Source organism: Grampus griseus (genome assembly GCF_964374135.1).
Source record: "Grampus griseus genome assembly, chromosome: X".
Classification (NCBI taxonomy): domain Eukaryota; kingdom Metazoa; phylum Chordata; class Mammalia; order Artiodactyla; family Delphinidae; genus Grampus; species Grampus griseus.
This window is the reverse complement of record NC_138999.1, coordinates 32,339,751-32,560,156: the sequence shown is the minus strand read 5'-3', so window position 1 is coordinate 32,560,156 and position 220,406 is coordinate 32,339,751. Positions and strand designations below refer to the sequence as shown.

Here is a 220,406-nt window from a genome sequence, read left to right as displayed (position 1 = left end):
AATACATCTAGGTGGGAGTTAGATGAGTAATTTTTATATCATTATATACATTTCTGTTGTGTATTTGCAAGTCATAGAAAGGGAAGCTACATCTTCTATGCTCAGGGAGTGTGTCAGTTGTGGACCCTGCTGTGTGGTACTGGAAAAGACAAAGGGGAATCTATTGCACTGAGAGAAATCTCAAAAATACTTGACACGGGGCCCTTTTATTCAAGGAGAGTCTTGTAGGATGAGAGCTGTCAGAACACATTTGGGAAGCACTGCTTTATTGAATGGTGGACACCATCATCCAACGTTCGATGTCATTATATGTCACCCCCGATGAGTGAAGACACAGACTTAAGCTTGTAAAGGATGGACTGTCATAGTCAGGCTTGAGCTCCCACCCCTGCTTGATAGTAGGAATCAGGCAATTTAGATCTGCAAGTAGTTCAGAGTCGGGAGGTACGTCCCGGGTCCTCAGTGTTGCACCCAGGTTCAGAGATTCACTAGGATTCTTGGAAGACGATTCTTGGGAATCAGCATATAGTTGCAGTCGGGGCTGAGATTTATCACAGCCATGTCGTAAGGATACAGAGCCAGATCCTACGGGGACAAACACAGGCGGAGTCTGGAGGAATCCATGTGTACGCCTCCCATGAGGGGCCACACACAACATCCTCTTCCCCCAGAAATTAAAATGCAGCATGATGTGTGCAATGCTTTTGCCCAGGGAAGCCCTTTGAGACTCAGTTTAGGGTTGTTTTTTGTTTTTTACTGGAGGCTGGTCACATAGGCACCCTCTGCCTATCATGTAGCAGAAGTCCAGACTTCCAGAAGGAAAGTAGGTGTCAGAATAAAAGACGATGTTTGTATTCGGTCCAGGCACAGTAAAAATTCGTATCAATTAGGGAGTATTAAGTACCCCCCCCCCCGAAATCGAAGCTCCCAGACACCAGCCAAGGGCCAAGTTTGCAAACAGGCCTTTCTGAGGGTAGCAGTCTCAGGACTGCTATGTTCTTGTGTCTGCAGAGGACAGTTGGTGGAAATCTCAGATACTACCATCGCTAGTATTAAGGAACCCTACAGGATAGAATGATGGGGTGAAACCAGCAAGGTGAAGCCTATTAAGGGAAAACAAGAGCTTTGCCTTAAAGTCCAAAAGATCAATTCCGAGTACTGGCTGGAGGAGACCCAGCTTGACAGCAGTTAATGTGAAAACCCCCAGGGGGTTTGCTGCTCAATATCAATTAACAGTGTTAACTGAGCCATTGGAAAAACTAATTGAAACTTATTCTAAATTAATGAGCGTGTCATGTCCAGATCAATGGATGTAGAACTCCCATGGTATTCTGAAATGACCAAACATCATTTGGAAAATGTATGCACTTCTAAGGCTTTTATTCTAATACATGGATGAATATATAAAAGATGTGCAGTAGGTAGTGTGGGCTGCTAGAGTGACACATGTATGAGCAGCTTTACCTTTTTTTTTTTCTTTGCGGTACGCGGGCCTCTCACTGCTGTGGCCTCTCCCGTTGCGGAGCACAGGCTCCGGACGTGCAGGCTCAGCGGCCATGGCTCCGCGGCATGTGGGATCTTCCCAGACCGGCGCACGAACCTGTGTCCCCTGCATCGGCAGGCGAACTCTCAACCACTGCGCCACCAGGGAAGCCCAGCCTTATCATTTTTGAAATGAGGTTTTGAACATTTTGAAATGAGTCTGGGAGATTCTCTTTTGCTCCATTTGGCAGAACTGAGACCATGGAGGCAGCTTTAGGAGACAGATACGGAGACAATATAAAAAAGGAATGAGGGCAGCCCAGCTATGGAATTAGCTGACTTGGGCAAGAATGTCTTCCCCAATAATGGAAATGTACACACAGCTGGATGAACATGAGTCTCTAGACTGGAGGAGACATTGAAACTGAAGATCTGTAGAGTCTCTTTCTACTCTACAATGCTTGACCCTGTGGTCCTATTAATTTAGACGTTTCCACTGTGCCCGTGGCTCAGAGGCTGCTGAATGGACGGTCAAAGGAAGAACAGGAGTCATGACCTTTGTCCGGTGTCTCAGTCTCATTTTGAGTGTTGCTGCAGGCACCCCGGGGATGCTCCCAAGCCCTGGGGGCTCATTTCATAACATTGCCTCATACAGGCAGGCCCTAAAAGTTTTGGAGACAAAACTTTTCACTGGCAAGATTCATGCTTGAAATTCTACCTCGAGAATTAATCTGCTAAGGATTCTGTGACAGACATCAAGACACTACCTCAGTGAAGGACTCTGTTAAATTTGAGATGCAATTTCAGTATACACCAGGAAGTTCCTTAGTCCCAACTGACCAGAGCTCCTCACGTTATACCATTAAGCATTCATTTTTCTGCATCTTACTAATATGTCAACTTTCACAAAACACCCACTAAAAATAAACACCCCTGGGTGAAGTAGTGCTTTAGCTAATCTCATGTAAATCAGGGTTCTCTAAATGCTTCATATTATGTAAAAAATATTGATTTCTATCAGGAAAAATTCAGTTGTATCAGTAAAAAAAAAAAAAAAAAATGTGTCCCCACCATGCCTATATCTATTTTATTTCCTCATATACTTGACTCCCTGGACTCAGTCTCATTCAAACTTACTTCCTTGAAACAACCAGAACCCTAGTCACAGCCAGCTCTCTGCCTGCCCTGCAGCTGTACCCTGCTAGTGCCTTTGGCTGGAGTAAAACTCACCGCCACGCAGACGGGTGTCTCTTGAAATTCATAGTGCAAACCTCACGTGGGCCCTTAGTGCAGCTGGGCCATCAGACTGTTCTTCCCCAATCTAGTCACTCTCCCGGAAGTATATCTCAGACTTGAGTGTGCTGTCAATCACCGGGGGTCTTGATAAATACACTTTCTGATCTTGCCATTGAGTATGAGAGCCTGTGTTTCTAACAGGCCTCCAGGTAAGGTACAACGCTGGTGACCCTCGAGTAGCAAAGTCCTAGATGACTATTTCATACTTTATTATCTCTCTTCAAGCTTCTAACACTTGATCCCCGACCCCTACAACCAGCTAGTGACCTGCTTCTTACTGTACCGAGAAAGTGGTAGGAATCAGAGGAGGGCATCACAGACTCCGTCACCTCACCTACTGTCCTGCCAGCACCTGGACCCACGCATTCTGCCTTCCCATCTGTTAACAGACATCTCAGACATACGTTGCTCAAGAGTGAACTTCTCATGTTGTCCCTACTATCTCCTCTACCAAGTTCCATGCGCCCATCTCTGCCGGGCGCATCTCTGTCATTTCTCCAGTTGCTGAAATCAAAAGCCTTGAAGTAATCCTTTCTCATGTTTCTTTCCTTCATACCCTATATCCAATCCTATTTGCTTTACCTTCAAAACACATCCATAGTCTGACCACTTCTCGCTACCTGTACTGTTACCACCCCCTCCAAGATACCTGGATCACCATAATCATCTGGTAAATGGCCTCCCTGCTTCTAACCTTGCCCCATTAGGGTCTATTTAAAACTAAGCAGTGAGAGTGATCTTATTAAACTTACCATATGTTATTGAATCTAAGATGCCATCAATTGTAGGAAGCAGCCTTATTTTATGTATAAGTAAGTTTAAAGTAAGGGACATTGCCTTGAAGTAAACTATGACGTTTTGCCTTAATAATAATCTTGTGCAAAACGTCACTTAGTCTCACCAGAACCTGTCTGCTTTGAAGATACTTCACAATTCCAGGATACTTGATACTTTTTACTGCATGCAGATTCATTCATTGCTTGATGGAATGGTAGGCAATCCTTTCGGATGTATATCATGAACAAAAGAAAACCCAAGTCCATCTACTCATTGATACATTTTTAAAGCACTTACTTGGTAATTGCTTTGCAAGAAGTTATGGACTTTCAGTCATTCCTCCAACGATGAACATTCATTTCACTAGTATCCAATTTTTACGCTGCTGCTGTGTTTCCCTGACTTTCTGTTGCACCTTAACTTTTTGTTCCAGTACCAAATCATCATATAATCTTTTGGAAGGCACTTGAAAAAGCAATTAGACTCAACATGGGTAGTACGGATAATGCACAGAACTCGCCTAAAGGGAGGAAAATGAGAACTTTCCTGAACAAGTTCCTCTGTGCAGGCAATGACAACTATGCCTGAACTGCCACTTGCCAGACAGGTATTCTAATACAATTTCTACAAGGATAATCCCGATAACCCCAGTGATAAAACGTAGGGAAAAAGTGACAAAATTCAGTACGTCAGATCATGTCCCTCCTATAGTCGAAACTATCAAAGGCTGTCTATTGCATTTACCAGCATCTGTACCATACCCTACAGAGTGTTATGCGTGAGCTCCCTGGCCCCCACCACAAGCACTTGGGTCTTTGCCCCAGAGGGGGTTTGTCGTTAGAGTAACCAGGTGGGTGTTTGGAATCTAGCCACGAGGATACTGAGTTGAGGATATATTTAGTTTGGACTTCTGTGCTGTATTTCAGTGGTTCACAGTCCTACCTAGAGGTAAGCTACTGCTAGCTTTCCCACGTACGAAATGGCTTCCAGAAATTCTCCTCATGTCCGCTGTGCTGACTCACCTGTGTTAGGACATGAGGATGCAAGGCCAAAGGCTGTTTGGTAACATAACCACGTGCTCTGGCTCCTGGCACCGGGAAGAAGGGACGGACTGGCAGAGAAACAATTATCGGAATGCATGGTGCCAGAAGCTAGACCATGGGAAACTCTTCTAAGCACTAGCATATAAAATTGTAGGCAGAGTGGTTTACTCACATCAGTGCTTGTCGAACAGAAGTTCTCTCCTATCAGGAACATACATGAAAGTGCAGCCGTAAACGCCACCCCATACTTCAGGATTCTCAGTGTGTGTGCTGTTTGTCGGATTTTAGGGGTGGTAATATACTGCAGTTTCCTTTGTCATTCTACATAAATCTTTGATTTTGTGCCTCATCTTGTATTTGTGCCTTTGAAGTCTTTTTTTTTCTAATACTTTTATTGGAGTATGATTGCTTTACAATGGTGTGTTAGTTTCTGCTTTATAACAAAGTGAATCAGCTCTACATATACATATAGCCCCATATCTCCTCCCTCTTGCGTCTGCCTCCCTCCCACCCTCCCTATCCCACCCCTCTAGGTGGTCACAAAGCACCGAGCTGATCTCCCTGTGCTATACGGTTGCTTCCCACTAGCTATCTGTTTTACGATTGGTAGTGTATATATGTCCATGCCACTCTCTCACTTTGTCACAGCTTACCCTTCCCCCTCCCCGAGTCCTCAAGTCCATTCTCACCATCTGTGTCTTTATTCCTCTCCTGCCCCTAGGTTCTTCAGAACCATTTTGGTTTTTTTTTTAGATTCCATATATATGTGTTAGCATACGGTATTTGATGTTCTCTTTCTGACTTACTTCACTCTGTATGACAGACTCTAGGTCCACCCACCTCACTACAAAGAATTCGATTTCGTTTCTTTTTATGACTGAGTAATATTCCATTGTATGTATGTGCCACATCTTCTTTATCCATTCGTCTGTCAATGGACACTTAAGTTGCTTCCATGTCCTGGCTATTGTAGATAGAGCTGCAGTGAACATTGTGGTACATGACTCTTTTTGAATTACGGTTTTCTCAGGGTATATGCCCAGTAGTGGGATTGCTGGGTCATATGGTACTTCTGTTTTTAGTTTTTTAAGGAACCTCCATACTGTTCTCCATAGTGGCTGTATCAATGTACATTCCCACCAACAGTACAAGAGGGTTCCCTTTTCTCCACATGCTCTCCAGCATTTATTATTTGTAGACTTTTTGATGATGGCCATTCTGACTGGTGTGAGGTGATAACTCGTTGTGGTTTTGATTTGCATTTCTCTAATGATTAGTGATGTTGAGCGTCTTGTGTTTGTTGGCCATCTGTATGTCTTCTTTGGAGAAATGTCTATTTAGGTCTTCTGCCCATTTTTGGATTGGGTTGTTTGTTTTTTTGATATTGAGCTGCATGAGCTGCTTGTAAATTTTAGAAATTAATCCTTTGTCTGTTGCTTCATTTGTCAATATTTTCTCCCATTCTGAGGGTTGTCTTTTGGTCTTGTTTATGGTTTCCTTTGCTGTGCAAAAGCTTTGAAGTTTCATTAGGTCCCATTTGTTTATTTTTGTTTTTATTTCCATTTCTCTAGGAGGCGGGTCAAAAAGGATCTTGCTGTGATTTATGTCATAGAGTGTTCTGCCTGTTTTCCTCTAAGAGTTTGATAGTTTCTGGCCTTACGTGTAGGTCTTTAATCCATTTTTAGCTTACTTTTGTGTATGGTGTTAGGGAGTGATCTAATCTCATACTTTTTCATGTACCTGTCCAGTTTTCCCAGCACCATTTATTGAAGACGCTGTCCTTTCTCCACTGTACATTCCTGCCTTCTTTATCAAAGATAAGGTGACCATATGTGTATGGGTTTATCTCTGGGCTTTCTATCCTGTTCCATTGATCTATATTTCTGTTTTTGTGCCAGTACCATACTGTCTTGATTACTGTAGCTCTGTAGTATAGTCTGAATTCAGGGAGCCTGATGCCTCCAGCTCCATTTTTCTTTTTCAAGATTGCTTTGCCTATTCGGGGTCTTATGTGTTTCCATACAAATTGTGGAATTTTTTGTTCTAGTTCTGTGAAAAATGCCATTAATAGTTTTATAGGGATTGCATTGAATCTGTAGATTGCTTGGGTAGTAGAGTCATTTTCACAGTGTTGATTCTTCCAATCCAAGAACATAGTGTATCTCTCCATCTGCTTGTATCATCTTTAATTTCTTTCATCAGAGTCTTATAGTTTTCTGCATACATGCCTATTGTCTACTTAGGTAGGTTTATTCCTATGTATTTTATTCTTTTCATTGCAGTGGTAAATGGGAGTGTTTCCTTAAATTCTCTTTCAGATTTTTCAGCATTTGTGTATAGGAATGCAGGAGATTTCTGTGCATTAATTTTATATCCTGCTACTTTACCAAATTCATGGTTTAGCTCTAGTAGATTTCTGGTAGCATCTTTAGGATTCTCTGTGTATAGTATCATGTCTTCTGCAAACAGTGACAGCTTTACTTCTTGTTTTCCAATTTGGATTCCTTTTATTTCTTTTTCTTCTCTGATTGCTGTGGCTAAAAATTCCAAAACTATGTTGAATAATAGTGGTGAGTGTGGGAAACCTTGTCTTGTTCCTGATGTTAGTGGAAATGGTTTCAGTTTTTCACCATTGAGAACGATGTTGGCTGTGGGTTTGTCATATATGGCCTTTATTATGTTGAGGAAAGTTCCCTCTATGCCTACTTTCTGGAGGGTTTTTATCATAAATGGGTGTTGCATTTTGTCGAAAGCTTTGTCTGCATCTATTGAGATGATCATATGGTTTTTATCCTTCAGTTTGTTAATATGGTGTATCACGTTGATTGATTTGCGTATATTGAAGAATCCTTGCATTCCTGGGATAAACCCCACTGGACCATAGTGTATGATCCTTCTAATGTGCTGCTGGACTGTGTTTGCTAGTATTTTGTTGAGGAGTTTTGCATCTATGTTCATCAGTGATATTGGCCTGTAGTTTTCTTTCTTTGAGACACCTTTGTCTCGTTTAGGTATCAGAGTGATGGTGGCCTCATAGAATGAGTTTGGGAGTGTTCCTCCCTCTGAATATTTTGGAAGAGTTTGAGAAGGATAGGTGTTAGCTCTTCTCTAAATGTTTCATAGAATTTGCCTGTGAAGCCCTCCGGTCCTGGGCTTCTGTTTGTTGGAAGATTTTTAATCACAGTTTCAATCTGAGTCCTTGTGATTGGTTTGTTTATATTTTCTGTTTCTTCTTGGTTCAGTCTCAGAAGGTTGTGCTTTTCTAAGAATTTGTCCATTTCTTCCAGGTTGTCCATTGTATTGGCATAGAGTTGCTTGTAGTAGTCTCTCATGATCCTTTGTATTTCTGCAGTGTCAGTTGTTACTTCTCCTTTTTCATTTCTAAGTCCATTGATTTGAGTCTTCTCCCTTTTTCTCTTGTTGAGTCTGGTTAACGGTTTATCAATTTTGTGTATCTTCTCAAAGAACCAGCTTTTAGTCTTATTGATCTTTGCTATCGTTTCCTTCATTTCTTTTTCACTGATTACTGATCTGATCTTTATGATTTCTTTCCTTCTGCTAAATTTGGGGTTTTTTTATTCTTCTTTTTCTAATTGCTTTAGGTGCAAGGTTAGGTTGTTCATTTGAGATGTTTCCTGTTTCTTAAGGTAGGATTGTATTGCTGTAAACTTCCCTCTTAGAACTGCTTTTGCTGCACCCATAGGTTTTGGGTCGTCATGTCTCCATTGTCATTTGTTTCTAGGTAGTTTTTGATTTCCTCTTTGATTTCTTCATGATCTCTTGGTCATTCAGTAGCGTATTTTTTAGCCTCCATGTGTTTGTATTTTTCCTGGAGTTGATATCTTGTCTCGTAGCGTTGTGGTCAGAACAGATAGTTGATGTGAACAACCAAACCAAAAAAGAAATCCACCAATGATAACAAGCACTAAAATCTATACTAAGAAAAAAAAAAGGACATACAGAACCCTAGGGCACATAGTAAAAGCAAAGCTATACAGACAAAGTCACACAAAGAAGCATACACTTACATACTCACAAAAAGGGAAAAAGGAAAAAAATATATATATAAAAGGAAGAGAGCAACAAAAGCAATAAACAAATGTACCAATGATAATAAGCTCTACATACTAAATACAATAAACATAAAACCAGAAACAAATTAGATGCAGAAAGCAAACCTCAAGTCTGCAGTTGTTCCCAACGTCTACTGCCTCAATCTGGGGATGATTCATTGTCTATTCAGGTATTCCACAGATGCAGGGTACATCAAGTTGATTGTAGAGATTTAATCCGCTACTTCTGAGGCTGCTGGGAGAGAGTTCCCTTTCTCGTCTTTGTTCGCACAGCTCCTGGGGTTCAGCTTTGTATCAGCCCCGCCTCTGCGTGTAGGTCACCTGTGGGCATCTTTTGGGAAGTCTGAGGTCTTCTGCCCACATTCAGTAGGTGTTCTGTAGGAGCTGTTCCACACATAGATGTATTTTTGATGTATTTGTGGGGAGGAAGGTGATCTCCATGTCTTACTCCTCCACCATCTTGAAGGTCCCTTCCAATTCTTTCTTTTAATTGTGCAAGATTCAGGCCCCATGAAACCTAGATCTGTCCATGCTCTGACATCTATACCATTAGTCTTGGGCCCCTGTCCCCACACACTTGCCCTGAGCTCCTGCCGTGCTGGCCTTCTCACCATTCCTCAGACAATTCCGTCATTCCCTGGTCTCTGCACTGGTCCCCCTGCCTGGAGCCTTCTTCCTCCAAACATCCACATTGCTTGCTTCTTCCCCTTTCAGCAGTTTTTCTCAAAATTGACATTTACAGGGAAACTATATTCAATATCCTGAGATAAACTATAATGGAAAAGAGTAGTTTAAAAATGTCTGTGTATAACTGAATCACTTTACTGTACATCAGAAACTAACAAAACATTGTAAGTCAACTATACTTCAGCGAAGAAGAAAGAAAAAATAAAATTCACCTTCTCCGTAAGGCGTTCCCTGTCCTGTCCTCTCCTTTGAATATGAAGTCCATATCTATACACACTCCTGAAATTTCTTATTCCGCTTTCGTTGTCTCCTTTCTGTAGCATCTTTCACACTCTAAAGTAGATAGATTGATAATGATTGATCAAGCAATAGATAGATGATAGACACTATCAGCAAACAATCAGGTTATTATGCTTCAAGCTAATTGCCTGCCCCTCCACAAGAATGTACTCAATAAATATTTGTTAAATGAATGAAACACTCCTTACATCAAAACCTGTGAATCATTTACTTAGGTCTCACACACACACACACACACACACACACACACACACACACACACACACACAAAACGGTCTTCTAAACCAAATGGATAACAACTTCTAGGACCTTAAGTGAAATGAAAATCAAGATGGAGTCACTATTGCTAAGAGAGCTCTCTAAAATGGAGCTGGGAGGCCATTAAGGAAGTGTGACTTATGCATGTCTCAGCCTGGATGGAATCTGATCTTTGGACCTGATGAAGCCTCCCAGAACACCGGCCAGAAACTCAAGATACTTATCTGACCGTGACCCTAAAGTAACTCGTGACAGTCTATCTATTATTGGACCCTTACCCTAAAACAACTTGTGTTCCTTAAGGACAGATATTTTCTGACTCGAGTCAGAGTCAGTCACCGTTCTCTCTCTCCAGGCAACTTTTAACCAACCATCGTGTGGCTTTTTGTCTCTATAAGCCCCTGACTCTTTCTCTTCCCCAGAGCATTCTTTAGGGATGCTAAAGAATGTGGGGATCTCCCAAATTGCAATTCTTAGGATCCCAGATAAACACTTTTCTTATCTGCAGCCTCCTGCATTATTATTATTTTTTTTGGTTGACACCCTTTACTGTGCCTTGTAGAAATTTAATATCAACATGATACTCTGTGCCCCAGAATGTGAAAGTGTGGAGAAAATGTGACTCTTTGATTGAAAAGGCCCAGGGAAATATTGTAGGGTTTAGTTGTAGTTGGTGGATGCATAGTCTTCTTTTTGGATTGTGTGAGGATTTTTCTTTTAAGACCATTTTTTTAGAGCAGTTTTAGGTTCGCAGAAAAATTGAGGAAGGTACAGACTTTTCCCATATACCCCCTGCCCAGAGGTTGCAGGTTCTTACTACAGAAAAAGGACAGGATGATTTTTATAGTTGAATGACTGCAGGACAAAAGACAAAAGCTGCCTTTGAAATAAAGCTTCTCAGACGCATGGCTCTCGGTTCAGGAAACCAGAGAATTCTATGGTGGTCATTATGTAGAACAGTGAGGAAAATGAGTACAGCGGAAAATGTGGAATGCTGTGAGCATTGGGTACAAGCCAAACGTTTGAAATGATTGTTTATTAACTTCTTTTCTGCCTGAATTTGTTTAGCTTTTTTTTTTTCTTCTCTTCTCGCCTGAGAAGTGAGGATCATTTCTCCACACCTGCATGATAGGGTAGCATCCAGGGCTCCATTTCCATCACAGTGCAGGAGGGGATGGCGGCAGGATCCTGACAGATCTTAATTTCGCTTCTGTCTCAGAACTGTACGTTTCAGGAAAAATCTTCCTCCTTGTCAACAACAAATTAAGTTAGTGTTCATAGCTATGTTTCTTGTGTTTCCCCTGGCTGTGGGCGGCTTCGAGCAACTTCTGTCACTGTGTGAGAGGCTGAATGAGAGGTCACGCTTCTCCTTCTCGCTGAAACAAAAGAAAGATTCAGTCACTATGTTTTCTGCTTGGCTTAGCACATACCCTGGGATGCTTACATATTTTGCATGGCGATTCTAGGGAAATGTTAATTTCAAGAGCAGGTATCCCCCATGAGGATCAGTTGTCAGGGTGGTTAACCACGTTTGTTCTTAATGTATATTTTACAAACGTATTTGTAACTTCGGTTCATGTCTGATACTGAGCCTTGCCAGTTGTCAGAGAGCTGTAGCTTTCTGTTCACAGCATGATGAACTGGCAGGAGGGGGCCTCCAATGGGAGCTGATGGCTTGTGGGGGCCGAGGGAGGGGCCACACGTGCCAGGGCCTATGAGGGCTTATGAGGTTTGTTACTTTGTTATCCAAGTGAATAAGACACTAGTCTTACTGCCTTTGTCCTGGTGCCCACACAGCAGGCCGAGGGACCCTGTTGAAACCGGAATCAGATCATGTCACTCCGCGGCTTCGCACGTTCCCCTGGGTTCTCATTTCACTCAGAGGAAAGACAGAGTCTTCACAATGGCCCCCAAAGCCCTCCTCGATCGGACCCATGCCCGCCTCTTACCTCTCCAGCCTCTTCTATTATTCTCCACCCCCCTTGCTCCATCCACTTGGACCACACCGGTCTTCTTGCTGGGCCTAGGACACACCAAGCCCATACCCTCCTCTGGTCCCTTGCATTTGCTGTCTCTTCTGCCTGGAATTCTCTTCCCCCAGATTTCCTCAAGGCACCCTCCCTCATCTTCCACAAATCTCTGCTTAGAAGTCATCTTCTCAAGGAGGCTTACCCTGACTGCTACATTTTAATTAGCACCCTCCAGACACCGCACGCACACATATATACCTAACTTTTCTCTGGTTTCATTGTCCCATAGCCCTCTGTCATCATGTAACATTCTAGATTATCTTTCTTGATTGTTGTATCATCTGTCTTTCCTACTGTGTACAACGTAAGCTCCAAGAAGGCATTGATTTTTACCTTGATATGATATTCACTGCTCTAGTCCAAGCCCCTGGAATAGCACTTGGAATATAGCCAGGTTGAGCATCCATTACTGGTTTGCCAGGACCGTTCCGGTTATGCCTGAGGTCCTGGTGTGATTATTAACGGCACTCCCTTCGCTGTGCAAAGTGTTAATGATTAGATTTATGGTCACTGTACACAGAGGAGAGGCTCAGTAACTATATCTTTTTTATTTTTTTTTTCATTTCAGTTTATGGACAATGTATCTGCTAGGTTTTTTTGGTTATTTTTGTGTTTTTTTTTGTTTTTTCTGGGGGATGGTACGCGGGCCTCTCACTGTTGTGGCCTCTCCCGTTGCGGAGCACAGGCTCCGGACATGCAGGCTCATCGGCCATGGCTCACGGGCCCAGCCACTCCGCGGCATGTGGGCTCTTCCCGGACCGGGGCACGAACCCGTGTCCCCTGCATCGGCAGGCGTACTCTCAACCACTGCGCCACCAGGGAAGCCCTCAGTAACTATATCTTAATTGAGAGGCTGCTCCCTCAGGGGTAGAACCTTTTCTAGTTGTGGTTCAGGCAAATAGTCAGGACTGGGGGAAAAAATCAGAGCGCTCACCAGGATAAAGCAGCTGAGGCTCAGAAATGGTGGTATAGAAGAGCAGCTGGCAGCTGGACGGTCAGTCTTTGGGCTACAGTCCATCAGTCTCTGATATTCAGGAGCAGGGTACCAGTTTCCTACAAAGAGCACAGTGGAGTCACTGCTCCTGCCAGAAGCCTTGGGGACTAGAAAGTTGACCAGAGCAGAAATGTCGAATAGCATCCAAAACAGAAATCTAGCTTTAGAAACTGGGGTAGCAGCCAGGTAATCACACGCTCAGTTAAAAGCGCAGCTAATGAAAAGGATCCTCGGGACTTCCCCGGCGGTCCAGCGGTGAAGACTTCGTCTTCCCACGCAGGGGGTGGGGCGTCGATCCCTGGTCGGGGAGCTAGGATCCCACATGCCTCGTGGTCAAAAAACATAAAACAGAGGCAACATTGTAACAAATTCAATAAAGACTTTATTTTACTTTTTTAGTATTTATTTACTTATTTAATTTTATTTATTTTTGGCTGCATTGGGTCTTCGTCGCTGCACATGGGCTCTCCTGTAGTTGAAACGAGCGGGTTCTATTCTTCGTTGCGATGCGTGGGCTTCTCATTGCGGTGGCTTCTCGTTGCGGAGCATGGGCTCTAGTCACGTGGGCTTCAGTAGCCGTGGCACGCGGGCTCAGTAGCTGTGGCATGCGGGCTCAGTAGTTGTGGCTCGTGGGCTCAGTAGTTGTGGCTCGTGGGCCCTAGAGCGCAGGCTCAGTAGTTGTGGCGCACGGGCTTGGTTGCTCCGTGGCTTGTGGGATCTTCCCGGACCAGGGCTGGAACCCCTGTCTCCTGCACTGGTGGGCGGATTCTTAACCACTGCGCCACCAGGGAAGCCCTCAATAAAGACTTTTAAAATGGTCCACATCAAAAAAAAAAAAGAAAGAAAAACAGGATCCTTAATGCTTTACTCTCTTGAATGAATTCTGTGAAGCCTTTACGTATATTCAGAATCATCCTTTTCTTAATGAAGACTGTGGCTCCCCTTCTATTTGCCTTGTTAATCTGTGACTTTCCCTTGTTTCAAAATATATTCTTGAATATCTTTTTAAATATATCTTTCACCTTGATTTCTCTTATTCCCTGTATTAGTTTTCTGTTGCTGACCTAGCAGCCGGCCACAAGCTTTTAGCAGCTCAAAACAACACAAATTTATCATCTCACGGTTCTGCAAGTCAAAAATATGGGTTGGATCAGCGGGTTTTTCTACTCTAGGTCCCACAAAGCTGAAATCAAGGCATTGGCTGGCCTGGGCACTTACGTGGAGGCTCTGAGAGCTATTCCCCTGCTAGGCACATTCAGGTTTTTAGCGGGATTCAGTTCCATGCTGCTTGAGGACTGACACCCCCATTTCCTTGCCGGCTGTTGTCTGGGAGTCATTTACAGCTCCTGGAAGCTGCCCACATTCCTTGGTTTGTGGTCCCTTTTTACCTTCAAAGCCAGCAAGAGGTGGTCGACTTCCTCTCCCAATTGGAATCGCCCTGACCTGTTCCTCCCTAGCATCTCTCCTCCATTCTCCTCTGCTGCTGCATCTCTCTGACTGACTTCTCAGCCTTCCTCTTTTGTTTCTCTGGATTCATTTGTTTCGAATGGGCCCACATAGATAACCCAGAATATTCTCCCTATTATAAGGTTAACTGATTAATCGCTGTTCATCAGTTATTGATGAACTGGTAATTGTAATAAACTGTAATAACTGTAAGAAACAGATGAATTACATCTGCAAAGCCCCTTCACAGCAGTACCTAGCTTAGTACTGGGTTGAATAAGCAGGAAAGGGGACTCTTGGGGGAGTCACCTTTAAGAATTCTGCCTGTCACACTCCTCCTGCTTTTGAAAATGTATATTTGAATCTCTCTTCAAAATGTTTACTGTCAGGCACTTGAGGTGTTCTTACTTGTGAGTATGAGGGCCTCCCTGCCCTGCAGCTCCCCAAATGATGCCTGCGAAGGTGGTAAAATGGGTGGGCAGAATCTTGGGCTGGACTTAAAAGAGTAGACTCATTTGGTGAGAACTGATTTGAGAGAGACCTCCGGCTTCTGGCTGGTACTCAGTAGCTTCATTCCTTCCTACCAGCAGAGTGTTCAGTAAATAGCAAAATTCGATGTCAACAATATGTCTCCAAGTCTCTGATTTCCCAGGCAGGGGAAATGGGTAGGAGGATGTGCACAGGGCTTAGAAAACTCCAGCACGGGAGCATAATTATCAAAACGGTGCACCCGGGAAGTGGAGGTGGGAGGATCCCACGGAACTGAGGCCCACCAGATAGATGTGAATTGTGACAAGGGACATGTGGGTGATGATTCTGAAACTGCCGCAGTAACTCCTCTCTGGAGCTAGGATAGGTCAAAGGCGGTGGTTCTCCAAGTGTGAGTCCTAGACCAATCAGCGTCACCTGGGAACTTGTTAGAAGCGTCAGTTCTTGGGCCCCATTCCCTACCTATTGAATCAGAAATGCTAGGGATAGGGCCCAGGTGTCCGTGTTTTAACATGCCCTCCAGGTGATTCTGATGCAGGCTGGAAGGAGTCCAACAGTGATTTCAAAGGGATTCCAAGAGGTTCCCCTTTCTGAAGATTAGGCTGCTCTCAAGATAATGGAGAGAAAGGAAAGGGGTTTGCTCCCTGGTTGGGGTCCCCTTCTGTTTAGCCATCACACTGCACAAGAAACGGAAAGAGACACATTATCTGCAGGAGGTAAGGGTGTAAGGTTAAAATATCACAGGCACTCTCAGTTACCTTTCATGCATAACACCGTGTTAGTGATTTTCTGAGAAGACGTGAGCACAGAATTATTTCCTCTAGAAATTTATACGCAAGACGCAGTTCCTTAACATCATATTTGAACATTCCTCTAGAACGGGAGTTTTTGTTGCCCGGAACCTCTGGGAACATTTTCCAACTTCAGTAATCTAGGGCTATACTTAGTGCCCAGGGGAAAGAATATTTAAAATTTGAAAAACGTTCCCCAAGAGATTCTGATCAAGTTCAGCGTTTCCTGGTCCTGGTGAAAGCCACGGAGGAAAGAGTGTTCACGTCACGGTTCCAACCTGAGCTGAAGGTATTCCTAAGTCGTTCAACTGAAGCCCTTGAGGTCTGTCATCTTTTCACTCACGACCCAGGGTGTGGAGGGCCCTGTTACCAATTTGGTTGCTAGATGGCTGGTGCTGAATAAAAGTAAGGGTCTAAACAGCAACAGTGAGCCCTGGCTCTCTACAGTGAGCTTCTCCTTTGGTTGAACTTGGATGTGGGGCTGGCAAGTTGCCCAGACCATCAGCGAGTGAAAGAATTTATTGTGAGTAAATGCTTGAGGCGGAGGGAGTGGAAAAGGTCAAGGACACGGTTGAACTCAGACATCAGCTTGGCTTCGTAAAGAGAGGCGTGGGCCGTGTTAAAGGAATTGAGGCTTTTGTCCTCTTTTTCTTTCTTTGCTAAATGCTGATTGACTCCCTTTTCACTGAGACGGTATGCTTTGGCTTTTGTTTTCCTCTGTTTTGTTTTCTGGTTGGCCTGGAAGCTCCATGACCAAAAGAAATGGCTTTTCTTGATGTTTTGTCTTCAAGTTTTGACATACCCAAGTAGCAACTCCTGAAACTTGTTCCTTGAGAGCTGCCTGCCCCCCAGCTCTGCCTTTTCCAAACTCTGTAAGCTTGGGCAAGTCACTTAGCGCCTCAGCGTCTCATCTGCAACATATAGATATAGTAGTTCTTACCTCACTGGGTGACTTTAAGGGCTGAGTGGTTCATAAATGCCAAGTGCTTACAACCACGCCTCCCACAGAATAGGCGCACAGCAAGTATGAAAATTCTTATTGCTGTCGTGGTGGCTGTTTACCCTGCCCTGGGTCTCTTACTTCTCACACTTCCCATCCTTCACCCAGTATGTACCACGTGCCTGGTGGCCATAACTAGGGGAGAAGACAGACGCCATGGATTGGGGGTGAAATAGTTCCCCAAAGGCCACATCCCATCTGCATTCATAGTACCTCCTTGTCTTCTCTGACTGACCGAGAGTTCCTGAATGAAATGGTAGGAGAGTGAAAGAATAGCAAAGAATTACTTTAATGACCTGAAAACGTGGCCTTTTAGCATCTAGAAATGTAAACAGTAGAAACTAGCACAGACAAATTTTAAATCATTCCAACATAACGTACAGCCCGTGTCAGTCAGAATAGGCAACGTCTTGCGCAGGGAAGCCCGGCATTGTAAGAATGTATGACAACAAGGGCTTATTCCTTGCTCACATAACCAGTCTGTCCTGGGGAAGCTGGGTCCCTCCTCCATAGCTCTCTTCTCTGGCCGACTTGGGCTGTAAGGGCAGCCAGCATCGGGAGGGTTGCTGTATTGTCACCATGGCACATGAAGAAGGTCACGAGGGACTTCCCTGGGGGTCCAGTGGATAAGACTCCGGGCTCCCAATGCAGGGGGCCCGGGTTTGATCCCACATGCTGCAACTAAGAGCCCACACGCATGCTGCAACTAAAGATCCCGCCCGCCACAAGGAGGATCCCATGTGCCGCACTAAGGCCCGGTGCAGCCAAATAAATAAAGATAAAAGAAATATTAAAAAGAAAAAAGAAAAGTAAAGCTTAAAATAGGATAAACAAGAAAAAGAAAACAGTCACGAGGCAAATCATGTACTCGCTCTTAAAGCTGCAGCCCAGAAATCAGCCACTTCTCCTCACATTCCTTTGGCTAAAGCAAGTCAGCTGTCTATGCTTAACTTCCACAGGGTTAATCTTTGAAGCAGTATCCTAAAAACTATAAACATTGTAAACTATTGCTTCAAAAGAAATAATGAAAAATATTTCATATTTAACAGTATAAGGACACAAATGAACCTGAAGTCAGTCATCTCAACCCCAAATGCAAATTATATCAAGTCAGTTTTTTCAGTCTTAGCTCCCTTTTTTTTGGCCGCACTGTGTGGCACGCGGGATCTCAGTTCTTCGACCAGGGATCCAACCCGTGCCCCTGCATTGGGAGCATGGAGTCTTAACCACTGGACCACCAGGGAAGTCCTTCATGTAATATTTACATGATTAGTATACTTTTTCAAAACCATCACCATAAGCAGAATGATACAATTTTCAAACACTTCAGTTGTCTAAGAAAGAACTGCATAAAAAGATCAGTCTCATTCCGATTTTAGGACAATAGAGAGATAAGAGGAATTTTTCTCCCTGACTTATTTGTATTATCCTACATTTGTAGATATATAATTCCTAAAGTGTATTTTTCTGTAATGTCTTTTGTTCCTGGTGTTCAGTGTATGCATATATGTATTCCAATTGCTTTAATTCAAAGAAACTACTTAAACTTTAACTAAGGAAATATATTTTTGAGAAAGTCTATCAAGTTTACTAGGTTGTAAGCATGGACTATAGTCTTTTTCCTTTTAAGTTAACCTTGGTAATTCCAGCTGTATAGTTCAGTGTTTGCATTTAAAGCCAACTCTGAATTATCCACAGCCATGAAACGAGAATAATAATAAACAGTATCTTAAGTTACTGTTTTATATACTTCTTTAATCCCTTCAATGCTCAGAAGGAGGTGCTATTATCCCCCCCGCCCCCATTTTACAATTTTAGAGATTGAGGAGAGGCTAAGAGACTTAACCAGGGTGACACAGTAAGTGGCAGAGAGAGCATGCAAATCCTAGTCTCCCTGGGCACCGGAGTCGGTGCTCTTAATACCACTCTATGCTCAGGCGCTGACCAAGCCCCCCCAAAGTGAAATAAGATCATTTTGATTATCCAACTGAACTTATCCACATGGAATCCCTGAATATATAAAACAAAAACAGGATTACTTAGGGCCAGATAAAAAGACATCCCAGTGAGTTAAGAGTAGGTATAATTTACCCAAAAGCATAACGATCACCTACCCACACAGGTAGAATGAGTCCAATACAACGATATCTATGTTTAAAGTATATAAGTAGGGAGTAGCAGGCTTTTGTAGGCTAAACGGATGAAAAAACAGTCGTGCTTAGAGATGAGCAGCCGAATTCTTAATATTAAAGGAAAAACAACTATTTAAAAAATTGGGTTAAACTGGTAGGTATGTCAAAGGCTTCTTTAGTAAAAGTAGAGATGAACAGCAAGGAATGTGCAATAGCTTCAACTCACCTATTAACACGTGAACCTCCAGGCCTGCCAAGAGACTTAGAGTGGCCAAACGTGTCATAATAGGCTTTTAGTTTTCAACAGGATCAGAGAGAAATCACATTTTAACTCCGATTAATTCCAACATCCTGTTAATTGAATACCTTGACAAGCTGGTTAATGAGACCGTGGACGGAAGAATGTAAGAGCACTTGTTTTTTTATTGTGGCTTTTCAGTTTACATTTCCTTCATAAAGAAAAGCTGATAAATGACACTGGAACATCTATATTTGTAACCAGAAAATAAATTGCTATTACAGTAACTTTGCTGCGGTAGGCAGGCTACAGTATAAAGGGAATTTATTTTTAGGTAGATTGCTGGTGTTCAAAAATGTTCTATTTGCAAGGCTAGCTTGGTTAGCTACTATGCAGAAAAGAGTTAAGATAACATGCCTGAGACTGCTTTCGGAAGAATGGTCTGTTAGTAAGGTTGGCCCTTGCCTGGCATCTGGGAACCTGGGTTTTGGGAGGGTTCCCACCAGTCCCAGAACTGCTAAGGGTGACTCACTGTGTCTAAGTGGTTTGTGCAGTGTAGTGCCTGCTGAACTCTGCTTTCCTTCTGGGGGGAGTTTTGATATATGATTGACAGAGGGGACCTACGTGACCAGCCCCCAATGAAAAGCCCAAATGCTAAGTCTCCAATGGGCGTCCCAGGGCAGTAACATCACACACGTGTTGCTGCATTTTTGTTGCTGGGGGAAGAGTGCGCTCTGAGTGACCCCTCATGGGAGGAATGAAACCAAGTAGGACCGTGTGGGCCCTCCCTGGTAGAAAAGCGCCTCTGTGTCCCCCGTTTCTTGTCTGTAGAAAAAGGCTTTAGTCTCCTAGACCCTTCGTGAGTTCCAAAGAGCAGACTCCAACATTTGCTCATTGGGGAAGTGAGGGAATGCAGAAACAAAGGAGGAGCAATCAAGCAAGAAAAGTAATGACAGCTTAAACAGTAGTTCAGCAATAAAACAGAGTCTTAGTTCCTCCTCAAGAGATCCACATAATAATCTGACGTACACCTTTGAGTTGTTCTGCACAAACTAAGACTCCCCACCCAGGCGGAGGATGGTGACGACACGCTGACCACAAGCAAGTAGACCTGAGACTGACTGGAACCAGAAGTTTGGTGACTGATTAAGATTACCGAAACATCACCCTGTTACCCCACCGCCAACCAATCAGAAGAAAGTCTTGCATCCTGCAGCCCTCCCCCCAAATGTTGCCTTCAGAAACCCTCCCCTGAAGCCACCAAGGAGTTCTGGTCTTTTGAGCATGAGCTGCCCATTCTCCTTGCTTGGTGTCCCACAAATAAATGCTGTACTTTCCTTTACCACACCTGGTGTCAGTAGACTGGCTTTGCTGCTCGGTGGGCACACGGACCCAAATTTGGTTTAGTAACTGGAAGAGAGTAAAAGGAAGCCTGCATGTGGATTCCTCTAGATCCTGCTCGTGTCTTTTTCCCTCGTGATCTGGCTGTATACCCATACTGTATCGCCGTAATACATCTTAGCCATGTGTGCCACTATATGCTGAGTCCCGTGAGTCCTTCTAGTGAATCTGAAGGTGGGGATGGTCTTGGAAACCCTTCAGCACAGCTACTTTCTACAGGCATTTTACATCCACAGGCTTTAGTTTGAAAAGCAGTGCTAAGTACATGTGTTTCATCAGAAGCTTGTAGAAAGATGATGTCTTGCCCCTGTTCTGACCAGATAAATAAAACTCCAAATATATTTGCAATCTTTGATTTCAATACATCAGCCCGCAACAAACATTTTACACAGTAAGAAGCTCTGGAAGAGAATCAGGAAGGCAGTGAATGCACACAGCAGAAACAATAGTTCACTTTTAAAGAAAAGTAAGCAGAAATGTCATTGTTCCTTTAGCCTTGGGGCACAATTATTCTTTGTTCTGAGAATTGTAAAAAGAATAAAATCCAAGAAGCCATATGAAGATCTCCTGTGGACTTTTAAAAATATCAGCCAAGGGAGAAAGTGGGCAGAGATAGAGGGATCATGTTATTAACAAATGTTGTCTTTTTTGTTTGTTTGTTATTTTGTAATGCTTTTCTCTTCTTTTAAAATTTTTTTGCGCTTTGTGAATGTTGTCTTTTAAAATTACAATAACATTACCTTCACTACAATATCAGTATGTGTTTTATCTACTCTTCTTTTTAGGTACTGGGGGGCTGGGAAATATTTGTGAACAAAGGAAGAAAAAACATTCACACTGTATGTTTTGAAACGGAATTGAAAACAAAAGAAAAGAACAAAGCAGAGCATTCACTGAGATCATCACATGAAAAGAGAAGATGCCTGACAGGATTAAAATGCCAGTGCCTGGCATCAGGTAAAATTAAAATGTCAATTTCATAATAAATATGTCATGAAGAGATCCTGTCACACAGTATGAAATGTTAGAAAACGACAGTGCGGTGCAATGTACATCTTCTAAGCATCACTGTGGTTTTTTTCCTCATCCTTTAAAGCAATATGATTTTTCAGAATGCATAAAATACAATGTTAGGACAGCGTTTAACACGTTCCATATAGTTTCACAGGGCACTTCCAGAATGTGAGTAATAATTTAAGGAAGATATTTCATCTATTGCGAGTAGGGTTTGACACTCTCTTCCTTTCCTCTACGATTCCTGTAGAAACATTTATGCGTCTTTAGCATCGGCCTCCTGTGTTTTTCCGCTTGCCACCCACTGACTACTTTGTAATTAAGTTTATTTTTTCCTCCACAAACTGAAGATTTCTTAATGGAAGAAATGGTAAAAAACTGGCCTTAAAGGGCAATGGGTTTTGCCAGAAAGTTGCAAGAGGATAAGGTTAAAAAGAAGAAAGATAGTGAGAGTAATGAATAGTTTGAGGACTAGAGATGGCATGGAGTTACTGGAATTGCAGTGTGAAGCCTATTGAAATGATCTGTCGTTAAAATAGAAGTGATGTGACAAATAGCTATGTCTATCAAAGAACTTTAATATTGTCTCAAAAAGGATTATTTTCCAATACTCTCAGTCCAGTTAGAATAGATAAATCATTTGTAACAAAGATATTTTTATTTCTGTTACATTCCTCATAATAAAGGTGAGTAGATTTGGCTTCACAAAATTATTTCTAAGACCGTAAACTCCTTTAAGGAAGGGAAGTGAATCCATTATTCCTTACTTGTATTTTTCTCCCCACGCCCTCAGGCTCTTCTCAATGCTTAGTTCATAAAAGGAATTTGGAGAAAAGTGGAGGGGGTGATGGGGGCAGGTTGCTCCTTTTGTTGATAGGTCGACTTGAAGAAAAATGCACAATATAAGAGTTGTGAGTTTGGTGTTTGTTTTTAACTTTTTATTTTATACTGGGGTATAGTTGATTAACGATGTTGTATTAGTTTCAGGTGTACAACAGAGTGATTCAGTTATACATATTACATGTATCTGTTCTTTTTCAAATTTTTTTCCCCAATGAGGTTGTTACAAAATATTGAGCAGAGTTCCCTGTGCTACACAGCAGGTCCTTGTTGGGTATCCATTTTAAATACAGCAGTGTGTACATGTCAAGACCTTGCTGGGGACTATTGCCCAGGAGACAGCCTCTCAGTAGTTCCGAGGGAACTGCTCTGAAGAGGAAGAGGAAGAAGCCTAGTTTATATATGATTTTTGGCTAGGGAATCTATGCAGTCAAGCATGCATCTTGGTAGAAGATTACTGCTGTTCACAAAGAACAGGTATCTCAGGTTAATGATTTCAGTGCTTTTCTATGTATGGGTCTAACTATCTAAGGGGCTTGTTTTCTCCAAAGCACAGAGTGCCTCATCCTGATTTTCATCCTGAATGGTTCTCAGGGTACACTGTCAGTCAGTAACGACTTAGAGCTGGGTGCTGAGCAATGCTCTTTGTTCTTCTTTGTTTACAGCTATGTTATAAAAAATTAATTTTACTTTGTAATTCATAATTGAGAGGTGGACTGCAGCTCTATCTGATTTCAGTTCTAGAATTTCCACTGGGTTCTATTTATAGTTGATACTTCTTTGCTGAGAGTCCCTGTCTGTATATTCATTGTGAGGGTATTTTTATTTACTTCCCCTGAGCATAATTAAAATAGCTCCTTTAATATCCTTGCCTAATAATTTGGACAACTGCGTCATCTTAGGGTTGATCTCTGTTGATTAACTTTTCTCCTCAACACTGGGCCACGTTCTCCTGTTTTGTTGTATAATTTTGGATTTTTCCCTGGATATTGTGACTGTTATATCATGGAGACTGTGGATTCTGCTCTAGTCTCCTGAAGAGTTGATTTTGATATTTTGCTTGTTTGTTTGTTTTTAAGTCGGGTATGTCATTTGGTTGGTTTCAGACTTCATGGTCTGAATCTCCTGAGGTGGCAACATCTCAGATTTCAGCTCTCTTAGATTTAGCTGTGTTAATTTGAGCCTACCCTAGCACCTGTGCAGATCAGGGGTCAGCCAGAGAATTGAGCGAAATTTGTAGAGAGAAATCGATGCACCCCCCTCTCTTGTCTCCTTTCCATTGTCACCCCCTTGCTTTCCAGTGGCTGTGGTTGCCCTGGATTCTATCCTCTATTTCTTCAGGCCAGAAATTCTGCAGATTTTCTGAGTTTTAGCCACTCCAGGTAGAGATACCTTTGTTTTTTCCTCAGTCTAACGGATGGAAAACGGGTACTGTGCTCTGTTCCTTCTTCCGAGTTTCAAATTCCCTCCAAGATCTACTGTTTTTGTTTATTCTCCTATGCCTCCCAGTTACTGTTTGTTTTATATTATTTTTGGTATTTTTTTTCCCAGCATCTTAAATTGTTTCCTGTGGCAGGGTTGGATCTAGTAGAGCTACTCAGCTGTACTGATAGCAAAACTGATAGCTCTGTGTGATTTCAAATGTGACAACTATAAAATGAACTTTGTGACTGTAAAAGTTTCTATGGTGTTTTCGCTAGTGGGATGTTATAATAAAAATAATCGGCCTAGCTATTAAAAGTGAGCCTACCAAATATAACTTTTCTATAAGCTATTTAAATATTTTAAAAATAGAACTTTCAAAAGATAGTAAAATAAAAAGTAAACAGAACTATAGTTACTTGGAAATTCATATTATAAATTAAGGATATTTGAAGGAAGGATAAGTGGCATTACAGAAGACATAAGGTGAGAAGTAAACACAAAGGCTGTGACCTTGATTCTAAGTCATTATAGATAAAGACATTGGACTTCAGTATAGGTTTTCTCCCTCAAAGTCTGATGTGGGTTGGCAGGGGCTCTCGTCCATTTAGTGACTCAGGGATCCAGCGTCGCACCATCTTGTGATGTTGCCATATAAACACGTGGCTTGCATGACCTCTGCTGTAGGGAGAGAAAGAGCCAGAGAGTTGCTTGCACACAGGCTTTTTATAGCCGGACTTGGAAACGGCGTGCCATTTTTGTCTACATTCCATTGGCAAGAACTCAGTGAAATGCTCCCAATCCATCTGCAGGGGAGGTTGGGAATGTTGTCTTTCTGTGTGTCCAAGAAGAGGAAGTGGTACGGTGAACACATGGCACCGTATGTGCAACGCTCTCCTTGTAATCGAGGCTGCAAGAGGGAAAAAAAAAGATACGGTTTTTAGTCCACATTTCTCTGCTTAATGGGAAAGAAAGTTGCTACTTCTTGCATATTACAAGAATACTGATAGGATCAAGATTACCTCAGAAAAGTATTTATGCAGTTGATCCAAAAGGAGCAGAGAGGCCCACTTACAGTAAAGAGTGACATCTGTAGTTATAGACAGACTGGTATTTGCGTACGAGGGCGGTGTTTTATAAGATGTTCTTTCTGCTCCCTTTTCTCAGTAGTTTTAGCAGCCTGCTCTATATTATAAGGGCAATACGGAGTCTGTAGTTCTTGTACAATAAGAGGTATAGGATATGTAGCTTTTATATACAAGAAGGTAATATGCAGCCTATATGGAGGGTGGGAGCACTGAGAGCCCGCCACTGAGGTTGGTGCAGCTGGGCTCCCTTCATGCTGATTGTCCTTCAACCCCAGGGAGGCTGGTGGGATGGGCTTTGACCTATCTCTCCTGGGGCTCTCTGCCCTGACATGTGGGAGTGGCCTACGTGTAATCCATTCAGGAATCCCAAAGCTTGAAAAGTTCTCCATTGATTACTGATTCTCCCTTCAAGAGTATTCCCTACGTCAGATTTGGGACTTACCGTGCATGGTTTGTTTTATTGTTACAGTTGGGTTTTAATTTTGTTTTAACTCAGAATATCTTAGCTGATCTTTCATAGTTTCTCTGGTGGGGTTCTTTGTATTGTAACGAACTTTAACCTCTTTCCTGTTTTACTAAGTAAATGTTTAACACAGTTTTTTTTAGCTCCTTTCATACCTATATACAGAGAGGGAGAGAAGTGGAGTGAGAAACCAAAAGATATAGGAATAGATGGCAATTTATGTATCCGATACAGGATTTTTGTGCAGAAATGATCAAAAACTATTTTCTGAAAGAGCCAGTATCTCTGTCACAATCATTTTATGAAGAAATTATTTTATTATTTTAATACCATACATAATATTTTCTGGAATTTATAATATATTTCTAGAATTATAATACATTAATATATTATTGTATATTAATATATTATATATCATATTTTCTAGAATTTATACAATATAAAGTATACAAAAAATGCCCCAAAAAATCAAAAAGAAAAAAATCGCTCACAGTCCCATCATTCATTCACTGTTTACAATTTAGAAAATGTGTGCACTGAAAACTTGATGATATTTGTAAGGAGATAGAGGGCAAATCCGTTATAAAATCATGAACAGCTGGTTAGCTGAGGAGGCAGTCTGTAGAAATGGAGAGAATGGAAGATTTGAGACAGTGATATTAGAAGAGCATGAAGCAACTAAATGAATGAAGAGGCGTCAGAGAGGAAAATTTTTTCCTCTACCCTTCTGAGTTCTTCTTGCCGGTCTAAGAATTAATCTGACATGAGACAGATTGACAGCAGAAAATCAAACAAAAATTTAGTAACATGTAGACCTGGGAGAGACCCAGGAAAACTGAGTAACTTGCCAGAATGTGTGAAGCCCTCACCTTAAATACCATCTTCAGCTAAAGACAAAAGAGGATGTTGGGGGCAGTGGTTTGGAACTTCAACGGGGAGGAAGGCAATTCACACAGAGATGGAAAAGCAAATGTTCGCTAAACAAATGTTTGCTGGGCCTTGCAGAGATGATGCAGAAACAGAGTGGACCCTGATCTCTAGGCCCTGCTGAGTTTCCCCAATACATCTAGCCTGTGTTCTTTAGATACCTCTAGTGATAGCTCTATTCTGGGAACAGGACTTCTGTCTAAATTCTTTTAGGCAGTGAGGTGGAAGGTCAGAGATTCTTCCTGAGTCTTTTGGGTCTTGATGGTTTTCAGCTTGAAATAATCCGCATGTCAAAGAGACACATTTTGGTGTGGCGAATTTTGTTCCCCTATAGAGTAAAAGTGTTATAAAGGTATAGTGTTAGGGCTTCCCCGGTGGCTCAGTGGTTGAGAGTCCGCCTGCCGATGCAGGGGACACGGGTTCGTGCCCCGGTCCGGGAAGATCCCACATGCCGCGGAGCGGCTGGACCCGTGAACCATGGCCGCTGAGCCTGCACATCCGGAGCCTGTGCTCAGCAACGGGAGAGGCCACAACAGTGAGAGGCCCGCATACTGCAAAAAAAAAAAAAAAAAAATGTTTCTTAACCTCAAATGTGAAATGAGGATGATAATAAGTGCTACCTCAAAAGGGTACGGGGAGGACTAAAAGTACATGACACATTGTAAATGTTCACATGTTATTATTAATACTGTTACTGCTACTATGTATATGGTTTATTCAAGAATGACTACGGGGACCATCTATTAATGGAGCCATACTCAAAGAAGGCCCCCGGGCTTTAAGTCAAAAGACTGATAAATAAATGTACATATAGCTTTATGTTAAAATGAAGTTTTCAATTCTCCACTTTAGCCAGCTTTGCCAATTACCAAACCAATTCCAATCCTAATTGCTTTTTTTTTTTTTTGCGGTATGCGGGCCTCTCACTGTTGTGGCCTCTCCCGTTGCGAAGCACAGGCTCCGGACGCGCAGGCTCAGCGGCCATGGCTCATGGGCCCAGCCGCTCCGCGGCATGTGGGATCCTCCCGGACCAGGGCACGAACCTGTGTCCCCTGCATCGGCAGGCGGACTCTCAACTACTGCGCCACCGGGGAAGCCCCCTAATTGCTTTTGATGAGGGAATTGTCCTACAAGCTGGTTTATTTTTCTGCAAATTATTAGCTTACAAACACAAAAATAAGACCCAAATCCTATGAAAATACAAAGCTCCCGTGACAGATAAGTATCACTTCACTCAACCCTTCCTTCCATAGTTTTTTAAAGATTAAGAGTTTAAAACAGTAATGCCATGTGCCTGTGGCCCATGGCATCCTGTACCAGTCCGGCTCCACCCTTCTGTCCCTATGCAACATTCATCTTATATAAAACAAGGGCCAAGGTCTTTTCAAGCTGAGGTTGCCTTCTGTAGCTGGTGTAGGATTCCCGTTGCACCTTGCTTTCAAACATTTCAATGTTGCCTCTCTCTTGTTATCTTACCTTAAAAAATCATATTGAAGTAAATGGTGTCAGACGTATCCTGAGACCTAGCCTATTGTATTGGCCTAGGTCACCCAGAGGGGTCTACCCACGAGAAATGAGGGAAATTAATCACTACCTCCCGACAAAATAAACAGAATTTCCTTTTTCTTATCCAGGATCATAATAATAACTACTTCTGGTTAGGCTATAAAGGGCTCAAGTGAAGAGGGCAATGGAATCCCAGGTTGCTTCTGGTAGAATCATCTCAATGTTTTAGTAATTAGCAATTGGGCTTTTCTCAAATGTCTTATATGGAAAATCTGTAATTATTTGGAGAAAAATGTTCCCTATTTTGGGGGTCAGATTGGGAGAAGATACCCCAAAGTCTACAGCTATTGATCCAAAGGGAAGACAAATCAGAAGGAAGCAAATATCATCCAGTAATATTTATTAAGGTAGGGCTCTGTTGGGCTTCTTCCCAAAGGTAAAAAGAGACTCGGCCCCTCTCCTCCCGGTGATAGTAGATTTAAGAAAATCAGCTCAGATTGTGATGAAACAAAAGACATATTAGAGCTGAAGACAAAATGGCCAACAAACACTCAGACCAAACAGAGAGCAAATACAAAATCACTGAACGTTGTATCGATTTTTCTGTCGGAAAGCTGGATATATGTTTGACTATAGGATTTCAGAATTCAATCGAACGTCTTAGATTAAGAATCGTAACTCTTAGCCTTAAAAGGGATACTCATGATTTAGAGGCAAGAGCACCAAATGAGGTTTCAGAAGACCTGAATTCTAGTCCCAGCTCCATTCTGTATTTAGGTGAAGACACTTAACCTCTCAGAACTGAGTGAATTAGGATCACACACTTACTGGATTCTAATCTAGTCCTTGACCCTTAGCAGCCATGACCTTGGGCCCAGTGCTTAACCTTCCCTAGCCTTGGATTGGCTATTTGCAAAACAGGGATAATCATAGAACTAAACTGTTGTAGGTAGAAGTGATGATTCCATGGAATAAACATATGTAAAGAGCATAGCACTGTGGCCAGCATACAAGTACTCAACAAATATTAGCTGGAATTTACTTATTCACTTGTCTGGGAGGTGGTTAGAGAGACTGGCTGGAAGGAGTGAGTGTCAGAATCGGTGGCGTTAGCTCATTGAAAGGGAGCTATTTTTTTTTTTTAATTATTTACAATTTTTCAGCCTCTAAAGAAATGCTGGTACCCTGAGGCATAGTCCTGGGTGACCACACCCTAGTCAAACCTCTCATAACAGATCTTGCTCTTTTGCATGAAGATCCAGGGTCTTTGAATGCCTTCTGTGTAGTACTCATTCTTTTTAACCAGAAACTAGACAGTTAGCCTGGGGAATAAAAGAGTATGCAGAAGTACAATTTATATTTATAGTAATTATTTTAGCTTTTATTCCAGTATCGACAATGCCATATTAATAGTATCCTTTTCCAACAATTGAGAACTGTTTAGCCACCAAAAAGATGATCCAAATTTAATGCACTTAGGGCTTAGAAGAGTGCCTGTTTGGGACCTCCAGGAAGTCAACTCTGAGACAATCAGGATAAAAAGAGGTTTGGGGGAAGGATGGAGAAGTAACATCTCTGAAAGGTAAATGGCCGGGGAAGGCTTGGGCAGAGAAAACCTTGATCCTGAGATGCTGATTTGACACTTCTGAAAGGAAAGCGAGGAGCTTCAGACCAAAATGCAGATGTGATCAAGTTTCAGCCAACCCGAGAGGGAGCTCCAGACCAAAGATTGCTCCTTAGAGGAGTCCCACATTGGGCAGGAAGGGCCAGGTACCAGTGACCCACCATGCTCATTCACATGGTGGGGATTGCCCATCAAGCATGCATCGCCTCTGCTCCCACCTCCGAAGTTGAGGCGCATCCTGAAGGTGATATAGCTGGAGGCTGCCCGCTAAGCCTACTGTTTGTAGCTGAGCAAGAATTTTCTTTCTTGAAGGAAGATCTGAGAGGCATACCTGAATGGCTGCCAAAGAGAGTTCCCATAATATACACACCCTCAATATATTTTATTAGAATACAGACTTTTCCTGTTTTTATACCTTACATCATTTAATGTTTTGTGATTTAAATCTTTATATTTTTTCTTGAAATTTTTTTACCAAATTCTTGAGTAGTTAAATTGAAATAGCAAATTACAAATTATAGTAAAGGACTTTAAAGTATATATTTAAAAGTCGATTTATTTTATTTTTAGAGGCAACTAAGTAAATGTTCATTCCTGTGTTCCCAGGTGTACCGATAAAGTTGGCATTTAAAATGCTGAGGTGCCTAACCATAAAATTTCATTTATATTTTGTATTGAATTAAAATTCGTACTTTTGAAGTCATATTTTTGATATTGCAAGCACATGTTAGATGCAAAAACAGCATTCTCTTTTAGTTTTCAGGTTCTTTGAGGATAGGCATTGTATCCGTATTGCCAAGTATTTTCCAAGAGGTTCTGTAGCCCAATTATAATGAACAGAGAATCACCTCATTTCTTGAATGTGATGAAGGATTATTTAAAATAGACATTTAACATTAGTGAGATATATAAAACATTCATTGAAAATGAAATATGTTTTTTACATAACCTTACCTTTTACTGAATTCAGGAGGATGATAGACTATGCTTTTGGATTACTCTGTGATACAATGAAAGTTGTAAACAAAATGAGCCATGGACATTAGAAATGAAAAGCCATACTCTCTCCATCATGACAGTAAACCAGAGGATATTCTTTCATATATATTTTTACAGACATGTATGGACAGACAGATTGAATTCTGTAGATATACATTGGAATTTCCAATGTGCTTTAAGACCTTTTAAAAAATGTAAATATTGGCTCCCTGGATTATCTAAAGATTTAAATAAGTTAAGCTGCACATACATGGCAGTCATAATTATTATGTAACTAACTTTTGTATTCTGTAGCCAAAAGAAATTCCTGTATTCTGATGAGACTCAGTAAATATGGATAGAAAAAAATGTTTAACATCTCCTAATTATATCACATTTTGCTGAGTATTTTTCCAATATTTTACTATAAAATTTTTCAATGATACAGAAAAGTGGGAAGGATTGTACAGTGAACACTCACCAAAGAGATTCTACAAATAACATTTAACTTTACTTGCTTTTATCTGTCCATCTATCCATTACTTCATCCTTGCATCAGTCCAAATGATTTTCAACACATTTGAAAGTAGATCGTACATATCAGTATATTCCCCCTAAAATACATTAGAATTCATTAGAGTTTAATATTTGGTTGTATTTTTTTCTTTTGAGGTAAAATTTCGATACAATATAATGCAGATGTCTTGAGGGTGCCATTCGGTGAGGTTCCACAGATGCACAGATCTGTGCACCCAGAATACAGTATGTTAATATCATCCCATAAATTTTCTCATGCCTGCGTACCACTTCCCAGTGAATCTCCCAACACCCCACAGGGAAATACCATTGTCTTTTTTTTCCCACCATAGATGAGTTTTGCCTGCTCTAGAAATTCATGTAAATGGTATCATACACATTCTTTCTTTTCTTTTCTTTTCGGTTCGGTTTTGGTTTTGGTTTTGTATGTTTTAAATTAATTTTTATTGGAGTATAGTTGATTTACAATGTTGTGTTGGTTTCTGCTGTACAGCAAAGTGAATCAGTTATATATATACATGTATTCACTCTTTTTTTAGATCTTATTCCCCTATAGGTCATTACAGAGTATTGAGTAGAGTTCCCTGTGCTATACAATAGGTTCTTATTAGTTTTCTATTTTATATATAGTAGTGTATATATGTCAATCCCAGTCTCCCAATTGATCCACCCCCCCTTCCCCCTTGGTAACCATAAGTTTGTTTTCTACATCTGTGACTATTTCTGTTTTGTAAATAGGTACGTTTGTACCGTGTTTTTAGATTCCACATGTAAGCAATATCATATGATATTTGTCTTTCTCTGTCTGACTTACTTCACTCAGTATGATAATCTCCAGGTCCATCCATGTTGCTGCAAATGACATTATTTCATTCTTTTTAATGGCTGAGTAATATTCCATTGTATATATGTGCCACATCTTCTTTATCCATTCATCTGTCGATGGACACTTAGGTTGCTTCCATGTCCTGGCTATTGTAAATAGTGCTGTAATGAACACTGTGGTACATGACTCTTGTTGAATTACGGTTTTCTCAGGATATATGCCCAGTAGTGGGATTGCTGGGTCATATAGTAGTTCTATTTTTAGTTTTTTAAGGAACCTCCATGCTGTTCTCCATAGTGGCTGTATCAATTTACATTCCCACCAACAGTGCAAGAGGGTTCCCTTTTCTCCACACCCTCTTCAGCATTTATTGTTTGTAGATTTTTTGATGATGGCCATTCTGACCTGTGTGAGGTGATACCTCATTTTAGTTTTGATTTGCATTTCTCTAATGATTAGTGATGTTGAGCATCTTTTCATGTGTTTGTTGGCCATCTGTATGTCTTCTTTGGAGAAATGTCTATTTAGGTCTTCTGCCCATTTTTGGATTGTGTTGTTTGTTTGTTTGTTTGTTTGTGCGGTGCGCGGGCCTCTCACTGTTGTGGCCTCTCCCGTTGCGGAGCACAGGCTCCGGACGCGCAGGCTCAGCGGCCATGGCTCACGGGCCCAGCCGCTCTGCGGCATGTGGGATCTTCCCGGACCAGGGCACGAACCCGTGTCCCCTGCATTGGCAGGCGGACTCTCAACGACTGTGCCACCAGGGAAGCCCTGTTTTTTTGATAATGAGCTGCATGAGCTGTTTGTATATTTTGGAGATTAATCTCTTGTTGGTCACTTCATTTGCAAATATTTTCTCCCATTCTGTGGGTTGTTTTCATTTTGTTCCTACATAGTCTTTCATGTAAGGCTTTCTTCACTCAGCACTTTTTTTTCAGATTCATCCACATTGTTACTTGTTTCAGTAGTTCATTTCTTTTTCTTTTTATTTTTTTTTGCTGAGTTATACCTCCTTGTGTGAAGATCTCAGTTTGTTTATTCATTGTCTTACTTATGGGCAACTCTGTTTCCAATTTCAGACTACTGTAAATAAAGCTGTTAAGAACCTTTTCATACTAGTCTTTTTTGTACACATTTGTTATCATTTCTCTTGAGTAAATACTGATGAGGGGAGTTGTTTGGTTATAGAGTAGGCATATGTCTAATTTTAGAAGAAGCTGCCAGATCTTTGTCCAAAGTAGTTGTATGTTGTTTCACTCCCACCAACAATGTATGAATGTTCCGATTGCTCCATATGTTCACTCACATTTGGTGGTGTTGATCTTTTCAATTTTAGCCAAACTGGTGGGTATGTTTTGTGAGCTAATTGTGGTTTTATTTTGCGTTTCCCTGATGATTGATGATGTTGGGCGCATTGTCATGTGCTCATTGACCATTTGTATCTCTTCCTTTGTGAGATCTCTACTCAACTTTTTTGTTCATTTTTAAATTGCTTTTTTCTTTTTATTATTGAGTTTCAGAAATTCTGTTTGTGTATTGATGGCAGTATTTTGTGAGATATATGTTATGCAGAATTTTCTCCCAGTCTGAAGGTTTTTCATTAATTTTCTAAATGATACCATTTGATGAACAAAAGTTTTAAATTTTCATGAAGTCTAATTCATCATTATTTTTGTTTATGGTTATTGCTTTCTTTGTTCTGTCTTAGAAATCTTTGCCTACCTCCAAGTCACAAAAATATTCTGTTTCCACATAAATGATTTATTTTATTTTATTTTTTAATATTACTTAACTAATTTATTTTTGGCTGCATTGGGTCTTCGTTGCTGCACGCAGGCTTTCTCTAGTTGGGGCAAGCGGGGGCTACTCTTCATTGTGGTGCAGCAGGCTTCTTATTGCAGTGGCTTCTCTTGTTGCGGAGCATGGGCTCTAGGTGCGTGGGCTTCAGTAGTAGTGGCTTGCAGGCTCAGTAGTTGTTGCTCGCGGGCTCTAGAGCGAAGGCTCAGTAGTTGTGGTGCACGGGCTTAGTTGCTCCACGGCATGTGGGATTTTCCTGGACCAGGGCTCGAACCCGTGTCCCCTGCATTGGCAGGTGGATTCTTAACCACTGTGCCACCAGGGAAGTCCCCCACATACAAGATTTATAGTTTTACTTTGTACATTTAGGTCTATGTTCTATCTCAAATTAAGTTTTTATTGTGTGAGGTAGGAATCAAGTTTCAATATCTTTGCATATGGGTACCCCGTTATTCCAGCATTATTCATGGAAAAGGCTCTCCTGTCCCTAACAGATTGCCTTGGCTACTTTGTCAGTAATCAAATGACCGTATAAGTGGGACACTTCTGTGCTCTCTATTTAATCTATTGATATTTCTATTGGTCTGTATGCCAGGCTGTCTATGACGTTATAGTAGGTCTTAAAAGTCAGTTATTGTAAGTCCTCTAAGCTTGCTTTTCTTTTTCAAAATTGCTTTGGATAATTTGTATTCTTCCTTTACATTCCTATATGGCTTTATTTTCCTATATTCCTTTTATATTCAGTGTGATTATTTTTTAGGTCTGCTGGGATTATGATTGGGAATGGGATGAGTCTAAAATCAAAACTGGGAGAAATATGTCTTAACATTGAGTTTTCCAGTACATGAACATGGTGTATCTTTCCATTTAGTTAGGTCTTTCTGAATTTCTATCAGCAGTTTTTTGTAGTTAATAATAAAGAGGTCTTGCATATCCTTTGTGAAATTTATTCTTAACCACTTTATAGTTTCTGATGTTATCATAAATTAAACTGTTTCCAGTTTTATTTTCTAATTGTGTGCTAGCATATAAAACATGATTGACTTTTTCTATTATTTTATTTCCAAATATATGGATTTTGTCTAAATATCTATTGTACTTATTTCTTTTTTTTAATGTTTTGATAATTTTATTTTTTATTATTTTTAATTAATTAATTTATTTGGCTGTGCCAGGTCTTAGTTGCGGTTAGTTGCCTTGTGCGGGATCTTCGTTGTGGCATGCGGGATCTGTTAGTTGCGGCAGTGCAGAGTCTTTAGTTGCGGCGTGCGAACTCTTAGTTGCAGCATGTGGGAACTAGTTCCCTGACCAGGGATTGAACCCATGCCCCCTGCATTGGGCGTGCCAGTCTTAGTCACTGGACCACCAGGGAAGTCCCTATTGTACTTATTTCTAATTTAATCTCATTGTAGTCAGAGTGCATACTCTGTTTCATTTCAGTCCTCTTAAGTTTATTGACCTTAGTTTTATGGCCCATCATATGGTCTTCCATGCTACCTGTATGCTTACCAAGATTGTTTGAGATGATACAAAAGAAATACAAAAATTAAACTCTGCTTTCTTGCAGTTTCCCAACCACATGGGAGTTAGAAATGTAAATACATGGAACAATACAACAAAGTCAGGAAAAACTAAATTATATCATCAGTAGGGGTAGGGGCACAACAGGGTATGCACCCCTCCGCTTATTCTGGACATGAGTGTTTAAGCCAATTCTTGAAGCAAGTGCTGGGTGCAAACTATTAGATTGGAAATTGGAGAACTAATGAGTGAAATGATTAAGGGATGAAAAAAGGATCTGGCAAGTCATGAGCAGAAGACAGCATGGAATCTTATTTCCTTGTGTTCCTTCTTTATTTCCCACAAGAATTTTTTCTAACCTTGTATGTGTCAGGCTTTGTAATTAATGCCAGAGCTACATTGTTCCCCTGCCTCAGAGGTCTGGGTGAAGTGAAAGATTCAGGCATAAAGAAGAGGGGGTTGCTGGTACTAGGAGAGCAAGGGGAATAGCAATAACTAATTTACTTTGCATGTGACTTTCCCATTTCTAATGTGTGATGGGGTGCGTAGGGGTTTCATTAACAAGGAAAGAAATTGCAGGACAAAAGCAGGATTTGGAAGAAAAACTGAGTTTCATTTCTTATCAGTTGAGGAGGAAAGATCCATTAGTCAGTTTTAACTATAGAACTGAAGATTAGGAGAAGGGGAGGCCGGAGATTTGATTTGCAAGTCATTTACTTGCCAGCAGTCAAGCAGAGAACTAGAACTACATCCACCTGGTGTGTCTTGTGGAGACTGGACTATTGAATGAGAAAAAGGCTGAGATAACTTGTGAGTCCCCTTCTGGGCCTTTGAGTAACTATTAAGAGGAAGGAGGGTAACCAGGAGGTGGGGTACTAGTGAAGTAGACAGCTCTTGAATACCAACTCTGACAGTTTGGTTCTGAAATTTGCTTCATTTCTTAAACAAGAGACATCTCATAAATAAGCAATTGGGGGAAAATTAAGCTCACATCATGTATTAATGAGAACATTTGGGGGTTTATGCAAGAGAAACCAATGTGAGCTAGCTTCAGCAAAATAAGATTTTCTTATGAGAATGCAGGGGTGCCTCATAGCAGCCAAGGGTAAGAATGCCACTGTAAGCAGGAGGTGGACAGCCACTGAGACTCCAGGCTTGGCTCCACTCTGTTTACCTCCTTTCTCTTTGTGTCTCTTCCCTTTCTTGACTTGTTTTTTATCTTTCTCCTGATGCCATAGGTCCTAAATTGATATTATAGCTCCAAACACCCAGTGTTACTAATTTCCCCTTTCTAATCCCCAGGCAAGTTCTAAATCTCCAGGCAAGTTCTCTGATTGGGCCAGCATGGGTGAGAGGGTCCATCCTGATCCAATCGTGTGTGTGTGTGTGTGTGTGTGTGTGTGTGTGTGTGTGTGTGTGTGTGTGTGTGTGTGTGTGTGTGTGTGTGTGTGTGTGTGTGTGTGTGTGTGTGTGTGTGTGTGTGTGTGTGTTTAAGGGCCAGTGGACTCCAGGCCAATTAAATCATTAGATCTGGGGGTGGTATCCAGACATCAGTATCTGTTAGAAGTGTCCCAGTTTGGGAACCAATGCCTTAGGCTCTATTATTTTTATGAAAATAAAGACTATGGTAGGGTTAATAATGCCCCCACCATGTCCATGTGCTAGTAGCCAGAACCTGTGGAAATATTATGTTAAATGGCAAAGGGGCATTAAAGTTTCAGATGGAATTGAGGTTGCTAAAAAACTGACCTTAAAATAAGGAGATTGTTTTGGATTATCTGGGTGGGACTGATATAATCACAAAGGTCCTCAAATGTGGAAGAGGTAAGCAGAATTGTCAGTGTGAGAGAGGAATGTCATTGCTGGCTTTACAGCAATGGAAAGGAAAGGGCCATTATCCAGGGTGTGTGGGTGGTGTCTGGAAAGTGGAAAAGTCAAGAAAAATCATTCTCCCTTAGAACCTCCATAAAGGAACTCAACCCATCTGGCACCTTGATTTTAGCCCAGTGTGACACTTTTCAGACTTCTGACCTCTAGAGCTGTAATACATTTGTGTTGTTTTAAGCCATGAAGTTTGTGGTGATTTTTTTAACAGCAGCCATGGAAAACCAATACAGAGACATTATTGAGAAGACTGGTTAGTACTTGAATAAAAGAGAGAGAGATCAAAGATAATTCCAAGGCTGTATTCCTTAAATACAGTTGTTCCATGGTGAACATTGAACTTTTTTTTTTTTTCGGTCTCTCTAGCGCTTCTCTTCTGAAGACAGCATCTCCTTCTACCTTCTGTTTTCATTTAGAAATTTTCTCTTCATTTTTTTCCTCCAACTTTGAGTTTCTACTGGGGGGTACCATTCTTCTGTCCCACCTGCACTTTCTCTCCAAGAATGGTTATATGACTCAGCCTCACCCAGTCATGCTCTTTATCTGGTGTTCTAAAAATTGAAACTTCGGGAAGAGAGGTACTTTCTGTCTGCTGACAGCTTGGTAGATGTGAGCCCACAATTTGTCCGAAGCCATGGTTCCAAGTGTACAGAACATGACTTGGAGGTTCTGAAGAGTGAACCCTTCCAAGAGAGGCAGGGTTGAGAGCCTAATCTGGAATTTGAAGCATTCAGTTACTGGTTCCATTTATTCTTAAGGCCAATCATAGACTTCCCTTTCGCAACTTGGGTTACACAATAACTTTCTCTTTTTGCCTAAGCTACTGCATTTTAGTTTTCGTCACTTCAATCAAAATATTCAGACAAAAAAAATATTCAGACAAATTCAGATATAAAATAAGAAAATAAATCCGTACTCAAATGAAAGTGAACAAACATATATCTGCATCTATTAAAGATGCAAAAATTATCTTTATTAACAGAGTGTTATTGTTGTTTTTTCTTTTAGCACCTTCTGTATGTAAAACATTTTACCAGTGAAGTAACTAGGACAAGGTCCTACTTCCAGGCACTTACAGATTTATTCAGCCTACAGAGTCTGTCTACATTTACCAGTATACATACCCTCTTGCAGTCTGTTCTTACTGCAGTCCCCCTATGCTTATTTGACAAAAGCGAAACAGAAATGAGTTCAGAAAGTCTGGTTTGTAAAATACACAAACGGAAGAATCACAAAGGTTAATGGGAAGCATTTCAGGATGTTCAGATCTCTAAGGGCAGTGACCAGTCTCTCCCCAAAAATGTTCCTTTCCCTTTTCGGTCAGAATACTTGCTGGGAAGGACTATTGGTGTGGCCCTGTGGCAATTCTATTATTCTTAATAAGCCAAATGTTTCTTAGTTCCATCATAACTAAAGTAAAAAGAAGAAAGGAAAAGTAATTTGGAATAAATCACTTCAGGCCCACAGGCCAATTCACTTTGGATTCACTCAGGTGTGTTTGTTTTAATAGCTGATCTGAAGGCATGTGAGATACCACAGCTTACCAGATTTTAAACAGAAAAGTACAGAACTTAAAACTAAGCATGCATGCAGCATGGAATAATAATCAAGTTAGGCTTCTTAAAATGCTAACTGCCAGAAAACCTGAAACCAATAGAGCAAAATTCACAGGACAACACAGGCTGAATATTCTGTTTCTCAGAGGGGCTTTTAAGAAGGCTCAAATTCTGAGGTAGCTCCCTAAAAAAGCAGGGTCAATAATGGGTCTTATTTGACAACATGTGTTCTTCTCCCCAAGATATTTGGGTAGGTTTGTTCAAGACTTTTTTTTTTTTTTTTTTTAAGAAAAAGCAGATGTTGTCAGCAAAAGGCCAGAACAGCAGAAGAGTTTGTTCTCAGGGAAAGGGCTGAACTGTAACAGTGGGCAACGGTTGGAAAGTCACCAACCACGTTCTGGGCTCACACAGCAGAGACATGTTAACTAGGGTGCCCTGCACAGGCGCTTTGTGGGTGAGAAATTTCCATGCCGCTTACCATGGGCTGAGGACACCGCACAATGAGGAGAGAGGCCAGTGGGCGGAATAGTGTGTGGGGAGGTAGGCATGTAAAAGGGTGAAAGGCTCGCGAGGATCTAGGGTGGGTCCAGGGAGAGGCGTGCTGACGCAGGGGGGCTGGCTAGCTTGGCCCCGCGCCATGCTGGGCTTTCTGGAGTGTGAATGTGCGTGGGGTGCACCCAGGGGCCTCGACGACTTCTCTTGCCAGTGTTATTTATAACAGATCTCAAGAGTGGAAAGCTCTAACGCGGTGCCCTGAGCACTAAGTCTTCCGAACCTAGGCGGCGGAGGCCCCGCCCCTCTGTTTCCCACCCTGCCTGGCCCCTCCCCTCCCCTTCCTAACTCCGCCCGGGCCCCGCCCCCGCCGCTTCCCACCGCCCTTCCCGTCGGCTCCTGGCTCCTCCTGGGCTCGGCGGCGGTGGGAAGGCGCAAGCGCGGTTGGCGGCCGGCAGGAGCGCGGAGTAGTGGCGCGGGACGCGCGGTGAGTGCGGTGGCGGCGCGGGGCTCGCAGCCGGGGAACGTGGTTCGGGCGGGCGTCCGGGGAGGGTTCGGAACGTGTGCGGCTGGCGGCCCGGGGAGACGTCGGCCCCATAAGGAGAAACCTGCCAGACGTGCGGCAGCGGGGCTGGCCTCGCTGCCGGACAGTGTCCGGCCCCGGCCGCGTGGGGAGCTGAGTGCGTGGTGGCGGGAGCGGGAGAGGGTATGTGTGAGGAGAAATTGAAGGAAAGGGCTCCAGAGGCTGGAAGTCCGGACTCAGGCTTGGCAGAACCGGGAGCCTCGCCAAGAGCGCTGGAGGGTGTCCCAGCTTCAAGTTCAGTACCCTCGCTTGGTGCCCCTGAGCGGCGGGCGTCCCGGGCCTGTCCCTTCCCCCGCGCTGCCGTCTCGGAGTGCAGAGTTGCCAGGAACATTCCGCGTCGCGGGGGGAGAGGATTTGGAGGAGGTGGGCTGTCGCCCCAAGCTTGTGCCAAGGAGGGAGTGGCATTCGTGTGACTTTCTTCACCCCGCCCCCGGGAATGTGTCCGTCTTCTGGTACATTGTGCTCATGGACGTTTTAACAAAGGCTATGACTGTTTTCTAGGCAGTGGCTGGTGACAGCGGGGGCGGGTCGGTGGAGGGGGGGCGCACGAGGTCGCGGTGCGGCCCTGGGGGAATGGGGAGCGGGGGGGGGCAGGCTTGGGGGGAGTGGAAGGAAGGGAACAACCCTCCTGGCTCAGCTTTTTCCTCCTTCCTGGTCCGCTGATTTTGATCAGTGGTAGAAACAGCCTCGAGAAGGATGTGAGTGGAAATGAGTGTGTGTGTGCAGACTGGCTGCAGCCATTGGTTTTGTAATTGTGCTGTTGATGTATTTTCTAAGTGTCCCTTAAGGAGAAAGGCGAAATTAATGGAATTTAAGAGGAAATAATTGAACGGAAGGATGAAGAGGTGGAGTGCCAAAACTTAGAACTAAATTAATGCTTTGAGATAGTTATACTATAAATTAAGCCAAACTTTGAAGGATGTGGAGATGTGAAAGTTAGAGTAAGTGGAAGTTGGTTAGGGTGTGGTTGATTGTTTGGTATTGGGGATATAAAACACCAGGGCAGGGGCTTCCCTGGTGGCGCAGTGGTTGAGAGTCCGCCTGCCGATGCAAGGGACCGGGTTCGTGCCCCGGTCCGGGAAGATCCCACATGCCGCGGAGCGGCTGGGCCCGTGAGCCATGGCCGCTGAGCCTGCGCGTCCGGAGCCAGTGCTCCGCAACGGGAGAGGCCGCAACAGTGAGAGGCCCGCGTACCGCAAAAAAAAAAAAAAAAAAAAACACCAGGGCAAATATTGTAATTTTAGATAAGATTCTGAGGCTTTCATTTTCAAGCTTAGGATCTTTATGGAAAGTAGTATGTGTTCCCAAGCATAGATGTTGATATTTTTACTCATTTGTTTAACTTAATACAATAAAACAAACTGAACTTCTTCCCCCTCCACCCCTTTCCCTCGATTGTGAATCCCGTTTTATAAACATTTACTTTCAGATCTGAAGTGTGTTTAAAGGCTCAGTACCCCCTCCAACCCCCAAATCATGAAGTGAGCACGATTTCTTCTTGTGTTATTGTCATTTTATTCTTTCTTTTACTGTTATTTTAAGTTAAATGCCACTAACATTACCAGATTTGGGGAGGGAGGTGCTAGGGATACTTCCCTTTTCCAGTGGCTAATGAACTCCTATTCATCCCTTCAGACTCAGCCTAATTCACCACTTGGAAAAATTGCCAGATCCATCAGAATGAATTAGTCACCCCCCTTTTCTGCTAAACTGATACTACTGGCCTTATTTCTCTCTTGCTACTGGAACGTCAGTCTTCTGTGTTATCCCAGTACCTAGGGCTGCTGGGTAGGTACTAAGTGCCTAATGAATACACTTAGATGTTAATAAGTGCTGTTGGAAAGATAGTAATTTGTATCACATAAAGTTCATGGGGTAATGGAAGAAATTCAAAAGGCTGAAATTATATTTAGTATTTGAACAACATTATTTGGAATATGGATAAGAAACAAGTATGGAAATATGTTCCCATGTATTAGTCTGTGGATTATCCTTCTAGAAGAGGTGAAAAAGCTTTGCGGATATTGACAAAATAGACATCAGAAAAAGGCCAATTCTTTTAAAAGGTCAACTTCTGACACTGAAACAAGTGAAAAGTCAACATGAAAGGAAGATTAATCATTTGTAGAAAGACACAAATAGGTTGCTGCTGGAATTTAGGAAATTTGTAAGCGGATTAAGCGGGCCAGATGGTATTTTATGAAAGCTAATGTAACTAAAGAAGCTGTAACCTATTAGACCAATTAGAGAGACTAGTCAATTGCATTATACTCCTCCTAAAAGGTGATTTGAGTATTTGGCTAATGAGTCTCTTCACTTCAGAGTGCCCTCAATAGGCTTGTCCTATTTTCTACCAGCCAGTTCTCTTCACTGCACCAGCACCACTGGCCTTCTATTCACCTCCGGCTCATAACAGGGATTATCTTCCTCTTGCCCCTCACCACTCAAGCTCATCACCCCTACACCTAGCTTTCGTCTGCTAGATGGATTTACCCATCGCAGAGAATACCGTGAGCAAATGTTTACTCAGCTTATAAGTGAAGAAAATTGATACTTTAGTTTTAAAAATGAGTCAGGATTGACTACTTGGTTACTCTAGGCTTCTGTGCCTGCAAAGCAGAAAACCTATTCTGGCTCTTAGTAAACTTGTAAGGTTTCTCCCCTCAATTTATCCCCTCTCCACATGAAGAAAACTCTTTTTCTTCATGTCACTTTTTAAAAATATATATAATATTAACCACTGTTCCCCTCAAAACACTGCAAGTTAGTGTCTGGTTTTTGTCAGTAAAACTTGGGAATCAGAGAGAATGAGTAGCCGCCATAAAACATTTTCTAAAAAAGTTCTACATCCTCTGTGGTCTGTAGATGCACTGAAAAAACAAAAAAAAATCCCAACTACTGTGATTAAGGCTTCCTACTTAAAACTTTCCTCACCTGGACTTCCTCCCTTATTTCTGGTTTTTCCTCTCATTCTTTGACCAGTCAACCTCAGTCACTTCCACTGAATCTTCTTAGGATTCTGTCCAAGACTCCTTCTTTCCCACTCTGTGCAGGAGACAATAATATGGTGGTCAAGGGCGTGAAATTTGGAGGCAAGATGTTAAAAATCTTTCTCTAAGTGTCAGTTTCCTCATCTGTAAAAATGATAATTATAACACCTGATAAGTGAGATCAAGTGTATTAACAGCTTCCCATAATATCTAGCACATACTAATTGCCCTAATAATGGTAGCTATCGTTATTCCTAATTGCCATTTCTTATGACAAGTACTATAATTTCACTAGCAGTTAACTTCAAAATATGGATGTATTGACATCTACTCTGTTGGAGCTTCAGTTCTGTGATTGTAGATTCCTCCCATATTTCTAAAACAGGTGGCTTAGCACAGTGGTTCCCAAACATCAGCATGCATAATAATCACAAGAATGCGTAGATTTCTGGGCCCCATCCCTGGAGTTTCTGATGTCTGGGATGGGGCCTGAGGAGTTTTCATTTCTTACAAGTTTCCAAATGATAGTGATGCTGCTGACCCTTGGATCACATTGAGAGGCACTGATCTAGATGGATTAAGACAAATTGGCAGGGAGGAAGGGAGACCAAAAAAATAAAAGACCAAAAAGTTATCGAAGAGAGGAGCATACTTAAAAGCTGGTGGTATCAAATATCTTGTAAAGTTTGGAAAGGATAAAACTAAGAGAACACAGTTGGATTTGGTGACCAGGAGCCTTTTTGTTTTTTTTTCATGTGTGTCAGATACAGAGGGTTGATTTAATTATACTCCTCAGTTGGTGGAATATTATCATTATTATGACCAGAAAAAACATATGGCAGGTATTTGAGGTAATGGTTCTTAATCTGGGGTGTGCATTAGACTCTGTTAGGGAGTTGTTTTCACCAGCATACTTATGTTTAGTGCCCTTCCCCCCAGTGCAAACTCATCAAGTCAGAATTTCAGTGTGTGGAACCTGGGCATGAAAAAATTCCAGGAGATTTTCATGTACACCCTGGTTAAGAACCACTTCTTTGAACAATGATGGTCAGGAAGTAGAAGCAGTGAAAATAAACCTAGTTTTTGGTAAATTGTGGATGAAGTGAGAAGGGAAGAAAAACACTGGAGTTTGAGAATTTTAAGGGATCAAGAAAACAGGAATGTGTAAAAAGAAGTAAAAAGCCTGCTGGAGTGTTTGAAGGTGTAATGCTAAGGGGATATAATTGATGAAATAGAGAACTGGAGCCAGAGGGCAGGAGGGAATAGAATCGGGCACCAAGAGAATAGAGGGGAAAGGAATGAGTGAAGAAACATAAATCTAAAAGTAGAGAGGGGAGAAGTTGAAGGAACACTCCTTAAGGGAGGTTGTTTGCACACTACTGTTCAGTGGAACTTAAATAGTCCATGAACTCTATGGATTTTTCAAGGTTAGTAATGCTGGTAAATAAAATAGTTCAGCTACTCCAGCTCCCTCTAATGGTTACACAGTTGTGTTTTTCCACAACTTTTCTCATTTAGAAGAATTTTTTGAAATTAAGTCTAGACTTGCTGTGCTGTAACGCTCTTGCCCCAGCCCTTGCCATAAGATGACATATCGTAAGTATTTATATGATTATTATTCAACAAATGTTTGTGTACCTCTCAGTTGCCAGGCATTGTTCTAAGAACTAAGGATATAGCAGTGAATAAAATATTTGTATTTTATTGGAAATTTCTGTCTTCAAGGAGCTCACATCCTATTTGAGGGAGGAAGATAATAAAATAAATAAATAAAATATAAGTGTGCATGTGTGTGCTGTCTCTCTCTCTCTCTCTCTGTGTGTGTATATATATATATATATACACATACACGTATATGTATATATGTGTATGTATGTAAAGTTATAAAGTGTTGCATTCTTTGGAGAAATACAAAGTAGGGAAAGTGAATAGTGGAGCATCTATAGGTATTCACCAGTAGTTGAATAGAGTCTATTGGAGGGTGGTGATCAGGGAAGACTTCGCTGTCAGCAAAGACTTGTAAGAGATGAGAAAACCATTTATTTGGAGGAAGAGCTTTCTGGGCACAGAGAACAGCAAGTATAGAGGTCCTGAGGTGGTACCTTTTTGAGACCTTTTTGCTAGGAATCACAAAACAGTCCTTGTGGTTAGAGTAGCATGAATGAGTGGGGATCAATAATAAGAAACAGGGTCAGATAAGTAAGAAGGTGTGTTGGAGGGTGGGAAGAGCATGTAGGGCTATTCAGCTCCTTGTGAGAGGACATTGTAAGGTTATTGAGTGAGAAGGAAAGCCATGAAACGTTTGAAGAGTGAAATGATGTGATCTGATTTGTTTTTTGCAAGGATCAATCTGAGTGCTTTGTGGAGAATAGATTATAAGGGGAGCAAGAACAGAAGAGACCAATTTGAGGAGAGGTTGTGGTGGCTCGGACCAAGACAGTATAATGCTGGAGGTATGATAAGTGATCAGATTTCCTGCTCATTTATTGGAAGTGGAATTGGAAGGGGAATGTGACGAAGCATGAGAGTCAGGGATGACGCCGAGGATTTTGATCTGAACAACTAGAAGGATGGAGTAGCTATTTAGTGAGATATGGAAGATTGTTGGAGAAGAAAATTTGAGAGAAGGAAGACCAAGGATTCAGTACTAGGCATGCTGAGTCTGAGATGACTGTTTGATATCCAGGTGGAATTCAGGAGAGTGGCATGGGTGGACAGGAAGCTCTGGGAATGGAACAAATCATTACAAGGAAAGAGAAAGGGTTATTCCTTTGCTTTAAAAACATTAATGAACTGGTTTTTAGAGCATTTTAGGTTCACAGCAAAATTGAGCAGAAAATACAGAGTTCCCATATACCCACAAACACACACAAACTCTTCCACTATGAACATCCTGCAACATAGTGGTACCTTTGTTATAAGCAGTGAACCTACACTGACACATCATTATCACCTAAAGTCCATAGTTTACATTAGAGTTCACTCTTGGTGTTGTACATTGTGTGGGTTTGGATAAATGTTTAATGACATGCATCTACCATTGTAACATCATACAGAATAGTTTTGCTGCCCTAAAAATCCTCTGTGCTCTGCCTGTTGATCCCTGGCAACCCTGGTCTTCTTACTGTTTCCATAGATTTACCTTTTCTAGAATGTCAATTGTTGGAATTCCACAGTATGTGAACTTTTTACATTGGCTTCTTCCATGTAGCAATATGCGTTACTTTCCTCCATGTCTTTTCATGGCTTGATAGCTCATTTCTTTTCAGTGCTGAATAATATTCAGTTGTCTGGATATATCACAATTTATCCGTTAATTTACTGAAGGACATCTTGGTTGCTTCCCAGTTTTGGCAACTGTGAATAAAGCTGCTGTAAACATCTATGTGTAGGCTTTTTTTGTGGACACAATTGCTGGATCATATGATAAGAGTATGTTTAACTTTGTAAGAAACTGCCAGTTTGTATTACAAAGTGGCTGTACCATTTTACATCTCCACCTACAATGGATGACAATTCCTGTTGCTCCACATATTCACTAGCATTTGGTTTTTTCAGTGTTTTGGGTTTTGGTCATTCAAATAGGTGTGTAGTAATATCTCATTGCTTTAATTTGGAATTCACCAATGATAAAAGATATTAAACATCGTTTCATATGCTTACTTGCCATCTGTATATTTTCTTTTTCAGGTGTCCAGATCTTTTGCCCATTTTTTATTTTTATTTATTTATTTTTTTAACATCTTTATAGGAGTATAATTGCTTTACAATAGTGTGTTAGTTTCTGCTTTATAACAAAGTGAATTAGTTATACATATACATATGTTCCCATATCTCTTCACTCTGGTGTCTCCCTCCCTCCCACTCTCCCTATCCCACCCCTCTAGGTGATCACAAAGCACCGAGCTGATCTCCCTGTGCTATGAGGCTGCTTCCCACTAGCTATCTTTTTTACGTTTGGTAGTGTATATATGTCCATGCCTCTCTCTCACTCCGTCACAGCTTACCCTTCCCCCTCCCCATATCCTCAAGTCCATTCTCTACTAGGTCTGTGTCTTTATTCCTCTCTTACCCCTAGGTTCTAAATGACATTTTTTTCCTTAAATTCCATATATATGTGTTAGCGTATGGTATTTGTCTTTCTCTTTCTGACTTGCTTCACTCTGTATGACAGACTCTAGATCCATCCACCTGACTACAAATAGCTCAATTTCGTTTCTTTTTATGGCTGAGTAATATTCCATTGTATACATGTGCCACATCTTCTTTATCCATTCATCTGATGATGGGCACTTAGGTTGTTTCCATCTCTGGGCTATTGTAAATAGAGCTGCAATGAACATTTTGGTACATGACTCTTTTTGAGTTATGTTTTTCTCAGGGTATATGGCCACTAGTGGGATTGCTGGGTCATATGGTAGTTCTATTTGTAGTTTTTTAAGGAACCTCCATACTGTTCACCATATTGGCTGTACCAATTCACATTCCAACCAGCAGTGCAAGAGTGTTCCCTTTTCTCCACACCCTCTCCAACATTAATTGTTTCTAGATTTTTTGATGATGGCCATTCTGACCGGTGTGAGATGATATCTCATTGCAATTTGATTTGCATTTCTCTAATGATTAATGATGGTGTGCATTCTTTCATGTGTTTGTTGGCAGTCTGTATATCTTCTTTGGAGAAATGTCTGTTTAGGTCTTCTGCCCATTTTTGGATCGGGTTGTTTGTTTTCTTGATATTGAGCTGCATGAGCTGCTTATAAATTTTGGAGATTAATCCTTTGTCAGTTTCTTCATTTGCAAATATTTTTTTCCCATTCTGAGGGTTGTCTTTTGGTCTTGTTCATGGTTTCCTTTGCTGTGCAAAAGATTTTAAGTTTCATTAGGTCCCATTTCTTTATTTTTGTTTTTATTTCATTTCTCTAGGAGGTGTGTCAAAAAGGATCTTGCTGTGCTTTATTTCATAGAGTGTTCTGCCTATGTTTTCCTCTAAGAGTTTGATAGTTTCTGGCCTTACATTTAGGTCTTTAATCCATTTTGAGCTTATTTTTGTGTATGGTGTTACGGAGTGATCTAATCTCATACTTTTACATATACCTGTCCAGTTTTCCCAGCACCACTTATTGAAGAGGCTGTCCTTTCTCCACTGTACATTCCTGCCTCCTTTATCAAAGATAAGGTGACCATATGTGCGTGGGTTTATCTCTGGGCTTTCTATCCTGTTCCATTGATCTTTCTGTTTTTGTGCCAGTACCATACTGTCTTGATTACTGTAGCTTTGTAGTATAGTCTGAAGTCCGGGAGCCTGATTCCTCCAGCTCCTTTTTTTTGTTCTCAAGATTGCTTTGGCTATTTGGGGTCTTTTGTGTTTCCATACAAATTGTGAAATTTTTTGTTCTAGTTCTGTGAAAAATGTCAGTGGTAGCTTGATAGGGATTGCATTGAATCTGTAGATTGCTTTGGGTAGTAGAGTCATTTTCACAATGTTGATTCTTCCAATCCAAGAACATGGTATATCTCTCCATCTAGTTGTATCATCTTTAATTTCCTTCATCAGTGTCTTATAATTTTCTGCATACAGGTCTTTTGTTTCCTTAGGTTTATTCCTGGATATTTTATTCTTTTTGTTGCAGTGGTAAATGGGAGTGTTTTCTTGATTTCACTTTCAGATTTTTCATCATTAGTGTATAGGAATGCCAGAGATTTCTGTGCATTAATTTTGTATCCTGCTACTTTACCAAATTCATTGATTAGATCTAGTAGTTTTCTGGTAGAATTTTTAGGATTCTCTATGTATAGTATCACGTCATCTGCAAACAGTGACAGCTGTACTTTTTCTTTTCCGATTTGGATTCCTTTTCTTTCCTTTTCTTCTCTGATTGCTGTGGCTAAAACTTCCAAAACTATGTTGAATAAGAGTGGTGAGAGTGGGCAACCTTGTCTTGTTCCTGATCTTAGTGGAAATGCTTTCAGTTTTTCATCACTGAGGACGATGTTGGCTGTGGGTTTGTCATATATGGCCTTTATTATGTTGAGGAAAGTTCCCTCTATGCCTACTTTCTGCAGAGTTTTTTTATCATAAATGGGTGTTGAATTTTGTCAAAAGCTTTCTCTGCATCTATTGAGATGGTCATATGGTTTTTCTCCTTCAATTTGTTAATATGGTGTATCACGTTGATTGATTTGCGTATATTGAAGAATCCTTGCATTCCTGGAATAAACGCCACTTGATCATGGTGTATGATCCTTTTAATGTGCTGTTGGATTCTGTTTGCTAGTATTTTGTTGAGGAATTTTGCATCTTGTTCATCAGTGATATTGGCCTGTAGTTTTCTTTCTTTGTGACATCCTTGTCTGGTTTTGGTATCATCGTGATGGTGGCCTCATAGAATGAGTTTGGGAGTGTTCCTCCCTCTGCTAGATTTTGGAAGAGTTTGAGAAGGACAGGTGTTAGCTCTTCTCTAAATGTTTGATAGAATTTGCCTGTGAAGCCATCTGGTCCTAGGCTTCAGTTTGTTGGAAGTTTTTTAATCACAGTTGCAATTTCAGTGCTTTTGACTGGTCTATTCATATTTTCTATTTCTTCCCGATTCAGTCTTGGCTGGTTGTGCATTTCTAAGAATTTGTCCTTTCTTCCAGGTTGTCCATTTTATTGGCATAGAGTTGCTTGTAGTAATCTCTCATGATCCTTTGTATTTCTGCAGTGTCAGTTGTTACTTCTCCTTTTTCATTTCTAATTCTATTGACTTGAATCTTCTCCCTTTTTTTCTTGATGAGTCTGGCTAATGGTATATCAATTTTGTTTATCTTCTCAAAGAACCAGCTTTTAGTTTTATTGATCTTTGCTATCATTTCCTTCATTTATTTTTCATTTATTTCTGATCTGATCTTTATGATTTCTTTCCTTCTGCTAACTTTGGGGTTTTTTTGTTCTTCTTTCTCTAATTGCTTTAGGTGCAAGGTTAGGTTGTTTATTTGAGATGTTTCCTGTTTCTTAAGGTAGGATTGTATTTCTATAAACTTCCCCCTTAGAACTGCTTTTGCTGCATCCCATAGGTTTTGGGTCGTCATGTCTCCTTTGTCATTTGTTTCTAGGTATGTTTTGATTTCCTTTTTGATTTCTTCAGTGATCACTTCGTTATTAAGTAGTGTTTTGTTTAGCCTCCATGTATTTTGTATTTTTTACAGTTCTTTTCCTGTAATTAGTATCTAGTCTCATAGCATTGTGGTCGGAAAAGATACTTGATACAATTTCAGTTTTCTTAAATTTACCAAGGCTTGACTTGTGACCCAAGATATGATCTATCCTGCAGAATGTTCCATGACCACTTGAGAAAAATGTGCATTCTGTTGTTTTTGGATGGAATGTCCTATAAATATCAGTTAAGTCCATCTTGTTTAATGTATCATTTAAAGCTTCTATTTCCTTATTTATTTTCATTTTGGATGATCTGTCCATTGGTGAAAGTAGGGTGTTAAAGTCTCCTACTATGAATGTGTTACTATCGATTTCCCCTTTTATGGCTGTTAGTATTTGCCTTATGTATTGAGGTGCTCCTATGTTGTGTTCATAAATATTTACAATTGTTATATCTTCTTCTTGGATCGATCCCTTGATCATTATGTAGTGTCCTTCTTTGTCTCTTGTAATAGTCTTTATTTTAAAGTCTGTTTTTTCTGATATGAGAATTGCTGCTCCAGCTTTCTTTTGATTTCCATTTGCATGGAATATCTTTTTCCATCCCCTTACTTTCAGTCTGTAGGTGTCTCTAGGCCTGAAGTGGGTCTCTTGTAGACAGCATATATATGGGTCTTGTTTTTCTATCCATTCAGCCAATCTGTGTCTTTTGGTGGCAGCATTTAGTCCGTTTACATTTAAGGTAATTATCAATATGTATGTTCCTATTCCCATTTTCTTAGTTGTTTTGGGTTCGTTATTGTAGGTCTTTTCCTTCTCTTGTGTATCCTGCCTAGAGAAGTTCCTTTAGCAGTTGTTGTAAAGCTGGTTTGGTGGTGCTGAACTCTCAGCTTTTGCTTGTCTGTAAAGGTTTTAATTTCTCCATCTAATCTGAATGAGATCCTTGCTGGGTAGAGTAATCTTGGTTGCAGGTTCTTCTCCTTCATCTCTTTAAATATGTCCTGCCACTCCCTTCTGGCTTGCAGAGCTTCTGCTGAAAGATCAGCTGTTAACCTTATGGGGATTCCCTTGTGTGTTATTTGTTGTTTTTCCCTTGCTGCTTTTAATATGTTTTCTTTGTATTTCATTTTTGACAGTTTGATTAATATGTGTCTTGGCGTATTTCGCCTTGGATTTATCTTGTATGGGACTCTCTGTGCTTCCTGGACTTGATTAACTATTTCCTTTCCCATATTAGGGAAGTTTTCAACTATAATCTCTTCAAATATTTTCTCAGTCCCTCTCTTTTTCTCTTCCTCTTCTGGGACCCCTATAATTCGAATGTTGGTGCATTTAATGTTGTCCCAGAGGTCTCTGAGATTGTCCTCAGTTCTTTTCATTCTTTTTTCTTTATTCTGCTCTGCAGTAGTTATTTCCACTGTTTTATCTTCCAGGTCACTTATCCGTTCTTCTGCCTCAGTTATTCTGCTATTGATCCCTTCTAGAGTATTTTTAATTTCATTTATTGTGTTTTTCATCGTTGCTTGTTTCATCTTTAGTTCTTCTAGGTCCTTGTTAAATGTTTCTTCCATTTTGTCATGTTTCCAAGATTTTGGATTATCTTTACTATCATTATTCTGAATTCTTTTTCAGGTAGACTGCCTGTTTCCTCTTCATTTGTTAGGTCTGGTGCATTTTTATCTTGCTCCTTCATCTGGTGTGTGTTTTTCTGTCTTCTCATTTTGCTTATCTTACTTTGTTTGGGGTCTCCTTTTTGCAGGCTGTAGGTTCGTAGTTCCCATTGTTTTTGGTGTCTGTCGCCAGTGGCTAAAGTTGGTTCAGTGGGTTGTGTAGGCTTCCTAGTGGAGGGGGCTAGTGCCTGTGTTCTGGTGGATGAGGCTGGATCTTGTCTTTCTGGTGGGCAGGTCCACGTCTGGTGGTGTGTTTTGGGGTGTCTGTGGCCTTATTATGATTTTAGGCAGCCTCTCTGCTAATAGGTGGGGTTGTGTTCCTGTCTTGCTAGTTGTTTGGCATAGGGTGTCCAGCACTGTAGCTTACTTGTCGTTGAGTGAAGGTGGTTGCTGGTGTTGAGATGGAGATCTCTCGGAGATTTTTGCCGTTTGATATTCTGTGGAGCCTGGAGGTCTCTTGTGGACTAGTGTCCTGAAGTTGGCTCTCCCACCTCAGAGGCACAGCACTGACTCCTGGCTGTGGCACCAAGAACCTTTCATCCACATGGCTCAAAATAAAAGAGAGAAGAAGTAGAAAGAAAGAAAGAAAGGAAAGAAGGAAGGAAGGAAGGACGGAAGAAAGATAGAAAAAGAGAGGAAGGGAGGGGGATAGGGAGGGAGGGAGGAAGGAAGGAAGGAAGGAGGGAAGGAAAGAAAGAAAGAAGGAAGATAAAATAAAGTAAAACAAAAAAAGTTATTAAAATGAAAAGTAATTATTAAGAAAAATTTTTTTTAAGAAAAAAAATGGACCGATAGAACCCTAGGACAAATGGTGGAAGCAAAGCTATACAGACAAAATCTCACACAGAAGCATACACCTACACACTGACAAAAAGAGGAAAAGGGGAAAAAATAATAAATCTTGCTCTCAAAGTCCACCTCCTCAATTTGGGATGATTCGTTGTCTTTTCATGTATTCCGCAGATGCAGGGTACCTGAAGTTGATTGTGGAGATTTAATCCGCTACTTCTGAGGCTGCTGGGAGAGATTTCCCTTTCTCTTCTTTGTTCTCACAGCTCCTGGGGCTCAGCTTTGGATTTGGCCCCGCTTCTGTGTGTAGGTCGCCGGATGGCGTCTGTTCTTCTTTCAGACAGGACGGGGTTAAAGGAACAGCTGCTTCGGGGTTTCTGGCTCACTCAGGCCGGGCGGAGGGAGGGGTACGGAGGGCAGGGCGAGCCTACAGCGGCAGAGGACAGCGTGACGTTGCACCAGCCTGAGGCGTGCTGTGCATTCTCCCGGGGAATTTGTCCCTGGATCCTGGGACCCTGGCAGTGGCGAGCTGCACAGGCTCCCCAGAAGGGGGGTGTGGATAGTGACCTGTGCTCTCACACAGGCTTCTTGGCAGCGGCAGCAGCAGCCTTAGTGTCTCATGCCTGTCTCTGGGGTCCACTCTTCTAGCCATGGCTCGCGCCCATCTCTGGAGCTCCTTTAAGCAGTGCTCTTGATCCCCTCTCCTAGCGCACCAGGAAACAAAGGCAAGAAAAGGTCTCTTGCCTCTTCGGCAGCTCCAGACTTCTCCCGGACTCCCTCCCTGCTAGCTGTGGTGCACTAACCCCTTCAGGCTGTGTTCACGCCGCCAGCCCCAGTCTTCTCGCTGCTATCGAACCGAAGCCCGAGCCTCAGCTCCCAGCCCCCCCCCCACCCCCGTCCCGGAGGGTGAGCAGACAAGCCTCTTGGGCTGGTGAGTGCCCGTCGGCGCCGATCCTCTGTGCAGGAATCTCTCCGCCCTTTGCCCTCCGCACACCTGTTGCTGTGCTCTCCTCCGTGGCTCGGGCTCCGAAGCTTCCCTCTCCGCCACCCGCAGTCTCCGCCCGCGAAGGGGCTTCCTAGTGTGTGGAAACCTTTCCTCCTTCACAGCTCCCTCCCACTGGTGCAGGTTCCGTCCCTATCCTTTTGTCTCTGTTTCTTTTTTCTTTTGCCCTACCCAGGTACGTGGGGACTTTCTTGCCTTTTGGGAGGTCTGAGGTCTTCTGCCAGCGTTCAGTAGGTGTTCTGTAGGAATTGTTCCACGTGTAGTTGTATTTCTGGTGTATCTGTGGGGAGGAAGGTGATCTCCGCATCTTACTCTTCCGCCATCTTGCCCTCGTCCTCCAGGAAACACAAGCTTTAAATGATACATTAAACAAGGTGGACTTAATTGATATTTTTAGGACATTCCATCCAAGAACAACAGAATACACATTTTTCTCAAGTGCTCATGGGACATTCTCCAGGATAGGTTATATCTTGGGTCATAAATCAAGCCTTGATAAATTTAAGAAAATTGAAATTGTATCAAGTATCTTTTCCGACCACAACGCAATGAGACTAGATATCAATTACACGAACACATCTGTAAAAAATACAAACACATGGAGGCTAAGCAATACACTACTTAATAATGAAGCGATCACTGAAGAAATCAATGAGGAAATCAAAAAATACCTAGAAACAAATGACAGTGGACACATGACGACCCAAAACCAATGGGATGCAGCAAAAGCAGTTCTAAGAGGGAAGTTTATAGCAATACAATCCTACCTTAAGAAGCAGGAAATAATCTCAAATAAACAACCTAATCTTGCACCTAAAGCAATTAGAGAAAGAAGAACAAAAACCCCCCAAAGTAGGCAGAAGGAAGGAAATCATAAAAATCAGATCAGAAATAAATGAAAAAGAAATGAAGGAAACAATAGCAAAGATCAATAAAACTAAAAGCTGGTTCTTTGAGAAGATAAACAAAATTGATAAACCATTAGCCAGACTCATCAAGAAAAAAAGGGAGAAGACTCAAGTCAATAGAATTAGAAATGAAAAAGGAGAAGTTGCAACTGACACTGCAGACATACAAAAGATCATGAGAGATTACTACAAGCAACTCTATGCCAATAAAATGGACAACCTGGAAGAAATGGATAAATTCTTAGAAATGCACAACCTGCCAAGACCGAATCGGGAAGAAATAGAAAATATGAATAGACCAGCCAGAAGCACTGAAATTGCAACTGTGATTAAAAAAACTTCCAACAAACTGAAGCCTAGGACCAGATGGCTTCACAGGCGAATTCTATCAAACATTTAGAGAAGAGCTTACACCTATCCTTCTCAAACTCTTCCAAAATCTAGCAGAGGGAGGAACACTCCCAAACTCATTCTACAAGGCCACCATCACCCTGATACTAAAACCAGACAAGGATGTCACAAAGAAAGAAAACTACAGGCCAATATCACTGATGAACATAGATGCAAAAATCCTCAACAAAATACTAGCAAACAGAATCCAGCAGCACATTTAACGGATCATACACCATGATCAAGTGGGGTTTATTCCAGGAATGCAAGGATTCTTCAATATACGCAAATCTATCAATGTGATACATCATATTAACAAATTGAAGGAGAAAAACCATATGATCATCTCAATGGGTGCAGAGAAAGCTTTCGACAAAATTCAACACCCATTTATGATAAAAACCCTGCAGAAAGTAGGCATAGAGGGAAGTTTCCTCAACATAATAAAGGCCATATATGACAAACCCTCAGCCAGCATCATTCTCAGTGGTGAAATACTGAAACCATTTCCGCTAAGATCAGGAAGAAGACAAGGTTGCCCACTCTCACCACTGTTATTCAACATAGTTTTGGGAGTTTTAGCCACAGCAATCAGGGAAGAAAAAGAAATAAAAGGAATCTAAATCAGAAAACAAGAAGTAAAGCTGTCACTGCCCATTTTTTAAATCAGTTTGTTAATTTTCATATTGAGTTTTAAGAGTTTTTTGGTATTTTTTTGATAACACTCCTTTTTCAGATATCTATTTTCCAAGTATTTCCTCTCAGACTGTGGCTTGTCTTCTCATCCTTTTAACATTGTCTTTCACAGAGCAGAAGTTTTTAATTTTAATGAAATCCAGCTTATCAGTTTATTTCTTCCACACATCATGCCTTTAGTGTTGTATCTCAAAGTCATTGCCATATCCAAGGCCAATTAGGTTTTCTCCTATGTTATCTTCCAGGGGTTTTGTTTTGTATTTTACATTTGGTCTTTGATCATTTTGAGTTAAATTTTGTGAAGGGTGTAAAGTCTGCGTCTGGATTCTTTTTTTTTCTTTGTAGGTGGATGTTCAGTTGTTATAGCACCATTTGGTGAAAAGACTATCTTTGCCCCGTTATGTTGCCTTTGCTCCTTTGTTAACAATCAGTTGACTATATTTATTTGGGTCTTTTTTCTGGGCTCCCTGTTTTTTTCATTGATCTATTTGTGTTCTTTCTCAATACCACAGTCTCTTGATTACTGTACCTTTATTGTAATTCTGTAAATGGGGTCGAGTCAGTCTTTTGACTTTGTTCTGCTTCAGTATTGAGTTGACTCCTTTAGGTCTTTTGCTTCTCCATATAAATTTTGGAATAAGTTTGTTGATATCCACAAAATAACTTGCTAGATTTTCACTGAGATTATGTTGAATCTGTTGATCAACTTGGGAAAAACTGACATTTTGACACTATTGAGTCTTTCTATCCATGAATATGGAATAATTCTCCATTTATTTAGTTCTTTGATATCTTTTGTCACAATTATGAGTAATTTTCCTCATACAGATTTTGTACAGATTTTTTAGATTTATACATAAGTAATTCATTTTGGTGGGGGGAGTGCTAATGTAAATGGTAATATATTTTTAATTTCAAATTCCACTTATTTATTGCTGGTATATAGGAAATTGATTAACTTTTGCATATTAATGTTGTACCTTGCAACATTTCTATCATTGCTTATTAGTTCCACGAGTTTTATTGTTGTTGTTGTTGATTCTTTTGGATTTTCTACATTGATAATAATGCCATCTGTGAACATTTGATTTCTTACTTACCAGTCTGTATAACTTGGAAAGGAGTGGTGAAAGGGCACATTATTTCTTTGTTCCTTATCTTAGTTGGAAAGCTTTGAGTGTCTCCTTATTAAGTATGATGTTAGCTGTATGTTGTTTGTAGATATCCTTAACACATTGAGGAAGTTCCCCTCTATTCTTAACTTTCTGAGAGTCCTTAATCATGAATAGGTGTTGGATTTTGTCAAGTCCTTTTTCTGCATCTACTGATAAGATCATGTTATTTTTCTTCTTTAGCCCATTGATGTGATGGATTACATTAATTGATCTTCAAATGTTGAATCAACCTTGCATACATGGGATAAATCTCTCTTGGTTATGGTGTGTAATCTTTTTTATACATTGTTGCATTTGATTTGCTAATCTTTTCTTGAGGATTTTTGCATGTATGTTCATGAGAGGTACTAGTCTGTACTTTTCTTTCCCTGTAATGTCTTTGGTTTTGGTATTAGGTTAATTCTGGCCTCATGAGTTAGGAAGTATTCCCTTAGTTTGGTTTCTGTCTTCTGGAAGAGATTGTAGAAAATTGGTATCATTTCTCCTTAGGGGTTTGATAGAATTCTCAAGTGAGCCCATCTGGGCCTGTTGCTTTCTGTTTTGGAAGGTTATTAATTTTTGATTTAATTTCTTTAATATATATAGGCCTATTCATGCTGTCTATTCTTGTGTAAGTTTTGGCAGATTGACTCTTTCAGGGAATTGGTTTGTTTAATCTAGGTTATAAAATTTGTGGGCATGGATTTGTTCATAATAATCTTTTATTAACATTTTAATGTCTCCATGCAATCTGTTGTGATGTCTTTTATTTCATTTCTAATATTGTAATTCGTCTTTTTTTTTCTTAGCTTGGCTAGAAGTTTACCAATTTTAAAGATCTTTTAAAGAATCAGGTTTAGGTTTTACTTTCTCTGTTGATTTCTTGTTTTCAATTTCACTGATATCTGCTCTAATTTTCTTTTTTTTTTTTTTTTTTTTTTTTTGTGGTACGCGGGCCTCTCACTGTTGTGGCCTCTTCCGTTGCGGAGCACAGGCTCCGGACACGCGCAGGCTCAGCGGCCATGGCTCACGGGTGCAGCCGCTCCACGGCATGTGGGATCTTCCTGGACCGGGGCACGAACCTGTGTCCCCTGCATCGGCAGGCGGACTCTCAACCACTGCGCCACCAGGGAAGCCCTATCTGCTCTAATTTTTATTATTTCTCTTCTTTTGCTTACTTTGAATTTAATTTGCTCTTTTCTGGCTTCCTAAGGTGGAACCTTAGATTGTTAATTTTAGATCTTTCTTCTTTTTTAATATATGCATTCAATGCTATAAATTTCTCTCTAAGCACTGCTTTCACTGCATTCCATAGTGTCTGGTAAGTTGCATTTTCTTTTTCATTTAGTTCAAAATATTTTAGAATTTATTTTGAGAGTTCTTCATTGACCCATGTGTTGTTTAGAAGTGAGTTGTTTAATCAGCATATATTTTGGGATTTTGCAGTTATTTTACTGTTAACTGATCTCTAGTGTAATTCCATTGTGGTCTGAGAGCAGACACTGTATGATTTCTATTCTTTTAAATTTGTTAAGGTTGTGTTTTATGTTCCAGAATGTGGTTTGTTTTGGTGCATATTCCATCAAGCTAGAGAAAATTGTGAACTCTGCTGTTGGTGGATGAAGTAGTCTTTAGATATCTATTATATCCAATTGCTTGATGGTGCTGTAGGGATTGACTGTGTACTTACTGAATTTCTGCCTGCTGGATTTGTCCATTTCTGTTAGAGGAGTGTTAAAGTCTGCACCTATAATAGGGGATTCATCTACTTTTCCTTGCAGTTCTGTCAGGTTTTTTTTTTTGTTTTTTTTTTTTGCGGTACGTGGACCTCTCACCGCTGTGGCCTCTCCCGTCATGGAGCACAGGCTCCGGACGCGCAGGCCCAGTGGCCATGGCTTACGGGCCCAGCCGCTCCGCGGCACGCGGGATCCTCCCGGACCAGGGCACGAACCCGTGTCCCCTGCATCGTCAGGCAGACTCTCAACCACTGCGCCACCAGGGAAGCCCAGTTCTGTCAGGTTTTGCCAAATATATTTTAACACTTTGTTGTTATGTGCATGCACATTGAGGATTGTTATGTCTTCTTGGAGGATCGACCCCTTTATCATTATGTTATGGTATTATCCTCTTATTGCTGAAAACTTTCCTTGCCCTGAAGTAGTTCTGTCTGAAATTGATACAGCTGCTTCTGCTTTCTTTTGATTAATTACTAGCATGGTGTATCTTTCTCTATGCCTTTACTTTTCATGTATATATGTCTTTATATTTAAAATGGGTTTCTGAATAATGCCATTTGCAGCAACGTGGATGGACCTAGAGGTTGTCATACTGAGTGAAGTAAGTCAGAGAAAGAAACATCCTGTGATATCGCATATATGTGGAATCTAAAAAGAAATAATACACATGAACTTATTTACAAAACAGAAACAGACTCACAGACTTAGAGAAACAACGTATGGTTCCCCGTGGGGAAGAGTTGGGGGAAGGGTTAGTTAGGGAGTTTGGGATTCACAGGTACACACTGCTGTTTTTAAAATAGATAACCAACAAGGACCTTCTGTATAGCACAGGGAACTCTGCTTAGTGTTGCAGCCTGGATGGGAGGGGAGTTTGGGGGAGAATGGATACATGCATATGTATGGCTGAGTCACTTTGCTGTGCACCTCACACTGTCACAACATTGTTAATCAGCTATACTCTAGTATAAAGTAAAAAATTAAAAAAAATAATAAAATGAGTTTCTTGTAGACCAGCAGTCCCCAACCTTTTTGGCATCAGGGACCGGTTTCGTGGAAGGCAATTTTTCCACGGACAGGGGTGGGAGCAGGATGACGGTTCAGGTGGTAATGCGAGTGACGGGGAGCGGAAGATGCAGCTTTGCTCACTTGCCCACCACTCACCTCCTGCTGTGTGACCTGGTTCCTAACAGGCCACAGACCCGTTCTGGTCTGCGGCCTGGGAGTTGGGGACTCCTGTTGTAGACAACATATATTTGGGTTTTGTTTTTTTCATCCTCTCTGGCAATCTGTCTTTTCATTGGTATATTTAGATTATTGACATTTTAAAGGGATTATTGATATAGTTGGATTAATAACTACCATATTTGTCACTGTTTTCTATTTGCTGCCCTTGTTCTTTGTTCCTGTTTTTGCCTTTCATACTTTTTCTGGCTTTCTGTGGTTTTAACTGAGCACTTTATATGATTCCATTTTCTGTCATTTGTTAGCGTATCAATTATGCCTTTTTGAAAAAACTTTTAATGGTTTCCCTAGCATTGGCTAAATATACATTTCCAACTAATCCAATTCCTCTTTCAAATAATACTGTATCACTTCATGGGTAATACAAGTACCGTATAATAACAAAATATTCCAAATTCCTCCCTCCTATTCCTTGTATCATTGTTATCATTCATTTCACTTATACAAAAGCATATTACATATATAAGCATTCATAATTGAATACATTGTTGCTATTATTTTCAACAAATTGTTATCTTTTAGATCATTTAAGAATAAGAAAAATAAATGTTTTTATATTACCTTTAGTTATTCATTTTTTGATGGTCTTCCTTTCTTTATGTAGATCCTTATTTCTGACCTGTATTATTTTCCTTCTCTCTGAAGAACTTCTTTTAACATATCTTGTCAGACAGATCTGTCTAAAAGTTTCCTCAGTTTTTGTTTGTCTGAGAAAGTCTTTATTTCTCCTTCCCTTTTGAAAGATAATTTCTCAGGGTACAGAATTCTGAATTGGTGGATTTTTTTAATCTCAACACTGTAAATACTTCTCTTCACTCCCTTCTTGCTTGCTTCGTTTCTGAGGGAAAGTCAGATGTACAGTTAAGCCTTGCACAATGTGGGGGTTAATCCAAGTGAGTATAACTTACAGCCATCCCTCTGCATCTGCATCCTCTGCATCTGCAAAATCAACCAACCATGGGCCGTGTAGTACTTCAGTATTTACTATTGAAAAATATCTGCATATAAGTGAGCCCAGGCAGTTCAAAACCAGGTTATTCAAGGATCAACTTACCTTTGTTCCTCTATAGGTAAGTTTTTTTTTGTCCCACTTTGGCTTCTTTCCAGATTTTTTTGTCTTTGATTTTCTGCAATTTGAATATAACATGCCTAGACATAGCTTTTTGTTTGTTTCTTTGTTTTTGTATTTTTTAAACTTTTTGTTTTTGGTTTAATTAATTTATTTCTTGGCTGTGTTGGGTCTTCGTTGCTGCACATGGGCTTTCTCTAGTTGCAGCAAGTGGGGGCTACTCTTCGTTGTTGTGCGCGGGCTTCTCATTGCGGTGGCTCCTCTTGTTGCGGAGCATGAGCTGTAGGCACGTGGCCTCAGCAGTTGTGGCTCGCAGGCTCTAGAGCACAGGCTCAGTAGCTGTGGCGCACGGGCTTAGTTGCTCCGCAGCATGTGGGATCTTCCTGGACCAGGGCTTGAACCCATGTACCTTGCATTGGCAGGCGGATTCTTAACCACTGTGCCACCAGGGAAGCCCTGTTTCTTTGTTTTGTTTTGTTTTTAAGCATTTATCCTGCTTGGTGTTCTCTGAGCTTCCTGGATCTGTGGTTTGGTATCGGACACTTATTGGGGACATTCTCACTCACTATTGCTTCAGATATTGCTTCTGTTCTTTTCTCTGTTTCCTCTTTCTGGTATTCTCATTACACATATGTTACATCTTTAGTAGTTGTCTCAGAGTTCTTGGATATTCTTTTCAGTTTTGGTAAGTTTTTATTGTCATATTTTCAAGCTTAGAGATTCTTTACTCACCTGTGTCCATTCTACTAATGAGCCCATCAAAGGCATTCTTTATTTCAGTTACAGCGTTTTTGATTGGTAGCATTTCTTTTTGATACTTTCTTAGAATATCCATCTCTCTGCTTACATTGTCCATCTTTTCTTGCATGTTTTTTACTTTTTCCATTAAAGCCTATAGCATGTTATTCTTAGTATTTTAAAATTCCTGGTCTGATAATTCCAGCGTTCCTGCCATATCTGACTCTGGTTTTGTTTTGATTTTTCTCCCTTTTCACGGGGTTTAGAAGACAACCTCTTGGTATTGCAATACCTTTCCTACAATGGCAAAGTGATTGGGTTATCCTGAAAACCTTGAAATAATATTGTCAGTGCAAGTTGACTTTTAGAGTCTCTTAAAGAAATGGCTTTATACAACGTTTGTCAAACTTTTATTTAGCATTTATTGAACACCTTTGCTGTGAAAGGGGTATGCTTTACCCTTTGTAAAGCAGAAACATAAATATTTCTCAAGAGTGTTATTGAGCATAATGAAGTGAGAGTCGAATAAAGTTCCACAAGGCAGAGATAATTAGAGCTCTTAAAGATGCTCAGTGGTTGCTTTGCTTTCTCTATTATTGCATGGAAACAGCTGGTATACTTCTTTTCAAGCTCATTCACATACTTATGATGAAGTTTTGATAGCGTTCATTATCTTCTTGAAAGTCTTGGCAGTTAAATGGGCCAGAATTTAAATAACAATTTGAGTTTCTTAGGTACGTTTTTTTCAGTGCCTCAGAATTTAAAATCTAGGATTTCTTTAGGAAAATGTATTCTCTTTTATATTCCTGCCTTGGAATAAGTTCCTTGCATTCTGTTTTTTCCCTTCTTTGTGTCTTAGAAGATATGTGTTATTTCCTGGAATCCTAGGTAACCAAACTCCTCCTTTTTGAGTGACAAAACCTTGTTACTCAAAGCACTGTATGTTCTGTGTATGTGCTCCAGTCTGGCTCTAGAGAGCCTGTTCTTTGTGGTTTGGTTTCTAATGTTATGTGTTACCATTTTGTAAAAAAAAAAAAAAAAAATCCATATGACTAACTTGCCACAGTAATCCTCTCTGACACATTTGCTTCAGGGAGAAAGCTGGCAAAGTTAGAAACACATGCCTAGTTTAAAATTTGCTGTCACTGCAGAAAAAAAGTTAATGGAATATAGTCCTAGTTTTTTCCTCTGTGTTAGTATTACTCATGGGACCAGAATAATGATTTTGGCAAGAGTATATTTACTTTCCTGTGTAATTTTATCATACTTCAGTATCTCACTCATATTTTCCCTAGGATTTGTCAAGAAAATATTATTATATAGAGGAGTAAAAATAAAATTCTTTCTTTAGGCTCATAAGCAGTTAGTCTGAAAATACAAGTGTTTTATTTTGCATTAATATGAACTATACAAAATTTAGTGTTCCTTGTATTTTAAAGTTCCTTTAACTTAAAATGCAAATGGTAGATATTAATATTTATTATTAGCATCTTTTTATATTTCATTTTCTCAACTCTGAATGTTCACCTAGTTTACAAAATTGACCTTTGCAAAGTTTTCAATAGTCCATCCCCACTCTGTTGTCCTTGTTCAGGGTTCATTACTTCTTTCCTAACACTATAATCATATCCTTTTTACTGGTCTCCTCAGTCATTTCTTACCAGTGCTTAATGCAGATCTGCCCATCCACAGATACTGAAAGCCTCCAGCCTACAGGTACCACCCTTCACAGTGCTTCTAGAAAGCCCCACCCACCCCTAAAGTCTGACCTCTTTACTTTCTTAAAAGGTTGTATAGGGCTTCCCTGGTGGCGTAGTGGTTGAGAGTCCGCCTGCCGATGCAGGGGACGCGGGTTCGTGCCCCGGTCCGGGAAGATCCCACATGCCGTGGAGCGGCTGGGCCCGTGAGCCATGGCCGCTGAGCCTACGTGGCCGGAGCCTGTGCTCCGCAGCTGGCTTCTGCTTTTTCTGTCTGATTCCTCATTTGCATTTCAGTTCTTAACTAATGAACTGGTGCTAGTTCTCTGCCAGAATCTCAGCCTCATTAGCCAGGGGTCAGAGCATCACTGTTGTCTTTGACTACTTGGTCTCTGCCTGGTTAGTGTTGGGAATCAGGATTCTGAACACCCCGCGACTCCTTGCCACTAGATTGGGTGGCCTCTAGTGTACTTCATCAGGGCTGATAAGAGGAAGAAGATAATCAGGGCCTTCAGAAGACCAGGAAGGGCACTGGGGTAAATCCTGCTTAGAATGGGATTTTGTTTTTTCCTCTGGGACCGAAGCACACTCTTAGCAACCCTGTCCTTCATGGGAGTATAGTGAGTTCATTATTCAGAAGGTTGCCCACATTATATTTTCTTCTCATCTCTCAAGCAACTCCTGACCGCACAGATTATCTTCCTTAATAGTGATAATAACAGCAATGACAACCCCTCTGTGTTGTACCAGACATTTTACTTTTATTATTTTTGTTGCCTTGCAGGGGATATGACATTTACCCCCACTGTATACTGAGGACACTGCAGTTCAGAGAGGTTAAGAGCTCAAGGTCACTTTGGGGTATGTGGTAGAGCTGGAATTCCAGTCCAGCTCTCTGACACTAAAGCTTGTAGCTTTTTTCAGGAGGCCCCAGTGCATGAAGCATGCTTTTGGGCTGCCTCTTTCCATTTTCAGCTTTATACAGTAAAACTCTTGTGTTCAGGAAGAGAAAATATATATTGAACACTTACTATGCATGCATTTCAAGCATCAAACATTATGGTCTAGCAAGCATTAGGTGCTTAATGATTGTTGAATGAATTGATAAATGAATGAATGAGAGGATACTATGTAAATTTGTTAGAAAGGGCAATCTCTTTGTGCTTAACACAGTGGCAGGCATGCGGTAGGTGCTCAAAAATACTTGAATTAATGAGATTATTCAGATATTGTTGAATTAATGAGATTATCCAGTGCACCCTTCTATTAAAACATGATGATGAATATAAGTATTTGAGTGATAGATCTAGTCTTCTGGTGAAGAAAAGATGGGTTTTAATGGATGTTTTTTTCCTTTGTATCCCTCAAAGAGTAGTTGATATCCTATGATGAGCTCCACTTCCAGTAGAAGGCTTCATTTACCTACTTCATCTTACTCGACCTCTCACTTATTCACTCCTTAAAACTCCTTCCTTGACTTTGGCCCTTGCCCTTGGATAATGCCATTAATTCTCATAACCAGCTACATTCTGCACACTGACAATTCCCACAGCTATATCAGAATTTTTTAGGCAGAATTTTTCCTTGACGATCCAGGGTCATGTAAATGACTGTCTACCTTAAACTAAAATGTCATAGAACTTTCCCGCCCTGCCCACTACCCCGTGTATATATCTGCTGCTTCTCCTTTGTGTCTTGTATTGTTAAAGGGGAGGAAACTCTGTATTCAGGACAGAGACTTCTGGGTAAGAAGCAGCCTCAGTATAATCACGAATGTGACCACATGGGGTTCCCTTAGCCACTGCTTTGGAGAAATCAGTGTTGACCTAGATTTAAGACCCCCTAACTTAAGGGGCTAACAGTGGTCTACATCACCCCCTCCAAACAAGTTTTGTCTTTTGGTGCTTTTCTGTGCCACTGACCTTCTATTCCTCCTTGCCGATGCAAGCAGGGATGACAGGAGAGTGAGGCCTCTTTCTCATTACATTCCTTTCTCAAGCATGATGTGTGAGAGAATGTACTTTGATTATCACATCCACAGAACTCTCTCAAGGTTTGTGTAGACTTTTCCCCCATTGTCTGTTTCTTTCCTGGCTGGATAATAGACCATAAGTTGTTTTGTGAGTTATTTTTCCTGTTACTTGCAGTCCTCACAGCAGGCCTGCCCAGTGACACAGTGCGGTTAACTCTTACCTATTTCTCTGGGCCTATTCATGGTTTCCCTTTCTTGTGCTAGAGTCACTGGACTTCAGCTGATAGTGTTATGTTTTGTCCTGTTACATTACTACAATGGCATGTGGTTTTGCTTCTCTTTTTTCCTTCATCACATTTGTGTGGGACCCATTTGTCTAAAACTGTATATGAAATGTCTTCAAACAGCCTTAATCAAGTCAGTCTCTGTCTGTGTATAATGTTGGCAAAGAAATCTTAAGCATTTCCTTCCTACATTTAGTCATATTAAAGAGAAATTTATAAGGAGTATTTTATTCTTTTTATTACAAAATGTTTACTATAAGATGACCAAAAGTTAATGCAAATCTAGCCTCCACTTTGGCGTAGGTAAATCTTAGTTGCTATGTGGCCATTTGCTGTCTGTCTGTCCATATCTGTATTTGAAGAAACGTAATTCAAACTCCTTTTGTTGAAGTGAGAGAGTGGTAGTATATATATGGACATATATACACTACCAAATGTAAGATAGATAGCTAGTGGGAAGCAGCCACATAGCACAGGGAGATCAGCTCGGTGCTTTGTGACCACCTAGAGGGGTGGGATAGGGAGGGTGGGAGGGAGGGAGACGCAAGAGGGAGGAGATATGGGGATATATGTATATGTATAATTGATTCACTTTGTTATAAAGCAGAAACTAACACACCATTGTAAAGCAATTATGCTCCAATAAAAATGTTAAAAAAAAGGTAAATGTAGTGTTAGATTGTCTGGTGAAAGGTGAAAGTTCTTTGATGTTATTATCATTTTTATAGTATATGTTATTTCACTGTAAGATGAAAATTTGTCAGTAAGTGGTTGGGACACAAACATAATTAAATACCTTTGTTCTCTACATTTCTTAAAAAAATGAGAATATTAAATAATTTGTTAGTTGTTTCATGCAGTGTGTGATCACTGATCACAATCAATATTTTTAAGCTACCTATAATGATTAAGTTCACTGTTTATTTTAAGGGTATATAACCGTAGTGTTCATTTTCTAAACTTACTAGAGAGAGAGTTCTCTTAGCAAAACTGTGCATCAGTGTTTGTTTTGATTTTGGTTCACCGCTTAGCATCTTGTCTGGTCTTTAATCAACATAAAGCTTGTCTAATTCATTGGCTCAAAAAAAAAAAAAAAAAACCCAAACTCATTTTGTTGTAGGTTCCCCAGCTAGCCAGGACTAAGGCAGACTGTCTCAGAGAGCTCTGAGATGGGTTTGTTTATAGCCTAAGTTTCTCACACTGTCTGGGGTAGATATTGCTGATTATAGTGCGCTGGTTGTTTTAGAACCACAGCCTTTGATCTGACCTTATTCTTTTTGACCAGAAGTAGCAGCATTAATTCCACACCACAGAGTATTACAAGACCCTGAGAGTATCCTTCTGTAGGACCAAGAGTGAGTGGTTAAGGAAGTCATATAGCTGGTACACAGCTTCCTTCATTGTGCACTACACATATCTCCCACAAATAGGCCCCCTGCTTCAAGGGTGTTTGTATTTGGAGTGGTTAATTCCATTAGCCTGTATGGGTAGATGACAGAAGATATTCTGTTAAAAACTTCACACTTACTGTCCTCCTCCATGACTTTCTTTCAGTTAATTCAGGGCCCAGCTGAAATGCTCAGTATCACTTCTTAGTGAGTGCTTCAGAATTCTTGGCATTGAATATCACTGTAGTAAAAGCACATAAAATCAACATACTGTGGAAAAGCTGCTCTGTGCAGCACCCTGCCCACCTTGCACGTCTTCATTCAGGGCACGTGGGCAATGCTTCACCACAGTCTGACTCAAGTCTTGGCGAAATGCCCTGTGGTTCCTCCCGGAGCAAGGGGAGATAAGCAGCTTGGTGAGGAGCTGTCACTAGGTGGTTTCTCCTAACGTACCTTGTGGGAAACTGTCATAAGTCCATTTCTCATCCATCTCCTCGTTCAGCTGAGTGCAGGGGTCTCCACCTTGTACCTTGTACCCTTGAGGTGTCTCTGTAAGTCTGCAAAACTGCTTGGATTTAGTTTAGAGGTGGCTCCTTGACAGCAGCATGACACATCGCTTGAACATCTGTCATCTGGCCCTTCCTGTTTGATGTCAGCATGTGGGATTAAGGGCTTGGTACACTGACACCGTGCTGATTTTGCTTTTGCTGTGTGTTTGAGTAATAAATTTTCTGAATCCATTTGAGCTCATTGTCTCCTTACCAGACTAACCTGTGGAAGTGTGGCAAGCCAACCTAATAGCTGTACTAGTAATACTTGTGGCCCTGTGAGCCATTGAGTTGCTGCTTTGGGAATGTTTGACTGTGTGACGCAGTGGGGCAGTGGGGCTCTCACTGGCCAAACACTCGGCTCCTATATGTACCATGGGTTACCCTTTGAGCCTTTGTACTCGTCTCTGGGCAGAGTGAGGCCCCTATTGGAATTACCCTTTTCTCACATTGCCAGGCCAACAAAAATACTAAAATCTGCTCATCAGAAAGTCTTTTTATACAACTGGAAGGACCACACAAATTCTAAAGCTGACCCCTAACACCTGCCTCCCGCCTCCCTCCCTCCCCCCGCCCCCAGCCTCTACATCTCTCTAAGTGTGGTAGGAAACAGAATAATCACAGTGTTTGGGCCTACTCAGAATGGTGTACTTTATTTTTTTATTTTTTTGGCTGCGTCGGGTCTTAGTTGCGGCATGTGGGATCTTCGTTGCAGCACGCAGGATGTTTTCATTGCAGCGAGCAGGCTCTTCATTGCGGCATGCAGGCTTTTCTCTAGTTGTGGCATGCAGGTTCTCTCTCTGTAGTTGTGGCATGCGGGTTCCAGGGCGCGTGGGCTCTGTAGTTTGAGGCACGCGGGCTCTAGTTGAGGTGCGCGAGCTCAGTAGTTGTGGCGCGTGGCCTTAGTTGCCCCGTGGCATGTGAGACGTTAGTTCCCCGATGAGGGATTGAACCCGCGTCCCCTGCATTGGAAGGTGGATTCTCTACCACTGGACTACCAGGGTTAGGGTTAGGGTGTACTTTAAATGGTACATTCCTACTCAGGAGGTGGTTCCCTCTTGCTCATAGATTTTGTGATATTTTGGTTTCCAAAGAAACCAAATGTTTCACCCTACAAGCACCTACAAACATTCCTATTCTGGCATTAGATCTGGGAAAAATGGAAGACAACATGGAGGGTAATTTCTACTTATATATTTTTGAAAATTTTTCTATATAGTACTTGTTGATTTTGCATTATGATCTTTTTTAATACAGACATTTAAGGCTATAACTTTCCTTCTAAGCACAACTTTAACTGCATTCCACAGATTTTATGTTGTATTTTCATTACCATTTAGTTCAAAATATTGTGTAATTTCTCTTGTAATTGATTTTTTGTGTTTCCCTTTGTTGAAAGCTTTTTATCCAAATGCAGTCACATACATTTCACTACATACTACTATAATTTTTATTCTAATACAGTAATACTCCTTCAACTTATCAGATCCCTTTCATAAGAGAAGTTAGCATATATGTAATTTATGTTTTGATCCAGTGATTATTTAGAGTTTTATTGTTTACTTTCCAAATATGTAGTGTTTTCCTGGTTTACATATTGGTATTTGTGAGGACAAGGTTAACACAGGGGGTCTGGTTGCTGACTCCTTCATGTCTCTAAGGGAACCTGGAACCATGATTGACTCTTGGTTAACCCCTGGGAATGTGGCCCTCCGCATGTTTTTATGTTAATGGTTGATTTAGTTTTGAACACCAGGAGCAATAGACCGTGCTGTACCTGTTTGTCAGAACTGCTTTGTACAAACATCCAGATTGATGAAGTGTACCTAGTTTCATTGTTGGGGTCCTGAGTTTCAGTTACCATGGTGGTCAAGTAGCAGGCTATGCCTGTATGACCAGCCTTTCTTACAAGCCATGAAAGCTGAGACTCAGTTGCTCTTTCTGCTCTTCCCTGGTCAGAGGTATTTTGAATATATCCCTATAGTTTGCTTCTAGAGAGAGTATGTATAAAAAGGTCTGTGACCTCTCTGGATTCTACCCAATGCATATCTTTTTCCTCCTGCTTTTACTCTGTACCCTAGACTGTGATAAATCTTAGCCATGAATATAACCTACTGTTGACTCTTCCGTGGTGAATCACAAACTTGAGGGTGGTCCTGTGTGCCCTAAAATGGTATTCTAATTTGATTCTTTTGTGGTCAGAGAACATACTCCATATGATTTCAGGTTTGTTTTTTTTAAGAAAAAAATTATTGAGGCTTGTTTTATAACCTAGAATATGATCTCTCCTGGTAACTATCCCATGTAAATCTGAAAAGAATGTGTATTTTGCCATTTTGGGGTATATCAGTCTATAAATATATATTAGGTCAAAGTGGCTAATAATGTTGTGCATGTCTTCTATGGCTTTGCTGATTGTTCTTTTTTTTTTTTCTAGTTCAATCCATTGCTGAGACAGGAGTGTTAAAGTCATCAACTATGATTGGAGAATTGTCTGTTTCTCCCTTTAATTCTGTCAATTCTTGTTTCATATATTTTGAAACTCTGTTATGGGATGCATACACATTTGGGTTGGTCCCTTTCTGTTGAATTGACTCTTTTATCATTATTGACTCTATTATCATTCTCCTTTATTTCTGGTAATACATTTGGTTTTGAAATTTGTCTTGTGATGTTAATGGCCATTCCAGCCTTTTGCTTATTACTCTTTGCAAGGTATGTTTTTCATCTGCTCATTTTTAACCTGTCTGTGTATTTATATTTAAAATGAGTGTCTTGTAAACAGTGTAGACTTGTGTAGTTTGTTTTATTTTTGCCTTCTGACAATTTCTGCTTCTTAATTGGAGTGTTTAGTTCAATGATCTTTAATGTAATTATTGACATGATTGGGCTTAGGCCTAATATTTTTTATTTTCTACACATCTCTGTTTTTCCTTCCTCTCTTCATCCTGCCTTGTTTGTAGAGGATTTGAATATGTTTTCAGAATTCTCTTTTATTTTGTCTTTTGATATTTTAGCTATTCTTTTTCGTACTATTTTTATAGCGGCTGCCCTAGGGATTATAATATACAAAAATAACTTTTCACAGTCCACTTAATTAGTTAATAATGTACTACTTAGTACATTAGTTAATACTGTACTACTTCAAGTAAAACATCGAAAACTCACAAACTTATAGGTCCACACCTCTATCCTTTTTGTTATAGTTGTTACATGTAAACACACACATACACACACACACACACACACACACACACTCCACAAGACACTTACCATTTTAGTTTTAGACAGTTATTTGATTTATAAAGAAATTCAGAGGAAAAAAGCAAAATATAGTCCTCTGTATTTATTCCTCCATTTATCACTTCTGATGCTCTTTATTCATTTTTGAGTGTCCCAATTCCATCTAGTATCATTTGCCTTACATCTAAATAACTTCTAGCATTTCTTACAGTGCAAGTCCGCTGCCAGCAAATGCACTTCTTATAGTGATCTGCCAGTGACAAATGCTTTTAGTTTTCTTTTATCTGAAAGTATCTTTATTTTGTTTTCACTCTTCAGGGATATGTTTGCTGGATACAGAATTCTGGGTTAACATTTCTTTCCCCCCCCCTCCAAGACTTTAAAGATGTTCCAGTCTTTCTGTCTTCCATGGTTCTGATGAGAAGTTAAGCATTAATCAGATCATTGTTCTCTTGTTGGTGATATGTCATTTTTCTCTGGCTGCTTTCAAGGTTTGCTCTTTATCTTTGCCTTACAATGGTTTATTATGTACCGTGGCTGGGTTTCTCTGTGTTTATCCTGCTTTGATTCATGTATTTTGTATCTGCGAATTTCTTTCATCAATTTTGGGAAATTTTTATCCATTATTTCTACAAATATTTTTTCTCTCTCCTCTTCATCTGGTATTCTATTTACATTTATTTATGACTGTATAATATCATTTAACAGGTCTCTTAGCTTCTGTTCATTTTGTTTAATTTTTTCTCTCTATTCTTCACCTTCTGTAATTTCTGTTGATTTGTCTTTAAGTTCACTTACTCATTCCTCTGTCATATCCATTTGGTTGTTAGTCAATCTAGTGATTTTTTTTCAGAAATTATATTTTTTTGTTGTTCTAAAATTTCATTTTTATTGTTTCTGTTTCTCTGCTGAGACTTCCAGTTTCTCTGCTGAAGTTTTCATCAATTGATCATTCCAACATCTCTGCCATAATTGAGTCTAGTTCTCATGCTTTCTTTGTCTCATCTAACTAGATTGTTTTATTTTATTATGCTTTGAAATTTTTTGTTGAAAACTGGACATCATGTACTGAGTAATAGGAGCTGAGGTAAATAGGCGTTTAGTGTGAAGTTTGATGTTTATCTGGCTAGAAGTTAGACTGTGTAGTATGTACTGTAGCTGTAGGTGACAGAGGATAAACCTTCCGCTGGTGTCTTTGTTTTTCACTCCCCTATTGTCTTCAGGTCCTCCTAGGGACTTGTTCTTAAATAAGGTCTGGGATGAGCTATTCGCTCAGTTTTATTCCCCTGTCATTATACAAGAGTTCTACTGCTGTAGTGGGAAGGTGTGGGGAGAGAGGAAGTGTTTTATAATCCTAACACTGGGTCTCAGTCTTTTAGTGAGCCTGTACCCCTGGGCTGTGACCTTCACGACTGCTTCTCAGCATTTGTTTTTCACCGTTAGGTGAAATAGGAAGGCTAGATGGGGGCTGGAATTGGGTGATTTCCTTCCCCCATGTGGAAGGCTAAAGGGGGTTAGAACCAACTGGGTATTTGGGTATTTTGAGCCAATTTGAGTATTTCACTTCCCCAAGGTTGATTAGGCTCTGTTAAATAGTTTCTCTTGAGGGCAGACCTTGTTAAGAGGTAGAGAATGTTCTGGGCATATTACAAAGTGGCTACTTTCCCCCTCCCACTTCTGGAAGCCTGAGGGAATTTTTCTCTGATCTTCACTGTGAGAACTTGGCAGGGCTCCTGGTGGTAAAACTCAAAAAAGTATGAGGGTCCCCCTAAGATCAAGCCCCCCTGAAGTTTTTAACTCTCAAACTTGTCCACACTGAGCTTCTAGCAATCAACTACAGTTTAGGTTTTCTACTCTGGTACTGGTTCTGGAGTTTTCTGTTCCTGGGCCTCTGCTTTGGTAAGTTGGATTTTCTGTATGCACCTGTCTGTTTCTACAGTTTTGGGGACAGTGTTTTGCCCTGTGAGCTCAGTGCTCTGCTGGATCTAGAAAGAGTTGTTGACTTTCAGTTTGTTCACCTTTTTTCTTGTTGTGAGAATGGGAGTGATAAATTCCAAAGTCCTTCTATACCAAGGTCAGAAGTCAGGTTTTTATGAATTGAAAACATTGTCTTCTTGTATTTCATTGAGGATAGCCACTTTAACATCCTTGTCTGTTAGTTCTGGTTCATCTTGGAGTTGGACCAGAATGATTTTCTTTTCTCCTGATAATGTGTTATATTTTGTGTGTGTGCGTGTGCGATATTTTCTTGATTCTTTGTATGCTGGCTACTTTGGGATTATATCTTGGATGTTATGAATGTTAAATTGAGGAAATTCTGGACTATGTTATTTTTATCCAATAAGTACTATTTCTTTATCTTAGCAGCCAGTTTTCTTGGCTGGGCTTGAACAGCTAACTCCTGTGTAGTAGCTCTTGTCTTTGTTCAGATCTGCTGTTTTTGGATGGGCTGTTAATAGTCTAGCCTGTGCAAGTGTTGTTCAGGGTTTAGTCAGAGATGTGGGTAATCAGGGATTAGGGATCTACTCTTTGGGTCTTTCTCTTCAATGCTCATGATTTCCTGGATTCTTTTTATCTGGTTTTTCAGGTCTGAATGACTGGGTTTTTCACACATGCTTATACTTCTGCTGTGAGCACTTGGGCTTCACCTAAATCCAGACTAAAAGGCACATCATCTCCTCTCCTTCAGCTGAGTGCACAATCTGCCAGTGTCTGTCTGCTTCTCTTCACTCATCAGCACCTTCTGGGTGGCAGTTATAGTCTTAGTTCAAAATTTGTTATTTTGTTTTGCATTTATTCCATACCACCATAGTTAGGATTCAATTACAGAAGTAATTGAATACAGAGCTTGGGGGTTCCCTCTCTGGCTGTCTTCCTTCTGGGATTCCCTCACTTCTTCAGCATTTTCCCAACTCACCTTTTCTGGTTCCCTACGCCAGGATTATGTCGGGTTTTTTCTATGTGTGCCCTGTCCTCCACTAGCTGCTGTTCATCACAAATGCTGCACTTAGCCCCAGGCTAAAAGCCATGGTGAGTAAAACTTATTGATATAGTTCCCTGTCTCTATTCCTCCCAGCAGTTGTGAGTTCCCTGTGAGAGTCTGTATGCTTTTGCTCACTGTCCAGTACCTTAAGTTCATTTCTTTCTATGATACCTAGGTTTTGTGGTTGTTTTTTGTGTGTATATGTGCGGGGGACGGAGAGAGTCCTATAGGTTCTGAGTTTATCATATCCAGAAATGGAAAGTTTTGAGGAATACTTCCATGAGGGCAAAAAACCAATTTACTGAATAACCTCTTAGAATCCAAGACCATGTGCTCCTTTAGGGAATGTTGGTAAGACAGAATCCTGTGATGTCCTAGCCTCTTGTTTTCCATACAAAAGGGAGTAGGGGGCAGAGACATTTTAGAGATAAGCAGAATCCTTTAAGGGCTATGAGCAACCTATATGATCCCACCTCACTAAGTTGTATTGAAAATAGAATAACTTTTCACCAAGCCTGGAGATTTTTAAAAAACCTATTTAGAGCTGTTTTAAGTCAAATGCTAGATTCTACTCTGCTTAGTACAATGCTTGTAGTAGGTATTCAGTAAATGTTGTTTCACCATAATAAATTACTCACCATTAATAAATTAACTAAGAGTGAGCATTTTGATTATCTCAGAAATAAGAAAATTAAAGAAATATATTTGTATATTTTTTCTTCTTGTACTCATGTAGATATGCAGCTGATATATTTCAAGCCATTTTAAATAAGATTACTTTGTCCATGATATACTTTGTTATATAGTGCTATATAAATGCGTTTGGGAGGAAGTCCCTGTAATGGTTATTTCTTCTAACTCATTTGCTGAAGGACTGTAGGGAATAGTGAGCTAGATAATTAAATAAAGTTCGTTTTGTAGTTTCTACCTTATATGACAGCCAGAGTAAATGAGATTATTAACTTGAACACCTTAAGAATGCATACAGTAATTAGGAGACTTATAGAAATCATCAAGGAATTTACAATGATAGAAGAGCAAAGAATTAAGGTTTCTCTAATGATGGGGTTAAAGTGTTCTGCGTGTATGTCTGCACACATACAAAGTATAAAATTCATCAAAATACAACTCACAATACTTTTGGCTCATTATCCTCTTGTAAATTCACATGTAAGAGATTATGTGGGGTCTTGATAGCGTTATGGTAAATCACAGGCTGTACTGTAGGTGCTACTCACTATTGAATGGGAATGAGATCAAAGCAGCCATGTTGGCCTGTCACTAAAATGAGAGATTTGGCATTGACTTGTCAGTGTGGTTACTGTAAAAGAGATGCAGTATGGAGCTATTTCCTAAGATTAATCCAGGTATTCAGCATCATAACTCAGAAACTCATTCAATTCTCTGCCCTAAGTCTCCATTTACTTAGTGCTGTAGGCAGATTGGTGGACCCTGAGAAGGCTTAGGACTTTGAAGGGGCTGTGGTAGCTATCTTGCTGTTGGCTCTAGTGACCTGTAGCTATGGATCCCCCTGTATGCACCCCTTTTCTGGAGTTGAAATCCAGTGCCCCAAAGCTGCTTTGAGGGCTGAATTGCATGAGTGAGCACTCAAAATGTGAAAACAATTATAGACCAGAATAACAAGGTAAGGCCAAAGAATGTCTTTATGGATATTCATGCGTGTTGCCAGCAGGATTCAGTTTTTTTCCAGATGATTCTGAAAGATTCGCTTATAATTTACTGAATTTATATTTGATTCTTCTGAGCATCCAGTTACCTTCCTATTGGTTTTGTACCAGACCACATCATTTTATGTCCCTTTGTCCTACCCATCTCTGAGGTAGATGAATGCTTCAGTTCAACGGGTGGTAAGGGGCTGTATTTTCACGGGACTTTCCTTGTGTTTCACAGTGTCTGTGTGATAAGAAGGACAGGAAGAAAATCTGTTTTAGAATAAACTGCATGAGGTGTTAGAATCCTATAATGCTTATTATGAAGTTTGGTGAAATGCTTTTCCAAAGAGAATTTTCTCCTCAAATTAGTAGCTATCAATAAATTGGTATGTGGGAGGAACCTTCCTTAAGATTGGTGTTCCTTGGTAGCTAAAGCAAGACGTTGCAGACATTTCAGAAGCAGTTTCCAAGGAAGTGAATAGATGGTGAGGTAATTTTCTTTAGTACTTGTATCCTGATAGTCTCCAGAGGCTTTGAAGCTGTGAGTTACAAAATAGACTGATTTGATCTCCTGGGGATATTTGCCAGCTTCATAATTGCACCGAGATTTTTAATGAAAACAAGTGACAACACGATGTCTTTCCCTTTGTTCTAGGAGGGAGGCGATTCCTCGGTGATAAGGAACAAAGTGTAGGTTTTAGTTTGGAAGACTTGGAAAACCAGACTTCTTATAGGCCAAACACAGCAGTGTATCTGTGATACAGTTATGCAGCCACCAAGTTGTGACTACTTGTTTTATTGAGATAGCCTTGACAAAAGTCAATTAGACTAAGCAACATGAAGGCAGGTTTTATGTTATTTTGGTAATCAGACTCCTGGCACGACGCTTGGCTGTGGTAGATCCTGTTACATTTTTGTTAGAAGAATGGGAAGTCTATTGTGTTGCAGTGTCCTAGGTTGCTTGACATGTAGACTTTCCCTCCTGCCCCTGGCAAACAAGTCATTTTTCAGGACTCTCAAGTGTTGCCTGGTCTGTGAAGACTTCATATCTTTTCTGGTTACCACTAACCTGACCATTCTTCCCTTAATGTATCCTTTACTTCCTTTATAGCATCTATGACATTTTAATTTCATTTTTGATGTGTATCTGCCTCTTTATACCACAGTGAGGAGCTCAATTACAGTTTGTTTGTTTACCCTTGGTATATTAGTAGGAATGAGTTTGGCTGCAATTAGCAGAAATGCAATTAATAGAGACTTAGATAAGAGTGTAGTTATCTCACAAAATTAGTTTGGAGGTAAGCAGTTCAGGGTGGATGTCTTCAAGGACACATACCTTTCTGTTTTTCCAACCCATTAAGTTTAGCATGTGGTTCTCATTCGCATTATTGTACGATGGCTATACTCCACACCTCACATCCATATTCCATGCAGGAAGAAAGAGGGCAAATGGCAGAAGGGTTTGCAGAGGTATGTCGTCTTGAAAACAAGACTCTTCCCTTACATCACATTGGCTAGAACTGGGTCACATGTACACCCTTAGTTACAAGGGAGTCTGAGAACTTTTCCAGCCCTCCTCCTACAGAAAGGCTGGGGGGCAAAGGCATTGTGGATGGCATTTGTGTAGGTAGTCTGCAGTTTCCTGTTGATGATTGGGGTCTCCCTCAAAAATGTCCTGGCACATGTCCAACCAATTATGTCACATATTGAGCATATTTTAGTAGTACGCTTACCATTTTAAATCTCAAGAACAAAATCTGTTTCTTTGCTATTTCTTCAGATTCTTTGCATCTATTTTAAAAGTGTGGTCTGGCTCTTGGTTTCAAATTAAACTTACTTTGGCCATTTTCAAGATGAAGGTTATGGTCAGAGATGGAAATAAGCAGTAGTACAAGAGAATGTGGTTCTAGGAACTTGGCCCCAGCAGTATGGAAACCATTTCCCTGTAAGTGATGGACTCCATAAATAGTCTCTCTGCTTCCTAGGGTTCTGTGATTTCTAGATGTCATTCAATTCCTTTTTCCTTTTATGAATTGCATTTGACAGAGGGAGGGGATGCAGCACTTGATGGGTCCCTTTATTTGTAGTGTGAGTATATTTAATTTCTGTATCAACACATAGTTTCTGGGTGTCCTCTTTAAACTGGTTGGAATGAAGCTGAGGGCATCTGGGAACCCTTAGGACCCTCTACTCCTTGCTGCTGCTGCCCCCACTCCTATTCTCTACTGCCTTCTTAGGGCACTCCTTCCTGTGATTCGTGACTTTATTTGCATTCCTTATTGTGTTCTCTAGATAGTTGTGAATTGTAATGTCTCTTTCTTTATCCAAATATATGTTTTTTTCAGCCATAAATTCCCTTGTCCTTACTTACGGCAGCAACAGGGAAACACTACAGTCATATCTATTAGACAAATCCCTTTCCTCAGAGACCAAGCTTTCCTCCACAGTCCTTCCCTTTAGTTGTTCTAGGAAAGGCAGGAGGTTTTCTGGAGGTTTTCTGAAGCAGTTTTTAAGTTGCTTCTAGGAAATTTATATCCATTTTGGTAGTGGACAAATTTTTTTCCTTCGAAGGCCACATATATAAGGAGGAAGAGATCAAATAAGGGCCACACATGTAAAGATCCTACTTAGAAGGTAGTTCTTTTGGGTAGAAGTTTTATTTTTGAGAGAAAATGTTCTTCATCCATGCTTTTGCAATTAAAAACAGAGCATAAATGCCCCAAAAGAGCAGAGAGCACAAAATTTTAACCAAAAGCTATAGGTTTATAAAAGAAGAAATACAGCTAGCTCATATATACATTATATATAATCTGTTCAACCTGATTGTGATCAAGGAATTGTAAACTAAAGCAATGAGATACCATTTTTCATCTATAGAATTCACAAATTTGAAAAACAAAATGCTCATACTCATTGTTGACAAGTGTGAGAAATAGTCTTTAAAAGTTTTTTTTTTTAATTATAAAAGGTTAGGCATACTGAAAAGTAGAGAAGCCAGTATGATGAAAACTTCTATGTCTACTATTTTATTTATTTCGAATCTTTTTTTAAAGGCCTAATCCTCCCTAATCTGGTTCTCTTTCTTCCTCCCTCCTTCCTTCACTGTCAACCTCCCTAAAGCCAACCTGAGACAGCCACTTTCTGTAAACAAGCATTCTCGTATACTGGTGGTAAAAATGAAATTGCTTTAAACTTTCTGGAGGGCAAGTTAGCAATATGTATCAATCAACCTAGGAATCTCAGAAAACAATAAGATGTGCATAAAAATATAGGTGGGTACATATCAACATTATTTATAATAAAGAAACAGAACCATCCTAAATGAACACCAGTAAAGCACTGGTTACATAAATGATAACTATTCATACAGTGGATTATGAAGTAGTGATGAAAATTTATGTGTGTTCCAAGTTGTCTGCCCTATGTATATATCATTGAGTAGAAAATATTTCCCATACATGTCATGCAAGAATCGGTAGTCAGTGCAATGGTAAAACATAAAATTTGGTTTTGTGTTATGAACAGTTAAAGTAGAAAAAGAAAGGTAAAGGGGAAAATGGAAAATTAAAAGATTGGTTGAGTTTATAATGAAAGAAAGTGAAGTCGGCAGCTGGTTTGTTTAGGCTGTTCAGGGGTCTTGGTGTCTTAGCCATCAGTTATTGCGTGTTTTTTCTCTGTGTCACCTGGGTGCAGAAAGGCCAAGTGATGGCTTCATCCCTCAAGCAGCTTGTGATCTGGGGGAGATAATACACAGAAAATTGGTGAACAAACAAGAGAGAGTAATATTTGACAAATGAGTACTACAGATTTGAATGCTATAGAAATTCGGAGGACAGAGAGATTATGTCCTGCTGGGCTGATAGAGATGCATTTCTAAGGAGGCAGGAAATTATACTGTCATTAATAATGACTTTTGGATTCAAATATGCCAAAAGGAAGGGACATCATATTTAAATGAAGGGGAATGGTATGAACAAAGGCTTGGAAGTGGGAAAGTATATAGTATGTGTAGACAGCTGGCTTGACTTGATTTGTAGGTTTCTTGTTGGAGTGGAAAAACAATTAACAGGGACCAGTACTCAGCCTAGAATGTCACCCTTGTCTTCAGACCTCTGATGCAGCTTTGCATGTAGTTGTGTTTGTTGCTTTTAATTGCAAGTCGCAAAAATGTCAGTTTTAGTATTCGAAAATCCACTGTAGGACATATGGAATTAAGCTGAGAGCTGAAAATTTTCTATTCTTGGTTCACTACTATAGTGGGGACAGCATTAGAGTGAGAAGCAGATCTAGGATGTGCTACAGGGTCTACCAAGCAGCAACTCTGCAGAGTTTGGTTACAACCAAACCAAGCCTTGGTTTCCTCATCTGTAAGACAAATATGATATTATTCACCTTACTGAATTCATAGGGTTTCTAATGTGCAGATCAAGTAAAATGATATAAAGATTCTTCTTGACGCAGTGTTGGAAGGGCAAAAAAAATCTTCAGACAGAACCCCCTCTGTACCCTCTGCTCCCTCAACCTCAACTCTGATGAAAAGGTATGTAACTAAGGGAAATAAAGGATTTATAGAGAAATTTGCAGCCACCTGAAAATTGAGTACTGACATGACAATAGTCCAGAAAAATGTTCCCCCACCCAATACCAGAATACTTAGTGCGTTGTCCCCAGACAGTTGGACTCCAGTATAGATTTGGGGGTTGCTTTTCAGCCATGATTATATTGTAACAAACATCCTCTTTTGTTTTGGCCAGTTGGTCCCAGGGCTGTACTGATTTGGTAAACTCACTTGACAGGCATTCACAATGTATTTCTGAGGTGTAGTAATTCTGAGGGACCCAAGGCTACCCCCAGATGAACTATAGTCCCTCATCCTTAATTATTTAGTGTAGAATGATATTCTGAATTCTCTTGGCCCTTGGGTTTGCTTATCGGCATTTTTTCCAGGGCTGCCACTCTTTTTTGGCTAAGGGCCAGCAGAGTGAGTCAGATCATTTAGGATTTGTTTATAGAGTGGCCATCAGGATATTTGTCAGAATCAGCCAGGTGCAGTGAGTTTCCTTTGGCATGGGCATTCCTCTGGGCCTGGTGTGTTTTTGATTGTATCTAGGAAGTTTTAGGAAGCCATTTGAGTGGGTCCATTTCTAAATATATTATACAAATGTAGAGTACACTGCTTCTGTGCTATCTTGCCATTGGCCTACTTATAACAAAGAAACTATTGAAATTGTGTTGTAAAGTGCCTTATACTAGGGACTTCCCTGGCGCTCCAGCACTTGAGACTCTGTGCTTCTGTTGCAAGGGGGCACCGGTTCAATCTCTGGTCGGGAAACTAAGATACCACATGCCATGTGGTGCAGCCAAAAAGTTCAAGACAAAACAAAACAAAACCTTATAGTATTTACCATATGGATGTTGAAGATATTGTTCATTACAGTATGACACTTGGGATAATTTTTCTCTCTAATCTCAAAATCATAAGTGATAAGCCTTCTAGGCAATTGGTTTGTTTTTATGGTAGGAATGCCATGGCTTATGTAACTAATAGTGTTTTTCTCTTGGCATTAGCTACTAAGAGGTTTATCTCTTTCTTTAACAAAGACACAGAACCTTTCAGCAAGTTTTTTGTATACAAATCTTAGTTCTCTCTCTTGAGGCTATATTATCCTGAAACTCTTCTATTCTTGATTTTTCCCTTTGTCACATTTTCCTCAAATGCTTTTTGTTTTTTAATTTTATTTTATCTTCTTTTATTATCTGATTTTATATAGATCATCTTTAATTCTTTCCAGAACTAGGTAGGGTATGAGTAAATAAAATTAATTTGATACTGAAATGTTAAGTTTAATGTGTTGAAATGGTGTCTGTTATTTATTATGACTTGGTGGTGATGTAGGATGCCAACGTAGGTGATCTACTGAAGTATATAACAATTGAACTTTTAGATAAGATAGCATGAGAGGTAAAGCAACAAATGATCATATGCCTACAATAACCCCTGCAGTGAATACCTCAAGGTATGCACAAGTTATATCTGCCCTTTCCTGTCAAGCTTCTCAAGTCTCAGTTCATTTCACCAGGAAGCCTTATATAGAAGAGGAAACCCAGTTCCAGATATTTCTCACAATTCACTAAGTAACAAGAACAAAGGAGTAGCACAGTGCACATTCCTTGATCAAGATCAATTCTCCCGGGCTTCCCTGGTGGCTCAGTGGTTGAGAGTCCACCTGCCGATGCAGGGGACACGGGGTCGTGCCCCGGTCTGGGAAGATTCCACATGCTGCAGAGCGGCTGGGCCCGTGAGCCATGGCCGCTGAGCCTGCGCGTCCGGAGCCTGTGCTCCGCAACGGGAGAGGCCACAACAGTAAGAGGCCCGCGTACCTCAAAAAAAAAAAAAAAAAAAAGATCAATTCTCCCATACCCACCCTATATGATCCAACTCTTTCATTGCCATATCATCTCTGTTTTAGCATGGGAAAACTCCAATTTTTGTAGTTTATTTCAGCTAGGTATTAAGAAGCAAGCTGATTAAATTAATTTACACATGTGTGAAGAGTCGATAACTGCCTCTGATTTTCCTAGTAATATATGCTGGTTTGCCACAAAGGATAAGATAGCTCTATCTCTAGATAATCTAAATCCAGTTTCTCCCATTTATCTGTCCCAAGGCAGTAATCAGAAATGAGAATAACAGTTTATATTTTAAAATATACACTGCTACATTATTTATGACAGCAAAAAATAGAATCAGTTCTTAATGGCTGCATAAATTTTTATTGTATGAATGTAACAGAGTTTCTTTTATTTGTCTTTTTTTTAACATCTTTATTGGAGTATAATTGCTTTACAATGGTGTGTTAGTTTCTGCATTATAACAAAGTGAATCAGTTATACATACACATATGTTCCCATATCTCTTCCCTCTTGTGTCTCCCTCCCTCCCACCCTTCCTATCCCACCCCTCTAGGTGGTCACAAAGCACCCAGCTGATCTCCCTGTGCTATGCGGCTGCTTCCCACTAGCTATCTATTTTACGTTTGGTAGTGTGTATATGTCCATGCTACTCTCACTTTGTCACAGCTTACTCTTCCCCCTCCCCACATCCTCAAGTCCATTCTCTAGTAGGTTTGTGTCTTTATTCCCGTCTTACCCCTAGGTTCTTCATGACCTTTTTTTTTTTCTTCTTAGATTCCATATATATGTGTTAGCATATGGTATTTGTTTTTCTCTTTCTGACTTACTTCACTCTGTATGACAGACTCTAGGTCCCTCCACCTCACTACAAATAACTCAATTTTGTTTCTTTTATGGCTGAGTAATAATCCATTGTATACATGTGCCACATCTTCTTTATCCATTCATCTGTTGATGGACACTTAGGTTGCTTCCATGTCCTGGCTATTGTAAATAGAGCTGCAGTGAACACTGTGGTACGTGACACTTTTTGAATTATGGTTTTCTCAGGGTATATGCCCAGTAGTGGGAGTTCTGGGTCGTATGGTAGTTCTATTTGTAGTTTTTTAAGGAACCTCCATACTGTTCTCCATAGTGGCTGTACCAATTTACATTCCTACCAACAGTGCAAGAGGGTTCCCTTTTCTCCACACCCTCTCCAGCATTTATTGTTTCTAGATTTTTTGATGATGGCCATTCTGACTGGTGTGAGATGATATCTCATTGTAGTTTTTTTGTTTGGTTTGGTTTGGTTTGGTTTGGTTTTTTCGGTACGGGCCTCTCACTGCTGTGGCCTCTCCCGTTGTGGAGCACAGGCTCCGGACGCACAGGCTCAGCGGCCATGGCTCACGGGCCCAGCCACTCTGCGGCATGTGGGATCTTCCCGGACCGGGGCAGTAACCCGTGTCCCCTGCATTGGCAGGCGGACTCTCAACCACTGTGCCACCAGGGAAGCCCTCATTGTAGTTTTGATTTGCATTTCTCTAATGATTAATGATGTTGAGCATTCTTTCATGTGTTTGCTGGCAATCTGTATATCTTCTTTGGAGAAATGTCTGTTTAGGTCTTCTGCCCATTTTTAGATTGGTTTTTTTGTTTGTTATTGAGCTGCATGAGCTGCTTGTAAATTTTGGAGATTAATCCTTTGTCAGTTGCTTCATTTGCAAATATTTTCTCCCATTCTGAGGGTTGTCTTTTGGTATTGTTTATGGTTTCCTTTGCTGTGCAGAAGCTTTTAAGTTTCATTAGGTCCCATTTGTTTATTTTTGTTTTTCTTTCCATTTCTCTAGGAGGTGGGTCCAAAAGGATCTTGCTGTGATTTATGTCATAGAGTGTTCTGCCTATGTTTTCCTCTAAGAGTTTGATAGTTTCTGGCCTTACATTTAGGTTTTTAATCCATTTTGAACTTATTTTTGTGTATGGTGTTAGGGAGTGTTCTACTCTCATACTTTTGCATGTACCTGTCCAGTTTTCCCAGCACCACTTATTGAAGAGGCTGTCTTTTCTCCACTGTATATTCTTGCCTCCTTTATCAAAGATAAGGTGACGATATGTGCGTGGGTTTATCTCTGGGACAAAGTTTATTTCTGAATAGTAGAACATTTAGGGAATGATTAAATTATGGTACATGAATATAATGTAACCATCAAGAATCATGTTTATGAAATATTTTATTTCATAGGAAGATTATTATGTATGAATGAAAAAAGTTGGACACAAAATGGAGTATCATATGAGCTCAATTTGTTAAAATACAATATTTTATTTTTTCAATAAATTTTTTATTCAGTAAATTTTGCATGTCTAGTGTGTGTCAAGTAGAGTGATGAGTGTGAGGGTATAGAATCAAACAAGATATGCATGATCCCTGCCAGCATTAAACAAAATAGGGCATGATTATGAAATTAAATCTCCCTTTGGGGATTGGTGATTTGTAGTCAAATGTGATTAAGCTCATTTTCTAGTTTGTGGATTCTCCAGGACCTTGGTTTCATTTCTCTTCTGCTTTTTGTCTGGGAATTCATAGCTCTCCAGTTCAATTAGATTGAGTGGTAGAATTTAAAAATAATAGCAACAGACAATTCAAGCCCAACATTCCGCATCATCTTGAGATTTTTATTTTTTTTAACCTATGTGGTCAGTGCTGCCCAGTGGCATCAGTATAATAGCTTCTTCTAGAAATCTATCCTTGTGAGTTTGTGTGGGCTACTTCTGCAGGAGAAGATACTAGTTTGCAAAGGAACAAAACATTTTTTTAGTTTTACCTGACACGAGCCTTTATAGAATGTGATTCTTATTGTTGGGTCGCATTACGAACTTAATTTTGTTCTCGAGACAAATTTCCTTTAAAAAAATTTGAATGATGCTTATAGGAAATGGACCTTTACTCAGAGATAGTTTTTATTGAAGAAGGTATAAATGTTACTTATTTAGGAAAGTCATCCTGCAAAATAAACCTTCTTTAGAATTGAGGTTAATGTTTTAATTTAATGTTTAATGGACTATGTCAAACCATTAAATTTTGGTTCTCCCAGTAGCTTTACTGTAATATCCTTGAACATATTCACTACAATGATACACTTTGTTAAATAGTGATGCAACTTATTACATGTCATAGAAAGAGCTCTTCCTTCTAAAGCCTTAGAGGTATATCAGATTTGTTCGATATACTATTTGTTATGATATTTCAATGCCATTTTTGTCATGTGCATACACAGTAGGATAGTGGGAATGTTAAAAATGTGAGAACGGATTTTTTTTCTTGTTGAATTGTAAATGTTGAGCTCTTGAAGTTATTTAGTATATCTGACCTCATTTATTTAAAAAAATTGTAAACCTGAATTACTTATATGATCACATTTAAAGCACCAGTATTGTTGCATTTAGGGCTAAGATTTTGTGCTGTGGTTTGCCTAAGGTAATACAACCAAAGCCACATTGTTTGTTCTTCTACTTTTTCACTCACACATGGTGTCCATTATGCATTGATCTTGTCCAGCAGTATTAACTTTCTTTAACTGATTGTTCTGCTATCTGAAGAGTTGTATTAAAATTTAATCAGTAAACTAAAAATAAGCAGCTAATGCCATAGTGCATTTTGGTAACTCATAAAAGAGAAAAAGAAAGTGAAACCTAATGTGGGCCTGTGAGGTTAAAGGAAGATGAGTATGTATTTATTGGCTATTCAAAGATATATGTAAATTACAATTTTTTCTCTCTGAGAAGTGTAATGTAATGGGACCACACTTGTAGGTGATACACTTTTCCACTTGCAGATATTTACTGTTCTCCCTACTAGCACTAAACTGCTCTGAATTATATAGCACTATATAATAGGGGTAAAGCCCATCTGTGCCCCTTGTTTTCCTCAGAAAAGCTTTTCTGGACAGTGACTATGGCTAACATGGTTCTTGAGTTATGTCCTGTGTGTGCTGCACTTCCCATCCGCCAAAACGAAGCAAATCCTACCCACATGCATCATCTTCATAGTAGCCTCTCCCTTTTTGTCTCATTTCCACGTTGAAGGTTCTTTCTGACTTACTGCTTTTCTTGCTTCTCTTTTCAAAACATTTCTAGATTTAGAAGAGGTACCTAACCATATTCCTGCTGTTAGTTCTAACTTTCCTTTTATTTTTGATGGCTCTCTTCTGCTCAAAGGTACTTGTTTTCACAATACCACAGAGAACCTATTAGTTTAGAAAATTATGGCATTTTGCTCATCGTAAAAGTAATATTTGCTTAAATGGGCAAAAGATTTGAATCAGGCACTTCACATAAGATGTCCAAATGGCCAAGTAATGTTCAAAAAGGTGTTCAGCTTCATCACTCATCAGGAAAATATGATATGATACCATTAACACCCACCAGAGTAGGAAGGATGAAAAAGACAATACCAAGAGTCTGTGAAAATGTGGACTAACTGGAACTCTGCTCTAGTGCTGCTGATAGTGTTTATTGGTCCAACCACACTGGAAGAGTGTTGATCGGGTAATGAGTGGAGCTGAATATAGGCATGCCTATGAACCCATTAATTCCATTTTTAGGCATAGACGCAGAAACAGTTACATACATTCATAAAAAAACAGGTACAAGAATGTTCATAGCACTATTTGTAGTAGACCTAAACTTGAGAAAACCCAAATGTCCATCAGTAGTAAAATGAATACATTAACGGGGATATATACCTATCATGGAATTGGTAGTGAGAATGAATGAACCATAACTACATGGAACAATATGGATGAATCTTATAAACATTATGTTGAGCAGAAGCAGCTAGATCCAGAAGAGTGTACACTGTGATTCTACTTATATGAAGTTCAAAAACACTCAAACTTCATCTATGATGTAAGAAATCAGGCTGGTGGCTACCCTTGCTGTGAGGTAGTGACTAGACAGGAGGGGGGGTTGGGGGGGGCTTCTTGGGTGCCAGTATTCTGTTTGGTGTTCTGGTCTGGGCACTGGTTACATGGGTTGTGCTCACTTTATGAAAATTCAACAAGGAATATACTTACGATTTGTACACTTTTATGTATGTATGCTTTATTTTAATAATATTTTATATAAACAAATAATAAGTACTGTATTATTTATCTACTGCTACATAACAAATTACCCCAAAACTTAGCAGTTTAAAATAATAATTATCTCCCACAGTTTCTGAGAGTTAATGATCCAGCAGTAGCTAAGCTGGGTGGTTTTAGCTCAGGGTCTTTCACAAGGTTGCTAACAACATGTCAGCTGGGACCTGCAGTCATGTGACACCTCGAATGGGGCTGGAGGATCTGCTTCAAGGTGGCTCAGTCACCTACCTGTTGACAGAGGCCTCACTGAAAGCTCCTTATATTACCACAGACTGGGAAAAAGGAAAACCCCACAGATAACATTTATTTGCACATTTATTTATTTATATACCTATATGTGTGTATAATGTTTTTACACGTTTAAATGTATTTAATGAATTATAATGAATACTGTCATAATTTTTTTCTCCACTCAATACATTGTGGGCATCCATTTTTTTATGACTGGCTCATCTGTAGATCTATTTCATCATTTTTGCATATAGTTTTACTGAGGTATAATCGACATACAGTTGACATACATGCACATAATTAAAGTGTACAACTGGATAATTTTTTGTGCATGTATACACCCATGAAACTGTCATCACAATCAAGATAATGAGTAACTTCTCACCCCAAAAAGTTTCCTCCTGTCTCTTTATCATAATCCCTCCTCTCATTCTTTTTAATGGCTGAAAAGTTTTATTTACGTATGTAAAGCATCTTTAAAATCCACACTTAGGTATGCTCACAGGTAGCTCAATCTGATTTTTTGTTTAAATTGTAGAACTCTCACCCCATTTGGAGGAAGAAATCCCCCTCTCCCAGTCAAGAGCACGTAAGCCAGATTGCCTGGGTTAGAATTTGAGCTCTGCCACTTTGCACACTGTATGACCTTTGACAAATTGCTTAATTATTCTGCGTCAGATTCCTTATCTGTACCTCTCTTGCTAATGCTAGTACTATACCTAACTCATAAGATAACAAAGATTAAAGGAATTAGTATACATAATGATCTGATGACAAAGCACTATGTTATTGTCTTCTGTTGTTATTGTTCTCGTGGGTTGCTATGCTAAAAGCCTGGGTTCTCAGTTTCTCCTGATGATATTAAAGCTGTGAGTTGATAGTGTCCTACCTTCAAATATATTACTGGCACCTACTTCTTCCTTTCACTCCTATTTCTTCTGTATCACCTCCCTCTGAGCTCCTTACTAAAGATGAGGAAAGGTATGTATTTAATGCCAGGCTCTTTTGGTATTTAGGTGATGTCTTAGGGACATTTAATTTGCTGAGAGATACCCAAAATAGGATGCTTTAAAAATCCCAAGACCTTATGAGTCAAGATGTCAGAATGCCACTTGCATTTCTACCTTAAATGTTGTTAGTGGTCACTTTGATAGTAGTGGTTATACATGTACAATAATTATTCCTTGAATATATACTAAGTATATATCCTGTGAAAGATCCAAAGAATTAAGATATTTTTTGTCCTTGGGAGGCTTACTATCAACTTGAAGAAATAAGATTATGTTTTGAAGTAGTGAGTGTGGAAAGACTGGGATCAGGTATTAGAGATACAGCAAAGGAAGAGTGAATATGTCTTACTGATTGTTTATGTTAGATTGAGCCGAGGATACTGCCACTGCTGTAAACCATGTAACAGGGGTGTGTTTTACTACTTCCCCTAAACTGGAAACAACCCAAATTTCCATTAGTGATAGAATGAATAAATAAATAGGAATGTATAACTAATAGGGAGTGGGTAGTGAGGATGAATGTACTACAACCACATGCAACAGTATAGATGTTCACAAACACGAAGTTGAGTGGAAGAAGCTAACTCCCAAAGTATACACTATGATTCCATTTAAATGAAGATCAAAAAACACGCAAAACTCATTTGTGGTGTAAGAAATCAGGTTAGCAGTTACAGGTGCCTACCCCTCCACCCCCACTTTCCTCATCTTGCTAATTCAGAGTACTGGGCTTGCCCTGATCACCGTAACCACCATTACCACCATCACCTCCAAGGAGTGATCGGGGCTCTGTTCTTCAGGATTTATGGTCCAGGGGAGTTGCAGAGTGGGCTATCTACATGGCACATTGGATGGGGACTGAATAAAGCCTCAGACATAGGTAGGCATCCTTCTAGCAGGGAGGTCGTCAGCAAGGGGATGAGCACCATCCGAGAGAAGCCCTCACCGTGCACCACCAGGAAAGATTCTGTCCATATGCTTGCACTTGTGGTCTTTTGATGCTAAAACCACTCCTAAGGGACTCTTGGGCATTCAAGTAATGCCCCTCACTAAAATGGCCCAGCGTTACTCACCTGTTTGGTCCCTGCAGATCTGGCCCTTCTGTCCTATGGCCCACTGACTTCTCCCTTTAACCTAAGGGAGCCTTTCTAGCCTGGGATGGGGGAATGAATGGATGGGATTGGAGGGGGAACCCATGCTCTCGTTACATTCTTCAGTCATATTGTCTGCTGTACCTTGGAAGACAAAGTTAGGAATTTTTTTTTCTCTTTTTCTGACCCAAGCTTATCTTTCATTTGAAGCAGTGAGCACAGAATGGCTTAGCTACTTGTGGAGGCAGTAGTAGGTAAGGGTGAAAGAAAAGGAAAAAAATGAACTCTTGGGAGAAATAAAACTTTAAATACCTTAAAATGTCAATCCCACAACACTTGGGTTGAATGAGATAATGATGATATCAATAATATAGTTATGGAATTTAGAGGGGAAGCTATTTTATATATGTGGTGGAGAAAATACTTGGTTTTAGATCTGTGATGTTTCAGGTGGTGGCACGATATCCAGGTGTAGATTTCTCTGAGGCATTTGGAATTATGGAAGTTAGGGGAAAGGTCAAGGCTGGATATATGGCTTTGTATTTTATTGGGGTGGAAGTGATAATTGAAACATTACTGTGGATGAAATAAATGGTTTGTGTTAGGAAATACCGGTGACTTCATCAGGTGATTTATAGGGCATCTAGATTACTTGATGTAAGTTGTGATGACTTCTTTTTATTCACTGAGGTACTTCTATAGCATTAGCATGATTTATTTAGATAGCTACACCATTGTCTTTAATATTTTATTCTGTACTTGAAATATAAGTCCCACTATCATATAAAATTAATATCTCTAACTTAAAAGTTATTAGAGAATTTTCTAACTGTTGTTATTGATAGTGCTAGATCTTTATATTTCAATAATATTTATCCTGGGCCTACTTGTATGTCTTTTGACTTGTTGATTTATGGAAATTCAGTAAGCCATTTCACAGTATAATCCTGGGGTTGGCAAATAATGGCTTGCTTCCTGTTTTGTGTGGCCCGTGAACTGAGAATCGTTTTTACATTTTTAAACGGTTGAAAAATTTTAAAAGGAAATTTCATGACACGTGAAAAATGATACAGAGTTCTAATTTCAGTATCCATAAATAAAGTTTTATTAGAACACAGACACACACAAATGCATTTCTGTGCTTGCTTTTGTGCTACAACAAAATCGAATCATTGTAGCAGAGACCAATTGGCCTGCAAAGCTCGAAATACATACTCTCTGGCCCTTTACGGAAAAAGTTTGCTGACCCCTGGTATACACCGCCAACAGTTGTGTCATTGATAAACTACTAAAAGACAAGTATTCAAAAAGAAGTGCTTGTTTACACAGATAGTCATTTTAATCCCGTCTTCCTTTCCTGCTTTATTTTTTTATCCTTTGTATGCACCACTGTTTATCACGATTTAGTATGCTATATGTTTTGCTTGTTTCAGTAAACAAGCTCAGGTTTCCATCTAGGTTGTAACTTTCATGAGGGCAGGGATTTTTGTCTTTTTTATTTACTGCTGTCTCCCCAGTACCTAGGCATGTGGTAGAAACACAATATTTATTTGAGTAGTCACATAGGATATATTTGCGGAATTGAAGAAATGATTGTGCTGAATTGGCTACGTATTACTCTACCCAAATCTGAGGATAACTGGAGAACAGGCCGAAACAAAGCCTTTATGTCAGTTATTATATTTATACATTGAGGTCGACAGACCTAGTGAAGTGAGTGGCGTGGAGTAAGTACCCAAAGGTTAGAGTAGTTGAAGAATTAAGCAAGCTCTTTAGGAATAGGTTGTTTTATGAATGCAGGGGTATTGTTTAGCGGTGTTCCACTACATTTAGAATCCAAACTATTTTTCAACCAGTAAATCCTTGTATGATTTGACTGTTTATCTCTTTCTCCAACCTCTTCTCTCTTGCTTGCCATGCTGAAGCCATACTGAGCTTCTTTAAATTCCCTTAATAACATAAGTTCCTTTATGTATAGATTTTTTTGTAATATTTATTTATTTTATTATTTATTTATTTGTTTGTGCTGGGTCTTAGTTGCAGCAGGTGGGCTCCTTAGTTGTGGCATGTGAACTCTTATCCACTGCACCACCAATGAAGTCCCAATGTATGGGGTTTTTTTTGTTTGTTTTGTTTTTTAACTATTATGGCCCCCTATAGATTCTAAGGTCTATTAAGGCAGGGATCAAGTCTGTCTTATTCACCATCAAGTCTGCAGTGCTTACCAAATTTCTGACGTTTAGTAAGCAGTAAGTAAATATTTGTTGAATGACTACATACATGATTTAAAGAGCGCTAGACTTGGTGTCAGAACCCCTAGGTTAAAACCCTGTGGAATGTGTTCTGAATCTTAATCTGGATGCCAGTTAGACAGGTGTGTTTGTGAAGTCATTGAGCTGTACATTTCCGAGCAGTTTTGATGCAGATGTGTTGATGAGTTAAAAACAATTCTGGGATGCCCCTGCTTACTGATGATGTGAACATGAGTGAGTCAATTTCTTTGAAATTTAGTTTTATCAGTTATCAAGATATATTGTTGTACCTATCTCATAAGGTTGTTGTGAGCACTGATAAGATGATGTATGTGAAATGGTCTTAACCGTTGAAGAGATTCATCATATACCAGTTGAATCTTCATTATTTGAAGGATGTGGAAGTGGAGAAGGTACAGAGAGGAAGCTCTGTACCTAGTAGAATAAGCCCATCTCTCACAGAAGGGCCCTTAGGCAGCTGAAGAGAGCTGGGGCTTTAAGAGACACCATTAGGAGACAATGGACTTCATCTGTCTCTGGAGTATGCCACAGGGCCCTTAGGCCCTCTTACTCTTAAAAATTGGAAGGACTTTGGGGCTTGGGGAAGAGCAGGAGACTAGGACTGGCAAAGCCTTTAGTAAGGTGGCCAGAAATTAATGCAAGTGCATATCTGTGTCTTCCACAGTGGAGGACAATGAAGTGATTGACCTACCTAATCAACCATGAGAGAGCCATGTGGCTAAAAAATAAAACCATCATTGAAGTGCTTCTCTACAAATTAAAATGTACCCTGCAGTGTTTCAGAACTAATAAAGAGCTAGATATAATTGAATCTCAGAGGATTACTGGAAGAAGAATCACTACTGGGATTAGGAGTTTCCAGGCTGTGATTGTCACTGAAAGGCTGGGAGGAGAGAGGCAAGCGTGTAAGGACATCAAAAACGGCGAAGGAGGCTCTTAAAGAACTGAGGGCACACATTTCAAACTTAAATAGGACATGCAACTGAAGCTAAAACTGTAAAATCAAATTTTATTTTTAAAAATTCAGGTCATAAAATATATATTATTCTACCCTCTGTCTTAAGTAGTAATATTTACACTTAATGTAGTGAACCAGATTGACCACCAGAACTACATTGAACCAAGACATTTTGGGAAAAGGAAGTCTTTGTTATGATCCTCACAGGTCCTGCTCACTGTTTATTTAATGTTATCAAGAACTGTTCTAGCTGTTCTCATTTAATCTTCCCTCAAAGTCTGTGAAATCAGGGCTACCAATAATAACTCCATTATGGATGGAGAAACTGAGACTTAGAGAGTTAAATAACTTGCACAAGGCCACATAGCTAGTGATTGGCAAGGCAGGCCTCAAATCCTGGTACATGTGGTGGCAAAGCCCACACTCTGACCTGGTGGGGGAGCTTTTGTCGGGATGTACGTAACCTGCCATCATTTAAGAGGCCACCGTTCTGGAAATTTGCTCAGTACCAGCATGCCTTCCGTATATAAGAAATTCACACCACAGAGAAGAAATCCTAAAAACCTGTAGACTGATGAATGTTACTTGAATGTACTGGAAGACAGTAGCATCCGTAACGTTGTTACTGGATTGTAAGCTCCAAAAAAGCAGAGAATTTGTCTCTCTTTTGTTTACCATGTTTCTCTGAAGCAGGGTTTCTCAACTTTGACACTGTTGACATCTTGGACCAGGTAATTCTTTGTTGTAGGGGACTGTTCTGTGAATTGTAGGATGTTTACCAGTATCCCTGGCCTCAACCCACTAGAGGTTAGTAGCACCCCTCCTCAGTTGTGACCAGCAAGAATATCTCTAGACATTGCTAAACGTCTTTTGGGGAGAAAATTGCCTCCAGTTGAGAACAAATGCCCTTTTAAAGAATAGAACAGTGCCTGGCAAGTAAAAGACCCCCAGTATTTTTTTAATTGACTGAAGACAGGAGTGAACGGTGTTCCACAAAGTATACTGCTTGTGATATGCAAGATAACTAGAGGGAACCTTGAAAAAGTTCTAGAACTTTAATAGTTATGCATTTTTATATGCATTAGAAAAAGATAACGTTTTGAACCCATGATTTCACATAGTATTTTACAGGACAAGGCTAAAGTGGATACTGAAGTTTAAAAAAATGGCTTAATTGAAGGAAACAGTAAGTGTAGACAATAAATGCATTTAGCAAAAATCATAAAATTGATTAAGGTGGTATGTAAATAACTGGAGTTTGATGCATTGCTCTATACTAAGGGCAAACAGTGTGTCCTGAATATACCAGGTATGAGAGCCTCCTCTAAGTCTGGCCCCTGGAGCCCTCATTGGGAATGATCTGGTGTCCTGTACAACCTAGGCACAGATGTTGAAGACAAATTGCTTACCCTCTGAAAACTGGACAGTCTGATGGATACTGTAAGGTATGCACATCTGTATGACATAGCACCTAAGTTCCATATTGTATGAGAATTCAAAGGAAACAAAGATTACTTCCTGTTCATGTGATGAGGAAAGGCCACACTACTGATAGTGAAGGATGAATGGAATCTTAGTAGGTATGTACATTGCAGAGAAAAAACACAGAGGAGTAGAGCTGGAACAGTTTAAAGCATACTTAAGGGATGAGTAGAGGCCACTTGGCTGCAATGTAGGGTGACTACTGATGATGAAGGTGGAACCTGCTTGTCGAGAATGTTTAATGCCAGGCTGGGTAAGTCCACGGAACAGTGATTTTCATTTAGATTTCCTAATGTCTGGCTAAAAGCTGCTTTGTTGTTGTTTTTAAGTGTGTTGCCATTACTTTAGAAGTGATATTTAGTTTGGGATGAGGATCTAAGAGTCAAGATTGATGAATACTGCTGCTTAGAGAGGTATACAGACTTAGATATATACACACACACACAGCAGCCGAAAGAAGAGAATAAAGCAAGAGGAAATCAGAGTAGAAACAAAAAGCTAAACCCTGGCAACAGGAGAAGAAGCAGAGTAGTAACCTGGGACTGGGGGAATACAGGGTTTTGGGGGCAATATTGGCAGTAGGCCTTAAACTCCAAACCTCTGTAAGGAAACTGTCTTCTTTAAAACAAGATTCGGATCTTTGCAAGTTTACTACTGGAACACTAGGTGAGTCAGCTGACGGGTAATATTGATCTTTACCTCCTTGGTTTTGTCTTCGCCTGGAAGAGAGCTGCCTCTGAAGCCTGTTCTCTCCACCATGTTGACCTCTGGAGAGGCAGGTCCTCTTGAAAATCCTGGCCTATGCCTGACAGCCCTTTCCTTTGTGCTTCCCCTAACACAACTGAGAATGGCTTGATTCTTTTCAAAAAGACTATTAAATATTAAAGAAGAAACAAGAAATAAAATACAAGAAGCCTTGCCAGTCAAATCTCCTTTCCCTGCTGCCACCACAGACAACTTCTTAAAATCCAAATTTAGCCATGTGACTCCCTGGCTTAGCTCTTTCATAGCATCTTGTTTGTATAGGGATTGCATTTTAGTGTATTGACTTTCTTGTGGTTTTTCTTGGAGTCAAAAAGGTTTTATAATTCTCTTTACATAATGCTTATTTTACTTATCTGATTTGGAGGGGTGACAGTGAAAATTGAGATGATACTGGGAAGGGTGAAGGACCTTCCTGTGAATATGTGTGAGAGTACCAGCTCTTTCCTAAAGCCTTCCCAGAATAGCTTCATCCAAAGGGTCAGGGCTCACTAAACTCTTGCTTTCCGACGAGGTGTTTCTAGGCTACCTCAAGGAGAAATCTCAGTGAGTGGGACTACAGCCCTCCACTTCAATTCAACCTGAAAACTTTGGCCCTAACCCATTTTATATATTAGTGTTCTGCATAAGATTTTTTGAGAGTGAGTCTGCTGCTTTAAATAAAAGGTGAGGTGGGCTTCCCTGGTGGTGCAGTGGTTGAGAGTCCGCCTGCCGATGCAGGGGACACGGGTTCGTGCCCCGGTCCGGGAAGATCCCACATGCTGCGGAGCGGCTGGGCCCGTGAGCCGTGGCCACTGAGCCTGCGCATCTGGAGCCTGTGCTCCGCGGTGGGAGAGGCCACAACAGTGAGGCCCGTGTTCCGCAAAAAAAAAAAAAAAAAAAAGGTGAGGTGATGAGAAATCATTAGATGATTTCTCAAGTTCCTTTTGGCTCCAAAATTCTCTGAGAATCAAGCCCCCTTGACTTCTTTCTTGATTCACCTTATGTTAATTTTGTTCCATACAATTAATGCCTTGTTAGAAAGTAATGCAATTTCAGAGCTGCGAGAGGTTTTAGCAGTTATCTTGTCCAATTTCCCAAACTGAGCTCCCAAGAATAGAACTCCTAAGAAATACTGATTGCTCACAAAAAGGATTGTATAGCCAAATACATTGAGAGACTATACTTTTGTCACATTGCTTATTAGCATTTTTAAGGCTCTGAAAAGTTTTATAATAAAGAAACCTGTTTAACCTTAAGACAGCATGTCTTACATTTATTTGATCAGAGCCCTATTTCTGAATAATGCACCTTTTAACATCCTGTGGACATCAATTTGGGAAACACTCATCTAGTTCTGCTCCCTCCTTTTGCAAAGAACTTGAGATAGAAAATTTTCCAGTGTTACACAACTAGTTCTCAGGTTTCAGTCGCATATTTATTCCCTGATTGTCTCTATTTCATATATGCTTTATTTCTTTCTTTCCCAGCTTTATTTGAGATATAATTGATATATAAAATTGTATAAGTTTAAGGTGTACAATGTGATGATTTGATACATAGATATATTGTGAAATGATTGCCACAATAATGTTACTTAACATATCCATCACCACAGTAAGGTTAGTTAGCAGATCCATCACCTCACATAGTTACAATTTTTTGTGTGGTGTGTTGAGAACTTTTAAGGTCTACTTGCTTAGCATCTTTCAAATATATAGTAAGTATTGATAACTATAATCATCATGCTCTATATTACATCCCCAGAACTTACTCATCTTAAAATTGGAAGTTTGTACCTTTTGACCATCTTCACCCATTCTCACCACCACTCCCTGCCCCCACTCCTGGCAACCACCAGGCTACTCTCTATTTTTATGAGTTTGGTTCTCTTCGGATTCCACATATAAGTGAGATTATACAGTATTTGTCTTTCAGTATCTGACTTATTTCACTTAGCCTAATGCGTTAAGATTCATCCATCTTGTCACAAGTGGCAGAATTTCCTGTTTTATGGCTGAATAATATTTGTGTGTGTGTGTGTGTGTGTGTGTGTGTGTGTGTGTTTATCCGTTCATCTGTTGGTAGGCATTTAGGTGTTTCCATGTCTTGACTATTGTAAATGATGCTGCAGTGAATATAGTGGTACAGAAATCTCTTCCAGATAGTGATTTCATTTCCTTCAGCTATATACCCCAAAGAGGAATTGCTGGATCACATGGTATTTCTGTTTTTTTTATTTTCTTGAGGAACTTACATACTCCTTTCCACAGTGGCTGTACTAGGTTACATTCCCACCAACAGTGTCCAAGGATTCCCCTTTTTCCATGTTCTCACTAGCATTTATTATCTCTTGTCTTTGATAATAGACATAGTAACAGGTGTGAGGTGTGATGTATCATTGTGGTTTTGATTTGCATTTCTCTCATGATTAGTGACGTTGAGCACCTTTTCATATCCCTGTTGGCCATTTATATGTTCTCTTTTGAAAAATATCTACTTAGATTCATTGCCCATTTTAAAATTTGGTTGTTTTTCGGCTTTTGAGTTGTGTAAGTTCATTGTATATTTTGGATATTAACCCTTTATTGGATATGTGGTTTGCAAATAAACTCTCCCATTCCTTTGGTTACCTCTTCATTTTGTTGATCATTTCTTTTGCTATGCAGAAGCTTTTTACTTTGGTGTAGTCTCATTTATTTGTGCTTTTTCTTGCCTGTGTTGTTTCCCTTTGTTTTCTTCTAGGACTTTTATGAGTTCAAGTCTTACATTTAAGTCTTTAATTCATTTCAAGTTAATTTTTGTCGATGGCGTAAGGTAGGTGGTCCACCTTCATTTTTTTGCATGTGAATATCTAGTTTTCCCAGAATCGTTTATTGAAGAGACTGTCTTTTCCCCATTGAGTGTTCTTGCCTCCCTTGTCAAATATTAGTTGACCTTATATGCTTGGGTTTATTTCTGGATTCTGGATTCTTTTCTTTGGGTCTTTCTGTTTTGTTTTGTTTTTTTCCTATGCTAGTACTTCTAGGTTGTTTAATTTGTTGGTGTATAATTATTCATAGTAGTCTCATGATCCTTTGTATTTTTGTGGTATTAGTTGTAATGTCTCCTCTTTCATTTCTGACCTTATTTATTTGGGTCCTTTTTTTTTTCCTTGGTCTAGCTAAAAATTTGTAAATTTCGTTCATCTTTTCAGTGAACCAGCTTTTAGTTTCGTTAATCTTTTCTATTGTTTTCCTATTCTTTATTTCATTCATTTCTGCTCTGATATTTAGTATTTCCTTCCTCTAATTTTGGGCTTAGTTTGTTCTTCTTTTACTAATTCCTTGAGGGGTAAAGTTCGGTGGTTCTTTTGAGATCCTTCTTTTCTCTTAAAAGTTTACTGCTATAAACTTCCTCTTAGAACTCATTCCTCTCAAAAGCAGTGAGATGCTTTGTTGCATCACATTGGTTTTATTGTGTTGTGTTTCTATTTTTGTTTTCGTTTTTCTTGGGGTTTTTTTGGTTTCATTTATTTTTAGTACCTTTTTTAACATATTTATTGGAGTATAATTGCTTTAAAATGGTATGTTAGTTTCTGCTTTATAACAAAGTGAATCAGCTATACATATACATATATCCCCATATCTCTTCCCTCTTGTGTCTCCCTCCCTCCTACCCTCCCCATCCCACTGCTCTAGGTGGTGACAAAGCACCGAGCTGATCTCCTTGTGCTATGCGGCTGCTTCCCACTAGCTATCGGTTTTACATTTGATAGTGTATATGTGTACATGCCACTCTCTCATTTTGTCCCAGCTTACCCTTCCCCCTCCCCGTGTCCTCAAGTCCATTCTCTAGTAGGTGTGCATCTTTATTCCCTTTATCACTTTATTCCCATTATCCTCCCTAGGTTCTTCATGACCATTTTTTTTTTCTTTTTTAGATTCCATATATATATGTAAGCATACAGTATTTGTCTTCCTCTTTCTGACTTACTTCACTCTGTATGACACACTCTAGGTCCATCAACCTCACTACAAATAACTCAATTTTGATTCTTTATATGGCTGAGTAATATTCCATTGTATATATGTGCCACATCCTCTTTATCCATTCATCTGTCAGTGGTCACTTAGGTTGCTTCCATGTCCTGGCTATTGTAAATAGAGCTGCAATGAGCACTGCGGTACTTGACTCTTTTTGAATTATGGTTTTCTTAGGGTATGTGCCCAGTAGTGGGATTGCTGGGTCATATGGTAGTTCTGTTTTTAGTTTTTTAAGGAACCTCCATACTGTTCTCCATAGTGGCTGTATCAATGTACATGCCCACCAGCAGTGCAAGAGGGTTCCCTTTTCTCCACACCCTCTCCAGCATTTACTGTTTGTAGATATTTTGATCATGGCCATTCTGACTGATGTGAGGTGGTACCTCATTGCAGTTTTTATTTGCATTTCTCTAATGATTAATGATGTTGAGCATTCTTTCATGTGTCTGTTGGCAATCTGTATATCTTCTTTGGAGAAATGTCTGTTTAGGTCTTCTGCCCATTTTGGGATTGGGTTGTTTGCATTTTTGGTATTGAGCTGCATGAGCTGCTTGTAAATTTTGGAGATTAATCCTTTGTCAGTTGCTTCATTTGCAAATATTTTCTCCCATTCTGAGGGTTGTCTTTTGGTATTGTTTATGGTTTCATTTGCTGTGCAGAAGCTTTTAAGTTTCATTAGGTCCCATTTGTTTATTTTTGTTTCTATTTCCATTTCTCTAGGAGGTGGGTCAAAAAGGATCCTGCTGTGATTTATATCATAGAGGGTTCTGCCTATGTTTTCCTCTAAGGGTTTTATAGTTTCTGGCCTTACATTTAGGTCTTTAATCCATTTTGAGTTTATTTTTGTGTGTAGTGTTAGGGAGTGTTCTGATTTCATTCTTTTACATGTAGCTGTCCAGTATTCCCAGCACCACTTATTGAAGAGGCTGTCTTTTCTCCATTGTATATTCTTGCCTCCTTTATCAAAATAAGGTGACCATATGTGTGTGGGTTTATCTCTGGGCTTTCTATCCTGTTCCATTGATCTGTATTTCTGTTTTTGTGCCAGTACCATACTGTCTAGATTACTGTAGCTTTGTAGTATAGTCTGAAGTCCAGGAGCCTGATTCCTCCAGCTCCGTTTTTCTTTCTCAAGATTGCTTTGGGTATTTGGGGTTTTTTGTGTTTCCATACAAATTGTGAAATTTTTTGTTTTAGTTCTGTGAAAAATGCCATTGGTAGTTTGATAGGGATTGCATTGAATCTGTAGTTTGCTTTGCGTAGTGTAGTCATTTTCACAGTGTTAATTCTTCCAATCCAAGAACATGGTATATCTCTCCATCTGCTTGTATCATCTTTATTTTCTTTCATCAGTGTCTTATAGTTTTCTGCATACAGGTGTTTTGTCTCCTTAGGTAGGTTTATTCCTTGGTCTTTTATTCTTTTTGTTGCGGTGGTAAATGGGAGTGTTTCCTTAATTCCTCTTTCAGATTTTTCATCATTAGTGTATAGGAATGCAAGAGAGTTCTGTGCCTTAATTTTGTATCCTGCTACTTTACCAAATTCATTGATTAGCTCTAGTAGTTTTCTGGTAGCATCTTTAGGATTCTCTATGTACAGTATCATGTCATCTGCAAACAGTGACAGTTTTACTTCTTCTTTTCCAATTCGGATATCTTTTATTCCCTTTTCTTCTCTGATTGCTGTGGCTAAAACTTCCAAAACTGTGTTGAATAAGAGTGGTGAGAGTGGGCAACCTTGTCTTGTTCCTGATCTTAGTGGAAATGCTTTCAGGTTTTCACCATTGAGGACAATGTTGGCTGTGGGTTTGTCATATATGGCCTTTATTATGTTGAGGTAAGTTCCCTCTATGCCTACTTTCAGGAGGGTTTTTATCATAAATGGGTGTTGAATTTTGTCAAAAGCTTTTTCTGCATCTATTGAGATGATCGTATGGTTTTTATTCCTCAGTTTGTTAATATGGTGTATCACATTGATTGATTTGCGTATATTGAAGAATCCTTGCATTCCTGGAATAAACCCCACTTGATCATGGTGTATGATCCTTTTCATGTGCTGTTGGATTCTGTTTGCTAGTATTTTGTTGAGGATTTTTGCATCTATGTTCATCAGTGATATTGGCCTGTAGTTTTCTTTCTTTGTGACATCTTTGTCTGGTTTTAGTATCAGGGTGATGGTGGCCTCATAGAAGGAGTTTGGGAGTGTTCCTTCCTCTGCTATATTTTGGAATAGTTTGAGAAGGATAGGAGTTAGCCCTTCTCTAAATGTTTGATAGAATTCACCTGTGAAGCCATCTTGTCCTGGGCTTTTGTTTTTTGGAAGGTTTTTAATCACAGTTTCAATGTCAGTGCCTGTGATTGGTCTGTTTGTGTTTTCTGTTTCTTCCTTGTTCAATCTCAGAAGGTTGCCTTTTTCTAAGAATTTGTCCATTTCTTCCAGGTTGTCCATTTTATTGGCATACAGTTGTGTGTAGTAATCTCTCGTGATCCATTGTATTTCTGCAATGTCAGTTGTTACTTCTTTTTCATTTCTGATTCTCTTGATTTGAGTTTTCTCCCTTTTTCCCTTGATGAGTCTGGCTAATGGTTTATCAATTTTATCTTCTCAAAAAACCAGCTTTTAGTTTTATTGATCTTTGCTATTGTTTCCTTCATTTCTTTTTCATTTATTTCTGATCTGATCTTTATGATTTCTTCTGCTAACTTTGTGGTTTTTTTGTTCTTCTTTCTCTAATTGCTTTAGGTGTAAGGTTAGGTTGTTTATTTGAGATGTTTCTTGTTTCTTGAGGGAGGATTGGATTGCTCTAAACTTCCCTCTTAGAACTGCTTTTGCTGCATCCCATAGGTTTTGGGTTGTCGTGTTTTCAATGTCATTTGTTTCTAGGTATTTTTTTTGATTTCCTCTTTGATTCCTTCAGTAATTTTTTGGTTATTATGTAGTCTGTTGTTTAGCCTCCATGTGTTTGTATTTTTTACAGATTTTTTCCTGTACTTGATATTTAGTCACATAGCATTGTTGTCAGAAAAGATACTTGATACAATTTCAGTTTTATTTAATTTATCAAGGCTTGATTTGTGACCCAAGATATGATCTATCCTGGAGAATGTTCCACGAGCACTTGAGAAGAAAGTGTATTCTGTAGTTTTTGGATGGAATGTCCTATAAGTAACAAGTCCATCTTGTTTAATGTATCATTTAAAGCTTGTGTTTCCTTATTTGTTTTCCTTTGGATGATCTGTCCATTGGTGAAAGTGGGGTCTTAAAGTCCCCTACTATGATTGTGTTACTGTCGATTTTCCCTTTTATGGCTGTTAGCATTTGCCTTATGTATTGAGGTGCTCCTATGTTGGGTGCATAAATATTTACAATTGTTATATCTTCTTCTTGGATCGATCCCTTGATCATTATGTAGTGTCCTTCTTTCTCTCTTGTAATAGTCTTTATTTTAAAGTCTAGTTTGTCTGATATGAGAATTGCTACTCCAGCTTTCTTTTGATTTCCGTTTGCATGGAATATCTTTTTCCATCCCCTTACTTTCAGTCTGTATGTGTCTCTAGGCCTGAAGTGGGTCTCTTGTAGACAGCATATATATGGGTCTTGTTTTTCTATCCATTCAGCCAATCTGTGTCTTTTGGTGGCAGCATTTAGTCCGTTTACATTTAAGGTAATTCTCGATATGTATGTTCCTATTCCCATTTTCTTAGTTGCTTTGGGTTCGTTATTGTAGGTCTTTTCCTTCTCTTGTGTATCCTGCCTAGAGAAGTTCCTTTAGCATTTGTTGTAAAGCTGGTTTGGTGGTGCTGAACTCTCTCAGCTTTTGCTTGTCTGTAAAGGTTTTAATTTCTCCATCAAATCTGAATGAGATCCTTGCTGGGTAGAGTAATCTTGGTTGTAGTTTTTTCCCTTTGATCACTTTACATATGTCCTGCCACTCCCTTCTGGGTTGCAGAGTTTCTGGTGAAAGATAAGCTGTTCATCTTATGGGGCTTTCCTTGTATGTCATTTGTTGTTTTTCCCTTGCTGGTTTTGATATTTTTTCTTTGTATTTAATTTTCGATAGTTTGATTAATTTGTGTCTTGTCGTGTTTCTCCTTGGGTTTATCCTGTTTGGGACTCTCTGTGCTTCCTGGACTTGATTAACTATTTCCTTTCCCGTATTAGGGAAGTTTTCAACTATAATGTCTTCACATATTTTCTCAGTCCCTCTCTTTTTCTCTTCTTCACCTGGGACTCCTATAATTCGAATGTTGGTGTGTTTAATGTTGTTCCAGAGGTCTCTGAGACTGTCCTCAATTCTTTTCATTCTTTTTCTTTATTCTGCTGTGCAGTAATTATTTTCACTATTTTATCTTCCAGGTCACTTATCCATTCTTCTGCCTCTGTTATCCTGCTATTGATTCCTTCTAGAGAAAGTTTAATTTCACTTATTGTGTTGTTCATCATTGTTTGTTTGCTCTTTAGTTCTTCTGGGTCCTTCTTAAACGTTTCTTGTATTTTCTCCATTCTATTTCCAAGATATTGGATCATATTTACTATCATTACTCTGAATTCTTTTTCAGGTAGACTGCCTATTTCCTCTTCATTTGTTAGGTCTGGTGGGTTTTTACCTTGCTTCTTCATCTGCTGTGTGTTTCTCTGTTTTCTCATTTTGTTTAACTTACTGTGTTTGGGGTCTCCTTTTTGCAGGCTGCAGGTTCGTAGTTCCTGTTGTTTTTGGTGTCTGCTCCCAGTGGGTAAGGTTGGTTTAGTAGGTTGTGTAGGCTTCCTGGTGGAGGGGACTAGTGCCTGTGTTCTGGTGGATGAGGCTGGATCTTGTCTTTCTGGTGGACAGGTGTTTTGGGGTGTCTGTGACCTTATTATGATTTTAGGTATCCTCTCTGGTAATGGGTGGGGTTGTGTTCCTGTCTTGCCAGTTGTTTGGCATAGGGTGTCCAGCACTGGAGCTTGCTGGTCATGAGTGAAGGTGGGTGTTGGTGTTGAGATGGAGATCTCTGGTACATTTTCGCCGTTTGATATTACGTGGAGCTGGGAGGTCTCTGGTGGACCAATGTACTGAACTCGGCTCTGCCACCTCAGAGGCACAGGCCTGACACCCAGCCAGAGCACCGAGAGCCTGTCTTCCACACAGTTCAGAATAAAAGGGAGAAAAAAAGAAAGAAAGAAAGAAGAGAGCAACCAAACCAAAAAACACATCCAGCAATAATAACAAGTGCTAAGAACTATACTAAAAAAATTTTTTTTAAAAAAGGGACAGAAAGAACCCTAGGACAAATGGTAAGAGCAAAGCTGTACAGAGAAAATCACACACAAAAGCATACACATACACACTCACAGAAGGAGAAAAAGGAAAAAATATATATATATATATATATATATATTGTTGCTCCCAAAGTCCACCGTCTCTATTTGGGATGATTCGTTGTCTATTCAGGTATTCCACAGATGCAGGGTACATCAAGTTGATTGTGGAGATTTAATCAGCTGCTCCTTAGGCTGCTGGGAGACATTTCCCTTTCTCTTCTTTGTTCGCACAGCTCCTGGGGGTCAGCTGTGGATTTGGCCCCGCCTCTGCATGTTGGTCGCCTGAGGGCGTCTGTTCTTCACTCAGACAGGAAGGGGTTAAAGGAGCAGGTGATTCGGGGGCTCTGGCTCACTCAGGCCGGGGGGAGGGAGGGGTACGGAGTGCTGGGCGAGCCTGCAGCTGCAGAGGCCAGCATTGACGTCACACAAGCCTGAGACGCGCCGTGCATTCTCCTGGGGAAGTTGTCCCTGGATCCCGGGACCCTGGCAGTGGCGGGCTGCACAGACTCCCAGGAGGGGAGGTGTGGAGAGTGAGCTGTGCTTGCACACAGGCTTCTTGGTGGCTGCAGCAGCAGCCTTAGCGTTTCATGCCCGTCTCTGGAGTCTGCGCTGATAGCCGCAGCTTGTGCCCCTCTCTGGAGCTCCTGTAAGCGGTGCTCTGAATCCCTTCTCCTCACGCACCGTGAAACATATAGGCAAGTAAAACTCTTGCTTCTTTGCAGCTCCAGACATTTTCCCAGACTCCCTCCCAGCTAGCTGTGGTGCACTAGCCTCCTTCAGGCTGTGTTCACGCAGCCAACCCCAGTCCTCTCCCTGGGCCCCGACCTCCAAAGCTGGAGCCTCAGCTCCCAGCCCCCGCCCACCCCGGCGGGTAAGCAGACAAGCCTCTCAGGCTGGTGAGTGCTGGTCGGCACCGATCCTCTGTGCGGGAACCTCTCCTCTTTGCCGGAACCTCTCCTCTTTGCCGTCCGCACCCCTGTTGCTGCGCTCTCCTCCATGGCTCCGAAGCTCCTCCCCACCCTCCCCACCACCCCGCTCTGCTCTCTGCCCGCGAAGGGGCTTCCTAGTGTGTGGAAACCTTTCCTCTTTCACAGCTCCCTCCCACTGGTGCAGGTCCCGTCCCTAACCTTTTGTCTCTGTTTTTTTCTTTTTTCTTTTGCCCTACCCAGGTACGTGGGGGGTTTCTTGCCTTTTGGGAGGTCTGAGGTCTTCTGCCAGTGTTCAGTAGGTGTTCTGTAGGAGTTGTTCCACGTGTAGATGTATTTCTTATGTATCTGTGAGGAGGAAGGTGATCTCTACTTCTTACTCTTTCGCCATCTTGAAGTTCTTCTCCATTTTTGTATGTCTTAAAATTTGTTTTATTTACCTTTTGATTTCTTCTTTGGTCCATTGGTTGGTCAGGAGTGTGTTGTTTAATTTCCATGTATTTGAAAAATTTCTGGCTTTCTAACAGTTATTGATTTCTGCCTTCATAACATAGTGTTTGTAAAAGATGCTTGATAAAATTTGTCTTCTTGAATTTGTTGAGACTTATTTTGTGGCCTACCATATGATCAATCCTAGAAAAATTTTCTCTGTACTTGAGAAGAATGTGTATTCTGTTGCTGTTGGATGGAATGTTCTATATGTGTCTGTTTTATCCATTTAGTTTATAGTGTTATTTAAATCCACTGTTTCCTGATTGATTCTCTGTCTGGATGATCTGTCCATTGCTGAGAGTGGGATATTAAAGTAAACTGGTGTTATTATATTGCTATTTCTCATTTTATTTATGTTAGTATTTGCTTTATATATTTAGGTGCTCCAGTGTTGGGTGCTAAAACATTTACAATTGTCATATCTTCTTGATTAATTGACCCCGTTTTCATTATATAATGACCTTCTTTGTCTCTCATGACTATATTTAGCTTAAAGTCTACCTTGTCTGATATTTGTATAGCTATCCCTGCTTTCTTTCAGTTACCACTTGCTTGGAATATCTATCACTTCATCCTATATGTGTCCTTTAAACTAAAGTTGAATCTCTTGTAGACAGCATGCCATTGGGATCTTGTTTTTTATCCATTCAGCCATTCTGTCTTTTGATTGGAGAATTTAATCCATTTATGTTTAAAGTAATTTTTGATAGGTATTGCCATTTTGTTCTATTGAATTCTTCAGCCATTGTATTCTTCAGCTCTAAGATTTCTTTTTTTTTTTGATAGTTTCCCTTTCTTTCTTGAACTTTTTGTTTTGTTTGTGTACTGTTTTCCTAATTTTCTTTAGATGTCTATGTGCTCTTGTAGTTCACTGAAGTTCTTTAAGAGGATTATTCTGAATTCTTTCTCAGACAGCTTATAGACCTCTGTTACATTAGGGTCAGTTATTGGAGCTTTATTAGTTTCTTTGGGTGGTGTCATGTTATGTTTACCTATTTTCTTCGTGATCCTTGATTCCTTGCATTGTTTAAACAGTTTCCTCCAGACTTTACACGTTCACTTCTGTAGGGGAAGACCTTCACCAGTCATGATTGCTTGAGGCTACTGGACAGGTCAGCTGGTAGCCTTCACAGTCAGCAGGGCTTGCTGTTGGGGTCTCTAGTTAGATGAGGCCATTGCTTGTGCTCTGAGGTTGGGGGGATGCCACTGGCTGGGCTCCACAGTTGGGTAGGCCTATTGGCTGGGCTCCATGTTCAAGCAGGACCACTGGGTGACCATCTCCCTGTTTGGGTGGGGCTACTGGTTTTGCTCAGCAGTCAGATGGGGCCACTAGCTGGCTTCTGCAATCACCTCCAGTTGGGTAAAGTCCCAGGCTGTGTTCACTGCTAGGGTGGTGCCACTGGTTGGATTCCATGATTGAGCAGGGCTGTGGGTTGGGTTTAGCAATCACCCCTTGTTGTGTGGAGTCTCAGACTGTGCTCCACGACCAAGTGGTACCGCTGGCTGGATTTTATGTTTAAGTAGGGCCCCAGGCAGGACGTATTGGTTCGACGTGGCCTTAGGCTGTGCTCTGCGATTAGGTGGGGCCGCAGACTGTGCCCTGAAGTTGAGCAGGGCTGCATTCTGGTGTTCCTGATCAGTAGACTGTGCTCTGCCGCTAGGCTGAGCTTCCTTGTTGGGTGGGATCACAGGCTATGCTTCTTGGTTGGGCAGGATTACTGGCTGGGCTTCCTGCCTGGGCAAGGCTGCAGACTGTGTTCAGCAATTGGGCAGGGCCGTAGACTGGGCTTCTCTGCTTATCAGGGTTGTAAGGCTGGGATCCATGGCTGAGTGGGATTGTAGGGTGGGCTCTCCCTCTCTAGCAGTCCCATAGGCTGGGTTCCCTTGTCACCCAGGGTCACTGTTCCAGCTCTCTGGTTTTGCAGGGCCAGTGGCTATTCTCACCAGTTGGGCAGGGCTGCTGGTTTGGCTGCCTGACCAAGTGGGGCTATACGATGGGCTTGTGGCTGCTCTAGTTCCCTGGCCAGGCTTCCTGGAAGGAGAGACTGGAGGCTATGCTGAGCACTTGGGCAAGGCTGAGTATTTGCTTGCCTTCATGGGCTGGATGGTAGAACAGGCTCCATTTCCAGTCTGGCCCATTGATTGTGGGTCCAAATCAGGTAGAACTACCAACTGAGCTCCCTAGCCAGAAGGGGCCACTGGCTCAGCTCTGCAGATGGCCAGAGTTGCTGGCTGGGATCTTTGCTCAGGCACTGATATGAGCAGGAATGCCGTTTTCCAGAGCCTGAGCAGTGTTTGCTGTAAGCTCCGCCCCCCTTCTCCATCTCTCTCTGATCCCCAGTAGTCAAGCCCAGCTGATTCCTCTGATGATCTCCATGAGGCAAGACCTGAGTGGGCCTCCTGGAAGTGTCCCATATGCTGGTTGTCCACCTCGGGCTCTCTTTTCCCATTATGGAATCCATATTCCCACTTCTCCCCACAGGGAGGAGGGTGATGTGGTCAGGGTATATCCAGTTCTCTCACCCTTCTAATATGCTCCTTCTCAGTCTCTGTTGTCCAGCAGGGTGCTTCAGCCTTACCCTCAGGTTCTAACATCTTCACAATGGAGTCTTTTCTATGCATAGTTGCTAGGTGGTCTTCTTGTGAGGGAGACTGAAGTTGGGAATGATCTATGTGACCATCTTGATGACATCACTCTCCTCTTCATGCTTGACTTCAAGTAGATTATATATTCCTTAACGTATTGATAAATTATGTCTTATAATTTTGCCTCTCTGGTGCTTAGCTCCATACTGGGAATGTGGCAGGTGAACAATAGATGTGTGGTAGTTCTGTGATTAAACCCTGTGAGAAAATAAAGCATTATAGTATAAATTGCTGCTCCTCCATGCACACCTGCATTTGCAATATGTATTTTTTTCCTCCAGAGTTTCTGTTGTCAGTAGCTCATAGTTATTGATTCATACTGTTTATTGGTAGTAACTCTGTGGGCTGCTTTGCTGCAGGGATAATTTGATTAGAGGTACTGCTGTTTGACACCATTCAGGAAAATGTTACACTATAAATGGTATTGGATTTGTCACAGAGTGACATTGAAGAGAAACCAGGGATAGGCAAACTAATAACATGCTAGCCTTGTTATTAAAATTGGGCCTTTTGGCATTTTTGTCCACCATTTTTTACTGATATCACTGCCTTCCTAAGAGATAAACCATGTGACCAATTTGATGACTTTTATTTGGCAAGGGCAGAAACTAATGCCAGATAAACAAGGTCATAGTAAGCTGATGTAGAGCCCGTGCTTCCAGAATACTGTGTTTCTGTCCTCTGAGGTTAGATATCCGTTTTATTTAGGTAAGGGGGTAAGATTGGAATGCACTGGAATGAAATGCTCATGTTGACAACATAAGTTTTAATGGAACTTGAATCTGACTGTGTGTGTGTGCTGTGTTTTTTACAGGGAATCATCATCAAAGGACCTACCAGAGACCACAGGAAAACATGGGGAGAAGTAAGTTTCTCTTTACTTTTAAATAACTTAGATTCTCTCCACATTAATCCACTATATCCAGGAAATTAGATTTGCAACTCAAAGCTTGTATTTTGTTTTTTTTTTGTTCTTTTTTGTTTTTTTTGTGGACACCTAAATCATATTTCTGGTTAGTGTTAGAAAGGTTTCGTTTGAAGCAGGGCTGTGCAGAAAAAGACCAACAGATCACATGTTGCTCACTGGAAAGGGTCTTTTGTTTCCCCTGCTCTTTTCTGGACATCTTCCAGTACAGGGAGAGAAGGCTCAAACTTGATATTATATAAACCTGCCCTAATCCCAGCTTCTTTACAACTCTTAGCAAAGTAACCCATATGCTGCTAATGGTTTCTGAGGCTTGCTGATAATAACATAAACAAAAATATGATTGTACTGTGCAACCAGTGATAATAGTGACAAATTCATCTGTGAGGTTGACTTATAAATGGCTTTGGTTGCCCCTAAAATGTTTAAGCCTGGCATTAAGAAGCATTAGATGAATTCTTTTTATTTTTCCTTTCTCATAAGGCTGTTATATGGGCAGTGAACAATAGACAAATTTAAGGTCATTTCTTTCTTAAGTTGTTAATAACCAGCCACTGCAGTGACTTCATAAATAATTCTAATCAATGTAGACCATAAAAATCTGATGCTATAAAGGACCTCAGAGGAAGACTTGGTATTGGGGAAGTATAATGAGAAGAGTACTGGACATAGGTCAAAGACCTGAATTCAAGTTCTACCTCTACTGTCTTGATCAAATCCTACTGTTCCCCTAAACTTGTTTGTTCATCTCTGAGGTGGGATTAAAAACATTCTGCACTATTAGCCTCAGGAGATTGTGGTTGTCATAATGTGATAATATATATGAAAGCGTGTTGAGAACTCTGAAGTATAATGGAAGAGTGCAGTGATGTGCTCGTTGCTGTCCTTACTGTATATCTTCATTGGTTATGTCTTTCAGTAGTTAAAATGAAGTTATTTGATCAGATGCCTCTGTAGGCAGCAGGGCTGGGACCAGGGTTGTGCAAGTGACAGAGAGTGCTTCCTTATGTTTATACTCTAGGCATCTTTCTCGCCCCATGTCAGTATGGGCCCTGGTAGGCAGCCCCAAGGATTATAGATAGAAAATATCTTCCTGAACCTTGATGAGCCAGCTTTTGTGTGTTTTCTCCAGTGCTTTCCTGGGTACTCTGGTTCTTTCCCAACCTTCACAAAAGATACCAATCTCTGAAAGTTTAGAAATTTTTAAAAAATGACTAAATAAAAAAAACTGGTCAAAGTTCTGGGACTAATCCATACCACGTCCTAACTCCAAGTCAGCTGTCAACAGAACCTTCCAGAGTGACTCATCATGGTTTGATCCTCACTTTCTCCAAGCTTCAAGTGAATTTGAGAATGTTGTGATGATTGGATTTCATCATGGCCATATGGTGAAGAAAGCTGCACTGAGACAGGGCAACATATTACTTCTTGTTTTCATTCTTCCTTTTCACAATGGTCATCAGGTTATTAGCAGGGAGATCATTCGGTGCTTGCTTTAAAAGGCGCCCCACCAAGTATTTGTTTAAATGGTCAGGTAATTAATAGAGTTCTTGCTAAAGGACAGGGCATGGTACTGTAATCTGCAAAGATGGGCATGTTTCCAACCTGGAGATGAGATAAGGGAAGTGCTTCAAAAGAAATACTACTTTTACAAACACATGGAAGTGTGTAATAGCAGCATTTTGACTGTGTTAAGCACTTTAAAAACATCCTTAAAATCCTGAATCTCAAAGAATCTGTCCTTTACACTCTAAGCTTTACTTAGTTTGTCTGATTATACTTGTTAATTGCTGAAAAAAAGGATGCTTAGTGAAAAAAAAGGTGCTTCTGTGGGCTCTTTTTTTCCTTTTCTGGCAGTGTACAATGGAGTTTTTAGTAGATTTGGCAAAGATTCTCACAAACATAGCTCAATGTGTCATACAAAGGGACAGCAGAGGAAAATATCACAAAGACATGGCACTAGCCTCATTAATTAAGGAGCCATGAAAACAAAGAACACAGCTGGGAAACCATACAGTGTCGATGAAAAATTAAAATGAAATTGAGGTGAATTTCTTTTAGTATTCTTTGATACTGGATGAAGAAATTATTTATAAATATGTTAGAGGAATCATTCTTTTATTTATGTGATATGAAAAAATTCATAAACAAATTCTTACAAATTGTGTCCTTGGTATGTGGCATTGAAATCCCATTTACTATATAGGGATTTAGTATTTAGCTAGAATTTAGTATTTAGGACTTTTATGAATATATAATTATTTTGATATTAACAAGTATCTGTAGAGCATTTCATAACTCGTACATATTTCTCCTTCATTATCTTATTTGAGTTGTAAGAGAACCCTATAATGTAAATAGGTATTATTACCTTCATTTTATATATTATAAAACTGAGGGTCATGAGAGAAAGTCTTATCTAAAGTCCACAGTTTATAAATGAAGAGTCAGAAGACAAACGTGGGTTTCCTTATGTCATATCCAGTTTTTATTTTCTTCCAACAAATTGTATTCTGAACACCCTAGTCATCAGCAGTGTATAAAGTTGATTAAAAACTTAGGAGCTATCTGCTGCTGTGAAAGGTATGGAAGAAAATATTTTCTTAGAACTACGATGATATTCATATGTTTCTCACAGCATGGGGGGAGTGGGCAGATAGGAAAAGAGAAATGGCTCAGTGTTCATCAACATTTATGGTAACAGCTAAAACACGTGTGTCAGATAGTAGAGTGCCTCAAATATCAAAATCCTCTGAGCAGGGCTTCCCTGGTGGCGCAGTGGTTGAGAGTCTGCCTGCTGATGCAGGGGACACGGGCTCGTTCCCCAGTCCAGGAAGATCCCACATGCCGTGGGGCGGCTGGGCCCGTGAGCCATGGCCACTGAGCCTGTGCTCTGCAACGGGAGAGGCCACAACAGTGAGAGGCCCGCGTACTGCAAAAAAAAAAAAAAAAAAAAAATCCTCTGAGCAGCGGTGGTCCGTGGCTGCAGTAATTCAAAGGCAGCAGCAGTAATTGGCAGTCACCAAGCTAGATAACAGGATAATTCAACTCAGAAGCTTGCTGTACACAGCCCACAGTGGGAGGTGCCCAAAGTAAGGAGCCTAAGACACCACTTCTGTGGTGAAAGTCAACCTTCTTGATTGATAGGTTTTTATATTTGTGGTTCTTCATAACACAAAGAATAAAATACAGCATGGAATACCAGAACAGCATGTAGACGACAAGGGGAGATGCTGTTACAAAAAAACAATAGCATGTATAAATAAAACTATGTGTAAGATTTTACTAGAGAATTAGCATTTTCACAAAGAAGAGAATGTAAGGATTTTGCAAATATGTATATATAGGCTTACCAAATATCATGTACATAATACTAGAGAGTATATATCAATAATCGTCTTCAGATGGAAAGTAAAACTTTATCCTACCTTCTGATCCCCGCCCCTACCCCTACCCTCCCCGCCCCGAATAACTGGTACATTCACGATAAAATGACAAAAGTCTCAGTATTCCACAAAGCAATTTCTTGGGAGATGTCTTGCTAAAAAATTTGGGGGTTGTTGTTTTTGTTACAATGTTTGAGTAGAATTTGACTTTGAATCACACCTATTTTCCATCTGATTTTTTTCTGTCAGAACACACTTTCTGCATATTTTAAGTGCTATAGCAGCAATTTATGGTATTTATTACTCTAATATGCAGTTATGATGGCTAATTTCACTGTCTTTACCTTAATAACAAAGCTTCTGGAAGAAATTCTTCATGTTTCCTCAATAATAGCAAACCACAAGATGTTCCTACTCGTCTTTTACAAAATAGGAATAATATTTAGCCATGAATCTTCAAACTGATTAATTTTGCTTTGTTGTATAGAAAACAATATCTGGAATAGCTGAATGATAGCAGGCAGACAGGTCTTATTTGTGAAGAATAATTAACATAAAAATATAAAAGATACCTTAGCATTTTTTCTGTTTCTCCTCTTTCAGTATTTAATCTTTGGAGATAGCTTTTACCTAGCCTAGTAGGTAACCCTAGGTCTATAAATTCTTAATCTGCAAAGTCAGTTTCCATCTTCATTTTCCATGCTTAATGGTAACATGCCCTTGATGTCCTAGTATACATGAATATATTGTTGTGCTGTAGAGAAACAGAGACAGTGCTACCAGTTACACTCTTTTTATTATTATTAAAACATAGCAGCATCATTCCTTTGGGTCACTGGATGTACTTGGCTCCTTTAGTTCAAAGAACCCAAACATGTCCCCTCCACTTATTAAGACTTAATGGAAGGAAAGATGGTTTATAGCTACCACAGTAAATTTCTAAGCTCTTTGAGTCACTGGTGAACTACTGTTCAGTTGAGGCCAATCCTAAACTTTCATTCTGAGCATACAGCTCCATGTTTTCAAACAGGGAATGAGTGAGTGTTCAAACTGACAAGCCTTGTAAAGTGACTGTCTCGTAATGTAGTGCCGAATTTTATTTGACAGCTCCCAGTTTACAGTTCAAGTGAAGGCACACATTTAAAGACAGTTATTTCATTTTCTGGCCTATATTAAATCTGAGAGTCTTTCTATTATGGTAGCATATTCATGCCTCTGCAGTTCAGATGATGTCACCAATTTATCGTAAACCCTTGTCTAGCTTCATAATTTTATAACAGTAAAACAAATCTGCTTGGGGTTGACAACAGCCATTATTTTTTCCTGGCAAGTTTTTTCCATCAGAAAAAAAATGAGCTTACTATTTAAGGGTCAGGCTGCTTTTTTTTTTTTTTTAAACTCATTATAGTGCTTGATGCTTTTTGTCTTTGATGGAATCCTCTTTGCCTTTTACCTATTCAAGAAGAAAATAACTTTGGTACGTAAGTTTAGAATGGTTTCTCAACCTTAGCACTATTGACATTTTTTTTAAAAAATTGAGGCAAAACACATAATGTAGGCAAAACAATTCACATAACATAGAATTGACCATTTTAAAGTGTGCAGTTTCGTGGCATTTGTACAGTCACAGTGTTGTACAACTATCTTGTACCAAAACATTTCCATCACCTCCAAGGGAGACCCTCTACCCATTAAACAGTCTCTGTTTCTCCCTTCCCAGGCCCTGGCAACCTGTGATCTGATTTCTAGCTCTATGGATTTACCTATCCTGGATATTTCATTTAAATGGAATAATACAATATGTGCCCTTTTGTTGTGTCTGGCTTTTTTCACGTAGCATAATGGTTTTTAGGTTTATCCATGTTGTATTAGTACCTTATTCCTTTTTATGGCTGAATAATATCCCATTGTGTGAATATACTACAATGTGATTAGTCATTCATCAGTTGGTGGACGTTTGTGTTGTTTCCACCCTTTGGCTATTCTAAATAGTGCTACCGTGAACCTCGATGTACAAGTTTTTGTTTGAGTATCTGTTCTCAGTTCTTTGGGGCATACATGTAGGAGTGACTATTGACATTTGGGGCCAGGTCAGTCTTTGTTGTGGGGCATCTCCCCACTACATGCCAGTGGCACCTACCCCCCAAGTTGTGAGAATCAAAAATGTATCCAGACACTGCCAAATGTTCCCTGGGGTGCGATATCTCCCAAGATTGAAAACCACTGATTTAGAATAAAGGGAAGGAAATCTTTAGAGATAAGCCATAATTAACATATTATGATTTTCATAGAAGTAATTCCGGTCTAAAGGAGAGCACTAGAGTTGGCCCTCTGTGTCTGCAGGTATCCACAGGTTCCACATACATGGATTCAACCAACCATGGATCAAAAATATTGGAAAAAAGTAAAAATTCCAGAAAGTTCAAAAAAGTGAAACTTGAATTTGCTGCATGCCTGCAACTATTTACATAGAATTTACATTATGTTTCCAACTATTTATGTATCACATTGTATTAGTTATTATAAGTAATGTAGAGATGATTTATAGTATATGAGAGGATGTGCATAGGTTATATGCAAATACTATGCCATTTCACATAAGGGACTTGAGCATCTGCAGAATTTGGTATCCATAGGGGGTTCTGGAATGAATCCCCCATGGCTACCGAGGGACAAATGCATATGGTTGTCAACAGAAATAATCAATAAACTGATCTATGATAGGAATAGAAAGAAGTTTTATTTGAGCCAAACTAAGAACTGTAGCCCAGTAGACAGCAGCTCAGGTAACTCTGAGGAACTAGTCTGAAGAAGCATGGTTTTCAGCACAGTTTTATATCTTGTCAGAACAAAGAACATCAAAGAAGTCAGGGATCCATTCCTTCAAGATTTCAAAACAACAGCCACAACAAATCAGCATATACACAGGGACTCAGTATGGCCTTGGCACCTGGGAAGGGAGTCTTATCACTGAAAGCATACCAGCATTGGCGACCCAGGAAGGGAGGCATTTCACCTTTATTTTTAACATGGACAGTGCACCCTTTTCTTTAAGGATTAAGGCAGCTGTACAATGCATGTTTGATAGGCCACAAACAGGCTGTTTTAGTTAGCATAAACTTCGAGTTAAATCATATATAAGCCAGAATGACTTTCCCATACCGCAGTATGTGAAATTTTCTTCCATTATGGTTCTAGAAACCAAGGTACAGTCCTGGTCCTATAATCAAGCAGCTGTGTCCTTGGATAAGTCACTTAACCTCTGGATTTCAGTGTAAAATGAAGGGATTGAGATGGATCAGTGGTTTCCAGTGTTGCTCAGTGAAGCGCCAGGTTTTCTAAAGGGGTCCCTGAGGAGCCACTATGAGAGAAGGGGAGGAAAAGAGAGCTCCTGGTATGTAGTACCTCCCCTTCAGACAGAGCAAGCGAAAGTTTGAATTCTATCATTTCTAGAGCAAATTCACATATAAATAACATTGATTTCACCAGCGAAAAGTCATTTCTGAAATCCATGTGCTAATTAACAAAGGCACTAATTTGTCAATGAGACGCCATTTCTGAAATCCACCATGCTCTGCTGTTTGTGCACAGAAGAGAAAGATAGCTGAATACTATCTTTGAATGCTGTCTGAACAACCACCTCTGAAATGTGGCTTTTTGATTAAATGTAGTATGTGTTCTATTAGGACAACTATTCACTCCTAACATCTATTCACTCCTTACATCTAGATTACAGCTAACTATCACATAGATAATACCATACTATGTTGACAGATTGTGAAGCATTGATTATAACATAGAGCTATGTATTTAAAACTATATTTCACATTTGCTGAGTCTCTCTACATGCCTTTCCCCCCATTTAAATGGTGATTGTTATAGTTGTTTCTATTTTCTTCCATATGGGACAGAACTGTAATCAGTGTAAATCAGATCCATAAGCTAAAAACAAAGTTTTATGGTCGTGACAACTATAAACTCTAAGACTAATGATATTCTTGTTGATAACAGTTGAGGCACTAGTGATAAGAGAAATACCTATCTTTGGAATTCCCGTGTTTTCATGATTCCACCTGATCGTGTGCTTAATTTTGTGCAAATTAGACCATTTTCTAATTCCATGTTTGTTTCCTGTGGGTAAGGCACAGCCCCTAGTCTATAAATATCATGTGTTAGAGTACCATACCATACATTTAAACCAGTTATTGCAATTGCTATTAACTTGATTGCTGTCATCCTTATTTCATTAAGAATTCTTTTTGATAAGGCGTTATGAATTGTAAAACTCCTTCAAAGAAAATTTGGCCTTTTACCTTCCTTTATGGGAGAATCTATTAGATCTTTTCTCTGTATCTCATTATTCCTTACAAAGCGTAAAATTGTTAGACAAGAGACATCTGAATATTTGATGTAAAATTTAGCTTTTAAGAAAACCATATTGAGTTAGCAAGACCCAGTCGGCAGGGGGGAACCATATTTGTTTTGTTTTAAAAAAATATTGGCTTTATAGACGTACATTACCTGTTTTGTCTTCTCTCTCATAGAAATCCATTTCTGGCATTTTCTCCACAGTTATTCCAGGAAACCTGCCTGTTATCATCTGGCGTTTCATTGCATACCTCCGGTAGCACAAAGATATCTTTTTTTAAAGTTTTAGTTCGTGATCATAACCACTACATTGTCCTTAAGAAGCAGGTTCAGGATATTAAAGATATTAATTACTTCTTCTCTCAAACCCTGAGACTCCCCACTCGAACTAGCTCAGTCCTGTAACTTCACATTATTTTTCAAATATCTCAGTCCTTGAGTGGGTTTCAGCTTCCTAATTCCTGTGAATACATATACTACATGCCATTCTAACTAAGCTGTAAGTTTGTGACAACCTGTTTGGGCACATGAGCACCACTGTACAACAAATTCTGAATTATAAACCTACCTGCTATGAAAAAATTAACCTTTAATTTCCACAAATAGGTTACAGTGGTGAAATACAATTGGGAAATAATCTGATTTTTCCACCTCCCTAACTAATAGGAAGATAATCCAAATAGGATCTTTTTATTTTGCATAATATTGGTTTTTAGGAGGTGAAATGTCACTTTAGAATTCTAGTGAGACTTTGTTTTTCTAGGGAAAGTTATATCCATCAGTCTGATAAGAAATGCCTATTTAATACCCATTTCAGCAGGAAAAAAACCTTGAAGGCATCGTATGCACGCACAACTGAGTAAATGATGGTATCAAAATGGCTTAGAAGCAAGAAAACAAAGAATTATGAGTATGACACTTCATAAGATTTTCTTTTATAGTATATAAATCTGAGCACAGGATTTAGTGCGCTTCTTGTTGATTTTTGCTTCTTGTTTGTTTGTTTTTTTTGGTTGGTTTGTGGGATGGTGGTTGCTTGGCTGAAAAATAGTGTGTTCATATCCCCAAAGAATTTGGATGTGATACACTACTCCCACTTAACAAAAATCTTTCCAAGTATAGAACTTCACAGTTACAACTCAAAGGACCTAAGAAATCATATACATATAACACCTTAGGTTCACAAATTAGGAGACAGGCCCAGATAAATTAAGCAACAAATGCAGAATCATGCAGCCAGGTTAGTGCCAGAGCTGGACAGGAATCCGCATACCTGACTACAAATTCGGGACCTTTTCACCCTACCATACTCTTCTCTTTGCCTGCAGTTTCATTTGTTTCAATAAACGGTTAGTGAAAGTGGTGAACGGATATTGGCTTTCTCAGACTTCAGCAAGATAGCCTCAAAAGGCAGTTTTCATATGACTAACAGAAGGCTCAAATAAGTGGATAGCTTAGCATCTTATGCAGTCTTTTATGAGAAATTCACAACTAAACAAGATATCAGAGATTTATTCAGAAAAGACACAGCTTCCTGGTTAGCATGTGGACTCATTATAGTTTCAGTCTGTGGCACACCAACATTTACACAGCACTGTCTAGGAATGAAGTTTCCACTTGAATAAATACATTTTGCAGACTGCTCATGCTCACCTTTTTTAATTGTTAAAAAAAACTTTTTAAAAACTATTTTTATGGAAATAGTTCTAAAATAGATCATATACCTTACTGCCTTCTTAAACAATATCGTGAACATCATGTGGTCCTTTCTTGGTGAGTCAGGTTCACCATGATAAACATAATCATTGATGCCTACAGCTTTGGGAGCTGTTAGTGTGAGCAGGGTTAGGACCTACTCAATAACCCTCAAAGGGCCTTCTGTCTGTCTTTCCTCTTGTCTTCAGATTCATCAGCTTTCACTTCTTGTTGCTGTCAGTGTGTTGATCTAGTTCAGCCCACCCCTAGTCCCTTCTACTTCTCAGCTTTAATGTGCAATGAGGCTTTCAAGTCTTATAGCCAGGCTTGTGGATGAGGGTTGAGTAAATTGATCCTTGATTAGTCTAAGGGAGCTGAGGCTCCCCTGTAGGTAAAACATAAGATAAGTTATAATGCATGACCTTGGTCATCTTTTGTTTCTAAGTTTATGAGACTGGATTTATTTGAGTGACTTCTACATAAATAATGTCTTACTGTCCTTAATATCCACAGTGATTATGTCAAATATTGAATAGCTACCTGAACTATCAAATAACCCAAGTATCAATGGAAAATAATTTATTTAGTATATTTTGTTATAGCTACTCATTCATGATTCACTGAACATATATATCTGTCATGTGTATGATTCTCATTTCTTAATCTGTCCTTCTTAAGAGCTTCTTTGTGATCTATTATTAAAATTCTCATGATGATAGACTGTCAGCATACATTTAATCAAAGTTGAAGTTAATAAAAGTAAACATATAAGGTATGGTAAAGGATACTTGCTTATGAGTTTCTTACAAAATCAAGTCCTTCTAAATAAGGACCAGAGATAGTCCTTAATTTACATTCTGAAGAACTTCTGAAATTTTTAAATCTCATGATATCCTCAAAATATTTATGACTCATCAAAGTAGGCACTACTCAACATTAGCTAATTGAAAGGCCCTATGAGACTCTCATAAGGCTTTAATAATGTCTAAAGGTATGGTGTAGCAGGAGAAAGATGGCTCCTAAGGCCATTTTTAGTCACACAGGGCATGCTTTTTCTTCTAATTGTGAACAGTCGAGATACATGCAAGATAACCTTGGACTCAGGGAAGCCAAGGCACATGTTTACTGAGAATCTTTGATACCCAATGGTCATACAGATGAAATTAGGCTGCATACCATCAGTGCAAACCATCAATCTATACATTTTCAATAAACAGTGTAGACAAGCTAGTACACAGTGCCCCCAAGGGCTTTAAACAGCACTTTATAAAGCTAGTACATTTCATCCCAATCTTGACCAAGGGGACGAAACTTCTAGGCATCCCTGGAGTTAAACATACAGACTGACTGAAAGCTAACCCTATCCTTTATCATTTATTCTTTATTTTCTAAGTGTATTTTTTTTATCATCTTGGTAAATCTCTTGTTTTTCCTTTAATGGAGTAACTGCCACCATGACAGCTGTCATGGTGACAGCAAATCACACTCTTGTTTATTGAGCTCCATTTTTTGCCAAGCTCTGAGCAAAGCACTTTATGTCCATTACCTCATTTATAACTATGACGTCGGTGCTGTTATTCCAATTTTATGGATGAGGAAGGGAAGTGTAGGGTTTTTGCTTTCCTCACATAGCTGTTTGCTTTAACAACTTTTTCTTACTGTCTAAATGCATAACTGATGTGTACCATTTAACAAGCTTGGAATACCAATGAGATCACATTTGTTACTCAGATTAAATAGCCACAGCCCCTGGAAATATGAGAATGTCTGTCTTCCTTCCCTGACCAACCCTATTTCCATGGGAAATTGAAGAACTCTAGGGTTGCACCTTAGGTCTAGAGGAGTACGCCCTGGGAGGAGCAATCAAGATGGCGGAGTAGTAGGACATGAAGCTCACCCTCTCCCACAAACAGAGGAGTATGCCCTGCCTCCTGCACTGAAGAAAGATAATGGAATGCTAGGTGCATTTGTAGGAAGTTCCCATTCTCTCTTGATCTTCATGTTCTTGCTATTGTTGCCGGCGTATAGTCTTACATTAAAACCAGGGCACTCAAACCAGGCTTTCTGGTACCCAGGACAATTCCAAGGACAGTAGAGGAGTCACTTTGTGAACTGTGGCATAGGTTGCCTTTGCTTGGCTGGTAGTAATTACCAGCAGTGCCAGGAAAAGAGTAGGGCACCTTTCTACCCAGCATTTCACTCACCTGTGCTTGCTCCATAACACAGGAGGCCCGATTGCCCGGTGTTCCGGCTACCTAGTGACCCTGTTGTTTCATTTTCATCTCCCTGGCCTCTTTCCCAGGCAAGCTCACAGAACCAGAGTGGCTAATTGAGGGAGACCTTAGGATAACCTACAATTGAAGGGTTTGACTGGATGGGGGGGAACTGTACTGTATTCTTTTCCTGCTAGCTCTTATCAGGGCCACAGTAACCCATGTGACAGGTTTCAGTAACTGTAAACTTTCAAAAGGGATTTCAGTTTCCTTCCTCAGAGAAGGAACTTCCTAGCCCATTCAAGCATGGTGTGTCAGATGTATTTGGGAGAGCAGTGGCAGGACTCCATCAGCCTCTAGAACCCCTAGGTCAGAGGTTCCCAAACTTTCTGAGTTTAAGGTGCCCTTAGTTATTGCAGAGACTTTTTCACAGCAGCCGTAGGCCAAAAGAAATGCCTAATAGTTCCATTTATTAAGTAATTAGGTCCAAACAACTTAATAGGTATTTATATCCTGACAGCTTGGTAACCATTTGAAAAAATAATACAGACATACCTCCTTTTTTTTTTTTTTTTTTTTTTTTGCGGTACGCGGGCCTCTCACTGTTGTGGCCTGTTCCGTCGCAGAGCACAGGCTCCAGATGCACAGGCTCAGCGGCCATGGCTCACGGGCCCAGCCGCTCTGTGGCATGTGGGATCTTCCCGGACCGGGGCACGAACCCGCGTCCCCTGCATCGGCAGGCAGACTTTGAACCACTGCGTCACCAGGGAAGCCTGAGGCATACCTCCTTTTATTGCACTTTGCAAATATTGTGTTTTTTTACAAATTGAAGGTTTGTGGCAACCCTGTGTTGTCAGGTAATAGCATTTTTAGCAATAAAGTATTTTCTAATTAAGGTATGCACATTGCTTTTTAAAGGTATAATGCTATTGCATACTTAATAGTCTATAGTATAGTGTAAACGTAACTTTTATAAATGCACTAGGAAACCAAAAAAAACTCATGTGACTTGCTTTGTTTCGATATTTCTATCTTAAAATAGCCATGCAGTTACTAATTGGATGTGTGTACCTGTTGGGCACCGCACTTCTCAAACCTCACTTCTTGTCAAACACAGCACTTTTTTTTAAAAAAATCATAGCTGAAAATCCAGTTTCACAAAGGAAAGGAATGTAGAACTATCTAATAATGAAACTGTGAATTACCTTAAGCTCATAGTTTGTGTGGTATCCAACAGATGTTAAGTATCAATGCATTTCTCCAAAACTGTAAAATATCCTGCACATTCTTCATGAATTCACTGCAGCACCCTGGAGAGCCAAGGTGCTAGTTCCTTGCCAAGCCAAAAAGCATCTGGCTGTGCCCTCTTCCCACAACAGTAGTTGTCCAGCTACTCTCCCTCTACATAAGTATTACGGCAAATCAATGGTTCTTTCAGAACAAAAAAAGACGTGCTCCAAGCGGAGCCCAAACAGAAGTACTGTACAAATTTCAAAAGGTAGTTTCTCTTGCAAAAGGATATTCAAATGCTGTCTCACTAGAAACTTTGCAGTAAATGTATTGATTTCATAATCATATATTAAGTTTGCGATGCTGCCTCATAATTAGAGGCATGGTCCATGGCTTCCCAGCTTCTAGTCATTCAGATATCAAGTTTCTCCCATTCTGCCTTTTCCTTTATTCCACGCTTATTGAATCATGTACTGTACCAAGGTCTTTACTAGGTATTATGAAAGACAGATGTTGGATCAAAATATTAATAATACATGGGCCCTGCCCTCAAGTCTTGAGGGGGAACCAGATAGGCATACCAAAAATTATAATAAAATTACAATATAGTTAATTGCTATAATTGAAGTATACGTAAATACTGAGAGTCTATAGCAGCTCTGTCTAACGAAGTGGGGAGTACAATCTGGGGAAAGTTTTTAGAGGATTTTACATCTGAATGGAATAGCAGTTTGCTAGGTAGAGGAAATATTAGGTACAGAATTATGGAGGCATAAAAAGAACCTATATGAAGGATGGTAAGATTTGGTTTGACTGAGGAATAAGGTACATGATGGGTGTAGTGGCCAAAGAGATCACCCATATTTCACATCTGTCCCTTTCTTTCCCTTCCTATTGCCACCATGCTAATGCATGATCTCATTATTTCTTAACCTGGTCTGTTGTAAGTAGCCTTTTTCCTGCCTTTATCCGTCCATTTTCTCTTCATCCTACCCCCAAATCTGTTGTACTTATACATTTTTCTAGGTTATTCTCCATGAAGTATCGGTTTAAACTCTTGAATGCTGTCGAATAGTTTAAATATCTTAGCCTAACATTAAATGCCTCCATGACATGGCTATCAGGCCCCTTTCCGGTTTCATCTCCCTCTCTCCCTCTTTTGAATCGTGTACTCTGGCCCTACTGACCAGCTCATATTCCTCATTTATGGCCATAGGTTTATTCGATTTCAGGCCCTCACTCACTATTTTGTCTTCCTAGGATGTCTTTCCTCACCATCTTTGCATGCCCCAATCCTGCCAATTTTTAAAAGGCCAGCCCAAATATACTTTTTACTTGCCCTTCTCCAGGTTCCTCTCCCATCCCGAAACACACTTACCCAGTAGAAGTACGCCTGCCTGCTGACCTCAAAGAGCATCTACCTTGTTCATCTTGTGTTAGAGCTGTTTTTGTATCTCTTTTATCTTCATTATCTCTTGCACTGAAGAACCTTGAGGTCAAAGGCAGTCTCCTACTCATCTTTGTGACTTGTCATGATCTCATTGTACATAGTCTGTGTTCAGTAAATATGTCCTAAAGAAGGAATTTTGTTCACTTAAAAGAAAAATGTAAACATTTGCAACTTTAAATAATGACTGTTTCAATGAATCCAGACCCAAGATTAGAGAACTGATTAGATAAGTGGAGTAGAGATTTTCCATGTGGGCTGTTAATTTTCAGGCCTTACCATCTGCTGTTTTTCAGCAAATGTACGGACATGATTTTGCCTAGATAAAGATTTTTGGCATTAAAATGTCAGTTTTAGTATGCTGCAATGCATTAAAAATATGTAACATGACTACATATTTCGGTTTAAGGCAGTAATTTAGAGAGTTACTTGAGAAGCTATCTTATTTCATTTATCTTTATTCTTTTCTTTTGAGGAGAAAGCATGGGTGAGAGCTATTTATTTTGAAATTATGAAAAAGTAGTTACGTTTTTTGAATTAATATACTTATTTTGTGGTCGTTTATGTGTTTACCAGACTTAGAGTTTAAATATTTTCTTTAGTAAGGGTGTTTCCTAACTGAATCTAAAGAAACAGCTTAGGTTTTTCTTTATGTCCTTTAATGAGAAAAGAACATGTTTGATTAATACCTTAGTGTTGTGTTCTCAAAGTAAATTTACAGTCTGTATACTTGCCACATCATGTAATCTCTGATGAAGGCATACACATGATTCTGGACAGCTGTGGGGTAACTCACACCTTTTTTTTTTTTTTTTTTTTTTTTTTGTCGGTCCGCGGGCCTCTCACTGTTGTGGCCCCTCCCGTTGCGGAGCACAGGCTCCGGACGCGCAGGCTCAGCGGCCATGGCTCACGGGCCCAGCCGCTCCGCGACATGTGGGATCTTCCCGGACCGGGGCACGAACCCGCGTCCCCTGCATCGGCAGGCGGACTCTCAACCACTGCGCCACCAGGGAAGCCCAACTCACACATTTTGATGAGAAGGAGGTAGAGGGAAGTAATCAACTTTAGTTTCAAACATTAAGTCCAAACACAAGGCCTAGCATTGTGGAAACTGCCCAGTGTTTTAGGAAGAAATAGTCTGATCTTAACCTATAGGTCCAAGCTGCCACCTTTCTCTTTATTTTGTTTCCACATAGAAAGAGTCCCAATTCTGGTATCACCCATGAGATTTCCAAATTACCTTGATGAGGAACAGCAAATACTCTGCCACAACTTCCTATTCCCTAATATATGGCAAATGGAACTAATCTGTAACAATATCTTTCCTACTGGTCAGACTCTTACTCTAGGTGGTATCTTCTAATTGAGCACATTTGGCAGGTGAGATAAAATCTACTTGCCAGCTTATTCCATCTAGAGTTCTCTGTATTATATCATGTTGCCTCCCAGTACAAGAAAATACACAGAAGGTGTTTGTGGAATGCTCTTGGTAATTTGATTCGGCTGGAATAAGAAGGGCTGTGTCTTGCTATATTACCTTATAGTTGCTTAACCTTCTGAATTAGCCTGCTTTCTGGTTTCAAGAGTTAGCTGCTTTCCTTCACCCCTTTATGGAGATAGTGTATATAACATTTTCTCTTAGGAGAATTTAGGTTTCTTTTTTCCTCTTAAAAGCTTAAAATACATTATTACTGATTGGTTTATTTTCAAGAAAACTGTCCCAAAAGCCAAAGATGCGTTAGACTTTATTGACATATCTGTTGTGTTTAGAAACAAGGAAGCCAATAGCCCTGATCAGTTTTTTACTTGTCAGACCACACTGAGTGTAGAATACAATATTTCATGAGGTAAAGACGGTACGGAGACTCCTATCTATTTTATATGACCAACAGATGAAGGAACTAGACATGTTTATCCTAGAAAAGAGAAGCCTCGGAGAGAAATCAGTTACTGTCTTCATGAATTAGTTGGCCTATTATATGGAAGAGAATTGTTTGTCATGGCATAAATAAAACCAATGGCTAGGAAGTTGTTAATTCAGTGAAATGTTCCTTGAAAAAGGGCTCCACAGTCAAATAAATATGACACATGCCTGTGTCATGTTCGTTTTCTGGAGATTTAAAATATATATTAAGTGCATATTAAGGGTCCTGAAAAGTCATGCAGTAAAAGATCTTTTTTAAATTTGTTAATCCCAGCATTCCATAAACACCTTCCTCAGAACTAGTTTTCTAAGGAGCTCCCATTTGAGTAGTGGTTTCAAACTGTGGGAGTGGGACCAGCAGCACCAGTGTTACCTGGGATCTTACTAGAAATGCAGCTTCTTGGCCCTACCCGAGACCTATGGAATCAGAGACTCTGGGAGGTCGGCCCAGCAATATGTGTGATAAGTCCAGCATGGGCTTCTGATGCTGCTAAACTGTGAAAAGCACTGATAGAAAATTCTACTATTACTCTCCCACTCAATAGCATCCTTTTATTTTTTTATTTTTTAAGATTTCTTCTAATGATATTTTATGACTGTGTGATTAATTTTTATCGATGGTTACCCTTCTGAAGTACAGAAGGAAGGAAACACTTATGGAAGGCCTACTGTAGTTTTCAATGTAGCCATCTAATTGGTATCAATTTGGATACTTTAAAGAATCCTAAGTAATGAATCCGTATCTTCTATGACGTGAAATACACATTTCTAAAATGAGGTAAACCTTAAATTCATTGCTATTGTGGCCATTTTTAAAAGAGCATTTACCAGTTTTCATTTTACTTCAAAATGTTTTTTGCAAAATGTACACTTTTTTTTTTTTTAAAATACATCTTGAAGGATCTGTAATGTGCCTTCTCTCATGTCAGAGGTCTTTAAGATTAGGGAATTTTGTAATTTCTTTGCATTAGCAAAGATTAAATTCTGGTAGCATTCTATTTATCTCTCCAAACAAGCAGGACAGTTTTAGAAAAATGTAATTGAAGTATAGTTTAAAATGAATCTGTACGTAAAAAAAAATAATTCCCCATGAGTATGCATATAACCATTGCCTTATTTTACTGGGTATCATAAATGTGCATTTTGAATGTTTATATGAAATGCCCCTATAAGTCATGCAGAACAATTTTCTTTTTCTGAAGGACACTGAAATGGGGTTAAATATATTAAAGTGTCAAAATATATTTAAGTGCATTTAGAACAAAATTATTACTAATATCTCTTGGAATGAATTATGGCCAAATTTGTCTTAATTTCTTGATATTATTTTGTCAAGTCTTCCTTTCGTACAAGTAAGTGTTCTCTGGGTTTCTATTAGGTCGATTGGAATTTTATTATTTTTTAGTTAGGGGGACAAAGACTGATAGTCCACAGACTGGATTTTGATCTCATTGCTGCTGTCCAACAGCAGAACGCCTGGGGGCTTCCTCTTACAGTAATGAGCACAAGTACTGGTATCATTATTGCTCTATTTAAACACCCATGGTTGGCAGGAATGTGCTAAAGTCTGGATATAACATCGTTAATCATGTCGTTGTCCCTGCCCAGGGCAACTGCTACTGAAAGGACACACTCACATGAGGAGGAAGACAGCAGACTGGTGGTTGAGAGCTGAATGTCACTTTGCCGACCTAGAGAAAGAGGTTTAGGGTGTTGGCTATGTTTTCTAAAGAGTATCCAGCAGATTTCATCTTGTTTATTAACTTTCCACATTTTTTTAAATTACAGTTTTATGCTTATTATTATATCTCTTTTTAGTTTTCCTCACAGGAGAAAAAGCCAATTCAGTATTAAAACGCTACCCAAGAGCTAATGGACTTTTTGAAGAGATAAGGCAGGGCAATATTGAACGTGAATGCAAAGAAGAAGTCTGCACATTTGAAGAAGCAAGAGAAGCTTTTGAAAATAACGAAAAAACTGTAAGTATATCGGCAATCTTTTTTAAATGTTCACAGATTTGCCTACCTTTGTGATGTATATTTGAAACCTGCATTCCCAAATTGTGTGCACTGCTGTCATTTAAAAACTACCCTCCCAAAGAACTAACTCTGAACGGGGCCTCTAACTAAGCCACCCGACTCTGCGGGTCGGAGGTCTAGTTTCACTTCCCTGTGTGCTGGTCTGTCTTTGAGGGCTCCATTGCCATAGGACCCTGCTGAGTTGAGATCGATCATCTGAGCAAGGGGGAAGCATGATTTACACAAGGCTTTGTTCGGGAAAGTTATAGATACCATTATGACCATACCGTGCTTCATCTGGGAGAAAGTGCAGAGGAAGCTAACAGATAGTGATGCTGTTTTAAAATGTTTTACTCATTAGGTAGGTTTATTCCTAGGTATTTTATTCTTTCTGTTGCAATGGTAAATGGGAGTGTGTCCTTAATTTCTCTTTCAGATTGTTCATCATTAGTGTATAGGAATGCAAGAGATTTCTGTGCATTAATTTTGTATCCTGCTACTTTACCACATTCATTGATTAGCTCTAGTAGTTTTCTGGTAGCCTCTTTAGGATTCTCTATGTATAGTATCATGTCATCTGCAAACAGTGACACCTTTACTGCTTCTTTTCCGATTTGGATTTCTTTTATTTCTTTTTCTTCTCTGATTGCTGTGGCTAAAACTTCCAGAACTATGTTGAATAAAAGACCTGTATGCAGAAAACTATAAGACGCTAATGAAAAAAATTAAAAATGATACAAACAGATGGAGAGACATACCATGTTCTTGGATTGGAAAAAATCAGTATTGTGAAATTGACTATACTACCCAAAGCAATCTACAGATTCAGTGCAATCCCTATCAAACTACCAATGGCATTTTTCACAGAACTAGAACAAAAAAACTCACAATTTGTATGGAAACACAAAAGACCCCAAATACCCAAAGCAATCTTGAGAAAGAAAAATGGAGATGGAGGAATCAGGCTCCTGGACTTCACACTATACTACGAAGCTACAGTAATCAAGACAGTATGGTACTGGCACAAAAACAGAAATATAGATCAATGGAACAGGATAGAAAGCCCAGAGATAAACCCACGCACCTATGGTCAACTAACCTATGATGAAGGAGGCAAGGATATACAATGGAGAAAAGACAGCCTCTTCAATAAGTGGTGCTGGGAAAACTGGATAGCTACAGGTAGAAGAATGAAACTGGAACACTCCCTAACACCATACACGAAAATAAACTCTAAATGGATTAAAGGCCTAAATGTAAGGCCAGACACCATAAAACTATAGAGGAAAACATAGGCAGAACACTCTGACATAAATCACAGCAAGATCCTTTTTGACTCACCTCCTAGAGAAATGGAAATAAAAACAAAAATAAACAAATGGGACCTAATGAAACTTCAAAGCTTTTGCACAACAAAGGAAACCATAAACAAGACCAAAAGATTACCCTCAGAATGGGAGAAAATATTTGCAAAGGAAGCAACTGACAAAGGATTAATCTCCGAAATTTACAAGCAGCTCATGCAGCTCAATATTAAAACAACAAACAACCCAATCCAAAAATGGGCAGAAGACCTAAATAGACATTTCTCCAAAGGAGATATACAGATTGCCAAGAAACACATGAAAGAATGCTCAACATCATTAATTATTAGAGAAATGCAAACCAAAACTACGATGAGGTATCACCTCACACCAGTCAGAATGGCCATCATCAAAAAATCTACAAAGAATTCATGCTGGAGAGGGTGTGGAGAAAAGGGAACCCTCTTGCACTGTTGGTGGATATGTAAATTGATACAGCCACTATGGAGAACAGTATGGAGCTTCCTTAAAAACTAAAAATAGAACTACCCTATGACCCAGCCACCCCATTACTGGGCATATACCCTGAGAAAACCATAACTCAAAAAGAGTCATGTACCACAATGTTCATTGCAGCTCTGTTTACAATAGCCAGGACATGGAAGCAACCTAAGTGTCCATCGACAGATGAATGGATAAAGAAGATGTGGCACATATATACAATGGAATATTACTCAGCCATGAAAAGAAACAAAATTGAGTTATTTGTAGTGAGGTGGATGGACCTAGAGTCTGTCGTACAGAGTGAAGTAAGTCAGAAAGAGAAAAACAAATACCGTATGCTAACACATATATATGGAATCTAAAAAAATTGGTTCTGAAGAACCTAGGAGCAGGACAGGAATAAAGATGCAGATGTAGAGAATGGACTTGAGGACTCAGGGAGGGGAAAGGGTAAGCTGGGACAAAGTGAGAGAGTGGCACTGACATATATACACTACCAAATGTAAAATAGATAGCTAGTGGGAAGCAGCCACATAGCACAGGGGGATCAGCTCACTGCTTTGTGACCACCTAGAGGGGTGGGAGGGAGGCACAAGAGGGAGGAGATATGGGGATAGATATGTGTATACCTATAGCTGATTCACTTTGTTATAAAGCAGAAACTAACACACCACTGTAAAGCAAGTATACTCCAATAAAGATGTTATAAAAAATAATAAAACGTTTTACTTCTACAAAAGAAGAGACATATCAGAACTCCCCTACCCACTCTGACAAGATACCTCTTCACCTCTCCTTACTCTAGACCAATTGCTATGCAAGGAGAACAGGGATGAGAAAGCACAAGGCAGTGGTATACATTCTCTGGAACTGCTTTATGGTAGGAAATGACATTACCAGTGGTTGCCATTATATAAAGATCCATTCCTGTACGCTAACCATGAAAATAACACTACATGCGAAACAAATGATGTTAGCTGTGATAAAGGGACATCAAATAATCTCAGGAGCAGTGGATGCAGAAGTTTTAAAGAAAGAGGATTTGTTCTCTTGTTAGGTAGAGAAGGATCCAGGGCGTAAGAGGAAGGAGTTCAAGGAGAGATTATCAGAGAGGCAGCATTGCTAGATTCCAGTGTGCACAGCAAAGGAAAAATCAGTTTATAAAGTGATAAGTTGTGAGCATCATGGCTTTTAAATCTTAAGTCCCACAGTTAAAAACAGGGAAAAGAATACATCACCCATGATGCCATTATGCAATCACAAAGCACTGTTGGCTTTTTAATTTCTTTCCAGCTTTTTTCTTCTGTATCTGCTTACTTCTTGCAGGGTTTTTTTTACACATTTTTTCTTCTTCTTAATATATGTTCATTGTAGAGAAATTGAAAATGTAGTAAAACATAAAATGAATAAAATCACTTGAATTCTTAGCACCATCAGTTTTATACTTTTGGTATTTATCATTCTAGCCTATTTTTAGTATAAATTTTTAATAAGAACAATAGGATTATCGTATAAATGGTGCTTTGTAGCATGCAGGTTTTAATAAAAAACTAGTTCATGTACTTAAATGGAACTTAGTTTTTGATATTGTGATTTTCCAAAAAATACAAATTTTAGATATTCTACTGTGGTTTTCATAAAGCTAATGGCTTTTCATCCTGCTTTATCATTCTCCTTTAAAGGAATGGTAAGAACTTTAGTGGGAAGATACTTTGAGACTGTGTAAATATTCTGTTCTCCACCAAACTTCTACCTACTAGTTTTTGTGGGGTTTTTTTAGTGTGTAATCTTTTTATTGCATATAGAATTTTGAGCCTGAATTTCCCTTCTGAATCCAGAACATTATTAAAAACAAGCATATTTAAATGTCATTAGGCTTTTCTCCAGGTACTAGTATTTTTACAATCATCGAACAGCATTCTTAGTACTACATGAAGTATAATACTTTGAGATTGAACTATGGAATATGTCAGGACTTAAATAAACTTTGTAAATATACACTGGCTGTGGATCGTACACATTAGTCAGACATGATTTCTGCCCACCTTACACGGCATTTTGCTCTCACATACATTTCCCCTCTCAGCTAAGTTTAAGTTCAGATTATCATAGCAATATGTATAACGGGTTTATTAAAAGTCCTAAGATTTGTGAGATACAAGTAGAAATCAACTTTATTTTTCCTTTTCAGTAGAATTTCTCCTTCCACTCGTTCCTAGAGTTGATCTTGAGTGCAATCAGTCCACAGCTTTTTTGTGTTGTTTCCCTTATTTTGTATTTTCAAATGAGTTCCAACCTTACCGTCTAGTTTTAATGTCTGCTGTTGATAGTTCTTGACTGACTCAATTAAATTCTAGTTTAATATAACGCTAAATGGTGAATTTCTGACTCAATCATTCTGTGTACGTTTGTTAGTTGGCATTCCACTATGGGCAGGAACTTTCCCTTTATCTATCTTTCATAGATCATTTTATTCAGTGAGTTATAATTCATTGCTGTCAGTGTTTTTTGTTTTTTGTTTTTTTTTTCCGGTATGCGGGCCTCTCACTGTTGTGGCCTCTCCCGTTGCGGAGCACAGGCTCTGGACGCGCAGGCTCAGCGGCCATGGCTCACGGGCCCAGCCGCTCCGCGGCATGTGGGATCTTCCCGGACCGGGGCACGAACCCGTGTCCCCTGCATCGGCAGGCAGACTCTCAGCCACTGCGCCACCAGGGAAGCCCAACTGTCAGTGTTTTGATCAAAATGTCTCAAATTTGGTTAATGGAAGTTTCTTCAAACTGGCTTCTCTGTCTCTTTGACATGTCCCTATCAGTTTTTCTGGCACTTTTTTACTTTTTGGCCCAACAAGGTGTCCAGGATAATCTTGTACTTTCTCTGCCCCAGTCTTGGAATTGGCTGTTTCTCTGAGGAGCCTTTCTTACTTATAGTTAGGAATAATATTTAGAAACCAAGATCTGGGAGCTAGAGTGTTCTCATTGCTATCAGAGTATCATTGCTTCTGGGCCTTCCAGCAACAGAGGTAGGAAAATAATTACACACATGTATGCACATAAATGTGTGTACGTACATGTGTGTGGTGTATGGACTTGCATATTCATCCTGCTGATCTCCGATTCCAATACCCCTCAGGGTTCTTCTTTGTTTTCCCCATTCTGTATTTGTAGGTGCGATGTAGATATTCTTTGTAGATATTCTTCCCTGACTTTCAGTAACATCAATATGTTAACTCATTTGCCCAGTTCTACAACACACATACAGTGGTTTCAGAATTTTAATACCCATATCATAATAGGGAGGGGGAAAACATTTATATTCATCCATCCATCTATCCATTCTGGAAGTCACTCCTTATGTATTCACAGAGATTATCCTATTTTTAAAAATCTGTATAGTACTTCCTAGTAAGGATGTGTCACAGTTTATTCAACCAGTCTACTGTATTTAGGCATTAAGTAGTTTCCAGTATTTTTGCAATTACAGATAATGCTGTAGTAAATAATTTTGCATTATTGGAAGTGTATCTTCAGGGTAAATTCTTAGAAGTGGATTGCTCGTCAAGGATTGATGCATATGTACTTTTGTTAGATATTGCCAGAGTACCCTCTGTAAAGCTTGTACTATTTTACATTCCCACCAGATATTTGAGAGTGCCTATTTCCTCACAGTCTGACCAGCAGAGTGTATTTTAAAAGCGTTGACATTCTTTTCAATCTTTTGGGTGTGACGTGGTATCTTGGTGGTGTTTCAATTTACATTTCTCTTATGAGTGAAGTTGTGTATTTTGCCATGTGTTTATGGGCCATTTTTATATCTGTCTTGTGAATTGTCTTTGCCTTTTGCCCATTTTTGTATCAGATTTATGGTCTTTTTTCCCTGAATTTTTAATAAGTATATTAGAGATACTATAGCTTTTATTGGTGATATATTTCAAATATTTGCTTACAGTTGTCATTTATATTTTGACTTTGCTTATGGATTTTTATCATGCAGTTTTTTTTTCATTTTCATTGTAGCCATAAATTAAAGAAATATTTTATTAAATCCAGATTTTTAATCATAGTAGAAAACCATCCTCTTATGCCCTGGTTATAGAGGAATTCACCCAATCTCTTCTAACATATTTGAGTTTTTACATTTAGATCTCTGATTCACTTACAGTTTATTCTTGGGTGTGGTGTGAGTTATGGATCTGATTTGTTTTCACATAGCTATCCAGTTGTCCAAACACAATTTATTATGAAATCCTTCTTTGCCCCAGTGATTTAATTACCCTTATCATATACCTAATTTCAGTATGTGCCTAGTCAATTTCAGGATTTTATATTCTTTTCCATTGGTCCATCCTTCTGCTCAAATGCCAGTGACACACTGTTTTATTTATAGAAGATTTTTAGTATACTTAGTATAAATTAGAACTAGTTCTCCTTATAAGCTCTTCTTTTTCAGTGTTTTGTGAGCTATTCTTACATGCCTATTTTTCCATACAAATTTTAGTATTAATTTTTCTAGCACAGAAAAAAATCATTTGTCAGTATTTTTATTGGGATTTCTTTCAGTTTGTAAATTAATTTAGGGAGAACTAACATCTTTAAGGTATTAAATCACCCTCTACAAGAAGAGATTTCTTTCTATTTGTTGAAATCAGTATTTCTCTCTTTCAGGAAAGTTTTATTGTTTTCATCATATAAGTTTTGCACAGTTCTTAGGTTGGTTCCTAACTATTTCTTTGTTGCTACTGTACATGGGTTCTTTTCCATGATATATTCTAATTGGTTATTATTTGTGAATGTGTAAGCTACTGATTTTTTTAAACCTTATTGAGTTATAATTGACATACAATTAACCACACATATATAAAGTATACAACTTGGTAAGTTTTAACATATGCATACACCTGTGAAACCATTACCGCAGTCAAGATAGTGAACAGATTCATCATTCCCAAAAGGTCCTTCTTGCCCCATTGTAATTCCTCCTTCCCACCTCTCCCCATGATCAAGAGCACCCCAAGGCAATGATTCATCTGACTTCTGTCACTGTAGATTAGTTTATATTTTCTAGAGTTTTCTGTAAGTGAAATCATACATTATGCACTGTTTTGTCTGACTTCTTTTACTCTGCATGATTATGTTCAGATGTCCATAGTGCACATATCAATAGCTATTCATTTTTATTGCTGAGTAGTATATCATTATATGTATATGGACATTTGGGTTGTTTCCTGTGTGGGGTTATTACAAATGAAGCTGCTATGAACACTCATGTACTAGGTTATTGATTTTTTAAAATTAATAAACCATATATTTATTTTGACTTGAGTTCTGAGAAATCCTGTGGTCCAAGTTATACTTACAAGGATGCATTAGATTTTTAAAAACTTTTGAGATAATTATAGATTCTCAGAAAATTGCAAAGATAATACAGAGAGGTTCCATGTAGCCTCTACCCAGTTTCCCTCAGTCATTACATCTTACATAATTGTAGTACAGTATCAAAACCAGGAAACTGACATTGGTACAATCCGTGTGTATAGTTCTGTGCCATTTTATCACTTGTGTAGACTCCTGTAACCACCACTACAGTTAAGATGCAGAATTCTTTCATTTGTACAAAATCTCCCTTAATAGTCGCACCCCCCCACACCACCACCATCCCTAACCTGTGGTAATCACTAATCTGTTCCCCACCTCTGTAATTCTGTCATTGCAAGAATGTTATATAAATGGAATCATATATATGGAACCTTTTAATATTGCCTGTTTACACTCAACATAATGCTCTTGAGTTCACCTAAGTTGTGTGTATATCAATAGTTCATTATTTTTTATTATCCATGGTATGGATGTATCACAGTTTGTTGAACCATTCACTCGTTGAGGGACATCTGGGTTTCCAGTTTGGGGCTATTTTACATAAAGCTGCTATGAATATTTGTGTACAGGTTTTTGTGTGAACATAAGTTTTTATTTCTCTGGGGTATAATTGTTGTATGCTAAGTATATGTATAGTTCTTTAGGATACTGACAGACTAAGTTGTCATTGTATAAATTACTGTTTTAAATTCCCACCAGCAGTGTTTGAGTGATCCAGTTTCTCTTCATACTTGCCAGCACTTGGTGCTGTTACTGTGTTTCCTTTTGTAGTCATTCTGATAGACGTGTAGTGATACCACATTGTGGTTTTAATTTCCATTTCCTTAATGGCCAGTAATGTTGAACATCTTTTCATATGCTTATTTTCCATTTATATATTCTCTTCTGTGAAATCTCCTTTCCCTTTTTTTTTTTTTTTTTTTTTGCTGTACGCGGGCTCTCACTGTTGTGGCCTCTCCCGTTGCGGAGCACAGGCTCCGGACGCGCAGGCTCAGCAGCCATGGCTCACGGGCCCAGCCGCTCCGCGGCATGTGGGATCTTCCTGGACCGGGGCACGAACCTGTGTCCCCTGCATCGGCAGGCGGACTCTCAACCACTGCGCCACCAGGGAAGCCCCCTTTCCTGTCTTTTGGTTATTTTCTAATTGGATTGTTTTCTTGTATTTTTGAGTTTTGAGAGTTTTCTGTATATTCTAGATACAAATCCATTGTCAGGTATGTGTTTTGTAGGCTATTGATTTTTATGTGTTAATCGTATACCTTACTACCTTACCGACCTCTTTTATTGCTTTCAAGGTGAATGATGATGTTTTTATTGCTTCCCTCTCTGGCCCTTATGCGTATCAGTGCTTCTCTGTATCCTTTCCTGCCCTCAGAGACAGGATGCTGCATTTCAGCAATCTTCGAAGCAAATAGAAGAAGAAACTCTTTCAGCAATTGCTCAAGCAATTCTCCGCCCTTTCCAGCATCACCTCTTCCTCTCTGTAGAATCATTCTCATTAGCCTACACACCTCTTAGGAAAAAAAACTCTCTTCACCCTACATCTCCCTTCAGCAATCAGCTCATTTCTTGAAACTCTGCTCTGTCTGTACTCACTCCCCTGGTGAGCTTTCCTAGTTTGTGGCTTGAAATGCTAATAACTTCCAAATTTATATCCTGGAGGGTTACCTTGAACTGCAGACCTGGGTGACTAACTGCCTACTCAACATCTCCTCTTGGAATTGGATACATTTCTACGTAGACAAATTTGTGTCCCTTCCCTCCAAATCTGCTTCTGCCACAGCCTTTCTGATCTCAGTATGCAGTAGTAACGCATCCATCCATCTCTTTGCTAAGCCCCAAACCTTGTTGCCAAGGTTTGCATTATTGCAAGTATATCTTCAGGGTAAATTGATCAAAATGTCTCAAATTTGGTTAATGGAAGTTTCTTCAAACTGGCTTCTCTGTCTCTTTGACATGTCCCTATCAGTTTTTCTAGCACTTTTTTACTTTTTGGCCCAACAAGGTGTCCAGGATAATCTTGTACTTTCTCTACCCCAGTCTTGGAATTGGCTGTTTCTCTGAGGAGCCTTTCTTATTTTCCATTTATATATTCTCTTCTGTGAAATCTCCTTCCCTTTTTTTTTTTTGCGGTACGCAGGCCTCTCACTGTTGTGGCCTCTCCCGTTGCGGAGCACAGGCTCCGGACGCGCAGGCTCAGCGGCCATGGCTCACGGGCCCAGCCGCTCTTCTCCCTTTTTCATATCCTCACTCCATCTGCCAACAGTGTTGGTTCTAACATGAAAGTATATTCAGAATAGAGCCACCTCTCAGCCTCTCTACTTGTTACCACTTTACATCCAAGCCACCATCACTCTGTCACTCGTATGATTTCTTGGCCCCCTCCTCATAGGTCATTCTCAAAAGAGCAGGCTAGAGTGATCCTTTAAAGTGTCTTCTCTGTAACGGCTTCCTGTCTTCCTCAGTACACATCCAAGTGCTCAGAATCACCCACAAGGCACTAAACGATCAGTCCTCATCCCTTTCCCCTCCACACCTCCACTGTGGCTGCAGGTACTTCTTTATCTCATCTCCTATGACACATCACCCCTTAATCACTTTTCTGTGGATTCCTTGTGGCTCCTTACACACACATAGCACATGTCCTGCCTCAGGGCTTTGGCACTTGCTCTTTCCTATCCCACGTGGATGTTTCTGAGCTCCCTCATCACTCCCCGTTCACTTTCTCAGTGAGGAAGTATCCTACTTTAAATTGCAACCTCTTGACCCTTCTGGGAATTATTTTTCTTCTCAGCACTTACCACCATTTGACATCTATTTGTTGTATTCGTTTATTGGTGCTCTCCCCCCAGAACTGTTAGCTCTGTGACAGCAGTGTTTCTCTTCTGTTTTGTTCATAGCTGTGGTCTTTAGCATCTGAGACAGTGCTGGCACATAATGGGAATTAAATAAATATTTGATGAAGGAATGAACGAATGGATTGGCATGTTATGAAGTACATTTAATTCATAGAAGTAGTGATCGGAAACTTGTTCACAAGTTAGCTGATAGATGTGGACTTAATTTAAAACGTATTTTTTATTATGTTGGTGTTAGGTTTCTTTCCTTCTTTATGGTTTACGGCCTGTCATCTGAGTTTGCTTATGCCATTGAAACCATACCATTTACAAAAAGGTGTAATCAGGGGATTTTGGTCTAGTAAGTGTAATAGAAATGGTATTCTGATCCTTGATCTATTTCAGAACATCTATTTCAGAATATTGTTTGTTATTTGTTAAGAAGGATCTACTCTGTGTTAAGAAGCATTTGAATAACATAGTATTGTCTTTGAAGTTCACTTGATTAATCCAGGCAGTGAAGAAAATTATGACTTTTGACATTTGCTTTCTAGTCTTAGAGTACATACTAACTATCTTTTTGTTTACTAAAATTTATCACTCAGGACAGTTTTACTCATACTTAATTTTCATCATCCCCAAATCTGAACTGTGTGAAGTTAGAAGTATGCTTTCAGTAAAAATTCTTTTTTGGTAATTTCTTACCTAATTTGGAACATAAGTCTAATTATAAGATACAATAGAAGAAAATGTGTTATACCTCATGGTCCTCCTCTTCACCAATGTAGAAATTTGGTCAGATTTATTCGGATGTTATCTGCTGAGTGCCTACTGTATAACAGACACAGGACATACAACAGTGAATAAGCTGACCCTCCCTCCTGGCATTTGAGATCTGGGAGAAACAGCCTGTATACTCACATAAGCAGTACTTAACAGAATGCCCTGCACAAATCCTCTGCTTGGAAGATTACATGGACCTGATTTGGTGTCTCAGCTCCGCCACCTACTGACTGTATTGCTTTGTGCAAACATTTCACCTTTCTAGGCCTCAATTTCTGTACCTTTAAAAAAGGAGAAATTACACCCTCAGCATTATGTTTGGAGCTGTGCGCTTAGCTTAGTGCCTGGCACAGAGAACGCCTTTGATAAATATATTTTATTCTAATTTTTAGGTGCTGAATTATGATCACTTTTTTTCAGAATCATTATTCGATCTCTACCATTGTTTCCTCTCTTTTCCTCTCTACAGGTCCCCCAGGGTACTTTGCATTTTGGAAGTTTTAATCTTGAACTAACATGAACCAAATAGTAGTAATTCTTTAAAACAACTATTTCAGAACTTTTCTTGACAAATTATTTCTAGTTTATTTGTGCTTGACTTTCCAAAATGGCTGTCCTCAAACTTGAAGAGTGCATTAAGAATCGGCTTGGTTGCTTCTCGAAACTGCACAGTCCCCCTCAATGCCCAGATCTGGGTCTCTCATACTATACCACAGCAAAAGAAATCAGGACTCTTTGGGGGAAATGGCTGATTCGAGGGCTGGAGCAGGGAGAATACAAGATGAGCTGAAGTGTACTGTAGTAACAGAAAGTAAGGAAGTACTCAAAGAGCAAATGAGAGCATGTCCAAGAGGCACAGGAGCCAATCTGAAGGAGTTCTCAACGGCCAAAGGCAGAACTATTTGAATAATAAAATAAGTGATGTAGTATTGGATTATAACCTAAAGCATATAATAAATGCTTGAGTCCATAATGATATAAATAAATGAATAAATAGGTGAGAGAGACCAATCTACAGTACACAAGAATTCCAAACTGTGTATGTAAATACCCCCCTCTCCAGGAGGCAGAGCTTAATTCTCTGCCTCTCTTGAGGGTTGCTTGGTCTTAACGATCTGCTTCCAAAGATTAGAGTGCGGAAAGTGGAGGGAAATACCTTACTTCTCCACTTACTTTGCCAGTGGAGAAAGCTGGCAAACCACTACCTTGACAGGGTGATCAAAGTTAGCATAACCAGTGATAAGTCATGTATAGCATGTTATGAGAAGGGACTTCACCTCTGTGATATTTTCCCCCCAAAGCAATAACCCCAATGGAATTATGAGAAAATTACCAAAGACATCCAAATTGAGATATATTCTACAAAATACTGACCCCTCAAAACTGTCAAGGTCATGAAAAAGAAGAAAAGACTGAGAAACTGTCACAGAACAGATGAGACTAAAGATATATGACGATTAAGTGCAATGTGGATTGGATTCTGGAACAAAAAGGTCATTAGTGGGAAAACCAGTGAAATCCAAATCCATTGTTAATAATAATGGACCAATATTAGTTAATTAATGATAACAAATGTGCCATCCTAATGTAAGATGCTAACATGAGGGGATACTGGGTGAGGGGTACAGAGGGATGCTCTGTACTATCTTTGCGATTTTGCTGTAAATCTAAAATTACTCCAAAATAAGAAAAAAAATTATTTTAAGAATGCACAGTCCAGGGTCCACAGGTCTCCGTAGGACCAGGGAATCTGCTTTAATGAGCAGTCCTGGGGATTCTAATGTAGGTGATCAGCCGATTACATTTTGTTAGATTGTAAAGCAAATGGTTTAACTAAAACTGCTTAGTTGGAATACTCAAAAAGCTTTGCAGCGGGTAGTATTTGTGGGGGTGCGGACGATTGTCCTGCCTGGGGCTGTCCCATGCCCTGTGCACTCCATGCTCCACTCCTCCCCCAAGCTGTGTCTGCAATTTAGAAACTGGGTCCAAGGATTTTAGTCTAAGTCCAGCTATTCCTTTTTGGATAATACCTCTCATTCCAAAGTGTTGCCTTAAATTTGTCTTGTGTGGAAATTATTAAAAGAGAAATTGAAGAAAGAGATATGCAGTGCCCCTTCATACTAGGATATGCTACAAAAGCTACATAGGGGATCTCTGAATTCAGAGCCCACGGCAGGACGTACGTAGCATGTAGACATTTTTGGGTGAAGATGGTGATTAACAAGAAGTGCTCAGTGTCTGAGGTATTTAACAGTTGGTCACTAGTTCCCTGGAGATTACTCGTCACACCTGCAGGCAGAAACTTGGATTCTTTGACATTGTTAGGGGAACTCCTATTTCACTTAGCTTCTCATGATCCACTGATGGCCCTTGAGCTACTGATTCAGAGCTTTGCCCTTTGAGAGCTGAGGGAATTTAGGAAGGTAGAGAGTCGAGTCTGGGCATAGACATATAGGGGCCAAACAGGGGGCATCAGTGTGGCTGTCTCCCAGTCATACTCTATGCATTTCCGTCCAAATATTTCCACACCTTCCCTGGACCCATCCCAGACCCTCTTGGAGGAGCCAAATATGAAGTTCCCTTTTAGCCACAAGGGGTATTTCCTGGGGCTCCCATGGGCTTTGTCACTGTTTCTTTTCTTTTCTTTTTTTTTTTTTGTGCGATACGCGGGCCTCTCACTGTTGCGGCCTCTCCCGTTGCGGAGCACAGGCTCCGGACGCGCAGGCTCAGCGGCCATGGCTCACGGGCCCAGCCGCTCCGCGGCATGTGGGATCTTCCCGGACCGGGGCACGAACCCGCGTCCCCTGCATCGGCAGGCGGACTCTCAACCACTGCGCCACCAGGGAAGCCCTGTCACTGTTTCCTTTGGGATCTCTTGAGAGTAAGTTAAACAGGACCAAAGTCTGTTATTTTGTGGAATTGGTATTCTGAGCTACCAGAAAGATCGGGAAGGTCTGACAGCATGTTGTCCATTATATGATCATTTAAGGTAAGTTTTTATTGATTATATTGTCGATGTTGTTTTTAAATTTGTGGTGAATTTTATTCTCTGGCAGTTGGGCCCTTTTGTAGATTATAAATCCTATGTAGTTTCAGTTATTCTTTTCAGGTTATGGTAGTAACTTAATTTGGAGGGTTTCAGCCTGCATATTAACAAAGCAGTGGACTTGCTCCAGTGTGGGTCTCTCCTGCCCATGCCAGCAGTCTGTTAACCTTGACCTGAAGTTACCTCAGCACGTTTCCTGTCTTAATGCCAGTTAATCTTTTTACAGACTTCCCCTCAGAGACTGGGTACTGGTGGGGCTGAGGGGTCCATTTTTTTTGTCATTTGTAGAATCATCTGTACCATAGATTTAATATAACTCTGCGTATCTTAGGCAGCAATGTCCAGTTAGTGATGCCCTGTTTAACCTCCAAATATGCTGCTATTTACCCCCTGATTACCCTCAAGACACATGTGGAATTTCAGAGCTCATCAATACTCATTAGAATTAGTTTGCCCAGAAGGAGTTCTCCTAATAGAGCTGGTAGAAATTCAAGGGTTCCATGGGAATATCACACCAGAGTTTAAGGTCACATAAGTGATGAATCAGGTGTCTGAAAAGACCCTGCCTTGCATGACCACTCTAGTTTGACAGTGTAGACTCTTATTCCTTGAAGACAGGCAAATTTCTTACCTTTCTAGGCACTTTGGGACATAAAAATTCCTATCCATTCTCTTCCACTTGAAAGTTGAGTGTTGGATTCGCTTTAGGCGCTCACCTTTTCCTCCTCTGCTCCTTCAGCTTCTGCTAGACCTTGACCTGAAGATCGTGGAGGAAGGAAACGGTCATGATCTACTCTTTAACCCTTGCCCCTTCCCATTTCTCTCTCCTCTGGTATTTTGAGGACCTGGGAGAAGGAAGGGGAAAGGGGACAGATGTCTCTAACTTAACTGGTATTGCTGTCACCCCCTCTTGGCTGTCACTAATTCTTTGGTGGGCCTAATTATAAGTTGGGTGGGAGATGCACAGTGTTCTTCAAGGGCTCCTAGAAGAAGCCTCCCCACAACACAGTTCCAAGAATAGGACTCATGACTCTGCACTGGCCTCTTTTGCACCCTTCCCCAGCTGGCTCCTATCCTGGTATGCACACCTCACTTCCTCGTTGTTGAGGCCGTCTGCCTGGCAAACAGCCCTCTGGGGCAGAGTAGCAGCAACATAGCTCAAATTTTGCACAGTATCCACCTAACTTATGGGAAGTACTTACACCCTCATTTTAATCCTTGGAAGTAGTCTGCTCTATTGCTGACCCTGTTCCCCACTTTGCTTTTCCTCATATCCACCCTGTGGGCACAGGGGGCAGGAGTTGGGGGCACATCGGCCATTCCACTGCTTAAGCAGATGTCCACTTGGGGAATGGTTGTTAGTGTTCTCCTCTTGCAAGTACCCTACATGTGGCTTTCTTAGAGCTCCCCTTAGTAGTTCAGGGTCTTAGGGTCTAAACAGTAACTTTGAATTTATGAAAGTGTGACCAACCAACCTAGCATGTGCAGTGGTGATCCTAGTGGCCCCGTCAGCCACCATGCCACTGCTTTGGAGTGCCTGATTGCTTGCTAGGCAGTACTGTCACTGTTATAAACGGCTCATGCTATCCAATAATGAGTGGTGTTCAGTCAGTGGAATTGATGAGAATGGAACTTTCACATTCAAACTGGGATTTGAGTAGAACCCTAAATCAGCAACTTTGCTTGGTAAATGTTTAACGCACCTATTATTTCATCTGAAAGATGGTGTCACATGCCTCCCATGGCATGCTAGGAGGAGGTTAGCTATGAATTCAGAGAACAGGGGTTTACCTGTTACCCAAGGAATTATATTCCTTAGCCTAATACATTAAACCTCTCTCTCCAAAGAAGTAAAAGAAAGAAGAAAAAAGTCAGAAACCACCCATCCTAGGATGAGGCTGAAGTGTTGTAAAATGATACAATATCCAACAGAAAATGCCAGTTTTTTTAAATTAATGTTTTCCATATTTATGCATAATACTGTGGACCATTAGGGCCACAAATAAATTACCAAAAAGTTTAAACAATTATGAATAATTTTAAAAAGTAGCTACTTTGATAAATATACTAAGGCAAGTGGATGACAAAACCCAATATGTTTTACCATATTTCATCAATTCTCTAATCATTTATTCACATTTTAACTTCTGTGAAATTGAGGTGCTGCAGCTTACAATCAATGACATGTGTTTGAAAGCATGTTTTTTTCTTTTTTAATACAGAAAAAAAGTGTGCTTTTCAATTCATGGTATATTTGATAAAATACAGCAGCCAATCACCACCCCTGCGCACTCCTCAGAGATTCCCATCTGGATGGGGCCACTACTGTAAATCAATTTCTGTTACAGTGGGTGGCTGCTGATTTAATATTGGGGGTGGTAACTGGTCCTTTCCCCCAGCGTTAGGGCACAGTTCCTCTAGTGTTAGGGTGCAGCTCCCCCAAGGCAAGACTTCTGACCATGGTTCTCATGGTTGGAATATCAGCAACTGTAAAAATAAGATTCAGTTTAGTGGGATAAGGAGGGTGGGACGAAGACACAAGAGGGAGACGATATGGGGGGATATATGTATACGTATAGCTGATTCACTTTGTTATACAGCAGAAACTAACACACCATTGTAAAGCAATTATACTCCAATAAAGATGTAATAAATAAATAAATAAAGTGACTATTGATTAAAAAAAGATTCAGTTTAGCCACTTGCAAGGTACAGTAAAATCCATGGCAAAGGAAATTAGAACTTTGCAATAGCCCTATATTGTCAGCCATAGATCTTAAGTACCATCAAGCTGAAACAGGGCATCTCTTCCCCTAGTGCACAGACAGCCACCTGCAGAGCAAAGAGGGCTCCGCCTTTTCTTGAATTGTATGCTTCAGAGGGTTGCACTGTCATAACTTAACATAGCATTACTATCTGAATGTTAAAATATTACCCCATTCCCAAAGCTAGTATTTGATACCAATCACTGCTCATCACGAATAGACTAAAGCCTGATGTTTCTTTCCATTCTATTATTGAAGAAAGGACTCATGGAATAGGCTCCAGTCATTGTTATAACTGATAGGGTCCAGGAAAACCAAATAGGTCAAGCTCTTCATTTCACAAAGAAGGAAATAACAGCCTCAGAGAAGTTGTCTGTTTGCTCATTTCCCCACAGCAAGATATTGATTGGTCCAGCCCCAAGTAGGACCCAGGTCTCCCTGCCCTGCCTTCCCCTCCCTCTGCGTTGAACACAGTTCCCTCCTAATTTAATGGGTGATGGTTATGCTGGGGTTTCACAGTGGAACAATTTACCTCTAGGCTTCTTATGCCAGTTCTTATTAGGCCATTAGTAAAGGCACATCACAATATGCTTATTCAAGCCCAGATATGATCGAAATGGAAAAACTGGTGGCTGGTTCATACTCTTAGCTGTATTTTTATTTTTACTGTTTTAAAATGCATTAGAACAGGCAAAGCAGGTGACATTCTTTGCATCTGTAGACCAATATTGTGAGTGCCAAAAAGACCAATGATGCGCCTGATTTCTGACTGGAGTTGGAACTCGTGGCTTTTGATTCCTAATCAGGTACTCCGGAGCATCATACCATGTAGCTGACATAGTTGGAGCACAAGGCAGGAAGAAAAGAAAAAGAAAACCTAATAGAACTTGCAATATAATAGGGCCAACTGGGAAAGAATACAGAGGTTGGCTGAAATTTCCTGTTACTATCTGAGAAGTGGCAACCTGAACTCTTGGACAGTTTTGAACTTGTTTGGTTTAATGGTGAGATCATTTTCAAGGGAGCTGTCTTTAAGCTAAATAAACTGATGAGGTTTCATTATAATTCTAGAGTAATGTCTGAAGAGGTAGAAGAGATGATAAAGAATTCTATTTAAAGTTAGTGAAACTTTTCAATTCTATAGAGAGTTATTTTTATTACTTTGAAAGACAGATTACATTATAAAGATCCAGGTACATACTAATAACTAAAATGAGATAAAGTAGTAAGAACAATAATTCCCCACAAATCTAGAATTTCCCCACAAATCTAGAATTTATATTAGTTTTTCATTAAAACTGTTCCATTTTGCTATTTTGTATTTTAAAATATTAAAATCCAGAAACTAACACAACACTGTAAATCAACTATACTTCAAAAAACAAAAAGAAAAAGTATCCAGGGTAAACTTTAGACGAAACTGAGATAAATAATTATTTACTAAGAATTGTAATGTCTCTTCAACTTACTATAAAGAGATACTTTGTTCCAGTATATGCCATTCTCTTTGCCTTTTCCACTCCACCACCTGTTGTATTACTCATTTCCATTATACTAGAAATCCTGTGCTCATTGCAGTTTGGTCTGAATTGTCCTACCACCAACATTCTTGGTGAGAAAAGAAAGTAATTGCCTGAATTAATGTATTCTAAGTTGCAATCTGTGTGGCAGATAGTTGATCTAAGAACCATTTTACCCCCTTCTTCCTTGCTAAGAGAACCCCAATTTGGGGGAGTAATAACATACCCAGGTGCTAGAGGTGAATCATAGTCTATTCATGATTCTGGTCTAGTCTAGTCATTGCCATGACTAATCTCAGCAATACTGTTCCCTTTCCATAATCTGTAGTAATGTCTTCTCCCTCATTCTTTTTTTTTTTTAATTTTTATTTTTTATTTTATTTATTTAAATTTATTTATTTATTTAATCTATTTTTGGCTGCGTTGGGTCTTCGTTGCTGCATGAGGGCTTCCTCTAGTTGCAAGCAAGCAGGGGCCACTCTTCGCTGCAGTGCACGTGCTTCTCATTGTGGTGGCCTCTCTTGTTGCAGAGCAAGGGCTCTAGGTGCGTGGGCTTCAGTAGCTGTGGCACCCGGGCTTAGTTGCTCCTTGGCATGTGGGATCTTCCCAGACCAGGGCTCGAACCCGTGTCCCCTGCACTGGCAGGCGGATTCTTAACCACTGCGCCACCAGGGAAGCCCCCTCATTCTTGATATTGGTAATTTGCCTTCTCTCTTTTTTCCTGATCTGTCAGTCTAGAAATTTCTTTAATCCTAAAGAGTCTGTGTTTGGTTTTATTTATTTTCTCTATTTTTTGTTTATTTTCTATTTCACTGAATTTTCCTTTCTTGATTGTTCCTGACTTATGCTTGATTTGGGTGTTTATTGCTCTTCTTTTTCTTGTTCCTTAAGGGCGATGGTTAGATTTTTGATTTTACATGTTTTTTTCTTTTTTAATCGTGTGTGATTTGAATCCTTTGAAATTTATTGAGACTTGGTTATGGCCCAGAATATGATTTATCTTGGTAAATATTCTATGTGTACTTGAGAAGAATGTGCTTCTAAAGAATATATTTAAAAGTTTCTTCTCTTCTGTTTCATGAGTATTATTTCTTCCTCTTTTGCTTTTCTCCTCCTGATTTATAAGAAGTAATACCATACTGGTTGCCTGCAGAAAGGAGACCAGTGTGGCTTTGAACCATGTGACTATATTACCTATTCAGAAAATTCTTTACAGTTTTAGAAATTTTTAAAAAATGATAATTGAATCATGGTAGTGGTTAAACACACCAAAAACATCTACGCGCACGCATGCGCGCATACACACACACACACCACATACCCTAAAGGGTATCATTAGCACACCAGATATATGAGGAATTCTTGGAAGATAGGAAATGGCAGATACAGTCAAATTAGTTAATTCAGAGAATTTGAAACATCTGCGGTAGAAAACTGAGGCCATTCAGACACACTTCAGGAACAGTCACCAAAACTGAAGCATTGTACAGAGTCCTAGGTCAGCAGTGAGATGAAAGACCTACTCTATGAACGGTACATGTTTCATCCTGCCCTGAGCCTCCCCCACCCCTGCTTCCATTGGGCATAAGCACCTGTGCCATATGACCACCTTTAATGTCCCAAAACTGCACTCCAAAGACAGCGAATGAGCTTAAGATACCTGTAGACCTGCACAGAAGGGAAACATCAGGACACAGCTACCTCGAAGGGAAAAACATTTGTCTTCTGATGTGAGAAATTACATCTTTCTTTTGGCAACAGTGAGGGTCTCTAGCCTACCTGAAAGCTCCATGCCATGTTCCCGCAAAGGAGGCCACTGAATAATTGACACGCTCTGCCCTCCCATTCCAAGGAGGAGACTATAAGTGAAATGGATGTCCGAACTCCAGAGCTTATCCGTGCTAATTACCGAGGCTAATCAAATGAGTCCTTTCTTCCTAAGTTTAAATGAACAAAAAGGCTTGCCAGACATTGAGGAAAGTAAAAGAGAAGATCATGATGAACAAACACAACTATTTCTGCAGAAAAAGCAAATATAATACAGGAAACAGAATAAATTCATATTCTCAGAATTTTAAGGAAGATAGTGGGTTTATAAAATGAGAGCAGGGTGCTATAAGAAGGAGCAATTAGAGAACAAGAGAAAGTCCTTGGAAGATAAAAATATTATTGCAAAATTTAAAGATTAATAGATGCCAGATGCTCAGCGCAGTCGGCCTACCTCACCCAGGCCTGGATGAAACCTGGAACACAGGTTTCGTGCCCCGCCCTCCGTGCACATCAACCCTCCCAATCCCCCCGCCCCGGGTAACGGAACCGGAACCTCCTTTCCCCCTCCCAAACCCGGGTAATGGGCCGCCCTTTCCGTCCATCCCAAAGCGGCCGCCCTCTTCGACCACATGGGACCGCTCCGAGGCAGCTACCGCAGGCTCCGCGGCCTTGCTTTCTCGCTCGCCACGCTGCCCACGCCGCCCTCTCAGGTGCGCCAGAACTACCACCGCGACTGCGAGGCCGCTGTCAACAGCCATTTCACCCTGGAGCTCCACGCCTCTTTCGTGTGCCTGGCCCTGGCCTTTTACCTCGACCGCGACGACGTGGCCTTGAAGCACTTCACCCGGTTCTTCCTGCACCGCTCCCACGAGCACAGCGGGCGGGCCCAGGGCCTGATGGGTCTACAGAACCAGCGTGGGGGCCGCCTCCACTTCCAAGACATCAGGAAGCCAGACAGTGACGAGTGGAAGAGTGGCCTCAAGGCCATGAAGTGCGCCTTGTTCCTGGAGAAGCTCGTGAACCAGAGCCTGCTCCACCTGCACCAGCTGGCCATCGACATGAGCGACCCCCACCTGCGCCACTTCCTGGCAACTCACTACCTCCGCCAGCAGGTGCCGTTCATCAGCGAGCTGGAGGGTCATGTCACCACCCTGAGCATGATGGGGGCCCCGGACGTCGACCTGGCAGGGTCCCTCTTTGACAAGCTCACCCTGGGCGACAGCGACAAGAACTGAGCGTGGACTGGACTTCCCCAGAGCCACGGGGTGACCAGAGCGCTGGTCACCGTGCCTGCCATGCACACGGCAATAGTGCCCTTGCAGAAGAAATTCGATTTTTTTTTTTTTTTTTTTTTTTTGCAACAAGTGCAGGACTCTTTTCCTGGACTTTATCACTTAAGTTTTTTTCTTCCAGTTTTTCCGTTTCTTCCAATAAAGTTATTGGTTCATAAATAAATAAAGGTCTCTGGTTGATTCATGTGGGCAAATCTCATTTTTTAAGTTTTAAAACAGGTATCCAGGAGTCTCTGAACACAGCCATACCCCAACCATATGCAGCTCAGGATCTCCACTGGGAGGGAGAAGGTGTTCCATGGGGCCCTGGAAAACACAAAATCAATCTTCCCCTTATAAATAATGTGGGTATATGGGGGTAGACTGGGGTGGGGTGGGGTGAGGTAGGGGTCCTTGGTGAATGTGGGTGCATGTGCATAGTAAAAGTATAGAACCATAGCCTGAAAATCATGATTGCAGTTGCCTCTGGGGAAGAAGTGAAGGGAATAGGATTGCGCAGGGATTAAAATATAGGGAGTCTTCAGTTTCACCTGAAATGTTCATGTTCATTAAATTATGCAGATACTAATTGTTAAGTATGAGTAGAAGATGGGTGGAGGGGTTTGGAAGTCTGAATGGTGGAGTATCTCTTTGACAAGTTCACTCTGGGCAACAGTGATAATGGAAAAATGAGTGTTAGGCTGTCTTGCTCAGAAACAACGGGGGTGACTTCCCATGGTCACCAATGCCTGGCATGCATGTTGTAATAACAAAACATCCACTTATATATGTTTTCTTTCCTTTGTATCGTATGTGTATATATGCATGCGTGTGTGTGTGTATATATATGTGTGTGTGTGTGTATATATATATATATATATATTTTTTTTTTTTAATTCCAACCAGCAGCAGAGTTCATTTTGAATCTCTAGACTACATTCTGAATGTTTGCTTAGGAAGACGCCCTTTGTTGAAAAGCAGTTCGGTGATCACATTACTGGAAATGATATAGCTGCTTCCTAGACCTTTCCTGAGCCTGGCTGTATTTCTGCCCTTGGGTTTCATATATCCAACTTTGATTTAGTTTTTGTTATTTGCTACCAAGAGAACCAAAGCTAGTATGTCTTATTATCAACACGCTTTTACCAGCCTCCACTGTATTTACAGTAGAGTAAATAGCTCTTCTAGGGTAGTAAATGACATTTTTCTCTTTATCCCTACTACGGAGTCCACTGAAAGGGAAAAGGATCAAGGGTAGAAGAGATCAAATAAGAACAATTGCCCGGTTGATTCGTGTGTGCAACTCTCTTACCTTTAAAGTTTTAAAACAAGTATCCAGGAGTCTCTCCAGCTACCCATGCCCAGTCCACATGTAGCTCAGGATCTCCACAGAGGGAGGGAGAAGGTGTTCCATGGGACCCTGGAAAACACAAAATCCGTCTTCCCCTAATAAACAATGTGGGGGTGGCCTGGGGCCCTGGTGAATGTGGATGTCTCTACATAGTTGAAGTATAAAAACATGCCCTGAAAATCATGATTGGGGTTGATCAGGGGAAAGAGTGAAGGGAATGAGATTGGGCAGGGCTTGAAATAAAGGGGGTCTTCACTTTATTTGAAATATTAATGGTTAATTCTGGATTAGCAAGATGGGGGGCCCTGGAAGCCAACACAGCAGAGTCCCTCTTTGAAAAGCTCACCCTGCGCTACAGTGTTAAGGGAAACTGAGCCTTAGCCTGTCTTCCCCATAGATGTGAGGGTGACTTCCTCTGGTCCCCTATGCAGGACATGCAGTTGTCCTTAGAAAACCTCTACTTTCCCCTTATAAACAGTGTGGTTATGTGGGGTGAGGTGAGAGGGGCGGTTTGGGGCTCTGGTGTCTGTGGGTGCATGTGTATGGTAAAAATGTGGATAAAAACATGTTCTGTAATGCATCATAGCGGTTGCCTCCCAGGAAGAAGTGAAAAACGGGATTGGGCAGGGGTTAAATAAATGGAGTCTTCAACTTTATCTGAAGTATGTTAGCTTATTAAATTATGCAAGTGTTAATGTTTATTACTTCTCAGTAATTCTAGTTCATTCTAGTTGTTAACATCAGGATTTCCTTCTTTCCCATGGCTGAATAATACTCCATTGTGTATGTGTGTGTGTGTGTGTATATATATATATATATAATATATATATATTATATATATATCCTCCCGGACCAGGGCACGAACCCGTGTCCCCTGCATGGGCAGGCGGACTCTCAACCACTGTGCCACCAGGGAAGCCCAGTTCAGTTTATTCTTAAATATTTTATTGCTTTTGATTTTATTGTGAATAAGATTGTTTTCTTTATTTTTCAGATGTCTTGTTAGTGTATAGAAAATACAACTGTTTACATTAATTTTGTATCCTGCAACTTTCCTGAATTCCTTGATTAGTTATAACAGGTTTTTGGTGGAGTCTTTAGGACTTTCTATATATATAATCATATCATCTGCAAAGACATTCTGACTTCTTCCTTTCCAATATGGTTTCCTTTTATTTCTCTTTCTTGCCTGATTGCTATGGCTGGGACTTCCAGTACTATGTTGAATAGGAGTGGTGAAAGTGGGATTCTTGTCTTGTTCCTGATGTTAGAGGAAAAGCTTTCAACTTTTCATCATTGTGGATGATGTTAGCTGTGGACTTGCTCTATATGGCTTGTATTATGTTGAGGTGTCTTCTCTCTATACCCAATTTAAGAATTTTTATCATGAAAGAATGTATTTTATTAAATTATTTTTATTCATCAAGGTGATCATATGATTTTTATCTTCCATTCTATTAATGTAGTGGATCAGTTTTTGATTTGCATATGTTAAACTATCCTTCCATCCCAGTGATAAATCCCACTTGATCATAGAACGTGACCTTTTTAATGTGCTGCTCAGTTCAGTTTGCAAAGGTTATGTTGAGGATATTTGCATCTATACTGAACAGGGATATTGACCTGTAGCTTTTTTTCTTGTAGTGTCCTTACCTGGCTTTGGTATTAGGGTAATGCTAGCCTTGTAAGATGATTTTTGGAGTGTTCCCTCCTGTCCAATTTTTTGGAAGTGTTTGAGAAGGATTGGTGTTAATTCTTCTTTAAATGTTTGGTAGAATTCACCAGGGAAACGATCTGGTCCTGGCTTTTCTTTGGGAGAGCTTTTTCATTAGTGATTCAATTACCCTACTCATTATTGTTCTGTTCAGATTTTGTTTCTTCCTGATAAAAGTCTTGGTAGTTGCATGTTTCTCAGAATTTATCCATTTCTTCTAGGTTCCAATTTGTTGGTGTATAGTTGTTTATAGGATCTCTTATGATCCTTTGTATTTCTGTGGTATCAGTTGTAATGTCTCCTCTTTCATTTCTGGTTTTGAGTCTTTTTTTTCTTAGTCTAGCCAAAGGTTGTCAATTTCATTAATTTTTTTCTTGATGTATGCATTTGTCACTATGCATTTCCCTCTTAGAACTGTTGTTTGTGCATCCCATTTGTTTTCATATGCTGTTTCCACTTTTGTTTGCCTCAAGATAATATTCTATTTCCCTTTTGAATTGTTCTGTGACCCTTTGGTTGTTCAGGAGTATGTTTTTTTAATTTCCACATATTGGTGATTTTTCCAGCTTTCCTTCCATTGCTGACTCTTCTAGTTTCATACCATTGTGCTCAGGAAAGCTACTTGGTATGATTTCAGTCTTCTTAAATTTGCTAAGACTTTTTCTGAGACTTATCATGCGATCTACACTGGAGAATGTTTCTCCTGTGCTTGAGAAGAATGTGTGTGTTCTCCCGCTGTTGGATGGGATGATCTGTATATATCTATTTGACCCCTTTGACCTAAAGTACAGTAAAGTCCAACCTTTCCTCGTTGATTTTCTGTCTGGATGATCTGTGTTGAGAGTAGAGTATTAAAGGCCCCAACTATTATTGTATTGCTATTTATTTCTCCTTTTACATCTCTTAGTGTTTGCTTTATATTACTTAGGCATTCTGTGTTGGGTGCCTAAATATTTACACTTGTTATATCTTCTTGATGAATTGACTCCTTTATCATAATGACTTTGTGTCTTTTGCCATATTTAGCTTTAAATCTATTTTGTGTGATAGATGCATAGCTACTTCTGCTTTCTTTTGGTTATATTTGCTAGAAATACCTTTTTCCACCCCTACACTCTCTATATATGTATGTCCTTAAAGCTAAAGTAATTATCTTGTAGGCAACTTATCACTGGATCTTGTTTTTTTAATCCATTCAGCCATCCTATGTCTCTTGATTAGAGAATTTAATCCTTTTATGTTTAAAATAATTATTTATAGGTAAGGACTTACTATTGCCATTTTGTTCATTGTTTTCTGACTGTTTTGTACATCCTTTGTTCCTTTTTTTGCCTCTCTTGCTGTCTTGATTTGATGACTTTTTGTAGTGGAATGCTTTGATTCCTTTTATTATAATCTTTTTTTTGTATCTAACACAGGTTTTTCCCTTGCATCTTTGGGATTGGTTACTGATGATTATTGTGATCCTTTGGTCATGTCATGTTTCCTTGATGTTTTTCATGTTCCTTGAAGTTTTGCATTGCTGTCTTTTCATTTGAAGCAGTAGTCACCTCCTACAGTCTTTACTAATTGCCTTCAGGAGAGAAATACCTGCTCTGAGCCCTGGTAGTGATTCTGAGGCTTTCTCAGACCTTCTATTGATATAGCTGCTCTATACTTCTTCCTCCCTCTTGTGGCAGAAGTCTTAAGCTTTTTCTTTCTTTTTCTTTTTTTTTTTTTTTTTTTGTGGTATGCGGGCCTCTCACTGTTGTGGCCTCTCCTGTTGCAGAGCACAGGCTCTGGACGCGCAGGCTCAGCGGCCATGGCTCACTGGTCCAGCCGCTCCGCGGCATGTGGGATCTTCCCGGACCGGGGCACGAACCCATGTCCCCTGCATCGGCAGGCAGACTTTCAACCACTGCGCCACCAGGGAAGCCCCTTAAGGTTTTTCTTATGCCTTCTCTTGTTCTTGCGCTGCACCAGTACAGGTGATGACAGTCTCACTTTTGTTTTCCAAAAAGTGGCACTAAATCTCAAGTTTGTGGTGTTTCCCTAGCCTGCAGATTTGGGCGATTTTCTGCACGTGCTTACTAGCCATTTTCCAAAGCTCACCCTGCCACCACCACTGGGAGCACACACAGGGAGCTGACCAAAGTGTGGGTGTGTGTGTGTAGAGGAGGCATGCTGAGTACTGAGGGTACCCACAGGTCAATTGGGGTCATCCATGAGCAAGGCATAACCAGTGTTTGTGGGCAGGCTTCTTGATGGAGTCCAAGACACAATTATTAGGATCCATGTCCCTTTAATGCCCTCTAAGAGGCCTGTCTGCCACTCTCTCAGCTTCTTCTTGACCCCCAGTCATGAAGCTCACAATTCAGTATTCCTCTCCAATGTGTCTGAAATTTGTATTATTTTTTCCAATGGTGTGTTGGAACTTTTCCTCTGGAAACCTGGACTTCCACAAAGGTTCTCACATCTGTGGGTGATTGTCTAAGACAGTGTTTTCCAGGGGCTCCTGGACTGTGGCCAAGAGAAGCTGGAACTGGTTCACAGGCTACCCCAGGAGCCATACCTGGGACCAAGTCAATATGCCCTTTACCCAGCGTGTGGGTGGTTGAGCCTCCTTCTGGGACATTTAGCATATGGAGCTGCATCATCCCACAGCTCCCACAAGGCACTGTTGTCCATGAATGGATGCCAAATTGTTGTTGAGGGGGGACGAAAACAATAAATCTCTTATTTCACCATGATGCTGACATTACTCTTGCTAATATTTCTACTTATGATTTTTCATCTGTGTTCATACTTTAACATGTAGATTTTTAAAAAATATGTGTGAGTAACACCCCTGTCCTGCTTTGGTGTTAGGATCATTCTGCCCTTGTAAAACAAACTGGGAAGTTTTCTCCATGTTTATATGCTCTGGAAGAGTTTTCGTATCATAGGTGTTTTGTTCTTAGGCGGTTTAGTAGAATTCCCATTAACATTATCTGGATTTGCTTTCTTTTTGTTAAGATAGATACGTTTATTTCTGTGAAAAAAAAATGCCTTTGGGATTTTGATAGGGATTGCATTGAATCTGTGGATTGCTTTGGGTAGTATGGATATTTTAACAATATTAAGTCTTCTAATCCATGAAATGGTATGTCTTTTCATTTATTTGTTTCTTTTTAAATTTCTTTCAGCAATGTTTTGTGTCACATTGATTGATTTTCATACATTCAACTATCCTTGTATCCCAGGGATAAATCCCACTTGGTCATGATATATGATCCCTTTAATGTGCTGTTGAATTTTGTTTGCCTAGTATTTTGTTGAGGTTTTTTGCATCTATATTCGTCAGAGATATTGGCCTGTAGTTTCCTTTTCTTGTGATTTCATTTTCTGACTTTGGAGGTAGTGTAATACTGGCCACATAAAATCAGTTTAGAAGTGTTTCCTCCTCTTCAGTTTCTTGGAAGAGTTTGAGAAGGATTAGTATTATTTTTTCTTAAATTCACATAGGGGCTTCCCTGGTGGTGCAGTGGTTGGGAACGTACCTGCCAGTGCAGGGGACACAGGTTCAGGTCCTGGTCCGGGAGGATCTCACATGCTGCGGAGCAACTAAGCCCGTGCACCACAGCTACTGAGCCTGTGCTCTGGAGCCCGCGAGCCACAGCTACTGAGCCCACGTGCCACAACTACTGAAGCCCGCACGCCTAGAGCCTGTGCTCCGCAACAGGAGAAGCCACCGCAATGAGAAGCCCGTGCACCGCAACGAGGAGTGGCCCCCGCTCGCCACAACTAGAGAAAGCCCACGCACAGCAACGAAGACCCAACACAGCCATAAATAAATAAATAAATTTATTAAAAAAAATATTCACATGGAACCACAAAGGACTCCAATGAATGCATAAGGAAGAAGCAGTGAAGAAAATACAAATAGGAAAGAAAGAAATCCTCTCATATGCTCCAATATGTATGAACCTTGAGGTCACTATGATAAGTGAAATAAGCCAATCACAGAAGGACACATACTGCATTATTCCATTAATAGAAGATATACAAAGTAATCAGGCTCATAAAAAGAAGGTTGGATGGAGATTTCCAGGTGCTGGGGGGCAGGGAAAACTGGGAATTTGCTGTTCAATGTGTATAGAGTTTCAGTTATGCACAATAAAAAAGTTCTAGATATCGTGCTACACAATATTGGGATTATAGTTGAAGATACTGTATTGTACACTTAAATTTTAATTAAGAGGGTAGATATCGTGTTACATGTTTTCTACCACAATAATAAATCACTTGTAATAGATGCCTTGTAAATATCTGTTGAATAAATGAAAAGTAAAAATAGATAATCTTATTTATTATACTTAGTAATCTATCAAGATTCTTCCTTAGATTTCAAGATATTAATTGCCACCACATACCATTTTGGCCATCCTAACATATTTTAATATGTAATTCTCTTACTGCTTTTAGTTTCTAAATAGCTTAGAATATCAAATTTTATTTTCCCTTTAACTCAAGAAATTTAGAAAGATGTTTATAAAATTTAAAACAGATGTTGGGATTACCACTTTTTGCTAATTTTTAATTGTATATGATATCGAGTGAGAATATAATTGCCCTAATTTCATTCATTTCTTTTTGTTCATTGTTCATTTAACAAGTATTTAGTGCATGCCTACTGTGTATCACGCACTATACTCATCAATGAGGATATAGCATGGTCAGACAAAGGCCCTTGTCTTAAAGGAACTTAAAGCCTAAAAATAAATAAGTAAATAAATATGATTAATTTCAATTGGGATTAAAACCATAGATAAGTATTTAGTTTACTGTGATAGAGAATAGCTTTTGCTGGAGAAGACATTATTATTATTTTGAATAAGGTGATCAGGGATACTTCTGTGGGTTGATGTTATATTGAAGGCCAAAGGATAAGTGAGAGTCAGCATATAATATAGCCAAGGGAAGGCATTTTAGGTGTTAGGGTATCAGAAAGGAGGAGGTGTATGTCACTGAACCATAATGAATTGAGGTAGAGTTGTACGAGGTAAGGTGGAGATGTAGGGTCTTGTAAGCAGTATTAGAGTAGTCCAAATTATATTCCAAGGGCAAATGCAAGGCTGTAAAGGGGTTTAAGCAGGCAAATGATTCTGGCTGTTCTGAAGGATGTTGGGTTTGGGGAAGAGTTGAAGCAAGAGGACCAGGTAAGAGGTATTGCAGAGGTCCAGGTGAAAGACCATGGTAGTTGGAACGACAGGGGTGGCTAAGGAAATGAGATATAGACAGATTCACATGGATTTTGGATAAGCTGATAGGATTTGTTCATCGATTTGAAAGTGAGAAATAAGAAATGGAGAAAATCTAGATTCAGAGATTTGGACTTGAGCACCTGGGTTGATGGTAGTGCTGTTTATTAATCTGGGGACTTTTGCTGGGGATACATTGGAGGTGGAAGGGTGGGGAAGGTATGTCATCTAAACAAAATCTGAGATGCATATTTTAGACATCCAAGTGGAATTGTCATGCAGGTAGCCAGAAAAATGAATCTGGAGCTCAGGAGGAGGTCTTGTTTTGAAATATACATATGGGAGGCATCAGCTACAGATGATGTTGAGGTGAGGTCAAGGTACTGGAGAAGCTTACCAGAAAGGGAGTGGGGAGAGAGCATGGCGCAGCCTGCCACACACCCAGGGCAGCTAACATTAGAGAGCTGCTGGCCCCACCTGGACCATTACCTCATTCCAGACTGTGACCACCTGTGTCCACACCCAGTGGCCCCAAATCAGCCTGGCTTCTGGTTTCTCCTTTCAGGATGTGAAAAAGAGTTAGCTCTTTACGTTGTCTTCCCCAAGGAAATGATCTCCTTTTTCCATATGTCTTTTTTTTTCTGTTCCCTTTCAAAACCTCAGTCTCTCACTCAGTCCACTGTGTTTGACCAGATGAAATCTGTACCCATGTAAAGTCTAAGGTTGTCCATGTCTGGGGAAAAAATTCTCAAAATATTTTGTTTCTTCTGAGCTGCCTATGTGTTACAAAGATAAAAGTTGAAAATTACAGATTTTTGTATGTAGTATTCAAGGTTACAGGAATAGTGTGAGTCTTTTTAAAGCTAGCAGATTGCTTTGAACATCTAATAAAACGTGAATAAGTTTATCTACATAGTAATTACCATCCACAATTCATCACTGCATTTTAACACTTTTTAAAAAAATGAAAATTATCGCCCTGTGAGTTCAGTTTCCAGAAAATGCTATTGGCATTTACCTCTTCTTAGTCAAAGTTGGTCACAGTTTTTACTTTCTTTCTTTCTCTGCTTGCTTGAAGGACCCCTCCTCTCTCTGACCTCGACTCAGATCCTACCTAGTAACTGTACTCCTCTAGATATGAGGAAGCACAGTGTAAGCAGCTGTGTTTATAACTGTAAATTGACTGAGGATCCTTATTTTCCCGACTTGGAGAGGCAGTTTGCTGTACCGATTTCTTAAGCTCAGATTAGTTGGCTTCAAATCCCAGTTTATCCACTTACTTATCTTGGGTAAACTTGGCCAAGTTATTTAACTTCTCTGTGCCTCAGTTTCCTCACACGTAAAATAGAGATAATAAAAGTGTCAATCCCATTGGGTTTTTGCAATTAAATGAGCTATATGTAAATCATTTTGAACAGTGTCTGGTATATAGTAGGTACATTATGTGTTAGTCATCGTTTATCATCACCATCCTCATTGTCCACCCACTTCTAAGTTTTTTTGTGCTGTTTATGCTTTGGGGAGAAGATTTCATGTCTGTACTTTGCTACTGGTGGGTCTCTTGCATTTTGACCAACATTCCTTATCTGCATATTTAGAAGGAAAAACTCTTTGTAGCTGCTTAGTTGTCAGGTGTTGCCAGGATTCAGGAGGGTAGATCGCTATTTTCACTAACCCAAACTCAGGCCCAAGACTACAAGCGAATTTTGCTATGACAGTTTTCCCTAGTAATCCTCCCCATTCTGTCTCAATGAGCTTCCCTTTTAAATCACCCCGTAGAACACTTTTTGCTTATTCTTCCCAATTCCAGGTTGCCCAAGTCTGTGTTTTCCATCCTGAACTACCTCTCAGTTCTCAGAGATGGAAAAGAGCAAAAGGATGAAGTGCTAATCGTTAATCGTAATCCCCCTGTCATCTGGAGGTTGGGATCTGAAAAGGAGAGGAATGAGTGGGCACAAATGGGGGGCTGAGGAGTAGGCAAACAGGATCACATTAGAGCTACTAACAAAATAATAACTAAAATTGATAAATAACCACACACTTCGCCATGGGGGTTCTCAAGCTTTGTTGCACGTTAGAATTACCTCCAGGGTACATCCCAGACCAATTATATCAGTCTCTGGGGGCGGGACCTAGGCATCCCAGGCAGTCAAACCAGCATGAGCACCTTGCTACTTAAAGTGTGGTCTGTAGAGCAGCAGCAGCAGCCTCACCTGAGAGCCTGTTAGAAACTCAGTAGTCTTAAGCACTACCCCAGACTTACTGAATCAGAATCTACAGTTTTTTAAATTTTTGGCTGTGTTGGGTCTTCGTTTCTGCGCGTGGGCTTTCTCTAGTTGCGGCAAGCGAGGGCTACCCTTCGTTGCGGTGAGCGGGCTTCTCATCGCGGTGGCTTCTCTTGTTGCGGAGCAAGGGCTCTAGGGCGCACGGGCTTCAGCAGTTGTGGCTCGTGGGCTCTAGAGCGCAGGCTCAATAGTTGTGGTGCACGGGCTTAGTTGCTCCGTGGCATGTGGGATCATTTCTTTTCAGTCTTTATTCTTTTCTGCAGCAGTGAATTCCACCATTCTGTCTTCCAGGTCACTTATCCGTTCTTCTGCCTCAGTTATTTTGCTATTGATTCCTTCTAGTGTAGTTTTCATTTCAGTTATTGTATTGTTCATCTCTGTTTGTTTGTTCTTTGATTCTTGTAGGTCTTTCTTAAACATTTCTTGCATCTTCTTGATCTTTGTCTCCATTCTTTTTCCAAGGTCCTGGATCATCTTCACTATCATTATTCTGAATTCTTTTTCTGGAAGGTTGCCTATCTCCACTTCATTCAGTTGTTTTTCTGGGGTTTTCTCTTGTTTCTTCATCTGGTACATAGTCCTCTGCCTTTTCATCTTGTCTGTCTTTCTGTGAATGTGTTTTTTGTTCCACAGGCTGCAGGATTGTAGTTCTTCTTGCTTCTGCTGTCTGCCCTCTGGTGGGTGAGGCTATCTAAGAGGCTTGTGTACGTTTCCTGATGGGAGGGACTGGTGGTGGGTAGAGCTGAGTGTTGCTCTGGTGGGCAGAGCTCAGTAAAACTTTAATCTGCTTGTCTGCTGATGGGTGGGGCTGGGTTCCCTCCCTGTTGGTTGTTTGGCCTGAGGCGAGCCAATACTGGAGCCTACGTGGGCTCTTTGGTGGGGCCAATGACAGCCCCCGGGAGGGCTCATGCCAAGGAGTACTTCCCAGACCTTCTGCTGCCAGTGTCCTTGTCCCCACAGTGAGCCACAGCCACCCCCTGCCTCTTCAGGAGACCCTCCAACACTAGCAGGTAGGTGTGGCTCAGTCTCCCCTGGGGTCACTGCTCCTCCCCTGGGTCCCGATGCGCACACTACTTTGTGTGTGCTCTCCAAGAGTGGAGTCTCTGTTTCCTCCAGTCCTGTTGAAGTCCTGCAATCAAATCCCACTAGGCTTCAAAGTCTGATTCTCTAGGAATTCCTCTTCCTGTTGCCGGACCCTCAGGTTGTGAAGCCTGACATGGGGCTCAGAACCTTCACTCCAGTGGGTGGACTTCTGTGGCGTAAGTGTTCTCCAGTCTGTGAGTCACCCACTCAGCAGTTACGGGATTTGATTTTACTGTGATTGTGCCCTTCCTACCATCTCATTGTGGCTTCTCCTTTGTCTTTGGATGTGGGGGTACCCTTTCTGGTGGGCTCCGGTGTCCTCCTGTTGATGATTGTCCAGCAGCTAGCCATGACTCTGGCGTTCTCACAAGAGGGAGTGAGAGCACGTCCTTCTACTCTGCCATCTTGGTTCGTCTTTTCTGTTGTACAAGTTTTGATGGTCATTCTGACCAGTGTGAGGTGATGTTATAGAGATTGTTTTAAACAAATTAATTTTGGCAATATAACCCAGAGGTAGATAAAAGGTCACATATACGTAACATGCATCCATAGACATACATAGACCCACAGAGACCTTATAGCTTCCATTCCAAATTTTAGCCATGAATAAGATACAACAATACAAAACTCACTTGTGTATAAATAATGATTGAATCCAAATTGTGTCTGGCAGATGGAACAAGTTAGGATTACCTGCTCCAGTGGCTAAAGCTTTTTACTAATATTTTCGGAGAAGACTTTAAAGATTTGTATTTGTCCTTGACAAGTAATATTATGGAGGCTATGGAGTAGATTTTGTGCAACAGAGCTTTGAAGGCAGTTGCATTATTAAAAGCATCCCCCCCACCCTCTTTTTCTTCAGTCTTAGGTGATTATGAGCAGTGTTTTAGTTACCATGTCTTTGAAATATAATCTCCCCAGGAGCTAAGATTTACATCTTCAAGGGACAGAGAGAAAGATTGTAAGTTTGCTCCTAGGAGTTTTAGTGCCCTTTGGATCATTTCAGGAATCCCAATAAAAGGTAGTGCCACACACCCCCCCAATAATTAGGGGAATACACCCTGTAAAAAGAATTCTCTGGACTCAGGGTCCAAGGGGGCCCATTCAGGGTTGGAAATGAAGAAGGGGTCATTTGGGTCACTGTGGTCATGGAAACCATCAACCCATTGGACTGTGCCAATTTTGTGCAGCAGGAGATGGTTCTCGTCTTAATGTTTTCCATTCACTGTGATGCTTAGCAGTGATCACTGTGGTGGAAGGATGGGGATGGTGCTAGGCAATAAATATCCAAGTAAGGAGAGGGACGGCTCTGGTACAGGTATCGGTGGCTCTAGGAACCTTTGCCTTCTCTTCTCCCTCCTCCTCCTCAATAGAGGCCCCGATAATCTCGTCAGCTTTTCTTTTGGTGGCAGGAATGTCTCATGAGGCATGTTTCTCCATTCTGCCTCATTCAGGGGAAAGCTGAGGGGCTCAGGATCTGTGGTATCATACAGGAGAGGGGCAGGTTATAGATTTTAGGATCTTCAGAGATACCAACCAGTTAACACGTTTTGGCAGCCATGAGTAGCAATTCAGAGTTTGTTCCCCCCAAAAAAACACGAAAACCTGCAATGGCCAGTTAGCTTCCCCTTCTTCTTCCTGCTGCATAAAATCTTTAGGAAAGGTTTGAATTTAGTTAAGGTATAGTTTCTGATCTGTTTCTGTTGCACTTCTTGATTTTTTCCTGTTGCCTCAATCTTAAGAATTATTATTGGAAAATTTTGAATGACATCACTGTGAGCCCTTTTCGTGGGCAGCTGCTTTCCTTTCCAGGGTGTGCCTCCACTAGCATGATACGCACAAGGCCTTTGGAAAAAGCCTCTGAGCCTCTGGAGCATAATAGCACAGTCTTGGCGTGTTGGTATGCTGGCACTGAGTAATGCCCTGGAAGCTTCCATGGGGTTTTACATTTATCAAGGAGCTGGTACACCTCCTTAGAGTTGTTAGGAGGTGCTGGCACCAGGTGCTCAGGAGAGGACATTTATAAATATTTGTCCATTAATTGTTTAGCAACATCATGGTCGGGATGCTTATCTCATCAGGTCTGGGAGGCGAAGAGCAATAGTAGTGAGTAGTGAAGCAGTGACACAGAGACTGCAGGCCTCTGTTGTATTTTCCCTTTTGTGGTGCCGTCAGTTTCCTGTCAGGAGGCTACTTCACTGTTCTGGGTTAAGGCTCACAGTCCAAGCGTGACCCACCAACTCAATTTTCAGAAGTCTCCTATCTTCCTTACCTATAGGAACCCTTTCATCCTGCCTTTAGCCCAGAGCCTCTCCTTGGTCAGTGACAATAGCCTGGTGATCCAGTCCACCTTCCTAAGTTCTCCTTGGCCTTGAGGTGTGGAGTACCCTCACACACATTCATAGTCAATTAAAGCCTCTACAATTAGTGGTCTAATCACCTTATTAGACCACATGCCCTTGATCACACTGCTCTGGGTATACTGTTGATAGCAGCCATGATGTGCAAGCAACATGCAACAGAGGCAGTATGTGAAAGCACATAGCAGCTCAACAGACCTCAGGTAAGCAGTGCCCTTTCTCAGATGGGGTTACCCACCTGAGTTGGTTAGATCATGGTGTGTGATCCTTTTCATATATTGTTGAAATCAGTTTGCTCGTATTTTGTTGAGGATTTTTGCATCTGTGTTCATCAGGGATATTGGCCTGTAACTTTCTTTTCTTGTAGCATCCTCGTCTGGTTTTGGAGTCAGGGTTATGCTCACCTTGTAAAATGAGTTTGGAAGTGTTCCCTCTCCTTTTTTTTGGAAGCCTTTGAGAAGGATTGGTACTAACTCTTCTTTGAATGTGTTGTATAATTCACCAGTGAAACTGTCTGGTCCTTGTCTTTTGCTGGCAGGTTTTTTGTTTAATAATCTCTAATTTAATTACTGGTAATTGGTCTGTTCAGATTTTCTATTTCTTTATGATCCTGTCTTGGTGTTTGTACATTTCTAGGAATTTATCCATTTCTTCTAGGTTGTCAAATTTGTTGGCAGGTAATTGTTCATAGTAGTCTCTTACATACTTTGTGTTTCTGTGGTATCGGTTGTTATGTGTCCTGTTTCATTTCTGATTTTATTTTAGTCCTCCCTTTTTCTTGGTGAGTCTAAAGGCTTGTCAACTTTGTTTAGCTTTTCAAAGAACCAGCTCTCAGTTTCACTGATTTTTCTATTGTCTTTTTAGTCCCTAGTTAGTTCATATATTTCCACTCTGATCTTTGTTATTTCCTTCCTTCTACTAACTTTGGCCTTCGCTTTTCCTTCTTTGAGTTCACTGAGGTACAAAATTAGGTTTTTTACAATTTTTGTTTCTTGATGTAGGAATTTATTGCAATGAACTTCCCTTTAGAACTGCTTTTGCTGCATCCCGTATGTTTTGGTATGTTTTATTACCATTTCATTTGTCCCAGGAATTTTTTTTCTCTGTGATTTCTTCGTTGACCCATGGGTTGTTCACATGTTGTTTAATTTCTGAATTTTCCAGTTTCCTTCTTGCAACGGACTTCTAGTTTCATCCCACTGTGGTTGGAAAAGATGCTTGATAGCAGCTTTCAATCTTCGTAATATATTAAGGTTTGTTTTGTGTCCTAACATATGAACTATACTGGAAGAAATTATATGTGCACTTAACAAGAATGTGTATTCTATTGCTTTTGGATGGAATGATCTGTCTCTCTCTCAAGTCCATCTGTTCTAATGTATCACTCATTTAAGGCTGATGTTTCCTTATTGATGTTCTGTCTGGTTGACCTATCCATTGATGAAAGTGACGTATAAAAGTCCCCTACTATCATTGTACTGCTATTTCTCCCTTTAGGGCTGTTAATCTTTGCTTTATATATTGAGGTGCTCCTATGTTGGGTGCATATTTGCAAATGGTACATACTCCTGTTGGACTGACCCCTTTATGTAATGCCCTTCTTTCTCTCTTATTACAGTCTTTGTTTTAAAGTCTATTTTGTCTGGTGTAAGTATAGCTACCCCAGCTTTCTTTTGGTTCCTGTTTGCATGGAGTATCTTTTTCCATCCCTTCACTTTCAGTCTCTGTGTCCTTACATGCAAGGTGAGTCTCTTGAAGGCAGCATATAGATAGATAGGTCGTCTTTTTTTTAATGAATGCCTTTTGATTACAGACTTTATTAGTTCATTTACATTTAAAGTAACGAATTATAGGTATATACTTATTTTTGTTTTGTTAATGAATTATAGGTAATTATAGGTATATACTTACTGCTGTTTTGTTAATTCTTTTCTTACCATTTTATAGTTCTCATTTCTTCTGTTCTTTTCCTTTGTGATTTGATGATTTTTAGTAGTATGCTTAGATTTCTTTTGCTTTATCTTGTGTGTCTTACTATAGGGTTTTTGCTTTGTGTCTACCATGAGGCTTACATATAGCAACTTATAACAACAGTCTATATATTTTAACTTTGAACACATTCTGAAGTTCTACATTCTTACTCCTCCCCCTGCCACGTTATGTTTTTCATATCACATTTTACATCTCTTTATCTCGTATATCCCCCCCTTACATACCGTTGACCCTTGAATAACATGGGTTTGAACTGCCCAGGTCCACTTACACATGGATTTGTTTTCACTAAATATGTACTACAGTACTACAAAATATGTACTATAGTACTACACAACGTACAGTTGGTTGACTCCACGGATGTGGAACTGGTATATGCGAATTTTCAAGTGGGTGGAGGGTCAGCACACTTAACCCGTGTTGTTCAAGGGTCAACTATGTCTGTAGTTATTTTTACTACTTTTGTCCTTTAACATTCATACTCGCTTTAAGCCACCATTTTACTATATATTTACCAGTGAGATTTATCCTTTCATATGTTTTCTTGTTACTAGTACCCCTTTTTGTTCAGCTTAAAGAAATTCCTTTAACATGATGAACTCCTTTACCTTTTGCTTGTCCAGAAAACTCTTTCTGTCTCCAACTAACTATCAATACTTAGATGGGGAGAGTATTCTTGGTTGGAAGTTTTTCTTTCATTCAGCACTTTGACTATATCATGCCACGCCCTTCTGGCCTGCAGCATTTCACCTAAAAAACCTACTGATGGTCTTACGGGGGTTCCCTTGTATGTTACAAATTGTTTTTCTCTTGCTGCTCTTAGAAGTCTCTCCTTAACTTTTAATTACAATGTGTCTTGGTGTGCGTCTCTTTGGGTTCATCTTGTTAGTTTGGAACTCCCTAGGCTTCCCAATCTGGATGTCTGTTTCCTTCCCCAGGTTAGGGAAGTTTGAGCCATTATTTCTTCAAAATATCTTTCTGTCCCTTTCTCCTCTTTCCGCCTCCTGGCACCTCCCTAAAATGTGAATGTTAAGTCAGCTTGATGTTGTCCCCACAGTCCCTTAAGCTATCATCTTCATTCTTTTTTTCTTTTTGCTGCTCTGACTGGGTGAGTTCCACTGCCCTGTCTTCGAGTTCACTGACCTTTTTTGCTTCATCTAGTCTGCTGTTGAACCCCACTAGTGTATTCTTCAGTACAGTTATTGTATCCTTCAGCTTTGTGACTTCCTTTTGAAGTTATCACTGAGTTTATCCATTCCTTTCCTGATGTTCCTGAGTACAGCAACATCTTTATGACCATTATTTATTTTGAACTCTTTATCAGATGATAACTAAGTCACTTACCTCAGTTTCATTAAGGATTTTTTTTCTGAGGTTTTTATCTTGTTTCATGTGCAACATATTCCTCTGTTTCTTCACTTTCCTTGACTCTTTGTATTGGTTTCTATATAGTAGATGAAACAACCACCTCTCTGTCTTGAAGGAGTAGCCTCATGTAGGAGATGAACCTTATCATTCAACCCTGCTCTAGCTCTTGGCTGTCTCTCAACCAGCAATCAATCAATCATGAGAAGAGGAGAGTACAAATGCAGGATAGTGGAAATGCATCGGAAATTAAAGACCAGTAACTTCTTTTAAAACAATCTTGTTGTTTATATATAGACTGCTATATCAAAACCTCATGGGAACCACAAACCAAAAATGTACAATAGATAGGTACACACACACACACACAAAGAAAAAGGAATCCTAACACAAAACTGAAGATAGATAGTCATCAAATCACAAGAGGAGAGACCAAAAGAGGAAGGGAAGAAAAAAGACCTTCACCACAAAATCCAAAACAAAATGGCAGTAAGAACATACATATTGATAATTACCTTAAATGTAAAGGACTAAATGCTCCAACCAAAAGACACAGACTAGCTGAATGAATGGATCCAAAAACAAGACCCGTATATATGCTGTCTACAAGAGCCCCACCTCAGACGTAGAGACACATACAGACTGAAAGTGAGGGGATGGAAAAAGGTATTCCATGCAAATGGAAATCAAAAGAAAGCTGGAGTAGCAATACTCATATCAGACAAAATAGACTTTAAAGAATGTTAAAGAGACAAGGAAGGACACTACATAATGATCAAGGGATCAATCCAAGAAGAAGATATAACAATTCTAACTATTTATGCACCCAACAGAGGAGCACCTCAATATATAAGGCAAATACTAACAGCCATAAAAGGGGAAATCGACAGTAACACAATAGTAGCGGGGGACTTTAACACCCCACTTTCATCAATAGACATACACAGGCCTTAAATGACACACTAGACCAGATGGACTTAACTGAAATTTACAGAGCATTCCATCCAAAAGCAGCAGAATACACATTCTTGTCAAGTGCACATGGAACATTCTCCAGAATAGATCACATGCTGGGCCACAAAGCAAACCTTGGTTTACAATTAGAAAATTGAAATCATATCAAGCATTTTTCCAACCACAATGCTATGAGATTAGAAATCAACTACAAGGAAAAATGTGTAAAAAAAACACAAGCACATGGAGGCTACAAAATATGCTACTAAATAACCAATGGATCACTGAAGAAATCAATACCTAGAGACTAATGAAAATGAAAGCATGACAATACAAAACCTATGGGACGTAGCAAAAGCAGTTCTAAGAGGGAAGTTTATAGCAATACAGTCTTACCTCAGGAAACAGGAAAAATCTCAAATAAACAACCTAACCTTACACCTAAAGCAAATAGAGAAAGAAGAAACAAAACCCAAAGTTAGTAGAAGGAAAGAAATCATAAAGATCAGAGTAGAAATAAATGAAATAGAGATGAAGACAACAAGAAAAGATCAAGGAAACTAAAACTGGTTCTTTGAGAAGATAAACAAAACTGATAAACCTTTAGCCAGATTCATCAAGAAAAAAAGGGAGAGGGCTCAAATCAATAAAATTAGAAATGAAAAAGGAGAAGTTACAGCACATGCCACAGAAATACAAAGGATCATCAATAAAATTAGAAATGAAAAAGGAGAAGTTACAGCACATGCCACAGAAATACAAAGGATCATGAAAGATTACTACAAGCAACTCTATGCCAATAAGATGGACAGATTCTTAGAAAGGCACAATCTCCCATGACTGAACCAGGAAGAGGTAGAAAATACGAACAGACCAATCATAAGTACTGAAATTGAAACTGTGATTTAAAAACTCCCAAGAAACAAAAGCCCAGGACCACATGGCTTCACAGTCAAATTCTATCAAACATTTAGAGAAGAGTTAACACCTACCCTTCTCCAACTCTTCCAAAAAATTGCAGAGGAAGGAACACTCCCAAACTCATTCTGTGAGGCCACCGTCACCCTCATAGCAAAACCAGACAAAGATCCTACAGAAAAAGAAAATTACAGGCCAGTGTCACTGATGAACATAGATGCAAAAATCCTCAACAAAATACTGGCAAACTGAATTCAACAATACATTAAAAGGATCATACACCACCAGCAAGTGGGATTTAGTCCAGGGATGCATATCTGAAATGATTGTCAGACCTGTCTGGTCCCTTCTGATTACATTTATTATCTGTATCATTTTAGCCTTATCTAAAACTACTGAATCCCTTTAATCTTTTTCATTAAAATTTTTTCTTCATTAAACAAATGTTCATTCCCTCTAAAGCACTGTTTTACCAAGTCTTTTTTTATATTATATTTTTATTAGTTATAATATCACATTGTAATATAGTGTATCATTATTATATTATATTTAGTTATAAATTATTTTCCATGCAAGTTAAATTTGATCCTTACATGTAATCTGAAAGATCCAGACCAGGGTTAAGAAATGACAAAAGTAAAAGCCATCATGGAAAGAAGGAACAAAACAAAACAGAAGCATCAGTAACAACAAAACCTGTTACCTCACATTGGAGATCAATAATACCTTCTTCATAAAGCAGGCTGCTTGCCACTCACCTGGTCGGCAAGTCTTAATCCATATGAATACCTTCTGCAGTAAAGATTAAGGATTTTTACCAAGTCTTGAAATCACTTATTTGCTCTTTCTGAATATCTTCTGGCTGTTTTCAGTGAGACAGAGAAGAATCTAAAGAGCTCAGAAACACATAAACTGGGTTTACTTGTTTGAAGGACAGTTATACTATTTTACTTGTTTGAATGGCATTTATAGTATTTTACTTGATTTCACATGACTATATTTCTCCAATTCTCTTGCCTCAAAGACAAAGTAAGGCTAGTTTCCCAAAAAATAAATCTGTCAGTACCTTTTATTCAGATCAGTGTAACTTGCTTTCAACTCCACATTTAACATGATGAGAAGATTGAATTTTCTAGGAAAGTGTCCAGGTTTAAAATACCTTATACATCAGGGCAGATTGCTTTTTGGTTTGCTCTGATGCCAGGCCTGTGGCATTCTAAATCCCAGCCTCAACATCTGTGTGTTAAATGACCTTGGTTTTATTATTCGGTAACATCTCTGAGCCTCCATTTCCTCATCGGCAAGTAGGGATGATAATTATACCTTCATTATTGGGTGTGGCTTAAGGATTGAGTTGCTATAGGTAAAGTAAAAATCAGTGTTGTAATTCCATTTTTGCCTAAGCTTTATTTTTAACCCTGGAAACTACAAGTGTGACTTTGTTTTAAAGTTTTTTTTCTCCCAAAGAAAAAAATTACTAGTCTGTAGATTTATTTCTGAGCATGCGGAAGAAACCTCAGAAATTGAATCACACAAGCCAAGCATGAAAAAAAAATCATTTTCATGTGCATCATTGATGCTTGATTATCCCAAAGTGACTGGACAAGATTAAAAATCCACATTTTATTGTGTTTATCTAAGATTAACATTTAGATAATTATCTGAAATCACATACTTATTGTGTTTTGTGCTTAAGATTAAATGCGGGGTGGGGGAAGGAGACGGTGATCTGAGAGATTAGGAAGAGAGGAGGGATCCTCATCTATATAGGTAAAGAAAATCGACTACAAATCAGATACTTGGTAGGTCTCTGTAAGTACATTATTAAAAAGTTTATTGTGGTTTAGTAGTTTGATTCCAGATTTCTAAAGAATGTGTATGTGTGTAAGGATTCGAATGTGAGTTGGAAGTAAGAGTAGATGTAAACCAAAAATGTTAATAGTGATTATATCTTTGCAATGTAATTAATTGCAGGTGATTGGTTTTCTTTTTTAGATGTTTCTGCATTAGTAAATTTTTATGTAGTATATATTTTCTGTAGTAAAGTTGGCAATCCTAAAAGTAACAGTTATACAAAAAGATAATAGTGTACAGTTTTATTGTTTAAAAAAAACTTCATGTATCTGTGTTTCATGACTTTTCAACTTGTGATTATCAAGTGATTGTTTCACTAATAAAAATATAATTTCCAGTTTGGGGTATTGTCCTAAAATAAATGCTGTATGATTTGGGATTATACTGTCTCTACTCTTGGCTTGTTTTAATAGTGCACCTTGTGTATTTTCATCTGTACATAGCCTTTAGTAAATACCATATTTCTTATAACATTGAAATTTTATCTTAGAATCACAGAATGTTGGAATAATAATGTACCTTATAGGAGATTGAGTTCAGGGGTGGAACATTGATGACTGTGGGTCATTTGTTATACCCAGAGAATTTTAAAAGCCTTTATGACTAATAAAATATAGTACTATAAAACAAGCAGCTTTATAGTGCCCACCGTCTTACTTTCTGCCAGATATTTAAATAATATCAGTGACCTGTAGTGCCTGCAAATATTGTTTAAAAAAAAAAGCTATTATTGGCTAAGTTTAAGCCTTGAAAACAAAGTCAGTAGCACTGGGGGTGGTGTCTGTACCAAGGTTTGGGCTATAGGTTAATCAGTCAATTTGAAGCAGAGGCTTGATTATGATATACAAGAATTCATTATAATCACTACTACTCATTGAATGTTTATATGCTAGGGACTTACTTAGATGCATTAGAGCTGTGTACTTTGGGGCTGGGGAGGAATATCTGGTAGAAGAGGATCCCAAACAGAACCATTAAGAAAACAAGGCATTCATCTGTGAAGCATTTGAACACTAAGAGCCTACAACAGCCAGAAATAGCACAATGATGATGGGATGCCTGAATGAAAACCTCGTAATTGGACATGGAAAATGGTATTTAACTTATATTTTAAAGGGAAGATTATGTTCTATATTTGGAAAGAGGAAAATCCCTTATGCTTTTTTTCCCCTTCTAATATGTCATAACTGAAAATACAAATAACACCAAGTCTTGAAGACTTTTGGTTCTGACTGACTATTGTAGGGGAGGATCCGGAGTGAGCACCATGATTTGTAACTTCTTGTCAGGGAAAATATAGGCTGTAGGTCATCTGAACCAGCGAGTCTGGTTTTGGGTTTTGTTTTCATCATGTTAACAGAACCCAGATATGTGTTCATTTGCTATCTCCTATCTTTTGATTACACTGATTTTCAATTCATTTCGTCTTGTATTTTCAGAAGGAGTTTTGGAACACTTACACAAAAGCACAACAAGGAGAGAGTAACAGAGGAAGTGACTGGTTTCAGTTTTACCTTACCTTTCCATTAATTTTTGGCCTCTTCATTATCCTCCTTGTCATTTTCCTAATCTGGAGATGCTTCCTAAGAAACAAAACTCGCAGACAGACAGTGACTGAAGGCCATATTCCTTTCCCTCAGCACCTCAATATTATCACTCCGCCTCCTCCACCAGATGAAGTCTTTGATAGCAGCGGATTGTCACCAGGCTTTCTGGAATATGTAGTTGGGCGCTCAGATTCCGTCTCCACTCGCCTGTCCAACTGCGATCCCCCACCGACCTACGAGGAAGCCACTGGTCAGGTGAACCTGCGGAGGAGTGAAACAGAACCTCATTTAGATCCACCCCCAGAGTATGAGGACATCATCAACTCCAACTCAGCCAGTGCCATTGCTATGGTGCCTGTGGTCACCACCATCAAATGAAACTGCACACTTCTTTTTATTATAATCATTTTTAAAATACTAATGAAAGAACTTTCTAGCACTTTACCACTACATAAATGTGCATTTGACTTATTGGATTCTGACAGCATACCACTTCACATCCTCTGATTTGATTTTCATTAGTTTTGTTTCCTACTATAAATTCATTATCCATGCTCATTTTTGCTAATGGAAATATGTTAAGAGGGAAAAATACTAGTGGAGGTCTTCGTGTGAGGAGATGTACATGTGTGTACGCATATGTTTATGTATATATGTACATGCACATATGTGTGTGTGTACATCAGCCCAGTGTAGGGCAACTGTCTTAAAAAGTCATTAACATCTATCTAAATCACCTGTAAAGTTAGAACATTACTCACCAAAACCGGGGTGGGGGAGAAGGCACCAACAACTTGTGTAACAGGTAGCAACATGCTGTTGAATTTTGAAAATAAGATGAACTTAGCATGTTTTCTGATTCGTACAGTCTTTTGTTAACCTTCTTCAACTACCTTAAAAGGAAAAAAAAATGCATGTAGTCAATCTTGACTTTAGGAACAGCTCAGAAGGCGACAGAGAAGGAAGGCACAATAAACAATACCTTGCTTATTTCAGTGGACAGCAAGAAAATCATGGGTCCTTAGTGGCATTTGGCTGGTTTCATAGGAGGGATTTTTGTTGCTGTTATTGACTGCCTCCCCCACAAAAATTAAACAGTATTTGCTCAGTATCTTTGCATGTGTCATGCTATTTGTATTAACATCTTGATGGAGTGGATATCCTGGCAAAAGAATAATTTCTCAAGTAGATACACGTATTAATGATAGGGAACAGATGCAGATTTCTCCTTTGCCCATTGGCAACAGTATTTGTTTCTCGTTGTTTCATTGCCCTTTACTCTACTCCTTCTCTTACCACCACAGAATCTTCAAGCACCTAAGAATTTAGTTACAATTCCTGAAATTATTTTCTTAATGTTTTTATATAGGGTGAAGCCTTTGTCTCAAGATGATTAGGAGGCAATTTTCCATTAAATTAAGAACTGTGATTTTTATATTGTTCTCCAGTTGGTGGAGGAAGATTGCAAAGTCTGTGCTGTGCCAGGTGCACAATAAATCTAGTTATACCTGCACACAGGCCTCATTGTTGCTATTTCATTTTGTATTTTCATCAGATTTTTTTTTAACTGCAGGATTTTTACTTTTCCCTTGGAGCAGGGGGAACAGGCTGCGAATGAACTGCCAACATAAACTGGCTCAGAAAGGAAAAAATAAAAGTTATACATGCACTGATGGAAAATTCATTATATCGGTCAGGGAAATGTCTGTGCCACTCCCATGACTGCGTAGTGTTGGATAAAATGGTTGAGCAGGCAGAAGGAATGCAGGTTTCGGAAGTGTCATACCGTGCTGCCTCCATCTCCAGCCCAGCCAGACTCCCCCAAACCCAAGGAAGGAGGACCCTGAACTAAGGAGTCAGATGACCTGAATTTGAATTCCGCTCTGCCATACACTTGCCAGTCTACCTTGGCAAAGACCCACATCTGACCCTCAAATTCCTCCCCTCTGAAACAGCAATAGTATCCTTTGCCCTGCCTTTCTCCTGGGGCTTAAAAAGTATCTAATGAGATGGTGTGCATGAAAGTCATTTGTAAGACGTGAAGAGCTCTCTAGGTGAAAGGTCATAGCATCGTTCTCACTGCTCCTATGAAGGGAGAATTTTCTCCCCGTTTCCCTAAAATGTATCTGAGTTTTCACATAGTGAGGAAGTAGAGTAGGCGGCTCCATAAATGGCTAACATGTTCCTAATCTGAGTGTGTGGGCTCTTAGTTAAACACCTGTCATTCTCTGGTCTCTACCAATGCTGGGCCTACCGAATGACGACTGCCAGCTCAGCACAAACAGGATTAAGCAAATGTTGGAAAGGGAACTAAGATGTCTGTGTTTAGATAATAGGTTTTATAGCTTTCATGGACTAAAAATGAATAAATCTTGAACCTGGTCTCAGCAGAAATGACAATATTATTTTGAATTTGGTCATGAGTACATGGTGATCTGTGGCTTCTATTTAAAGCTGAGAGTGGGAGTGTTGGAGCCAGTGATTTGTGTGCATGTGTGTAGGTATGTATTTTGGTTTATTTTTAAAGCAAAAGTAAGGCTCCTTTTGTGTGGACTTTTTTGTCATTAATAACAGGCCTTAGATTAAACCAGCAGTTTTCCAAGTGTGGCCAGTGAACCCCTGGGTGTCCTTGAGAACCTTTGAGGGGATCTGTGGGATCAAAAGTATTCTCATAATAATAACCAAGACATTAGCTGTCTTTCCACTCTCTCTCAAAAAGTAGTTAAAAATGTAAAAGCCATCTTCCCATGAATTTTTTTTTTGTTTTAGAAAATATAACTATTTTCTTTAAAGTGTTATTTATGTTAGCATGTAATGGACTTTTTACTTTTTAAATGAATACTTAAAACTTTTTTCAGTTTTACTTTCTTAGATGGCAAATACTGGTAGATATAAACTCCATAAACAAAAAAAGCTCTTTGGTGTCCAGATCCCCAACGAATGTTGAGTATAAAAGGGTCTGGAGACCAAAAGTTTGAGAATTACAGGATTAGACAAAGAAGCAGGATGTTCTATTACTAAGTATGTATTCTTGCAATTTTATTTTACATTCTAAACTCCTGGTATTGGACTTAATGCTGCCTCTTAGAGATACCCGAATTTCAGTATAAGAATGAATGTTGATCCTTGAAGGAAAAGCCAAATGATTAAACTGATCAATGACTACAGCTTTTTAGACTGCTGGTCACAGACCACACTACTCCAACAGTGATAACTGGCATCAGCCACAGGTCTCCTGGCAGCATTCAGGTGATAATGACAGAAGAAGTAAATTGTTAAGATAAACAAAATACTTTCTTCAAGAAACAGTCTCTTCGGTTACTTTGTTTTGTTTGATATTGGTTTGGGTTTGACATTTTTAGAAACCCTTTTGCTACCCCATCTGGTTTTATAAACTGCGTTTCTTAACATTTGTTATAATTAATGGGGCTTATCTGGAATAACATATTTTTTATGCTTTGGCCTTTCTTATTACCTGATTATTACATTCACCTTTGATTATTTTTAATAAAGGTTTATTTTTACAGATATATTTAGTACCTTCCTTAAGTAGTAACTAAACTGAATCAACCAATGTGCATTTAAATGAAAGAATGGGCTTCTGGGCCTTCCAGTGGACCCGTTTCCAGGCCTCCACATGCACTGCTTGTGTCTGGAATCCTAGAACTGGCACTTTTCCGCCTCCCTGCTTTGAATGTTACAATGAACTGTATCTGTTTAAAGTAAATTAAATGATTTCTTGTTTTCCTATTGACCAGTACAAATACAGATGCTGTGTTTGATTCACTGTTACTGATGACTTCAAGATTGATGATCTGATAGGATAACTGTGGAGGTAGCTTTAACTTGGTTCTGTGTAAATAGCATGTATTTTATAATATTACACATTTTTAAACACTTGGTTTACATTAAATTATGGTATTTAACTATTTTTATGTTTATTCTAGGTAAGTTTTTTCTTACGTTTCTGTGTTTTTGGTATGCTAAATAAAGCTATTTTTAAACCCAAGCAATTTCTTCTGCCATGTGTTAACTATATTATGGTTAGGTGACAAACAAGCTCTTATTAATTGTGATCTTTTTAACATGGTAAAATTATTACATTTTTTCTTATGAATTTAGGGAATATTGGTCAGTAAAGAAATCAAAAATTACCTGGTGAAAACTTCAGGCTGTTCTCAGCATAAGAAAGAACCACCTGTACTAGTTGTGAATGATGCTGGAATGATACAGAATGGGAACACTTGCTCCAAAGGGATACATTGAGTTCCCCGCTATACTGTGGTTTGTCAATTATTCGGACTAGTGTTGTCTGCAGATACAAAGGAGCTGGGTTATTCCTCCTTAGCAGAATAGCTTGCATTTGACAGGAGAAAATGAGAAAGGAAAGCAAAGGATAGAAACATATGTGACCACAGGGCATCTCCCTAAGTGCAGTTACCTCAAAGACTAAAAGCTGATGTGCCATGTCATTAACCAAGCAAATGTAAATATGACTTGAGCTTCATGGTATAAAAAAATTTAAACTGTTTACTTATATCCAAGGAAGAATTTTAAGTATAAATTATAAGTCTAAATATACATTTTATAAGCATAAGTTTTCAGAGAATTGTCCAAAATGTCATAGAAGGTACTTTTAAAAACATATAGCAATTTCTAAAAATTACATAACTTACATCTTAACACATCCATGAAACCCAACACCTGGATCTAGACATTTCCAGGACCTGAGAAGGCTCCCTCTTACCCCGTCCCCTCCTTAAAGAGAACACTATTCTCACTTTGATCATAAAAGATCAGTTTTTAAAATTTCATACTTTGCTGTGGCCATATGGACTTGACCCTTTTCCTTTTTTTTTTTTTTTTTTTTTTGCAGTACACGGGCCTCTCACTGTTGTGGCCTCTCCCGTTGCGAAGCACAGGCTCCGGACGTGCAGGCTCAGCGGCCATGGCTCACGGGCCCAGCCGCTCCGCGGCATGTGGGATCTTCTCAGACCGGGGCACAAACCCGCGTCCCCTGCATCGGCAGGCAGACTCTCAACCACTGCACCACCAGGGAAGCCCAACCCCTTTTCCTTTTTTAAAGAATTTCCAAAAACTTCAAGCTAGAAGTTCCAGAGCTGCTCTTCCATCTCTTGGCCCTCCTTGAAATCACCTACTCATTCTAAGCCTTTTCTACATACCTGAAGCTCTTTGAGGGCCAAAATTATGTTTAATGCTTTTAACTCCCTTCCACAAATACACCAAATACCTAAAAGTGAGGACTCTTCTAATACTATAAATTGACCAAACGATCAGTACCTTTCTGGCTGGTCCCCTTAATGCTTGTCTTCGTCCTAAAATTCTTATCACATGCCATTTCCTTAAACTTTGTATGATAACATTTTGTTCTCAGGAATTTTATTTACTTTATCCACTACTTTTTTTTCCTTCAGATCAAAACCTGCTATAATCTGGCCCCACAGGCTTATCCAACCTTATTTCCTTCCATAGCTCAGATGATAGATATTTACAAAAGTACCTACCTTGTGTTAGACACTAATGGGATTAGAAGGCAATGGTGTCTATAGCCCTTCTCCCTGGGGATTAGACTGGGATAACTTCCTAATCTTCTAATTTAGTGCAACCCTAATTCTACCCCATCTCACAAAGATTCTTTTTGCCCAAAGTTCTATGGTATTTATAATCAGTCATCTTTATCATGTAGTCCTTTATAGCAGGCTATGTTGTGATTTTTATAAGTTTTTAACAATGGAAACTAAGTTTGAAATTTTTTTTCATAGAGCCCTAATATATTAAACAGATGAGACTATTGTGGTTGACTACTGAAGTGGGAAGCTTGGAACCTCACCATCTGTGACCTTCCTTGTCAATCCCCCTTACTTCAAGTCAGTCCAAGTTCCCTCTGCAAACATTCGAATTTGATGAACATAACTGGAAAACCACTATAACATCTCCTTGGAAAACCACTATAACATCTCCTATTGATGTCCAATTTCTTAGTCCCTCATTTTTCCACACACGCAAAAAAGCAATCTACAGAATCTCCTCCACTAACACACAGCTTAGGGTTCAAAATGTTCCTTCTGGTCCAACTGTTCCTAGCATACTGCACTGGCCACCAACAAACACTATCAAAATTTTGTCAGAGGAGAGCACCATGTAATGTTAATAGTCCTGATTCTTTGGTTACATCATTTCCATCATCACCATACTTTTTGCTACATTTTCAATACTCAGTCCGTTTGCATTTGTGGAAATGATAGTTTGATTGTATCCACAAACCACATTTTAAAATAAGCATACAGTAATGTCAGTGAAAATAGCATGGACAGGGTACTCCGAAAGCCTGTTCTTCCACAAAAGCAGCAAATAAACTGCCCAAAACTGTCAGAATCAACTTCATTAGAACTCTGGAAATAAAGTTGATAGCAACCAATCAAGAAAAAAACTTTCACTTACCCTGCCCTTATCCCCTGCTTCCCTTCTCAGTGGCATCTTGGAAGACAACAGCTCACATTCCAGGTATAGGTTCCTAGTACCAGAAGGAGAAAAATGAACCTTATTCTCAAAGAATTGAGGTTGGTTGTTTAGCCCTTTATTTTGGCTTCCTGAAGTACCAGCTCAAAGGGCTGATGTTTATTTCACCTCACTTAGAACTTTCCCAAGGTGGAGGCAGCTACCAGGGTGGGGTGGGGACGTTCAAAACTACTTAAAACGTAAAAGCATTAGCTGCTACCTGCTGGACAAGGAGTAACAGTTGGGATAAACAATAGACAAAATGAAAAACTTGGGAGGAAAGGCTAGGGAATGAAGAGAATAAGGACTTTGAAAAACTCCCACATAGTCTTAGGAATCTATTAATAGAAGGCCAAGCACATATCCAAAGCTGGGTACATGCTCTAAAAAATCTGAGAGGCTGGGGCTTCCCTGGTGGCTCAGTGGTTAAGAATCTGCCTGCCAATGCAGGGGACACGGGTTTGAGTGGTCCGGGAAGATCCCACATGCTGCAGAGCAACTAAGCCCATGTGCCACAACTACTGAGCCTATGCTCTACAGCCTGCGAGCCACAACTACTGAGCCTGTGCTCTAGAGCCTGTGAGCCACAACTACTGAGCCCACGTGCCACAACTACTGAAGCCCGCACGCCTAGAGCCTGTGCTCTGTAACAAGAGAAGCCACAGCAATGAGAAGCCCGCGCACTGCAACAAAGAGTAGCCCCCACTCACCACAACTAAAGAAAGCACGCGCACAGCAACAAAGACCCAACCACAGCCAAAAATAAATAAATAAATAAATTTTAAGAAAATTGAGAGGCTTTAAACTCTCACCTTTGTCTGACCTTCAGGTTCTCCATAAGCAAGAAGTGAAGTTTATGATAGAGTTGTATATTATTTGGCTGACAGTTGAAGGTTTCCTCCAACACAAAGAGCCCATCTGCCAAAACTAGGACACTTTTTTGGGGGGAGGGGCATTTAGGGAACTCTGTCAAGTCACTAGCTGACCACTACAATAACAGAAACGAGACTTCTATCACATGACAAAGAGTACAGACTTCAGCCACATACGACTTCAACCACATATGACAAAGAATACAGACTTTACAAAATGAGTTTAAAATGTTACTAAAACAACAAACAACAACTAAAACAAGTAGCAAAAACAAACCCTGAGGAGGGGGAAGAATCTGATTTCCAGAGTTGCTATCCTTTAATATTAATTCATAGCTCCACCTTATTGCTTAGTCAGTATAGTACCCAGTCCCCACCATCTAGGAAGCCTGACGAGAAAACTCAGGCAACTGTGGAGCCCATCCTACAACCTCATGTGGGCAGGGTACAAAGCTAACAGTTCTATCCAACAGTTCTCAGCCAGCAACACACACACCCCCAACCTTGGAGCTCATGTAGTGGCCTCACCCCAAAATAGACCCAGCAAGCCCCAGTGGCCCAAGGATGTTACCAGCAGACATGTACAGGAACCCAACAGCTCTGAAGAACTGTCTCTGACAAAGCAAACCTGTTAAGTCTGGAAGAGGAAACCACTTACTCAAATGTGCAGATACCAATGTAAGGAATCAAAGATCATAAAAAACCAAGTAAATATGACACCAAAGGAAACTAAGAAAACTCCAATTACTAACTGTAAAGAAATATAAATTACGAACTGTCAGACAAAGAATTCAGAATAATCCTTTTAAAGAAGTTTAGTGAACTACAAGAAGACACAGAAAACTCAATGAAATCAGTAAAACAATACATGAACAAAAACAAAACTTCAAAGAAATAAAAACCATCAAAAACAAAAAATAAAAAATCCTAGAGCTAAAAAATATAAAAATATAATGAATAAACTGAAGAATTCAGTAGGGAGCTTCAAAAGCAGACTCAACCATACCAAAGAAGGAATCAGTGGCTGAGAAGGCAGGAGTATTGAAATTATCCAGTCAGAGGAGAAAAAAGAAGAAAAAGAGTAAAGAAAGTTGATGGGACATATGGGACACAATGAAAAGAAACAATATCCACATTATAGGATTCCAGAAGGGGAAGAAAAAGACAAAGGGCCAGAAAGTATATTTGAAGCAATAATGGCTGAAAAAATTCCCAAACCAGGGGAGAGAAATGGACATCCAGATCCATGAGTCTTTAAAGGATCCCAAATAGGTTGAACTCAAAGACAGCTACTCCAAAATACATTATAATTAAGTTGTCAAATGTCAAACACAAAGGCGGAATTTTGAAAGCACAAAAAGAAGAGAAGTTATGTACACGGGAACCCCCATAACACAGTCAATGGATTTCTCAACAGAAACGTTTCAGGTCAGGAGAGAATAGCATGATATATTCAAAATATTGTAAGGAAAAATAAAAACCTGTTAACCAAGATTACTATACCCAGCAAAGCTGTCCTTCAGAAATGAAGGAGGGATAAAGACTTTCTCAAACAAACAAAAGCTAAGGGAGTTCCTCACCACTAGACGTGCCTTACAAGAAATGCTAAAGGGAGTTCTTTGAGTGAAAGTAAAAGGACAATAATAAACATCATAAAAATGTAAGAAGGTAGAGTAAAACTCACTGATCATGGTAAATATATAGTCAAAGTTAGATTCTTTACTATGATAATAGTGGTGCATAATTCACTTACAGCTCTAGTTTAAAACTTAAAAACCAAATGTAAAAGTTACCAGAACTATAATAATCTGTTATTAGTTATACAATAATATGTAAACTGTAATATCAGTAACCAAAAATGTGAGGGGAAGGAGAAGTAAAAATGTAAAGCTTAGAAATTCAGGTGAAGTTAAGTTGTTATCAGTGTAACACAGGGTGTTATAATTTTAAGCTATTTCATGTGAGCCTCATGGTGAGCACAAGGAAAAAAACCTTTAGAGTTACACAAAAGAACATGATAAAGAATTCAAAGCATACAGATACCAAAAGACATCAAAACACACACACACACGAAGACAGCAGGAACAATGGATCTACATAACAGCCAGAAAACAATTTTAAAAATGACAATAGCAAGTCTGTACCTATCAATAATTACTTTAAATATAAATGGGTTAAATTCTCCAATCACAAGACATAAAATAAATGAATGGATTAAAAAAAAAGATCCAGAGAGGAGCTTAAAGATGGCGGAAAAGTAAGACACAGAGGTCACCTTCCTCCCAACAAATACATCAGAAATACATCTACATGTGGAACAATTCCTACAGAACACCTACTGAACGCTGGCAGAAGACCTCAGACCTCCCAAAAGGCAAGAAATTCCCCACGTACCTGGGTAAAGCAAAAGAAAACAGAATAAATAGAGACAAAAGGATAGGGATGGGACATGCACCACTGGGAGGGAGCTGTGAAGGAGGAAAGGTTTCCACACACTAGGAGCCCCTTCGTGGGCGAAGACTGCGGGTGGCGGACGGGGGAAGCTTCGGAGCCACGGAGGAGAGCACAGCAACAGCAGTGCAGAGGGCAAAGCGGAGACATTCCCGCACAGAGGATCAGTGCCGACCAGCACTCACCAGCCTGAGAGGCTTGTCTGCTCACCCCCTGGGACGGGTGGGGGCTGGGAGCTGAGGCTCAGGCTTTGGTCAGATCCCAGGGAGAGGACTGGGTTTGGTGGCGTGAACACAGCCTGAAGGGGTTAGTGCGCCATAGCTAGCTGGGAGGGAGTCTGGGAAAAAGTATGGAGCTGCCGAAAAGACAAGAGACTTTTTCTTGCCTCGTTCTTTCCTGGTACATGAGGAGAGGGGATTAAGAGCGCCGCTTAAAGGAGCTCCAGAGACGGGCGTGAGCTGCGGCTATCAGCGTGGACCACACAGACGGGCATGAGATGCTAAGGCTGCTGCTGCTGCCACCAAGAAGCCTGTGTGCAAGCACAGCTCACTCTCGACACCTCCACTCCCTGGAGCCTGTTCAACCTGCCACTGCCAGGGTCCCGTGATCCATGGACAACTTCCCTGGGAGAACGCATGGCACGCCTCAGGCTGGTGCAACGTCGTGTTGACCTCTGCCGCTGCAGGCTCACCCCAAATCCGTACCCCTCCCTCCCCCAACCCTGAGTGAGCCAGAGACCCCGAATCAGCTGCTCCTTTAACCCCGTCCTGTCTGAGCAAAGAACAGACGCCCTCAGGCGACCTACACGCAGAGGCGGGGCCAAATCCAAAGCTGAAACCCGGGAGCTGTGCGAACAAAGAAGAGAAAGGGAAATCTCTCCCAGCAGCCTCAGAAGCAGCGGATTAAATCTCCACAATCAACTCGATATACCCTGCATCTATGGAATACCTGAATAGACAACAAATCATCCCAAAATGAGGAGGTGGACTTTGGGAGCAATGATATATATATATTTTTCCCCTTCTTTTCTCTTTGTGAGTGTGTATGTGTATGCTTCTGTGTGTGGTTTTGTCTGTATAGCTTTGCTTTTATCATTTGTCCTACGGTCCTGTCTGTCCATTTTTGGTTTTATTACTTGAAAAAAATTTTTTTCTTAATAATTATTTTTTATTTTAATAACTTTATTTTACTTTACTTTATTTGATTTGATTTGATCTTCTTCTTTCTTTTTTTTTCCTCCCTTTATTCTGAACCATGTGGAGGACAGGCTCTTGGTGCTCCAGCCAGGCGTTAGGGCTGTGCCTCTGAGGTGGGAGAGCCAAGTTCAGGACACTGGCCGAAAAAAGACCTCCCAGCTCCACGTAATATCAAACAGTGAAAATCTCCCAGAGATCTCCATCTCAACGCCAAGACCCAGGTCCACTCAATGACCAGCAAGCTACAGGGCAGGACACCCTATGCCAAACAACTAGCAAGACAGGAACACAACCCCATCCATTAGCACAGAGGCTGCCTAAAATCATAACAGCCACAGACACCCCAAAACACACCACCAGAAGTGGACCTCCCCATCAGAAAGACAAGATCCAGCCTCATCCACCAGAACACACGCACTAGCCCCCTCCACCAGGAAGCCTATACAACACACTGAACCAACCTGAGCCACTGGGGAAAGACACCAAAAACAACGGAAACTACGAACCTGCAGCCTACGAAAAGGAGACCCCAAACATGGTAAGTTAAGCAAAATGAGAAGACAGAGAAACACACAGCAGATGAAGGAGCAAGGCAAAAACCCAACAGACCCAACAAATGAAGAGGAAATAGGCAGTCTACCTGTAAAAGAATTCAGAATAATGATAGTAAAGATGATCCAAAATCTTGGAAATAGAATGGAGAAAATACAACAAACATTTAAAGAGCAAACAAACACAGATGAACAACACAATAAATGAAATAAAAAATTCTCTAGAAGGGATCAATAGCAGAATAACTGAGGTAGAAGAACGGATAAGTGACCTGGAAGATAAAATAGTGGAAATAACTACTGCAGAGCAGAAGAAAGAAAAAAGAATGAAAAGAATTGAGGACACTCTCAGAGACCTCTGGGACAACATTAAATGCACCAACATTCGAATTATAGGGGTCCCAGAAGAAGGAGAGAAAAAGAAAGGGACTGAGAAAATATTTGAAGAGATTATAGTTGAAAACTTCCCTAATATGGGAAAGGAAATAGTTAATCAAGTCCAGGAAGCACAGAGAGTCCCATACAGGATAAATCCAAGGAGAAACACGCCAAGACACATATTAATCAAACTACCAAAAATTAAATACAAAGAACCAATATTAAAAGCAGTAAGGGAAAAACAACAAGTAACACAAAACGGAATCCCCATAAGGTTAACAGCTGATCTTTCAGAAAAAACTCTGCAAGCTAGAAGGGAGTGTCAGGACATATTTAAAGTGATGAAGGAGAAAAACCTACAACCAAGATTACTCTACCCACCAAGGATCTCATTCATATTTGATGGAGAGATTAAAACCTTTACAGACAAGCAAAAGCTGAGAGAGTTCAGCACCACCAAACCAGCTTTACCTCACATGCTAAAGGAACTTCTCTAGGCAAGAAACACAAGAGAAGGAAAAGACCTAAATAACAAACCCAAAACAATTAAGAAAATGGTAATAGGAACATACATATTGATAATTACCTTAAATGTAAATGGATTAAATGCTCCAACCAAAAGACACAGACTGGCTGAATGGATACAAAAATAAGACCCATATATATGCTGTCCACAAGAGACCCACTTCAGGCCTAGAGACACATACAGACTGAAAGTGAGGGGATGTAAAAAGATATTCCATGCAAATGGAAATCAAAAGAAAGCTGGAGTAGCAATTCTCATATCAGACAAAATAGACTTTAAAATAAAGACTATTAGAAGAGACAAAGAAGGACACTACATAATGATCAAGGGATCAATCCAAAAAGAAGATATAACAATTGTAAATATTTATGCACCCAACATAGGAGCACCTCAATATATAAAGCAAATACTAACAGCCATAAAAGGGGAAATCGACAGTAACACAATCATAGTAGGGGACTTTAACACCCCACTTTCACCAATAGACAGACCATCCAAAATGTAAATAAATACGGAAACACAAGCTTTAAATGATACATTAAACAAGATGGACTTAATTGATATTTATAGGCCATTCCATGCAAAAATAACAGAATACACTTTCTTCTCAAATGTTCATGGAACATTCTCCAGGATAGATCATATCTTGGGTCACAAAACAAGCCTTGGTAAAATTAAGAAAATTGAAATTGTATCAAGTATCTTTTCCGACCACAACACTATGAGACTAGATATCAATTACAGGAAAAATCTGTAAGAAATACAAACACATGGGGGCTAAACAACACACTACTTAATAACCAAGAGATCACTGAAGAAATTAAAGAGGAAATCAAAAAATACCTAGAAACAGGGCTTCCCTGGTTGCACAGTGGTTGAGAGTCGGCCTGCCGTTGCAGGGGACACGGGTTTGTGCCCTGGTCAGGGAGGATCCACATGCCGCGGAGTGGCTGGGCCTGTGAGCCATGGCTGCTGAGCCTGCGTGTCCAGAGCCTGTGCTCCATAACAGGAGAGGCAACAGTGAGAGGCCCACATACCACACAAAACAACAACAACAAAAAAAACCGAGAAACAAATGACCATGAAAACACAATGACCCAAAACCTATGGGATGCAGCAAAAGCATTTCTAAGACGGAAGTTTATACCTATACAAGCCTACCTTAAGAAGAAGCATCTAAAATGAACAAACTAACCTTACACCTGAAGCAATTAGAGAAAGAACAAAAAAAACCCCCAAAGTTAGCAGAAGGAAAGAAATCATAAAGATCAGATCAGAAATAAATGAAAAAGAAATGAAGGAACGATAGCAAAGATCAATTAAACTAAAAGCTGGTTCTTCGAGAAGATAAACAAAATTGATAAACCATTAGCCAGACTTATGAAGAAAAAAAGGGAGAAGACTCAAATCAATAGAATTAGAAATGAAAAAGGAGAAGTAACAACTGACACTGCAGAAATACAAAAGATCATGAGAGATTACTACAAGTAACTCTATGCCAATAAAATGGACAACCTGAAAGAAGTGGACAAATTCTTAGACATGCACAACCTTCCGAGACTGAACCAGGAAGAAAGCGAAAATATGAACAGAGCAATCACAAGCACTGACATTGAAAATGTGATTAAAAATCTTCCAACAAACAAAAGCCCAGGACCAGAAGGCTTCACAGGCGATTTCTATCAAACATTTAGAGAAGAGCTAACACCTACCTTTCTCAAACTCTTCCAAAATATAGCAGAGGGAGGAACACTCCCAAACTCATTCGACAAGGCCAACATCACCCTGATACCAAAACCAGAAAAAGATGTCACAAACAAAGAAAACTACACGCCAATATCACTGATGAACATAGATGCAAAAATCCTCAACAAAATACTAGCAAACAGAATCCAACAGCACATTAAAAGGATCATACACCATGATCAAGTGGGATTTATCCCAGGAATGCAAGGATACTTCAATATACGCAAATCAATCAATGTGATAAACCATACTAACAAATTGAAGGAGAAAAACCATATGGTCATCTCAATAGATGCAGAGAAAGCTTTCGACAAAATTTAACACCCATTTACGATAAAAACCCTCCAGAAGGTAGGCACAGAGGGAACTTCCCTCAACATAATAAAGGCCATATAAACCCACAGCCAACATCGTCCTCAATGGTGAAAAACTGAAACCATTTCCACTAAGATCAGGAAGAAGACAAGGTTGCCCACTCTCACCACTCTTATTCAACATAGTTTTGGAAGTTTCAGCCACAGGAATCAGAGAAGAAAAAGAAATAAAAAGAATCCAAATTGGAAAAGAAGTAAAGCTGTCACTGTTTGCAGATGACATGATACTATGCATAGAGAATCCTAAAGATGCTACCAGAAAACTACTAGAGCTAATCAATGAATTTGGTAAAGTAGCAGGATACAAAATTAATGCACAGAAATCTCTGGCACTCCTATACACTAATGATGAAAAATCTGAAAGAGAAATTAAGAAAACACTCCCATTTACCACTGCAAAAAAAAGAAAATATCTAGGGATAAACCTACCTAAGAAGACAAAAGATCTGTATGCAGAAAATTATAAGACACTGATGAAGGAAATTAAAGATGATACAAATAGATGGAGAGATATACCATGTTCTTCGATTGGAAGAATCAACATTGTGAAAATGACTCTATTACCCAAAGCAATCTACAGATTCAATGCAATCCCTATCAAACTACCACTGGCATTTTTCAGAGAACTAGAAAAAAATTTTTCACAATTTGTATGGAAACACAAAGGACCCCGAATTGGCAAAGCAATCTTGAGAAAGAAAAACGGAGCTGGACTAATCAGGCTCCCTGACTTCAGACTATACTACAAAGGTACAGTAATCAAGGCAGTATGATACTGGCACAAAAACAGAAATATAGATCAATGGAACAAGATAGAAAGCCCAGAGATAAACCCATACACATATGGTCACCTTGTCTTTGAAAAAGGAGGCAAGAATATACAGTGGAGGAAAGACAGCCTCTTCAATAAGTGGTGCTGGGAAAACTGGACAGCTACATGTAAAAGAATGAAATTAGAACACTGCCTAACACCATACACAAAAATAAACTCAGAATAGATTCAAGACCTAAATGTAAGGCCAGACACTATCAAACTGTTAGAAGAAAACATAGGCAGAACACTCTATGACATACATCACCGCAAGATCCTTTTTGACCCACCTCCTAGAGAAATGGAAATAAAAACAAAAATAAACAAATGGGACCTAATGAAACTTAAAAGCTTTTGCACAGCAAAGGAAACCATAAACAAGACCAAAAGACAAGCCTCAGAATGGGAGAAAATATTTGCAAATGAAGCAACTGACAAAGCATTAATCTCCAAAATTTATAAGCAGCTCATGCAGCTCAATATCAAAAAAACAAACAACCCAATCCAAAAATGGGCAGAAGACCTAAATAGACATTTCTCCAAAGAAGATATACAGTATGCCAGCAAACACATGAAAGAATGCTCAACATCATTAATCATTAGAGAAATGCAACTCAAAACTACAATGAGATATTATCTCATACCAGTCAGAATGGCCATCATCAAAAAATCTAGAAATAATAAATGCTGGAGAGGGTGTGTAGAAAAGGGAACCCTCTTGCACTGTTGGTAGGAATGTAAACTGATACAGCCACTATAGAGAACAGTATGGAGGTTCCTTAAAAAACTAAAAATAGAACTACCATATGAGCCAGCAATCCCACTACTGGGCATATACCCTGAGAAAACCATAATTTAAAAAAGTCATGTACCAAAATGTTCATTGCAGCTCTATTTACAATAGCTAGGACATGGAAGCAACCTAAGTGTCCACTGACAGATAAATGGATAAAGAAGATGTGGCACATATATACAATGGAATATTACTCGGCCATAGAAAGGAACAAAACTGAGTTATTTGTAGTGAGGTGGATGGACCTAGGGACTGTCATACAGAGTAAAATAAGTCAAAAAATAAAAACAAATACCATATGATAACACATATATATGGAATTAAAAAAAAAGAAAATGGTCAGAAGAATGTAGGGGCAAGACGGGAATAAAGATGCAGACCTACTAAAGAATGGACTTGAGGATACGGCAAGGGGGAAGGGTAAGCTGGGACAAAGTGAGAGAGGGGCATGGACATATACACACTACCAAACATGAAATAGGTAGCTAGTGGGAAGCGGCCGCATAGCACAGGGAGATCAGCTCAGTGCTTTGTGACCACCTAGAGGGGTGGGATAGGGAGGGTGGGAGGGAGGGAGATGCAAGAGGGAAGAGATATAGGCACATATGTATATGTATAACTGATTCACTTTTTTATAAAGTAGAAACTGACACACCATTGTAAAGCAATTATACTCTAATAAAGATGTTAAAATTTAAAAAAAATACGTAGAACGATAAAAAGCAAAACAAGATCCAGTGATATGCTGCTTACAAGAGACTCACTTTAGCATTACAAACATACTAAGAGTTAAGGGATAGAAGAAGATATTTCAGCAAATGGTATCCAGAAAAAGCAGGAATACCTAATTGACTTTACACTAAAAATGGTAAAAAGAGACAAAGAACATATAACAATTTTCAATATTTATACATCCAACATTGGTGTACCCAAGTATATAAAGCAAGAACTAACAGAGTTTAAAGAAGAAATAAAAAACAATATAATAATTGCGACTTTAATTACCCACTCTCAACAATGGATAGATCGTCCAAACAGACAATCAATAAGGAACCAGTGGATGAGAACAACATACAGCAAATGAACCTAACAGATAAAAACAGAACATTCTATCTGACAACAGCAGAATACACATTCTTCTCAAGCATGCATGGAACATTTTCTAGGACACACCATATGTTTAGCCAGTCTTAGAAAATTCAAGAAGACTGAAATCATACCAAATATCTTCTCTGACCACAACTGTATGAAACTAGAAATTAATAACAGGAGGAAAACTGGAAAATTCACAAATACATGGAAGTTTAAAAACACTTTCCTGAACATGCAATGTATCAAAGAAATTGCAGAGGAAATAAAAAGTAACTTGAGGCAAATGAAAATGGAAACACAGCCTATCAAAATTTGTGGGATATAGCAAAAGCAGTTCTAAGAGGATGTTCATAGCAATAAACACCTACATTAAGAAACTAGAAAAAAAAAGAAACTAGAAAAATTTCAAATAAACAACCTAGCTCTATGCCTTAAGGAACTAGAAAAAGAAGAAAGCTATGCCCAAAGTTTGCAGACAATGGAAAATTATATTAGAGCAGAAATAAATGAAACTGAGAACAGGAAAACAATTAAGCAAACTAAGAGTAGTTTTTTTGAAAGTATAAACAAAATTGGCATACCTTTAGCTAAACAAGAAAAAGACAGAGAAGATCCAAATCAACAAAATTATAAATGAAAATGGAGACATTACAACAGATACCACAGAAATACAAAGAATCATAAGAAGCTACTGTAACTATATGCCAACAAAGAGGACAACCTAGAAGAAATGGAAAAATTCTTGGAAAAATAAAATCAACCATGACTGAATCAGGAAGAAAATAGAAACTGAACAATCCAATTACTAGTAAGGAGACTGGATCAGTAATCAAAAATCTCCCAAAGAAGAAAAGCCCAGGACGAGATGGCATCACAGTTGAATTTTACCAGACATTTAAAACATTAATGCTGAAGGGGATCAAGATGGTGGAGGAGTAGGATATGGAACTCACCTTCTCCTACAAAAACATTAAAAATACATCTACAAGTAGAACGATTCACACAGAACATCTACTGAACGCCAACAGAAGACCTCAGACTTCTGAAAGGGCAAGAAAACCTCCACGTAACTGGGTAGGACAAAGGAAAAAGAAAAATAAAGGAATTGGGACAGGCCCTGTGCCCCAGGGAGGGACCTGTGAAGGAAGAAAGGTTCCTGCACTCTGGGAAGTCTCCTCACCAGCAGGGAGATCAGCCTAGACAGAGGGGGAGCTTCAGAGCCTAGGAGGAGAGTACAGCAACTGGTTTGCAGAAGGCAAAACAGAGAGTAACCTGCACAGAAGGTCGGCACTGCCATCCTGTACTCCTCATATATACATATCTACAATGGAATATTACTCAGCCATTAAAAAGAATGAAATAATGCCATTTGCAGCAACATGGATGGACCTGGAGATTATCATACTGAGTGAAGTAAGTCAGACAGAGAAAGACAAATATCATATGATATTGCTTACATGTGGAATCTAAAAACACGGTACAAACGTACCTATTTACAAAACAGAAATAGTCACAGATGTAGAAAACAAACTTATGGTTACCAAGGGGGAAGGGGGGGTGGATCAATTGGGAGACTGGGATTGACATATATACACTACTATATATAAAATAGAAAACTAATAAGAACCTATTGTATAGCACAGGGAACTCTACTCAATACTCTGTAATGACCTATAGGGGAATAAGATCTAAAAAAAGAGTGAATACATGTATATATATAACTGATTCACTTTGCTGTACAGCAGAAACCAACACAACATTGTAAATCAACTATACTCCAATAAAAATTAATTTAAAACATACAAAACCAAAACCAAAACCGAACCGAAAAGAAAAGAAAAGAAAGAATGTGTATGATACCATTTACATGAATTTCTAGAGCAGGCAAAACTCATCTATGGTGGGAAAAAAAAGACAATGGTATTTCCCTGTGGGGTGTTGGGAGATTCACTGGGAAGTGGTACGCAGGCATGAGAAAATTTATGGGATGATATTAACATACTGTATTCTGGGTGCACAGATCTGTGCATCTGTGGAACCTCACCGAATGGCACCCTCAAGACATCTGCATTATATTGTATCGAAATTTTACCTCAAAAGAAAAAAATACAACCAAATATTAAACTCTAATGAATTCTAATGTATTTTAGGGGGAATATACTGATATGTACGATCTACTTTCAAATGTGTTGAAAATCATTTGGACTGATGCAAGGATGAAGTAATGGATAGATGGACAGATAAAAGCAAGTAAAGTTAAATGTTATTTGTAGAATCTCTTTGGTGAGTGTTCACTGTACAATCCTTCCCACTTTTCTGTATCATTGAAAAATTTTATAGTAAAATATTGGAAAAATACTCAGCAAAATGTGATATAATTAGGAGATGTTAAACATTTTTTTCTATCCATATTTACTGAGTCTCATCAGAATACAGGAATTTCTTTTGGCTACAGAATACAAAAGTTAGTTACATAATAATTATGACTGCCATGTATGTGCAGCTTAACTTATTTAAATCTTTAGATAATCCAGGGAGCCAATATTTACATTTTTTAAAAGGTCTTAAAGCACATTGGAAATTCCAATGTATATCTACAGAATTCAATCTGTCTGTCCATACATGTCTGTAAAAATATATATGAAAGAATATCCTCTGGTTTACTGTCATGATGGAGAGAGTATGGCTTTTCATTTCTAATGTCCATGGCTCATTTTGTTTACAACTTTCATTGTATCACAGAGTAATCCAAAAGCATAGTCTATCATCCTCCTGAATTCAGTAAAAGGTAAGGTTATGTAAAAAACATATTTCATTTTCAATGAATGTTTTATATATCTCACTAATGTTAAATGTCTATTTTAAATAATCCTTCATCACATTCAAGAAATGAGGTGATTCTCTGTTCATTATAATTGGGCTACAGAACCTCTTGGAAAATACTTGGCAATACGGATACAATGCCTATCCTCAAAGAACCTGAAAACTAAAAGAGAATGCTGTTTTTGCATCTAACATGTGCTTGCAATATCAAAAATATGACTTCAAAAGTACGAATTTTAATTCAATACAAAATATAAATGAAATTTTATGGTTAGGCACCTCAGCATTTTAAATGCCAACTTTATCGGTACACCTGGGAACACAGGAATGAACATTTACTTAGTTGCCTCTAAAAATAAAATAAATCGACTTTTAAATATATACTTTAAAGTCCTTTACTATAATTTGTAATTTGCTATTTCAATTTAACTACTCAAGAATTTGGTAAAAAAATTTCAAGAAAAAATATAAAGATTTAAATCACAAAACATTAAATGATGTAAGGTATAAAAACAGGAAAAGTCTGTATTCTAATAAAATATATTGAGGGTGTGTATATTATGGGAACTCTCTTTGGCAGCCATTCAGGTATGCCTCTCAGATCTTCCTTCAAGAAAGAAAATTCTTGCTCAGCTACAAACAGTAGGCTTAGCGGGCAGCCTCCAGCTATATCACCTTCAGGATGCGCCTCAACTTCGGAGGTGGGAGCAGAGGCGATGCATGCTTGATGGGCAATCCCCACCATGTGAATGAGCATGGTGGGTCACTGGTACCTGGCCCTTCCTGCCCAATGTGGGACTCCTCTAAGGAGCAATCTTTGGTCTGGAGCTCCCTCTCGGGTTGGCTGAAACTTGATCACATCTGCATTTTGGTCTGAAGCTCCTCGCTTTCCTTTCAGAAGTGTCAAATCAGCATCTCAGGATCAAGGTTTTCTCTGCCCAAGCCTTCCCCGGCCATTTACCTTTCAGAGATGTTACTTCTCCATCCTTCCCCCAAACCTCTTTTTATCCTGATTGTCTCAGAGTTGACTTCCTGGAGGTCCCAAACAGGCACTCTTCTAAGCCCTAAGTGCATTAAATTTGGATCATCTTTTTGGTGGCTAAACAGTTCTCAATTGTTGGAAAAGGATACTATTAATATGGCATTGTCGATACTGGAATAAAAGCTAAAATAATTACTATAAATATAAATTGTACTTCTGCATACTCTTTTATTCCCCAGGCTAACTGTCTAGTTTCTGGTTAAAAAGAATGAGTACTACACAGAAGGCATTCAAAGACCCTGGATCTTCATGCAAAAGAGCAAGATCTGTTATGAGAGGTTTGACTAGGGTGTGGTCACCCAGGACTATGCCTCAGGGTACCAGCATTTCTTTAGAGGCTGAAAAATTGTAAATAATTAAAAAAAAAAAATAGCTCCCTTTCAATGAGCTAACGCCACCGATTCTGACACTCACTCCTTCCAGCCAGTCTCTCTAACCACCTCCCAGACAAGAGAATAAGTAAATTCCAGCTAATATTTGTTGAGTACTTGTATGCTGGCCACAGTGCTATGCTCTTTACATATGTTTATTCCATGGAATCATCACTTCTACCTACAACAGTTTAGTTCTATGATTATCCCTGTTTTGCAAATAGCCAATCCAAGGCTAGGGAAGGTTAAGCACTGGGCCCAAGGTCATGGCTGCTAAGGGTCAAGGACTAGATTAGAATCCAGTAAGTGTGTGATCCTAATTCACTCAGTTCTGAGAGGTTAAGTGTCTTCACCTAAATACAGAATGGAGCTGGGACTAGAATTCAGGTCTTCTGAAACCTCATTTGGTGCTCTTGCCTCTAAATCATGAGTATCCCTTTTAAGGCTAAGAGTTACGATTCTTAATCTAAGACGTTCGATTGAATTCTGAAATCCTATAGTCAAACATATATCCAGCTTTCCGACAGAAAAATCGATACAACGTTCAGTGATTTTGTATTTGCTCTCTGTTTGGTCTGAGTGTTTGTTGGCCATTTTGTCTTCAGCTCTAATATGTCTTTTGTTTCATCACAATCTGAGCTGATTTTCTTAAATCTACTATCACCGGGAGGAGAGGGGCCGAGTCTCTTTTTACCTTTGGGAAGAAGCCCAACAGAGCCCTACCTTAATAAATATTACTGGATGATATTTGCTTCCTTCTGATTTGTCTTCCCTTTGGATCAATAGCTGTAGACTTTGGGGTATCTTCTCCCAATCTGACCCCCAAAATAGGGAACATTTTTCTCCAAATAATTACAGATTTTCCATATAAGACATTTGAGAAAAGCCCAATTGCTAATTACTAAAACATTGAGATGATTCTACCAGAAGCAACCTGGGATTCCATTGCCCTCTTCACTTGAGCCCTTTATAGCCTAACCAGAAGTAGTTATTATTATGATCCTGGATAAGAAAAAGGAAATTCTGTTTATTTTGTCGGGAGGTAGTGATTAATTTCCCTCATTTCTCGTGGGTAGACCCCTCTGGGTGACCTAGGCCAATACAATAGGCTAGGTCTCAGGATACGTCTGACACCATTTACTTCAATATGATTTTTTAAGGTAAGATAACAAGAGAGAGGCAACATTGAAATGTTTGAAAGCAAGGTGCAACGGGAATCCTACACCAGCTACAGAAGGCAACCTCAGCTTGAAAAGACCTTGGCCCTTGTTTTATATAAGATGAATGTTGCATAGGGACAGAAGGGTGGAGCCGGACTGGTACAGGATGCCATGGGCCACAGGCACATGGCATTACTGTTTTAAACTCTTAATCTTTAAAAAACTATGGAAGGAAGGGTTGAGTGAAGTGATACTTATCTGTCACGGGAGCTTTGTATTTTCATAGGATTTGGGTCTTATTTTTGTGTTTGTAAGCTAATAATTTGCAGAAAAATAAACCAGCTTGTAGGACAATTCCCTCATCGAAAGCAATTAGGGGGCTTCCCCGGTGGCGCAGTAGTTGAGAGTCCGCCTGCCGATGCAGGGGACACAGGTTCGTGCCCCGGTCCGGGAGGATCCCACATGCCGCGGAGCGGCTGGGCCCATGAGCCATGGCCGCTGAGCCTGCGCGTCCGGAGCCTGTGCTTCGCAACGGGAGAGGCCACAACAGTGAGAGGCCCGCATACCGCAAAAAAAAAAAAAGCAATTAGGATTGGAATTGGTTTGGTAATTGGCAAAGCTGGCTAAAGTGGAGAACTGAAAACTTCATTTTAACATAAAGCTATATGTACATTTATTTATCAGTCTTTTGACTTAAAGCCCGGGGGCCTTCTTTGAGTATGGCTCCATTAATAGATGGTCCCCGTAGTCATTCTTGAATAAACCATATACATAGTAGCAGTAACAGTATTAATAATAACATGTGAACATTTACAATGTGTCATGTACTTTTAGTCCTCCCCGTACCTTTTTGAGGTAGCACTTATTATCATCCTCATTTCACATTTGAGGTTAAGAAACATTTTTTTTTTTTTTTTTGCAGCATGCGGGCCTCTCACTGTTGTGGCCTCTCCCGTTGCTGAGCACAGGCTCCGGATGTGCAGGCTCAGCGGCCATGGTTCACGGGTCCAGCCGCTCCGCGGCATGTGGGATCTTCCCGGACCAGGGCACGAACCCGTGTCCCCTGCATCGGCAGGCGGACTCTCAACCACTGAGCCACCGGGGAAGCCCTAACACTATACCTTTATAACACTTTTACTCTATAGGGGAACAAAATTCGCCACACCAAAATGTGTCTCTTTGACATGCGGATTATTTCAAGCTGAAAACCATCAAGACCCAAAAGACTCAGGAAGAATCTCTGACCTTCCACCTCACTGCCTAAAAGAATTTAGACAGAAGTCCTGTTCCCAGAATAGAGCTATCACTAGAGGTATCTAAAGAACACAGGCCAGATGTATTGGGGAAACTCAGCAGGGCCTAGAGATCAGGGTCCACTCTGTTTCTGCATCATCTCTGCAAGGCCCAGCAAACATTTGTTTAGCGAACATTTGCTTTTCCATCTCTGTGTGAATTGCCTTCCTCCCCGTTGAAGTTCCAAACCACTGCCCCCAACATCCTCTTTTGTCTTTAGCTGAAGATGGTATTTAAGGTGAGGGCTTCACACATTCTGGCAAGTTATTCAGTTTTCCTGGGTCTCTCCCACGTCTACATGTTACTAAATTTTTGTTTGATTTTCTGCTGTCAATCTGTCTCATGTCAGATTAATTCTTAGACCGGCAAGAAGAACTCAGAAGGGTAGAGGAAAAAATTTTCCTCTCTGACGCCTCTTCATTCATTTAGTTGCTTCATGCTCTTCTAATATCACTGTCTCAAATCTTCCATTCTCTCCATTTCTACAGACTGCCTCCTCAGCTAACCAGCTGTTCATGATTTTATAACGGATTTGCCCTCTATCTCCTTACAAATATCATCAAGTTTTCAGTGCACACATTTTCTAAATTGTAAACAGTGAATGAATGATGGGACTGTGAGCGATTTTTTTCTTTTTGATTTTTTGGGGCATTTTTTGTATACTTTATATTGTATAAATTCTAGAAAATATGATATATAATATATTAATATACAATAATATATTAATGTATTATAATTCTAGAAATATATTATAAATTCCAGAAAATATTATGTACGGTATTAAAATAATAAAATAATTTCTTCATAAAATGATTGTGACAGAGATACTGGCTCTTTCAGAAAATAGTTTTTGATCATTTCTGCACAAAAATCCTGTATCGGATACATAAATTGCCATCTATTCCTATATCTTTTGGTTTCTCACTCCACTTCTCTCCCTCTCTGTATATAGGTATGAAAGGAGCTAAAAAAAACTGTGTTAAACATTTACTTAGTAAAACAGGAAAGAGGTTAAAGTTCGTTACAATACAAAGAACCCCACCAGAGAAACTATGAAAGATCAGCTAAGATATTCTGAGTTAAAACAAAATTAAAACCCAACTGTAACAATAAAACAAACCATGCACGGTAAGTCCCAAATCTGACGTAGGGAATACTCTTGAAGGGAGAATCAGTAATCAATGGAGAACTTTTCAAGCTTTGGGATTCCTGAATGGATTACACGTAGGCCACTCCCACATGTCAGGGCAGAGAGCCCCAGGAGAGATAGGTCAAAGCCCATCCCACCAGCCTCCCTGGGGTTGAAGGACAATCAGCATGAAGGGAGCCCAGCTGCACCAACCTCAGTGGCGGGCTCTCAGTGCTCCCACCCTCCATATAGGCTGCATATTACCTTCTTGTATATAAAAGCTACATATCCTATACCTCTTATTGTACAAGAACTACAGACTCCGTATTGCCCTTATAATATAGAGCAGGCTGCTAAAACTACTGAGAAAAGGGAGCAGAAAGAACATCTTATAAAACACCGCCCTCGTACGCAAATACCAGTCTGTCTATAACTACAGATGTCACTCTTTACTGTAAGTGGGCCTCTCTGCTCCTTTTGGATCAACTGCATAAATACTTTTCTGAGGTAATCTTGATCCTATCAGTATTCTTGTAATATGCAAGAAGTAGCAACTTTCTTTCCCATTAAGCAGAGAAATGTGGACTAAAAACCGTATCTTTTTTTTTCCCTCTTGCAGCCTCGATTACAAGGAGAGCGTTGCACATACGGTGCCATGTGTTCACCGTACCACTTCCTCTTCTTGGACACACAGAAAGACAACATTCCCAACCTCCCCTGCAGATGGATTGGGAGCATTTCACTGAGTTCTTGCCAATGGAATGTAGACAAAAATGGCACGCCGTTTCCAAGTCCGGCTATAAAAAGCCTGTGTGCAAGCAACTCTCTGGCTCTTTCTCTCCCTACAGCAGAGGTCATGCAAGCCACGTGTTTATATGGCAACATCACAAGATGGTGCGACGCTGGATCCCTGAGTCACTAAATGGACGAGAGCCCCTGCCAACCCACATCAGACTTTGAGGGAGAAAACCTATACTGAAGTCCAATGTCTTTATCTATAATGACTTAGAATCAAGGTCACAGCCTTTGTGTTTACTTCTCACCTTATGTCTTCTGTAATGCCACTTATCCTTCCTTCAAATATCCTTAATTTATAATATGAATTTCCAAGTAACTATAGTTCTGTTTACTTTTTATTTTACTATCTTTTGAAAGTTCTATTTTTAAAATATTTAAATAGCTTATAGAAAAGTTATATTTGGTAGGCTCACTTTTAATAGCTAGGCCGATTATTTTTATTATAACATCCCACTAGCGAAAACACCATAGAAACTTTTACAGTCACAAAGTTCATTTTATAGTTGTCACATTTGAAATCACACAGAGCTATCAGTTTTGCTATCAGTACAGCTGAGTAGCTCTACTAGATCCAACCCTGCCACAGGAAACAATTTAAGATGCTGGGAAAAAAAATACCAAAAATAATATAAAACAAACAGTAACTGGGAGGCATAGGAGAATAAACAAAAACAGTAGATCTTGGAGGGAATTTGAAACTCGGAAGAAGGAACAGAGCACAGTACCCGTTTTCCATCCGTTAGACTGAGGAAAAAACAAAGGTATCTCTACCTGGAGTGGCTAAAACTCAGAAAATCTGCAGAATTTCTGGCCTGAAGAAATAGAGGATAGAATCCAGGGCAACCACAGCCACTGGAAAGCAAGGGGGTGACAATGGAAAGGAGACAAGAGAGGGGGGTGCATCGATTTCTCTCTACAAATTTCGCTCAATTCTCTGGCTGACCCCTGATCTGCACAGGTGCTAGGGTAGGCTCAAATTAACACAGCTAAATCTAAGAGAGCTGAAATCTGAGATGTTGCCACCTCAGGAGATTCAGACCATGAAGTCTGAAACCAACCAAATGACATACCCGACTTAAAAACAAACAAACAAGCAAAATATCAAAATCAACTCTTCAGGAGACTAGAGCAGAATCCACAGTCTCCATGATATAACAGTCACAATATCCAGGGAAAAATCCAAAATTATACAACAAAACAGGAGAACGTGGCCCAGTGTTGAGGAGAAAAGTTAATCAACAGAGATCAACCCTAAGATGACGCAGTTGTCCAAATTATTAGGCAAGGATATTAAAGGAGCTATTTTAATTATGCTCAGGGGAAGTAAATAAAAATACCCTCACAATGAATATACAGACAGGGACTCTCAGCAAAGAAGTATCAACTATAAATAGAACCCAGTGGAAATTCTAGAACTGAAATCAGATAGAGCTGCAGTCCACCTCTCAATTATGAATTACAAAGTAAAATTAATTTTTTATAACATAGCTGTAAACAAAGAAGAACAAAGAGCATTGCTCAGCACCCAGCTCTAAGTCGTTACTGACTGACAGTGTACCCTGAGAACCATTCAGGATGAAAATCAGGATGAGGCACTCTGTGCTTTGGAGAAAACAAGCCCCTTAGATAGTTAGACCCATACATAGAAAAGCACTGAAATCATTAACCTGAGGTACCTGTTCTTTGTGAACAGCAGTAATCTTCTACCAAGATGCATGCTTGACTGCATAGATTCCCTAGCCAAAAATCATATATAAACTAGGCTTCTTCCTCTTCCTCTTCAGAGCAGTTCCCTCGGAACTACTGAGAGGCTGTCTCCTGGGCAATAGTCCCCAGCAAGGTCTTGACATGTACACACTGCTGTATTTAAAATGGATACCCAACAAGGACCTGCTGTGTAGCACAGGGAACTCTGCTCAATATTTTGTAACAACCTCATTGGGGAAAAAAATTTGAAAAAGAACAGATACATGTAATATGTATAACTGAATCACTCTGTTGTACACCTGAAACTAATACAACATCGTTAATCAACTATACCCCAGTATAAAATAAAAAGTTAAAAACAAACACCAAACTCACAACTCTTATATTGTGCATTTTTCTTCAAGTCGACCTATCGACAAAAGGAGCAACCTGCCCCCATCACCCCCTCCACTTTTCTCCAAATTCCTTTTATGAACTAAGCATTGAGAAGAGCCTGAGGGCGTGGGGAGAAAAATACAAGTAAGGAATAATGGATTCACTTCCCTTCCTTAAAGGAGTTTACGGTCTTAGAAATAATTTTGTGAAGCCAAATCTACTCACCTTTATTATGAGGAATGTAACAGAAATAAAAATATCTTTGTTACAAATGATTTATCTATTCTAACTGGACTGAGAGTATTGGAAAATAATCCTTTTTGAGACAATATTAAAGTTCTTTGATAGACATAGCTATTTGTCACATCACTTCTATTTTAACGACAGATCATTTCAATAGGCTTCACACTGCAATTCCAGTAACTCCATGCCATCTCTAGTCCTCAAACTATTCATTACTCTCACTATCTTTCTTCTTTTTAACCTTATCCTCTTGCAACTTTCTGGCAAAACCCATTGCCCTTTAAGGCCAGTCTTTTACCATTTCTTCCATTAAGAAATCTTCAGTTTGTGGAGGAAAAAATAAACTTAATTACAAAGTAGTCAGTGGGTGGCAAGCGGAAAAACACAGGAGGCCGATGCTAAAGACGCATAAATGTTTCTACAGGAATCGTAGAGGAAAGGAAGAGAGTGTCAAACCCTACTCGCAATAGATGAAATATCTTCCTTAAATTATTACTCACATTCTGGAAGTGCCCTGTGAAACTATATGGAACGTGTTAAACGCTGTCCTAACATTGTATTTTATGCATTCTGAAAAATCATATTGCTTTAAAGGATGAGGAAAAAAACCACAGTGATGCTTAGAAGATGTACATTGCACCGCACTGTCGTTTTCTAACATTTCATACGGTGTGACAGGATCTCTTCATGACATATTTATTATGAAATTGACATTTTAATTTTACCTGATGCCAGGCACTGGCATTTTAATCCTGTCAGGCATCTTCTCTTTTCATGTGATGATCTCAGTGAATGCTCTGCTTTGTTCTTTTCTTTTGTTTTCAATTCCGTTTCAAAACATACAGTGTGAATGTTTTTTCTTCCTTTGTTCACAAATATTTCACAGCCCCCCAGTACCTAAAAAGAAGAGTAGATAAAACACATACTGATATTGTAGTGAAGGTAATGTTATTGTAATTTTAAAAGACAACATTCACAAAGCGCAAAAAAATTTTAAAAGAAGAGAAAAGCATTACAAAATAACAAACAAACAAAAAAGACAACATTTGTTAATAACATGATCCCTCTATCTCTGCCCACTTTCTCCCTTGGCTGATATTTTTAAAAGTCCACAGGAGATCTTCATATGGCTTCTTGGATTTTATTCTTTTTACAATTCTCAGAACAAAGAATAATTGTGCCCCAAGGCTAAAGGAACAATGACATTTCTGCTTACTTTTCTTTAAAAGTGAACTATTGTTTCTGCTGTGTGCATTCACTGCCTTCCTGATTCTCTTCCAGAGCTTCTTACTGTGTAAAATGTTTGTTGCGGGCTGATGTATTGAAATCAAAGATTGCAAATATATTTGGAGTTTTATTTTTCTGGTCAGAACAGGGGCAAGACATCATCTTTCTACAAGCTTCTGATGAAACACATGTACTTAGCACTGCTTTTCAAACTAAAGCCTGTGGATGTAAAATGCCTGTAGAAAGTAGCTGTGCTGAAGGGTTTCCAAGACCATCCCCACCTTCAGATTCACTAGAAGGACTCACGGGACTCAGCATATAGTGGCACACATGGCTAAGATGTATTACGGCGATACAGTATGGGTATACAGCCAGATCACGAGGGAAAAAGACACGAGCAGGATCTAGAGGAATCCACGTGCAGGCTTCCTTTTACTCTCTTCCAGCTACTAAACCAAATTTGGGTCCGTGTGCCCACCGAGCAGCAAAGCCAGTCTACTGACACCAGGTGTGGTAAAGGAAAGTACAGCATTTATTTGTGGGACACCAAGCAAGGAGAATGGGCAGCTCATGCTCAAAAGACCAGAACTCCTTGGTGGCTTCAGGGGAGGGTTTCTGAAGGCAACATTTGGGGGGAGGGCTGCAGGATGCAAGACTTTCTTCTGATTGGTTGGCGGTGGGGTAACAGGGTGATGTTTCGGTAATCTTAATCAGTCACCAAACTTCTGGTTCCAGTCAGTCTCAGGTCTACTTGCTTGTGGTCAGCGTGTCGTCACCATCCTCCGCCTGGGTGGGGAGTCTTAGTTTGTGCAGAACAACTCAAAGGTGTACGTCAGATTATTATGTGGATCTCTTGAGGAGGAACTAAGACTCTGTTTTATTGCTGAACTACTGTTTAAGCTGTCATTACTTTTCTTGCTTGATTGCTCCTCCTTTGTTTCTGCATTCCCTCACTTCCCCAATGAGCAAATGTTGGAGTCTGCTCTTTGGAACTCACGAAGGGTCTAGGAGACTAAAGCCTTTTTCTACAGACAAGAAACGGGGGACACAGAGGCGCTTTTCTACCAGGGAGGGCCCACACGGTCCTACTTGGTTTCATTCCTCCCATGAGGGGTCACTCAGAGCGCACTCTTCCCCCAGCAACAAAAATGCAGCAACACGTGTGTGATGTTACTGCCCTGGGACGCCCATTGGAGACTTAGCATTTGGGCTTTTCATTGGGGGCTGGTCACGTAGGTCCCCTCTGTCAATCATATATCAAAACTCCCCCCAGAAGGAAAGCAGAGTTCAGCAGGCACTACACTGCACAAACCACTTAGACACAGTGAGTCACCCTTAGCAGTTCTGGGACTGGTGGGAACCCTCCCAAAACCCAGGTTCCCAGATGCCAGGCAAGGGCCAACCTTACTAACAGACCATTCTTCCGAAAGCAGTCTCAGGCATGTTATCTTAACTCTTTTCTGCATAGTAGCTAACCAAGCTAGCCTTGCAAATAGAACATTTTTGAACACCAGCAATCTACCTAAAAATAAATTCCCTTTATACTGTAGCCTGCCTACCGCAGCAAAGTTACTGTAATAGCAATTTATTTTCTGGTTACAAATATAGATGTTCCAGTGTCATTTATCAGCTTTTCTTTATGAAGGAAATGTAAACTGAAAAGCCACAATAAAAAAACAAGTGCTCTTACATTCTTCCGTCCACGGTCTCATTAACCAGCTTGTCAAGGTATTCAATTAACAGGATGTTGGAATTAATCGGAGTTAAAATGTGATTTCTCTCTGATCCTGTTGAAAACTAAAAGCCTATTATGACACGTTTGGCCACTCTAAGTCTCTTGGCAGGCCTGGAGGTTCACGTGTTAATAGGTGAGTTGAAGCTATTGCACATTCCTTGCTGTTCATCTCTACTTTTACTAAAGAAGCCTTTGACATACCTACCAGTTTAACCCAATTTTTTAAATAGTTGTTTTTCCTTTAATATTAAGAATTCGGCTGCTCATCTCTAAGCACGACTGTTTTTTCATCCGTTTAGCCTACAAAAGCCTGCTACTCCCTACTTATATACTTTAAACATAGATATCGTTGTATTGGACTCATTCTACCTGTGTGGGTAGGTGATCGTTATGCTTTTGGGTAAATTATACCTACTCTTAACTCACTGGGATGTCTTTTTATCTGGCCCTAAGTAATCCTGTTTTTGTTTTATATATTCAGGGATTCCATGTGGATAAGTTCAGTTGGATAATCAAAATGATCTTATTTCACTTTGGGGGGGCTTGGTCAGCGCCTGAGCATAGAGTGGTATTAAGAGCACCGACTCCGGTGCCCAGGGAGACTAGGATTTGCATGCTCTCTCTGCCACTTACTGTGTCACCCTGGTTAAGTCTCTTAGCCTCTCCTCAATCTCTAAAATTGTAAAATGGGGGCGGGGGGGATAATAGCACCTCCTTCTGAGCATTGAAGGGATTAAAGAAGTATATAAAACAGTAACTTAAGATACTGTTTATTATTATTCTCGTTTCATGGCTGTGGATAATTCAGAGTTGGCTTTAAATGCAAACACTGAACTATACAGCTGGAATTACCAAGGTTAACTTAAAAGGAAAAAGACTATAGTCCATGCTTACAACCTAGTAAACTTGATAGACTTTCTCAAAAATATATTTCCTTAGTTAAAGTTTAAGTAGTTTCTTTGAATTAAAGCAATTGGAATACATATATGCATACACTGAACACCAGGAACAAAAGACATTACAGAAAAATACACTTTAGGAATTATATATCTACAAATGTAGGATAATACAAATAAGTCAGGGAGAAAAATTCCTCTTATCTCTCTATTGTCCTAAAATCGGAATGAGACTGATCTTTTTATGCAGTTCTTTCTTAGACAACTGAAGTGTTTGAAAATTGTATCATTCTGCTTATGGTGATGGTTTTGAAAAAGTATACTAATCATGTAAATATTACATGAAGGACTTCCCTGGTGGTCCAGTGGTTAAGACTCCATGCTCCCAATGCAGGGGCACGGGTTGGATCCCTGGTCGAAGAACTGAGATCCCGCGTGCCACACAGTGCGGCCAAAAAAAAGGGAGCTAAGACTGAAAAAACTGACTTGATATAATTTGCATTTGGGGTTGAGATGACTGACTTCAGGTTCATTTGTGTCCTTATACTGTTAAATATGAAATATTTTTCATTATTTCTTTTGAAGCAATAGTTTACAATGTTTATAGTTTTTAGGATACTGCTTCAAAGATTAACCCTGTGGAAGTTAAGCATAGACAGCTGACTTGCTTTAGCCAAAGGAATGTGAGGAGAAGTGGCTGATTTCTGGGCTGCAGCTTTAAGAGCGAGTACATGATTTGCCTCGTGACTGTTTTCTTTTTCTTGTTTATCCTATTTTAAGCTTTACTTTTCTTTTTTCTTTTTAATATTTCTTTTATCTTTATTTATTTGGCTGCACCGGGCCTTAGTGCGGCACATGGGATCCTCCTTGTGGCGGGCGGGATCTTTAGTTGCAGCATGCGTGTGGGCTCTTAGTTGCAGCATGTGGGATCAAACCCGGGCCCCCTGCATTGGGAGCCCGGAGTCTTATCCACTGGACCCCCAGGGAAGTCCCTCGTGACCTTCTTCATGTGCCATGGTGACAATACAGCAACCCTCCCGATGCTGGCTGCCCTTACAGCCCAAGTCGGCCAGAGAAGAGAGCTATGGAGGAGGGACCCAGCTTCCCCAGGACAGACTGGTTATGTGAGCAAGGAATAAGCCCTTGTTGTCATACATTCTTACAATGCCGGGCTTCCCTGCGCAAGACGTTGCCTATTCTGACTGACACGGGCTGTACGTTATGTTGGAATGATTTAAAATTTGTCTGTGCTAGTTTCTACTGTTTACATTTCTAGATGCTAAAAGGCCACGTTTTCAGGTCATTAAAGTAATTCTTTGCTATTCTTTCACTCTCCTACCATTTCATTCAGGAACTCTCGGTCAGTCAGAGAAGACAAGGAGGTACTATGAATGCAGATGGGATGTGGCCTTTGGGGAACTATTTCACCCCAAATCCATGGCGTCTGTCTTCTCCCCTAGTTATGGCCACCAGGCACGTGGTACATACTGGGTGAAGGATGGGAAGTGTGAGAAGTAAGAGACCCAGGGCAGGGCAAACAGCCACCACGACAGCAGTAAGAATTTTCATACTTGCTGTGCGCCTATTCTGTGGGAGGCGTGGTTGTAAGCACTTGGCATTTATGAACCACTCAGCCCTTAAAGTCACCCAGTGAGGTAAGAACTACTATATCTGTATGTTGCAGATGAGACGCTGAGGCGCTAAGTGACTTGCCCAAGCTTACAGAGTTTGGAAAAGGCAGAGCTGGGGGGCAGGCAGCTCTCAAGGAACAAGTTTCAGGAGTTGCTACTTGGGTATGTCAAAACTTGAAGACAAAACATCAAGAAAAGCCATTTCTTTTGGTCATGGAGCTTCCAGGCCAACCAGAAAACAAAACAGAGGAAAACAAAAGCCAAAGCATACCGTCTCAGTGAAAAGGGAGTCAATCAGCATTTAGCAAAGAAAGAAAAAGAGGACAAAAGCCTCAATTCCTTTAACACGGCCCACGCCTCTCTTTACGAAGCCAAGCTGATGTCTGAGTTCAACCGTGTCCTTGACCTTTTCCACTCCCTCCGCCTCAAGCATTTACTCACAATAAATTCTTTCACTCGCTGATGGTCTGGGCAACTTGCCAGCCCCACATCCAAGTTCAACCAAAGGAGAAGCTCACTGTAGAGAGCCAGGGCTCACTGTTGCTGTTTAGACCCTTACTTTTATTCAGCACCAGCCATCTAGCAGCCAAATTGGTAACAGGGCCCTCCACACCCTGGGTCGTGAGTGAAAAGCTGACAGACCTCAAGGGCTTCAGTTGAACGACTTAGGAATACCTTCAGCTCAGGTTGGAACCGTGACGTGAACACTCTTTCCTCCGTGGCTTTCACCAGGACCAGGAAACGCTGAACTTGATCAGAATCTCTTGGGGAACGTTTTTCAAATTTTAAATATTCTTTCCCCTGGGCACTAAGTAGAGCCCTAGATTACTGAAGTTGGAAAATGTTCCCAGAGGTTCCGGGCAACAAAAACTCCCGTTCTAGAGGAATGTTCAAATATGATGTTAAGGAACTGCGTCTTGCGTATAAATTTCTAGAGGAAATAATTCTGTGCTCACGTCTTCTCAGAAAATCACTAACACGGTGTTATGCATGAAAGGTAACTGAGAGTGCCTGTGATATTTTAACCTTACACCCTTACCTCCTGCAGATAATGTGTCTCTTTCCGTTTCTTGTGCAGTGTGATGGCTAAACAGAAGGGGACCCCAACCAGGGAGCAAACCCCTTTCCTTTCTCTCCATTATCTTGAGAGCAGCCTAATCTTCAGAAAGGGGAACCTCTTGGAATCCCTTTGAAATCACTGTTGGACTCCTTCCAGCCTGCATCAGAATCACCTGGAGGGCATGTTAAAACACGGACACCTGGGCCCTATCCCTAGCATTTCTGATTCAATAGGTAGGGAATGGGGCCCAAGAACTGACGCTTCTAACAAGTTCCCAGGTGACGCTGATTGGTCTAGGACTCACACTTGGAGAACCACCGCCTTTGACCTATCCTAGCTCCAGAGAGGAGTTACTGCGGCAGTTTCAGAATCATCACCCACATGTCCCTTGTCACAATTCACATCTATCTGGTGGGCCTCAGTTCCGTGGGATCCTCCCACCTCCACTTCCCGGGTGCACCGTTTTGATAATTATGCTCCCGTGCTGGAGTTTTCTAAGCCCTGTGCACATCCTCCTACCCATTTCCCCTGCCTGGGAAATCAGAGACTTGGAGACATATTGTTGACATCGAATTTTGCTATTTACTGAACACTCTGCTGGTAGGAAGGAATGAAGCTACTGAGTACCAGCCAGAAGCCGGAGGTCTCTCTCAAATCAGTTCTCACCAAATGAGTCTACTTTTTTAAGTCCAGCCCAAGATTCTGCCCACCCATTTTACCACCTTCGCAGGCATCATTTGGGGAGCTGCAGGGCAGGGAGGCCCTCATACTCACAAGTAAGAACACCTCAAGTGCCTGACAGTAAACATTTTGAAGAGAGATTCAAATATACATTTTCAAAAGCAGGAGGAGTGTGACAGGCAGAATTCTTAAAGGTGACTCCCCCAAGAGTCCCCTTTCCTGCTTATTCAACCCAGTACTAAGCTAGGTACTGCTGTGAAGGGGCTTTGCAGATGTAATTCATCTGTTTCTTACAGTTATTACAGTTTATTACAATTACCAGTTCATCAATAACTGATGAACAGCGATTAATCAGTTAACCTTATAATAGGGAGAATATTCTGGGTTATCTATGTGGGCCCATTCGAAACAAATGAATCCAGAGAAACAAAAGAGGAAGGCTGAGAAGTCAGTCAGAGAGATGCAGCAGCAGAGGAGAATGGAGGAGAGATGCTAGGGAGGAACAGGTCAGGGCGATTCCAATTGGGAGAGGAAGTCGACCACCTCTTGCTGGCTTTGAAGGTAAAAAGGGACCACAAACCAAGGAATGTGGGCAGCTTCCAGGAGCTGTAAATGACTCCCAGACAACAGCCGGCAAGGAAATGCGGGTGTCAGTCCTCAAGCAGCATGGAACTGAATCCCGCTAAAAACCTGAATGTGCCTAGCAGGGGAATAGCTCTCAGAGCCTCCACGTAAGTGCCCAGGCCAGCCAATGCCTTGATTTCAGCTTTGTGGGACCTAGAGTAGAAAAACCCGCTGATCCAACCCATATTTTTGACTTGCAGAACCGTGAGATGATAAATTTGTGTTGTTTTGAGCTGCTAAAAGCTTGTGGCCGGCTGCTAGGTCAGCAACAGAAAACTAATACAGGGAATAAGAGAAATCAAGGTGAAAGATATATTTAAAAAGATATTCAAGAATATATTTTGAAACAAGGGAAAGTCACAGATTAACAAGGCAAATAGAAGGGGAGCCACAGTCTTCATTAAGAAAAGGATGATTCTGAATATACGTAAAGGCTTCACAGAATTCATTCAAGAGAGTAAAGCATTAAGGATCCTGTTTTTCTTTCTTTTTTTTTTTTGATGTGGACCATTTTAAAAGTCTTTATTGAGGGCTTCCCTGGTGGCGCAGTGGTTAAGAATCCGCCCACCAGTGCAGGAGACAGGGGTTCCAGCCCTGGTCCGGGAAGATCCCACAAGCCACGGAGCAACCAAGCCCGTGCGCCACAACTACTGAGCCTGCGCTCTAGGGCCCACGAGCCACAACTACTGAGCCCACGAGCCACAACTACTGAGCCCGCATGCCACAGCTACTGAGCCCGCGTGCCACGGCTACTGAAGCCCACGTGACTAGAGCCCATGCTCCGCAACGAGAAGCCACCGCAATGAGAAGCCCACGCATCGCAACGAAGAATAGAACCCGCTCGTTTCAACTACAGGAGAGCCCATGTGCAGCGACGAAGACCCAATGCAGCCAAAAATAAATAAAATTAAATAAGTAAATAAATGCTAAAAAAGTAAAATAAAGTCTTTATTGAATTTGTTACAATGTTGCCTCTGTTTTATGTTTTTTGACCACGAGGCATGTGGGATCCTAGCTCCCCGACCAGGGATCGACGCCCCACCCCCTGCGTGGGAAGACGAAGTCTTCACCGCTGGACCGCCGGGGAAGTCCCGAGGATCCTTTTCATTAGCTGCGCTTTTAACTGAGCGTGTGATTACCTGGCTGCTACCCCAGTTTCTAAAGCTAGATTTCTGTTTTGGATGCTATTCGACATTTCTGCTCTGGTCAACTTTCTAGTCCCCAAGGCTTCTGGCAGGAGCAGTGACTCCACTGTGCTCTTTGTAGGAAACTGGTACCCTGCTCCTGAATATCAGAGACTGATGGACTGTAGCCCAAAGACTGACCGTCCAGCTGCCAGCTGCTCTTCTATACCACCATTTCTGAGCCTCAGCTGCTTTATCCTGGTGAGCGCTCTGATTTTTTCCCCCAGTCCTGACTATTTGCCTGAACCACAACTAGAAAAGGTTCTACCCCTGAGGGAGCAGCCTCTCAATTAAGATATAGTTACTGAGGGCTTCCCTGGTGGCGCAGTGGTTGAGAGTCCGCCTGCCGATGCAGGGGACACGGGTTCGTGCCCCGGTCCGGGAAGAGCCCACATGCCGCGGAGTGGCTGGGCCCGTGAGCCATGGCCGATGAGCCTGCATGTCCGGAGCCTGTGCTCCGCAACGGGAGAGGCCACAACAGTGAGAGGCCCGCGTACCATCCCCCAGAAAAAACAAAAAAAACACAAAAATAACCAAAAAAACCTAGCAGATACATTGTCCATAAACTGAAATGAAAAAATAAATAAATAAAGATATAGTTACTGAGCCTCTCCTCTGTGTACAGTGACCATAAATCTAATCATTAACACTTTGCACAGCGAAGGGAGTGCCGTTAATAATCACACCAGGACCTCAGGCATAACCGGAACGGTCCTGGCAAACCAGTAATGGATGCTCAACCTGGCTATATTCCAAGTGCTATTCCAGGGGCTTGGACTAGAGCAGTGAATATCATATCAAGGTAAAAATCAATGCCTTCTTGGAGCTTACGTTGTACACAGTAGGAAAGACAGACGATACAACAATCAAGAAAGATAATCTAGAATGTTACATGATGACAGAGGGCTATGGGACAATGAAACCAGAGAAAAGTTAGGTATATATGTGTGCGTGCGGTGTCTGGAGGGTGCTAATTAAAATGTAGCAGTCAGGGTAAGCCTCCTTGAGAAGATGACTTCTAAGCAGAGATTTGTGGAAGATGAGGGAGGGCGCCTTGAGGAAATCTGGGGGAAGAGAATTCCAGGCAGAAGAGACAGCAAATGCAAGGGACCAGAGGAGGGTATGGGCTTGGTGTGTCCTAGGCCCAGCAAGAAGACCGGTGTGGTCCAAGTGGATGGAGCAAGGGGGGTGGAGAATAATAGAAGAGGCTGGAGAGGTAAGAGGCGGGCATGGGTCCGATCGAGGAGGGCTTTGGGGGCCGTTGTGAAGACTCTGTCTTTCCTCTGAGTGAAATGAGAACCCAGGGGAACGTGCGAAGCCGCGGAGTGACATGATCTGATTCCGGTTTCAACAGGGTCCCGCGGCCTGCTGTGTGGGCACCAGGACAAAGGCAGTAAGACTAGTGTCTTATTCACTTGGATAACAAAGTAACAAACCTCATAAGCCCTCATAGGCCCTGGCACGTGTGGCCCCTCCCTCGGCCCCCACAAGCCATCAGCTCCCATTGGAGGCCCCCTCCTGCCAGTTCATCATGCTGTGAACAGAAAGCTACAGCTCTCTGACAACTGGCAAGGCTCAGTATCAGACATGAACCGAAGTTACAAATACGTTTGTAAAATATACATTAAGAACAAACGTGGTTAACCACCCTGACAACTGATCCTCATGGGGGATACCTGCTCTTGAAATTAACATTTCCCTAGAATCGCCATGCAAAATATGTAAGCATCCCAGGGTATGTGCTAAGCCAAGCAGAAAACATAGTGACTGAATCTTTCTTTTGTTTCAGCGAGAAGGAGAAGCGTGACCTCTCATTCAGCCTCTCACACAGTGACAGAAGTTGCTCGAAGCCGCCCACAGCCAGGGGAAACACAAGAAACATAGCTATGAACACTAACTTAATTTGTTGTTGACAAGGAGGAAGATTTTTCCTGAAACGTACAGTTCTGAGACAGAAGCGAAATTAAGATCTGTCAGGATCCTGCCGCCATCCCCTCCTGCACTGTGATGGAAATGGAGCCCTGGATGCTACCCTATCATGCAGGTGTGGAGAAATGATCCTCACTTCTCAGGCGAGAAGAGAAGAAAAAAAAAAAGCTAAACAAATTCAGGCAGAAAAGAAGTTAATAAACAATCATTTCAAACGTTTGGCTTGTACCCAATGCTCACAGCATTCCACATTTTCCGCTGTACTCATTTTCCTCACTGTTCTACATAATGACCACCATAGAATTCTCTGGTTTCCTGAACCGAGAGCCATGCGTCTGAGAAGCTTTATTTCAAAGGCAGCTTTTGTCTTTTGTCCTGCAGTCATTCAACTATAAAAATCATCCTGTCCTTTTTCTGTAGTAAGAACCTGCAACCTCTGGGCAGGGGGTATATGGGAAAAGTCTGTACCTTCCTCAATTTTTCTGCGAACCTAAAACTGCTCTAAAAAAATGGTCTTAAAAGAAAAATCCTCACACAATCCAAAAAGAAGACTATGCATCCACCAACTACAACTAAACCCTACAATATTTCCCTGGGCCTTTTCAATCAAAGAGTCACATTTTCTCCACACTTTCACATTCTGGGGCACAGAGTATCATGTTGATATTAAATTTCTACAAGGCACAGTAAAGGGTGTCAACCAAAAAAAATAATAATAATGCAGGAGGCTGCAGATAAGAAAAGTGTTTATCTGGGATCCTAAGAATTGCCATTTGGGAGATCCCCACATTCTTTAGCATCCCTAAAGAATGCTCTGGGGAAGAGAAAGAGTCAGGGGCTTATAGAGACAAAAAGCCACACGATGGTTGGTTAAAAGTTGCCTGGAGAGAGAGAACGGTGACTGACTCTGACTCGAGTCAGAAAATATCTGTCCTTAAGGAACACAAGTTGTTTTAGGGTAAGGGTCCAATAATAGATAGACTGTCACGAGTTACTTTAGGGTCACGGTCAGATAAGTATCTTGAGTTTCTGGCCGGTGTTCTGGGAGGCTTCATCAGGTCCAAAGATCAGATTCCATCCAGGCTGAGACATGCATAAGTCACACTTCCTTAATGGCCTCCCAGCTCCATTTTAGAGAGCTCTCTTAGCAATAGTGACTCCATCTTGATTTTCATTTCACTTAAGGTCCTAGAAGTTGTTATCCATTTGGTTTAGAAGACCGTTTTGTGTGTGTGTGTGTGTGTGTGTGTGTGTGTGTGAGACCTAAGTAAATGATTCACAGGTTTTGATGTAAGGAGTGTTTCATTCATTTAACAAATATTTATTGAGTACATTCTTGTGGAGGGGCAGGCAATTAGCTTGAAGCATAATAACCTGATTGTTTGCTGATAGTGTCTATCATCTATCTATTGCTTGATCAATCATTATCAATCTATCTACTTTAGAGTGTGAAAGATGCTACAGAAAGGAGACAACGAAAGCGGAATAAGAAATTTCAGGAGTGTGTATAGATATGGACTTCATATTCAAAGGAGAGGACAGGACAGGGAACGCCTTACGGAGAAGGTGAATTTTATTTTTTCTTTCTTCTTCGCTGAAGTATAGTTGACTTACAATGTTTTGTTAGTTTCTGATGTACAGTAAAGTGATTCAGTTATACACAGACATTTTTAAACTACTCTTTTCCATTATAGTTTATCTCAGGATATTGAATATAGTTTCCCTGTAAATGTCAATTTTGAGAAAAACTGCTGAAAGGGGAAGAAGCAAGCAATGTGGATGTTTGGAGGAAGAAGGCTCCAGGCAGGGGGACCAGTGCAGAGACCAGGGAATGACGGAATTGTCTGAGGAATGGTGAGAAGGCCAGCACGGCAGGAGCTCAGGGCAAGTGTGTGGGGACAGGGGCCCAAGACTAATGGTATAGATGTCAGAGCATGGACAGATCTAGGTTTCATGGGGCCTGAATCTTGCACAATTAAAAGAAAGAATTGGAAGGGACCTTCAAGATGGTGGAGGAGTAAGACATGGAGATCACCTTCCTCCCCACAAATACATCAAAAATACATCTATGTGTGGAACAGCTCCTACAGAACACCTACTGAATGTGGGCAGAAGACCTCAGACTTCCCAAAAGATGCCCACAGGTGACCTACACGCAGAGGCGGGGCTGATACAAAGCTGAACCCCAGGAGCTGTGCGAACAAAGACGAGAAAGGGAACTCTCTCCCAGCAGCCTCAGAAGTAGCGGATTAAATCTCTACAATCAACTTGATGTACCCTGCATCTGTGGAATACCTGAATAGACAATGAATCATCCCCAGATTGAGGCAGTAGACGTTGGGAACAACTGCAGACTTGAGGTTTGCTTTCTGCATCTAATTTGTTTCTGGTTTTATGTTTATTGTATTTAGTATGTAGAGCTTATTATCATTGGTACATTTGTTTATTGCTTTTGTTGCTCTCTTCCTTTTATATATATATTTTTTTCCTTTTTCCCTTTTTGTGAGTATGTAAGTGTATGCTTCTTTGTGTGACTTTGTCTGTATAGCTTTGCTTTTACTATGTGCCCTAGGGTTCTGTATGTCCTTTTTTTTTTCTTAGTATAGATTTTAGTGCTTGTTATCATTGGTGGATTTCTTTTTTGGTTTGGTTGTTCACATCAACTATCTGTTCTGACCACAACGCTACGAGACAAGATATCAACTCCAGGAAAAATACAAACACATGGAGGCTAAAAAATACGCTACTGAATGACCAAGAGATCATGAAGAAATCAAAGAGGAAATCAAAAACTACCTAGAAACAAATGACAATGGAGACATGACGACCCAAAACCTATGGGTGCAGCAAAAGCAGTTCTAAGAGGGAAGTTTACAGCAATACAATCCTACCTTAAGAAACAGGAAACATCTCAAATGAACAACCTAACCTTGCACCTAAAGCAATTAGAAAAAGAAGAATAAAAAAACCCCAAATTTAGCAGAAGGAAAGAAATCATAAAGATCAGATCAGTAATCAGTGAAAAAGAAATGAAGGAAACGATAGCAAAGATCAATAAGACTAAAAGCTGGTTCTTTGAGAAGATACACAAAATTGATAAACCGTTAACCAGACTCAACAAGAGAAAAAGGGAGAAGACTCAAATCAATGGACTTAGAAATGAAAAAGGAGAAGTAACAACTGACACTGCAGAAATACAAAGGATCATGAGAGACTACTACAAGCAACTCTATGCCAATACAATGGACAACCTGGAAGAAATGGACAAATTCTTAGAAAAGCACAACCTTCTGAGACTGAACCAAGAAGAAACAGAAAATATAAACAAACCAATCACAAGGACTCAGATTGAAACTGTGATTAAAAATCTTCCAACAAACAGAAGCCCAGGACCGGAGGGCTTCACAGGCAAATTCTATGAAACATTTAGAGAAGAGCTAACACCTATCCTTCTCAAACTCTTCCAAAATATTCAGAGGGAGGAACACTCCCAAACTCATTCTATGAGGCCACCATCACTCTGATACCTAAACGAGACAAAGGTGTCTCAAAGAAAGAAAACTACAGGCCAATATCACTGATGAACATAGATGCAAAACTCCTCAACAAAATACTAGCAAACACAGTCCAGCAGCACATTAGAAGGATCATACACTATGGTCCAGTGGGGTTTATCCCAGGAATGCAAGGATTCTTCAATATACGCAAATCAATCAACGTGATACACCATATTAACAAACTGAAGGATAAAAACCATATGATCATCTCAATAGATGCAGACAAAGCTTTCGACAAAATGCAACACCCATTTATGATAAAAACCCTCCAGAAAGTAGGCATAGAGGGAACTTTCCTCAACATAATAAAGGCCATATATGACAAACCCACAGCCAACATCGTTCTCAATGGTGAAAAACTGAAACCATTTCCACTAACATCAGGAACAAGACAAGGTTTCCCACACTCACCACTATTATTCAACATAGTTTTGGAATTTTTAGCCACAGCAATCAGAGAAGAAAAAGAAATAAAAGGAATCCAAATTGGAAAACAAGAAGTAAAGCTGTCACTGTTTGCAGAAGACATGATACTATACACAGAGAATCCTAAAGATGCTACCAGAAATCTACTAGAGCTAAACCATGAATTTGGTAAAGTAGCAGGATATAAAATTAATGCACAGAAATCTCCTGCATTCCTATACACAAATGCTGAAAAATCTGAAAGAGAATTTAAGGAAACACTCCCATTTACCACTGCAATGAAAAGAATAAAATACATAGGAATAAACCTACCTAAGTAGACAATAGGCATGTATGCAGAAAACTATAAGACTCTGATGAAAGAAATTAAAGATGATACAAGCAGATGGAGAGATACACTATGTTCTTGGATTGGAAGAATCAACACTGTGAAAATGACTCTACTACCCAAGCAATCTACAGATTCAATGCAATCCCTATAAAACTATTAATGGCATTTTTCACAGAACTAGAACAAAAAATTCCACAATTTGTATGGAAACACATAAGACCCCGAATAGGCAAAGCAATCTTGAAAAAGAAAAATGGAGCTGGAGGCATCAGGCTCCCTGAATTCAGACTATACTACAGAGCTACAGTAATCAAGACAGTATGGTACTGGCACAAAAACAGAAATATAGATCAATGGAACAGGATAGAAAGCCCAGAGATAAACCCATACACATATGGTCACCTTATCTTTGATAAAGAAGGCAGGAATGTACAGTGGAGAAAGGACAGCGTCTTCAATAAATGGTGCTGGGAAAACTGGACAGGTACATGAAAAAGTATGAGATTAGATCACTCCCTAACACCATACACAAAAGTAAGCTAAAAATGGATTAAAGACCTACACGTAAGGCCAGAAACTATCAAACTCTTAGAGGAAAACATAGGCAGAACACTCTATGACATAAATCACAGCAAGATCCTTTTTGACCCGCCTCCTAGAGAAATGGAAATAAAAACAAAAATAAACAAATGGGACCTAATGAAACTTCAAAGCTTTTGCACAGCAAAGGAAACCATAAACAAGACCAAAAGACAACCCTCAGAATGGGAGAAAATATTGACAAATGAAGCAACAGACAAAGGATTAATTTCTAAAATTTACAAGCAGCTCATGCAGCTCAATATCAAAAAAACAAACAACCCAATCCAAAAATGGGCAGAAGACCTAAATAGACATTTCTCCAAAGAAGACATACAGATGGCCAACAAACACAAGACGCTCAACATCACTAATCATTAGAGAAATGCAAATCAAAACCACAACGAGTTATCACCTCACACCAGTCAGAATGGCCATCATCAAAAAGTCTACAAATAATAAATGCTGGAGAGCATGTGGAGAAAAGGGAACCCTCTTGTACTGTTGGTGGGAATGTACATTGATACAGCCACTATGGAGAACAGTATGGAGGTTCCTTAAAAAACTAAAAACAGAAGTACCATATGACCCAGCAATCCCACTACTGGGCATATACCCTGAGAAAACCGTAATTCAAAAAGAGTCATGTACCACAATGTTCACTGCAGCTCTATCTACAATAGCCAGGACATGGAAGCAACTTAAGTGTCCATTGACAGACGAATGGATAAAGAAGATGTGGCACATACATACAATGGAATATTACTCAGTCATAAAAAGAAACGAAATCGAATTCTTTGTAGTGAGGTGGGTGGACCTAGAGTCTGTCATACAGAGTGAAGTAAGTCAGAAAGAGAACATCAAATACCGTATGCTAACACATATATATGGAATCTAAAAAAAAAACCAAAATGGTTCTGAAGAACCTAGGGGCAGGAGAGGAATAAAGACACAGATGGTGAGAATGGACTTGAGGACTCGGGGAGGGGGAAGGGTAAGCTGTGACAAAGTGAGAGAGTGGCATGGACATATATACACTACCAATCGTAAAACAGATAGCTAGTGGGAAGCAACCGTATAGCACAGGGAGATCAGCTCGGTGCTTTGTGACCACCTAGAGGGGTGGGATAGGGAGGGTGGGAGGGAGGCAGACGCAAGAGGGAGGAGATATGGGGCTATATGTATATGTAGAGCTGATTCACTTTGTTATAAAGCAGAAACTAACACACCATTGTAAAGCAATCATACTCCAATAAAAGTATTAGAAAAAAAAAGACTTCAAAGGCACAAATACAAGATGAGGCACAAAATCAAAGATTTATGTAGAATGACAAAGGAAACTGCAGTATATTACCACCCCTAAAATCCGACAAACAGCACACACACTGAGAATCCTGAAGTATGGGGTGGCGTTTACGGCTGCACTTTCATGTATGTTCCTGATAGGAGAGAACTTCTGTTCGACAAGCACTGATGTGAGTAAACCACTCTGCCTACAATTTTATATGCTAGTGCTTAGAAGAGTTTCCCATGGTCTAGCTTCTGGCACCATGCATTCCGATAATTGTTTCTCTGCCAGTCCGTCCCTTCTTCCCGGTGCCAGGAGCCAGAGCACGTGGTTATGTTACCAAACAGCCTTTGGCCTTGCATCCTCATGTCCTAACACAGGTGAGTCAGCACAGCGGACATGAGGAGAATTTCTGGAAGCCATTTCGTACGTGGGAAAGCTAGCAGTAGCTTACCTCTAGGTAGGACTGTGAACCACTGAAATACAGCACAGAAGTCCAAACTAAATATATCCTCAACTCAGTATCCTCGTGGCTAGATTCCAAACACCCACCTGGTTACTCTAACGACAAACCCCCTCTGGGGCAAAGACCCAAGTGCTTGTGGTGGGGGCCAGGGAGCTCACGCATAACACTCTGTAGGGTATGGTACAGATGCTGGTAAATGCAATAGACAGCCTTTGATAGTTTCGACTATAGGAGGGACATGATCTGACGTACTGAATTTTGTCACTTTTTCCCTACGTTTTATCACTGGGGTTATCGGGATTATCCTTGTAGAAATTGTATTAGAATACCTGTCTGGCAAGTGGCAGTTCAGGCATAGTTGTCATTGCCTGCACAGAGGAACTTGTTCAGGAAAGTTCTCATTTTCCTCCCTTTAGGCGAGTTCTGTGCATTATCCGTACTACCCATGTTGAGTCTAATTGCTTTTTCAAGTGCCTTCCAAAAGATTATATGATGATTTGGTACTGGAACAAAAAGTTAAGGTGCAACAGAAAGTCAGGGAAACACAGCAGCAGCGTAAAAATTGGATACTAGTGAAATGAATGTTCATCGTTGGAGGAATGACTGAAAGTCCATAACTTCTTGCAAAGCAATTACCAAGTAAGTGCTTTAAAAATGTATCAATGAGTAGATGGACTTGGGTTTTCTTTTGTTCATGATATACATCCGAAAGGATTGCCTACCATTCCATCAAGCAATGAATGAATCTGCATGCAGTAAAAAGTATCAAGTATCCTGGAATTGTGAAGTATCTTCAAAGCAGACAGGTTCTGGTGAGACTAAGTGACGTTTTGCACAAGATTATTATTAAGGCAAAACGTCATAGTTTACTTCAAGGCAATGTCCCTTACTTTAAACTTACTTATACATAAAATAAGGCTGCTTCCTACAATTGATGGCATCTTAGATTCAATAACATATGGTAAGTTTAATAAGATCACTCTCACTGCTTAGTTTTAAATAGACCCTAATGGGGCAAGGTTAGAAGCAGGGAGGCCATTTACCAGATGATTATGGTGATCCAGGTATCTTGGAGGGGGTGGTAACAGTACAGGTAGCGAGAAGTGGTCAGACTATGGATGTGTTTTGAAGGTAAAGCAAATAGGATTGGATATAGGGTATGAAGGAAAGAAACATGAGAAAGGATTACTTCAAGGCTTTTGATTTCAGCAACTGGAGAAATGACAGAGATGCGCCCGGCAGAGATGGGCGCATGGAACTTGGTAGAGGAGATAGTAGGGACAACATGAGAAGTTCACTCTTGAGCAACGTATGTCTGAGATGTCTGTTAACAGATGGGAAGGCAGAATGCGTGGGTCCAGGTGCTGGCAGGACAGTAGGTGAGGTGACGGAGTCTGTGATGCCCTCCTCTGATTCCTACCACTTTCTCGGTACAGTAAGAAGCAGGTCACTAGCTGGTTGTAGGGGTCGGGGATCAAGTGTTAGAAGCTTGAAGAGAGATAATAAAGTATGAAATAGTCATCTAGGACTTTGCTACTCGAGGGTCACCAGCGTTGTACCTTACCTGGAGGCCTGTTAGAAACACAGGCTCTCATACTCAATGGCAAGATCAGAAAGTGTATTTATCAAGACCCCCGGTGATTGACAGCACACTCAAGTCTGAGATATACTTCCGGGAGAGTGACTAGATTGGGGAAGAACAGTCTGATGGCCCAGCTGCACTAAGGGCCCACGTGAGGTTTGCACTATGAATTTCAAGAGACACCCGTCTGCGTGGCGGTGAGTTTTACTCCAGCCAAAGGCACTAGCAGGGTACAGCTGCAGGGCAGGCAGAGAGCTGGCTGTGACTAGGGTTCTGGTTGTTTCAAGGAAGTAAGTTTGAATGAGACTGAGTCCAGGGAGTCAAGTATATGAGGAAATAAAATAGATATAGGCATGGTGGGGACACATTTTTTTTTTTTTTTTTTACTGATACAACTGAATTTTTCCTGATAGAAATCAATATTTTTTACATAATATGAAGCATTTAGAGAACCCTGATTTACATGAGATTAGCTAAAGCACTACTTCACCCAGGGGTGTTTATTTTTAGTGGGTGTTTTGTGAAAGTTGACATATTAGTAAGATGCAGAAAAATGAATGCTTAATGGTATAACGTGAGGAGCTCTGGTCAGTTGGGACTAAGGAACTTCCTGGTGTATACTGAAATTGCATCTCAAATTTAACAGAGTCCTTCACTGAGGTAGTGTCTTGATGTCTGTCACAGAATCCTTAGCAGATTAATTCTCGAGGTAGAATTTCAAGCATGAATCTTGCCAGTGAAAAGTTTTGTCTCCAAAACTTTTAGGGCCTGCCTGTATGAGGCAATGTTATGAAATGAGCCCCCAGGGCTTGGGAGCATCCCCGGGGTGCCTGCAGCAACACTCAAAATGAGACTGAGACACCGGACAAAGGTCATGACTCCTGTTCTTCCTTTGACCGTCCATTCAGCAGCCTCTGAGCCACGGGCACAGTGGAAACGTCTAAATTAATAGGACCACAGGGTCAAGCATTGTAGAGTAGAAAGAGACTCTACAGATCTTCAGTTTCAATGTCTCCTCCAGTCTAGAGACTCATGTTCATCCAGCTGTGTGTACATTTCCATTATTGGGGAAGACATTCTTGCCCAAGTCAGCTAATTCCATAGCTGGGCTGCCCTCATTCCTTTTTTATATTGTCTCCGTATCTGTCTCCTAAAGCTGCCTCCATGGTCTCAGTTCTGCCAAATGGAGCAAAAGAGAATCTCCCAGACTCATTTCAAAATGTTCAAAACCTCATTTCAAAAATGATAAGGCTGGGCTTCCCTGGTGGCGCAGTGGTTGAGAGTTCGCCTGCCGATGCAGGGGACACAGGTTCGTGCGCCGGTCTGGGAAGATCCCACATGCCGCGGAGCCATGGCCGCTGAGCCTGCACGTCCGGAGCCTGTGCTCCGCAACGGGAGAGGCCACAGCAGTGAGAGGCCCGCGTACCGCAAAGAAAAAAAAAAAGGTAAAGCTGCTCATACATGTGTCACTCTAGCAGCCCACACTACCTACTGCACATCTTTTATATATTCATCCATGTATTAGAATAAAAGCCTTAGAAGTGCATACATTTTCCAAATGATGTTTGGTCATTTCAGAATACCATGGGAGTTCTACATCCATTGATCTGGACATGACACGCTCATTAATTTAGAATAAGTTTCAATTAGTTTTTCCAATGGCTCAGTTAACACTGTTAATTGATATTGAGCAGCAAACCCCCTGGGGGTTTTCACATTAACTGCTGTCAAGCTGGGTCTCCTCCAGCCAGTACTCGGAATTGATCTTTTGGACTTTAAGGCAAAGCTCTTGTTTTCCCTTAATAGGCTTCACCTTGCTGGTTTCACCCCATCATTCTATCCTGTAGGGTTCCTTAATACTAGCGATGGTAGTATCTGAGATTTCCACCAACTGTCCTCTGCAGACACAAGAACATAGCAGTCCTGAGACTGCTACCCTCAGAAAGGCCTGTTTGCAAACTTGGCCCTTGGCTGGTGTCTGGGAGCTTCGATTTCGGGGGGGGGGGTACTTAATACTCCCTAATTGATACGAATTTTTACTGTGCCTGGACCGAATACAAACATCGTCTTTTATTCTGACACCTACTTTCCTTCTGGAAGTCTGGACTTCTGCTACATGATAGGCAGAGGGTGCCTATGTGACCAGCCTCCAGTAAAAAACAAAAAACAACCCTAAACTGAGTCTCAAAGGGCTTCCCTGGGCAAAAGCATTGCACACATCATGCTGCATTTTAATTTCTGGGGGAAGAGGATGTTGTGTGTGGCCCCTCATGGGAGGCGTACACATGGATTCCTCCAGACTCCGCCTGTGTTTGTCCCCGTAGGATCTGGCTCTGTATCCTTACGACATGGCTGTGATAAATCTCAGCCCCGACTGCAACTATATGCTGATTCCCAAGAATCGTCTTCCAAGAATCCTAG

The 220,406-nt window shown here is 40.1% G+C and overlaps 2 protein-coding genes across 2 annotated transcripts; both read left to right on the top strand.

Moving 5' to 3' along the window:
* Positions 1-39,337: 39,337 nt before the first annotated feature.
* Positions 39,338-170,919, top strand: PRRG1 (proline rich and Gla domain 1). Its single transcript, XM_082681686.1, has 4 exons — positions 39,338-39,396; positions 108,334-108,384; positions 126,526-126,686; positions 170,432-170,919. Exons 2-4 carry the CDS (start codon positions 108,375-108,377, stop codon positions 170,915-170,917), a joined length of 657 nt encoding a protein of 218 aa, XP_082537812.1. The 5' UTR covers positions 39,338-39,396; positions 108,334-108,374; the 3' UTR covers positions 170,918-170,919.
* Positions 147,256-147,861, top strand: LOC309839771 (ferritin heavy chain-like; the record flags this gene model as incomplete). Its single annotated transcript, XM_082681687.1, has 1 exon — positions 147,256-147,861. One exon carries the CDS (start codon positions 147,256-147,258, stop codon positions 147,859-147,861), a length of 606 nt encoding a protein of 201 aa, XP_082537813.1.
* Positions 170,920-220,406: the final 49,487 nt, after the last annotated feature.

Bases quoted from the DNA above. Each gene is read 5' to 3' on its own strand.
- PRRG1 (XM_082681686.1), top strand. The intron at 126,687-170,431 runs GTAAGTATATCG...TTGTATTTTCAG, and splicing joins TTGAAAATAACGAAAAAACT to AAGGAGTTTTGGAACACTTA.